The following is a 238722-nucleotide window of genomic DNA, read 5'->3' as shown; positions in this document are numbered from 1 at the left end:
CTGCCTGGTGTATTTGAGCACCAGCAAGGAGGCCTGTGTAGCTGCAGCCGAGTGACGGGGAAGGGTGAGTAAAGGAAATGAGGTCTGAGAGGTAGACCTGGTGGGGGAGTCGGGGAGGCAGATGCTGCAGAGCCTTGCAGGGCAGCACAGGGACAACCCAGGGCGTCCAGCCCAAGGCTCACAAAAGAAACACGCGTGCAAATCTGAGTTTCCTTCAGCTTTCCTCTCCAACCTGCTGCTGTATTCTCCACCTCGATCAATGGCGTTTCTATCCCACGCCTCCACCCACCACAGCTGCCGCTGGTTCCCTAAGCTCACAGGCTGGAAATCCTGGGCTTCTCCTTTCCCTCAGCTACCAAGGCTGATGGTTCCCCTTCTACAGTATTCAAATGCATCCACCTCTCCCTCTCTCCCTCAGTCCCACAGGGAAAGTCCTCTCTTCACTGCTTCTGCTGTGGGGGCCAAAGCGAAGCCTCAACTCAAGACGTCTGCATGCACAGAGCAGATGGGGCTGTGCTGGAGAGGGGCAGGTGCCAGGTAGACCTGGGCGAGAGCCCCTCATCCAGGCCCCTCTCCAGAAATAACAAGAGCAAACACATAGCGCTGACACTGTGCCAGCAATAGTTTTAAACATCTTTGATATCAAACTCACCATAGTGCAGGACTCCCCTGGCGGTCCAATGGTTAAGACCCCGTGCTTCCACTGCAGGGAGCCCGGGGTTTGATACCTGGTCGGGGAGCTAAGATCCTGCATACTGCTCAGCCACAAACAAACCAACAAAACAAACAAAAAACAACAACCAAAAAACAGCACTAAGAGGTATTATCCCTATTTAACAGACAAGGGAAACCGAGGCACTGAGAGATCAAGTAGCTTGCCCAAGACCACACACAGCTAGCAAGCGGCTGACCAGGTAGTGGGGCTCCCTAGTCTGTGCTCAGCTAATGAGGGTCGGCCCTGCCCACACCCCATCTGAAGAGGCACCTACCGCCCTGTGCCAGCTGGTTGTCACTGCACAGGAAGGCAAGGTCAGAACTGCCTGGTTGTCCCAGGTGGAACCAGAACCGTAGAGTTTGTATGTGAAATATCCTGACCTTCTGAAAGGTTGACTCAAATTTGTTAAAACCAGGCAGACGAAATAAAATACATCTGTGAGCCAGATCTGGCCCGTGAGCCACCAGTTTGCAAGCCCCTGTGTTACAGAATTTCCCTTCTTTGCATGAACCATGGGAAAATAGAGGGAGGGTACATTTGACCAGCAGCACCGGCCTGGGACCTACCGTTGTTCCTCTGGTTTCTCACTGCTGTTCTTTTCATTTCTGAATTCACGATCCTAGAAGCCAAGTTTCTATAACTTGAGGGGGGTGGAAAAATTCCTCCCAATTCCTCCATTACACCAACTCCGATTTTTTTTCTGACACTGAAATCCACCTGCTTCTAGTTCTGAGTTGACTCCTCCTCAGGGAGGGTTGTCAAGCATCAGAAGTAGGGAATTCCCTGGCCGGCCGGTGGTTAGGGCTCCGCACTCTCACTGCCCAAGGCCAGGGTTCGATCCCTGATTGGAACTAAGAGCCCACAAGCTGTGCGGTGCAGCCAAAAAAAAAAAAAAAAAAAAAGAAAAGGAAAAGAAAACGAAGAAAAAAGAAAGAAAAAATCAGAAGCAGAAGAGATCCTATTTGCCCCCACCTCCTCTTCCCCGGTTTTGAAGAAAATTTTCCTTCTAAGTGTTTTAGGACCAGTAGCTCCTTTCCCAACTGTGTCACTCTTTTTTGCAAGGGCCGTTCACACTTGAGTATGAACTAGCCTCTCTTCAAATGGAGTCCACGCCTGGAGCAGGGTTGGGGGGAGTGGAGCTGTAAGGGGGTGTGGGGGAGTAGGCACTGCTGTCTGCCGTGCTGCGGGTAGAGGGCAGAAGCTGAGGGGCGCAGATCCCTTCTACCAGCTCTCACACCAGGAACCATGTGCCGTGGGTGCTGAGCGAGGATGATGCCCCAAAGTCCCTGGGCTAACACTCTCCTAAGTCCAGAAGTTTGGGTTCAGGGCAGCCAAGTTGGGTACAGCTCATCCTTGGAGATCGTAACACCATCGGACAGGATGCTGCCAAGCTCTGTCCCACCTTAGGGCCTTTACCCTTGCTGTACCCTCCTCCTGGGATGCTCTTTCCCCAGATTTTCCCATGGCTGGCTCCCAAACGTCACCTCCCAGCGAGGCCTTCCTTCCCTCGATCGACATTAGTCCTTCCTCCCACCTTCACCTCTACACAAGCTCATCACCTGCTTCATTTTCTTAATAGCATTTACCACTCTACAAAACGCTATTGTCTGTCTTTCCCTTTAGCGTGTAGGCCCTCTGCACCACTTGGTTCCAGAACTCCCCGCGACCTGCGCGGTCCTACTCAGCCCAGCGTTTGCCCCCGGCGCCTCCTCGGCTCCCGCAGCCTCTGAATCCCTAACGCGGATGTCTCTTACAGTGCTGCCGCCCTGAGCTCCCCCTGGCGGCCAAACAACCTCACTGCTCCAGCCCGGCACAAACACGTGGACACCGCCTTGGACCCCAGTCCGCTTTATTCCGGAGGGCGGGAGACTGAACAGCCCAACCAAGGGGGCGAGTTAGGAGGTAGGCGGAGTCTTGTGGGGGCGGGGGAGGTCCCGGAGCCGGCTAGTGGGCGGGGTCTAAAGGGAGTGGCCAGTAAGGAGGGCTCGCTGTTCAGGGCCTGTGGAGTGGGCGCGTTCCAGGACGAGGGGGCGTGGCCCACCGTGCGCCCGCAGGTGGGCGGGGCTTCGCTGGGTCAGGCGGCACCAGAGCCGCCTACCTGCCGGGCGCAACCCCGTTGGTCTCCATGTCGGTGAGGTTGCCCCGCAGGTCCTGCTCCTCCTCGAAGGCCTTGAACAGTGAGTTGAAGTTGCCGGCTCCAAAACCCTGGAGCGGGAGAAAGGAGGTGAGCTGCGGGCCCAGGAAGCCAACCGCTGGGGACAGGCGGTCCTTAGTGGTACCTGGTGGTTGTAGCGCTGAATGACTTCCAGGAAGAGCGTGGGCCGGTCCTGCATGGGCTTGGTGAAAATCTGCAGGAGGTAGCCTTTCTCGTCGTAGTCCACCAGGATTTTCAGCTCCTAGGTGGGAGACAGGGGACTGGGTAAGGGGGAGACTGGCTGGCCCCTCTAGCCTGGAATGGTGGGATATTTAGGAAGGCCATGGTGGCTTCTGCACCCCCAAAGCCAAGAAAAGACCCTTTTCTGCAGCAGTTCCAGACACCTCCAGATAGATTCTCCAGTTGTCCCTATTACCACCTCCCCGCCTCAGCCCCTGTGTTAGCCACCCAAGGCTGGCCTGGACCACCCAAGTAGCACCCACACAGCTCTCCCTGCTTCTTCTCTTGCCTCCTTACAATCCATCTTCCCCACATTCAGGGATCTTTCAAAAATCAGATCATCTCACTCCCCTGTTTAAAACTCTCCAGTGGAAACCAGAACCCTCATATGTGGCTGGTGGGAATGTAAAACGATGCAGCTGCTGTGGAAAACAGTCTGGCAGTTCCTCAAAAAAGTAGAAGTAGAGTTACATATGACCGACCCAGGAATTTGACTCCTAGGTATCTACCCAAGAGAATTAAAACGTATGTCCACACAGATACTTGTTACCCAGATGATCATAGCATTATTCATGGTAGCCAAAAAGTGGAAACAAATGTCCATGAGCTGATGAGTGGGTAAGCAAAACGTGGTCTATTCACCCAATGGAATATTATTCAGCTATAAAAAGGAACAAAGTACTGACACGTGCTACAATATGGATGAACCTTGAAAACATGATGCTGAGTGAAAGAAACCAGTCACAAAAGATTATATGATTCCATTTATATGACATGTTCAGAAAAAGCAGCTCTATAGAGACAGGAGATCAGTGGTTGCCTAGGGCTGAGGGTGAGGAGGTGGAATGGGGAGATTGGGAGGTGGTGACTAAGAGGTTTGAGGTCTCCTTTTAGAGTGATGAAAATGTGCCAAAATTGATTCCAATGATGGCTGCATAATATAGTGAAGAGCCAAAACCCACTGAATTATGTATTTTTAAAAATGATGTATGTTATGTACCTTAAATATCAATAAAGCTGTCAAAAACAAAACCAGAAAAACCTCCAATGGTTTCTGGCCACAGAAGAACAAAATCCGAACTCCTAAATAGCCTACCAGAGGAATCGGCTCCTGCCTACCTCTTTGACCTGGGCCACTCCTCAAACACTTCCTTTCATTCACTCTGGCTCTCTTTCTGTTTCTCAGATACTCAGAGCTTGCTCCTACCTCAGGACCTTTGCACTTGCTGTTCCCTCTGCCAGGACTGCTCTTTCTCTAGGTCTTCACACAGCCAACTCCCTTTCATCATCTCGATTTCACGGAAATGTCACCTCCTCAGAGAGGCCTTCCCCGACTGCCTCCTATATAGCAACCCCAGATCACTCTCTGTCATAGCCTGTTTTAAGTTTCTGCACAACACCAACTCTCTCTCTCTCTCTGATGGTGTTTGTGTTATTTATTTGTCATCTGTCTTCTCACTAGAATGCAAGTTCCATGACGGCAGGGACCTGGTCTGCTTTCCCGGCTGCATCCCACTGCCTGATGCAAGGTTGAGACAACATTTGTGAGGCAAGATGGAACTCAGGGCTTGTTCTCCTCGGCTGACCGAGGATCCTGGTCTAGGCCTTACCTCCAGAACATCAATATTCTCCTTCACCCGGATCTTGGCCGACTTGAGCTTCTCCCGCAGTTGTTTGTAGTATGTGGACGGAACAGCCAAAAACTCCATGCCTCTCTCTCTCAAGTGGCGAATCTGTCTCAGAGCAGGGTCAAGGTCAGTCCTTCTCTCTCCATGCTCAACACTCCCAGCCAGGGGGAAGTGCTAGGCCAGGAGGAGGCAGGGTCCCTACTCCAGCTTCCCCAAACTGCCAGGATGCAGTGTGACCTCATCCCCTTCCTCCTCTGGGCCTTGTGGGTCCCGAGGGAAGAACAGCAATCACTAACATTTATGGGACCTCATTACGTGCCTCTCTCGAGCACTTTCTATGTACTGTCTTATTATGTCGATGCAGTAATCTTTTGAGACATTTGGATGATTATTCTCCCTATTTCATAGCTGGGAAAACTGAGGCATTGAGAGATTAAGTATTAATATCTATTCTCAATATAGGAGCCAGAGGGATTTTATTAAAATACAAGTCAAATCATGTCACTCCTCTGCTTACCCAACGGGGGTGTCTCAGAGTCACATTCAAAGTCCTCACCATCTGCCCCCACTCCTACCTTCTGGCCGCATCTCCTACCCTTCTCTTCCTTGTGCATTCTGTTCCAGCTGTTCCTTTAACCTTCCTCTACCCTGGCTGTCCCTTCTTCCTGGGGCGCTTTCCCCAGATTTCCACTGCTTCCTCTCTGTCTTCTGCATTCTTAAATGTCTCCTTCTTAGCGCCAGGACTTTGGTGACCACCTAATTTAAATATACAAAGTCCCGGGACTTCCCTGGTGGTCCAGTGGGTAAGACTCTGCCCTCCCAGTGCAGGGGCCTGGGTTCGATCCCTGGTCAGGGAACTAGATCCCACATGCCACAACTAAGAAGCCCGCATGCCACAACGAAGATCCCGTGTGCCGCAACTAAGACCTGGCACAGCCAAAATAAATAAATTAAATAAACTAAAAAAAAAGAAAAGAGAAGGAAAAACTTGAAATTAAAAAAAAAAAGTCCTTCACCCTCCCTCACCCATGGCCCTGCTTTATTTTCCTCTATAGCACTCACTGCCATCTAACAGATATTTTACTAATTTTGTTCTGTGCCTCCATAAGGGTGGAAACTATTGTCTTGTTGGCTAATGTATCCCAAGTACCTGAAACAGTGCCTGGCACGTAGTAGGTGCTCAATAAACATCTATTGCGTGAATGAATGAAGTTGCCATGGTCATGGTGAATTCTTGGTTGGGCTGGGACTGAATGGGACAGGCCAGGCTCTTGTCCACTTGGTCGTACTGCCACATTAAGAACAGGTGGGACCCAGCCTCCCCAAGGGCTGGAGCCATAGACTCAGGACATTTAATTTGGATGAAAGGACCTAGTGGATCTTGTAGCTTAATATCCTCAATTTCAAGTTGATGCAACTGAAGCCCAGAGAGGGGGTTGAATCCCCCAAAGACTCACAGTAAGTTACTGGCAGAACCAGGTCTAGAGCCCAGGCTTCTTGTTACTCTGGCACTTGCTACCTCTGTAGCAGAGAGACCAAACTCTCTAGGGTGGGAATCTGCCTGCACATGAGTGGCACGAGCCAGTAAGGGAGCCCTGTCAGCCATCTGGGCTGACGAAGGGGACCCAGGACTGCCACTCGTCACCCCCATCCCCAGCCTCTGACTCCGTTTTGCAGAGTTTGGCTCTGGAGCTGAATGGGAGGTGAATTAGGACCAGGAATGGGCTTCTAACCGCTGTGATGATGTCTTCAGTCTTGAGAGCAATGTGCTGGACCCCAGCGCCCCCGTTATAGTCCACATATTCCTGTGGGAGGGAAGCAAGGAAAGCATTGTCAGTGGCCCCGTCACCCACACCCCTGCCCCTACGAGAGCCCTCAAACCTCTTCCCTGCTTCCTTCTTCCTCAGCCAAGGCCCCCGGGGCCCGAGGGAGGCCCCACCTGGATCTGGGACTTCTTCCTGCCCGGCGCTGGCTCGTTAATGGGCATTTTGATGGACTCCTCGTAATTGGCCACCACGATGGACCGCAGAGAGCTGTACTCCGTGTGCACCTGCGTGTCATCCACCGACCAGAAACGGTGGAACTGCAGGTTCTTCAGGTACCTGTGGGGGGGTGGCCAGAAGGGCACAATGGCTCTGATGTTGGCCTGGGACCTGCCCCCCGCCCCTACTCCACCTTCCAGAATTTGTTCCCTGAGCAGGCTCCAAAAAGGGTACCACCTTTCACATCACGCACATCATGGGTTTGTACCTTTATTATGACAATTTTCCTTTGGGTGGAAGTAAAGCATCTGATAACAAGGTCCGTATCCATGGCACCACTCTAACAGATCGAGGTGCTTTTGAGAAAGGCTACTTGCTTCTAATTTGCACACACGTGCTCTTTGGGTAGTGACAGCCTTCCTCCAAGCCTCCCTGGACTGTGACACCCCCTGTGCTGATTCCCCAAGGTTCCTCAGAGGGAGGACCGGTGGGTCACTTCGGGCCTTAAATCCTCTGGTCTCCATGGTGACAGATTTTCAGGGAACAGATGAATCAGTGACCTCAGACTAACCTGCCCCCACCTCGTGCTCTATTTCCCGACAAGACCTGGCAGTGGGCCTGTCACACATGTGGGAAGGGCTTGGGCCAGGGACTCACCATTCTGAGGCAGACACCATCTCCTGATCAGGCTGGTTTCCCACAATGTGATCAATTATCTTGAGACTGCAGTTGGGCCTGGGAGAGGAAGGCAGTTAGGGGGTGAGGAGAAGGCTACTCCCTAAATCTCTTCCTTCCCCCAGCCTCTCAATAACAGTAACTGCTCATTATTCCATAGCACTTACTCTAGACACTTTATCTGCATCAACTCACACACTATTACTAGCCCCATTTTACAGATGAAGAAACTGAGGCTTAGAAAAATAACTTGCCAAGGTTAAATAGCTAGTAAGTGACAGAGCTGGGATTTGAACCAAGGCAGTTGGGTTCCAGACCCTAGGCTCTTGGCCTCTATGCTGCCTCTTCATGCCATCCTGGGGGATGCTCAGGGGCTCCCCAGCAGGGACCAAGATGTTCTGTCCCCTCTGCATGGAAGAGAGGGCACCCCACCCTTGCCCCAAGGGGCACTCACAGCTTGGAAAGTAGGGGGTCGACGAATGCTGGGACCTCAAATCCAGGCAGGAACCAGCCGGTGTAGTTCATCTTCTCCACCAGGGTGTGTGTAGTGTCCCCATACTGTGGGTGGCGAACAGCCTGAGGTCCCATCCCTGCTGAGGCCAGGCTGCATTTCATGGTGCCAACACAGCCCTGGGTTCCAACCCAGACCTGGCCCTAACTCCAAGTGTGATTTTGGGCAAGTCACTTCCCCTTTCCAAAATGAATTGCAGTCTGACATTTGGGAATTTGACAGTCTGTCTGCCCCACAGGACCAGAAGCTCTGTGGAGGCAGGGATGCCATTTTGCTCATGGTGCTGTCCTGGCACATAGTAGGTGCTCAATTAAAATGTGTTGCCTGAATGAAGAATGATGAGGATGTTGGATCTAATTATGTGGAAGGGCCTTTTCAATCATTCTAACAATCTTTAAGTTGTATTAAATCTTGAGGAGGAAGGACCTATGATTGTATCAGGTGCTAAACAGACTTGGTAATCTTTGCTGCGTGTCTGTGATATGCCAAGCGCTGTTGTTCTAAGTGCTATACACAAATCATCTCATTTGATCCTTTAAATGACCATGGGAGGAGTTATAGCTGAAGAAACAGGCACAGAACGGTTAATTAGCGTGTGGCAGATCACACAGGTGGACCACGCAGGTGGTAACTTACTCATTTAAACGGAGTCGCAGAGAGGTGAAGTGATTTGCCCAAAGTCACACAGCCTGAGTGGGGCGGGGCTTCCCTCCCACCTCCTTCCCCAGACCCACCCATCTCCTTCCTTGCTATCAGCCCCCACTGGGGAGGAAGGGAAGCCCAGAGGTGTGACTGGTAGCCCTCCTCAGTCTCTGCACACCAGCCAAGAATACAGGAGATCAGAGTCCAGGGAGAATGTCTGCACTTCGAGGCACAAGTGTGGGATGGTATAATGGAGTCAGGGGTTGGGGAGGGGGGTCCGGGCATCTAAGTGGGTGTGGACAGCAGGAGAGGTGGGGCACTGAGGTTAACTCACCGTCTGCAGCACAGCAAACTTCACCTTCCCAAACTTATCTTGCTCTACCCAGGGTTCCCGCACGATCTTGGCGCCTCGTTCCCGGGCTTTCTGCAGAGGAGATGGGGTGGGAAGGTGGTCAGTGCTGGACCCTCAGTGCTGGACCCTTTGTCTGCCTTGCTGGATCCCGTCTGCGTGGTCCTGCCGCAGCCTCCTCCAGTTTTTCCAGCCCCAGGCAGGAACTCCAGTGAACTTTAGCTGTTGCCCTTGACACCCATGGCTCATGCCCATTTGGCAGATAGGGAAACTGAGGTCCAGGCCCAGAGCTGGGGCTATTTAAGACAAACCAGGTGGGGGTGGGGGTCTGTCCTACCTGTCCTGTGCTAACTCACTCTGTGGCCCTTCGCCCTCTCTAGTCCTCAGTTTCTTCATCTGTAAAAAGGGTGGTTGGATAAGACAAATACAAACTGACATTTATTGAGCACCTACTATGTGTCACACCTTCTGCCAAGTGCCTTACATGCATGAATCATGTATTTGATATTTAGCAAAACCTTATTACTGCATGTCTATGCTTATCACATGTCAGGCACTGTTGTAAGTACTAGTCTCTTTAATCTGCCCAGCAACATTACATGAAAGGCACTATTATTGTCTCTATTTTATAGATGAGAACATTGAGGCACAGAGAATTTAAGTCACTCACCTGAAGTCACACAGCTAATAAGATTGAGACCCAGCAGTCTGCCTCTGGAATCTACACTCTGAATGTCTAAACTGCCTCTTGAATACAGCGTTTGGTACAGTCATGCTCAAGAAATGATAATTGTGATCTCCATTTCCTCTTTGTAACAACTCAGTGAGGTAGGTGGTTATCCCCATTTTACAGATGCCGAAACTGAGGCTCAGACAGAGGTTGCATGGCTACTAAGGGGCAGAGTGTCACTGGAACTCAGGTGTGTGTCAACCAACATCTGGGCGCATCACTCCAGTGTGGCAGTGTCTTCCAGCCCTGACTGATGGGAGTCCCTGTCGCAGACAGAGGGCAGGCCGAGCCTCACTGGTTCGTCTCCGCGCCAGCCCAGGTGTGGCCTCACCTGCACGATGTAGTCACAATCCTCCACCTCGAAGGCAATGTCCTTCACTCCGTCGCCATGTTTCACCAGGTGATCGCCCATCTCTGTGGCCGGCAGGGGAGGCAGGTGGCGCTGGAGTCATGGCCCCTCCCCTGTACTCTCAGCCTTCTGGGCTTCATCTCCTTCTAGGCTGAGGCCCCCTCCCTGAACCTGATCCACCCCTGGGTCCCTAACCCCCACCCACAATACCACATCTCCACTCCCTGGCATCCCAAACCCTCTGGGGCCCCCTCACCTTTGTTCCAGGGGTTGAGGGCAGAGGAGAAGATGAACACAATCTGAGACGTAGAGGAGAAGGGAGGCGTGGCTGGTGGCTCAGGTGAGCTTCTGGAGGTGCACCCCCAGCCCCCCTCCCTGTCCACCAGCGAGATACCCCTGGTGGGACATTAGGACAAAACCCTTCTTCCCAGCCAGGCAGGACTGTTGACCCTGGGTTCCTGTCCTTTCTCAGCCTTAGCTTCCCCTCTGGTCCTGAGGGATGGGGGCTTCTCCTGTGCCAGACCCTCCTGGGGCCTTGGGATGAGCTGCTGGTCAAGCCTCCCAGTGGGGAGAGCCCCAGGGATCCATGGACCAGGGCACTGCTCAGATTTCCAGTCTGACGTCTGAGGCCTTTGCCAACCTTTCCTGAACATCTGTGAGACCAGCGTTGGGCCAGGCCGAGACGTAGACCAAACCAAGAAGGTCCCTGTTGCATGTCGTACAGAGGTGCCGGTGGAGGGCCCAGTGGGGGCTGACCTCAGTGCACGCTCCGCTAACCACACCGGGCAGCCTGGAAGAGCACTGGGCCGCCTGGAGGAAGGTGCCAGACCTGTCAGGGAGCTCAGAGACCAGCAGGGAGAGAGTTGGCCCTCCTGGATGGGTGGGGTCCTGGGTGGACACTCACCTTCCCTTGCTTGATCACGTGGCTGACCACCTCCCGGGAACCCGTCTCCAGGCCCTTGTAGGCTAGGGGTTCAAAGCCCATCTTGCTGCAGTAGTACGACGCGGCCTGAATCACAGAGTTGCAGACGGGCCCGTGAGGGTCGAGGGCCCGGCCCCCAGTCCCCCCAGCCTGTCTGCCCTGTTGCCCCAGGTGCCAAGATCCTCCTGGGAAGAAAGCCCGCTCCCTGGCCCACGCTGATCTCAGGTAAGTGTCCCACTGGGGTCCGCGGCCCTGATTGTGTAATTAGGATCCAAAGAGTGACTGTCCGTCCTGGGACTCTCCCAACATTGGCCCTGATCCTCCCTTCCCGGGGCCCAATCACAGACCCAGCTGGAGAACTGCCCTTGTCCTGGAGGCCCCCTTGCCTGCCCTCTATCCACTCTCAACACCTTGCCCAGCTTTTACCTGCTTCGCATTGCCAACCCAGAAGGTCACGGAGTGAAAGTGGAGGAATCGGCCTCTCTCAGGCTGCAGAAGAAGAGAAGGGGCAAGGCTGAGTCCCTAGAAGTGGGTCTAGAAAAGTGCAAGTGGAGAGGTGTCCCCTAGCCACCTCCCTTGTCCCACCCTCAATCCCAGAACTGAGGAGAAGCCAACCCGCCCCACCCTGCTGCTCTGAAGGCTTGCCAAGCCTTGAAAGAGGTTTCTCATGTAGAAATTGAGCTCCTGTGGGCTCGGGATTGGTGAGCCCCCTTCTCCCCCAGGAGGCCTGCCCAAGTTTCACAGGGGGAAACAGCCTTATGCTACAGCGACACAGATTTAAGTTAGACCTTAGAAAGAACTTCCAGACAGGATTAAGAGATTGGCAGGAATTTAAGAAGAGGTAAAAGTTTTTCTTAGGCGGGCAAGGTTGAGTCCAGCTCAGTCTAGACATGGCGGGGGAGGGCAGAGGTGAACTTGAGTGTGCATCCAGAACGTCACATAACCATCGTAGCTATTATTCCTCTTCTGCTCTGCGCTAACATCCCAGTCTCCTGGGGCCCTGACCCCGCATTTCCCCTCCTGCTTACCTTCTCTCCTTTGTTGCTGTAAGTCGTCTAAGGAGAAAGAAAAGGACAGTAAGACATGGAAATTTGGACACAAGGTGCTTCTGGAAATCTCACTCCAGATCCGTGCCGTTGGCAAAAGCTGCCATGGCTCCAGGCAGGCTCTTACCATGACTGATCTTGGTCACACTTCCTGCTGGGGGGACTGGGATGAGAGGCCAGCAGAGCGCTGGACAGAAATATTTAACACCCAGCCAGTCCCGCCCCTGGCCTCCTGGCCTTCCTGGGGGTGGGAGCTGATCCTGGAAGCTCCTAGGCCTGGAAGCCTCTGATCCAGCCACGGCCTCATTGGACAGGGTGACGCTGTCAGGCCTAGAAAGGGGGAGCGACTCGCCCAAGGCCACCAGCCAGTTGGGGGCAGAGCCGGGGCCAGAAGCCAAGGGCACATTCTTTCCAGGACCCTGGGCTGGGACTACGATCTTTGCCCTCCAGAATCCAAAGCTGAGAAGCCAAGGCCAGCTTGGGTGCAGAGGTGGCTCCAGAATTCTTATTCAGGGAGAATTTGAGGGGGATTAGGGACTGGTCTTGAAGCCAGCCACTTGTTTGCGTAGCAAGTGTATGGTTTATATTTAGGTAAAAAGGTTGTATTCAATAGTGGTTAGAGGCATGGGTATGGGGGTTTGAATCCTGGAGGTCTACGTACTATGTGACTGGGGAAACTCCTCTAAGCCTCAGTCTCCCATCTGTAAAATGGGAACAATAGTAGTGTGGCAGGGCATTAAATGAGATAAACGTAAGTTTTTGGAATAGAATCTGGCACACAGTAAGATCTCTGTTAATGCTGGTTATGATTAGTTATGTTTCTTTGGGGCTTTGCGGGGGCTGATGGAGAATAGGGGGGCCTTGGCGTTGCCACAGCCTGGGTGTTGGGAAAGAGGTTGTGGCCCTACCCCTGGCCCAGAGTGGTGGGAAGGAGGAGCTTACGGCTCTGGGAGGAGGAAGGCCTGGGTTCCTCCCCAGCATCCCCCATACCCCGAATCCTCAAGGCTCACTTTCCTGGAAGATGGAGTAGTGACTGCTGGCCAGCTGTGGCATTTACCTGAGGGCTCCAGGACAGCCCCCTGCCTCTAGCTCCACGTCAGTCCCCAGAAACTCTGTTGCTGAGACATCTTCCTGGGGAACTGACTTCATCAACTATCCTCATTGCCTGGAAACTCTTCCCAGACCCTGATGCCGGCCGTCTCAGCCAGGGACTGTGCCAACCCCACCCCACCCTCTTGCATTTTGGCTCCCTAAATGTCCTGCATTAGCCGTTTTTGTTGTTGTTGTCTTTTGAGAGTAATATTTAGTTTGTCCTAATTATAAATAATTCATAGGTTTTCTTTCCAATTTATTTAAACTAAAAAAAAAAAAGTTTATGGGACTTCCCTGGCAGTCTATTGGTTAAGACTCTGTGCTTCCACTGCAGGGGCTGCAGGTTCGATCCCTGGTCGGGGAACTAGATGCCACATGCATACCACACCTGAGTCCATATACTGCAGCTAAGAAGCCCACATGCCACAACTAAAGATCCGAGGTGCTGCAACTAAAGATACTGCATGCCGCACCTAAGACCTGGCACAGCCAAAATAAATAAATAAATTTTGAAAAAATATTACACTATGTATATATATACACACCACATTTTCTTTATCCATTCAGCCATTGATGGGCACTTAGGTTGCTTCTATATCTTGGATGTTGTAAATAATGCTGCAGTGAACATGGGGATGCAGATATCTTTTCGAGTTAGTATTTTTGTTTTCTTTGATATATACCCAGAAGTAGAATTGCTGGATCATAGTTCTACTTTTAATTTTTTGAGGAATCTCCATATTGTTTTCCATAGTGGCTGCACCAATTTACATTCCCACCAGCAGTGCACAAGGGTTTCCTTTTCTCCACATCCTTGCCAATGCTCATGTCTTGTCTTTTTTTTTTTTTTGCGGTACGCGGGCCTCTCACCGTTGTGGCCTCTCCCGCTGCGGAGCACAGGCTCCGGATGCGCAGGCTCAGTGGCCATGGCTCACGGCCCTAGCCGCTCCGCGGCACGTGGGATCCTCCCGGACCGGGGCACGAACCCGCGTCCCCTGCATCGGCAGGCGGACTCTCAACCGCTGCGCCACCAGGGAAGCCCACGTCTTGTCTTTTTGATGACGGCCATTCTATCAGGTGTGAGGTGCTAGCTTATTGTGGTCTTGATTTGCATTTTCCTGACGATTAGTGCTGTTCTGCATCTCTTCATGTACCTGTTTGCCATTTGTACGTATGTCTTCTTTGGAAGAATGTCTAGAGCTTCCGCCCATTTTTCAATCCAATTTATTTGTTTTTTTGCTAGTGAGTTATGAGTTCTTTATAGTCAATATATTTTAGATGTTATCCCCTTATCAAATATATGATTTGCAAATATTTCTTCCCACTCAGTAGATGGCCTTTTCATTTTGTTGATGGTTTCCTTTGCTGTGCAGAAACTTTTTAGTTTGATGCTAGTCCCACTTGTTTATTTTTGCTTTTGCTTGTGGTGTGAGAAGCCTTTTTTTTTTAATACAGAAAAACGAATAATCTTGGCAAGTTATGACCTCTAGGATCATTCAATCCAACATTCTCATTTCTCAGATGAGAAAAACTGACAAACAGCAAGAAGGTGCCTGACGTTACTCCCCTCTTTTCTTCCTCCTCCTCCTCCCTCCCTGCCTCCCATGTCTTTCCCTACCAACCAGGGAGCAGAGAGGGGCTTGTAGCAGGGAGGAGCTCCCCTCCCCACCCTCCTCAGCAAAACCTGCTAGGTCCCCTGGGCCACTCTCAAGTTTCCACCTCCTCCAGGAAGCCCTCTCAGAACTCCCCAGCCCCAGGTCAGAGGTTCAGCTGCTTGGTTGCCATGGGTCAGCTTTAGTCAGCAACCCCCGAGGTGGGGCCCAGGACAATCAGAGAACTTTCCTAAGCCACCCAGTTAGCAAGTGGCAGAGTAGAACTGGAATGGGAATCAGGCTGTTCTAACTCCAGAGCCCACACTTTTCATCTCTGTCTTGCCTTCTAGACAAATGGGACATATTGATCCCCCAACTAGACAGATGGGGAAACCAAGGCTTGGAGAGGGAACATATGTCCCTGGGGTTGTGGAGCTGGTAAGAACAGAGATCCAAGCTCTGGCCTATTTGCTTCTGAAGCTGGATCCCCTTCCACCAGTCCAGACACCTTTTTCCTTTGCTCCGTTTTCTGGGCAAATCTGGAGGCAGGCGAGGTGGCCCCACCTCCTTATCCTGCCCCTGTTGGGCCAGCCTCCTCTCAGTGTCCACCTTGGTCTCCTGGGTCTAGGTTTCCAACTGAGAAAATGGGGGTGGAGGTGGCCCAGAGTGGCACTCACAGGCCAGAAGGTTCCACGGTGAGGAGGTGTCTCAGCGCAGCCCTCCCGTCCCAGGTGAGGAGGAGGACCTCGTCCCCTTGCTCTCGGCAGCTGACTCAAACCCCCGCTCGCGGAACCTGGCCTGGCCTGTGTCCTCGGCACAGTCAGTGTTTACTGAATCAAGGAAGCATGTCAGCAGCAGCAGCAGCCCTGGATGCCAAAGTCAAGTGTCCAGCTCAGCTGGCCAGGGCTGTTGTCTTCGTCCCTCCTACCCTCTGGACTTTGCTCCCAGAAACACTGTGGGTCTCAGTCACACTCGGGATACACCCCTAGGTGCCTCCCCCATCTGTGGGCAGGGGTGGGAGAGGGGGGACCTGCAGGACCCAGTTTTTGGAGCCCCCGTGTCCCCTCCCAGATGCTCCCTCTCAGGCTGGGCCCAGTTGGAGAAGAGGTCAGCAGCGGATGGCTATGGCTGTCTTGGTTCTTTGTTCCCGAGTGGCCAGTTTATGCCCCTCCTGAGCTAGGAGCTGGGTCCCAGAGGCCTTGCTCAAGGAGCCCGCTATTCAGATGGGCTCACTGACTCACCCTCCACTGGGCCCTGGTGTGTAGAAAAGGGTGAACACAGCAGGCTTGAGGCTGCTATTTGTAGAAAGACCTGCTTGCAAGGTTGAGCCTTGGTTGGCGTCGAGGAACTTGGGTTTCAGGAAGGTTCCCACCATCCCCAGAAATGATAAGAGGCCTAAACTGTACAATGTGGCTTATGCCGAACACCTGCTTGTCTCCTGGGAGCCTGGGGTTTTGGTACGTGCTGTGCAGTGGGTGCCTTCGTGACCAGCCTCCAATGAAAACCCTGGAGCTTTAGGCTCAGGCACACTTCCCTGGTAAACACTTCATAACCTCTTGATGGAAGAAATAAGTGCATCCTGCGTGACCCCGCTGGGAGAAGACCCTTAGCATCTTGCCCCTGGTTTCCTCTGGACCTTACCCACACTTCTTTTCCCTGGGCTGAGTTTGCTCCTTTTGCTGTAATACGACTTAGCCGTGAGTCTGACCATATGCTGGGTCCTGTGACCCCTCCTCAAACATCATCAAACTTGGGGGTGGTATTGGGAACCCCTGACACACTGGTGGCAGCAGTGGGATTCGCCTGACAGACCCCCGACTCACTGAAAGATGGCAGAAATACTGTTTTGGGAAAGGAAGGATGGATTTGCAAGGGATGTCCTTCCTAAGATGTGAATGTGAGATTCCTAGCTGTGTAAATACTGTCTCTCTTCTTCCTCATGACCATGACCAAGGTGGCCTTGGCCCTGAGCTCCTTTCTGAAGACCTTGCTGAGCACTCAGTACCTGCCAGGGGCCGTCGGGTGGCCTGCGTGGCCTCCTGGGATGGTTGACCAGCCTTTGATGCCTGGGTGGCTGTGGAGTTGCCGGCAGTGTAAGATAGCAGCTTAACTACAGCCGAACCTGTTGTGAGAGGTAAAAATTACCTCTGGTTTTTTTTTTTTTTTTTTAAGTCTAAAGTGCATTTTGTCAGGGAGCAGGCCTGGGGATTTTTTAAATTTTTAAAAATATTTATTTATTTATTTTTGGCTGTGTTGGGTCTTCATTTCTGTGCGAGGGCTTTCTCTAGTTGCGGCAAGCGGGGGCCACTCTTCATTGCGGTGCGCGGGCCTCTCACTGTCACGGCCTCTCTTGTTGTGGAGCACAGCCTCCAGATGCGCAGGTTCAGTAGTTGTGGCTCACGGGCCCAGCTCCGCGGCATGTGGGGACTTCCCAGACCAGGGCTCGAACCCGTGTCCCTTGCATTGGCAGGCGGATTCTCAGCCACTGCACCACCAGGGAAGCCCTACCTGTGGAGTTTGACAGCAACAGATGGAGCCCCAAGAGAGCTGACTAGCTGCATCCCCGTGGTTTCTCCAGGCTGCACAGGCTAAAACGAGGGGGAAATGCCCAGTGTGGGTGTTGCCTTTGATTTTTTGTTCTCTCCTCTAGACAGGAGGAAGAACAGCCCAAACATTCCCAAAGGTGAGCTTTAGGTGGCCCCCCAGATGTTGAAAGTTTGCATTAGTTTTCCTCTAAATGGGAAGAAAAAAGTTAAATCTGTTCCCAGAGCTGGAGAAAAGCTTTAGATAAACCAGAGGGGAAAAAAGGGCGGGGGGGGGTGATCTAGCTGCTGCTGCCATAGCCTCGCCCACCCGACGCCCTGCCCCCCCTCCCACACCTGCCGTGAATGTTGAATTTATTGCTAGGGGCTTAAATAGATTTGCAGTGAAAATAAGGGGGGAGGAATTTTTTAATGGCTTTGTGTTTTATAGTTATTACATATGGATGTACGATTAAAGCAGATATAAAATGTTACATGATTATAATTTCATAAGTATGAGAGGGATCATCATTAGGGAGAGCTGCAAGAAAAAAAAAACATCACTGGGACAAAACTTTCTTGCATTTTGCCACATGGGCAGCTTGGAATTTGAGTTCTTTGAGTATCGGAAACAGAACAATTACTACTATGATTTTTGCCTATTGGATCCTTCTGAGAATAAAAAGGAGACAATGAAAAAGAGAGGCAATCTCTAAATTGAGATACACTCTTGAGGTTTGGAAACAGTCTTTAGTTGCTAATGAGCTCCTGTGAAATCACGTCTGACTTTAGAGACAGTTTGCCATGACTTGCATATTTTTGAGGGACTCAGCTTGTGTTCTAAGACCAACACGACAAAAAAGGGCATGAGAAGGCCTCGGTTGTCTCTTGAACTTGGGACACAGCTCTCTGGTTTGGCTGCAGCAGAAGAGAAGCTGCTGTTCCCCCGACCACCCCAGCTTTATTGAGGAGTAATTGACAAACTACTGATAAGAGAAGCTCATCAGGTCTAAACTCCACAATGTGGCTTATGCAGATCACCTGCTTGCCTCTGGGAGTCTGGAATTTTGGTACATTGTACCAGGCAGAGGCTTCGCAGGATTTCCAAAGATGTCCATGGCAAAAAAAAAAAAAAAGAAAAAGGCATAAGATCTCGTGCTATAGCTGCTACCCACATGAATCCCCACCCTCATTTACAAGGCTGTTCATTTGTCTTGGTTCATCTACCATCATCAAAAATACTGTAAACAACTTAAATGTTCATCAACAGGGGGTTGGTTAAATACAAGGAAACCTTAAGTAACTATAAAACTAATGAAGAAACTTTCTATCTAGTGGTGGGGAAATACCTTCAAGATACATTGTTAAGTTAAAAAAAAAACAAACAAGGTACAGAACAGTGTTTTTAACTTACCATTTGTAGAAAAAAAACACTGTTTATGGATCTTTTAAAATTTTGTTCTTTCAGTTTATTTGAATTTTCCACAGTGTAAAACATGTCATTGATTGTCAGCCATTGAATGGAATTTATTTATTTTTAAGTTTTATAACTTTAGGTATTTGTTGATTTTAAGTGTAGTTGGAGTATAGTTGATTTTTACAATGTTGTGTTAGTTTCAGGTGTACAGCAAAGTGAATCAGTCCCAAATGGAATTTAAATAAAGAGAACCAGTTCAGCCTTGCCGTTTGGAATCCTCTTCTTTTGGGAGCACCCCAGGCTATAGTTTATTTCCTTCTCTTCATGTCTAATTTCCCTTCTGGTTCTGGTTATTTAAATTTATTATTATTTATTTACATTCCCACCAGCAATGCACGAGAGTTCCAACTTCCCCACATCCTCTGCCAACAGTTGTTGTCATCTACCTTTTTTATTCTAGCTGTTGCATCTCTTAGTGAAGTGGTCTCCCCCACCCCTTACCTCCGACACTGCATGTCTTGTGAGATCTTAGTTCCCTGAGCAGGGATCAAATCCATGCCCCCTGCAGTGGAAGCACGGAGTCCTAACCACTGGACCGCCAGGGAAGTCCCCTCATTGTGGCTTTGATTTGCATTTACCTAATGGCTAACGATGTTGATTTTTATGTGCTTATTGTTAATTTGCATACCTGCTTTAGAGGAATATCTACTCATATCCTTTGCCTACATTTTAATTGTATTACTTGTCTTTTTATTATTGAATTGTGATGGTGCCTTATGTATTCCCTTTTCAGGAATCAAGTCCCTTGTCAAATATATGATTTGCAAATATTTTTTCCCATTCTGTGGGTTGTCTTTTCACTTTCTTGCTGGAATCATGGGCAGCACAAACTTTTTTAATTTTGGTGAAGTCTGACTTATCTATTTTTTCTTTTGGCACTTGTGCTTTTGGTGTTGTATCTAAGGAGGGGGGCTGATTTTTTAACTTAAAAGATCTTCAGCTGAAGGAGTGTGATCTGTCTCAAGTTGTCACCTCTAGAAGCAGAACACTTTTAAAAAGATAATAATAAGAACAACAAAAACTCAGATTTTCTGGTTGCTTTGTTTTATGTGCCAGGCACTAGACTAAGCATACTAAGCTCTATGTCCTTTATTTTTATTTTATTTATTTATTTAATTTTAATTTTTTTTTTTTTTTTTTTTTTTTTTTTGCGATACGCGGGCCTCTCACTGCTGTGGCCTCTCCCGTTGCGGAGCACAGGCTCCAGACGCACAGGCTCAGCGGCCGTGGCTCACGGGCCCAGCCGCTCCGCGGCATGTGGGATCCTCCCGGACCGGGGCACGAACCCACCTCCCCCGCATTGGCAGGCGGACTCTCAACTACTGCGCCACCAGGGAAGCCCTATTTATTTACTTTTTATAAATAAATTTATTTATTTTTGGCTGCGTTGGGTCTTCGTTGCTGGGCGTGGGCTTTCTTTAGTTGTGGCGAGCGGGGGCTACTCTTTGTTGTGGTGCGTTGGCTCAGTAGTTGTGGTGCACGGGCTTAGTTGCTCCACAGCATGTGGGATCTTCCTGGACCAGGACTCAAACCTGTGTCCCCTGCATTGGCAGGCAGATTCTTCTTTTTTTAAAAAATAAATTTATTTATTTATATTTGGCTGCATTGGGTCTTCGTTGCTGTGCGTGAACTTTCTCTAGTTGTGGCGAGCGGGGGCTACTCTTCGTTGCAGTGTGTGGGCTTCTCATTGCGGTGGCTCCTCTTGTTGCGGAGCACAGGCTCTAGGTGCGCAGGCTTCAGAGTTGTGGCACGTGGGCTCAGTAGTTGTGGCTTGCGGGCTCTAGAGCGCAGGCTTAGTAGTTGTGGCACACCGGCTTAGTTGCTCTGTGGCATGTGGGGTCTTCCCGGACCAGGGCTCGAACCTGTGTCTCCTGCATTGGCAGGCAGATCCTTAACCACTGCGCCACCAGGGAAGTCCCTATGCCCTTTAATTATTAAATCCTCTAACAACCCTGTGAGGTAGGGGCTATCATCCCCATTTTGCAGATTGGAAAATGGAGGTTTACAGGTGTGTCCTTTAGAACATAATTAAAAAGTGACAGAACTGAGAATTGAACCCAAGCCTGACTCTCTGCAAAGTCTATATGCTATCCACTTCCCACCATGCTGTCGTCGTTTTTGGAAAATGCTTTGGGAATGACCCCTGATCCCATTTTCAAGCAGCAGGAGCAAACCAGCCTCCTGGACCCTGGAGAAACTTCCTCTTCCTTTGGCGTGTGGCTGACTGGGAAGGGTTGGCTTGGCGGGGGTGCAGGGAGGGGATATGAGGGAGGTAGGAGCACTGCAGGCCTGCAGGGGAGCTCTGTGGACAGGCTAGCGGGGAGCAAAGCCCTGGTGTAGGCAGAGGTGGGGACTCCTGCTGAGCAATCTTGGGCAAGTCACTTCACCTCTCTGAGCCTCAGTTTCCTCATCTGTAAAATGGGAATTATAGTAGTACCTCCCTCATAGGGTTGTTACGAGGGTCATCTGAGCTAGTGTACGTAAAGTGCTTTGCTTGATGCCTGGCACACGATAGACTCAATTAACAGTTACCAATTATGCTTATTATTATAAGGAATATGGAAGGGTCTCAAATATCAGGTTAGGGGGCTTGGGCTTTATCTTTGAGGGAATGAAGAGCTTTTGAAGATTTTATAGCAGAGTTGCAACATCATCAGGACTTTAAAGGCTTCTGCTCAAGGTCAGCACAGGGGAAAGCTGTGGATAGTTGCTGTGCTTGGACTGGAGTGGCCCAGTGGCCTATTTGTGATTCTTTATTATATTTGAGGAACATAAATAAACCAAAAGGCTTTTTTTACATTTGAAAATTGGACCCCCAAACAGTTAAACAGCCCTGTGCCCTGTTTCCTAGAATCTACAACTCCAGATCCCCAAACAGACAGAACTAATGAGGATTCAGAGGCACAAGCCCATGGATAGAACCTCCCCATCCTCTGTCAGGCTCCACAGACTCCCCAACAAGGGCTGAAATAACAGTTGGGAACAGAGGGTGTGAGGGCTGGCCAGGGTGCCCAGCTGTTATCAGGACTAGTGCAGCGGGGCAGGGCCAGCTGGGTGGGGCTGGTCCTTATCTCTTGGGGCACAGAGCCCACATGCCTGAGCTTTGGGGTGACAGGCAGCTGTATCACCAGGCATCAGTGGTGGCCTGGAGGGTCCAGAGAGTTGATGGCATGGGATACGGGATCCCTGGGCTCTGGAGACGATGTGATCTTGGGCCACTTCCAGCTCCTCTCTGAGTCTTAGTGTCCCAAACTGTGTAAGCAATGGGTGCCCAGGGTCTGATGTGCCCAGGACAGAAGGCTGTCTTCTGTGCTTGGCTTTGGGGCGTTGAGCAGTGTCCTGGATTTTGTTGGTTTTGCCTCTCCAGCATCCATTCCTCCTTTAACCACAGCATCTCACTTTTCCTTTGAGGAACCATCCCTTCCCCTTCTCTGTCCATGTGGTTTGGGGGCATGTGAGCCAAGACTGGCCAATGAGAATCTCTGTGATTGGTTCAGGTTTGGGTGCCTGACCACAGCCAGCCAATGTGAGTTTGCCCTGGGACTTTTGCTTGAGAAAGAGCCTCTCTCTGAGCTCTGGGTTTGTTGAGCTAATTGAATGGTGCTGTGGTGCCGTGTCTGACTCCATGGAGGGCAAATGTGCCTGTGTACAGAGCCAGCGCAGCAAAACAACAATGAGAGAAGGAGACAGATCCCTGATATCTGAGTGACCTGTTCCAGGCGTGCTTCTGGGTGAGCCAAAATTTCCCCTCCTTGGGACTTCCCTGATGGTCCGGTGGTTAAGACTCCGTGCTTTCACTGCAGGGGGCCATGGGTTCAATCCCTGGTCGGGGAGCTAAGGTCCTACATGTTGCGCGGCATGGCCAAAAAAAAAAAAATTCCCCTCCTTTGTTTAAGCTACTTTGAGTTGGATTTCTGGTATTTACAACCACTAATCCTGACTAACACAAAGAGACTAAGACTAAGAATAATAGTAACAACAGCAACACTGTCTGTGAGCACTTATTCAATATCAGGAACCAAGGTGGGGGGCAGTGGCAGTTGTCTGTTCAGCCACTGGCATTGATATTGTTTAGCTCTGCTGGCACAAAATGATAAAGTCAACAGACTTTTAGCAGTTTTTATTATTATTTTAAAATTCTCTATGGACAATGCAGCCCTGGCGTAGGCATGGAGATGGATATTCTGTTCCACCTCCCTTCAAGGAAGGACTTGCTGCCCAGGTGCAGGGGTGGGCATTGGGGGAGTGGCTGGCTATCAGCTCCTGTGGGATCTCCCGCAGCTGCACGGACTTTGCCCGAGGTCGCCTCTTCCCAGGGCAGCCCACACCTGGTGGCTGAACAAGGCAGGGGTGGAAAGGTGGCCCTTTCAGCCCAGTGGGGGACAACTCTGACCCACAAGTCTGTTTCCAGAGCCCCTGGTTGGGGTTGGCCAAGGCCTGTTGGGCCTCCACCACTGACTACTTCTCCCCAGTCTGGCTTCCCCCCTTCATTTCACCGGTGTTGACACCTAAAAACATCTTGTACCCCAAGCTCCGTCTCAGCCTCTGCTTCTGGAGAACCCATGCCATGACCAGCCTTGCTACCTGCACCTGGGGTGGGCAGCACCCCCTGCCTCTCCCCACTGGCTGTGCCACTCCCAAGCACTGTGCCTATTTTATCTTCTCAACTCACTATTATTTTTCCCATTTTACAGATGAGGAAACTGAGACTCAGGAAGATGAAGGCTTGCCCAAATAATAAATTGTCAGGACTTGCCTGCTAGCTCAGTGGTTAAGAATCTGCCTCCCAATGCAGGGGACATGGGTTCGAGCCCTGGTCCAGGAACATCCCACATGCCACGGAGCAACTAAGCCTGTGCGCCCTAGAGCCCTCGAGCCACAACTACTGAGCCCTTATTCTGCAACTACTGAAGTCCTCATGCCTAGAACCTATGCTCTGCAACAAGAGAGGCCACCGCAACGAAAAGCCTGCGCACTGCAACAAAGAGTAGCCCCTGCTCGCCGCAACCAGAGAAAGCCCACGGGCAGCAGTGAAGACCCAACACAGCCAAAAAAAAAAAAAAAAAAAAAAAAGCCCGTGCACTGCAACGAAGACTCATCCCCCGCTCGCCGCAACTAGAGAAAGCCTGCACGCAGCAATGAAGACCCAACACAGCCAAAAAATAAATTAAAAATTAATTAATTAATTAAACAAAAAACAGGCTGTGAGCAAAAAACCAAAAAAACAGATAAGCATCCATATTTGGACAGAGAGCCAATAGTTTGCTCACCCTGCCCTAGACAATCAATAAAACAATTAAGCATTAGTTTGTAGCAGTTGCTGAATTCTGTGGTATAAGTGCCCCTATGGCCAGTTTCAAACTACCAACGTAAGGTAGTTCGAACTTGGAGTTGAGAACAGTATAAGTAGTAACGTATCACAGAAAAATAGGCAAAAGCCTAGGTAGTACTAAAATGTAGTGAAATAATTAGGAAATGATGAGGTTTGAGCATTTATTACCTTTGTTTTCATGATAGTTTATTTAGTTGTAAGTTTATATTAAATTTTGTTCTGCTTTTTAATGTAATTTTTAAAATACATAATTTAATTTTAAGTAATCTGGTATTTAAAACATTTTTTTACAAACTTCCTGAAGAATTCACAGTGGGCTCTCCTGAGCCTGTAGGAACTGCTCTGCAATGCTTGCCTGAGGTTTAGGGGGCGGGAGGCCCCCATGACTGGGGAAAGGGCAGAGGACATCAGTGGCCCTGGAGGAGCAGCAACTGCTATGACATCAGGACCCAGGGCACATCAAAGGGTTTTCTCTTTCCTCTCTGGCCAAACAACTATCTCGTCAGTTGCTCCATTATTTGCATAAGCCCAGGGTGAAGTTACTCAAGATCAGCCATTGATCCCTTTCGAACTGAACCTGCGTCCCCACCATCCAAAGTCCCTAAACTTTTGAACATCTGACACCTTTCAGTTCGGAACACTGACTTTCATTCTTCACAAGGGCAATAAGGGAGTTAGCTTTAGCCTCCAATTTGCTGTGTTGCCTTCAACATATTGCTTAACCTCTCTGAACTCCCTTTTTCCATTTCTGAATATTAGGGAGTGCTCTTATGAGTCTTCGGTACCTACAGGAAGAGGACTGACTATGTGTCCAATGCTTTGCATTTAATATAACAGCCCTATGAAGTAGGTGTTATTATTATACCCATTTTACAGTTAAGGAAACTGAGGCTTGGAGAAGCTAAGTGGCTCATACTATAAGTGGTAGAGTTGGGACTCATTCCCTCTACTCCCAGCCCAAGTTTCTCATTTTTTTCTGGTGTGTCTCCCCGCGTCTGGAGATCTTCAAGATTTTTACAGATGAAAGGGGTCTGAGGGCTTCCCTGGTGGCACGGTGGTTAAGAATCTGCCTCCCAGTGCAGGGGACACGGGTTTAAGCCCTGGTCTGGGAAGATCCCACATGCTGCGGAGCAACTAAGCCCATGCGCCACAATTACTGAGCCTGCGCTCTAAAGCCTGCCTGCCACAACTACTGAAGCCCCCATGCTCCGGAACAAGAGAAGCCACTGCAATGAGGAGCCCACACACCGCAACAAAGAGTAGCCCCTGCTCACCACAACTAAAGCAAGTTCGCAAACAACCTAAATGCCCATCGACAGACGAATGGATAAAGATATGGTACATATATACAATGGAATATTAGCCATAAAAAGGAACAAAATTGGGTCATTTGTAGAAACCTAGAGACTGTCATACAAAGTAAGTCAGAAAGAGAAAAACAAATATCGTATATTAACGCATATATGTGGAACCTAGAAAAATGGTACAGGTGGACCGGCTTGCAGGGTAGAAATAGAGACACAGGTGTAGAGAACAAACGTATGGACACCAAGGGGGGAAAGCGGCGGGGGGTGGTGGTGGTGGTAGTGGGATGAATTGGGAGATTGGGATTGACATATATACACGAATATGTATAAAATAAATACCTGATAAGAACCTGCTGTATAAAAAATAAAATTTAAAAAAAAGCCCACGCGCAGCAACGAAGAACCAATGCAGCCATAAATAAAAGAAAGAAAGAAAGAAAGAAAGAAAAGAAAGAAAGAAAGGAAAGAAAGAAAGAAAAGAAAGAAAGAAAGGAAGGAAGGAAGAAAGAAAGGAAGGAAGGAAGGAAGGAAGGAAGGAAGGAAGGAAGGAAGAAAGAAAGAAAGGAAGAAAGAAAGAAAAGAAAGAAAGAAAGAAAGAAAGGAAGAAAGGAAGAAAGAAAGAAAGAAAGAAAGAAAGGAAGAAAGGAAGGAAGAAAGGAAGAAAGGAAGAAAGAAAGAAAAGAAAGAAAGAAAGAAAGAAAGAAAGAAAGAAAAAGGAAAGAAAGAAAGGAGGAGGGGTCTGAGTAGTCATTAGTCCTGGGTCTTGGAACCCAAATGCCCCAGAAGCCAGGAGGGTGATCTAGAAGAGAGAAGAGCTGGGTGGAATTGTGGAGCCCTAGGCTCACGCCTTGTCAACAAGGGTGATGATTACTCAGCCTCAGCCAGTTATCCCCTGTGGGCATGTGGGCTAGTTTGGCCAGATTTTGTTCAAGAGAAGCTGGAAATTTGAATTTTTATGTGAAATCCATTGATTTAAAAATTGTTCTGTTTTTGGGAATTCCCTGGCCGTCCAGTGGTTAGGACACCGCACTCTCACTACCAAGGGCCTGGGTTCAGTCCTTGGTTGGGGAATTAAGATCCCACAAGCCTCGTGGTGTGGCCCCCCAAAAAAAATTTATTTTAATTCCCTTAATAGGAAATAACCAGAATAGGTAAATCCCTAGAGACAGAATGCAGATTGGTGGGTGCCAGGGGCTGGGAGGAGGGAGGACTGGGGAGTCACTTCTAATGGGTATGGGGTTTTCATTTTGGGGTGATGAGAATGTTTTGGAACTAGATAGAGGTGGTGGTTACACGACGTGAATGTACGAAATGAATTGTTCACTTCAAATGGTTAATTTTATGTCATGTGGCTTTCATCTCAATAAAAATATTGTATTCTAACTTTTTTATGAGTGTGTTTTTTGATATTGATAGAAAGTATTTTTTTCAAAGGTTAATAATACACATAGAAAAATGCAAAAAGTATATGGCTTTCTGAATTTTCACAAGCTGACCACACCTGTTTAACCAGCTCAGATATATATTTTATTTTATTTTTTGTAACAGAATTAATGCAAGTTGATATAGAAAAAAAACCACATAATTAAAAGTGAAAAAAAAAGAGAAAAAAGGAAAAAAAAGTAAAGAAAACTAACCCATTCATAATCCTTCAACCACAGAAAACCACCATGGACAATTCGGGCATATCCACCCAGACCACTTTCTAAAAATGTATAAACATATATGATACTTTTCTGTGACATTTTGTGTATACTTTGTAAACACTGTTCACGGTAATAAATGCCTGTGTTGATCATAAGTGTGCGTGTGTTTCTTTGAAAGGCTGTGTCGTGATTATTTTAATCAACTCTGGAACCAAATGTTTAAGTTGTTGCCAAAATCTTGCCATTAGAAACAGCATCTACCATGATCTATCTCACTTGAAGTTACAGTTTTGTGCTCTTAAACAATTATTCCTGTGTTAAATTACTCTGAGTTCATATTAGCCAATATCCTATTTTCTAAATTGCTTTCTCTCCTGCCCCTTCTACTCTGCCCAGCTACTAAATATTAACGATCTCACATGTATAATCCCCTACCATGCTTCATGCTTAGGCAATCATATCCAAGCATATTACAGGCACATATAAGGGGGAAATGACTTTGTTGTATGAAAACAGTGTCATGCACTCTGTGGCTCTCTGCATCTTACTTTCCCAAATGTTTAAGTATTGGCCTCTGTGCTGGATAGCCTGTGCGCCCCTCCAAGGCTCGTCGCTCTATGTCTTACTCTATGCCCTAAGCCCTTTTGCTCTCTGGCAACCAGAGGCTCCAGCAGATGAGAGGAGACTGGCAGTGGGGAGATGGGGGGTGGGGGAGCCCCCTCTGCCAGATGTTTTTTTTTAAATATTTATTTATTTATTTATTTGGCTGCTCCGGGTCTTAGATGCAGCATGTGGATCTTTAGTCGCAGCATTTGGAATACAGTACCCTGACCAGGGATTGAACGCGGGCCCCCTGTATGTACTCGGAGCGTGGAGTCTTAGCCACTGGACCACCAGGGAAGTCCCCAGATTTTTTTTTAACATTAGCTGTGTTGCTCTACTGAAGACCACACTCCTATGGGTGGCTACGACCCTCTCTGGGATCCCAAACTGCTCCCTCCCCTTGCCCCTTCAGATCTGGGGGTGATAGCCCACCCCATTGTTGCCAGTTCTAGCCGGTTTCATTATCCCTTATTTGCTCCCTTAAACTTGCCCGGTGACTCTGTAAATAACCTTTTCATTAAACATACCTTAAATACCCTTCTGAGTATGCCCGCTATTTCATGATGGGGCCCTGAACTGACTCAGCAACTAAAATTCTTAAAACTCTCAGCCAACTCACACAAATCTGCCACCAGTTAACACCTTGGAGGGAATTCCCTGGTGGTCCAGTGGTTAGGACTCCACGCTTTCACTGCCTTGGGCCTGGGTTCGATCCCTGGTCAGGGAACTAAGATCAAGCTTTGGGGTGTGCCCCCCCAAAAAAGACCTTGGAGTCCAGCCTCTTGATTTATAGATGCAGGTATTGAGGGTAATTGACTTCCCAGTTTGCCTGGCTCCCAGTAGGCCAGGGCAGAGGGAAAATATGGAAGATCTGCAGGGTCCTGGAGGCGGGGAGTATGACTGTGACTGCCCAGGTCTTGTGGGTAGCACTCGGGTCTACTTCCCAATTCCCTTTCTCCTGACCTCCTTGTCCTGAAATGAAAATGAGAAAGGTATGGATGTTTGGAAGGGGCAAACAATTTAAGTTCTCCTACATCTTGGTAGCTTTGTAAAACAAAAGCTATGTTGCCTGCCTGTGGCCACTGCAGGTAAGATGAACCAGAACACAGGCACCGCAATGTTCATTGCAGCACTCTTTACAATAGCCAGGACATGGAAGCCACCTAAGTGTGCATCGACAGAGGAATGGATAAAGAAGATGTGGCACATATATACAACGGAATACTACTCAGCCATAAAAAAGAACAAAAGATTACCATACAGCCACATGGATGGACCTAGAGATTGCCATACTGAGTGAAGTACACTGAAGACATAGAAAGACAAATATCACATGATATTGCTTACATGTGGAATCTAAAAAAAAGGGTACAAATGAACTTATTTATAAAACAGAAGTAGAGTCACAGATGTAGAAAACAAATTTATGGTTACCAGGGGATAAGGTGGGGAGGGATAAATTGGGAGATTGGGATTGACATATACACACTACTATACGTAAAATAGATAACTAATAAGGACCTACTGTATAGCACAGGGAACTGTACCCAATACTCTGTAATGGCCTGTATGGGAAAAGAATCTAAAAAAAAAAAGGAGTGGATATATGTATATGTATAACTGATTCACTTTGCTGCACACCTGAAACTAACACAACATTGTAAATCATCTATACTCCAATAAAAATTAAAAAAAAAGATGAACCAGAACAATTGGAATAAGGAAGGAGCAGATTATTCTCTCCGTGTGTTCCCTTAGAATCCTTGATTAAACACTCAGTCAAACATCTGAAGCCAAGCCTCAGCTCACAGCCTCTGAGTCCTCAGTGTGTGGGACACACAGGTAAACATGCATTTATGATACCAAATGGAAAGTGCAGTAAACAGTCCAGCTTTGGAACAGGTTAGGGGATGATTCCCAGGAGAGGTGATGTTTGAGCTGGATGGATCTTATTATTTTATTTTTATTTATTTATTTATGGCTGTGTTGGGTCTTAGTTGCTGTGTGCAGGCTTTCTCTAGTTGCGGCGAGCGGGGGCTACTCTTCGTTGCGGTGTGCAGGCTTCTCATTGTGGTGGCTTCTCTTGTTGTGGAGCACGGGCTCTAGGTGCTTGGGCTTCAGTAGTTGTAGCACGCGGGCTTCCGTAGTTGTGATGCGCAGGCTCTAGAGCGCAGGCTCAGTAGCTGTGGCTCGCTGGCTTAGTTGCTCCGCGGCATGTGGGATCTTCCTGGACCAGGGCTAGAACCTGTGTCCCCTGCATTGTCAGGCGGATTCTTAACCACTGCGCCACTAGGGAAGTCCAGAGCTGGATGGATCTTAAAGGAGGAGCTGAAACCAGCCTGGCCTGAGATGATGTCCTAGAGAAGGGATGAGCAGGTGCTAAGACCCAGTGCTGAGAGAGACTGAGCAATAAATGTGCCAGAAACTGCTGGCAATTTAGTGTGGCTGGATATAAGTGTGTGTGTGTGTGTGTGTGTGTGTTGGGGGGGGCGGGCGTAGGGGTCAAAGGTCAAGCAGGGATCAGAAATGTCTTGAAGGATAAGAAAAGGTGCTGGAAAGCCACTGAAAGCTTTTAAGCAGCGGAGTGACAATGTTATTCCTTGGGTAGGTTATTCTGGCTGCCATGTGGAGAATGGATGGAAGCAGCAGCTAGAAGCTGAGACAAGTTGAGAGGCCTCAGAAATCTGGGGTGGTGGGATGAGAGCAGAGGTGGAGGTGATGGAAAGGCTTTGAGAGCTATGAAAGCATATAAAGGGACAGGATCTAGGTCCATTATAATAATAACAACTTTATATAGTGACTTAAACAATAGCTCTGGTTTCCGACTGTATAGGAAAACAATTTTTTTTGGAAAAATAAATTTCAAACCCTCACTGAGATTTACCTATTGTTACATTTTGCCTCTTTTTCTCACTCTCTCATTTTATACATACATACATACATACATACATATGTGTGTGTATAGCTTTTTCTCCTGAACAACTTGAAAATTTGTTTCAGAAATCATGACACTGAACCTCTAAACACTTCAGCATTCATTTCCTTTGAATAAGATTTTCTAATATAATCACAATGCCATTATCTTACTAAGGAAATTTAATATCCATACACTATAATATGAAGTCCATATTCAAATTCAACTTCACCAATTGTCTTTTTAAAAAAAATTTATTTGGCTGCACCAGGTCTTAGTTACGGCACACGGGGTTTCTTAGTTGTGGCATGCATGTGGGATCTAGTTCCCCGACCAGGGATGGAACCTGGGCTCCCTGAACTGGGAGCGTGGAGTCTTAGCCACTGGACCACCAGGGAAGTCCCCTAATAATGTCTTTTAAAGCTGCTGTTTTTTTATTTTTATTTATTTATTTTTTGCGGTACGCGGGCCTCTCACTGTTGTGGCCTCTCCCGTTGCGGAGTACAGGCTCCGGACGTGCAGGCTCAGCGGCCATGGCTCACGGGCCCAACCGCTCCGTGGCATGTGGGATCTTCGCGGACCGGGGCACGAACCCATGTCCCCTGCATCGGCAGGCGGACTCTCAACCACTGCGCCACCAGGGAAGCCCTGTTTTTTATTTTTAAAATTCAAAGATTGTGTGTTGCAGCTAGTTATTGTGCCTCTCTCTTTTTTCTTTTCTTGCATCCATGTTAGAAATGTTTACTTAAGAGATAATTGAGGGCTTCCCTGGTGGCACAGTGGTTGAGAGTCCGCCTGCCGATGCAGGGGACACGGGTTCGTGCCCCGGTCCGTGAAGGTCCCACATGCCGCGGAGCAGCTAGTTCCGCGAGCCATGGCCGCTGAGCCTGCGCGTCCGGAGCCTGTGCTCCGCAACGGGAGAGGCCACAACAGTGAGAGGCCCGCGTACCGCAAAAAAAAAAAAAAGAGATAATTGAGGCAGGAGTTCCCTGGTGTTCTGGCGGTCCAGTGTTTAGGACTTGGTGCTTTCACTGCAGTGGCTGGGCTTCAGTCCCTGGCTGGGGAGCTGAGATCCCGCAAGCCATGGTGCGGCTGAAAAAAAAAAAAGAGAGATAATTGCACAAAATGTAGGAGGCCTAATGTAATCAGTTCTACTTTTTTCTGTGTAAAGGTTATTTTAGCAACTTTTTATTTTGAAATAATTGCAAAGTTACATAAAAGCTGCAGTGATAGTACAAAGAATGTTCCTACATGTTTCACCCAGAGTCACCAATGATTTATACTTTGTCACATTTACCTTTTCATTTTCTTGTCTACAAATCTGTCTACGTATATATAGAGATTTTTTTCTGAACCATTTGAAAGTAAGCTGCTTCTCTTGCCTCTAAATACTATAGGGTGCATTTTCTAAGGACATTGTCTTAAATAACCCAATACGAGTATCAAAATCAGGGAATTTAACATTGGTACTATATTCAAATTTCCCCAATTGTCCCAAGGATGTTCTTTATAGTTCTTTTTTTTGTTTCTTTTCTTTTTTAAGGGAACCAGGATCTAATCAAGGATCACATATTGCATTTAATTGTTGTGTCTTTAGTCCTTAATCTAGGTGACTGCCTAGCTTCTGTGTGGATATTTCACAATAATGACCTTTTTGAAGGGTTCAGGACAGTTGTTTTGAAGAATGTCCCTCAATTTGGGTTTGTCTGCTTGTTTTTCAGGACTGGATTCAGGGCAAACATGTTTGACTACTACATAGGTGATGGGGTATCCTTTTCAGTGCAAATATTAGGGGGGACATGTTAAAATGTTAAGTGTCATCATTTGGTTAAGCTGGGTTCAAATTTGGGCTGTTTATTTTGCTAGTTGGGCAAGTGGATTATTGAGATGGTTTTCTCAGCTGTCAAATGAGGGTAATAATAATCCTCGTTTATGAGGTTGTTGAATTCATACACAGGGCCCTTAGAACAGTGTGATGCATTGTAAGTATTTGATAAATTATTAGTATTACTATTATTGTCATCATCAATACTATTTTTACTAAGATTTATAGAGAACTTAATATGAGACAGGCACTGAGTCCAGTGCTCAATACTTCACCCCTCCAGTACCTAGGACAGTGTATGGTACAAAGGAGGCATTCAATAAATATTTGTTGGCAAAATGTCAGCACTATGACATAGATTGCTATCAATACCCAACCAACTCACAGATGAGGAAACTGAGGCTCAGAGGAGTGAAGTAGTTTACCTAGGTCACTACTGGCAGTAAGAGGCAAAAGCCCAGATTTGAACCCAAGCTTGTAGGGTTTGGGAAACAGGGCAGGAGGAATCTGACTATTTTGTAAACTCTCAAGCGCTGTGTAGATGCAGAGCTGAAATGGAGCACCATGCACAGTGCGCTGGTACATACATGCAGTAGGCGCTCAATACATACCTGAATGAATGAGGAAAGAAAATGAATTAACTAGATAGAGTTCACCATGTCCTGGTCGCGGCCAGCGCTTGGGTGGGACCGGGAAGCCTTCCGTCTTTATACCTCCCCTCCCACCATGGGACCGCGTGTTCCCGCAGTGTGGGGCTTCCGGTGACCACGCCCCGCCGACAAACCACGCCCCTCGTTTTTCCAGGCTTCCGCGAAAGGCCGCGGTGTTTTGGCCCGCGGGCGGAGCCGTAGGTGCAGTCTACGCGGGCGTCCGCGGTCGGGAAGCCGGCCGTCCGGGCTCCCGGGCAGAGGTTCACGATGTCGGAGAAGGAAACGAGGCAGAGCGGAGGCTCCCCGGAGGCCAGCGGGGTGACTGTCAGCGACATACAGGAACTAATACGGCGCAAGGAGGAGATCGAGGCTCAAATCAAAGCCAATTATGACTTGCTGGAGAGCGTGAGTGTGGGCACGGGGCTCCCGGGCGGGCGTGGGAGGCGCCCGGAGGCCTTCCCGACCCGGCCCCTAGACCCGGCGGGGGAACTGAGAGACCCGGGCGGCCTCCGCTTGAGCTCTCAGCTGTGGATCTCTCCCTCCCTGGGAGGCCCAAGGCGCCGCAATTGCGGCCTCTGTGGGCAGCAGGCAGTGAGGCAAACAACGTGAATAACTAAGAACAGTTAGAATTGATGTTCTTGCAGGTATTTGTGGAATTCTTGTTGGGTGCTGGGCGCAGTTGTTAAGCGCTTGACATTGGTTAACTCGTTTAATCCTCCCAACAACACTTTGAGGTGAGTTCTGTCATTTCCCCCATTTTAGGGATGGGGCAACAGAGGCATTACTTAAACCTGCCTCAAGCCAGAGGGCCAGTAAGTTTGCAGAGGCAGGTGATAATCACCTCTATCATCAGTCCTTGTTGAACGGTTACCAGATGTCCTGTGCTTTACTAACCACTTTACCTCAGAGCTTCTTAAGCTTTAGTGTGTATGCGAATCACCTGGAGAGCTTGTTAAAATTCAGATTCTGTTGGCGGACAGGTGTGTGGGAGCAGCTACTGCATTTCTAGCAAATTCCCAGCGATGCTGATGGCACTGGTCTAAGAACCCAGCTTTGAGTGACAGGAAAGGCTCGTTATCCTTATTGTATAAGGAGGAAACTGAGGCCCAGAGTGGGTCAAATCCTTGCCTAGGGTCAGGTAGGTTGGAAGTGGCAGTGGTGGGACTAGTTCTTAGGTCTCTCTGGCTCCAAAACGGATACAGTTTTTCTTAAGCCACCTAGTGTAAAACCACAAATCAATTTGCCGGGGAAGAGTAAATGAATTACATTCTATGTAGGGCGGATGGAATGCATTTTAGGTGATGGGAGTAAGATGAAGTATCATATGGAGGTCAGGGTACCATTTTACTGGGTGCTGACTATGTGCCTGAAGGGGGCCGGTTTATGTATGTGTTATATCGTGGAATCCTCTCAACTACTCTGTGAAGTTGGTTTGTTACCCTGAGGTTCAGAAAGGGGAAGTCACTTGTTCAGAGTCCCAAAGTGGGATTCAGATCTTATGCCTGTTGAACCCAGAATCTGGGCTTTCAAGTGTTGTGCCAGCAATTTCTCACACCTTAGTTACTTTGCTACTGCAGGCAGGATACGCTCTATCTGTATACCTCCTGTACTGTTACTCCCTTGATATTTTTCAAGTTGCCTCACTTTTTTACTTAGATAGTTTTATTTATTTATTTATTTATTTATTTTATTTTATTTTTTTCGGTACGCGGGCCTCTCACCGCTGTGGCCTCTCCCGTTATGGAGCACAGGCTCCAGACGCGCAGGCCCAGCGGCCACCGGCTCACGGGCCCAGCCGCTCCGCGGCATGTGGGATCCTCCCGGACCGGGGCACGAACCCGCCTCCCCCGCATCGGCAGGCGGACTCTCAACCACTGCGCCACCAGGGAAGCCCGATAGTTTTGTTTTTAAAGGAAATCTTATAACTTCACAGCATATGAAAAAATGAGACTCTCTTTCCTTAAATATAAGATAAAAGTGTATATCAAGGTGATCCATCCAACGCTCTGTAACCTGATAAATGGATAACTGAAATGTGGTCTATCCATACAACGGGATATTAGCCAATAAAAAGGAATGAAGTGCTGCCACAGGGCTACAAAAGTGCATGAACCTTGAAAACATGCTAAGTGAAAGAAGTGAATCACAAAAAACCACACATTTTATAATTCAGTTTATATAGAATATCCAGAATAGGTAAATCCATAGACAGAAGGTAGATTAGTAGTTGCCAGGGGCTGAGGGGAGGTGGGAATGGGAGTGACTGCTAGTGGGTCTTGGGTTTCTTTTTGGAGGGTGATGGAAATGTTCTAAAATTGATTGTGGTGATGGTTTTATAACTCTGAATATTCTAAAAACCATTGAATTGTACACTTTAAATGAGTGGATTGTATGGTGTGTGAATTGTATCTTGATAAAGCTGTTAAAAACAAAATGGAGAGGCCCAGAGATAACAAGTGATCTGGAGGTGATACAAAGACCAGCACCAAATGGAGACTTTCTCCCTGATTATTGAAGGCTTGAAAATAATTAGAAAGGGAATGGGTTATTTAATGCCCTGTGTGTGAGTTGCCAGTGGTGTGGGTCCCAACTTTGGAAAGCAGTGTCTGTTGTGGTATTGACTTGGAGAGGCCAGTCAACTCTTAGTCATCGTGGGCAGGCATGAGGCAGATACAGATATTTAGCCCCTGGCACATTTATACTGTATCTATAGAGAGTCCTGCGCTAAGAGAGTATACGAGACACCCTTCCCCATGAACAGGAAACAGTAGGTGTAACCCAGAGGCTTTCAGAGAGAAAAGGACAGACACGAATGGAATCCCTTCCACTAGCACGTGTGTACACTAGGCAGCTGGTCTCCGTGCTGATAATTACAGCCATCACTTATTACTTTCTATGTATATTAATTTCCTAGGGCCATCATAACGAATTACCACAGCTTGGTGGCTTAAAACAACAGAAATTTATTCTCTCACAGTTGTGGAGTCCAGAAGTGTGACATCAAGGTGTTGGCAGGTTTGATTTTTTCTGGGCGCTCTGAGGGAGAATCTGTTCCATGCCCCTCTCCTAGAGTCCGGTGGCTGCTGGCCATCCTTGGCTTGTAGCTGCATCACTCTAGTCCCTGCCTCTGTCTTCACATGGCCTTCTCTCTGTGTCTCTGTGTCCCAAATCTCCCCCTCCTTTATTTTATCAGGATACCCATCATTGGATTTAGGGCCCACCTTAAATCTAGGATGATCTCTTCTTGCTGATCCTTCACTTAATTATATCTGCAAAGATCCTTTTTCCAAGTAAGGTCACATTCACAGGTTCTGGGGTTTAGGACTTGGACGTATCTTTTGGGGGCTGCTGTTCACCACTCTGTGAATGTGCCTGGCACTCTGCTAAGCACCCTACCTAGGTCAGCTCGTTAATTCTCAGAACAGGTGGGAAGGGAGGTAAGTGCCATTATTCCCATTTTATAATTGCAGAAGCTGAGGCCCAGAGAGGTGAACCTCTTAACCAAGGTCATCCAGATTGTATGTGGCAGAATTGAGCTTGAAATCAAAGTCTGACTGAAAATCCCTGCTGTATGTCATATAACATGTTTCATTGCTTTTGTGCACCATGCTCTGACTTATGTAGGAAAAGACTTTAAAACATTAAAACAAGGGAATTCCCTGGCGGTCCAGTGGTTAGGACTCCGCGCTTTCACTGCCAAGGGCCCAGGTTCAATCCCTGATCAAGGAACTAAGATTCCACAAGCTGCGCAGCACAGCCGAAGAAATAAACAAACAAACATTAAAACAAATGTATTGTTTTCCATAGGGAATACATTGCTGTGGTCAAGATTCAAAATCTACAAAAGGATACATAATGGAAAGCCTCTCTCCCTCTGCTGTCCCCTAGCCTCCCCGTTCCTCTCCCCAGATGGCAGCTGGGGTTCCAGTTCAGTGTTCCTTCCAGGGATGAAAAGCCCGTTTGAAGGCCCCTTTACATCTCTTTTTATTTTCAGAAGAACCAAAGTCCTGCCTCACCTGGGTGCTCTTTGAGGTTTTTACTCCCCTCCAGCTTCCAAGGCCACCAGCCAGGTGTCAGCTGCCCACAGGAAGGAGGGTTTGGAGGAGTGGAGGAAGAGGCTGGCCTTGGGGATGATGCTCAAAGGAGTCTTTAGTTTTATCTGCACTGCTCTAACTTCAAAAAAGGAGAGTGGATTCATGCATTACTGGTGTTATTAAAAGTCAGTTAAAAAATGGTGCCCACCACAGGGAGCAGTCGTGAGAGGATGTGGGAAAGGACCCGGTCTGTGCCACGTGATCAATATATGGCCTCTGTCATTACTGTCACCTGTATTATGACTGCAGAGGAAGAGAGTCTGGAGAAAGAGGCCCGAGGACTTCATACCTGTGAAATCTTTTTGACCTCATTTCTTCCCTCCAGCAAAAAGGCATCGGGATGAATGAGCCACTGGTGGACTGCGAGGGCTACCCCCGGGCAGACGTGGACCTGTACCAAGTCCGAACCGCAAGGCACAACATCGTCTGTGAGTGACCCTCTCTGGGGATGTTCCCCCACCTTGTAGCAGGGGATGTTTAAGGAACACAGAGGAATCACCAGTGTTCCATATTATCTGCTTCCTTTGCTTCTGCCTTGATGGGATCATCTCATTGTCCCCATCGAGGGACTGAGTACTAAGGGAATGGGTTAGACTCTAGGGGTCTGTCTTTATGGTTTCATTTTTCATTTTGTTTTTAGGAACTTTGCTTCACTGCAGAAACTTTGATTGCAGTAACAGCAGAAACCCGAGTCAGATATTGCTTATGATCCCAATCAAATCAGTTAAGTCTTAGGAAATATGTTTAGCTGTTAATGATAGTGACCTAACTATGGTCACTCAAACAGAAAATAGCTCAGTTCCTCAGTAAAGACGTTTGGAGGTAGGCAGCGCAGGGCTGGTCATCAGAAACTCAGGCTCTGCCATCCTTAGGAAATTCATCCATCTTCAGGGTCACCATGTCCATGTTCCAGGCAGGAAGAAAGGGAAGGAAGAAGGTAGGAAGGGCACAAGCTCCTGTGCCAGCTGGCTCCCCTCCTGTAGAGGATCTGTCCTGCAAGTCCCACTCCCACCCGCTGCGTCAATTTCTGCTTTCCTCTCATAGGCTCCTCTGCCTGCAAGAAAGGTACCCCACAATGGGCATGTTGCTATCCTAAATAAAATCTCTTATTTATGTGTGTGTATATGTATTGTATGTATGTATACACGTATGTATTTATTGTCAAGGAACAGAGAGAATAGAGGTTGGGTAGTTTATTAGTCTTCTGTTTCTGCTGTAACAAATCATCACAGACTGAGTGGTTTAAAGCGTCACGAATTTATTATAGTTCTGGAAATGAGACATCCAAGTGGGTCTCACTGGACTAAAATCAAGGTGTCAGCAGGGCTGTGTTCCTTCTGGAGGCTCTAGGGAGAATCCATTTCCTTGTCTTTTCCAGCTTCTAGAAGCTGCCCACACTCCTTGACCCGCAGCCCCTTCCATCTTCAAAGCCAGCAGTCACATCTCTCCAGCTTCTGGGTTTGGCCTCACATCTCTTTCTCTCCCTCTCCTGCCTCCCTCTTTCACTTATAAAGACAGTTGTGATTACGTTGGGCCCACCACCTGGATAACCCAGGACAGTCTCCCCATCTCAGGGCCCTTAACTTAATCACACCTGCAAAGCCCCCTTTGCCATGTAAAGTAGCAAATTCACAGGTTCCGGGGATTTAGATGGGAACCTCTTTGGGGCCACTTTTCACGCTGCCACAGGTAGGCAACCAGCAGTCTCTACCACAAAGTCATATTAGAAGGGAATTTATCATCCACCATTCTCCCTTAATGACTTCTGTTTTACCTGTGAATCTTGACTCTATACAGCGTGCTTTGGTCTAAGGCCAGGTTTCTCAGTGAGAGTACAGGTAGCCCTGGGGTGAGACACAGTTGAAGATGCCAAAGTTTCCTCAAAGTCACACTATGATCATAGGACTTCTTAGAGCGTCACTTTTCCTTGAAGATGTTGGGAAAAGAAGCATGCCATTTTAATATTAAAACAAATAGGAAGATACAGAGTAGGGAAAAACCGTGTTAAGACAGTCAGACTGGAGGGAAATTTGGGGCTTTTGGCTAAACCCTTGGACGCCCCAGGGAAGTAGTCCACTTGCTCCCCAGTTAGGAGGATTCTGGGAGAAATTTGAGAAGCCCTAGCCCACAGTGTGAGGGCGGGCACTGACTTATTTTTTTCCAAATGGTTGGCCTGATGTTACAACACCATTTAGTCTGTTCTTTCTCCGTTAATTTGCAACACTAACAGTATTGCATATTAAATCTTTAGATGTGCTTATGTCTCTTTCTGGGCTTTTTGCTCTGTTGCATTGATCTCTCTTTTTGGGTGCTAATATCATGCCATCTTAATGACTTTAATATACGTAAGAGTCTGTTTGAGCGATTCCTTATTGGTCTTCTTTTGAAAAACTATTCTCACAAGTTTATTTTATTTAAAAAATAGACTTTAAAAAAATTTTTATTATTTATTTTTGGCTGCGTTGGGTCTTTGTTGCTGCGTGTGGCTTTCTCTAGTTGCGGTGAGCAGGGCCTACTCTTCGTTGTGGTGCGCGGGCTTCCCATTGCAGTGGCTTCTCTTGTTGCAGAGCTTGGGCTCTAGGCGTGCGGACTTCAGTAGTTGTGGCTCTCGGGCTCCAGAACGCAGGCTCAGTAGTTGTGGCTCATGGGCTCTAGAGCACAGGCGCAGTAGTTGTGGCACACAGGCTTAGTTGCTCCATGGCATGTGAGATCTTCCTGGACCAGGGCTCGAACCCCTGTCCCCTGCATTGGCAGGCGGATTCTTAAACACTGCACCATCAGGGAAGCCCTAAAAACTAGACTTTATTTTTTAGAACAGTTTTAGATTTACAGAAAAATTGGGAAAATAACACAGAGAGGTCCTGTATACTCTGTACCTAGTTTTCCCCATTACTAACATCTTCCCTTAATATGTTGCATTTGTTGTAATTGCAAGTGTGTTTTTTGAAATGTACTTTGGAAACATTTTGTTCCAGGAAAAAATTTTTTTTGAATTCTGATTAGAATTGCAGTATGTGGTGTATGAAGTCATTCATTCCTTTACCCAGCAGCAGTAGCTTGAGACTTCCTGTGTGCCAGGCCTCTCTGAAGGCTCTGGGGTCCTCGTGGAGCTTATCACGTGGGGGACCTTTTCTAGTCAGAGTGACCGTGTATTATACACCGACGCCATCTGACGTCTTCTCGCCCAGGTTCATGTCTTCATTTACTCAGGTCTGGGCTCCTTCTCGTGTCTGCACCCGTGGGTGGGGTGCTGGAGGCTCGTCATGCCTGAGGGCCTCGCCTGTCCTCCACAGTGCCAGGAGCAGGGGAGGAAGGTCAGGCAGCCTCGCGCCCCCACCGTCCAAGGTGTCTGGAAAGTCTGTGGCCTGTGGATGCTAGACGTGGACTGGCAGGCAACGCTGGTTTGTTCAGGCTTCTGGACCTCTTCACAGGGAACTGGCTTTTTTTTTTTTTGATGTGGACCTTTTTTTTTTTTTTTTTTTTTTTGCGGTACGCAGGCCTCTCACCGTTGTGGCCTCTCCCGCTGCGGAGCACAGGCTCCGGACGCGCAGGCTCAGCGGCCATGGCTCACGGGCCCAGCCGCTCTGTGGCATGTGGGATCCTCCCGGACCCGGGCACGAACCCGTGTCCCCTGCATCGGCAGGCGGACTCTCAACCACTGCGCCACCACGGAAGCCCGATGTGGACCATTTTTTAAAAGTCTTTATTTAATTTGTTACAATATTGCTTCTGTTTTATGTTTTGGTTTTTTGGCCACGAGGCATGTGGGATCTTAGCTCCCTGAGCAGGGATCAGACCTGCACCCCCTGCGTTGGAAGGTGAAGTCTTAACCACTGGACCACCAGGGAAGTCCTGGGGAACTGGTTTGAATGAGGTGCCGAATCCAGAGCCGTAGAGGAAGTTGTCTTTTTTTTTTAATAAATTTATTTATTTAATTTATTTATTTTTGGCTGCTTTGGGTCTTCATTGCTGCGCGTGTGGGCTTTCTCTAATCGCAGAGAGTGGGGGGCTACTCTTCATTGAGGTGCACGCGGGCTTCAGTAGATGTGCTCGCCGGCTCTAGAGCGCAGGCGCATGGGCTTAGTTGCTCCACAGCATGTGGGATCTTCCCGGACCAGGGCTCGAACCCATGTCCCCTGCATTGGCAGGCAGATTCTTAACCACTGTGCCACCAGGGAAGCCCGAGGAAGTTGTCTTGAGGTTAAAAAAAAAGAAAAGTTAACCCAGATCCCAGCCACTCCGGTGGCCCGGCCTGCAGAGGTGACTTGCTTGGCCCACACAGTCCTTCTCAACATCCTGAGTTAACCGTCAGTACTGAAAAAAAATCTGAAGGTTTCATCCCCAAACTCCTAATTTCCAGCTTTTCTCCCTGTTGCCTCTCCCAGACTGAGTATCACCAGTCACATGTTGGTTGACTTGGCATCATTTTTTCTTGTAGAGGCATTACAAGAAAAGCGAAATCCTTCTTAGCCCCAGCCTGCTTTACTTGTGTTTGCCCCTTGTGAGCGTTTGAGTTTGTGGCCACGGATTCACCTGGTCAGTTCCCTCCTTCTGCTCACCTTTCAAGTCTCAGCTGAAACGGTGCTGCCTTTGGGGAGCCTTCCCTGATCTCCTAGTCATCGAAGTCATCAGGTGTCATTGTAATCACTTGTCCCACAGCTGCTTTCCTTGCAGGACTGTAAGTTTCATGAGGGCAGCCCCTCTGTCGTGTTCACAGATAGGTCCTCAGCTTCTAGCACAATGTCTGGCATATAATAAGTGCTCGTTAAATAGTCAGTGAATGAACGTGTGGGTCTTGTGTCCTCAGCTGTCTTCTCAGCCCCTGACACGGTGCTCTCCTCCAGGCTTGCAGAACGATCACAAGGCGGTGATGAAGCAGGTGGAGGAGGCCCTGCACCAGCTGCATGCTCGCGACAAGGAGAAGCAGGCCCGGGACCTGGCCGAGGCCCGCAGGGAGGCCATGAGCCATGGCCTGGGCCAGAACCAGGACCTCAGCCCTGCTCAGGCCTTCGCCATAGTGAACAGCATCAGCCCCGGCTCCCCTGCCAGCATCGCAGTAAGCCAGGGCCTGGCCCCCTAAATCCACACCCCGAGGGTGCCTTGGGGCAGGGTTGGGGGTGGGAGGCTGTGGACAGACAGACCCACGCTCTCGCCAGTGCAGCAGACGCCGATGAAGGCCCGCTGCAGCCCAGCAGGAGTCAGCCCCTGCTGCCCACTCAACTAGCTGCAGGGAGACCCTGGGACACAGGGTGAAGGTGATAGATGTCCCCAGAGAGGGAAAGAGGCTCTCTTCTCAGGGCCAATTTTAGCTGGGCGTTGAGTAATGGACACGAGAATGACAACAATAGCTGCCACTTGCTGAGCCCTCGCTTTGCACCACGTGTCCTGCCAAGTGAGTTATAGCTTACCTGGTGTCTTTAGAAAAGTTTTAACAGCTTTATTGGGATATAATTCACGTACCATAACTTTAACCCTTTTAAGGTACATATATGATTCAGTAGCTTTTAGTGTATTAACAATCAATTTTAGAATATTTTCATTATCCCAAAAAGAAAACCCAGTGTCAATTCGCCGTTACGCCTCAACCCCCCCAGACCCCCAGCCCCTGGCAACCACCGGTCTGCTTTCTGTCTCTCTGAATTTGCTTATTTTGGACATGTCATATATATGTAAATGGAATCATATAATATGTGGTCCTCTGTGACTGGCTTCCTCCTCTTAGTATCATGTTCTCAAGGTCCAGCCATGTCGGAGCACATATCTCAACTTCATTCCTTTTTAAATTTTTTTTTAAATTTTATTTTTTATTAAAAAAATTTTTTTTATTGGAGTATAGTTGATTTACAATGTTGTGTTAGTTTCAGGTGTACAGCAAAGTGAATCAATTATACATATACACATGTACATATATCCACTCTTTTTTCCTTTTTTTCAGATTCTTTTCCCATGTAGGCCATTACAGAGTATTGAGTAGAGTTCCCTGTGCTGTATAGAAGGTTCTTATTAGTTATCTGTTTTATATATAGTTGTGTGTATGTCAGCCCCAATGTCCCAATTTATCCCTCCCTCATGTTCATTCCTTTTTACTGCTGAGTTTAATGTGCTGTCTGGATAGACCACACTTCGTTTATCCATTCCTCAGTTTCCATTTTTTGGCCATTATGAATAATGCTACCGTGAACATGATGCACAAATTTTTATGTGTACCTGCATTTTTGGTTGTTGTTGTTGTTCAGCCTTAGTCTAGTCTTTTTCTGAATTTTATTTTGTTTATTTATTATTTATACAGCAGGTTCTTCTTAGTTATCCATTTTATACTTATTAGTGGATACATGTCAATCCCAATCTCCCAATTCAACGCACCATCCTCCACCACTTTCCCCCCTTGGTGTATGTGGACCTGCATGTAATATTTAATCCCACAGCCGTTCTCTGGGGTAGGTACTAATCTACCCCATTTCACCCGTGAGGAAAAGCCTCAAAGACCTGAAGTACCTCGTGCCAGGACGCACAGCTTCTAGAAGGTGGACCTGGGCCCTGCCAGTCGTGTTTAGTGATCACAAAACTGCAGGTTACACACAAGCTCTGTTTTATTCACCACTGTGTGCACAGCATCTGGCACAGAGCTGTCGTCCGCCTGCGACGAGTATTTGTTGAAGGGATGGGTGAATTGTGATCTGTGCTCTTAGAGTGACAGGATCACTCTAGTCCTGGGTCAGTGTTGTGCCCGTGGCTGCTTGCCTGGGGGCTTTTAGGGCCAATGCGTCTAAATTCTGACCCCTGAACAAAATAGGCCAGATGGGCCTGCCTCTACTTGCCCCCAAACCTGGGTCAGAACCCCAGAGAGCTTTTCCCCATTTTCCTCCAGGCCTATACAACTGCCAGCTTTTCTCAGACACTGGGCAGACCTGGCTACCTTTTATTAGATCTGCCCCTGGAGGAACCCCCGGAGGAGGTGGCCCAGTTATCCACCGCCCCTCCCTGCCTGAGGTATCTAAATCCCAGCCTCTTTGCATCGCACCTGCTCTTCTCCGCTGTAGGAAACACGCTTATTAAATTGGGAACGTATGGGAGGGTAAAGAACACCAGAAGAACATTGAACCTCTAGCCTGATTTTCTGCTTTCCCTTCTCTCCTTAGGGTCTGCAAGTGGATGACGAGATAGTGGAGTTTGGCTCTGTGAACACCCAAAACTTCCAGTCGCTGCAGAACATTGGCAGTGTGGTCCAGCACAGTGAGGGGGTGAGTTGGAGGTATTACGTGGCATCTGACCAATAACCCTGGAATTGCCGGGGCCAGGAAACGTGGCCGGGGCCTTTGACAGCTGCCCTCAGAGTGCTGTTTCTCAGGCACAGTCCCCGCTCAGGGCCTTCGCATTTGCTGTTCCCTCTGCCTAGAATGCTAATCTTCTTCCCTTACCCCCTCACCTTCCTTCCTTCCCTCCCTCCTCTTGTACAAATGCCACCTTCTCAGTGAGGCCTTTCCAGCCACCCTGTCTAAAATACCCCTCTCCTGCTTCCTACCCCCGTTTTCATTTAACAAGGTTTCTTAGAGATCTCTTCATCTGGGCACACACCTCGCTCTTTTTCACTGCTGCATAGTACTCCATGGTATGAAAGGATAGAAGTTTGTCCACCCGCTGCCTTATCAGTGGACGTCTTGTTCATTTCCAGTTTTATGCCAGTGTGAATAGTCGTGCATACTTGTTCACAACTGTGCACACCTGGAAGTAGAATTACAAGCTCTCAGCAGATGCACACTTAAGATTTTAATAGGTAATTTGAAAAAGTTTTACGCATTTGTAACCTGGTCAACAGTATGTGAGTCCAGTCGTCCCTCAGTATCCACAGGGGATTGGTTTCAGGACCAGTGTAGATACCAGAGTCTGTAGATGCTCAAGTCCCATGGTTGGCCCTCCGTATCCACGGATTGTGCAGTATTGTATTTATTGAAAAAAATTCACATGTAAGCGAACCTAAGCAGTTGAAACTCATGTTGTTCAAGGGTCAACTGTGTATCATATCATCAGCAGTACTCTATTATTGATCTTTTAATAACTTTGCTAAAATGCCATCTTGTTTTAATTTGTATTTTCCTGATGACCAGTGAGATTAAGTACCATTTCTATGAATTGTCTATTAGTCTTTTTTCCCACTTATTTTCTATTGGGTTATTTGTCCTTTTTAAAAATTGATTTGTAGGAACTCTTTCTATATTCTCTATATTAAATCTTTGCCTGTTTACACATTGCATATGTCTCTCCTGATTAGCTCCTTTTCTTTTAACTTTCTTTATGGTAACTGATTACTTGAAAGTTTTTTTTAATTCACTTAGATATCCATTTTGTTAAATTTATTAATATTATAGGGCTCTTTGCTGCCAAAACCATACCTGAGAATTAAAATAAAGAAATACAGTACAGTGCATAATAGTGTAGTACTGTTCAAACAGTAGTATTTTAGAACTTGATTTGTGTGCCTTTTGATAATTTCATTCCTTAAAGATATAATAAAAGTTGAAATTCAAAATGGGCTGCAGCCTTCTAGTTTGTGGCAGAATATGCCATTAAAAAACACTTCCACGTAACCATCTCATCTTGTTTCTCAGTAACGTAACCCCAACAAAATTTTTTTGGCAAAGATCCATACTTTGCAGGAGAAATATGGGGCTCAAAGTCCAGAGAAATTACTAAAGTTTTTGGTTCCCAAATGAAATCTTCAGTTCAACCGACAATTCTTGGTTTGTCTTGCACCCACTCAGCCCCCACTTGGCCACACTGCTCATCCATGTGTAACTCATCAGAAGGCAGGCATCAGGCCAAGAAACAGTTGGCCAGTGTTGGCGCCCTGCTAGAGGTCAGGCCCTCATTTCTGCACTGACTGACACCTTCATCAAATCTGTACTTATGCGGAAGTTTAGAATTTTGATTTTGTCAAATTCATCAGTTTTTTGCTTTATGGCTTTGGCATTTTGTGTCTTCTTAAAGAAATTCTTCTAGTACTTTTGTCTTTGGCTTTTCTTTAATCCATCTGGAATGTATGTTTTATTATTATTATTATTTATTTATTATTATTTTTTTGGCCACACTGTGCAGCTTGCAGGATCTTAGTTCCCTGACCAGGGATCAAACCTGGGCCCCCTACAGTGGAAGCTTGGAGTCCTAACAACTGGACTGCCAGGGAGTTCCCTATTATTGTTTTTTATAACAGTTTAATTGACGTACAATTCACATACCTTATAGGTCATCCATTTAAAGTGCATAATCCAGTCGTTTTTAGTCTATTCATAGAGTTGTGCAACCATCACCACAATCAATTTTAGAACATTTTCATCACCTCAAAAAGCCTTGTACCTATTAGCAGTCACTCCCTATTCCCCCCATATATACCAGCCCCTGGCAACCACTAAACTACTTTCTGCCTCTATGGACTTGCTTATTCTGGACATTTCATATAAATGGGATCATACAATACGTGGTATTTTATGACTACTTTCACTTAGCATAGTGTTTTCAGGGTTCATCCATGTTGTAGCATGTGTCAGGAACTCATTCCTTTTTTTAAAAATAAATTTATTTACTTATGTATTTATTTTTGGCTGCGTTGTGTCTTCCTCGCTGCGCGCAGGCTTTCTCTAGTTGCGGCGAGCGAGGGCTACTCTTCGTTGCGGTGTGCGGGCTTCTTATTGCGGTGGCTTCTCTTGTTGCAGACCATGGGCTCTAGGGGTGAAGGCTAAAGTAGTTGTGGCATGCGGGCTCTAGAACGCAGGCTCAGTAGTTGGGGCACACAGGCTTAGTTGCTCCGCGGCATGTGCGATCTTCCTGGACCAGGGCTCCATCCCGTGTCCCCTGCATTGGCAGGCGGATTCTTTTTTTTTTTTTTAATGGACCGAATTATTTAATTAGGTTCTTTGTAAGAAGTTTAGAACACTACTTTGTGAGGATAAATTCCGTTTGTAAGAGCAAACACAGAGCGGAGGTAGCCCTGGAGTTGAGGAACAGCTTTGATTCTTCGCAGAATTTGTGAGTCCACAGCTTTCTGATCAACCTTCCGCTGCTCTGTAATCTCGTATTTCTCTCTCTCTCTCTGTTGAAGATCTCACCTTCCTGGTGCCTGGGCTTACGCAGTTTCTTCTTCTTGAAGTAAGCATCAGTAAGATGTTCTGGGATTTTCACACCACTGATATCAATTTTGGTGGAAGTGGCAATGACAAATTTCTGGTGTGTTCTCCGCAGAGGAACTCGATTGACGGACAGAGGCCCAGTCACAAGTAGCAAAGCCACTGCTCAGCTGCTTCAGGAAGATGACCCTCTTGCCTTTGTGGTGCCCAGTGAGGATAATCAGAGTGGTCCCAGGAGTGATGCTAGTGCGCAGTTTTCTCACAGGCTTACTGAAGGGTTTTTTGCCGTGACTCAACAGCTTTCGAGGCACGTCTTCCGTAGGATGATACCTAGGCATTTTGCGAAGGTTAACCACCCGGGTACCACCATTCTTGTCACCGCCACCTGGTTTTGTGACAGTAGAAGAACCGTCACCTTCTTTTTCTTTTCCACCTTGGATTTCGCTGCCGAATACTTCCTCTTGTACAAGGCCGTTCTGGAATACATAGCCGATCGGGAATATCTGCCAATGCCTCTGACCAGGACAGGGTTTCGGCTGCAGTGGGGCTTCCCCTTCTTAACCTGCTTCACCCTTTTAACCTTGCCACCAGCATCAGCCTTCTTGGCTTCAGGTTTTTTCTCCTTAGTATCTGGCTTCTCAGCCTTTTCACCCGCCATCTTGCAAGATGGGAAAAAAAAGGCAGGTGGATTCTTAATCACCACGCCACCAGGGAATCCCAGGACTTCATTCTTTTTTATGACCGAATAATATCCCGTTGTATGGATAGACCATATTTTCTTTATCCATTCATCAGTTGATGAATATTTAGGTTGTTTCCACTTTTTCGCTATTATTACAGAGTAATACTTCTGTGAACATTCTGTGTCAGTTTGTGTGTGGTCATATGTTTTCATTTCTCTTGGGTTTATAGCTCATCTGAAATTAGTTCTTCTGAATGGTGTGAGGCAGGGCACCACACTTAATGTTTTTCCCCAAATGGACAGTAGTTGTCCCAACACCATTTACTGAAAAGTTAGTACTTTACCCACTCATTTATATTGCCACCTCTGTTATGTAATTCTTATGTGTGCGATTCTTTATTCTGTTTCTTTGTTTGTTTGGAGCCTTTCTGGGTTCCCCGGAACAAATCCATTTGTTCCTGCTCTGCTTCCAGTAAACCCCTGGCCATAAAGGGTGTATTGTTTGTCTATTGGTGAGTGAGAAATCACCCCAGAGCTTTAACAGCTTGAAGCATCAAGCATTTATTGTCTCATACAGTTTGCGCGGTCAGGCAGTGTCCAGGAGACATGTAGCTGGGTGGTTTGGGCTCAGGGTCTCTCATGAGGGTGTGGTCAAGATATAAGCGGAGGCCGTAGGCATCTGAGGGCTTGACTGAGGTTAGAGAATCTGTTTCCAAGATCCCTCACTCACATGGCTGTTGGCAGGAGGCTTCAGTTCCTCATCACAAGGGCCTCTCCACAGTGCTGCTTGAGTGCCCCGCAGCGTGGTGGCTGACCTCCCCAAGAATGGGTGGTCCAAGTGAGAGCAGAGAGGAGTCAGCAGCGCCTGCTCTGACTCAGTCTCTGAAGATTCACACTCTCACTTCCACTTTATTCGTTAGAAGCGACGAAGTCCAGCCTACACTCAGAGGGAGGGGAATTAGGCTTTAGCTCTAGAAGGAAGGAATTTCAAAGAATTTCTCCTTGTGGCATGGTACCTTTGTTACCTCTTTACTGTCCCATCGTCATTTTAGTGAGATTTCTAGAGATGATGCAGATGTAGGTTCATTCTGTTATGTTTACCCAATTTTCAATCCTTCCTCCCCACCCCACCCCCAGCTTGCTAGTGTGTCATAGTTTACTCACATCTCTTGGGTACCTTGCTGCACACACTTTTTTTTTTTTTGCAGTACACGGGCCTCTCACTGTTGTGGCCTTTCCCGTTGCGGAGCACAGGCTCCGGACGCGCAGGCTCAGCGGCCATGGCTTACGGGCCCAGCCGCTCCACGGCATGTGGGATCCTCCTGGACCGGGGCACGAACCCGTGTCCCCTGCATCGGCAGGCGGACTCTCAACCACTGCACCACCAGGGAAGCCCCCTGCACACACTTCTAAACTTTGTAGTTGTCTGGGCTCATTGTTAGTGGTTTGCTTTGTAAATACGTCTTTTTTTTTTTTTCCTGGTAGAAGTAATACATACACATGATAAAAACAGAACCAAAGAACGTGGAATGAAAAACCTCCCTCTCCTCCAGGTGCATTTCCTGTCCTCCAAAGGCAGCCACTTTCCAACTGTGTGTCCTTCATACATCAGCACACAGAGCTACTGGTTGCTTTCATTAAGGTCTAATTGACCCACAGCAACATTCCCCCTTTTCAGTGTCCAGTACTGTGAATTTTTCAACTGTGTGTAGTTATGTAAATGTCACCACATGAAGATACAGAGCAGTTCTACAGCCCGAAATGACCTCATGCTTTTGTAGTTAAGCCCTCCCTGCACCCCCATCCCCCGTAAATCACTGATCTGTGCTCCATCCCTGTAGCTTTACCTTTTCCAGAATGTCATATAAGTGGAACTGCAGAGTATAAAGCCCTTTAAGTCTGGCTACTTTCACCCAGTGTCATGCATCTGCCGTTCTTCCACGTTGTCACGTCCATCTGTAGTTCATCCCTTTTCACTGCTGAGTAGTGCTCCACTGTGTAATGAGCCCCAGACTCTTCATCCATTTCCCAGTGTGGGGCATTTAGGTTGTTTTCCAGTTTTTGGTGATTACTCATAATAGCTACTGGTTTTTAATTTGTCTTTTCCAGTTAAATATATTCTTAGGCTCTTTATAGGCCTATAAATCCTTTTTTTTTTAAAAAAACTGAGGTATAACTGACAAATAACACGATATTAGTTTCAGGTGTACAGCAAAGTAATTCAATATTTGCATATATTGGGAAACGATTGCCATAGTAAGGCTAGTTAACGTCTGTCACCATACATAGTTACACATTTTTTTCTTGTGATGAAGACTGTGAAGATTTCCTCTTTAGCCACTGTCAGATATGCATAGAGTATTACCGTATACCAGAATGCACAGCGTGGTGACCATAGTTAATAATACTGTATAAGGCCTTCTTTACAAAAGTAGTCATTGAATGTTTTCTAACAACAGAACCTTTTCTTCAAGTGAAATTTCCTGGGGAATTCCAATATATCAAACAGATAAAAGCTGAGCTGCTGGGATAAGCTAGAGGGGGTGGGGGGACCTCACACCCTCAGGGCCCGGGGTGCTCCTGGAACCAGAGCCCAGCTTGAGAATCAGGGGTCTGGGTTTCCATGGTCTCTGCTCTGTGACTTAAAAGTTTTTAAAAACCCCACAGCATTCTATTGTTAGACTTTTAGGTACTTTCCAATTTTATGGGAACCTGTAAATTAACACTCTTGTAGACAAAGCTCTGTTTCCTTAGATAATTTTCTAAAGGTGAGTTTCTGGAATGCATATTTTCCAAGGAAAAAAACCTTAAATTAAAATAATTTTTCTTTATTATAAAAATAATGTGTATTTTATTCAGCCATAAAAAGGATTGGTGTACCGATATGCTATAACATTAACGAACCTTCAAAGGATTTCTGGTAAGTGAAAGGAGCCAAACAAAGGGCCACATATTTTATTTATTTAAATTTATTTATTTTATTTATTTATTTTTGGCTGCGTTGGGTCTTCATTGCTACATGTGGGCTTTCTCTAGTAGTGGCGAGCAGGGGCTACTCTTCGTTGCGGTGCACGGGCTTCTCATTGCGGTGGCTTCTCTTGTTGCAGAGCACGTGTGGGCTTCAGTAGTGTGGCATGCGGGCTCAGTAGTTGTGGCACAGGGACTTAGTTGCTCCGCAGCATGTGGGATCTTCACTGACCAGGGATTGAACCCGTGTCCCCTGCATTGGCAGGCGGATTCTTAACCACTGTGCCACCAGGGAAGTCCCAGAAAGGGCCACTTATTTTAGAATTCCGAAATGTCCAGAATAGGCAAATACACAGAAAACAGAGACAGAAAGCAGATTGGTGGTTGCCAGGGGCTGGGGGAGGAGGGAGTGGGGAGTGATTGCTAATGGGTATGGGGTTTCTTTTTGGGTGATGGAAATGCTCTGAAATTAGTTAGTGGTGATGGTTGGACAAGTCTCTGAATTATATACTTTAAAATGGTGAATTTATTGTATATGAATTATATTTCAATAATGAAAACAATGTGTTTTTATTGTGAAAAGGAAATCACACAATGCGAACGTATTTCAAGTAAGAATAAAAGTCCTGGATTTCTCCCTCCCTTGTAGTACCTTCCCTGCTCTGAGTCCTGGGCAAGGTGCAGGCGCTACAACAGGGAACAAAACAGGTCAACCAAGGGTCCGCGGGAACATTTTGGTGGGGGAGATGAGCATTAATCACATAATCACAGATATGTAATTGTACACTCCAATGAGTGCTATGAAGGGACAGTTCAAGGGGGCTAGGAGAGCCAATAGTGGGGTTCTGATGTAGTTTGAGGTTGAAGGAGAGTGTTCCTGAGGACGTGGCCTCTAAGTGCATTGAAGTTTATCAAGCCCGGCAGGGAGAGGAGCCCAGCAGCAGGGTCAGGGCCCTGAGGTGAGAGGATCAGAAAAGGCTGATTGGAACCCAGAGCAAGGACGAGGGGGAGGGGAGGAGGCTGGGCCCTTCTTCATTGTTCGCGAGCAGCAGTAGGGAGCTGTGCACTCTTCCAAGCTGGAGAATAACAGCTCTAAGCAGCTTCGTGCCTTGAAAAGATTCCTCCAGAGGCCAGGTAGAGAGCTGATTGGAGGGCTGACAGAGTTTTAGCAGCCAGGTCAAGAGATGATGGTGTCTGACGAATGGGCTGGAGGTGCAAGTGGGCAAATCAGAAAGAATTTAGGATGTGCCATAGGTAGAAACCCTCTGGATTTCTAGCTCTCCCAGGGCCATCATTTCCAGAACTGGAAGCACATCAGTGAAGCTCTCACACATTTTCTGGGTGTGAGTGTGTACGTCTACAGCAATTGCTTTTTGAAAAAGAAGTCACAACGAAGACCTGCTCTATGTACTGTTCTGGATGTTTCCCCCTTTGAAGGGATTTCCATGTTGGTACACATGTACCACATTCCCTGGCTTGGTTTCTCATCGTTCGTTTAACCAGCCCCCCAGCCTGGACATTTAAGCCGTTGCCAGTATTTGGCCACCACAAATAGTGGTGTCGTGAATATTCTTGTCTTGTGTGAGGGTTTCTGTCAGAGAGGTTTCTGGAAGTGGAATTACTGGGTTAAAGGCAATGCACATTTACCGATTTGATAGGTGTCGTCAAGGTGTCCTCCCAGAAGCTTGTGTTAGTTCATGTTCTCTCCAGCAGTGTGTGTGAGTGCTGATTTCTTGACCCCTCCCCAACTGTGTTATTGTCAGTCTTTTATTCTGTGACAATCGAGGTGAAAAATGGCGTCTTTTTTTTGTTTTTCATCATGCTTTATTTTTTCCGATTCAGAGATCCCATTGATAGATCTACCTTAATTTTTTTAAATTATGGTAAAATATACATAACATAGAATTTACCACTTTTAAGTGGCATTAAGTACATTCACATTGTTTGGCAGCCATCTCCACCACCGTCTCTAGAACTTTTTCATCTTCCCAAACTGAAACTCTACCCATTAAGCACTAACTACTCATTCCCATCTCCCCAGGGTTCTGGCAACCACTAATCTACTTTCTGTCTCTATGAATGTGACTGCTCTATATACAGCCCTCTAAGTGGAATCATACTATATTTGTCCTTTTGTGACTCACGTGTTTCACTTAGCATAACGTCTTCATGGTCCATCCAGGTTGTTACATGTGTCAGAATTTCCTTTTTAAGGCTGAATAATAGGGACTTCCCTGGTGGCACTGTGGTTGGGCATCCACCTGCCAATGCAGGGGACATGGGTTCGAGCCCTGGTCCGGGAAGATCCCACATGCCGTGGAGCTACTGAGCCCGTGTGCTACAACTACTGAAGCTCGCACACCTAGAGCCCGTGCTCCGCAACAAGAGAAGCCACCACAATGAGAAGCCCGCGCACCGCGACAAGGAGTAACCCCCGCTCACCGCAACTGGAGAAAGCCCATGTGCAGCAACGAAGACCCAATGCAGCCAAAAATAAATAAATTTATATTAAAAAAAGGCTGAAGAATATTCTGTTGTGTGTATATACTACATTTTGTTTATCCTGTAATCCATTGATGGCCACTGGGTTGCTTCTACCTTTTGGCTATAATGCTATTCACCATTTTGGTGAATAATGCTACTATGAAATGGGTATACAAATATCTGTTCGAGTCCCTGCTTTCCGTTCTTTGGGTATATACCCATATGTTTAATTGCAGGTTGATATAGTTATTCTATTTTCAATTTCTTAAAATATTTATTTATTTATTTATTTTGGCTGTGCTGGGTCTTTGTTGCTGTGCGCGGGCTTTCTCTAGTTGCAGCGAGAGGGGGCTACTCTTCATTGCAGTGTGCGGCCTTCTCATTGCGGTGGCTTCTCCTGTTGCGGAACGCGGGCTCTAGGCGCGTGGGCTTCAGTAGTTGTGGTTCGCAGGCTCTAGAGTGCAGGCTCAATAGTTGTGGCGCATGGGCTTAGTTGCTCCGTGGCGTGTGGGATCTTCCCGGACCAGGGCTCGAACCCGTGTCCCCTGCATTGGCAGGCGGATTCTTAACCACTGCGCCACTAGGGAAGCCCTGTTTTCAGTTTTTTGTTTTTTTTTTTTAGGTACGTGGGCCTCTCACTGTTGTGGCCTCTCCCGTTGTGGAGCACAGGCTCCGGACGCGCAGGCTCAGCGGCCATGGCTCACGGGCCTAGCTGCTGCGCGGCATGTGGGATCTTCCTGGACCGGGGCACGAACCCGTGTCCCCTGCATCGGCAGGCAGACTCTCAACCACTGCGCCACCAGGGAAGCCCCTATTTTCAGTTTTTTAAGGATTAGTCATGCTGTTTTCCATAGTGGCTGCACCATTTTACACTCCCACCAGCAATGTACAAGGGTTATGATTTCTCCACATCCTCAGTAACTCCTGTTATTTTCTGTTTTTTTTTTTTTTTTTTTTTTTTTTTGCAGTACACGGGCCTCTCACTGTCATGGCCTCTCCTGTTGCGGAGCACAGGCTCTGGACTCTCAGGCTCAGAGGCCATGGCTCACAGGCCCAGCCGCTCTGCGGCATGTGGGATCTTCCCAGACCGGGGCGTGAACCCGTGTCCCCTGCATCGGCAGGTGGACTCTCAACCACTGCGCCACCAGGGAAGCCCTGACAGTGTCCTTTGATGTACAGAAGTTTTTTAATTTGATGAATCTTGTTTTAATTTGTAATTTTCTTTGGTATATATTGTACCTACTTTAATTTTTTTGTTAAGGTAATACATACGCATAGTAAAGAAGAAATAATGGTACAGAAAGATATAAAAGTAAATGTCTTCTTCTGTTACTCCAAACTGCTAGTGCTTCTTTCTGGAAGTAACCACTGTTAACAGTTTATCTTCCAGAAAACTTTGTATGCACCAAGCAACACATATGTCTATTTATTTATTTAGATTAATTAATTAATTAATATTATTTTTGGCTGCGTTGGGTCTTTGTTGCTTCGCGCCGGCTTCCTCTAGTTGCGGCGAATGGGAGCTACTCTTTGTTGCAGTGCACGGGCTTCTCATTGCGTTGGCTTCTCTTGTTGCAGAGCATGGGCTCTAGGTGTGAGGGCTTCCGTAGTTGTAGCACGTGGGCTCAGTAGCTCCACGGCATGTGGGATGTTCCCAGACCAGGGCTCGAACCCATGTCCCCTGCATTGGCGGGAGGATTCTTAACCACTGTGCCACCAGGGAAGTCCTATGCCTATTTATTTATTTATTTATTGAATTTTTAGAGCTTTTATTATTTTTTTTATTATTTATTTTTAAATTATTATTATTTTTAAATTGAAGTATACTTGATTTACAACACATATGACCTTTTAGGACATATATTCTAATGGATTCATACTTTGCTGGTTTTGTTTTGTTTTTACTAAACAAACTGCTATTCACTATACTGTATTTGAACAATACCTTATTGAGGGATATTTTGGGTGTTTTCAGTTTTTGAAATTTATAAACAGTCCTGGGATAAATGCTTTGTTCATATATCATCTTGTACTTTTGCAGAATATATCTTATATGCACCTTTTAACGATGCTTTGTTGTTGCTGGGAGCAGTTGTGTTCTTCCAGGAAGATGGTACCAAATCTGTAGCCCCACTGCCTGCCCGCAGAGTGCCACGTCCTCCACATTCTCACCAGTTGTAGGAATTATGCCTAAAATAAGCATCCTTACTACCAGTCTGGTGGGTGGGACTTCCCTGGAGGTCTAGTGGTTAAGACTCCACGCCTCCACTGCAGGAGGTGTGTGTTTGATCCCTGGTGGGGGAACTAAGATCCCACATGCTGCGTGGCCAAAAAAAAATAAAAGGACATTATCTCAGCATTCTAGCCTGAATCTCTTTGAGTACTAAGGAGGTTGAACATAAAATGAGCTTATTTTCCTTTCAGAAGCCCCTGAATGTGACAGTGATCCGCAGAGGGGAGAAACACCAGCTTAGACTCGTGCCAACACGCTGGGCGGGAAAAGGACTGCTGGGGTAAAGTATCAGTGTCCATTCATTCACACTGTAGCGTGCACTGAATGTTTGCTGGACACAAAGCTGCGGGCAGGAGGTGGGGTTGTTGGGAAATGAAGGGAATTTCCAGACTGCCTGTAGCAACTCATGATAAATCCTTGTGGCGGGAATGAGATTCCAGGTATGGAGGTGGAGGGAGCCCTGGTCTCCCTGGTTCTTTTATTAACTGGACGTTTGCTTTGAAAGAATGAAAGCATGTAGGTGAAAAGCTCAGGACGGCTCACTTCTGATCTTCCTGAATGGAGCCACCAAACTTACACTGTTCCTTTTTTTTCCTTCCAGCTGCAACATTATTCCTTTGCAAAGATGATTGTCCCTGGGGAACAGAAACAGGAAAGCATATTCCCTTGCTCCAGACTTGGGTCTAGTGGGCATTTCCTCCTTCTCTTCTCTTCCTGAAGCTCAAGGATCTGGAAGAGGCTGGGAGCCTGAACTTCTAGGTGATGGAAACGCTGTGGCCTCCCAGTGTGATCTCTTGGGATTAACGCATTGTTAAAAACTAGATTTGTGTTTAGCATCTTTTGCAAATTTAGCCATGGCCCTAAATGGGAATCCTCTGGATTGTGAGCAGGTGGGCGGGAGTTATTCTGGTAGGTGCTGATGTGACTTTATTCTTCCAGAAATTTTGTTTTTTTCCCCCAAATAAACAGTTTTACAGTGTTGATATGAGCATGTTATCACCCCAGCTGAATTTCCTATGAACTTCTCAAACCAAAGCTCAGATGGGAGTTAGATCAGCCTCATGAAAGTTGGGCAGAATAAACTAACAATTGTACTGAAGTCAAGATTTGACCAACAACATCTCTGGGACATCATCCTTTAGTGAATGGGGGTTCCAAACGCTCAGGCTGCACCTGCGTTTGCACTGCAGCATTGCTGCTCTGGATACAGGATAATTGAATCTCCTGGGCCTGCCCTCGGATCAGCACTTTTGTAGACTGCTAAGGTGTGTTGACATTGCTGATGGGAACCAGCAGTGTGTGCAGAGCTGTCTTCTTGCAAATGCTGATTCCTCCTTCCTTCCTTTCTTTTATTTTCTCTCTTTAACATGGCAAAGTGAGTTTCAGTGATTCCTAATGCCTCCGTGTTTTACTTTTTTTCTCTCTTCACCGTATCACAGTGTTTTATTTCCACAGTTCTTGCAGACCACTTTCTGTTTCAGAGGGCATCTGGCACATTCTACTGAGGCATGCTTGGGTTCCTCAGGACTGGATTTGCTTGGCTTAGATACAGATATCAGCTCACCCTGACGGGAGTCAGTACTGGGTGTGCTTCCAGCCATGGGTGCTCATGCTCGACTGGAAAGCCTTCCTGTTGAGTGTCTGCCCCCAAACACCATGTACTCTAGCCAAATATCCCCGTGGATTTCCCCCCTTGTAGCCACAGACGTGCTGTGTTTACCAGGGTTTGCTGTTTAAATTGTTTTTTCTAATTCCACGTGTTTTCCAGTCTTTTATAAGCCCTAGACTATAATAAACACAGCTTGCCCCATCCAGCAATCCCTTTTATTTTTTTGAGATGTATGCAAATGCATCAACCAGCATTGGGGTATGAGGGTGGGGTGGGGATGGAGAGACTCATTCACATCCTCCTAAAATGATAGCAGCAGAGGGTCTTCTGCATCAGTGCCTTTGGCTGGTTTCCTGCAAGTCCCCCCCTTCAGAAACCTCAGGATGGCCACGCAGGTGGGCTGTCTTTTGTGAGGTTCTAGTGGAGAGACACTTCGAGGTGGAATCATCCTAATAGATTTAACAAACTGGTTTGGCAGAAACGTTATGTGATGAGATAACGTAACCTATGAAACATTTAATCCCAGCTGGCTAAAATTTTCTGTACATCTAGTGCCCGGGCGAGGAGGTGGGGAGGACAGCTGTGTGCTGCACCAGTGAGACCGGGAAATTTAGTTTGCTTTTGACAAAGAGAATGTTATCAAACCGTTCGAACGTCTTCACATAACTTTGTCAAGTCTTCAGAAAGTCAGAGTTGCTAGGATTGGCCGCTGCAGCTTCTCAGGGGATGGCACCAAGGGAAAACATGGGGGAGAGTGGGAGGGGACCAGAGGGGAGGTGAGAGGAAAGCCAATTTCACTTCCCAAGTCGCGGCGGCAGGGGGCGAGCTCGACCAGCTCCCCGCTCCCGCCGCTTTCTGGTCACGTGACCGCTGTCCAGCCTTCTTGCTTTACGGCCCGTCGCCTGCCGGCGGCAGCGATTACCATGGAGACGGGGCTTGGGTGGCGACCGTAACTAGGGAGCTCTTGGAGGAGAAAGCGGCGTCAGCTGGAGGCCGGGAGGTGGACGAGGGGTTCACGCGGCGGGAAGACCCCGGCCTTTGAGGACCAGGGTGGGCGCGCTCTGTGAGTCAGGGGCGGGGGCCCCGGCAAGGAGGGGCCTGGTGCCTCTTGGGGGGCGCTCACCCCACCTGGGGTCGGCCTGGGGCAGCTCCAGGCAGACCTGAGCTGGAGGAAGGGGCCACGCCTGGGCTTTGTGCCCCCACGGACGCACACACCTGCTCCCCGTACCCCCCATGAAGAATCTGGCAAAGTTTGGCAGTCGGAAGAGGCTCTGTACTAAGGGCCCTAGACTTGAAATCTTAGCAATTTTTCAGATGGCGGAACTGAGCACTGAGAGGTCTGCTTCTTACTCGCTGTATGATCTTGAATAAGTCACTTCACCTCTCAGAGCTTCAGACTCTTAAGTTTGCTGTAAGGAATAAAAGAGAGAATATGTTAGGCTTTTTAACTTTCTAGACTGCTACCATTTCTCAAGCACTCTGTGCTGCACCTCGAGCATTTTACATATGTCATTTCATCTAATCTTCACAACACCCCCAGAATTTAGGGTTATCATTTTAATTTTGCCTGTGAGCAGATTTAGACTCCGAGGGGTAAAGTGACTTGCCCAAGGTCACAGAGCAACTGAGTGGTGGAACTGGGATTCAATGCCAGGAGAGGCTGACTGGAAAGCCAACACTTTTAACCACTAAGGTACCTGCTTCTTCCCCTATTCGTATTATTAGAGTTGTTGTTAATGCCTGGGTTATCATTTTGCTGCCTGTGGGACTATGAATACATATAAACTGAGTTAGAGGGCTCTAAAATTATTCTCAGAAAGATGAGGCCCGGGATCAATATTTTTAAAGATTTGAGACAGGCTTTCCCAGGAGTATGGCATTCTTTTTATTCCCACGGAAAGGAACAGAGCTGGTATTGCACATTTCATTGATAGGTTTGTGGACCAGGAAATCAAAATGGAAAACAGAGGGCCCTGCTGATTATTATGCTCAAAATTTCTCTAGAGACATCTCCAAAGAGAAGAATGTCAGATGCAGAGGAAAACCCACTGGAAGAAACAGAAGAATATGGAGAAATAGAAATGGAAGAAGGAGAAGCTGAAGAAAAAGATCCAAATGATGAAGGGTTAGAAACTGTGCAACAGGAATTAAAAGAAGACAACACATTAGCGTGGAGAGGGTCTCAGGAGGAGGGGGAGGAGGAGGGGGAAGCGGAGGGAGAGGAAGGGGAGGAGGAGGACGAGGGGGACGAATTTGGGAAGGAGGAGGCTGCAGGAGCACAGGAAGAAACCACAGTGAAGCCCCAAGAGATCACCAAGTCCATGATCAGTTTGGAGAGACTGACACCCACTGATTCCCAATCAGTCCTGTCAGGAACACTCCCAGTAAGTAGGAATTTTCATTCAGTCAGTCATTCGTTTGTTCATTCATTCATTCCTAATCATTAATTGAATGCTTGTTACCCACTTACCTGCCAGGCTCTGCAGATATAAAACCAAGTAAGACACAATCCATTCTCTTAAGGAGCTCTAGGGTATGTAGGGAGACAAACATTATAACACTAAGTGCAGTGATTGAGAGGTACCTAGGAGATACGTATCTATATAAAGGCCGACTTGACCCAGCTTGGAGGATGATCAGGGAAAGCTTCCTGGAGGAGGTGTGTACCAGGGCTGACTTAAAGGACAGGGGTTAGCTGGAGTGTGCTTGTCTAAACAGCCTGTAGAAATCACCTCTGGTCCAAGGAGAAGTGACTCTCTGTGGCCCTGTGGTGGTTTTGGAGGCCACCAGTGCCACTTAGAAGAATAATTTTGCTGTCGTGGGTCTGCTAGTAGGCCAAGGATAAACCTGACACACCCACGATTCATGTTATTTGAGTACAGAATGTCCCAGGCTCTTTTTTAAAAAGTGCTTCATAATTCCGATGTGAGGCTAACACTAAGACTGGCTGATTAGGAAGAGAAAGGAAACTAACTGAGGGCATGTAGCAGCGTGTACTGTATTTGGAATCACAAGCTCCTTTTTATTTCTTTTTTAAGAAAACCTATAGTGGTAGAGAGTCAAAGCATTCATTACAATCAGAGCTTCTGGAAACACTCGAACTTCCAAGAAGCATGGTCTCACAATTAGAGTTTCATGATTTGGATCTAACTACTGCTGCGGAACAACAGCTTAGTTCCCCTGAAAAGCAGCCTTCAGGCGAGCTTGCAGAGAGAACCGACCAGAGGCCCCAAGATGAATTGGGACAAGAAAGGAGAGACTTGGAACCAGAAAGGGGAGACTTGGAGCCAGAAAAGAGAGAAGAGAGAAAAGAAAAAAGAGTATTATATGTAAATGAGAAAAAAGAAAAAGAATTCCAGCCCAAAGCAAGGATCCCTCAGATGTCACTGGTCTCCACTGCCACCGAGGACATTTTGTTCCAAAAGGATGACAGTGCCAACGTGTATCCCTTGGTAAGTGCAACGTGCTTTTAAATTTCCCCCAGTGTTTTGAGAGTATTGTGAAATAGGGGAATTTTATGCATATGGAAAAAAATACCACCAGAAAGCTCCTTTTTAAGCTAATCACAGACCTGTGTCTTTGTAAAGTTCAGTTTGGAGCTGTGGCTGGACATGTGTGACAGTATGTGGACACGAACGCTGCATCTGGGTTCAGCAGCGTTGCTCTGCAGGCAGGAAATTCCGCACATGGTTTGTCCGTTGTATAGGACGCTGTTTTCTTGGGGGAGACTCGGAATCGACCTCTCCTCTTTCCCCTCTCTTCTCGCTCCGTCTGTCTCTCTCCCTCCCTTTCCCTCTCTCTCTCCCACATCATCATACTCCTCCGTACCACCAATTCCTTGCCTTTCCCTCCTCTCCTCGCCTCTTCTGCTGGCTTGGTCCCTTTACCAGCTCCTAAAACCACCACAGGTTCCTAAAACTATCCACATCCCAAGATAGATCGGTAAAGTCAAAGGTCTGGAAAAAGTGAAAGCCACCGGGAAAAGCACCAGGCGGTCCAAAGGAGTCTGCCTTTGCTGCAGTTGACAGTGTTCCAGGGAGGCGCCATCTGCGAGGGTGAAAATATTATCATTTGCCAAGAGAAGGAAGAGGAGGTTTTTTTTTTTTCCCCCTTCTCCTTCTTTCTTCCTCCATCTGCTACTTTCTGAAAATTGTTTCCTAGGATTCATCTTTTTTTCTCCCCCCACCGTAGATTCATGTCTTTGGAAGATTTGTAAGTGATGGACGGTGTGTACTTAATGCAGTTCCTAACACAGAGTGAGCACTTGACAAGTGTTAACGACTAGGTGATGGCGGTGACGGTTGTGCTGGTGGTGGTGACGGAAGGATGCTGAGGGGGGGTGCAGAGAACTGACAACCTCCTTTCTGTAGATTTGGCCGACTCTGAGCAATGGAGTTAAAGGTTCAAGCTTGCAATCGCTCAGTCTGAAAGAAAGGATAATTGAGTTGATTTATCTATTTGGCCGCACTGAGCGGCATGTTGGATCTTAGTTCCCCAATCAGAAATTGAACCCTTACCCTCTTCAGTGGAAGCTTGGAGTCCTAGTCACTGGACCGCCAGGGAAGTCCCAAGAATAATTGAGTTTTAGAGCCCTTGAAGACATTTGTCTTGTTTAGCCAACTAACCAGAAATCAGGTAATGCCACTAATAAGAGCAAGCGATCTTTTTATCCAGGCCCCAGCTACCTGGACTGGACAAAAGCCACTGCACAGGTCTGGGCCCCCTGTTAGCCTTGGGCTCACTGCAGAACCAAACCTTGCTAGGCCTTCTCTCTTTGCAGGTTTGCTTAGCGCTTTGGGCGCGCTGTCTTTCTTTTTCCTTTCCCTTCGCCTTTATTGTTTCTTCTTTTTGTTAAAATGAATAAGTGCTCTTTATAAAAAAAATACACAAAGGCAAAGATTCCTTTTCTCGAACACACTCCCATCCCAATCCCATTTTCCTGAGGTGACTACTGTTGCAGTTTGGTATAACTGTATCTCTCCAGACCTTCTTTGGTACATATATAAACATGTATCTGTGCACACACACGCACACGATTCGTGTTTTCAGTTGTTTGTTTTTGCAGTGAGATATTCTGCATTTCTGCATAAATGTTTTTGCACTTAACATGTCTTAGAGGATTTTTTGTATCAGTGCATGTCTATCCACTTCCTCATTTTAAGTTTGGCTGTTTCCTTATTGATGGCCATTTATGCTGTTTCTAATTTCTTGCTCTCACCAAAGGTGCTTCAGTGAGTGTGTGCCTCTCCATCTCTGTGCTTGCAGCATCCTCCTTTTCCTTTGGGCTCCCCCGGCTTATCCCAAAGGCCTGTAATAACTCTCAGTGCTCATGGTAAATAGACCTAACCGTGAATACCATCTCCAGCCAAGTAACAAGGTATCATGGGTTTATGAGAAGGAATCATATAACTATCAAATACAGTGAAATCTGATTTTGACAATAAAGTTTTGTTTTCCAGATGACCATGTTTTAGAAGAAGATTGATGTAAGAGGTGGCTGTCTCCATCATCATTTGCCATGAGTGTTAAAACTAGTGCAAAATGCGATGAGTGTTAGTACTGTGAGATTTTGGTTAACGTGAGGGCTGCTCAAGCAAGGAAGTTCTGCTACTACTGAGTGAGGTCAGCCTAGTTTTGACCTTAAAGGAGGTTTACCTGGAGACAGGAGTCTAGCTAAGAGTGTTTTCTTTTTACAACTAATCTGTTAAATCTCAAAACAAATTTCCAGGATGACTATAAGGCCTTTTAGAATTAGCAGGTTTCCAAAAGAACCATCTCACTTGAAGAAATTGGCTCTTAAGAACCAGCCAGATATGAAATAGTTCCGTTCCTAGAAGTTGCAGCTTGAGGCAATTATGATTCCGTGATTCTACCACTCACGCCCACGCAATAAAAGACCTAAATATAAATATAAATTACAGCGAATGAGCAGATGGAATCAGGAGAGAATGGGGAATGAAGCGTGTAGGAGAGAGAAATGGGCCACGTTGCCCACTCTGTCTTGGGAGAGATATACGGTACATCAATTTAACCTTAAGTATCATTCAAAGATCAGAAAGGAAACTCACCAGATTTCATTTCTTTATTTTTTTTTCTTTCGGCCGTGAGGCATGCAAGATCTTAGTTCCCTGACCAGGGATGGAACCCGTGCCCCCTGCAGTGGCAGCTCGGAGTCTTAACCATTGGACCGCCAGGGAAATCCCATCACCAGATTTCATTTCTCTGCTCCAATATAACCCACTGATTTTTGGTAACTAATCACTTAGCCATCACTTTAAATACTCTACCACATCAGCCTTGGTTAATTTTTTAAATAGACTTTATTATTTGGGGGCAGTTTTAGGTTTATAGAAAAATTGAATGAAAAACACAGAGAATTCCCACATACTCCCTTGTGCCTCCTTCCCCCCTTGTCTCCTCTATTTTTACCATCTTGCATTAGTGCAGTACATTTGTCGCAATTGATGAGCCAATATGGATGAGTTAGAATTACCTAAAGTCCATAGTTTACCTTAGGGTTCACTCTGTGATGTACATTCTCTGGGCTTTGACAAATGCATAATGACATGTATCTACCATTGTTGTTTGATACAGAGTAGTTTCACTGCCCCCAAAATGTCCTGTGCCCTACCTGTTCATCTCTCCCTCCCCCTTGTCACCCCCCCCAAGCCCCTGACAACCATTGATTTTTATTGTCTCCATAGTTTTGCCTTTTCCACAGTGTCATGTAGTTGGAATCATACAGTTTGTAGCCTTTTCAGCCTGGCGTCTTTCACTTAGCAACATGCATTTAAGGTTCCTCCACATCTTTTCATGGCTTACAAGCTCATTTCTTTTTATAGCTGAATAATATTCCGTTGTATGAACGTACCACAGTTTACCCATAATTTTTGTAAGAGACGTTGAATACAAAGATATACATAAACAAACTACTATTGAATTGGAAGCAGTAGTCAGATTTATAGTACCTATTATCTTTCATTTCATGAAATTTTTATTTTGGACTTGTTCCTGGCAGTGTGGAATTTTTAATCCTCCTAAGGGAATTTTGTCTCTTTTATACTTTATCCTTCCAGGGAAAATCGTGTATAAGGAACAAATACCCAGGCTGAATGATTGCCTTTCTTATGAAATTACTTAGTGACTTTATTTTAACTTGTCCATTCTACGTACTCTCATTCAGTAAATTGAATTTCACGACATGAAGTGCTCCCTGTGTGTTTGGTACTGAGCTGGGTCTAGGTCCTGGGGAGAAGATGAATAGGAAGTTGTTTCTATTTACTGTTGAAGACTTTCTTTTTTTTAAAGGAAACGTCTTTATTGAAATATAACATATAAACAGAAAGAGCACACAGAAGTGTAGAACTCATTGAATTCTTACACAGTAAACACGCCTGTGTAAGCACCACGTAGCTTTTCTTTTCTTTTTAAATCGAGGTAGAATTCACATCCATAAAATCCACCCTCTTAACTTTTTCTTAAAAGATTGTGGTAAAAGGCACATAACATAAAATTTACCACCTTAACCATTTTTATGTGTAAAAGCTCAATGGTATTAAATACATTCACATGGTTGTGCAGCCGCCATCATCGCCCATCCCCATAACCCCCTTCATCTTGTGAAACACACACTGTACCCACAAACACCAGCTCCCCATCCCCACCCCGGTCCCTGGCTACTACCCTTCTGCTTTCTGTCTCTATGAATTTGACTACTCTAGGGACCTCATATAAGTGGAACCATTCAGTTCGACTGGTGTATTTTACTTATATAATGTCCTCAAGGTTCATCCATGTCGGAGCATGTGTCAGAATCTCCATCCCTTTGGAGGCTGAATAATGCTCACCTTTTGTTTATCCATTCATCTGTCAATGGACACTGGCTTCTTTTCCACCTTTTGGCTACTGTGAAATATGCTGCTTTGAACACGGGTGTACACAGATCTCTTTGAGACCCTGTTTCCTGTTCTTTTGGGTAGATACCCAGAAGTGTGATTGCTGGAGTATATGGTAACTGTATTTTCAGTTTTTTGAGGAACCTCCGTACTGTTTTCCACAGCAGCTGCACCATTTCACACTCCCGCCAGTAACGCCCAAGGGTCCCAGTTTCTCCACATCCTTGTAAAGTTTACCCTTTAAAATTAAAAAAAGTTTTTAAAATTTATTTTTGTTGAAATGTAGTTGATTATATATCTAACTCTAACTATAGTTGATTATATATCTATATATTATATATAAACTAACACAACAATGTTCAATGATTCATATGTATACATTTACATATATATATTCTTTTTCAGATCCTTTTCCCTTATAGATTATTACCAAATATTGAGTATAGTTCCCTGTGCTATACAGTAGGTCCTTGTTGGTTATCTATTTTATATATAGTAGTGTGTACCTGTTAATCCCCAACTCCTAATTTATCGCTCCCACCCCCCTCCCCCCTTTTGTAACCATAAGTTTGTTTTCTATGTCTGAAAATTTCCCTTTTAAAGTATACAGTCGATTGGTTTTTAGCCTGTTCCCTAGGTTATGCAACCATTGCCGGTATCTAATTTCAGAACATTTCCGTCACCCCAAAAAGAAACCCATACGCAGTAAGCAGTCGCTCCCCATTCCCCCTCCCCTCACCCCCTGGCAACCACTGATCTGCTTTCTGTCTCTATGGATCTGCCTGTTCTGGACTTTTTATGTAGATGGGGTCACACAGTATGTGGTCCTTTGCATCTGGCTCCTTTCACGTAGCATCGCGTTTTCAGGGGTCATCCACGGTGTAGCGTGCTCTTGAGGACTTCTCAAGGTGATGTCTCTTCATTGGCTGATGATGTGCATCCTTCTCCTCCAGGACTCAGGCCGGGAGTACCCGGCGTCACAGCTCTGGGTTCGTGCACCGTAGTGTCTTCCTGGTTTTACCTTTGTCTTCCAGGCCATGACCTGGTCGTTCGGGTGGAACAGTTCCCTTCCTGTTTACTACATGCAAGATGAAAACCAGAGAGTGCTTCTGTACGCCAGCGCTCACACTGCGGTCATCTACAACGTCTTCAAGAATAACCAGCACCATCTGCAGGTTTGCAGGTTTTCTTACTTCAAGTGAAAGAGGTTGTTTTTAACCTGAGTACAGCACTTTGGTTGTTATCGTTGTTGCTTTTTCATTAATTAATTAATTAATTTATTTTTGGCTGCGTTGGGTCTTCGCTGCTGTGTGCGGGCTTTCTCTAGTTGTGGCAAGCAGGGGCTACTCTTCGTTGTGGTGCGCAGGCTTCTCATTGCGGTGGCTTTTCTTGTTGCGGAGCACGGGCTCTAGGTGCGCGGGCTTCAGTATTTGTGGCACGCAGGCTCAGTAGTTGTGGCTCCCGGGCTCTAGAGCTCAGGCTCAGTGGTTGTGGCGCACGGGCTTCGTTGCTCCACGGCATGTGGGATCTTCCCAGACCAGGGCTCGAACCAGTGTCCCCTGCATTGGCAGGTGGATTCTTAACCACTGTGCCACCAGGGAAGTCCAGCACTTTGGTTTTTATTTCAGGGGTCAACTTCATTCCATCTCATACACGTTTTCCTTCCTCTCTTCTGAACCATAGCAAACTCTGTTTTTAGGAACACATTTTATTGTTCGTTTTCTCTCTGATTCTAATCAGAATCAATTTACAAATAGCAGTTGACTTTAATTTTATAGTAACTAGAATCTAAAGCATCTGTAGTTTTTACATTTCTGTAAAAATGTGGTCAGGAGAGACCATGTTGTCTCCACAGGACTATGGTGAGATGCAAAGGGCAGGGATTCGGACCTAATTAACACTCAGACTCCTTTCCAGGGCTCAAAGGGCTTTGATCCTCCTACTCATGCTGAGAAGTGAGTGTTAATATTCCCATTTCACAGGAGAGGAAACTGAGGCTCAGAGGGATTTAGCTGACTTGCCCAAGGCTGTGCTAGCAGATGCTGAAGCCAGGTCTTACATCCAGGTCTCCTGACTTCAAAGTATTAAGTAGGTCAGTCTTGCCTCCTGTCTCCTCCCTCCAGCACTTGGCTTTATTTACACCCTGCTCTGTGCCTCCCCGAATGCCCCACATGCCTGCCTTCCCCTCACCACTCTGCCTCCTCTGTTCCGGATGTTTTTGACCCCTTTCGTTTTCATCATTTACCTGTCCAAATGTCACGTTTTCCCGGTGTCCGACTTTCCACTAGTTAACCCGGTAAACAGTTCCATGTTACCCTTTTCAGTTGACGTATAAGGACCTTCCTTAGTCAATGCCTAGATCAGAAACTTCACAAAGTATTTTCCAAGAGCTCAGCCAGTATTCAGCATCGTGCCAGGGATCCAAGACATGTGGGTGTAACTTAAGGAATTTGCTTTCTAGAAGTCCTGAAATACACACACAGTCAGCAAGCAGCCCTTCTCAGAGCTTAGATGAATGTGGAGCACTGAGCACAGAGCTAGCAGCAGGGGGAGAAAGCACAGTGTGGTGGGCAGGCTCAGAGTCAGGGGGGTGGGCGGGGCAGAGGGGCTGAGAAGTAGGGAGCAGCAGCCAGGCGGGCGTCCAGCCTCCGCAGAGTTGGGTGGCTGGGAGTGGCCTTGGCCATTCGTTCGTTCATTCATTCATCCCACATGTATTTGTCATAACCACTGTGTTTCATGTGACGGGTCTGTAGTCATGAGCAAAATAGATCTAGTCCCCCCTCATGGAGAGACAGCCGTTAAACAAGTGAACACATAAGCATATACCTAAAGATTTTAACAGTTGCTTGAAAGGAAACGTGAAAATGCTTTAAGAGGGAAGAATCAGGGTGAGAGGAGACTTCCTCTGGATTGGGTGGGCAGCGAATAAAAAAGTGCTGTTTGTGCTAAGACCTGAAGGCTGAGCCTGAGCCAGCCCGGGGCCATTTTGCGGGGAAGAGCATCCCAGACAGACAGACAGAGCTCTGAGTTTTCATGCCTCATATGTGAGGCCCAGAGAGGAGGCCAGAGTGAGCGAGGGGTGACATGGAAGGAGGGAAACAGGGGCTGTTTCCCGGCTGCCATCTTGTTCGTGTTTCCAGAAGATTCCTCTGTTGTGTGGGGAAGACCGTAGGAGGATACGAGTGAAAGCAGAGGCCCATGAGGAGGCTTTGGTTCCAGAGCTGCTCAGTGACCTGAGTGAGCAGTTTTGGGGGAGATGAGGCTGGTAGGGAGGTTCGAGGGGGCTGGAGGTGGGGGGACCTGGATGTGTATTCTCAGCGTGGGTTCAGAGTCGGGTATATGCCTCGACCCCTAGGAAACCACTGTTCTTGCAGGGAGTGCAGCTTACCCGGAGAGTGTTTTGAGGGGAAGTTTGAAAACCTCTGGCTGTAGAGAAACACCGGGGAAGGCGGGTGGGAGTAGGATTTTCAGCCAGCGGCATCTGGAAAGGGAGCTCAGGTGTGCCTCCGGGGCCCCGCCTTTCCTGCTGGTGCCAGGGCTGGGCCCCCCGCAACCTCCGTCTCAGAGCGACTTCTCTCCACGTCTGCAGGGCCACCCCAACGTCATCTCCTGCCTCTGCATCAGCGAAGACAGGCGCTGGGTCGCCACGGCCGACAAGGGGCCCGACTGCCTGATAATCATATGGGACTGCTTCACGGGGTAGGCATGTCGCAGCCACTTTCCCCCGAGTTTTTGTACAGTGTCTGCCACCGTGACCCCCCAAAAAAGGAGTCATGCCGGTCCAGGGATACAGAAGGCGGTGCTGGGAGGCAGGGCGAGGGGTGAGGTTCTCAGGGGAGGTTGTCTTATTGCCTCAAGGCCTGTTGGGGTGACATCACTTTGGTGAATTTCCCATGGGTGATTCTCGGCTCTTTAAGCCCAGAAACTTGGTTTGTCGGTGGCCCCCAGGCAGACTGGGTTGAGGGAGGCTAACTCCCACTCACCCAGCTGGGAGACCCAGAGAAATTATGTGACTTTCACCATCTGCCAAAAAAAAAAAAAGACTAATCATACTTACTGTCTTCATTTCCCTGGGCTGCTGTAAGAAATTACCCCAATCTGGGTGGCTTAAAGTCACAGAAATTTATTTTCTCATTGTTCATGAGGCCAAATGTCTGAAACTGGGGAGTCTGCAGGGAGCTCCTGGGGCCCTGAGAGGGAATCTGTCCCATGCTCCCCTCCTCCTTTGGGTAGTTGCTGGCATTCTTGGTGGTCCTTGACCTGTAGACACGTCACTCCAGCCTCTACTTCCATCTTCATGTGGCGTTTCCCCCTCTGTGTCTCTCTGTAAGGTCTTCTCTCTCTTTTTTTTTTTTTTTTTTTTTTTTTTGCGGTACGCGGGCCTCTCACTGCTGTGGCCTCTCCCGTTGTGGAGCACAGGCTCCGGACGCTCAGGCTCAGCAGCCATGGCTCACGGGCCTAGCCGCTCCATGACATGTGGGATCTTCCCGGACCGGGGCACGAACCCGTGTCCCCTGCATCGGCAGGCGGACTCCCAACCACTGCGCCACCAGGGAAGCCCGGTCTTCTCTTTTATAAGGACTCCAGTCATTGGGTTTAGGGTCCACCCTAACCAGTATGACCTCATCTTAACTAATTACATCCGCAGAGACTCTCTTTCTGTATAAGCTCGCTTCTGAGGTTCTGGGTGGAATGAATTTCGAGAGGGCGCTATTTGATCTACTCTACTTACGCTACGGGATTGTTAGGAAGATCCAGAGCACAGCACCTGGCCCAGGATAGATGCTCACAGATGTGTGTCCTTTCGTAATTCCTGGTCCCAGAGGCAGAGAGCAGTGCTAGATTCACTGACAAGATTGTAAGGCCTTGGTTGGGTGTGTAGGGGGGTGGGATGGGGTGAGGTGGGGGGTGGACGAGTCCAGGTGGAGAAGAAGTTTAGGAAGAAGTTATGTTGAATGTTCTATGACACAGGAACTGCTCTCTCCCAGGTGACCGGTGGCCTCCATAGGGCCATATTACCTAATCATTTCCCTTGGCCCCTCTGACACCATGTCCCCCTGGTCCTCATCCTGCTTGCTCTCTGTTCCCTCTCAGACTCTTTTCAGCCTCATCCTCCTCTGGTCATTCCTTAGCTGTGGCCTGAGGGCGTGAGGATATGTTGGTGATGTTCTCCAGCCAGGCAGGAACAGAGCCAGGGTTTGAAACTGCGCCATCTTACTCTCAACAGCTGTCTCAGTGTTTCCTGTCTGCTGATGGGGAAGCTGCTGGAGAACAGACACCTGCATGTCCCATGGGCATCTCTTGCTAAAATGTCCAAAAGTCCTGCGCTTCCACCTCCAAATAACTTCTGAACCCACATCCACCGCCTCTGCCCACCCTCTCCTGCTTGGGCCATTGCAGTAGCCTCCTGACCGATCTCTCCCACTGCAGTTTCGCTCTTCAACCCAGCCTCCGTGACACTGAACCACTTTTAAATGTATATACAATTCACTGGCATTAATTACATCCACAGTGTTGTGCAGCCGTCACCACTATTTCCAGAACACTCGCAGCACCCAGCCAGAACATCTGAACTAATGAACTCCTCATCCTCCCTCCCCTCAACCTCTAATCTACTATCTGGCTGTAAAGATTTGCCTGTTCTGGGGCTTCCCTGGTGGCGCAGTGGTTGAGAGTCCGCCTGCCGATGCAGGGGACATGGGTTCATGCCCCGGTCCGGGAAGATCCCACATGCCGCGGAGCGGCTGGGCCCGTGAGCCATGGCCGCTGAGCCTGCGCGTCCGGAGCCTGTGCTCTGCAGTGGGAGAGGCCACAACAGTGAGAGGCCCGCGTACCGCAAAAAAAAAAAAAAAAAAAAAGATTTGCCTATTCTGAACATCTCATGTCCGTGGAATCATACAATATGTGGCTTTTGTGTCTGGCTTCTTTTACTTAACATAATATTTTCAAAATTCTTCCATGTTATAGCATGAATCAGTACTCCATTCCTTTTTATAGCTGTTTAAGATTCCATTGCATGGATATACCACATGTTGTTTATCCATTCATCTGCTGATTTTTTTAAAATCACTTTAATACATTTTAATTGGAAGCTAAAGTCTCCTTTGGCCACCATCTCCAATCCTAGTCCTCTAGGTAGTCAATTTGGTGTGTTTCCTTCCAGAACATTTGCTGTTGTTTTAAATGCACATGTGTAAGGGGACTTCCCTGGTGGTCCAGTAGTTAAGACTCCGTGCTTCCACTGCAGGGGCCATGGGTTCGATCCCTGGTCAGGGAACTAAGATCCTGCCTGCCTCGAGGCCAAAAAAAATACACATGTATGGCCATCATCATATATCATCGTATGGTTTTTCTCTACAACACTTTGAGTGTGATCTTTTCCCATGTGCAAAATCCTAATGGGCTCCCCTGCTGCCCGTTGCCAGCTCAGCCCTTGTTACAGGGAGTACACGCTCATATCCTAGCCATGCAGACACTTCCCCCACGAAATCAAATTCCCGTCTGCTTGCCTAGCAGTCATCTCTAGCGATTACATGCTTTTCAGCTGCAAGAAATGGCACATCCACCTGGCACACACGAGAGGGAAAGTCATCTCCTGCATCAGGAAGTCCTGAGGCAGGAAGGATGGGCCCCTCTGGTGCCTCTCTTCTCTCAAGCCTTTGCTGACAGCTCCCCTGCCCCAGGCAGAGCTGGCCTCCATTCAAACAGTGTTTATCCTTTGCTTTTTTCTTGTTTATAGAGCTGTCTCCCCCACTAGACCGGGGGTGACTCTGGCAGTCATTTTTTAAAATTACAAAGTGAAGTGTATCTGTGGTTAACAATTAAAATGATATGTCGATATGAATTTTATGATATTGCAGATGATGACTCTGGGAACCCAGAAAGGATGATCTGGTTTTAGAATTAATATTCACCTTATTAAAGTGATAAACGGTACTTCTTCCTTGAGATATTAGTTCAACTTGAATCTTACTCTGTAAATCTAGCATATTTTTGCAATTGCGTATAAGGGGGCTTTGATTAATGTTTGGTCTCACAAATTTTATTAACTCCTTTTAAACATTTTAAACTGTATTTAGAAATGGAATATATTCAGTTTCATCTTTAAGTTCTTTAGTAGTCTGATTAACAAATAAATCCTTCACCAGTACTTAAGTAATTCTTGTAAATCTAATAAATTAGACATAAATATGGCAAGTCCTAAGTTCTCTTAAGTGTTCAAGTATTGTTTATAAACCTAATACAATTTGAATTTAAAATCACAAGTCTAAATCAACTACAGACTTTAAGTTAGAATCACAAATTAATCTGTTAGAGACCAATATGTTAAATTCTCTTAAACATGACCCATTCTTAAAAAAAGGAACAAATTCTCTTATCACAAATATGTTAAGAGTACAGGTCAAACTGACTTCGTCTTCTCTGCATTTAATTCTAAATATCCCTGGGGATGAGATACACCTTCCCACGAAGAACGTCATTATGTCATTCCCAACAACTTTAGGACTCCCTTCCCAAGGGAATTTTTGGGGCCACGTCTCAGTGGGATAAAATATCTCAAGTGACAGAGAAACAGACAGGTCCTCAGCTAGGGCACAGACTTGGTTCCAGCCAATTGGGACACTGATGTGACATACTGAGACCTGTGTGACATACTGAGGCCTGTGTATATTTGCTGTAACAAGGTCTCCATAATGAAAAACCAACGGGGGGTCTGCACAGCCCGCGTTCTGGGATTAAGTCTTCCTACCACCCACTCTTCCAGTGGAAGTCAGGGACCCCCACCACATCACAGCTTACTTCCATCATTGCTTCAGCTGTTTCTTGCATTTCTTTGGCTCTCTCAGATATTCAGATATCATCTAATTAAATTCTGCGTGTGTTAAGGCTTTGTCTGCATCTTACAGTTTTGAAGTCTTGCCAGTGACACAATACAGACGTGTAAGAAGAAAAAAAAAAAAGTCCCCCTTCACCCAAACCTATATCCAGAGTCACCATGTAGTTTGGAGTTCATTCCTCCAGACTTTTTTCTATACATATAAATACACACACACACACTCTCTCTCTCTCTCTCTCTCTCTCTCTCTCTCTCTCTCTGTCTCTCTGTCTCTCTGTCTCTCCTCTCTCTCTCTCAGGATGATGCTACGTCTACTGTTTTGCTATTTGCTTTTTTCCACAAAATTTTGGTCACTTTCCCAAATCTACCTCATTCTTTTTGAAGGTGGCATGCTTTTTCATTATATGGTTTACCATGATATTTTTAAAACAAATCCCATATTAATGGATATTTGTGTTGTTTCCAGATTTTTGCTATTAAAGCAGTGCCACAATAAACATGAACTGGCATTTATCTCTGTTTACTTTTGCTATTATTTCTCTAGGAAAAAAAATGTTGTAGACGTGGAATTGGCGAGTCTTAGGGTCTGTGCATTGAGGATTTTGACAGATGCACGGAAGTTGCTGTCGAGAAAGCCTGTGCTTGTTTACACTCCCCCTTCTGGAGGAGGACGCCGGCTTTCCTGAGGGCTAGGATGGTGTCCCAGACATCTTGTTTCACGTTCTCCTCCTTCACGCCTGGCATAGAATCAGCACTCGATAATGAAGGAGAGACTAGAGCTCCAGGAGAGAACAAATAGCATGTTTACATGCTGCCCTGCGTTAGTTTTTGTTTTAAATTTGAGGTACAATTCACATAACATAAAAGTAACCATTTTAAAGTGAACAACCCAGTGGCATTTAGTATATGCACAGTGTGGTGCAACCACTGCCTCTGGTTGCAGATCATTTTCTTTGCCGCAGAAGGAATCAGTGAAACCATCAGCCTTCACACCCCGCTCCCCTACCCTCTGGAAAACATGCATCTGCTTTCCGCCTCTATGGATTTGCCTATCTTGGAGGTTTGATATAAATGGAATCATACAATATGTAGCCTTTGGTGTCTGGCTTCTTTCACTCAGCAGCATGGTTTCAAGGTTCATCCGTGTTGTCGCCTGTGTCAGTGCTTCACTTCTTTTTTACGGTGGGGCAACTTTCCATCATGTGGGTGGACCACGTTTGTTTCTCGGTAGCTGTTCTGTTCCTGACCTGGGTGTCCCCCGTCCTGTTTTGCAGCATTCCTGTGCACACGATATTCAACAGCTGCCCAGAAGGTGACGGCATCAGGGCCATGGCCATCACCCGCGACGCCAAGTACCTGGCGACCATCTCAGACGCTGAGATCCAGGTACAGGGACTGTCACGGCAGCTTCAGCGGCTGGCCCCCCCGTCACAAGTGTCCCCGCGAGCAGCTCTGCTCAGGCTGTGTGGCGTCTGTGGTTCTCTGGGTGGAGGCGGGGTGACCGGTCAGGGGCTCCCTGCCTGCGGCTTAGCTCACTGTGCCTTGCTTAGTTAGGGGAAGTCACTGGCTTACCACAAGAGGTGTAGGTTTCTCCAGTAGCCTTCAGGAACCTTCTCACTCTCCTCTGTCTGCCATCACTTACAGAAAGTTTGCATCTGGAAGTGGACTTTAGCGGTGGAAACACCGGCCTGCACTCTTAACCTTCCCAAAGAGTATGGTTTTCAGGTGAGTTCATTTCGAGCCTGTAAAGATCCACCTAAAGGTACCCTGAAGCCAGTTCAAAACTACTTTTTGTTTTACTGGAGCTTTGTTATGGTGCACTAGAGCTTTTTAAAAACTCCAGTCCATGATCTCATTTTATTTTTGATGATAATAGCTAATTTTTTGGATCACTTCTTATGTGCCAGATTCTGCTAAGTTCTTTGCATACAGTATCTCATGTAATCCATGCAAACATGCTGAGAAGATGTTACTGTGGGATTCATATTACTACTATTAACTATCAAATAATTGGTCTAAAGTCACCCAGCTAGCAGCCTTTCTTATTCTAGAAGCGTGTTCTGAACTGCTCCTCATATAGGGGAGTTATTATTCTCGATTTGCGTGAGGTGACTTGCCGAGGGCACCCAGAGCACTGACGGTGCTGCTCTGCATCGTCTCATTCATGCTCACAGCCATGATTCACCTGCATTTATTGAGTACCTACTGTGTACCAGACACTGTGGTAAGGATGTCCATGGCTTGTGTGAACCAGAACCCAAGCAGGGGGTCTGGGTGACTGGACTCAGCGAGGCACACGTCATTGTCAGCTTTACGTCCCTTTTTCCTCCTGCTCTCCCTCCGCCAACATTCCTTCTGCTCCCTCAAAAAAATTTCCTTCCTTTTTTTTTTTTTTTTTTCTTTTAGCCACACCGCATGGCTTGTAGGACCTTAGTTCCCCGACCAGGGATCAAACCTGCACCCTTGGCAGTGAAAGCGCAGAGTCCTAACCACTGGACTGCCAGGGAAGTGCCCCCCCAAATTTCCTTACTTCTCAAAGCTACCAGCCATACCTGGGTATTTAGGATGGGTTTTTCTATTGCTACCAAAAATGCGCTGGGGATTTTGATAGAGATTGCATTGAATCTATAGATTGCTTTGGGTAGTCTTGTCATCTTAACCTCATTGTCTTCCAGTCCACGAGCATGGAAGTCTTTCTGTTTATTTTTTCTTACAGATTTTATTTATTTATTTATTTATTTATTTATTTATTTATTTATTTATTTATGGCTGCGTTGGGTCTTTGTTGCTGCACGCGGGCTTTCTCTAGTCGTGGCGAGCAGGGGCTACTCTTTGTTGCCGTGTGCGGGCTTCTCATTGTGGTGGCTTCTCTTGTTGCAGAGCACAGGCTCCAGGTGCGTGGGCTTCAGTAGTTGTGGCACACGGGCTCAGTAGTTGTGGCGCACAGGCTTAGCTGCTCTGTGGCATGTGGGGTCTTCCCGGACCAGGGCTTGAACCCGTGTCCCCTGCATTGGCAGGCGGATTCTTAACAACTGTGCCACCAGGGAAGCCCCTGTCTTTCTGGGGTTTTTTTTGTTTTGTTTTGTTTTGTTTTGCGGTACGCAGGCCTCTCACTGCTGTGGCCTCTCCCGTCGTGGAGCACAGGCTCCGGACGCGCAGGCTCAGCGGCCATGGCTCATGGGCCCCGCCGCTCCGTGGCATGTGGGGTCTTCCCGGACCAGGGCACGAACCCGTGTCCCCTGCATCGGCAGGCGGACTCTCAACCACTGCACCACCAGGGAAGCCCGCCATTGTTTCTTTAAACATTATTTCTGCCACATTCTTTCTTTCCTCTCCTTCTGGGACTCCAATTACATGTAAGTTAGACCTTTTCAGCTTGTCCCATAGGTCTTTTATTCTTTTTTCTATTCTTTTGTGTCTTTATGCTTCAGTCTGGATATTTTCTCCTATAATTTATCTTCCTTTTCTATTAACCATTTCTTTGGCTATATTTAATTTTCTGTTAAACCATATTTTGTGTTTTTTATTTTTTACTTATTTTATTTTATTTTTTAAAATTAATTAACTTATTTATTTTTATTTTTGGGCTGCCATGGGTCTTCGTTGCTGCGTGCAGGCTTTCTCTAGTTGCAGCGAGTGGGTGCTAGTCTTCATTGTGGTGCGTGGGCTTCTCATCGCAGTGGCTTCTCTTGTTGCAGAGCATGGGCTCTAGGCACGTGGGCTTCAGTAGTTGTGGCATGAGGGCTCAGTAGCTGTGGCTCGTGGGCTGTAGAGCACAGGCTCAGTAGTTGTGGCGCACGGGCTTAGTTGCTTCACGGCATGTGGGATCTTCCCGGACCAGAGCTTGAACCCATGTCCCCTGCATTGGCAGGCGGATTCTTAACCACTTTGCCACCAGGGAAGTCCCATGTTTTTTATTTTTATTTATTTTTCTCCCACTCTATGCTTTATTCACTTTTTTAATACATCTTTATTGGAGTATAATTGCTTTACAATGTTGTGTTAGTATCCCCCATCCCCTCCCTGTTGAGCCTCCCTCCCACCCTCCCTATCCCACCCCTCTAGGTCATCACAAAGCACTGAGCTGCTCTCCCTGTGCTATGCAGCAGCTTCCCACTAGCTATCTATTTTACATTTGATAGTGTATATTTGTCAATGCTACTCTCTCACCACGTCCCAGCCTCCCCTTCCCCCTCTGTGTTGTCAAGTCCGTTGTCTACATCTACGTCTTTATTCCTGCCCTGCCACTAGGTCCATCAGTACCATTTTTCTAGATTCCATATATATGCGTTAGCATACGGTATTTGTTTTTCTCTTTCTGACTTACTTCACTCTGTATGACAGACTCTAGGTCCATCCACCTCACGAACAATAACTCAATTTCCATTTTGTGTTTTTTAAACCATTTTTTTTTCAGATCTAGAAGTACCATTTGATTTTTTTTTTAATAGACTTATCTGATTGCTGATCATCAGGGAAAGGCAAATTAAAACCACAGTGAGATATCACCTCACACCTGTCAGAATGACCACAATATAACAAATATTGGAGAGGATGTGGAGAAAAGGGAACCCTCGTGCACTGTTGGTGGGAATGTAAATTGGTGCAGCCACTGTGGAAAACAATATGGAGGTTTCCCAAAAAACTAAAAATAGAACTTCCTTATGACCCAGCAATTCTACTCCTGGATGTATATCTGAAAAAAACCAAAAACACTAATTCGAAAAGATACATGCACTCCAGTGTTCGTAGCAGCATTATTTACAATTACCAAGATATGGAAGCAACCTAAGTGCCCATCAACAGATGAATGGATAAAGAAGATGTGGTATTGGGCTTCCCTGGTGGCGCAGTGGTTGAGAGTCCGCCTGCCGATGCAGGGGACACGGGTTCGTGCCCCGGTTTGGGAGGATCCCACATGCCGTGGAGCGGCTGGGTTCGTGCGCCGTGGCCGCTGAGCCTGTGCTCCGCAACGGGAGAGGCCACAGCAGTGAGAAGCCCGCGTACCACAAAAAAAAAAAAAAAAAGAAGATGTGGTATATATATATATAATGGAATACTACTCAGCCATAAAAAATACCTGGATCTCCTGGGGATCTCTTTCTGTAGATTACTTTTCTCCCTTGTTTTTCAGTCATTTGGACATGTCTCTTGCCTATGCCTGGTTATTTTTCATTGAATGCTAGATGTTGTGCTTTAAAAGGAATAGGAATAATTTGAGGCTCAGTTGATAATAACTCACTCTAAGGAAGACTTACTTTGGCTTCTTAGAGGCCTTTGGCGAAGTGGTCACCTCGTTCTAACCAGAGATTGAGGTGATTTGAGGCTGATTTTCAGCCTTTGTGAGGCCTCATCCATGCACTTGCTTTCACCAGTTCTTCACCCCACCCAGGTCTTTGTGTTGTCCTGAGATTGATCATCTGACATTGGCATTGGTAGTTTACATTCCTGACATGAGGCAGCAATCAACAGGCAAGGAATAGGAGATGGGGTGGGAGAGGCAGGCATGGAACTGAAAAAGCATTTCTCAGAAAGCAGGTACCGTATGCTACCTATGCTATCTATGCTACACATAGATATGGAATTAAAAAAAATGGTTCTGATGAACCTAGGGGCAGGACAGGAAGAAAGACGCAGATGTAGAGAATGGACTTGAGGACACGGAGAGGGGGAAGGGTAAGCTGGGACGAAGTGAGAGAGTGGCATGGACATATATACACGACCAAACGTAAAATAGATAGCTAGTGGGAAGCAGCCGCATAGCACAGGGAGATCACCTCGGTGCTTTGTGACCACCTAGAGGGGTGGGATAGGGAGGGTGGGAGGGAGATGCAAGAGGGAGGGGATATGGGGATATATGTATGCATATCGTTGATTCACTTTGTTATACAGCAGAAACTAACAGAACATTGTAAAGCAATTATATTCCAATAAAGATGAAAAAAAATCAAAGAAAAAAAAGAAGTATTTCTTGGGACTTACATAGCAGTCCAGTGGTTAAGACCTCACCTTCCAATGCAGGGGGTGCGGGTTTGATCCCTGGTTGGGAGCTAAGATCCCACATGCCTCAGCGCCAACAGACCAGAAGGTAGAACAGAAGCAATATTGTAAGAAATTCAATAAGGACTTTAAAAATGGTCCACATCCAAAAAAAGTCTTTAAAAAACAAACAAAGCATTTCTCCAACCCATCTCTCGTCTGTCTCCTGCAGCCCTCCATGTCAGGCTGCAGCTGCCCGCCTCCCATGCGTATATCATTTCAAGACTTATGCCTTGTCTCCCCAGGGATTTCTCACTTGTTGTTACTTAGTTTCTGCATTTCAGGTTTCCTTCACTTCTATAGTGTCTGCAGGGTTGATTTTTGGGGAGGGAGCCAGGCAACCCATGCTACACACCATCTTGGCAGGAACCAGAACCCCCTTCCAATAATTTGCATTCATTCCAAGTTACCTTGTGGCCCTGTTAAATTTAGAAATGAATACACAGCAGTCTTTGTCCAAAGGACACAGAATAAAGGTTATTGGCGAATACTAGTTTACTTTTCCTTGCTCCAATTTATAGATGATGAATTATAATAAATAAGACTAAATAAGAAAGGTAACACATTTGAGACCATTAATTTTAACACTCAGTATTTAAAATATATTCCTATTGCTTACAAAATGCCATGTCTGTTTTTTTTCTTGTTTTTTTTGTTTTTTTTGTTTGTTTTTGTTATTTTGACCATGGCACGAGGCATGTGGGATCTTAGTTCCCTGACCAGGGACTGAACATGTGCTCCCTGCAGTGGAAGCATGGAGTCTTAACCACTGGACCACCGGGGAAATCCCCCATGTCTTTTCTGTTTTATATTCCCACTCAGTTATTTACTTTAATTAAAAATATTATTTAACTTTAACATTCAGCTTAACCAGAGATCAACAGAAAATGTATTATAATGTAACATATTTTCATACTTTATATTTCAGAGCTACCTTACTTTTAATCCAACAAATAATAAAGAATTGGTGAGCAATAGTAAAACACAAGCAATATATTATATGTGGGTAAGTAGAAATATTTTCATTTGTTTTAAATGTATAAACAAGTATGTGTTTATTCTTTGAGTACAGATCTTTTGGTAATGTAACAATATAGTATCTACTTAGAAAGCAATAAACATATATTAAAATGTTTTGATTTAATTATAGCATTTATTTTAGTCCCATTGGAAATTAGTATATTAAATCAGAAGCAGATAATTTAAATTTCATTTAAGTTTTTAAAGTAATGTGGCAAATATTTATTTGAATATATTTTAGGTCTAAGATATATTCAAGATCAAGGGTTTTTCAAGATCTTGGACTTTATTCCCTTTCAAAAAGGAATTAGCAAACAGATTGGTTATATGTATACTGACACAGGGCAAAATCATGAGATTAAAAAAAATATCAAAAGTTAAACATAAACTTACCATATGACCCACCAATTTCTAGGTATATACCCCAAAGAATTGAAAACAGGCGTTCAAGCAAATACTTATGCACAAATGTTCATAGCAGCAGCATTATTCACAATAATCAAAAGGTAGAAACAAATCATATGCCCATCAACTAATGAATGGAGAAACCAAATGTGGTCTATCCATCTATGGAATATTATTGAGCCATTAAAAGCAATGAAGTACAGATGCCTGCCACACCGTGGATGAACCTTTAGAACATTATGCTGAACGAAAGAAGCCAGACACAAAAAGCCACACACTCTATAATTCCATTGATATGAACTGTCCAGAACAGGTAAATTCATAGAGACAGAAATCAGAATGGTGGTTGTCAGGGGCTGGGGGAGATGGGAGGTGACTGCTTAATGGATAGAGGGCTTCCTTTTGGGCTGACGAAAGTGTCCTGGAACTAGAGGGAATTGTTGCACAGTATTGTTAATGTACTAAATGGCACTAAATTTTACACTTTAAAAGGGTTAATGGTTAATTTTATATTGAGTGAATTTTCCTCAATAAAAAAAATGCTAAACAAAAACGCTTTGAATTGCTGATTTTCAGTGATATTCATTCCTTCAGGTATTAATTATAGCTTCAAAGCCTTATAAATGTAGAATTCAGATTTGCATTAACTACCACTTAGTCACAATCATTTGTGGCATTTTTATGTATTTACTTATTTTTCAGAATGTTTCTAGATGTCCCTAGAGACAGCAGGTTATCCTACCTGTAGAAATTGCAAAGCTCTGACCCTGTTCAGATGCATTTGTTTTGATTTGTGCTGTTATGTAGCTCTTCTTTTGGAAACCAAGTCTTTTTTTAGTAGTGATTTTTTTTTTCTGTGCTTATCAGTATGAAGAGGGAGATATACTTGTTCACAGTGCCCCACTTTTAACAGAAAAAGTGAGTATGCCTGTTGTGCGTTTTATTACGTCTGACTTTGTGGAGAATAAATATGTGTGTGTGTCAGCTTAGTCATTTTGGGCTACTCTTTGTATGTCTTTATATTGCAAAAAAAAAAAAAGCACCAAAAAAATTTAGAACATCACATTAAACAGGCTAGGAAAAGGACACTTGTCTCTTGTTTGAGAGCTGAAACAAGAAGGCACAGAGTTGCCTTGTTTGACCTCAGCTGGGAATGTCACGTTTTTCACCACTCGGCACATGCACACATCTGCAAATGATTGTGAAAGTGCCACGAGGATTGATTTGGAGGTTACAAATAAATATCAGAAAGTAAGTAAAATTCACAAATACTGAATCCACAAAGAATGAGGATCGGCTGCAGTTTGAAATGATAAAAATGCCTCGTGTTGAAACAGGGCTGTTCTTAGAACGTGATGTCCTTGCTTGACCAATTGTGCTTCTACTGACCCTCTTGTGTTCAAGTCAGAGAGGTCCACCTTAGGATCTTCTCTGCCTAAGTAGAGAGTCAGGCAGCAGATTTACTGTATCATGTGACAGATCGCCAAGTTTTCTTCATGTATTCATTCAGTAAACTTTCACTGAGGGTTCACTCACTGCTCTGGGTTCTTTCTATACTTCATCTCTAAGACACTCCCTAAGAAAGATGGCCTAGTGCCTTATCCTACGTAGCACACATTTAATAAGAAGTCTTGGGGCATTTCTATGTACAGCACTTAAATTTCCACTGATGGGAAAATAATTTATGATCAAAAATAAACTGAGAGAATTGTTTTATAATGTTTTACAGCTGGAGCATGCTTTGTCCACAGCAGACATTAGTTTCTTTATCAGTCTCTGAAACCTCAGTAAGAGAAGTTGAACAGATATAAATGATAATTAATCACTCCTTCATTTGCTTTAAGCAAACAGTTTAATTAAGCCAGTACAGAACCCTTCACTTCCTCTTAGCAAACCTTCAGTGGTTCAGAGCTGCCTGATCATGGCAATCCATGGGGGAGGGTTTTTTTAATGATTTTTTTTTACTTTATTTTTTTCCTACTATATTTAGGTAAAACATTATAAAACATTGTGTTGATAAATGTTTTGTTTTATATTTACTACCAAAAGTAACTCATAACCTGTCTCTTGAAATGCAGACGTTCAACAAGTTCGTGGGAAAATTTAGCCAGTCAGTCTTTCATTTGAATTTAACCCAAATACTGTCGGCGACAATGGAAGGGAAGCTGGTTGTCTGGGATATTTACCGCCCACCGCCATCTGCCTCCACCTCTTTGGGCTTTCCCCACATCACACCTTGTAAACTGGTTCATTTGCAGAAGGAGGGTATCACTGTGCTTACTACAGTTGACAGGTACTTAATTAATTAAAAAGTAGCTATAGATGATGATAAAATTATTTTAAAACCCTTTTGGAGGTATACACATATGTTGTATATGCATAGATTGTTTCTGGGGAGATCCAGTTAACTGGAAACATTGGCTGCCTCTGAGGAAAAGAACTGAGAACTAGGATCAAGGATGGGGGCGGATTTAGTTCTTTTTATAGTCTCATTTGTACTGACTGGTTTGCTTTTTTTTAAAAAAAAATCATGGGCATGTATTACTTTTTTTTAAAGTAATTTAATATTTTATTTATTTACTTAATTTTTGGCTGCGTTGGGTCTTTGCTGCTGCGCACAGGCTTTCTCTAGTTGCAGCGAGCGGGGGCTACTCTTCATTGCGGTGCGCAGGCTTCTTGTTGCGGTGGCTTCTCTTGTTGCAGAGCATGGGCTGTAGAGCACACGGCCTTCAGTAGTTGTGGCACGCGGGCTTCAGTAGTTGTGGCTCGTGAGCTGTAGAGCGCAGGCTCAGTAGTTGTGGTGCACAGACTTAGTTGCTCTGCGGCATGTGGGATCTTCCCGGACCAGGGCTCGAACCCGTGTCCCCTGCACTGTCAGGTGGCTTCTTAACCGCTGCACCACCAGGGAAGTCCCAGGCATGTATTACTTTTAACAGTCCTTTTTTTTTTTTTTTTTTTTTTTGCGGTACGCGGGCCTCTCACTGCTGTGGCCTCTCCCGTTGCGGAGCACAGGCTCCGGACGTGCAGGCTCAGCAGCCATGGCTCACGGGCCCAGCCGCTCCGCGGCATGTGGGATCTTCCTGGACCGGTGCACGAACCTGCGTCCCCTGCATTGGCAGGCGGACTCTCAACCACTGCGCCACCAGGGAAGCCCCTAACAGTCCTTTTGTGTTGGTGAAACAAAAAGTAACTAATTTTTTTTTCTTCTGCCCTAATTAGACTTATTTTGCTCATACTTTAAATTTAATAAGAGGACATAGATAGCTATATAGTTCTTTCTGATTACAGAATAACATTTACCCATCATGAAAAGATGAACTACAGCATAACTTTATAAACTTCCCTAACTCTTTGATTTTGAGAGGCCGCAGGAGCACATAGATGATCTAAGCCTTATGCCTTAGCCTCAGACATAAAGGGGTTCACGTTGCCAGATGCATCCCTTCCTTGCCAAGTGACCTTGGACAAGGGACTGAAATGTGCTGAGCCTCCAGTCTTCCATCTGTAAAGTAGGCATAACAATACTGTCCCTCCAGAGTGATTTTGTGAGGATGGCTTGCGCAATCTTAGTTCTTCCCTGACCAGAGATTGAACCCTGGCCCCGGCAGTGAAAGCTCTGAGTCCTAACCACTGGACTGCCGGGGAATTCCCAAGCCTTGTAAAACTCTTAGCATGTCATCTGGTACAGGGGAACTCTAGGTAAAACAGCCATTATCAGTGTGCTGGAGACGACTGCCTCGTGACAAGAACCCTGCCCACATGGTTGGAGTCACTGTGCCATCTGCTTCCCAGAAGCCCATTGCTTTCTTGACCCTTTCTTTTAATACAGAGGAACAGTGAGGTCCTGGTGTGGCTTTACAAAGACAAATGCAAATCGTCATCTTCATTCACTTGATGCGAAAAGACAGTAGTAGAATTGCAGCTGATGATGCAAAATCAACTTTTAATTGTGGGGTCAGGACCCAGGGAAGACCAGGCCTGGGTTTCCTTTTCTCCGTGTTAAATAAAACCCAGCCAGGACCCCAGAGCCCTTGCAGGAAGAGGTCTCAGAAAACACTTGGCTTGTTTTTGCCGTTTCTGTCCAGCAGAGGGCTGTGAATGACATTCTAGCCAATTACTCGGCCCACCTGCCTTGCTTATTAATCAGAAACCTCGTTTAATCACTTTGCGTATATAAGAGAAAATTCATCCCACACCTCCCCCCGCCCCCCGTGAGTAGAATTATGTCAGAGGCTTTAAAAAAAAAAAAACAACAAGCCCATTTGGGATGGCTCTGAGGACGGGAAATAAAAGCTGTTTTGTCACGCAGCACTGCCTTTGGCTGTGGTGACTGGACAGGGTTTTACGATCGATCGCTCTCACAGCAGTGTCCTCCTGTATCCCGTTGCCAGCCTGCGTGATTTCAGAGGAATGGTTGATGGATTCTGTTGTCATCTGTAGTCTTAGGGCAGAGGATGTAAATCACTGCCCACTGCCATTGCATGGGGCTGATCTTGGGGGGCAGGGAAGAGGAGAGCAGAGAGCAGGGACTTTGCATAAGATACACCTGGATCCCTGCATAGTCTAGCCACGTGGCCCTCATAGGGTTGCCAGGTTTATGTACGTCCAAATGTTGCATGGGGCAACTGCATTTGGGACCATGCAATATATGGGACATACTTATTCTAAAAAGTTACTCATTGTTCATCTGAAATTCAAATTTAACTGGGTATCCTGCACTTTTATTTGCTAAATCTGGCAATCCGAGGCCTTGAGCCTTAAGTTTCCTAGATGTGAACTGGGATGACAGTAAAATCAGCCACATAGGGCAATATATATTTTTAAAATAAATTTATTTATTTATTTGTTTTTATTTTTGGCTGTGTTGGGTCTTCGCTGCTGTGTGCGGGCTTTCTCTAGCTGCGGCGAGTGGGGGCTACTCTTCATTGTGGTGTGCGGACCTCTCACTGCAGTGGCTTCTCTTGTTGTGGAGCACGGGCTCCAGGCACGCGGGCTTCAGTAGTTTGTGGCTCGCGGCCTCTCTAGAGCGCAGGCTCAGTAGTTGTGACACATGGGCTTAGTTCCTCAGCGGCATGTGGGATCTTCCCGGACCAGGGCTTGAACCCGTGTCCCCTGCATTGGCAGGCAGTCTTAACCACTGCACCACCAGGGAAGCCCAGGGCAGTATTAAGTGGAAGTTTTTACAATGCCCTGAGTCCAGGGGCTGACATATAATTAGGTGTTCAATAGATGGTACTCATTACCATTATTTAACAAACCGATGTTATTCTCCATTTCAGCTATATTGTCACAGGTGACATTCGGGGTAACATCAAGTTCTACGATCACACCCTGTCCATTGTGAACTGGTACAGCCACTTCAAACTGAGCTGCATAAGAAGCCTGTCCTTCTCAAAGACCCGGGCAACTCCTCCGACCGAAAATACAAACTATCCTCCAGACTGCACCTTAAAGGGTGACCTTTTTATTGTAAGGTGAGTTGTTAATGAATCTCATCATTTGCATGGTCAAAAAGTGACATCTCGGGGCCTCCCTGGTGGCGCAGTGGTTGAGAGTCCGCCTGCCGATGCAGGGGATACGGGTTCGTGCCCCGGTCTGGGAGGATCCCATATGCCGCGGAGCGGCTGGGCCCGTGAGCCATGGCCGCTGGGCCTGCGCATCCGGAGCCTGTGCTCCGCAACGGGAGAGGCCACAACAGTGAGAGGCCCGCATACCGCAAAAAGAAAAAAAAAAAAAAAAAAAAAAAAAGTGACGTCTCCTTTTAGTTTATGTGCAGTGGGATCTTCTTCCTACTCCTGGGATGTGACCTCGAGGGTACTGGCCTCCCTAGTCCGTCCTTTACCTGGCTTGCAGACGGATCTCCTTGGCTGATTACAATCACTATTTAATTGATTTTTTAAGTGAAACATCATTCTCCTGTTAAGAATGTCTAGTGATGGGAAGCTGGAAAGGGCTCTAATCCCTGTTGCCTCTGGAGTCCTTCGCTGTAGGTTGGTCTCCTTTCTCGAAGCTGAGTTTGTCCTAGCACTGCAGTTAAAGGGATTTGATAGTTAATAGCCATAACATTTCAAGACAGAATTATCTGTGAGTCTGCTTAATTACCCTTGTGGTATTTGCAGGCACATCTGTATGTGTGCACCAAACTCCATATTTGCATACACAAATGAATATTTGCATGTGCAGATTAGCTAATTGTACAGCTGACTGTCCATCTGCATACTTAATGACTCAATTTACATGTAGAAATGTGGGCTTTTTCACTTGCAAATGGAGGCTGTTGGGTATTGGTGGTATATTTTTGGCGATGTTGGGTTAATAGTGTCACTAAATTACAGACGACAGAGGCGTTTCATGTGCAATTAGAAGCAGAATAGCTGGCGTGCCCCATTCCCTGCAAACACTGATGCTGTTGGGTCTCTCCTTGGCAAACAGGAATTTTATCATTGGAACGTCGGATGCGTCAGTGTACCACTTAACAGCAGATGGGACCAAACTTGAGAAGTTATTTGTAGAGCCCAAGGATGCCATTTGTGCCATCTCCTGCCACCCATACCAACCCCTCATTGCCATCGGGAGTTTCTGTGGGATGATCAAAGTGTGGGATTATGAACAGAAAAAATACCTCTTCAGCAGGATCTTTGAGAAGGGGCTTGGAGTCCAGAGTCTGACCTACAACCCCGAAGGTATTTTCATTTTGTCAGCCTGTCTCAGGTTCTCAAATGAAAACAGACCCAAATGGCTAATCCCTTGGCTGTCACAGCTCCAGGAAGGTTATCTTGACCCTCTCCCCGCACCAGGCCAGATGGGACGCCTTCTCCCCCTGGATCCTGCAGAGCTCCGTACCGCCTGGTCGCATCCCACGATGCCATGCTTTCCAGTTTACTTCTCCTTCTCAGGACCTTGTCTGTCGTGTTCGTTGCTGTCTCCTTGGCACCTAGAACAAGGCCTGGTGTGGAGTCGATGTTTCTTGAGTGAATGAAGTCCTTTTCGATCATTGTTCTCTGGCTTGTGATTTCAGGAGCTCTCCTCGGAGCTGGCTTCACAGAAGGGACCGTTTACATTCTTGATGCAATGTCCTTAGAAAGTGAAATCCCAGAGCCTTTCAAATATTCCAGAACTAGTGTGACTCACGTCAGCTTCTCCCATGACTCCCAGTATATGGCGACCGCTGTGAGTATTTTCACTGAGTGCCCTCCAGGGGCTCAGCAACCTTACTTAAAGCCACAAGGGGGAGGGGCTGGGAGTTAGGGGGGATGGGGAGTAGCTGCTAGAGGGTACAGGTTTCTTTTGGGGGTGATAAAATTGTTCTAAAACTGTGATGATGGATGCACAACTCTGTGAGTATACTAAAGCCCACTGAACTGTACACTTCCAGTGGGTGAATTGTGTGGGAGGTGAATTATATCTCAATAAAGCTGTTATAAAAGGAGAAAGGGGTGGGGGAAGTGGGGGGACTTCTGCCTGAAAACAAGACCAGGGCCTCAGAACTTCCAGACTTGGATTCTGCTACTCTGACAGCTCGTTTTGGTTTGTTAGTTTTTCGGAACCCTTCCTCTGCATCCAGGCTTTTATCTTTCCCTTTGATTTTTGACGAGATGACATTCTCATTTAAGCGGAGTCTTGCACTGAGCATTTCGGATTCTGGTCCTTCCCTCTGTGAATAGGGCTCTTAATCTCAGTAAAGATTTTTCTGGGACCCCCAACCTCTCCCTTCATGCCAGTTCTCTTGGGGGATGAGGTGGGGTGCAGGGAAGCAGCCGGCTTCACTTGAACCTCTGTCCCTTACACGCTTCCCAGCAGCACACTGACTCAGGCGCCCCAGGTCCCTTCAGGCTGCTGCCGCCCATTCCCCGACCCCTGTCACTCTCAGCCATCACGTATATATATTTTTTAAGCGTACCTTTTAAAATTTTGTGTAGCTGGATAAAGAGAAGGGAGGACAGAAGCAGAAAGAGTCAGGGTTTCAGTTTCCAACAGAGAAAGAGGTGGGGACCAGCAAGGAGAGTAAGACCATAGTGTCAGACAAATACCGTCTCTCCCTGCCCCCACCTACCTACTTTGAACCTTGATTTTCTCATCTGCAAAACGGGCATTATTTTACTACTTGCTCCAATAAACAAAGGTTTTCTTTTTGCATAAAATTTCTAAAAGCAAAGTTAGTATGAAAAACATAGTGATGTTTCTTAAGGTAACAAAATCTAAAAAGGAGCAACTTCTACTCTTTTGCTCGTACTCAGGATGTAAGTTTCACCGTGGCCGTTTACGTGGTGACAGTCAAAAATGGACGAAGGGTCTGGGAGTATTTGGCAAGACTTCGTTCTCATCGCAAGAGCATTCGAAGTGTCCTGTTCGGGGTTCACCTGGACAGCAATGAGCCAAGACTGCTGAGCCTCGGGAGAGACAGACTCTTGGTGAGCTGTTTCATCTTCCTTTGCCTGGTCACCAGGAACATGTCTCGTTCTCGTTACCTCCCTGGCGTCTGGCACAGAACCAGACCCCCAGTACGTGTGTTTGTTTGAGAAAATGAATGTACGACAAAGTAGCGAAAACCTTTCTGAGTTGGCACTTGGCCTTCACACAGCTCTGACACCACACAGGGACTTGTGTCCTGAGTGAGGAGGCTCCTGGGAAGCGGCACGTTGACGGCGGGGTTGGGGTACTCCCCACAGCACGGACAGCTCGGCCACCCTCGCCTCTCAGTGTATGTTTCAAAGCCAACACTTACACTTTCTGTGTGTCTAGGGGACAGGGCCAGGCTTTTACCTCAATGTGACAACTCAGAGAATATCAGAGGGAAAGGTAGAGACAGTGGCAAATGCAATATTACATGATCGAGCCAAAAGATTCAACATCAGTCGATCTATCTGTGCATCCATCTTAACTTCCTTCCTTCCCTCCCCCCCTTTCTTCCTTTATTCTATCCATCCTTCCTTCTGTCCATCCATGCTGGTCTGGCCACCAAAGCCTACATATGTGTGAAATTCAGCAGGCTGCTAATTTATGACTGTCAAGTGCTGAGATTTAGATATGAATTAGTTCCTACCCTCAAAAAGTTCCCAAGATAACGATAAGTGAAGCAGCACAACATAACTGTAAGAGTTCAGGTTTTGGAGTTAGCTGGACCTAGATTTGAATTCTCACCCTCCCACTTCTTAGCTGTGTGACCTTGGGGAAACCACTGAACCTCTCTGAACATCTGTTTTCTCATCTGCAAAATGGGCACAACAGTACTGCTTTGCTGGGGAGTCATGAGTATTAAATGGCATCATCTTGCTCATAATGGATACTCCGTATTGGTAGCCTGTTAGGTGTAGACGTTTAGGCAAGTCTTCTCCTAGAAGACCTGATACTGTCTCTCCCCAGAAAAGGACTGCTGACTGACTTCATTCACCTCAGTCCTCATGTGTGTTCATCTGGGCTTCTCTGTAGATCGAGTATAATCTACTCAAGAGCTACAGAGACCACCTGGAAGTCCTGGACGTTCAGCGAACCGACCAGGGCAGCCACCCCACCTGTATGGTCTGGTACCCGCCACTTACCAAGGAGCTCTTCCTGCTCATTTGCAACAGTGGCTACAAAGTGAAGCTTTTTAATTCAACCACAAAAATGTGCAGGTAAGCACGGGAGCTTCCCGCTAATGGCACGTAAATCAGTTTCTCAGCGCCCGGCTTATTTCAAGTCCCACCTTAAGGACCTGCAAGCAGCTTGGCTACCATCACAACCCTCCTCCCTTTGCAGAGGAGGAAACTGAGGCACAGATAAGGGAGGTCGTTCTCACCAAGGGTCACATGGTTAGGAAGTGCCAGAATCAGGATTCAAACCCAGAGCCCTTGTTTCTGAGCCCAGCACTGCACAGGGATAAGGTACGCAGAGCTCAGTGCCTGAGGCCCAGGGAAGGAACTGGACCCCGAGGCCCCGGAGAAGTTGCTGATGTGTGATAAAATCTTCTGTTCTTCCCTCCTGGATAAAAACAGATAGTTTCAGAATGGACTTGAGGACACGGGGAGGGGGAAGGGTAAGCTGGGACGAAGTGAGAGAGTGGCATGGACATATACACACGACCAAACGTAAAATAGACAGCTAGTGGGAAGCAGCCGCATAGCACAGGGAGATCAGCTTGGTGTTTTGCAACCACCTAGAGGGGTGGCGTAGGGAGGGTGGGAGGGAGGGAGACCCAAGAGGGAAGAGATATGGGGATATATGTATACGTATAGCTGATTCACTTTGTTATAAAGCAGAAATTAACACACCATCGTAAAGCAATTATACTCCAATAAAGATGTTAAAGAGAAAACAACAGATAGTTTCACCCGAATACTACCAGTTGTTTAATTTTTCTTATTCTTCGTTCTTAAAGGAGTTTTAAGTTCAACAGATAGCATTCTTTCTTCTCTCAGTAACTATTTACTGGGCCCCTACCTGAGCCAGGTGCTGTTCTAGGTGCTGAAGATGGAGATGAAAACAAAACAATGTTTCTGTCACCATGAAATTTGCATTTTATTGGGAAGTGGAGTTCATGTTAGAAGCTGGGCTAGAGACCCATGTTTGAGGTCAGCACACCTGGTGGTTTAAAGCCATGAGATGAGGGAAGATTCCAGAGGGGAAGGGTAGATGGAGGAGCGGTCAAAGGACCAAGCCCAGGGCATCCAAAGCTTAGCGTCCTAGAGCGGTGGTTCCTCCATCCCGAAGTAGGTCTGCTTCTGTGGCTGGCCTCTTGTGCTGCTAGGCCTGTGGGTCCAGGCTTTGCCTCTCGTGATCAGCACTGATTATGGTGCGTGATCCCTGTGTCGGGGCCCTGCATTTGTCATCCTGTTTCATCTGCAATAACCCTGCAAAGGATTGTGCCACTGGGGATCAGAGAGGTGATAAAACTTGCCCCAGGTCAAGCTGCTGGTCAGGGCAGGACTTGACCCTTGAACCAAGCTGTGACTTTGTCCTCTCCTTGGCATCACTGGACCCTGTTGCAGCCCTGGCTTTGGAATCCTAGATAGTCAGCCCTGGCAGGCAGCCTCTTTCTGCCTGTGGTTTGGCTGCCTCGTGGGGATGGCCAGGAAGAGCAGAGTCAGGAGAAACTGGAGGTGAGAATGCTTTAGTGACCCCACCCAGGAGGCAGAAGTCAGAAAACACCAACAGCAGCTGGCCCCATGCTTGAGGAAGACCTATTTTTGGAAATATATCTCAGATAAGATAGGTCCTCAAAAGGCCAGAATCACCCAGGATCTTTTTTTTTTTTTCCCCAATAACCCTTTTTAGAAGGGCCCAAGGAGAAATGACTGAAAAATGCCGTTTCATGTGGCAGGGACAGGCGAGAAATCCAGCACAATTTTTGTTTTTAACTATTAAAACACTGGGGAGGAGACATTTGAAAGAAATATGTAGAAAGGAGTTTTAGGAAGATTTCAGAGTCTTTGTACATCATCTTTAACGGACACAAACTTTTTGGACAAAGAATATCCCATAGATGTGCCCAGTCCTGAGAACCTCTGAGGTGGCTGAGCAGGCAGCTGGGGGATGCGGGATGGAGCGGCCCAGGCTTGGAGTTGCCGCTAACGGTAACAGCCACAGAGCCAAGCGGTGCAGAGCTTCTGCCATTGAAGATCAATGGGAAATTAGCATAAAGCAAATTTCTTTTTTTTTTTTAATGTTTCCATCCATTGCATTTTTTGTTGCTATTTTTTTCTTCCAGTTTTATTGAGATATAATTGACATACAGCACTATATAAGTTGAAGGTATACAGTATAATGATTTGACTTACATGCATCGTGAAGTGATACCACAGTACATTTAGTGAACATCCATCAGCTCCTATAGGTACAAAATTAAAGAAATAGAAAAACTTTTTTTTGTATAACTTTTTAGAACAGTTCTTTTTAAAAATTTTTATTATTTATTTATCTTATTTTTTGGCTGTGTCGGGTCTTCGTTGCGGCCTGCGGGCTCTTCGTTGCGGCACGCGGGCTCCTCTCTAGTTCTGGTGCGTGGGCTTAGTTGCCCCTGCGGCATGTCCGATGTTAGTTCCCCGACCAGGGCTCGAACCCACGTCCCTTGCCTTGCAAGACGGGTTCTCAACCACTGGACCACTGGGGAGGTCTCTAGAAAAACCTTTTTTTCTGTGAGATGAGAACTCTTAGGATTTACTCTCCTAACAGTTTTCATGTGTGACACACAACAGGGTTCCCTCTATTTAACATGTGGTACATCACATCCCTAGGACTTATTTATCCTGTAACTGGAAGTTTGTGCCTTTTGCCTGCCTTCATCCGGTTCCCCCTTCCCCCAACCCCTCCCTTCTGGTAACCACAAATCTGATCTCTTTTTCTATGAGTTTCTTTGTTTCTGAAGTATAATTGACCTATGACACTGTATTAGTTCTTGTTACACAACATAGTGATTCTATACATTTATACATATTTCTATTCATTTCAACATGATCGCTACAATATGTCACTGTACAAAGATATTACATAGTTATTGACTGTATGCTCCATGCTGTACATTTCATGCCTGTGACTCATTTATTTTGTAACTGAAAGTTTGTACCACTTAATCTCCCTCACCTATTTCTTTCCTCCCCCCATCCCTCCTCCCCTCAGGCAACCACCATTTTGGTCTCTGTATCTGTAATTCTGTTTCTATTTTGTTACATTTGTTCATTTGTTTTTTAGTTTCCACATATAAGTGAAATCATACAGTAGTTGTCTTTCTCTGTCTGACTTATTTCACTTAGCAGAATACCCTCTAGGTCCATGCTTGCTGTCACAAATCACAAGATATTTATTCCATTGTGTATCTTCTTTATCCATTCATCTTTTGATGGACATGTAGGTTGCTTCCGTATCTTAGCTATTGTAAGTAAAGCTGCAGTGAACATAGGGATGTGTATATCTTTTCAAATTAGTGCTTTCATTTAGAGCCATGAAGTTAGGAGTTTCTGCCACTGAAGATCAACTGGAAATTAGTATAAAGCATCTTTCTTAAAAAATAGTTTATTGGGCTTCCCTGGTGGCGCAGTGGTTGAGAGTCCGCCTGCTGATGCAGGGGACACGGGTTCGTGCCCCGGTCCGGGAAGATCCTATATGCCGCGGAGCGGCTGGGCCCGTGAGCCACGGCTGCTGAGCCTGCGCGTCCGGAGCCTGTGCTCCGCACTGGAGAGGCCACAACAGTGAGAGGCCCGTATACCACACACACACAAAAAAATAGTTTATTGAGGTGAAATTCACGTAACATAAAACCAACCGCTTTAAAGTGAACAGATCACTGGTATTTAGTCCATTCACAATGTTGTGCAACTATCACCCTATCTAGTGAAAACATTCTCATCGTTCCCAAGTAAAAACACCTTGCAGAAAGCATCTCTTAAGTTGTAGGAATAATAAAGCCCTGTAACCACAGCTTAATTGGGAAGGAATTGCCTGTTGATGATACATCCAAAATGATTAAAAAATGCATTTAAAAGCATTTGGAAGAACATGAAGAGGCAGTTCACAGACAAAGGCCACTAAAACCTATGAGCAGATGCTCACCAGTACATCAAAGATGCAAATGAAAACAAGACATCAGTTTTCACAAATCAGATCAGCAAAGATAAAAATGATGGATAGAGCCTGGCGTTGGCAAGGGTGTACGGGAACCAACCGGCTGTTGGCGGGCAGGGGTGGGAGGTGTGGGGACAGCAGTTTGTTACCCTCTATTAAATTATAGCCTGTCTTCTGACTTCTAGGAATGCAGCCCACAGAAGTACTCATACAGGATGCCAAGACATAAGTAAAAGGATGTCTTGTTTGAAAATATTTTTAAAAATGGAAACAATCCAAATGTCCATTAATAGGGAATTAGTTAAATGATGGCTCGTCAGCACACTGAAACATGATGCTGCTTTTAGAAAAGGAAAAAAATAAAAAAGAGACGATAGCTCTCTGCATAGTAACACGGAAATATCTCCAAGGCATAATATGAGGTACAGCAAACTGCCAAATATGCATGAATATATTTTCATCTAAAATTATACTTATCTGACTTATATATTTTCATCTAAAATTATAATTCTATGGGCTAGAATATATATAAAAGAAATTCTCGAGTCGTATACGCCAAACTATTACCCGTGATTATCTTGGGATAAAGGGGGTGCAGCCATGCAGAGTTATGGGTAGATTTTCTACTTTATGTCTCAACATTTGAAAATTTTCACAATGAATATGTAAAATGTTTTCAATCAGAAGAAAAATATATTAATTTGATGAAATTGTTAGAAATTTTGGCAGTACTAGGTAGCAGTTATACAGCTCCTACTATGTGCCAGGAACTGTTCTGAGTGCTTTATATATATTAACTTATTTAGTGCTCACTGCAGCCTTACGGGGTAAATGCTGTCATTATCCCTATTTTACCAGTGAGGGACCTGAGGCCCAGAAGGATTGACTAGCTTGACTTTTTTTTCTTTTGCTTATTTATAATTTAAATTAAGGTATAATTCATATACCATAACATTTACCATTTTCAGTGGCTTTTTACTATATTCACAAAGTTGTGTAACCATCATCACTATTTAATTCAAGAACGTTTTCATTACCCCCCAAAAGATACCCCAAACCCATTAGCAATCACTCCCCATTCACGTCCTTTCCCCCCTGATCTCCCACTGCTCCACCCCTGGCAACACCAGTCTACTTTCTGTCTGTATGGATTTGTCTGTTCTGGACATTTCATGTAAATGGAAGCATATAATATGTGACTTTCGGGGTCTTGCTTCTTAGCATCATGTTTTCAAGGTTCATCCATGGTGTAGCCTGTGTCAGTTCTTCATTCCTTTTAATGGCTGAGTAGTATTCCGTTGTATCCACAGGCCACATTTTGTCTATTCATCCATCAGTTGTCCGTTGGGTTGTCTCTACTTTTTGGCTATTATGAACATTTGTGTATCAGTTTCTGTGTAGACATCTGTTTCATTTCTTTTGTATATAGACCTAGAGGCAGAATCGCTGGATCATATGGTAACTATACTTAACCATTTGAGGAACCGCCAGACTGTCTTCCAAAGTAGCTGCACCACTTTACCTTCCTGCCAGCAATATATGAAGGTTCCAGTTTCTCCACAACTTGCCCCTGATTTTTAAGGGTCTGAGCTGGGATTCAAACCAGAGTCTGTGCTCTTAACCGTCCTCTTCCCTGCCTGTACCCACTCAGTGCTATTTGAGGAAAGTCCTTCAACATTTCTACTCGAATGACTAGATAAGGGTGACCTACAATTAGCTGATGCATTGTCTACCAGCTGGTCATTTTAGTGTTTTTAACATTTCACCTAATTCTCTGTGCACGTAAACCTGATCCTGGGTCATCCAGCCTGATACTCTCCTGCATCCTGCAGCCCAGTGGTCACGGTCAAGTCTGCCTTCAGAGTTCGCCCCTGCTCACCTCTTCGGTTTTACCTCCCTCCACCACCAGCCTTCTTTCTCCTTTACAGTTTTCAAGCAATAGTCCACGTCCCATACCTTTGACCTCCTGTGCGCACTGCCCGTTTTTCCGTTACCTCCATATTTTCTCTGCCTTTTCCAATTCACCTTCCCAAACAGCCCAGATGTCTGCTCATAGATGTCCCATCACCCCTTCCTCAGCGCAGGCTCCGTGCCGGGAATTTGCCTGTCATCTCACTTCTACCCTCGTGGTGCTTCCGTGTCTGTTGTTCCTGCAAGGCTGTGAGGTTGGCAACCAAATCTCACTCATTTCCGAGTCCCGACCTCCCGTCACGGTGCCTGGCACAGAGATGTGCTCAAGAAAGACATACAAGGAGCATCTCCTGTTCCCACCAGACACGGGCTGGGTGCAGGGGACACAGGGAGAAAACACATCCAAACGATGAGGGGCTTAAAATATAATAAGATGAAATAGCTACCCTCCTTACCCTGGGGCAGACCCAAGTTTTATGGGGTGTGAAGTGTATTTGGCTTTGTGGGTCCTCTTTTTAAAAAGAAGATATATAATTAAGAATAAAAAGTGGGGACTTCCGTGGTGGTGCAGTGGTTAAGAATCCACCTGCCAATACAGGGGACAAGGGTTTGATCCCTGGTCCGGGAAGATCCCACATGCCGTGGAGCAATTAAGCCCGTGTGCCGCAACTACTAAGCCTGCGCTCTAGAGCCTGCGAGCCACAGCTACTGAAGCCCGCAAGCCTAGAGCCTGTGCTCTGCAACAAGAGAAGCCACCGCAGTGAGAAGCCCACTCACCGCGACTAAGAGTAGCCCCTGCTCGCGGCAACTAGAGAAAGACCGCGCGCGGCAGCAAAGACCCAACACAGCCAAAGTAAATAAATAAATAAATAAATAAATAAATAAAGCAAGCTACAAGGATATACTGTAAAAAATATATATTAAAAAAAAAGGATAAAAAGTGGCTAGTGCCCCTCCCAGGCCTCAGGAGTTATGTGTGCAAGGAAGGGGTCCTGATGCTCAGGTCTGGCCAGCTTCAGGGAAAATCTACCTCTGGGCTTGAGGTCCTGTCCGGAAGCCTCCCCTCAGATCAGATTCCTAATTAGCGTAAGAGTGTCTGAATTCAGAAGTCGGACTGCTGTGAGGGTGCGATTCATTACAGTTTGATGCACAGATGGATTTTTGGAAATCCGCGCGTTGCCTTTAGACCTGCTGTCAGCTGTCTGGACACCAGGCTGAGGTCTTGGCCCCGCCCTGGGGATGAGGCTGTTTCCTCGCATCCTGCTGACGTTCCTCCCGTCCCTGCAGCATTTTTTTCCATCCCTTGTTCTCGTGCACGTTCTTGAGGCACAGTGTTCCCTTCACTCAGCTGTCAAGGAGGAAAGTCAGAGCCGCGGCTGTGAAGAGCATCCTTCACAAGCACAGTTTCCCCAGAGCGTTCGCCGTTTGGAGTTGTTGCCCCTTATTTACGGCCGCTGTTAGCGGTTGAGGGAGAGGTTCTTACAATGGGCTTAGCTGAGCAGCAAGACAGGAAATTCAGAATTTAAAAAGTATAGGACAACGTGAAAGGGAGCAGGTCACAACACCTGCGTTGGGGTTTGTGGAATTTAAAAAGCGTTCCTTTTTTCTCTTGCAGAAAGACGCTCCTCGGGCCAGTGTACGGATCTCCCATTGAGCAGATACAAATCCTCCCAGTGAAAACCCCTCTGGAACTTCAGAAACGCTACATGGTGTTTATTAACAGGGATAAGGTACCAGCCCTTTGCTCTCTGCCCCGGTAAGGTGACCGTGTACTTGGAGCCGGAGGCAGTCTCAGGTATTTCAAGACTCAAGAAAGCCGGCTTTCACAGCCAAGCCCGCGACTCCCATCCTGCTCCACAGTGAAAATGGCCATGAATGAGCGGGAATGACTCTCAGAAGAGTCACCTCGTTTCCTCTACTCCCAAAAGTACAGGACACGTGGTCCACCAAAGGGTTTTTCTTTTCTGATTTCTTTACAAGGAAAAATCTTATAAAGACCTACAAGTTAGTTACACTTAGTTGTATATTTGATGACTATATGGGAAGGCGTAAGATCATAAGATGCCAGAATTGTCCTGGAAAAGCCTGGACATGTGACCATGAAGATAGGAGGAAATCTTCCTTTCTGTGTCCCTGGTGGAACCTGCGTCTCTCTCCCAAGGGACCACCGTGCAGGGCACGGTGTGTGCGAAGCCCCAGCCATGTGAAATGCAGCTCTCACACACTGAGATGGCTGGTTCTAGACACACAGGTCTCTCCCATAAACAGATCTGGAGGTGACAGGTGACCCTGCCAGGCCCGGCCTGGGGCCCGGTTATCTGAGTCTGCATATCTAGTTACATCTTCCTTTCTAGGTTGGACTTCAGATCTTACCAGTCGATGGCAACCCACATAAGACATCCGCTCTTATATGCCACCCCAGCGGGGTGGCTGGAATGGACGTTTCCTATGACGGCCGCTACGCCTTCACAGCAGGAGGGCAGGACCGGTCGGTGGTGCAGTGGGAAATCAATTTAAGGTACGTGATGCGGTGAGAAGCTTGGCCCCATAAGAAGGGTGTCGAGTGGAGACCCCTTCTTTTCACTCAGGAACAGCAGACAGGTATTAAACCCCTACGACATGCCAGGCACTGTGCTAGGCCTGCGGGTACAAAGACAGCCAAGACTCAGGCGTTGCCTTTGGGGTGCTCCCTGCGACACCCGCTCATATTAATGTGCAGACAAGAGGTTACTATTCTGTCCCAGGGACCCATGGTATTTGCAGGTGAGGCCATGTGATTCCACCTTGTTCACCCGGGCCCCATGAGATACTTCTCACCTTGTCGCCACCTGCAAATTCACACCAGTTAGAGAGATCTAGCCTGAATCTCCGAAGAGTGTGTTACAGAAATAGTAAGAGTATCATTTGAAATGTGTATTTTCAGTCTACTCTTCTCACCCCCCTGCCCTGAGCTGAGAATCTCTTGCCTAGGGCGAGGCTGGAGAATTGCATGGTTGAGCATCAGAGAGACACGGACTTTGAAGTCAAAGAGACAAGGGTTCAAATCTGAAGCCTACTCTCTGCTAGCTGTGGGACCTAGGGCAGGTTTCTTAGAAGCTCTGATCTTTGGATTCCTTGTCTGTGAAATGGGGGTACATGGGGGTAAAAGTAGGGACTTTTACAGGATCCTTGTAAGGATTGGGTAGGCTGATACATGTAAAGCACACAACACAGAGATAAGGACTCAGCAAATTAATCATTTCCTTTTGTCTCTTCTTCCTTATAAAGGCATTTGCTTATGAGCTCAGGATCTTTGTTACTAAAAAAGGGGGCAGCCACTGTGGTGATCCTCTCATCTCCCCAAATTCAGCGAGCAGCCCCAGGGCAGAGGCAGTTCCTTGCCTGACCACCTTCTCCAAGCCCCTGCCTCTCAGGTGACCCCCTGCCTGGCAGAGTCCCATTGAGGAGCTGGGTAAAAGCAGCTCGGAGGCACCAAGCTTCCTAAAAGAACAAACCTGATTCATGGCTCCCAGTAAAAGCATACCCCTCACTCTCTGCCACGTGCACATCTTTCTTCTGTGCAGACATCGAAACTTCGCCCCTTAACCTGAATAGGAGCAAGAACACCCAGGTTAATCCGCTTTGGAACCGCGGGGGTTTCGGTTTGCAGTTGCAGCTCTGACCTTCACCTCTGCCTTCATCTAAGAGGGCAGATCTTGGGAATTTAGAAGCTGGAGGTGAACTCTCCCCTTGAAAAGAACCTCCTGATCACATCCCCAGAATGAGCTGCTTAATTCTTGGACACCTAGCCTGTTACCTGGACTGATGGGGCAAGCAACACCCTGGGGGGAGAACAGAGTCTTCCTTTTTTCGTTTTTGTCCTCTTCTCAATCATCTTGGGATCTGCACTAGTAGAGATTCAAAAAACAAACCAAAAAAAGCACCCACTTTCCAGTAGCTTTCCTGTGCATGGCCAGAGTTCAGGCTTCTGAGAATTTCAATTTAATCTGTTTCAGGGACAAAAGATCATTATAAACTAATTAGCACTTCATTGCTGCTTCTGGTGTTTTAATATGTTCAGTGCTTCACTAATGGGAAGAAATATAAAAACCCTAAACAAGTAAACAAACAAAATTCCCTACCAGATCTACTGATGGCGAGTCGTAGGGTGAAATGAAGATGATAAATCCTCTCACGTTCACATTATTTTAACCAGCGCACTCCTAGGCCCCCAAACGATCATTGCAGCATCTCAAACTTCCCCTGGGAGACCCCTTCCCTCATCTTTCCCCCTGTCTTGGCTGGCAGGCCACCCTCTTTCTCTCCTTGTCTGGCATCTGTTTTTAAATCCCCCATTTTTGTGCTCAACCTCACACCCCCCTGTAATCCTGCTGTCTTGCTCAGACAAGAGCAGAAAGACCTGGATTCAAATCCCCCCTCCCCTACTACTTGCTGTATGACCTGAGGCAAGTCCCTTCCCTTCCCTGAGTCTCAGTTTCTCCATCTGTTAAATGGGGATATTATCACCATGTTCAGAGCTGTTTAGAGGGTGGTGATTTCTACCATTGCTATTCCCCCTCCTCCCTCCCGCCGTCCCCTCCTCTTCCCCCTCCCCCTCCCCTCCCCTCCCCTCCCCCTCCCCCTCTCCCCCCTCTCCCCCCTCTCCCCCCTCCCCCCTCCTCCCTCCCCCTCCCTCCCCCCCTTTTTTTTTTGCGGTATGCGGGCCTCTCACCGTTGTGGCCTCTCCCATTGCGGAGCACAGGCTCCCGACGCGCAGGCTCAGCGGCCATGGCTCACAGGCCCAGCTGCTCCACGGCATGTGGGATCTTCCCGGACCGGGGCACGAACCCACGTCCCCTGCATCGGCAGGCAAACTCTCAACCACTGTGCCACCAGGGAAGCCCCCCCCTTTTTTTTTTTTTGTTTTTGTTGCTAACATAAAAGCCTTTGTTTTTAATTTGGTTGATACACATTTGACAAAATATTTTAGAATAAAATAATCCATGAACAGGCACAAGGTATTTACAGTAACAACTGTGAAAAACATAAAACTGACGTATTCTTAAACAGTAATGTCTATTTATAAAATTTTTTGTCGTGAATCCGGAAGACTTTCAGTTCTGCTCATTACCCTGGTCTGAAGCCCTGACAGATGGTGTGTAAGGCCCAGGAGTAGGAGGTGCAACTCTTAACACATTTGGCAAGTAAGGACCATCTGTTGGTTTGAGCTCACGGGGAAGTGAGGGGCCAGATCTAGGGGTTAGGTCCCCTTTCTCCTCCCCTCCCCTCCCCCTCCCCCTTCTCCCCTAGGGAGCGTTTACTGAGCTCTTGCTGTATGCTGGTTGCAGTGCTCACTGTTTCTTGGGCTTTAGCTCATTCCCAAAAGTACTGAGTATATTTCTGGGCACACACACAGTAGGTTTTCAATAAAGGTACCTCCATCTTGTGCCCCAATGACCTCTTTTTTTGTGGCAAGCTTTAGAGCCCAACTTAGGCAGAAAGGGGAAGTTACGAGCGGGTCCTGGGGTCTCGGGTCGCCGCACTGCGGGGAGAGCAGGCCGGCCCGCCCTCAGCGTTTGCCCTCCGCTCGCCTCGGCTGTTGCTGTCACTCTCTGCAGAGCTGGATTTCGTCACTCAGTGGGAACTCGGCCACTGACAGTCCCCGGATTTCACACCAGAGAGAGGGAGTCTCTTGCCCCAGCTCTGGTGGGACAAGCCCAGCCCTGTCCCTCTGGCTCTCAGGTCAGCTGAGCTGACGGTGGCCAGGAAGCAGGGGACATGGTGTAGTCCTGACTGCTGGAGGGCTGTTCCCAGAGAATCCAGAGCTCTGTGAGCCTGTCCCCTGGGGCCTTCCTGGTGGTGACAGGCTCCTCCATGTCACTTGGGCCTTTACCTGGCCCTGCTTCAGAATCAAATGGCCAATAGTGGCCTCACTGCCCTCAGAGCCTGTTGGGATTGGGCCTGGGCCTGGCCTGGAGCCCTCTCAGCTGGACACCTGCCTCGATGGGTAATATCAGAGCCAAGAGCCGGGTGAAGACTGGGCCCTACTGGAGACGGTCCTCAGGCCCACCTGGACCCCAGGCCCACCTGGAGAGTACACCAGCTCCATGGACCTCACGCAGCCTGCTTGGGTGGGGCTAGTGCGGGGCCGTGACAAGAGGACCGAGGACTGTTTTGTGGCTGCCTCTTGCTGGAGAGCTGTAGGTGCACCTCAATAGCCAGTTCAACAGTAATCATAGTCCTGAGCCAGGCCCTGGGCTTTCCATGTATTGTCTGATGTGTCCTCACAGCCATCCTGTGACGTAGGCACTGTTGGTATCCCTGTTGTACAGATCTGGAAACTAGTTCCAAGGGGTTCAGTGATCTGCCCAAGTAATGGAGTAATGTGCTGGGGCTGGGATTCACATCAACCCCACACCTCAACAAAGATTCATCACAGGAGAAAAATAAAGGGCTTCATGTGGAATCCTTTCTGTGCATTCACTTTAATTTTCGCAATAATCCCCTGAGGCAGACCCTATAATTATTTCCATTTTACAGAATAGGAAACTGAGGCCCTGAGTGGTTAAGTCACTTGCCCATGATCACACTGCTTGCAAGTGGCAGAGCCAGGGCTCACAGGCGTGTCCCTTTGACTCCAGCTTCTGTATACATAACCACTTCCCCACCGTGGTCTGCACAAAGTGTGTCTTAATAACCCTACAAAGAGGCTAATGGTCTGATTAGCAGAAATCCAGTTAGTGGATTATTAAGATGATTTCATATTATTATTAGCATCTTGTATGAGGTAAAGTCAGCCTCATACAAAAAGTAGGTTTTCTTACCACTTAAAGGGCCTATTTTTGGAAAAATCTGACCCTGTGTTAGAGAGCAGAGGGTTATTTTTATCTGACTGGCGTGGGTCCCTTGCGGCCTCCAGAGTTTTTATGGAAGCAATTAGCGACGGCCATCCACCTGTGCCACGTCCCATTCTTCTGGCTCTGGTCACACGCAGATCTAAAGTTACAGGAGGGCGGCTCAGGGGACTGTGGACTCACCACCCTCCCTCCCTCCCTCCCTCCCTCCCTCCCCCCAGAGATGGCAGACAAATTGCCAGGCGTCTGCCCTGTCATGCAAGAGAGACTATCATCGTCATTAAGGCGGGTGCCCTGTACCACTGGGTTCCACACTTGAAATTGAATTTTCCATTTGCAGCTTCATTTTGGAGGGAATTTGCTTAACAAGTGTACAGAGACCCTAATCGTATCCTCGCTGTGATACCCTTCGGAGGTCCGCAGCTGGGCGGCCTTGCGGTGCGCTGCGTTCCTGACTGACTGCTGGCTGATAACGATGTTTCTCTCTCGTTCTAGTGCCCTGGAGGCAGCAGTTTCTCTTGGGGGCGAAGACCTGACCCCATTCTATGGTCTGGTGTCTGGTGGCAGGGAAGGAAAATTCTACAGGGTAACTGTCCTCAGAGTAAACACTTCCTGGTAACCTCTAGGCAAGTCTGTAAAACAGATGTGCCCGGGGTTAACCTTCTTGCTTTTTGCCAAAGCTGTTTCCCCCACTGAGCTTAAAATGTACTTTCTAGTAAATGTCCTTGAAGTCTAAATGGCTGCTTTAGACTTAAGCCAAAAATGCATGTTGTGTTTCCACTTTATTTCCACATAGGAGCTGGAAGACTATTTTTACTATTCTCAGCTCCGTAGTCAAGGTATTGATACAATGGAGACCAGAAAGGTGTCGGAACACATCTGCCTGTCGGAGCTTCCTTTTGTCATGAGAGCAATTGGCTTTTACCCATCGGAAGAGAAGGTAGGTAGAATGAAAACAAGAACAGCCGTGCGATGTGTTATTTATAAAAATGACCTCAGGGAGCAGTCATTATAGGTCAAAGTGGAAATTTAACACTATTCTTACAGAAATGGATCAGAAAGGAGGTCCTGGGCATAGCAGATGCACTGCTTAGAAACAGACTTGCCATAAAGATATTCCTGTAAGGCGGATTCCTTACCAGATTTTGATGTTCGTAAGAACATGGGCTTTGGAATTAGACAGAAGGCCCCTAGCTGCACGAGGACCAGCCTCATCCAGTTCAAAGAGTTGATGCCCGCACAGCGCTTGGCACAGAGTAGGTTACGTAGGAAGAGCTCAGTAAATGCCTGCTGTTGTGACCCTTTCCCTGTAGCTGCTATTCACCTGGCCTGTGTGAATGGGCTGCTCCTGTGAGGTGGGTGCTCATCCCGGGCTGCGGATGGAGCTCAGGAGATGCAGCTGCTCCTCAGAACCTCGTAGCACACGCCAGCTGTAAGGGGCTCCCAGCAGGGACCAGAGGAAATGGTCCTCGTGGAGACTGTGGCTTGAAATGCAACTGATTGGGTTCTCTTACTTGAAATGCTAACACATTCTCATTGTAGAAAGTTTGGAAAAGATACACAAGTGGAATGAAGAAAATAATTACCTATAATCCCAGTACACAGAGACAATAGTTATTGGTATCTTCCTGGATTGATTTATATATAATACATATATATATATAATTTTAAAAAACTAATGGGTACCATATTGAATATATATTTTTATCCTATATTTTTACTTGATATTATGTAATATGCATTTCCCATTTCATTAACAATTCTCTGAAAACTTGATTTATAAAGGATATAGCTTAATTTGAAAACTCTTTGATTTACAAAATAGACCCATAAAGAAGAAAATAGAAATGACTCAGAGGTAATCATTATTAACATTTTGGTGGACTTCCTTCTATTTTTTTATATTTAGACATAGATAAACAAAGAATTGCCATTATATGGTGTATATAGGTATATATCTCAACATTTTACAGAGTACGTGTGTATGTATATGTATACGTGTATAGCAACATTCTCAGTAACTTGTTTCGTGAGCATGTGGTGAAAATTCCTCGATAATATGCTTTTTACCCCTGGCTTTATTAAGATATAATTGACATATAACATTGTGTGCATTTAAGATATTCAATATAGTGATTTTATATACGTATATATGAAAAAATTATTACCACGGTATGGTTAGTTAACACATCCATCCCCTTGCATAGTTACAATTTTTTGTGTGTGATGAGAACTTTAAAAATCTACTCTGTTAGCAACTTTCAAATATACTGTACTGTATTGTTAACTAGAGTCCCCATGCTGTACCTTACATCCTCAGGACATGTGTGTCTGATAATTGGGAGTTTGTACCCTTTGACCACTTTTCACCCATTTCTCCCGCTCCCCAGCCCCTGCCCCTGGCAACCACCAATCTGTTTCTGTTTCTATGAGTCTGGTTTTTTTTTTAAGATCCCACATACAAGTGAGATCAGACAGTATTTGTCTTTCCCTGTCCGACTTGTTCCACTTAGAGCAGTGCCCTCAGGTTTCATCCATGTTGTCATACCTGGCAGGATTTCCTTCTTTTTTTATGGCTAATTAATATTCCAATAGTATTCTATCATGCACACAAACACAACCCACATTTTCTTTATCCATCACTACCAACAATGCACAAGAATTCCCTTTCCTCCACATCCTTGTGCACACCTGTTTTCTCTTATTTTTTTGATGACAGCCATTCCGACAGGTGTGAGGTGGTAGCTCGTTGTGGTTTTGGTTTGCATTTCCCCGATGGTTAGTGATGTGAGCACCTTACTGATCATTTGAATATCTTCTTTAGAAAAATGTCTATTCAGGTCTTCTGCCCATTTTTTAAGTGGGTTATTTGGCTCTTTGCTATTGGTTGTGAGTCCCTTATGTATTTTGGATATCAACCCCTTATCAGATATGTGGTTTGCAAATATTTCTTCCCATTCTGTAGGTTGCTTTTTCATTTTGTCGATCGTTTCTTTTGCTGTGCAGAAGCTTTTTGGTTTGCTATAGACAATATGCTCTCGAAAGGCTGTATACTCAGTTGATCCATTCCCCAGTTGACAGACACATAGGTTGTGTGAAGTATTTTGGCTGTCAGAGACATGGCTGGGATGCACATCTCTGTGTATGGTTTTTGCATACTTCTCTGATTATTTTCCCGGGTCAGAGTCCTAGAAATAGAATTACTGGGTCAGAGAATATGAACTTTAAGGCCCGTTGCCAAATAGTTTTTCAGAAATGTAGCATTTTGCAGCTCACCATCAAGCATACATAACTCCTGAAACCCAGCTAAGACTCAATGTTCACATTAGGTGTCGGAGCACATTTTAGTGATATGAGCTGTGGTCCCAGTCATCTCCCTTGGCTTCAGTGGCCTACCCAGAATCACCTTTTCTGGGGTGCTCCAAGTATGACTGGAAGGTGACTTTTATTCTCCAAGTAGCATCTGGAGAAATGAGTTCTCAGAGCCCATAAACCCAGCTGAGTCTTGAATGAGTACCTTAAAAACATCAGGGGGACTTCCCTGGTGGCACAGTGGTTAAGAAGCCACCTGCCAGTGCAGGGGACACGGGTTCGAGCCCTGGTCCGGGAAGATCCCACATGCCGCGGAGCAACTAAGCCCGTGCACCACAACCACTGAGCCTGTGCTCTACAGCCCACAAGCCAAAACTACTGAGCCCCCGTGCCACAACTACTGAAGGCCACACGCTCTAGAGCCCGTGCTCTGCAACAAGAGAAGCCACAGCAATGAGAAGCCCGCGCACCGCAACGAAGAGTAACCCCCGCTCGCTGCAACTAGAGAAAGCCTGTGTGCAGCAGCAAAGACCCAACGCAGCCAAAAAAAAAAAAAAAGTCAGGGATTCTTTAAGCTCCTCAAAAGGTCTTTTGGCCAGTATTCATTTTGTAAAAGTATATGGTCAGAAACAGAAGCAACTACCCGCGAAGTTTGTGCAACCCACATAAAAGTGTTCCTTAGAGCTGTGTTTCTAAAGCATGTTCCTTAGAACATTGTTTCCCAAACTGGCAACCTGCAACAGAATTACCTGGAGCATTTACTAAAAAATCAGATTCCAGGGCCCCATCCCAGATCTAGCCAATCAGAATCTCGAAGTATGGGGCCTGGGAGTCTGCATTTTCCACTTTGCCCCTTACCTGGTAGTGCAGCTGGGAAGAGGCCCTCCTCCACAGTGCCACACAGACTCAGTTGCTACCTGCAGTGTCTAAGGATCATATTCATATGAAACTCACCAAAATGCCATCATGGGCCATATGTCTCACAATTCCTGTGAGCACTCAGGAGCCTCTCTCTGATGGCTGCAGATCCAAGCCATCCTACTAGGGAAGCAGCACTGGGAGCACAGGCTCCTGGGTCAGGTGGCTCTGGGTTTGACTCCTGACTATAACCACTCGCCAGCTGTGAGACTTGGTCAAGTTTCTGAACCTCTCTAAGCCTCAGTTTCCTCATCTGTAGAATGGGGCTAATAGTAGTACCCAGCCCCTGGAATTATTGTGACGATTAAATGAGTATCTGTTTAGTACAGTACAGGGCACATGTTAAATGTCTGAAAAAACACCATCCAGTATTATTACCTCCACCATCCATCCTATCCTTGTCTCTGGATGTGTGATTATAAAAGGCCTTTAGGTGAATGTCTCTCTGACCCTGTGGATCTTTGTTTATGATACCCTCTCTAAAATCAGTTTTTTATTTTCTTGATTTGTCTGGTAAAGAGACTTTATGTAAATGGCCGAAAGCCATCAAACTGATGGCAGCCTTCTCACTCAGGATTCTTGACTTTAAACCCTGGGCCCATGTAAATGTGTCCTCTGCAGTCCTGCTTTGTTGATAAGGGAATTCTGGGTGTTTATCCTTTGTGACTGTCACCCACCTGCCACACGAATCGCTGAAGGAGGATGGTGGCGCAGAGTGGCTGTGGTTTTTCTGCTTCCTCTAGAAGTAAGAGGTGTAATTACCAAAGGCTCACTCTGTTGTCCTATCATTGGCCAAAAATAATAAAGCTTAACAACCTATCGAAATCTTGCTGATGAGTAAAAAGTACCTAGAGTGACTTCCCTGGTGGTCCAGTGGTTAGGTCTCGCTGCTTTCACTGCCAAGGGCCCGGGTTCAATCCCTGGTTGTGGAACTAAGGTCCCACAAGCCACGCAGCGTGGCAAAAAAAAAAAAAAAAAAAAAAAAAGTACCCAGAAAAAAAGTTTAGTCTGCAACAAATGTTATAAAGTGACATGGAATATTATTTACCCACATTAAAATGGTCATTGCAAGGTTGTCACTGACTGTTGTGTCGCCCCCCCCCCTGCCAGCTGCTAAGAAGGGGTTTCAGCGTCCCACTCAGTGTCTTCATAAATACCCTGGACTCCAGGGTTTTTAATCCATTAAAAAAAATAAATTTACTCTTTGGAGATGTTTTCTGAAGGCCCCCGATCCAGATGTGGCCACATCCAAGTGCAAACACTGTTCGCTGATGAATTAGTTTATATCTGAAGCTCCGAGGCGAGAACTTTTTGATCTCTAGTTTCCATCAGATTTATAGCGATCTTAATAAAAATGTTTTCGGGGCTTTGAAACTTTTAAACCCAGGCTTCGTCATGGTTAATGAAACATTTCCTATTAAGATGCAGCTGGTCCCCCTCCCCCGAGAAGTTGCATGAAGTAGTATGTGCCGCTGATAAGAGTATTTTCACACTTGGTTACTTGAAAGACTTAGAAACACAGACTCAAGCCAGCCCCCCAAGGCTCTACATTATTTATATTTTTCTTACGTCATTTTAACTGCCTTGGGGATTTGAATCTAGTCGGTGTGGTAGATTGAAGCCAAATTATACAAGAATGTAACCCTCCCCAAAGAATCCCTAACCATTCCCATCTTCTGCAGAACACAGCCAAAGAGGTGAGGTGGGCTGCTCTTACAAATCTTCATTTTTTTAAAAGAAAGATCTGCAATGTTGATAATGTTATAAACCCTAAGTTTGGGTTCCTACGTTAGGGCTCTTCACAGTTTATATAGCTGATTTCACATACGAGAAAGTTTCATCTTCCACCTCTATAGATATATTTTTCCCTCCGGGACTTTGGAATATCGTGTTGGGGCCAGGCCTGTGTGTCACGTGTGTTCCCTGGTCACTTGTGGCTACGTTTCTTTTTAGCTTGCAGAGCGTTATAGATTCTTGATAGGTTTTTGCAATGAATTAACAGCAGTTCGACCACTTAGTTCTATAAATTAAGGCCAATCCTGGCAGACAGGTGTGTACCCAGCAAGAGCTCACGTCGTGGAGGCTCAGCAAATCTTGGCCGGATGAGTAAATGAATGAACGATATGCTCACCTGTCATGTTTGACTGCAAAAACAATAAGGGAGATAGAATCCCTGACATTATTGTTTGATCTCAGAGTAATTAATAGTAGCCCTAACTATTTGGTATATTCAGCAGCTTTAGCCTTGTTTAGGAGGGTTTGGAGAGGAAATAATCACTTAATTTTTAAATGTGCTCAACTTTGGACCCAGCAATTCTGCTTTTAGGAGCATATCCCACAGGAAAACTCAGACAAGTGTAACAGTGATGTACTGCAGGATGGTTGATAATAGTGAAAAATTAAAACAACCTTAAGGTCCGTTGATAGGAGATGGGGTAAATCAAGGAAGGCACACCTACACTTAGTAGTTATTAAACAGTGAAATTGACCTATGACTCTTTTTTTCTATTCTCTTCTTTTTTTTATTCTTTAATTTTATTTATTTGGCTGCGTCGGGTCTTAGCTGCAGCGCATGGGCTCTTCGTTGCGGTGCGCGGGCTTCTCTCTAGCTGTGGCACGCGGGCTCCAGAGCGCGTGGGCTCAGTAGTTGCAGCGCGTGGACTTAGCTGTCCCGTAGCATGTGGGATCTTAGTTCCCCGACCAGGGATCGAACCCACGTCCCCCGTATTGGAAGGCGGACTCTTAACCACTGGACCACCAGGGAAGTCCCTGACCTATGATTCTTGACTCAGAAAGAATGTGCTGCTTTTGTTGTTAAAGGACAAAAGGCAAGTTGCAGAACAGTATGTAAAGCATGACCTCACTTCATTAACAATAATATATAGACCTCATATATGCCTAGAGAAACTGAAAGAACTTCTTCCAAACCCTTAACGACACTGACCTCTGAGGCACGGGATCCGTGAGAGCTTTTACTCTCTACTTTCTACGTATCACCCCCGTCAGCTGGGGCCTCTGGTACCAGCTGGAACCCAGCCCTGGTTCCCACCCGTAGTCGGAGTTCGGGGCTGCCCTGGCGGCTCGCGCTCTCCTGGCCTCGGGGCTCCCCCCGTGTGCGTGTGCACACTCCAGGTCATTCCAGACGTGACGCTCAGCATCTTCCTCCTTTTCCACGAAAACAGAAAGCCCATCCACACAAGACAACTTCCCTGAAACACTGGGAATCACCAGAAGGATTCATGCATAACCGCATTCCACAGCAGTTTACCTAACACTTCTCATTAGCCCTTCTCTCCAGTCCCGATGACCCCCCCAGGGGGGCTTCCCTGCTGGTCTTGGCCCCCACCGAGCTCTGCTCTCCCTCCTCCTTCCCTGAGGAGCACCCCCTCCTGTCCCTCTGCTGGCCATGCCAGTTCAGCTCTTAGCTTCTATTTCCAAATCTGCAGTATAAGCCCATCTCTAGGGTTTACAAATGAAAAAACTTCCCATTTAGTCACGTCCACTCTCCTTAGAAGACCATCGTGGCTGTAACTTGCTGGGGAGAGGGGAGGCTCATACATACATTTCTGTAGAATTTAATTTTTCTTTATCTTTTTTTTTTTTTTTTTTTGCGGTATGCGGGCCTCTCACTGTTGTGGCCTCTCCCGTTGCGGAGCACAGGCTCCGGACGCGCAGGCTCAGCGGCCATGGCTCACAGGGAAGCCCGAATTTAATTTTTCTTAACTACAAGCGGTAGCTTGTATTGCTTTTGTATTCAGAACAAAACCCAGAAAGATAAATGAACAAATCCTCCCCAAGCCTTGTGTGCTAATCTTTGTGGCTAAACCGCGGTCCCAGCTGGGATGGAGGGAGCGTAGCCAAGTGGCACAGCCGTCCGCCATACGAGGAGGAGAAATTTGAGCCAACGGTCATGGGCACAGTTTCTGCTCTGATGAAGACCCCATGGGAATTTGGAAATTCGCACTTTGAAGAAAGGTCCTCAGTGGGTTGGATTTGTTCTGAAGCATAAATATCAGGAGGTGTTTCCATCCTGAAAGTGAGAGAAATGGCGCACTGCTGTCGGGAGGCCTTCCTGGTCCACTGAGAACCCTACGCCAGGGAGCACTGCTGTTGCCACACTTACAGCATCTAAAGAAAGAAATACTAAAATGCTGCGAGGCCACTAAAAAAGAATGCAGCTGATAATATCAATAACACCAACAGCGGCAACAGCAGACCAGCCCTTCTCGCTTGAGCGCTTGCTGAGAGCCAAGGACCGTGCCAGCCCCCCTGGCGTTTAGTCCTCACAGCAAGCAGATGCTTTTATCATCTCCATTTTACCAACCAGGACAGTGAGGCTTAGGGGATGAGGAAGCTTGCACGGCCACTCAGGGCCACGGTCTGTACCCCAGCTGGCTGGTCTTAGTGCAAACAAAAGTCAGGACATCAAGCGCTGGCTATGGCTGAGGGCTGGGGAACGATAGAGCACTTCACTTCTTCTATTCTTTACATCTCCAGTGTTTGCATTTTTTATAACAAGCACATATTCATCTTTACTGGTTTTATGATGATAAAAGAATAGATCATAGTCATGGTGAAAATTACATTTTTAAAAACTGATGCTATTTGCTTTGTTACTTGCCTTTGCCATTGCTTCACCTCTGTGTTATATTTCTTTTTTTTTTTTTTGGCCTCACCGTGAAGCATGTGGGATCTTAGTTCCCTGACCAAGGATCAAACCTGCACCCGCTGCCTTGGAAGTGCGGAGTCTTAACCGCCGGACTGCCAAGGAAGTCCCTATCTTTCTTCCTTTTGTTATTATTATTATTATTATTTTTGGCCACGCCTCATGGCTTGCGGGATCTCCCCTAACCATGGCAGTGAAAACGCAGAATCCTAGCCACTAGACCACCAGGGAACTCCCTATTTTTCTTCCTTTTAATCAACTTTATTGAGATATATCACATATCATACAATTCACCTATTTAAAGTGAGTCAATGGCTTTTAGTATGTTCACAGAGTTGTGCAACCATCACTACTATCGAATCCTAGAACACATTTATCACCCTAAAAAGAAGCCCTGTACCCATTAGCCATCACTTCCCATCCCCCCTCCTCAGCCCCTGGCATCCACTAGTCTACTTCCCATCTCTGGATTTGCCTCTTCTGGACATTTCATACAGATGGGATCATGTGATGTGTGATCGTTTGTGTCTGGCTTCCTTCACTGTTTTCAAGGTGCATCCATGTTGTAGCATAATCAGTACTTCACTCCTTTTTCTAGAGGAGTAAAGAAAAGAGAAGCCACTGCGGTGGCTTCTCTTGTTGTGGAGCTCGGGCTCTAGGCGCATGGGCTTCAGTAGTTGTGGCTCGCAGGCTCCAGAGCGCAGGCTCAGAGTTGTGGTGCACGGGCTTACCTGTTCCGCGGCATGTGGGATCTTCCTGGACCAGGGCTCGAACCCAAGTCCCCTGCATTGGCAGGCGGCTTCTTAACCACTGAGCCACAAGGGAAATCTGTCATTCAGATTTTAAAACCTTTAAAAACATTCACCTGGGGTGGGGAAGAATCCCCGGAAGTGCCCCGTGAGGGGCTGGGCGGAGGTCACCATAAAGAACGCTGGGAATGGTGGGGTTGTCATCTCTGAGTCTCCCCCTGGCCGGCAGACAGCAGGGAGAGAGCGCTGTGGTCCAGCACCGAGGGCCGGCCTTCTCCTGGGTCGGCGTCCAGTGGGCAGGACCTGACAGGAGGCAGCTGTTGTGCAGATAGTTACTGGTGAGGCGGGCAGTTGTGAGTGACAGAGCGATGAGCCAACAGCAGAGGCGTCTCCAGCCCTGGAAGCTGCTGCCCAGCCCCTCCTTCCCTGCCCCGGGTCAGTGCGAAACGCCGCCGCGATGGGCCACACGGAGGGCGTGTGAGGCGAAGAGGATGCTGGGAGGAAAGACTCTCCTCATTTGCCAGGGATGGTCTAGAGAGCACTAGGTGTGTGTAAGGAGGAGGGAGAGTCCCTCCAGCCTGCGAGTCTATGAAACTATCACAGAAGAAACCAACCCGCACCAGGAGCCCGTTTAAAAAGACGAGGAATGGCCCCAGTTCAAGTGTACCATGTTCCTCTCCGTTTAACAGGGAGGTTATAAAACTTAATTATAAGACACAATTCTAAGGCCATCAGTGGCTTCCTGCGGCTGACAACAGGATCGCAAACCCAAAGGCCTGTGGGGAGAATGACAGCGGCAGGAGTAAAGCAGTCCTGGGCCAGGGGACCCCGGCCCTCCAAGGACAGGCCACCCTCACATCTAGGGGCCTGGGCAGTGGTACCAGCAGAGGTCCAGGGGCCGACTGTGTAAATGTTTAAAAGTTATAAATCAGGAATTCCCTGGTGGTCCAGTGGTTAGGACTCTGTGCTTTCACTACTGAGGGCCCGGGTTCAATCCCTGGTTGGGGACCTAAGATCCTACAAGCTGCATGGCGCGTGGCCAAAAAAAAAAAAGTTATAACTCAAATGACAAGCTGTTGAATAGATATTCGACCTCGACAGTTCTACCTTTTTAAAAATTTTTAATTAATTAATTTATTTATTTTTGGCTGCGTTGGGTCTTCCTTGTTGCGCACAAGCTTTCTCTAGTTGTGGCGAGAGGAGGCTACTCTTTGTTGCGGTTCACGGGCTTCTCACTGCGGTGGCTTCTCTTGTTGCAGAGCACGGGCTCTAGGCGTGCGCGGGCTTCAGTAGTTGTGGCTCGTGGGCTTCAGTAGTTGTGGCTCATGGGCTCGGTAGTTGTGGCTCGCGGGCTCAGTAGTTGTGGCTCGCGGGCTCTAGAGCACAGGCTCGGTAGTTGTGGCGCCTGGGCTTAGTTGCTTCGCAGCATGTGGGATCTTCCCGGACCAGGGCTCGAACCCGTGTCCCCTGCCTTGGCAGGAGGATTCCTAACCACTGCACAACCAGGGAAGCCCCCCTTTTTTGACTTTTAAGAGAACTTCTTCCATGGCCTCATTGTGCCCACGGTGTTTCATTCATTCATTCATTCATTCATTCAGTAAACATTTCTCTGGGCCCCCACGATGTGCCGGGCTCTGAACAAAGCTTCTGTGGAAATAGAGATGAACGCTATTGCTACAGCTTAATGGAGGAGACAGATGCGGGCCTGAAGAATTAGAATATGCCTCACAGCTGCCACCCACCATTACTCTCTGATGAAAATCACAAGCTGGGTGCTGATTCTTTTTCGCATGAGCATCACCTCTGCTAGCCGCTGTGGTGTAAGAGCTGGTTCTCAAAGCTGTGGCCCCCAGACCAGCAGCACAGGCCTCACCTGGGGATTTGTAAGCAAAGCAGATTCTCAGCCCAGATCCCAGACTCACGGAATCAGAAACTCTGGGGGTGGGACCAGCAGTCTGTGTTTTAATGGACCCTCTGGCTCATGTTGATGCCTGATAAAGTTTGAGATTCCCCTGCCTTAAAGCCATACTTCTCAACCTTGGCCACACATTCATATCCCCTGGGGAGCTTTTAAAAACTATGACTGCTCATACTCCACCCCAAAACAATTAAATCAGGATCTCTGGGAATGGGGCCGAGGCCTTAGAATGTTTAAAGCTCCCTGGGTGAATCAAATGAACCACTGCCTTAGTGGATGACAGGCCAGCCTGAGAATGCCAATAAGAGGCCAGGCTGAAGCCAGCCAGAGCGCTCTGGGCGACCGCGGGGCCTCCCGCTCCTCCTACCGGGGCCCTGGGAAGGCTCTGGGCATTCCGTTCGGGCTCCGAGGTTCCTCTCCCAAGCACGAACCTCGTTTAGACACGTAGCAGCACCTGCCTCTTCAACTAACACAGAGTAGGCTCGGGAAGGAAATGTGATGATGCTGAAGCTGCCAGCTCTCTGCTCGTTGAGCAGTGATCTCTGGTCAGTCATTTGGGGAAAGAGAGTAAGAGGTGAATCACCTACAGAGGGGTTTGTGCCAAGAATGTTCCCTGAGATCTTTGGAACGCTCTGGGTATGAGTAACTCCAGGCACTCTTGGATTCCTTTTTTGTCCTCTTTGGGTTAGTCTCCTATTTCTGAATTGAGTTTGAATCGTATATTGCATTTGTAAAGTACACATATCATTTACATTATAATTTATGTATTTATAAATTATAATTTATGTTATAATTACATGCATTATAATTAGCAGGGACATAGGAAGTATAATAATCACAAGAACAATGATTGCCAGTTGAGTGCTGTGTTAGGCACTGTGTCAGCACTTTAGATACATTGTCACAGTAAGCGTCAGATCAGCCCACTGCAAATGGTCTACCATATTACTCCCTTTTTCAAGACAGGACACTGAGGATAAGGAATGTTAAGTTACTAACCCAAAGTCATATAGAAAATGGCAGAACCAGGTTTTGAACCTAGGTCTGCCTTCAAAGATCGTAGTGTTAGCCCCAGTCTCCTTTGGCTTATCGTTAAGTGGTAGCACATGCATATACTAATAGTATTAAAATCATATAGTAGAATCTGTAAATAATATATGCTACTGGGTAGTTTTATTTATACACAAATTGTACATAATTTAACATGCAGTTGTACATAATATAAACTCAATAAATGCTGTATATGAAAATGTTACCAATTAGAGCTACTTGCATAGTACCAATTAGGGTTCGTTTGTATCCATAACCAATGATGTTATATCTAAAGACCATTCCTGGAATGTTGCATTGAGGATATACGGCTTCTTTGAAAATATTAGACGATTACTAAGATACAATGTAAAAAGGGGAAAAGCAGGATACAAAAAAGGATATATACACATACTAGTTTTGCAAAAAAAATAGACACATGTATTTTATATGCATGGGAAAAAGTGGCAGGAAGGTACCCCAGATCTTTCACAGAAATGATGGTTGGACTGCAAGAGGTTTGTATTTCCTTCTTGATACTTGGGGCAAGACCAAGACACTAGGATGTTCCAGACAGGCTAATATTTGGCATTGCTTCAGACTGGTGCTCTTTCATTTATTTAGTGGACAGGGAGAAATTGGCTATCTATTGATAAATATTATGTACAAATATAGATTCTCTTCCTGATTCATTCCTACAGACCAAAAAATTTCAGGTTCTGGGGAAAAAAATTATTTCCCACTTTTCTGTGGCTCTTATTCTCTCTCTCTCTCTCTCTCTCTCTCTCTGTCTGTCTGTAAAATTCAAAACCCTGCAATTTGGAGGGACACATATTAGTTTCAAATGTAGACACTAAAATAAGTTACTCATTTCTAGCCCTTTGTCAGGCACGGTTCAGGTTTCTGGATTTTAGCCGACTGCAGTGTGCGTGGTACAAAAATACTGCACAGAGAAGGCTGATGGGAGTGAGGAGAGGTTTTGTTTGTTTCTGTGTTCTATTTCTCTCCTCCTTGCATTTTGCCAGTTACACAAGGAGCCCTGTGTGGAGACCTGCATTAACTGGCACCATATTTCCATTTGAATCCACAGACATGTCAGCACTCTGCTCATTCTAGGAAATTTGGAAAATACGCAAAGAATGACTTTCCAAATCAGAAAGCAGCCCTCACAGAATGAGTTGGGAATTGTTCCCTTTTCTTATGTTTTTGGGAGAGTTTGTGGGGGATTGGTATTCTTTAAATATTTGGTAGAATTCACCAATGAAGCCATTTGGTCCTTGGTTTTTCTTTGCGGAAGCTGTAAAGTTACTAATTCAATGTATTTACTTGTTATAGGTCTGTTTAGATTTTCTCTTCTTCTTGAGTCAGTTTTGGTCATTTGTATCTTTCTAGGAATTTGTCCATTTCACCTAAGTTATCTGATTTGTTGGCATATAATTGCTCACACTCTTTTTAATCTCTGTAAGATTGGTACTGGTATTCCCTCTTTCATTCCTGATTTTAATAATTTGAGTCTTTTCTCTATTTTTTTTTCTTGGTTAGTCTCGCTTAAGATTTGTCAACTGTGTTGCTATTTTCAATGAGTGATGGCTTCTTAGGTCTTCATTTTAAAAATTATATCACATAAGTTGTATGTATGTTACATAGGATCTTTTGAGTATATCAAACATTGCAGGATAAAGATGGAAAGGAAAAAAGAGTCATGGTGCAGTTAGTTGCCTTAAGAAACTTACCACAGCCTTAGGTCCTGTATTTGAGTTTCACACTGAATTATTTGCTTGTTCATCTAAACTAATTTCTAAATTCTTCAGGATTCCGTCTTTTAAATGAAACTAATATCTTCTTCACAAAGCAAGGGTGTAGTAGATACACTGTGAGATACTTAGGTGAAAAGTGAAGAAATGAAACACTGTTCATGCCAATGCTAATAGTATTGACCAAGTTGGACAGTGGATCAAGGCTGCTGTAAAATTTAGTACCACAGAGTGGGTGGCTTCACACAACAGGAATTTATTCTCTCATGGAAGTCTGAAATCAAGGTGTCAGCAGGGTCCCGCTCTCTATGAAACATGTAGGGGATAAAGTGTGTCGTCGCCTCTTCTAGCTTCTGCAGTTACCATCAATCCTTGATGGTCCTTGGCTTAAGCTGTGTCCCTCCAACCACTGCCTCGGCCATCACATGTTCATCTGGGCCCTGAGTGTCTCTTTCCTCTTTTTTTTTTTTTTTTTTTCGTGGTATGCGGGCCTCTCACTGTTGTGGCCTCTCCCGTTGCGGAGCACAGGCTCCGGACGCGCAGGCTCAGCGGCCATGGCTCACGGGCCCAGCCGCTCCACGGCATTTGGGATCTTCCCGGACCGGGGCACGAGCCCATGTCTCCTGCATCGGCAGGCAGACTCTCAACCACTGCGCCACCAGGGAAGACCTCTTTCCTCTTTTTATGAGGACACGGGTCATATTGTGTGAAAGGCCCACCCTCCTCCAGTACAACCTCATCTTAACTAATGACATCTGCCCTGAGGGACTGAGGAACTGGGGGTTAGGACTTCAACCTATCTTTCTTTGGGGGGGGATACAGTCAACTCATAACATACATGTTCTAAGCTAATGGCGAACATCTGTCTGTAACTCTCCAGTTCTTAGCAGTCTATCAAAGTGTCTCTTCTGCTTACCATGGTCTTTTTTTTTTTTTTTTTCCCTAAACCTCTTTCCTAGATTGAAGATATGTTTAACGAAATCAGATTTAGTGAGTATGTGGACACTGGAAAACTAATTGACAAAATCAACCTACCGGATTTCTTCAAAGTTTACCTTAATCACAGGCCACCCTTTGGTAACACCATGAGTGGCATCCAGCGGAGCTTTGACGTTCTTGGTTTTACCAATTCAAAGGGAAAGAAAGCTATTCGAAGAGAGGATTTTCTGAAACTGCTTCAAACCAAAGGTAAGTACCTAAATAGGTATATCTCGTAACACCCTTGAGCCATTCCCACTGGAGAGAACTGAGCTGGGAGACAGACCACCCCCCCGGCATCTCTGATTTGACTGGACTTCAGCCGCGAGGATGCCGCTTACTGGCCCACGTGGCTGGCAAACACGGGGTAAAGGGAAGGATGCCGGGAACCAGAAGGATGCAGTTTATGTCCCAACTTCCTGGAACTGCAAGATTCAGGGCCTTCACTCGTAAAGCAGGAATACAAGTGCCAGCCATCAACCTCACAGAGCTACTATGAGACGGGGTTGCATTTGTGAAATAAAGCCACACCAAAGTAAAACTTTTCATTTTTACCTATTCTTTTCCTCATCGTACCTTAAAAAAAAATACATTTATTTATTTATTTTTGGCCGCGTTGGGTCTTTGTTGCTGCGCTCGGGCTTTCTCTAGTTGCGGTGAGCAGGGGCTACTCTTCGTTGCGGTGCGCGGGCTTCTCATTGCAGTGGCTTCTCGTTGCGGAGCACGCGCTCTAGGCATGTGGGCTTCTGTAGTTGTGGCACGTGGGCTCAGTAGTTGTGGCTTATGGCCTCTAGAGTGCAGGCTCAGTAGTTGTGGTGCACGGGCTTAGTTGCTCCGCAGCATGTGGGATCTTCCCGGATCAGGCCTCGAACCCATGTCCCCTGCATTGGCAGGCGGATTCTTAGCCACTGCACCACCAGGGAAGTCCTTCCTCATTGTTTTATGTGAGGAAGTCAAGTAGCCCTTTTCTCTGGGCGATCATTTCATCTTAGCCAAACTGGTGCTTCTAATGTGAGGGAATTTGAAATGAAGCTAAGCACAGTCTTTGTCAGAGTGCTGTCTTCTTTCTCTGCACAAGCCCCAACACAGTCCCCTGGGTTGGAGTCCCATTTTTAGCACCATATAAGGAGGTCTATATGACAGTAACATGGGACTCCCTAGATTGTTTTTGTGTCTCAATGAAACAGTGGAATCATTCTCTTGAAGACCTCAGAATGATGATGCTAAACTCTGACATGAGGTTCAGTCCCACGAGCTGAACAGCCTCCTTTTACCTTTGTGATGCCCAGGTGAGCACATGACGGAAGAGGAGATGTCTGACTGCTTCGCCACACTGTTCGGACTGAATCCTGAGGGCTGGAAATCCGAGCCCGCAGCCTCTTCTGTCAAAGGTACTACAGTGGGCTCTGTCTGGACACGTAGCCGAGGTGCACTAATTTGTTGGCGACTTAAGTGCATTAATGTCTTCTAACTGGTGCAAACCACTCTCCTTCATACCATGCACACAACAAAGCAAGTTCTGTTGGGAACTCAACATGAATAAGTTATAAAAAGACCAGGGAGTGGTGGTCATGTCTAAGAGATGAAAGCTTTTGTTCCTGTGCTCCGTCCTTCCTTTGTGTCTCCCAGCCTTGTTTCTTCCTTTTATTCCCCCGATCCAGTCCTCATCTTTCCAGCTTGGGTAGGCGAATTCTGGCCACTAGCAGAGGATGCCGTTCGGAAGCTCTTTCCGAAGAGGTATTGTCAGGAGAGCCTTGGACGAGGAGAGGGCAGGGACTCAGCAGGCAGGCACGAGCCCCACTTCCAGCTGCCAGAGCTTGAACATCTTTAAAGATCATCCCGGGACTTCCCTGGCGGTCCAGTGGTTAGGACTCTGCGCTTCCACTGCAGGGGGCGCGGGTTCGATCCCTGGTCGGGGAACTAAGATCCGCATGCTGTGCAGTGTGGCCAAAAAAAAAAAAAATCCTCCTCTCCTTTCCTGTCTGAGGATTTCCCACCTCCTCCTTCTAGCTCACTGACGCCCTTGTGCTGGAACGTGTCCATGGACAACCCCGAGTGCTGCTCTGCTGCCGCCATGGGGTCGGGAGCAAAGACTCCTCACCAGGCTTCCTTCTCCCTCGCCTCCTGTTGTCTGTTCCCAATTTCAAGTTGAACAGAGTTCCTAACACAGATAGTTCTAGACTCCAGGATCTGATTGGTCATTTCCAACCTGCAAGCTCCTCTATGCCATTCCTTGTGTACCTGGGATCTCAGAATGTCACTTTCCCAATTGCTTTATATACACACACATGTATACAGTGTTCCTAAGTGTCTCAAAACACTAAAATCAATGATGCCCTGTAGTTGAGGCTTTCCAACGAAGTGTGCAGAGATCTGGGTAACAGTGCTCCAAACCCAAACCACGAAGGAGGGATTTTAACCAGTTTCCACCCAAAGGTTTTCACGGAATCAGGGCCAAAGCCCAGCACAAAGCTCCTCTCACTTTTGTTTAGTATCATTTCCTCATATTTTTGGAAAATGCTTCTGAGTTAGAAACCGAATTGTTATGAAGGCATTTGCTTTCTTTTCTTGTTTGGTTAGGTTCAGAAATTTGCTTTGAAGAAGAACTTCCAGACGAAATCACTGCAGAAATATTCACGACTCAAATTCTTGGCCTAACCATTTCCCAAGATTCTGGACAAGATCCTACGGTCAGTGAAGTTGAAAGGAGTGCCTGAAGCACAAAGGACTTTGTGTGTGTGTGTGTTTTCCACGAGGCACTGCTTTTCCCGCATTTCCCTACCCCTACTCTAATCTTCAGAACGTCTAGACATTAAAAGCAAATTTCTTTTAAGCAATGGAATTCACAAAGTTGGACATTCCACTGTTTCTGAAATAGAAAAGTGGGTGGAGGCAAGAAAATCGATGGCAGCTGGATGGAAGGGGTGGCTGGAGACCCCGGCCGCCATCCTCATGCCTGATCCACGGCAGTGCTGCCTGGAGGGGGTTTGGACAGGACGAGAAGGTGGCGTGGTCCCCGGGGGCAGAGGGGACCTCAGCCAGCAGCAGGCCGTCCTCGTGGCAAGTGTGGCCTTATTTCTATCCCCCCAACTGGCACCTGGACCCTTAGCCTAATGTGGCCTGATATGGATCATCCCAGCCTGCTATTAGGCTGGGGCGGGGGCGTTGGGTGCTCTGGGCTCCCAAGAGCCCCGGCTTGTGGCTTCTTATCAGCAAAACCCCTGAGCAGTTGTGTGCGACCGTTATGAAGAGCATCACTGGCCGTGCTTAACGCCGGTGGCGCCTGCCAGAGAGAATGCAGAAGAAGAGCAGCCCCGGAGCCCTGTGTGTTGTGCAGCTGGACCAGAAACCGCCGGCCGGCCTCCCCGGGGCAGAGCTCAGCAGCCGGGAGCCGCCCCCTCACACAGCGCACGCGCCGCACGGGCCAGTGTGGTTGATTCGCAGCCTTGAACTCCGCTGGGCTGCAGAACGCGCGGAGCAGGCAAAAGCAGTTCCCCACCTCGGGATGTTGAGGGAACGTGACTAAGGCTTCAGCAGCATTCTGACCTTGAAGATAGGGTACCCTCGTCATATAAACAGATGGAAGTTATGGTCTGATTTTAAGAGTTTTGTCCTCAGTTATGAGGTCTCACTCAGGCAAGTGGGCCAAAGGTCATTCTCCACACGTGCTTAGTCCGACACACCCGCCGGCCATTACCAGCTCCTTCCCTGGAGAAACCAGCCTTTGAGATGATGTCTCTGACCCCCGGAGCAGGGGTCTGTGTGAGAGAAACAGAACGGCCGCAGCCCCCTCCTCCAGACACACAGCCCCCTGCGTGGCGGCCGTTTGGAAACCTGGCGCTGGGGGTCCTTTGGACAGCCCGGGACACAGAACTGAGCCGTATCCCCCACCCCGGCTGTGTCACCACAGCCTTGGGACAGCCGGCGCCCGCTCGTCACAGTGTATACCTCCAGGGCTTTGCAACCTGGTTTACATCTGCTTCTTTTTGAAAAACACAAAAAGAAATCCAAGCTTTGTGAATCAACATTGCAGCTGCTAAGGGCTTAGGGGAGACAGACTACCAAGCCAGTTAAAAAGTTCCCGGGGACATTTTAGGGAACAGAAAACTCTCAAGTGACTTGTTCTCTTCAGAAAATAACTCAGAATTGGATGCACTCTGGACACCCACCAGGGGCTGCTTTGATCAGGTCCGGCTCCCTCTTTTTGGTTCTTGTTGACGACATATATTGGAGTCATCGTCTGGAGCAGGACCGGCCCGGGAGCAGTTGGACCCGCGGCAGTGGGTCTGGTGAGCAGGAACCGCCATCAGGCCCAGGCTGAGCCGCTCGCTCTGCGTGCTGAGTCGATACGGGAAGGGTGAGGGTCAGGGCGGCCGTTCATCCGGGAAGGCCCAAACAGCAGGGGACAGCAGCATCCATGTCAGCGGCCTTCCCGCCCTGCTCCCAGCCCAGCCAGGCCACGGGCGCCCCTTCTCACCCTTTCTGCTGGTGCTTTTCTTGGGGTATCTCTCAGCTTGTCCGACCAGCGTGAAGAGCAGCTCATGTGCACCTTCCAGCCCCGGCGGGGCGTCTTCACCTGCTGGCCACGCAAGCGGTGGTGAGGCCGGGCCCCAGCACCCGGGTCCAGGGGAGGAGGAGGAGGGCTGCCTTCCTGCCCAGAGAGCAGAGAGCCCAGACTCTCCCAGCTGTGTGGGTAGCAGAGCAGCGACGCCAGAAATGGAGCGAGCAGAGACCCAAGACGGATGGTCTCACTGGGCTTGTACATCAGACGTAGGGACGAGACACTGGACACCAAAAAGCACCATGTGATGTTCTTTTGAAAAAATAATACTGTTTCAGATGGGGCCTCTGGCTACCGACCTCTGCATCCTGGCCTGTTGCTTCCAGAGTTCAGGACCCCGTGGAAAAGCCATGATTGTCCAGGAACCACCCAAAGCCTCCCCCGCCCCCCACTCTCTCCTCTAGAACCCCAGGCCCCTCCGGGGCAGGATGAGTGTCTTGTTTGCACAGCACCAGCCCAAGGGCCGGGCCGGCCTGGGCTTGCATCCTGCCTCGGCCATTTAGCAGCACCCTGTGTGCCCTTGGGTGTGGCTAATCTCTTAAACCTCAGTTTCCCCCTGGAACAACTCCTGGGGCGGTGGTGAGGATTAAAAGAGATATTGCAAATAAAAGTGTTCCTGGCATAACGTAGTGCTCAAAGTAGGACAGCAGCTATTATCACTGCAGGCAGAAACTGTGCCTGAGACTGGGGAAGACGTTTGATGAGAATTAATCTCTCCCGACTCCAGGGTTTTAGCATCTGTTAACACTTGCTCAAATAGGGGTCTCTGCAAGCTTTGACAAAGGACCCTTGATAAATATTTGTGGAACGACTGAATGAATGTGGATGAACATGAAGCTTCAGTGCTCTTTTAATGCTGACTTAGCTTTTGAATCAAAGTGAATCCGGCCCCCACAGGCCATCTGCATCAGGGTCAGCAGACTCTCTGGAAAGGGCCAGAGGGTAAACAGTGGGGATCTGTGGGCCGAGTGGGCTGTTGGATGCCTCACCTCGGCCGCTGGAGCACAAACGCAGCCATGCAGACTCTGGTCCAGAAAAGAATGAACCTGGCCCCCTTCCAATCAAACTTTATTTGTGGACGCTGAAACTAATTTGGATTTTGTGAGAATTTCCACATACCGTGAAATCTTCTTCTTCTGAGATTTTTTTCAACCACTCAAAAATGTGAAAGCCATTCTTAGCTTGCGGACCACACAGACACAGCAGCCCGGATCTGTCCCGCAGGTTGGAGTTTGCTCCACCTTCTAGGCCAGGATGACTCTTTCCAACAGATCTTTACAAATATGACGAATGTGTAAAACACCTGACTAGTACTCTTCAAAAAAGCCCAGGTCGGGGCTTCCCTGGTGGCGCAGTGGTTGAGAGTCTGCCTGCCGATGCAGGGGACACAGGTTCGTGCCCCGGTCCGGGAAGATCCCACATGCCGCGGAGCAGCTAGTTCCGTGAGCCATGGCCGCTGAGCCTGCGCGTCCGGAGCCTGTGCTCTGCAACGGGAGAGGCCACAGCGGTGAGAGGCCCACGTACCACAAAAAAAAAAAAAAAAAAAAATGTGTCCTAAAGCCATGGCTGCCCTAGACCCTGGGGTTTTTGGCCTGACGTGTCTTGAGAGATCTGGATGACAGAGGTTCCCCTGCAGGCAGCGGCTCAAAACTGACTATAATAAATAGACACAGGACACTGGGACTCAACAGTAAGTTGCCACCCTATTCATATGTCATATAACATCCTCTGCTAGCTTAGCTTAAAGGAATATCACACACACACACACAGACACACACACACAGGCTCACAACCCGAGTTGATGCAACATTCTTCCAGGGCAGTGCAATGCTGAGTGTAGGGACCAAGCTCATGGGACAGTAAACCCGTCGCGGGGTTCTTTACCGTGTTTCCTGAGCTGCTGATGCCCGAGGCAGGCCTCTCGCCCCCGCCGATAACCATGGGTATTTATAGTGCCCAGGCGAGAGGCATCGGGCCCCGAAGATTACTCTCCACTGTTGGCAGCCCTGCCTTTTTCTCCATAGTTTGAAATCACCAGCTGTGAGTGGCGAAGTTCAATACCAAGGTCGCCCCCATGGAAGGGAATGAGGCTTTGTGTTCGGCCCTGCACCCCCTCTTGTTCTCTCCTTTTTTGTTGATGGGAAGTCAGAAAACACTTCAATGTAAACATGGTATTTATTTTTTTAGATCTTAGTCTTTAAAGCAAGTGTGTTTTTTCCTTTGGGCGGGGGCGAGTTTAGTTCCAACAACCACTACAAGCTCTTTGCCAGCACTTCAGGCAACACACAGCGTGTGCTGTGAAGGGTAGTCCCCACAGCGTGTCTGTCCTGGTGGAGGGAGCGGTGGGCGGTATTGTGGACCCTGGGTCTGATGCAGAGAGGGCGCATCGGGTGTAGGTTCTGTCTCAAGTGCCGGCCGCCACCCAGCTTCTCCTCCGTGTGCATCTGATTGCTTCACGAATTCAGCAGAGTGAGCGTGCACCAGCACTGTGGTAGGGCTGGGGGTACAGTGGTGGACAAGACGGGCATGGCCCTTGTCTTCGGGGATCTCTCGTCAAACAAATACATAACTATGTCGTTGCAAACTGCGGTCATAGAGGAAGAGCCAGGGGCCTATGAGGTAGAATATCATGAGGGAAATGTGCTTTAGTTAAGTGATCAGGGCCCGTCTCTCCAAAGATGAGGCTTGTAAGTTAAGAGACAGTCATGGAAAGAGTGGGGAGAACCTTCCAGACCGAGGGGACAGTGCCACCAAGGCCAGAAGCATTCAGTGAACCAGAGGTTTGTGTGGTTCAGACCCTAGAGAGGGATGTAGGCTCAAGGTGAGGTCCTCGGGAGTCCAGAACGATCTCTCGCGTTCCTTCAGCACTGCCGTTGCACGGTGCTTCCTCTCGAGTCCAAACAGGAATGTTTTCACGTGGGCGACGGGCAGGAGGAATAGAGGGAGACCAAGTCTTCAAGAAGATGATCTGGCCTTTCTCATTCCTTCACTTTCAAAGAGTCTTGATATGGGACTTCCCTGGTGGCTCAGTGGTTAAGAATCCACCTGCCAATGCAGGGGACATGGGTTTGAGCCCTGGTCCGGGAAGACCCCACATGCTGCAGAGCAACTAAGCCCGTGCGCCACAACTCCTGAAGCTCGCGTGCCTAGAGCCCGTGCTCCGCAACAAGAGAAGCCACCGCAATGAGAAGCCCTGCACTGCAATGAAGAGTAGCCCCTGCTCGCCACAACTAGAGAAAGCCCATGTGCAGCAACAAAGACCCAACGCAGCCAAAAAAAAAAAAAAAACATAAATAAAATTTAAAAAAATTTAATTACAAAACCTTGGAGAAGCTTTTAAAAACAAAACAAAACAAAGAGTCTTGATATGGGGTATGCTGCTGCTCAGAGGATCCCAGGAAAGACCATAAATAAGTCTTGTGAGGAACCAGCCCTGAAGCTGGTGTGTTCTCTCACGTGACAGTGGACAAAGGTGGGAAAGCTCCCAGTGGGTTTCAGCCCCATAAACCTTAAACCCTGAGTCGGCATCAATACATCCTTCTTAGTTTTCCAGGGATTTCAACATTTTAAAAAGATGTAACCACAATTTCCTCTGTGATCTTGTTGTCCCTTTGTGCACAACCATGTTTAACTACACAGTCCCCTGAGTCGCTGGTGGTATCCCAAAGGCAGCCAGGTGTACGGCGAAGCTTCACCAGAGCTCGCCACTTACCCTTCCCTCAGTGTGCTGTTCGTCACCTCTGCCTTTCACTAGGACAGATGAGAGAATAGCCGTAACTTGTGCCAGATCCTCTAACAGTGACCTCAGTTGAACTGTGTGTGCCCTGGTGCTAAGGCCTAAGATAAAATGTGGCAGGGAGCATGTTTCTTTCCCTTTAGAAGGTTATATTGTAGCGAGGGAAACAGACCTGTCAATAGTAATACAGTGTTTTGTGATATGACATAGGGGCGTCCAGAGCAGATGGGGCGGGAAGGAGGAGGTGATCAGGGCAGGTGGAGGAGACATTACATAAATGAGGCGCTCTAAGCTCATCTGAGCAGTGCCTGGGGGCAGTGGCAGGAGAGCAACCCAGAGAAGATGGTGATCTCATTATGGATGGCCTTGTGTGCTGAATCAAGGAGGTTAGACTTGATATTAAAGGAAAGGGGGAGAAGTGGATCAAACTTGGATCTCAGAGGCGTAGGGCTGGGTGATGGGCAAGAGGGGTTGGCTGGGGAAAGGGCCCACAGCGAGGAGATTATTAAAGTAGTTTGGGGAGAAGTGAAAGATTGCAACAAGAGAAAAGGCATTCAGGAAGGATCAATGAGTATACAGACTAAGAGGCAGCTTAAATAGGGTATCAGCCATGATCTTTGGTTTGGAGCAATAGAAATTGGCTCTGGTTAGCTTCAGTGGAAAGGGACTTTATGTGAAGACTACCAGGTAACTCATAGGCTCAGTGGAGCGACTGGAGAAGCAAGCTCTGAAAATGACCAGGAACCAATGGCAGCCAGGATGCCAGTGGCGCTGCCACCACTGGGAGCTCAGTGCCTCCGATACTTAGGCTCTCCAATGGCCACTTCTGCTGGAAGTCATTTCTCCGCTGCCCCTACACACCCTCAAACATCAAAGTCAAAATCAAAACCACGATGAGATACCCTTTCACCGCCACAAGACTAATATGAAAAAGACAGACGATAACAAGTGTGGGTGAGGATGTGGAGAAATTGGAACTCTCATACGTTGCTGGTGGGAATGTAAAATGGTGCAGCTGCTTTGGAAAACAGGCTGGCAGTTTCTCAACATGTTAGATACAGAGTTACCATAGGACCCAGCAATTCCCCTGCTGGGTATGTAGCCAAGAGAAATGAAAATATACATCTGCACAAAAACCTGTATACTTATCATCATAGCAACTTTATTCATAATAGCCAAAAAGTGGAAACAACCCCATGTCCATCAATGAATGAATGGACGAACAAAATGTGGTAAACCCATGTAATGGAATATCATTCAGCCATAAAATGAATGAAGTATTAATTCATGGGATGAACCTTGAAAATATGCTAAATAAAAGAAGCCAGGGGGCTTCCCTGGTGGCGCAGAGGTTGAGAGTCCGCCTGCCAATGCAGGGGACACGGGTTCGTGTCTCGGTCCGGGAAGATCCCACATGCCGCAGAGCGGCTGGGCCCGTGAGCCATGGCCGCTGAGCCTGCGCGTCCGGAGCCTGTGCTCCACAATGGGAGAGGCCACGACAGTGAGAGGCCCGCGTACCGCAAAAAAAAAAAAAAGCTAGGCACAAAAGGACACATATTGTTTGATTCCATTTATGTGAAATGTCCAGAATAGGCAAATCCATCGAAACAGGAAATAGACTCTTGGTTGCCTAAGGCTGGGGGGAGAAAGAATGACAGCAAATGGGTGGAGGGTTTCTTTTTCAGATGACAAGACGTTCTAACATTGATTGTGGTGATGGTCTCACAACTCTGCGACTATACTAAAAAACACCTTAAAAGAGTGAATTTTGGGACTTCCCTGGCAGTCCAGTGGTTGGGACTTCACCTTCCAATGCAGGAGGTGTGGGTTCAGTCCCTGGTTGGGGAGCTGGAATCCCACATACCTTGGGGCCAAAAAAAAAAAGGCCAAGACATAAAACAGAAGCAATATTGTGGTGGGTTCAGTGGAGACATTAGAAATGGTCCACATCAAAAAAAAAAACCCAACCAAAAAAAGGGTGAATTTTATGGTATGTTAATTATATCTCAATAAAGCTATTATTTAAAAATAATCGACTGGCAACCCAATTAAAAAAATGGGCAGAAGACCTGAATGGACGTTTTCTAAAGAAGACGTACAGGTGGCCAACAGGCACATGAAAAGATGCTCAACATCGCTAATCATCAGGGAAATGCAAATCAAAACCACAAAGAGATATCACGTCACATCTGTCAGAATGGCTATCATCAAAAAGACCACAAATAACAAATGTTGGTGAGGGTGCAGAGAAAAAGGAACCAGTCACTATATTATATTCCTCAGACATATTATATTGTAAATCAACTATACCTCAATAAGAAAGAAAATCAACCTACTAGACCATCCACCTGGGTAAGGTTGGGACCCATGCCCAGGACCTAACCCCCTGGGAAAAAGAGGGACAGGCCCCCTCTAGCTTCTGTAGTGGGGGGCAGCCTCCACCCACAAAGGCTCACCCAGAACTAGGAAGGGTATTCCGATGCTGGGCAGCCAAAATGACTGCACACGTGGGAGCAAGAGAAGACATTTGGGCAGCCTTCTGGATTTCTGACCTGAGAGCTCACCAAGCACCTTGGTAGATGCATTTCAATTCTGCTCCAGGTCACTGGGTCATGACCGAACTTCTGTGTTTAATCATTCATTCATTGTTGGAAGAGCCTGCGTTACACCGTCTCACCTCTGAACACATCTGTCTCTTGAAGCACTTTCTATCTACTATCTCTTTGTTTCTATATGGCCTCAAGTGGCCCAACTTTTAGGCAAGCCAGTGGCTGCATGGATGGATATACACTTGCTAGTCTATTAGTATTTGAGCTGGTGACCATTTTTAGAGCTGTAATTATAGGCAAGAAAAAGTAGGCAGAGAAGCAAACTGGAGTATTTGATTTATCAAAGAAAAATTTTTTAATGGCTCCCCAGTCTATCTGAAATTCATCATCAGGCCCACATTGTAGGGGAGACCTTCCCTACGATAATTCGGGACCCCGTTGGGCTCCACCAGTGGCGTGCTGGTATATATTTACCCGTCCTCTCTGGGTGGGGGAGGAACAGGAGGGTCCTGAGAGCACTCCCACAGGGCTGATTTACAACTGTCCACATCCTGATGACTGTGGAGTGGGGAGCGCCTGTCCAGAGACACAGTCAGGAGAGCGGGGCTCTGGCCAGAACTCTGCTAACTGGCTGTGTGACCGGATGGTAGCGTCCCTTTTTTTTTTTTTTTTTAATATTTTATTTATTTATTTATTTACGTAGGCTGCACTGGGTCTTAGTTGCAGCATATGGTATCTTTGTTGCGGCATGCGGCATCTTTGTCGCGGCATGCGGCATCTTTGTCGCGGCATGCGGACTTCTCAGTTGCGGCATGCATGCGAGATCTAGTTCCCTGAACAGGGATCGAACCCGGGCCCCCTGCATTGGGAGTGCAGAGTCTTACCCACTGGGCCACCAGGGAAGTCCCAGTAGCATCCTTTTCTGTGAAAGGAGGGAGGCTTCAGCCTCTGCAGCTCATCCTTTCTGTTCCTGTCTCCGAGTAAGGGACTGTATTTCATTCTGTGGTTGGAGTGTTCCCTTCATAGTTTTCCCTCTTGGCTGGGCCTTGCTAACGACCTGCTCCACAAACACCAAAGCACCTGTTTATGAAAACAGCGCTCGGTTGCAAGTTGCTAGGCAAGGACCAAGGTGCCCAGAAGCGCCAGGGCCGGGCCTGCGTTTTCCTCACAGTCACCCATCTCCATCTCTGTTCCAGAGTTATCCTTCCCCTCCCCACACCTCCCACCCCATGGTGAATGAGCCTTCATCCCGGAGGAGGAGTGACGTAAGGGTTGAATTTACCAGCCTAGGAAGAGTAGTTTGACTTCAAACCCCAGTGTGGGGCATACTGATGCAAAGATCATCCAGGTCTGTTATTTAACAAATGCTTTCTGGTATCTAGCAGTTACTGTGTGCCAAGTGCTGTTCTAAATTCTTGACAAATACTGTTTTGTTTTCTTTTATTTTTTAATTTTTTTTGCGGTACGCGGGCCTCTCACTGTTGCGGCCTCTCCCGCTGCGGAGCACAGGCTCCGGACGTGCAGGCTCAGCGGCCATGGCTCACGGGCCCAGCCGCTCTGCGGCATGTGGGCTCTTCCCGGACCGGGGCACGAACCCGTGTCCCCTGCATCGGCAGGCGGACTCTCAACCGCTGCGCCACCAGGGAAGCCCTGTTGTTGTTTTTAATTGAAGTATAGTTGATTGACAATGTCGCGTTAGTTTCAGGTGTACAGCAAAGTGATTCAGTTATACATATATATGTATTCTTTTTCAGATTCCTTTCCCTTGTAGGTTATTACAAGATATTGAGTATAGTTCCCTGTGCTATACAGTAGGTACTTGTTGGTTATCTATTTTATATATAGTAGTGAGTATATGTTAATCCCAAACTCCTAATTTATCCCTCCCCCCACTTTCCCTGACAAATACTGTTTTTAATTCACATAACTCTGTGAGGCAGGTCTTCTTTTCACCCCCATTTTACAGATGAGGCACAGTTAGGTCAAGACACAAGCCATAACTAAGTAACTCACCTCTGGAACCCCACGATCACTCTTTTAACGTGTCTAAGATGATCACAGTCAGAGAGAGCTTGACTTCCAGTCTCTGGTAACTAGTTATTCAGGCTAACGCTCAAGCTGAAAGCAACTAAAAATGCTAGAACATATGCCAGAAAACATATTTTAAAAAATCCTAAAAGCCACCACATGCTGACAAGATAGTAAGGAATAGGCGAAACTGAAGGAAAAAGAGAACCCTGGAAGCTAATCCAGCAAGGAAGCCACTTGAACCCTGTAGATATTTGCCAAGTCTGGCATATTTGAACTTCAGTGTGAATGGTTTTTTTTGAGGCAAGAGGTCGGAAATCAAAGTCCAGGGTCCACACTGGGTGGGAGATGAGACCTTGCCTAGTGGTGTGCTGGTAAATGCTTATCACCAGCTCTTGGTGGGGTTGGGAAAGGGTCCTGATGTATTATGGCATTTGCCAATTTCCATAGTGTAAATGCTCCGCCATGGCTGATTTAGAACTATTGATAGGAGGTCACTGAACAGAGCTGGGAAGCGCAGGCTTGCCAGTCAGCTGCAGCACATCACTGACCCCACCCTGGGTACAATAAGCAAATCAGTCTCACTCAGGCAACCTATATTGGCATCACCTGGGGGTCCAGGGACCCACGAGCCCTGAACTTGGATGTTGGTCATCCTGCACTAGCAGTGTGCCCTCAGGAGTCTGGCAGAGCAAATGGAAAGCAACTCGAGAGGAAGGTAACTTCATTCTAAGCCTCAAATTATCCCTATAAATAAATTTTAAAATACAATGTCCAGCAAGGTCAAGGAGAACCAGACAGATCACAAAGAAATAGGACACCATGAGTAAGAACCAGCAGAAACAGACTGTCAGATACTTCAAATATCAGAATGATCAGACACAGACTATGAAACAAGTGTGCTTTGTTGAAAGAAAGAAGTGTAAAAATATCCGCAGGGGACAGGAAACTATAAAAAGTGCCATAGTAGATTTATAAAGAACATTTGTAGAGAGCTTTATAGTTTAATCAGAGATCAAAAACACAAACACCTTCAGGGGCCATGTGGTAACACAAATGAGTACAGTGACCGGGTGACACACTGGTGACCTAGTGAGCTTTATCTGAGGGGCACAGGGCTTCTCAGCCCCAGCTGATTGTGGCCATGTGGCACTTGGGGCCCAGTTTGCAGGTCTTCTGCTATCTCTAGAGAAGCTGGATATTTGGATTTCTTTTTATTTTGGCAAAATACACAAAATGTAAAATTGACCCCTGTAACAATTTTAAAGTGTACAATTCAGCGACAGAAAGCACATTCACAGTGTTGTGCAACCATCACCACTACCTACTTTCAGAACTTTTTTATCACCCCAAAAGGAAAACCTGTACCCATTTGAAGTCACTCCCCATTTCCCACCTCCCCGCAGTCCCTCTGGTTTCTGTCTCTAGGGGTTTGCCTAGTCTAGATAACTCATATAAATGGAATCATACAATATGTGTCTTTTTGTGACTGGCTTCTTTTACTTAGGATGTTTTCAAAGTTCATCCATGCCGTGCCATGTATCAGTACTTTATTCCTTTTTAACGGCTGAATAATATTCTATTGTATAGATATGCCCATTTGTCCATTCATCATTCAATACTTGGATTTTTAAATATACCTTCCCATTTTTAATTCAAATATATGCTTTAAAAAGTTCTGTGTAACCTTAAGCATGTATCTGCTGGCCAGGTAAGTCAGAGGGCCAATGGTATGAGACCACTGTTTTATGACCCACTGTTACATATTTTCCCATATAATCCTCACATCAGGAACTTGGGGTTTGGGATGGTAAAAGGACACGCGTAAGAAAAGGCCTGCAGTGCAGCTTCCACTCCGTATCGCCAGAAGCTTTTCTCCCCCAAACCAAAACCTCAGGGGAAAGGGCTTGGTTTTAGAATGAGCGGAAGACAAACATCTAGCTTATGGCTGTGTCCTTGAACTTCCCTGGGACTCAGTTTCCCTCCATGTAAAAGGACTGATGTTAGGTTAGTTGATCTCCAAGGCACTGGGCTTGCTAACGGGGTCATTCTTTTTCCCCAGCATCCACCTGGGCACGAATTGGCTCTGGTCAAGATAGTTTAGCTGCAGCTGAACACAAGGTTGAGGCCCCTGGCTTATCCTGGTAATGGTAGATTCGTGCGGAGCTGTCCTAAGGCATCACGGGGAAGAAACCAGCTCCTTGTCGCTGGCCAGTCCATTTTACCTGCCAGGGTCATTTGTGAGGTGGCCGTACCTGGGCTGAGCCTGGGGCTTACATCAGGTGTAGCTTAAACTCAACTCGTGGTTCTCGAACAGAAACCCCAGCGTGGGCCCCCTCACCTTATTTATGGCGAGGGCAACTTATCACTAGGAGGAAAGGTCTAAGAGCCCCTGTTGAAATGCTGGTATATAATCATCGAGCTTTTCCTGCGCCGAAAGCTGTTTCATAAGCAAGGTCGGATGTCTCTAGTGGTCACCCCAGGCACCTTTCCTCCCACCCTCGTTTTCCAAAAGGACGAAGGATAGGGAAGCGACGTCCTAGCTCGCGTATTTAAACCGGGCAGAGGGTCAGCAGAGGTCCGCGTTTCTCAACTCCTTCCAAGAGCACCTCGCGTCCCGAATCGGCGCCTTCAACTCGGAGAAGTCAGGAGCCCCACAGGAAACTTCCATTACTGCAGACGCTGCCACACACCCGGGGCAGCGGATGGGCTGCCGCGCTGGCTCCCCAGGAATGCGCTCCCTCCACGGCCGGCCGCCCCGCCGGCCCGCCCTCTCCCGGGGACCCCCCGGCACCTGCGGCCTCCGAGTAAGTGTCCGCGCGCACGTCCGCCGGCCCGCCTCCCCTCCGCGTGCCCGGAGCCGGGGGTCGCCGGGTGCCCCTCGCCGCCACCCCGGTGAGCGGGGGGTCGCGGGCGCCTCCCCCGTGTGGGCGGAGAGGCTCGCGGCGCTGCCCCGCGGCGGCAGCGGCGCCCGGAGGCCGCACTACCGGCGACCGCGGCGGCGCTGCTCCCCCTGCTCGGTGCAGCTGCCGCCCGGCGCTTGCGCACTGGGCCTTGGGCGCGCGGCGGCACTAGGCTTTGTGTGTGTGTGTATGTGTGCGAGTGTGTGTGTCTGTGTGTGTGTGTGTCTGTGTGTGTGTCTCTGTGTGAGTGAGCGGGCGGGCGGGCGGGCGCGAGTGTGGCCGCCGCGGAGCGCGAGCAGGACCCGGCGGGCGCGCTCCCCCAGCCTCTCTCTCCCCGCCAGAACCATGTCGGGCAGGTCGGTTCGAGCCGAGACCAGGAGCCGGGCCAAAGATGATATCAAGAGGGTCATGGCGGCTATCGAGAAAGTGCGCAAATGGTAAGCGGAGGCGCCGGCTTGTTCTCTGGTTCGCTTGCAGGCTCGCGACGCGGCCGCCCCGAACCCCGAGACCAGATACAAAAAGCCGGCGGGGCGCAGCGCCCCGGGCCGCCCGCGGGCCCAGGAGTTGGAGAGGGCGGGCGGCGCGCGAGCCGGGTCACCTGCGCGCGGCGGGGGCCGCGGCCGCTGCCCAGGTGCGCTCGCTCCTGTCGCCCACCTGGCGCGGCGGCGGCAGCCTGGAGGCGGCGGGCGCCCCGGGCCGGGCGGTGGAGCGGCGGGCAGTCCCCGGCGCGGCGCTCGGCTCCCGGGAGGGGGGCTCGGGGCCGGCCCCAGAAGCCATTTCGTTTCGTGCAAGTCACATGAAAGCGGCTTCCCGCGCGCCGGGGCCGCGATGCCGGCAGCAGAGGGGAGAGCGCGAGCTCCATTGTGCAGGCACCGAGCGGGCCGCCGCCGCCGTCTCCGTCTCCGTCTCCTACCCGCGCGCCCCGGGCGGCGCAGCGCCGGCCCCCGCGCCCTTGCCCGCGCCGGGCCTCCCTCTCTCCCTCCCTCCCTCCCCGGCCGGCTGGCTGGCTCGCTTGCTCGCTCCCCGCCTCCCAGGCCCGGCGCCCTCGAGTCTGCGGAGTTTGCAGAGCGCGAGCCGTTTAAATTTAGCGCTTTGGGCTGCCTGGAGCGAGGGCTCTTGGCGAGGAAGAAAGATGGGGGCGAGCGCGAGGAGGAAACGCCGGCGGCGGCCGCGGGGCCCGGGGCTCCGGGCGCCCCCCTCCCGCCCCGCTGTGCCCGGACCCGGGCGCGGGGGTCCGGGCGAGCGAATGTTGGGGGCCAGACCCCGGCCCTGGGCTGCGTCTGCCTGTCCGAACCCGGCAGCCCGCGTTTCTTTTGCGGAGAGAGCTGTTGTTTTTGTTCTCTGCGCGGGGGGCGAGGGGGACTCGGTGTCGGCCGTGCGGTTTCTGCAGCTCACGTTAGATTCCGTCCGGCATGGCCTGGTTGTAATTAATACGACTGAACGTTTCCCCGGCCTCGTCCGGGTCTGTCTCGGAATCGGCCCGAGGGCCAGGCCCGAGGCGCGAGCCGATCGCCAGGTTGGGGCGGACTTGTTGAAAACTCCCAGCTCCCGGATTTCAACTTTATTATTTTTTTCCCACGGCCTCACCAGGGTCAGGGAGGGAGAGGAGCCGCAGCGGCCGTTCGAGTGTCAGCGCCCGCGGGCTCGTCCTGACCCTTTATTTAAAGCCTGCAAACCCCGCAGGCCCCGTGGCGGGCTCTGTTTATGTTTAGGGGTGTCATTTCTTGAGTAACGCCTCGCCTCGGTCCCTCAAAACCACTGGGGGCTAGCCTCCAGTCTAGCCGTGTCACAAGTTAGCTGTCCTTTCTGAGTCAAACCCAACAAAAAAGGCAAGAGGAAAATCAATAAAGTCCACGTGCTCCCGGGCCTCCTATGGAAAGGGCTTGTCTGCAGATGGCCGGATGCCCGGCCGAGGGCTGGGTTTGGCTCTAGTGGGACAAAGAATTTTCAGAACCGTGAGAAGGGAAGGCCTTCCAAAGTTGGAATCCAAGTCTTCCCTGCCGTGGGAGCTCCCCTGGTGCGCAGGGCGCCCAGTGCCCGGACTGGAGCCATTTAAAAATGGCAGAAACAGCTGCAGGCCAAAACGCACACGGGAAAACAAGCCCACCACCCCCTCTCCTGCGGGATTCCCAGAGGGAAGGCTGGAGTCGTCCCCTGCCTGAACGCCTGTGCAAAGAAAGAGCTGTTGTCTGGGCCTGAGTCCCTTCTGTCACCAGCCTGGAGGTGAGAAAGGGGTGGGGGCCAGCTGCCTTTCCGTGCTGCGGGAGGCTTGGCGGGGCCTTGCGCTCCAGGTTCCCAGCCTGGCGGAGGCTCCTGCACCCTGACAGCTGCTCTGCTGGGAGGGCAGATGGAGCTGTGTGGGGTTTTCCACCCTGCCGGCCCCAGAGCAGCCGGCCTGGTGGCCCTCAGTGCTGCTCAGCCCGCTGCCGGCGAGGCCTGTGTTTGGGGGGATGAGAGGCGAACGTGTCTCCCTCCCTTTTTTGTGTCTTGGGAAACTACGAGTCAAGTCCTCTGAAGACCTCAGGCTTTGGGATCTCATGGCTGGGCTTCCAGTGTGACCTTGGGTTAACCACATAACTTCTCTAACCACGACAAGAGGTTCCTGTGCTACTTTCTTCCCTTCTGGAATAACATCATGTCTCGAAAAGCACTTATCCTGCACACAGGAGCAGTCATTAAATGCGGTCCTTACTGTGAGGTAGAAACTTGCATTTTGCTGGGGTTTTTTTCTTTCTTTTTCTTTTTCTCCTGCCCATTCTGAGTAAAAAAAGACTTCGCCTTGTTTCCCGGGTTTCCTCAGCCCCGACAAGCCAAATCTCACCCTCACTGTGCCTTCAGAATGTGTCTTCCAGTCAGCCCTTGTGGTTTGGGGTTGTTTATTAACTGTGTGGCCACCAATCGTGCATTTCACCACTGGCTGGGACACTGGGTTGCCAGATTTAGCAAATAAAATTATGGGGCACCCAGTTAAATTTGAATTTCAGATAAACAAAGAAATAATATTTTTAAATACTTCTTTCTTTTTTTCAGTGTAAGTATGTCCCATGCACTAATTGAGACATACTTATACTAAAAAAATTATTCGACATTTATCTGAAATTCCAATTTAACTCTGCATCCTGTTTTGTTTTGTTTTGTTTTTTTAAATCCAGAATGGAGGCGCTGGTATACCACTTAGCCTGTAAGCCTAGGGTGGTATTTCTCCTCAGTCCCAGGGACCCCTAAAAATTCCCCCTTCTGCCAGCCCTACCCTTCCCCTGCCCTGGAAAAAGCCAGCAGCCAGCCGTGGCCACCCTGTCGGTAGCTGCCAGCCGTTTCTCCTCTCCTTTCTGTGTGCCAGCAAGGCAGGTTGGTGGAGTGAGAGGCAGCCAGGACAAGAAGGAAGAACGAAACGGTGGGCTCCTTTTGGGGAAGCTGGGGCAGGGTTAGGAGGCCCGGTGTGGGCGGAGAAAAGCAGGGCAGGGGGAGTCCCTGGGCGGGAGGCAAAGGCTGGCGCCTCGAAGTAGGCTTAGGCCTGGGACCCCTGGATCCGTGGTCTGAAGCATCCCTTGGTGGCTTGTGAAGACAGAGAGAGGCCTGTTCCCCGAGACTTCCCGCCCGTCTCTGGGGGCGGGGGGAGCTTTGACTGTGCCTAAACCCTCACCTTGGTACTTCCAGGGGCACCCTTCTACCAGGCACAGGGCAGACCAAGCGGGCCTGGGCCTAGTTAGGATGAGGCCAGCTGTAGCCAGGCCTCCTACGGCATCAAGGACTAGTCCTGGGAAGTGGATCAGAAGTGAGGGGTTCGGAGCCCTCTTTGAGGGAGTCAGGTCACCCTGGCTGGCCAGCCCTTCCTTGGACCTGACCTTGGGGGAACATTAGAAATTGCCCTCGGCCTAGAGAATCTGGGGAGAGAGGTGCTCATAGTTTGCACAGGAGCCTGCGCTGGGGAGGAGCGTCTGGGGCTCTATTCCTACAGCTGGGACCTCATTTGCTTCTTTTGTCCAGGAGCCCAAGCCTGGTGGGGAAGAGAGAGGCACTTAAGCCTGGCTGGTTACCAGGGGCCAGCAAGGCAGGAGGGCTCAGGCCGTGCCCAGGGCAGCTTCGTGGCAAGGTTGGGCTGCGGCCCGGTGGTTGTGGTGAATCCGAGCCCAGTGGCTGCAGGTGGTGAGACCTGGGGGATCTGAGGGAGCCCCAGGGCCCCATCTGGAGAGAGTCAGTGCTCCTCGGGGCATGTGGGCCCCTCGTGGCCAGAACGTGTTTTTGAGAGTGGCCAGGAATCTGGATTTTAATGTGGGGCCTGGCTTCTTTTTATTTTTAAGTCTGGCAATTGATTCAGATTTTTAAAAGTACCATGCAGGCCAGGCAAAACACGCCTGTTGGCCACTTGTTTGCCACTGCAGATGTAATTAAGTACAGCTTAATGCCTTCCTTTGGGGTTGGGGTGATGGGTTTGGAGGTGGTAGTGGGAGCTCTCAGCTGCTCTCTGGGGTCCCTGTGTCATTTCCCGAGGCGCTGCCAGGCCGCTGGCTTGATGACACACCCGGTGCTCCCTGGCTGTGTCTCCGAAGTACCGGCTACTCACTCAGTGACTCGCCCCTGAGCTCTGGGGCCTGTGTCTCCCTGGGTGGCTGCTGGCCGGTACCAGGCTGAGGTCGGGTTCTCAAGGCTCTTCCCTCTGCCCCATGGCCCCTCAATGCCCACACCTAGGAGTGCAACTGGAGAACGGTTTCTAATCCCTGGGGTGAGCTGGGAGCTCGGACCAAGGGAGGCACCAGAACCTAGCTGTGTTCAGCTCAGAACCTGCAGGGCCTGTAACCTCTCTGGGAAGCACCTGCCACTTGACACATTCATCTTGGCTCAGGTGTGGCCTGCGAAGCCCAGATCTGGCACACTTTCTGCCCTGAGAGGTGTCCTGTGTATTGCAAGTCAATTACTTTTTTTTTTTTTTTCCTTTTTTTTTTTAACACAATCAAGCCTTGGATTTGCTGACCTACTGGGGCCCCAGCCAAGGAAGCCAGTTGAGGGGCTTGTGAGTAGTGAGTGCCTTTGGCCATTTGCATGGGATTTGGGCGATTTGTGCTTCTTTGTCCAGCTTCTGTCACCGATGTGTTCTGTGGAGTCATTTCTTAGTAGTTTTTCACGGGAGACAGAATAGCAGGGGTCAGAGCCCGTGTCCAGTCCTGGTTCTGCCGTTGACGAGCTGTGTGACCGTGAACTACTGGCATAACTTCTCTGGGCCTCCCATTTCCCCATCTATGAAGTGGGGTGACAGTTGTCTCCCTCTCACAGGTCTGTTGGCAGTTGTCGGGAGAGAGGGCACGTAAGCAAAGTGCTTGGCACGGAAGCCCTCAGCGCACAATGGCCGTTATGATTGTTGCTTTGTCACCAAGGTTGTTTCTTGGGATGTCTCTGTCCTTTCCAGGCACCTGCTGATTATTCAGCATGAAGGTGGGGAAAGACTGGGGTTGTGGATTGTCCATCCTGCCTCTGAGAGGCTGGGGACAGGTGGGTGGTGACTTAGGTGCCTGACTTTATTTAATTCTTAATTCTCTCAGGGCTAAACAGGGCAGGGATGGGGCAGGGGAGGCTGCTCCAAAAAGCAGTGTGGCATGGAGATTTGAACACTGGCTCTGGGGAGAATGACTCCACCTCCCCCTGCCTCAGTTTCTTTATCTGTCAAAGAGGAAAGGTGACAGTTACTGCCACGAGAGGTTATGGGATGATTAGAGTGTGTACAGTGCTTAGTACACAGAAGGCACTAGAAATGGTCATAGTAGAATAAGGAAAAGCCAGGCCCTAGCTTCCTCCAGCCGGGGACTTGGGACCCGAGCAGGCACAGTTTGGGGAATGGAAGTGTCCGTGGTTTGGGTCAGCTGGTTTTGAGCGTGCTTGGGCACCCAGAACCCCCAGTGGTGAAAGGGTGCCAGGTGACGGTAACATGTCCCACCAGCTTGGGAGGACTACTTGCCCATGGAGGAGAGAACCCAAGGCCAAGGTCTTGGTGGGGAGGCTGGACGAGGCGCCCACAGCCACACATAATTCTCGGCTCTGGTGGACCCCGTGTTGCTAACATTGCTGGGGGCTCCCGGCCGCTATGCCACGTACAGCAGGTGTACATCTGGCTGTCCCATCAAATCGTGGACTCCAGAGCGCAGCTCCCTGGTTGAAACCCCAGCTTTCCTTCTGGGGGGGTCTCTCCCTTAGCCGTGGTGTCCTCAGGCACGTGGCCTCTGGCTGTCACTCCTAGTGTTAGGGGCAGGAGGTGACAGGACCTGACTCATAGGCTGCCAGAGGTCGAGGACCGAAGTTGGGAGGCTGGGGTGATAGATATAGCTAGAGAAGGACGATGCTCGAAGCAGAGAGGTAGGAGGAGAGAGTGGTGATTACCATCATTACCCTCAGTGGAAAGCAGTCACCCCCTTGCCTTCTCGTGGCTTGTGATTTGCTTCTCACCATCAACCCGCCTTTGGCAGCTGGGGGGCCCTGGGCACTGTGCCCCAGGAGTTTAGGATGCGGCTGGGGGTGGATCGGGGGCAGCTGTGCAGACGTTAGGAGCTGAGACCCTGGAACTGAAGCCTGTCTCCGAACCGAGGTATAGGGTCTCGGGGCAGGCAACCTCCCGGCCGCGGCAGATGGGGCTGTGCTTCCCTATCGCAGCCCCTCGGTTTCAGCATCTGGGGACTGCCCTTGGGGCCGAGGCCACTGGGCATCCAGGTTTCCCCCTGCTCTCCATGCCCCGGGGCTGATCTAACTGGCGTTTGCCCGGAAGAGCCTGCGGTGGTTACTCACGCTGTTGGCTCCTGCTTCCCTTCCCACGACCTCAGAGGCATTGACAGGGGGCAGGGTGAGCCCCTGAGTGCCCTTGGGGAAGACCCTCCCACCCCAACGGAGGAAATGCCCCGTTGGTCTGAAGCCCTCTCTGCTGCCCAGAGGGGCTCTGTGGGGTGAAGGCTGGAGGAACCCGGGCTGATTCCCTCCATCCAGAGGAATCAGCCCAGTGGCAGCCCCGCCCTCCCCTCCAGTCTCACCAGGCACTCTCTTCCAGATGGGAGGAAGCAGTCGACACGTGACATGCTTTGTCTCGCTCGCGGCAGCCTGGAGAGATTGACGACCCCATGTGGTCCAGCAGATGGGGAAACTGAGGCTCAGGCTGGTGAAGTGACTTGCCCAGGGGCCCCCAGCCAGCGAGCGACAGAGCTGGGATTCACGCCGTCGTCTGTGTGATCCGGAGATGTTCTCTCAGCCCTACCCAGAGCTGTCACCGTGTCACAGCTGCTCCAAGGGAGTGCGGCCTGTGCCCCCCGCCGGCGTGAGCAAGGGCCTGCCTCCGAAGCCCCCTGGTAATGGGTTCTTCCTCGTCCTCTGCAGGGAGAAGAAGTGGGTGACTGTGGGTGACACATCCCTGCGAATCTACAAGTGGGTCCCTGTGACGGAGCCAAAGGTTGACGATGTGAGTATGTGGGGCCGGTCCCCTGGGGTGGGGCTGTCCATCCATACTCCCTCCCATCACAGCAAGAGGGGGCTGTCCACTACCACCCACCATGCGGGGACCCTGGGGCCAAGGCCACTTGGGCAGCAGAAGGACCCAGCTTAGGGCTGGAGAGGCTGCTGAACCTGTGTCTACCCCTCCCCCCATCATCCAGCCCCAGAGTTTGGCCCTCAGAGAGGTGGGGAATGTCCCCTGTAAGTCACCTCTTTGGGGCTGACAGCCCCATGGTTTGCCAGTGGGCACACTGCTTAGTGCAGAGGTATCCCCTCCCTGAGGCCCTGGGCACCATGTCTTTGCGGTGGGCGTGGCAGTACCTGCAGACGGGCAGACCCTCCCCCATTGTTGTAGCGCCCTTCTTGGCACCTGACCATCTGCCAGGCATTACTTTGTGGAGTGAGCTCTTTATCCACTCTGGACAAGGGAGGACACAGGCTCAGAGAGGCGAAGCTGTTTCCCCAGAGTCACACAGCAAATGTCGGGTCTTTTGACTCCAAAGCACAGACTCTCTCCACTCTTGGAGAGCCTTCTGGTGGTTGGAGCTGCTGGTGAAGGGTGACCCCAGCGTGAAAGTTTGGTGCGGAGAAGCAGGGGCCATTGACGGGGGAGGGTTCCAGGAGGGGCGGCGACTGTGACCGCTAGAGGAAGGCCTCGCGGCTGCGCTTGATCTCAGGGCAGCACTGATGACAGGCCTGCCCCGCCTCACGGGTAGTTTTTCAGCTTGGTGGGTCCCAGGCCAGTGACCCTCAAAGACCCACAGGTCAGCTGCCTCATTTCCAGTCAAAATCCAGAATGGTCCCACTGACGGGCCTTTGCATGGGCTGTTCCTCCTGCCTGAGTGCCTTCCCTGCTATGCAAGGATGGCTCAGCTCACACTGACCACATGCCTCCAGTCGTGACAGGGGGCATGATTGGTAGGTTTCTAGGGGCCATAAGGCGGGGCAGAGACTTCCCTGGCGGTCCAGTGGTTAGGATTCCACACTACCACTGCAGAGGGCACGGGTTCAATCCCTGGTCGGGGAACTAAGATCCTGCATGCCGTGTGGCGTGGCCAAAAAAAAAAAAAACAAACCTCGGGATAAAGCCTCCCTCCACAATCTCCAGTGACCTGCCCCACGAGTCTTGGGTCTGCTGGCAGGGCTGAGGCTCCATTCGTGACCCTTTGATCACATGCGGCCCCTGGGTGTGTCCGTGCTGGGCTGAGAACGTGGGGGCTTGTCATCCCTTCCGGTCCTCGCCTGGGCTGGTTCGTGGAGCCACCAGGGCTGCTTTCCCCAGAGGCACCGACATAGACTGTCCTGGCCTTTGGTGCCGGCCTTCCGGAGGGAGAGCAGAGTGCAGCCAGCCTCCTCGAAGGCAGCTCCTGGCTCCTGCCCACGTCTGCGCCTTGCACATCATTAGGTGTTGTATAAATGCCGGTTGCATTTGAGAAGACGTGGTCCCTGCTCTCAAGGAATTTATAATCTTGTTGGGGAAAGATAATTATAGAATAGCATGAAACAGACATCAGGGAAGTGCCAAATGGCTTGTGACGAAGGAGAGAATGTAATATATGGGCTATCAGGAAGGACAAGGCAGCCTGGGGCTGGGCAAAGACCTCAGGATCTGGATTTGGACAGACGACCCCCAATTAACCTGTGATGCCAGGCGGGTGACCCCATCTTGGTGGGTTAGTTCCCTCTTTTGTGCTGTGGGACAGTAACATCTAGCTCCTGCGGTTTCTGCAACAGAGCAAAGGCAGTGTATCATATGGGAAGAACTTAGCACAGCTGTGCAGACAGTGCTTGGATGCTAATTCTCTGTCATCTCTGAGCCAAGATGTACAATACTCCTCCCCCCTTTCTCTAGGGTGGTGGGTCCCACGCCTGGCTGAGCATTAGATCCCCTGGGAGTCTCAACAAAATGCAGGTTCCTGGGCCGCACCCTGGATAGCTGCATCCGAATCTCTGATGGTCGTGGCCGGTAATCTGCAGTGGGAAGGGATAGCTTTTCATGTTTCTGTTTTTGGTTGGGTTTTTTTTTTTTGGCCGCGCGGCATGTGGGATCTTAGTTCCCTGACCAGGGATCAAACCCACGTCCCCTGCATTGGAAGCATGGAGCCTTAACTACCTGACCGCCAACAGAAGTCCCTCTTTTCTTGTTTTCAAACACCCAGTAATGACGTGGTTGCATTATTTTCTTTTTTTCTTCAGAACTCTTGAAAATTGTCTTCTCTTAAATAGGTAAAACATGTTACAAAATTCATTTGTTACTTTAAAACTCTTTTTTAAAACTAAAACGATTCACATGCCATAAAATCCACTCTTTTAAAGTTTGCCAGTCCGTGTTGGTATATTTACAGTTGTACAACCATCACTGCTATAATTCCAGAACATTTTCATTACCCCGAAAACAAAACGCATGCCCTCCCCAAGATCCTGGAAACCACCAGTCTACTTTCTGTTTCTATAGGCTTGCAGATTCTTCAAACGTTACTTTTTTTTTTACAGTCTTATCTTTTTATACATCTGCTTCCCATCCCTGCTGAACACCTCCAGCCCCATCCAGCTCTTTTCCTTGGAGACAACCAGTGTTTGTTTATCCTTCCAGAGAGCTTGTGTGTGCAGAGATACAAACACACGCCCATTTATGCTCCTCCTTTTCCACCAGCGGCAGCATCCTTTTCCCATGTTCTGCACCTTTCTTTTATATATCTTGGAGACACTGAAATATTTAAATATGTGCATATTTCTGCGGATCCTTCCATATTAGTACAGGAAGAGCTTGTACTTGGACTCTGTAATTGTTGCATCCCACTGCGTTGAGTGAATGTACTGTAATGTGATTAACAAGTCTTTTACCAATGGACACAGTTAGGTTGTTTCCACACAATTCCATTCCGTTCGTAAAAGATGGAACCACGTACAAAAAGCATCCCCTTGGGCTTCCCTGGTGGCGCAGTGGTTGAGAGTCCGCCTGCCAATGCAGGGGACATGGGTTCGTGCCCCGGTCCGGGAGGATCCCACATGCCGTGGAGCAGCTGGGCCTGTGAGCCATGGCCGCTGAGCCTGCGCGTCCCCAGCCTGTGCTCTGCAACGGGAGAGGCCACAACAGTGAGAGGCCCACATACCGCAAAAAAAAAAAAAAAAAAGCATCCCCTTGACCTTTCCCTCCTCCCCTGGGCTTTCCCTCCTCACCTGGTCCCCAGTGTCGGGCTAGAAGTCAGCTGTCTTTGAGGAAGGCAGTTCCAGGGGCCTGAAGATAGTGGAAATGTGTGAGCTGTCTTTTCCATCCCTCACCTGGCATCCCTGTACTGTACCTGCTTCGGGCAGGGTGACCATGGCCTTTTCCCCAGAGGAAATTCCCGCCAGCCAGGGTGTTTGCATGCCTGCGGGCCTGGCCCCAGAAGCAAGGCAGCCTTACCCCCAGCCCAGCCCTGGAAGCCTCCCCTCCACGGGGCTCCTTGATTCCAAAGCAGGTGAGGCTCCTCATGGGACGTGTTCAGATGTGGGCCAGTGGAGCCCTCCAGAGCCCTGGGGGCTCCAGGATGAGTCAGCGGAATAAAATATTCATCCCGCTCCCCAGGGTCTCACTGGTGCGTGCACACACACACACAATTTGGTGACTCGGTTTCTGCATCATTTTTCTCCTCCAGAAAAACAAGAACAAGAAAAAGGGCAAAGATGAGAAGTGCGGCTCAGAGGTGACCACCCCGGAGAACAGCTCTTCCCCGGGAATGGTGGACATGCACGGTGAGCTCCCCTCAGCCAGCCAGCCAGCCGGGCCCCTCTCCTGCCCGCAGCACTTGGTTGTGTTTTTGTTTTACCAGCAGGTTTGTTCACATTCCAGTCGAGGGGTAGGAGGGCTGGGCAGGACCGGGAGGCTTGTGTGCCAAGGAGGAGGCTCAGCAGAGGAGAAGAAGCTGCTTTTCCCAGAGCAGCAAGCCAAGAATCATACATGAGCCAGAGACATTAAATAAGACCTCCTTCTCACCCAGTGACACAAATGTCACAGGACATGTTCTGTTAGTCCCATGTGCCCAGGAAGTTTTTTGGGGGGGATCTTAACTTTTTCCCTCCTGACTCTTATTTCCTATTTCGCTTGGGCTACTGGGAAGCTCTAACTGGATTTCTGACTTCATGTGAATCAGTCTGGGACCCTGGGACCTTCCCTTCTACATCGACTGCCTAACTTCCTTTGCTGTCTTGTTTCAGAAGTTGTAACCAGTGTCCCACTGATCAGATCCAGGCTGTTGACGTGCTTTAGCCAGTCTGCAGTTGTTTTGATGCTGCTGGTGGGTTTTTTTTTTACCTTTTTATCTGAGAGGAAAGGCACAAATCGTAAGTGTGTGGCTCCATGAGATGTTCACAAACTGCACACACCTTTGTCACCAGCCCAAATCAGGACAGAATGTTCCCGGCAGTCCCCGTGGTGTCCCCTCCCGGTCATTCCCCACCCCGCCATGGAAAACCACTACCTGACTTCTAACCTCAGAGATCTGAACCAAAAGTTTCTAAGAAATTGAGTTTCTGATATTTATAAATCAGAAAATTTGCGTTTCTCCCATCCTTTGAGAAATCAGATCCGCCAGCCCTTGGGCACGTTCTTCCTCGAGGCCGCAGCCCGCTGCAGCAGGAGCAGCTGTCCCTGCCGGGAGAGCGTGGCCTCTCCAGGCCCACCAGGCTCACCTCCTGTTCTGTCCCCAGCCTGGCCCTGCCGGTCTAAGAGCTCCCAGCACTTGCCTTTCTCTGTCTTGATCCCAGCTTCAGCGTCTTTGTACTTCTGACCACCCAAGCCTTTTTGCGCAACAAGGTGATGTTAGATAAATAAACAAGTAAATCAAGAGGGAATATTGGTTGGATCTAGTTTGTAGCCCTCCAGGCCCGGGCTGTCTTACTCTGGGGGAAGGGAGGCCAGCAAACTTCCCCATTTGCCCAAACTGACTAGTCTGGAAAACAGTCACAAGCTCCAAGGGCAAGGAGTCTTGCTTGTTGCTGAATTGGCTTCAGAGAAGCACAGGGAGGGTGTTCGCTGACAGTTAACGTGTCAAGAAAGTGTCACAAACGCACGCACATACCAACAACTGCCGTATAATTTTAGTTGGGATGCATTTCATTTTCAGAAATAGGTATTTGAGTTGGGACGTACCCTGTCCCTCTGTCACTGGTTAGCAGCCCCACCCTCTGGGGACCGAGGAGGCCCCTGGCCTGGCTCAGTTTCAGTTAATTCATAGAATTACAGGTGAGAACCTTTTCGAGCACAGGGCGGGATCCCACCTGGATTCTAATGTGACTCTCCTAGGATCTACCCGTCATGGCGTGATCCTGGGCTGGGTATTGAACACGTAGCCTTGGGGTGGTAATGCCTACTTCACAAGGCCGTTATGAATATTGAATAAGATAATCCCTTAAAGGCCTTGGCGTGTCAGTAGCTAACATTTAAGAAGCCGTCACAGTGTGCCAAGCATCTTGCTAAGCCCATTTTGGGCATTACCTCATTTAATCCTGGTGACGAGCCACCTTTGTACAGACGATGAAGCTAAGGCTCGAGGAGGCGAAGTAACTTGTCCAGAGTTAGGAAGTTCATAAATGCCAGTGCTGCCATCTGCGGTCCTTTGGAGGAGGCAGAATTCAAGTTCATGGCCACTAGCCCATACGTAACACCCCAGAAAAATCTAGAATACTGAGCAACCCAGGTCCCCGACTCAGGAATCATGCTCACCTTCCCTTTTAGTACATGTGCAGCCAAGAAAGACCAAGTCCGACTGTAGGGAGTGAACGCTCAGGGAAAGCTATGGGCCTGGTTAGAGTTATCTGGAAGGTTACTGGCGGGAGGATGGGCACAGGAGGACATGAAGGGACAGGGATCTGCATCCAGCTGTTTAGTCTCCAGGATCCACCTGAGGTCAGCCCAAGCATCAGGGTCGCGCCGTTACCAGGTTGCCAGGCAAGGCTCAGGGCAGCTGACTCGTTAAACATTAGCGCTTACTGTCCTTAATTAGCATGACCTAATGCTGGGACCCATAGGCTGAGCCTCTGCCTTCTGTGCTTCCAACACACACGGCCATGTATCTTGGCATAGGGAGGAGGCTGAGATTTTCTCGAAAGGTAAATCGAGGGAGTTTATATCTTTTTTTTTTTTTTGTAAGTCCCAGAATTCACGAGAGGATGCTTTTGTGTAATGAGCGCCCCAGAGTACACTTAAAATAAGATGCAATTTACCGAGTCAGGGCTGCAGGGCTGCCTGGCGCTTCCTCACCAGGTTGAGGTAGAGGAGAGACTCGGAGTTTGGGGCTGGGCAGACCAGCCCGAGCCAGGGGCTCTGCTGCTGGGACTCAGTTACCCCATCTGGGAGGTTGTTGAGAATAAACGGGGTGACTGTAAATGCCCTGGCCTGGTGCCCAGCATGTAGTAGGTGCCCTGGATGTGTTGACGTGCTTCTCGTTTTCTCTCCTCTCCTTCCTTCCCTGTCTCTGTTTTTTCTTTCTCTCTCTCTCATTTTTACAAAAATGGCCTTGGTCCCAGGTGCACAGCATGGCCCAGAAAAGCAGGGTAACACCACATGGGTATCTGTAGTTTAAAATGACTCTTTGCTCGCTTCTCGGCCTTTCGGCTAAGATCAAGTGTAGTATCTGTTCTTATCAGTTTAATATCTGATACATCCTCTATCCAAGGACAATATATTGAACGGATTTTTGGAGCAGGCGGTTGGAATAGGAGCTTGCTATGTGTGGATGTGTGTCCCCTCCACACATCGACCTGGTATTGCAGTACCCCCAGGAATGGTGCACCCCCTTGGGGAATAACTCAGTATCAAAAGGCAAACTGTGGGGCCTTCCCTGGCAGTCCAGTGGTTAGGACTCGGCACTTTCACTGCTGAGGGCCCGGGTTTGATCCCTGGTCGGGGAACTAAGATCCCACAAGCCTCACGGTGCGGCCAAAAAGATAATAAAATGACTCTTTGTGGGCTTCCCTGGTGGCGCAGTGGTTGTGAGTCCGCCTGCCGATGCAGGGGACACGGGTTCGTGCCCCGTTGCGGGAAGATCCCGCGGAGCGGCTGGGGCCGTGAACCATGGCCGCTGAGCCTGCGCATCCGGAGCCTGTGCTCCGCAACGGGAGAGGCCCCAACAGTGAGAGGCCCGCCTACTGCAAAAACAAACAAACAAACAAACAAAAAGACTCTTTGTGGCCAAGAAAGGGTGTCCAGGGCAAGGGGGGGATGTGCCCCAGGATCCCCAGCTTGGCCCCCCAGCTCAACCCCTAATGCCCTTGCCCAGCTAACTTTCTTCCCCTTTTCCTTTTTATTATGAAAAAATGTCATAATAGAGAACAGTAGAGAGAATAGTGTGATGAAACCCATATGCCTACCCACCTAGGTTTTCATAACATTATGCCACATTTGCCTCATCTATTTTTTTTAATGTGTTAAGTTTTTTAATTGAACTACAATTTACAAGTAAAATAATGCACAGCTCTCGAGTGTAAAATTCAGGGAATTCTGACAATTGTATGCAACCCGTGCTAGAAGATTTTAAAGTACATTTCCCCACATCATGATACTTAAGTCTGTACCTAAACACTTCAGCACGCATCACTGATAAATGACATTTCTATCTACCCACTGTACCATTATCACTGCTAACAAAATTAATTCCTTACTTTTAAACTCCAGACTGTATTCAGATTCCCCATTTGTCCCAAAATGTCTCGCAGAGCTGGCACATTCAAAACAGGGTACAGATAAATTCCATATGTCACGCCCAGTTGTTAGGTCTCTTAAATTTCTTTAATCTGTAATACGACAGTAATCTTCCCTGCGTCTCCTTTTATTTTTTTTTCTTTAGTTGCATTGACTTGTTGGGAAGCCTGGGCCAGTTGTCCTACACAATATCCACTTTCTGTTGTGAACTTGTTGCTCTCTCTCTCCCTTTTATTTTGTATCAAGTGGAATTGGTCCAGAGCTGGATCAGATCGATGAAACGGTTTGATAATGCTGCCTTGTGGGACCACGCTTTGGCCTTTGCAGTGCTTCAGAGCCAGGCCCACAAGATGTCTGGTTTCTTCACCCAGAATGAGACCTCACGTGACCCCCAAAGATTTTGTTTTATTTATTTATTTTTGGCCGCACTGCGTGGCATGTAGGATCTTAGTTCCCCGACCAGGGATCAAACCCGAACCCATGTTGCCTGCAGTGGGAGCTCGCATTCTTAACCACTGGACTGCCAGGGAAGTCCCCCCACCCCTTTTTTTTTTTTGGCCCAAAGATATTCAATGTGCTGGGCCACCGTCTGCGGTCGGCTGCCGCTAATACAGGAGTCCCCTCAGTGAGTCGGGGACGGGGAGCTCAGATGAGCCTCCACCCCGCGCAGGACGTGTGGGGCGGCCCTGGGTGGGCAGCTCAGGGGCCTCAGGAGGAAGAGGTGTCTCCTCCCCCGGGAGAGCATCCTGTAGGGCTGCGGGCAGCAAGGCCAGGGGGACTGAGCCCCCCACACGCCTTGAGTCAGCAGCCGCGGCATTTCACGCTGTGGTTCTGTTCCCCCGCCGTGCAGATGATAACAGCAACCAGAGCTCCATTGCAGACGCCTCCCCCATCAAACAGGAGAACAGCAGCAACTCCAGCCCCGCTCCCGAGCCCAACTCGGCCGCACCCGGTGATGGCACCGACGCCAAGGCGGATGAGGCCCAGGCCGATGGGAAGGAGCTCCCCGGGGCCGAAGGTATGTGCCCTCAGGGGCTGGGCTCAGAGGGGCCTCTCTCCAGCCAGCCTTCAGCCAGGCAGTTGGAAGGGTCTTTAAGGAGGTCCTGCCAAGTGCCACCCCCAGAAGGTGACGGTAGAAGAAAGGTAATTCCTGGAGCTCATATTCTTGAGGGGCAATTAAAAATATACAATGTAATATTTGGAAAATAAGTGCTTTGGAGAATTATAAAGTAAGAAAGGGGAGTGGGTTAGGGTTGCATTTTAAATAGGATGGTCAGGGAAGGCCTCACTGAAAAATTGACATGAGAGCAAATGAGGCTCAGGTTAGGGGAGGGAGCAAGCCAGGTGGGAGAAGAACATTGGGGGCAGTGCAAAGGCCCTGTGGCAGGAGCATGCTCAGCATGGCTGGAGAAGAAGGCATGAGGGTCTCAACAAGCGAGATGAGGTCAGAGAGGAGGCAGGACCTCGAGTGTCGGGGCTCATAGGCCACTTCACAGACCTGGGTCTTTATGCTGAGTGAGACAGGAGCCTTTGGGAGTTTGAATGCCGTGATATGAAGGATCACCTTGGTTGCCGTGATTGAGATCAGACAACGGGGAGGCCAGGGCGGAGGCAGGGAGACCAGCGGGGGGGCTACTGTAGTTGTCCAGATGGGAGAGGATGGTGGCTGATTATGTGGTAAGAAGGGGTCTGATTGTGGAGGACAATATACATGTATATGTGTATTTATAGGTTTGTTTATTTTGAGGCTTCTGGATTCTCTATGTATTTATTTATTTTTTTAATCTTGAGTCTTCTATTTATTTATTTATTTTAATGTTTATTTATTTGGCTGCACTGGGTCTTGGTTGCGGCGCGCAAACTCTTATTTGTGGCATGTGGGATCTAGTTCCTCAACCAGGGATCGAACTCGGGCCCCGTACATTGGGAGCGCAGAGTCTTAGCCACTGGACCACCAGGGAAGTCCCTCTGGATTCTCTTTAAATGAAAAAATTTCCAGTATACAGAAAAATTGAACAAATGGTATAATACTCTCCTGTATACCCACCAGCCAAACTCGTCAGTTGTTAATGTTTAATGTTTTGGGGTTTCTGGTTTTTGTTGGAGGGGGGTTGTGGTTTGTTTTGGTTTTTTGGTTTTTTGGGGTTTTTTTTGCTTTGCTTAAAAGTATTTTTTTCTGAGGCCATCTGACATTGAGTTGTAGACCTTATGACGTTTTGTCTCTAAACACTTCAGCATGCATCTTTTAAAAATAAGGACATTCTCTTACGTAGTCACGATGACCATTATTGCACCTAAGAAATTGAACAGTAGTCCCTGATTGTCTAATATCGAGGTGTGTTTCGGGGGCAGAGGTGAGAGTGTGTTCGATGGGCAGTGTGTGGGCCCTGGCCTTGCCGCCACCTGTGATGGGAGAGGTGGAGGGGCAGGGCCAGGGCCATCTGGAGTGCCTGCAGATGCCCGAGTGCAGAGTTGGGGGTTCCAGGGAGAGGTCCAGGCTGATATGCTCTACCTGGTGGGGCAAGGCAGCTGGCCTGGAGTCCGGGCTTCCAGATGCTTGGGGAGGGCGTGCATCTCCTTGGGAGAAGGCCGTCCTGTGTTGCGGAGTTCATTCACATCCCCTTCCGTTCCGTTCCGTTCCACACACTTCACCCATGTCAGCCCCCTGCAAAGCTCCATGCCAGTCCTGGGCGACAGTCAGCTGAGTCCCACTCCTGACTCCCAAGAACTCATGGGCAAGACAAGCACTTGAAGCTGAGAACTACAGTCTACAGAGGTCACAGGCAGACTAGATGGAGCATGTGGTGTGCGGGTGTGACCATGGAGCCCAGTGGTGTTTTTATTTTTAATTGGAACTCGATGCCAAAAATTTTTTTTTTAATTGGAGTAAAATTGCTTTACAATGTTGTGTTAGTTTCTGCTCTACAGTGAAGTGAATCAGCTATATGTATACCTATATCCCCTCCTTGGACCTCCTTCCCCCGCTTCCCCCCCATCTAGGTCATCACAGAGCACGGAGCTGAGCTCCCTGTGCTTTACAGCAGGTTGTCGATGCCGAAATTTAAAAGTTGAGCAATTTCACTTAAAATAAGATCGATTTCCAGCCTCTCTTGAAAAGTGGGAAGATCTGGCAATACTGGACCTGCATTTCCATCGAGCAGCAACCAGCTAGAGCAGAGATGTGGCTGCCTCTCCAGAGAGGGCCAAGAGGACCTACATTCACCAGTTACCACACTCCTCACCACGCCCTATTGTCTCCCTGATGCTGAGGCCAAAGGCAGTTGCCATGTATTACACCGTGAGATCACTGTTGTTTTCCGTTTTTGTTTGTTTGTTTTTTGGCTGCGTGGCTTGTGGGATCTTAGTTCCCCGACCAGGGATTGAACCCGGGCACTTGGCAGTGAAAGCGCAGAGTCCTAACCACTGGACCGCCAGGGAATTCCCTGTTTTTCTCATTGTTGATTTAAAAGGAAAGTTAATATGTTTCTTGAACCTTTTTCTCTAGTAAGAGTGGAAAAGTAAAAGGCTGAGAGGCTGGGGGAATGCACATTTCTTTGAGGAAGAAGGAATATTCCTTTAGATTTTCTTTACAAAGCTTATTTGTGTCTGAATTAAATATTTGACTCATTCATGGCACTGCCTGGCCCCTAAGGGGGCTTTTGAGCTCACCGTGAGATGCAGTAAGGAAAGGGAGCCTGGAAGGCTTCCCAGAGGAGGTGCTGTCTGACTTAGTCTTAAAGGATGAGCAGAGATAGCAGGGAACTGAGCCACCCAGGCAGAAGGGACTGCAGGGCAGTGCCTGGGGACCTGCGGGGGAAGATGCCCATGTGCCAGGAGCACCTCTGTGCAGAGGGTGCAGGTAACCCTACACAGGGGAAACAACCATGAATTAGGATGCAGATTGAAGTGCGCCCCCAGCTCTCCAGGGTCCTCCCCCTCCTCAGGGCGGACCACTGCTGAGTCTGTTTTGTAGCCTTCCAGAGAGAGTCTGCACCTAGAAGCATCTGTATGAGATGATAACCTTTCTCTTTAGAACGCTTTCACTTAGCCATCACCATGGAGATAATTCCACGTTAGGACACATGTCTTATTTTCTTTACCAGCCTATCATTCAATGACATGAATGTGCCATGATTTATTTAAATAGTCCCCGCGTTGGTGGTCATTTGGGTTGTTTCTGTCTTTTTCCTACACTGACAGTGCTGGAGGGAGTCTTGTGTGCACGCCTCTTTGCCTCTTTGCTCAGGTGTGAGTGGGTGTGCTGGACGCGGCCCTGGAAGGGGGCTGTGGAGACGAAGGGCACGCCCTCCGTAGGCCCTGCGGGGTCTTCCTCCAGCGAGCCGGTGGGCGGAACGGCAGAGCAGGGCCTTTCAGCCTGGGCACTGTGGGCATGTGAGGCCGGATGAGTCTTTGCTGTGGGGTGTCCTGTGCGTGGCAGGGTATTAAGAAGCACCCCTGTCACTAGATGCCAGTAGCATGCCCCACCCCCAGTCGTGACACCAAAAATGTTTCTAGATGGGGCCAAATGTCCCCTGGGGGAGCAGGGGACAGAATCGTCCCCAGTTGAGAACTCTGTCCCAGGGACTTTGGCGCCGCCTTCTCCCGTGTACAGCACGTGGGCATCCCCTCTCGTTCCCGTGGGGCCCGCCCGCCCAGGCCTGCCAGGGGGAGGTGCTGGGACGGGGCCGTGGACACAGAACGAGCTCGTCACATCTGAGCCGACCCTTGCTGGCCGAGTGGTCTCAGGCCAGCGGCATCACCTCCTGCGTGCCTTCCTGCTTCCTTGTTCATAAGATGAGACCAATAACTCAGGAGGCTGGAAAGGAGGCGGGGCTCGAGGGGGTGGGGCAGCGGGAGGGCAGAGCGATCCTGGGGAGCTGGGGGCGGGGCCTGCGGGGCCCGTTCCGACCACTCCTAGCTTCTTGCTTGCTGGGTTGGGTTTTTTTGTTTTGTTTTGTTTTTTTGTTTTTTTGCATTGGGAGGGCGGAGTCTTAACCACTGGACCGCCAGGAAGTCCCAGTGGCTTCTTACTTTCTGGCCATGGCCTCGTTTCTCCCATGTTTGGGGTCTGTGGCTCCTTCGCCCTAAAGGGTCCAGTAGAGCTCGGCAGCGGGATTACGTCTGGGGTCGGTGCTTCCACAGTCTCTGCCCTACCATCCACAGCCCCACGCACCATCACAGGTCCAGGTGGGAGCCACACCGGGGTCCCTCCTGGCCGGGCCAGGCCTCTGGGCCGGCACAGTTGCCCAGCTTTGACCAGGCGGGACCGCGCTGGCGGCCAGGCCTGCCTACCCACGGCCCGGGGCTGCCGAGCTCCTGCGGGAAGGACAAGAGGCGGACCCTTGGGCCTTCCCAGGTTGGGGCCTACTGCCTGCGGGACAGGGCGGCTTGGTCGCCAGCTGTTGACCTTGCTTTGAACTTGTTTACTGCTGAGTGAGTTCGGGGAATGACATAATGTCCAAACTCCCTGGACTAAATTTAGGCCCTCGGAAAATAATTTCCCCTGAGCGCGTTCCACTGCTGTCGGGTTAAGAGAATCAGGCCGCTGCAGCGAGGCCTGGGACGCTCCGCCAGCTCTGAGGACAGTTCCCACCGCGCTCTTGGGCCGGTCAAGGGGTTAGTGTGACTCTCTGGGTGACCGGCCACCTTCATGATTTCTAAGCCTGCAATGGGGCCCTTACCTTCCTCTCCACTCTGCAAAGCCCACCGGCTAGGGCAGAAAAGGATCTGTAGTCACAGAGAAGGAGGACGATAACAACTACAAAGGTTTGTTAAAGCAAACATGTATTATGAACTAGAATATAAGGTTAACATGGATATTTTCTTTTTTTTTAATTCAGATGAAATTCCCATAGCATAAAAGGAAGCATTTTAGGGCTTCCCTGGTGGCGCAGTGGTTGAGAGTCCGCCTGCTGATGCAGGGGGACACGGGTTCGTGCCCTGGTCCGGGAAGATCCCACGTGCCGCGGAGCGGCTGGGCCCGTGAGCCATGGCCGCTGAGCCTGCGCGTCCGGAGCCTGTGCTCCGCAACGGGAGAGGCCACAACAGTGAGAGGCCCACGTACCGCAAAAAAAAAAAAAAAAAAAGGAAGCATGTAAAAGTGAACAGTTCAGTACCATTTAGCACGTTCATGATGTTGTGCAGTCATCACCTCTGTCCAGTTCCAAACTGTTCTCATCACTCTAAAAGGAAACCCTGTATCCTTTGGCTGTCACTCCCCATTCCCCCCAGTCCCTGGCAACCACCAACCTGGTTTCTGTCTCTGTGGACAGAGACAGAAACATTTTCTGGACATTTCATATATATAAAGGGAGTCGTGTAATATGTGACTTCTGGCTGACTTCTTTCACTCAGCATCATGTTTTCAAGGTTCATCACATTGTAGCCTGTGTCAGTGCTTCATTCCTTTTTATGGCTGAATAATATTTCATTGTGTGGATGGACCACATTTTGTTTATCCGTTCATCTGTTAATTGACATTTGGGCCGTTTCCATCTTTTGGCCGTTGTGAATAGTGTTGCTGTGAATATTTGTGTACAGGTCTCAGTTTGAGGACCTGTTTTCAGTTCTTGTGGGTCTATCCTACAAGTGGAATTGCTGAGTCGTACAGGAATTCTATTTTTAACTTTTTGAGGAACTGCTGTTACATGGATTTTAAAGGTAAAACTAAAAATACCAAAGATATGTCAGGTTTATGGGGAGTTTGTTTCTCTGCCCTAGATAATCCCTCATTTACTCCCACCTGGGATTATTTTGCTGCTTGGATACTTCTGTCTTTCCATTTAATCCTCACAGTGGCTCAACAGGGCGGCTACTGTCAACCTTGACTTTACGGAGGGTGAGGGATCTGAGACCCAGGAACAAGTGGCAGAGGCAGTATTAGAACCCAGGCCGGTTTCTAGACCCTGTGTCCCCCTCCCCAGACACGAGCTTGTAGGCGTAGCCCAGGGGCCACAGTGAGGTGGACCCCTGATCCTCCCCGTGGTGGCAGGAGAACCCAGCTCAGACCCTGACGGGATGTCGGGGTTCCTGGCACTGCCCTGAGCCATCAGGACTGCTGGTTTAGGGGAAGTAAGAGCGTGTGTTAACCGAAGCTCCCCTGGGCTCCCCTGGGATGGACGGGCTGAGGGTCAGCCTCCTTGGGAGGAGGACTGCAGCTCCTTCCTGCCCTGTCCCCAGCCCTGTGTGCCCTGCTGTCCTCAAGCCCTGGAGTGCTGTCTACTTTCCCCCATTTCCCCATATTGCTTGCCTGCTTTAAAACTTAAGCCTGGAATTTTTTTTCCCCTTTGTTATGCCTCTGCCTCAGAAACCCCAGAAAGTAAGGCATACTTGAGTATTTTAGTGCACTTTTTACAAATTAGGGTGACATATGTTGTTGGTGTCTTGAATGCAAGCAGAGCTGGGCCCTGGGCGTGAAGTGGCTGCGCCCTCCATGCGCTCTGTGCCAAAATAAGCTTCAGGTACAACGGCCGTTCCCCGTTCTTCCAAAGCCGCATCACCTCACACAACCTGCTATGGCCTGCACCTTCCTTCTGCTAAAGGAACATGGTGGGGGGAGCAGGGAGACTGATGCATGAGAAACAGCTCAAATGACTGGCAAAACAGGACTCATTAAATAAGTGATTGCTTGATAGAATGCTATGTAGCCATCTTGTAGGCTCTTGTATTTACAGAGTTTTTGAGGACATGTATTTTGGAGAAAGTCTTCCAAAATACTATGAGATCCTTATTTGGGGAGAGTGTAGAACTGTATGCATGTAGGGAGAAAACATCCGGAAAGATGGGACTAAATCCTCTAAAATGTTAGTGGCGTGGTAGCTGTGGATGGCAAGATAGTTGGTGATTTAATTTTTTTCTGTATTTTCTGTTTCTTGCAATGACAATCCGAAAAATATCCATGTTATTAAGAGAAATGTTTACAAAGGGGCAGTTACCTCTGGATTCCCCAGCTGGAGAAGGCAGGCTTCCTAAAGGAAGAGGGAGGAGTCAGCAGCCATGATGGTTGGAGCATGCTGTGTCCACCAGAGGGCGCCAGGTGCACGCAGCACAGAGCATCCTGTCGCATCCTTTAGGTGGCCTCTCGGGGCACTTGGTAGGTAATAGGTGTGCAAGGGGAAGGGTCAGAGGCTGCAAGGCCAGAGTGGGGCCTGGCTGCTTCCAATGAGATCCCTAAGAATAAGCAAGACACTTCCCAAGCCCCCCAGCCTCCTTGCAGTCCCGACAGACCGCCTGGCCACAAAACTACCCAATTCCAGGTATTTTTAGTAGTTGGTCCATCTGGCTCCGCATCTCCCGTGTCTGAAAACAGCTTCTGTCGTCTTGCTTTTTCCCTCAGATGCTTCTGATGAGCAGAATTCACAGTCTTCAATGGAAAACTCGATGAACAGTTCAGAGCAAGTAGAACGGCAGCCATCTGGAGATGTGGGTCTGGCTGCAGAGACGTCCACAGTCTCTCAGGTACCTCGGTCGAGGTCTCAGAGGGGCAGCCAGATCGGCCAGGAGCCCGTTGGGGTGTCGGGGGTACGTCAAAAGGTGTTTTGCTGTTTTGTTTCGTTGTTTGCTCTTTGGACGATTGGAACTGTCTGGTATTCACTGAGCAGGATTCGTGAGCATCCTTCTGTGTCTGAGCTGGTCACTGGGGCCCATGGTGAAGGAGGAGACACACGGGTCTGGCCCTTGGGGTGGGTCCTTTATCCCAGCCTCAGCCTCACCACTTTGTTTATTCGGGTCCACAAAAGCACTGCCCGGTCTCAGTGACCCAAAGTCAACTTCCCTTAGAGCTGGGAAGATAAGACTTCAAAATCCTAAATGCCCGATGAGTCATCCTTTGGAATTTCGCAACTGACAACACTCCCCCTGCTCGGGCCCCTTTCTGGGTCATCACTGTTTGCCAGAATCTGGTCTGAATCAGTGCAGGCTCAGGTGGCTTTGTGGACAGGAGGAAATGTCCCGGGTTCGAATCCCAGATCCTTCACTTGGCACACATGAGCCTCAGTATCTCCAGCTGCTAAAATGGGATCATGGAACTGTCTTGGGGCCAGGGTGCAGGCGAGAGGAGAGAATGTGGGTAACACACTTAACACAGAGCTGCGCGCACGAGATGCCCCAGTGTTGCCTCGGCCTCCATGGTGATTTTTTACCGTCAGCCCTCTGTGCTTATCTAAGAGGTCTGAGGACTCAGGTATCAAAACTTCAACTAATCAAACTGTTTCCACTTTGCTGAGTATTTTCATACCTGGGGAGAAATTGACAAGTAGCAGAAAGAAGTCTGTACTTCTGTCTGTCTGTACTCTGGGGAGCCTTCAACCAGGCCTTCCGCAAGGGAAAGTGCCTCTCAGATTTTCACATCTCCATACCCTTGGATCTGCAGCCCCCTTTCAGCCTGTAGAACACCCTTCCAAAGGCCCAAAGACACAGAGGTGGTGTTGATGAAAGATGTGTTTGCAGTGGCAGAAAATCGGCCACAACCTAAGTGTACCGGAAGGATTAAATAAATCTGGGGTCGTGGATAAAACAGCCTGCTATGCAGCTGTTAAAAAGAGTGTGTTGACCCAGGTACAGATAGAGAACAAAGAAATATTCTCACAATGTGAAATGAAAAACACAAGGCAGGGCCTCGAGCATAGCACGAGCCCATTTGATTAAAACTACGATACAAATCAAAGCCTCATGTAGATAGAGCTGGTAAAACCAAGAAGCAGCTGGGGTCTCCTGGCCTCTTGAACTCAGTGGAGGAAAGATAGCTTGAAACCTTGATCCACACCCTGGGAGCATGTAATGCTTTCCACTGACATCTGAAAGTCCAGGGGTCTTCCAGTCTAACACGTCCCCCCCCACTCCCATTTCCGGGGACCCAGACCTGAAATGGGACCTCTTCTGCCATTTTCATGCTCACATAGACATGCCACCTGTCTCCAGAGCTGCTAGGTTTGTGAGCAAGGCCAAGGGTGCGCCGCACTAAAGCAAACAGCTTGGCATCGATGTTCAGCCATTCCTGTTTAAAAAAGAAAAAAGGCTCCCCGTCCCCTTTCTCACCCCCTCCCTCCTGCCCTCTCCCTTACGCAGGACAGTTCTCCTGTCTCCAGAGTCCACTCCCAAGCTCACATACTGTCCCCCACCGCGCCCCCCATGCAAGCGCTCTGCAGACACTTCACCTGAACGGGATCCACCTTCCCCGGAAGGCACGGCGGCCCGCTTTCTCCCGTTACCTTTAGATCGAGCTTTTAGCACTTCCATAAGGAAAAGGGAGGGGTGCCTCCCTGCCATACCTGCTCTCCGGGTTTTCCTCAAGAAACTCACACACATCCTACATCAAGGCCTGGGGCTCTCTGTTTCACATTCATTGGGTACCCACTGTGCGTCGGGCAGTAAGCCGGGTACAAGATAGCCCGGGTGAGCCAGCAGACATGGTCCCCGGCCCTCGCGGGGCTCACGATGGGGTCGGCCGGGGGCGGGGGGCGCCGAGACACAGCCGGGAGACAACAGACGCAGGCGGGCCACGGTTCACGCCGCAGGAGGACGGGAGCGGGGCAGCGAGGAGATGCGTAAGAGGAGCAGCGTGCCCTCCTGGACGGCGGAAGCGGGGGGCAGGGGAGGGCTGAGAAGTCAGGGTGGCAAGGGCAGGCCTTCTAGGCAGAGGGGCCGAGGGGGCACAGGCCCGGAGACTGGAGCCGTCCTGAGGAGCGGACGGGGAGGCTGGACGAGGAGGGCGGGACGGAGGGGAGAGCGGGAGGCCGCCTCTGCCTGGCGAAGAGCTGGGATTCTGTTCTGAGGCCAGTGGGACGGCATTCTATGTAGGGTCGCTACTTTGAGAAGATCTCTTGGGCTCTGCTCAAGGCCGGGTAGGGCAGCCGTGGAGCGGCTGCAGCAGCCAGATGAGGTTGGAGGCTCAGGTGTGGACAGGGTGACAGGCAGAGGGCAGAGGGGCTGGGCCGAGGGTCCCTGGAGTTGGAGTTGGGCATGGGGGCACGGAGAGGAGGGAGGGCTCCAGGGTCCGCTGTATCCCAGGCAGACGGTGGTACTGTCGCCAGCTGTGGGAGCACCGGTTAGGACGGGCAAAGTCAGGAGCTGGATTCGGGTGGTGGGTCAGGTTGGAGCTGCCTGGGATGGTGGTGTGAGAAGGTCGAGGGAGAGGCAGACGAGTGAGCGTTGAACTTTCTTTTTTTTTTTTTTTTGCGGTACGCGGGCCTCTCACTGCTGTGGCCTCTCCCGTTGCGGAGCCCAGGCTCTGGACGCGCAGGCTCAGCGGACATGGCTCATGGGCCCAGCCGCTCTGCGGCATGTGGGATCTTCCCAGACCGGGGCACGAACCTGTGTCCCCTGCATCGGCAGGCGGACTCCCAACCACTGCGCCACCAGGGAAGCCCTGAACTTTCTTTTTTTTGAGTCCCGGGACTTCTTGGGAATTTGGTGGCAACTATGGACCCTTCCCCCAGAATAACAGACTTGTGTACATTCCACAGTGCTGAGTGTCTGCCCCGGGCTGGGCACCTGTGCTGAGCCCTGGATGAGCAGTTGTTAACACGGCCAGGTTGGTCTAGCCTTCGAGCTTACAGAGGTAAACCCGAAACTGCGGATATAATTACCCTGCAGCTAATGAGAGATTGGAAGACATGAGTGACACGGGCTTGGTGGACACAGGAGCAGCTTGGGTGTGAGGCTCCTCGTGGGTCCATGAACCTTTTTGAATCCACGAAAGGGTCACAGGGTCAGAACCATGGATGCCCGCCCTTGGGTCCTTCCTGGGCTGATCTGCAACCTCCCGGCTGACCTGAGTCGCTTTCCTGGGGTCTCAACCTGTGTTTCTCTTTTCTTTTTCTTCCCCCAAGGATCTGGAAGGAGTGCCACCCTCCAAAAAGATGAAACTGGAAGCATCGCAACAAAACTCCGAGGAGATGTAGACACCGAGTTCAGTCCTCTGATCCACTTCTCACGGGAGATGCATCAGCAGGCTTAATTCTAGAACAACCTCACCCGAGCGGATCCCTGTTGGGTGCGAAGGGAACTACTAACTTTTCAAGTTTACCAAGTGCAAATCCAAGAAAACCTAGAACGGCGTAACTTCTCAGACACTGAAGAACTTCTTGCTGTGAAGCAAAACACTCGAATCTTGAAGTGACTGTCCTGGGGAAGGCGGGGTTGACAGCTCAGGAGCGTCTGCACACTGTCTCTGAAGCCAAGATTACATTTGTGTTGCTGCTGTATTTTTTTTTTTTTCCACTCCTCTATTTAAGGATGTAAGCTATTTGAGGGTGGTACCAATCAGGAATTCGCTTTTTCATCGGGGCTTTTCACTGTTCAACTGATTCCTTCCACTTTCTTTTTTTGTGCCTTGTGCCCTTGAGGTGACCTCTGGCATGTTTTCCTGGTTGTTTTGCATCTCCCCTTGCAAGTGCCCTCTTGGTTCACTTCAGGCAGCCATTGCCCCGGTCCTCACATCTCTCTCCTCCCTGTCCCAGGACTTCAGCTGGAGCGGACCAGGCAGGGAGAAGGAGAGTCCGAGGCTGCAGAAGAGCAGGAACTCCCCGGCAGCCTGACTTCCTGGTCCAGGGGGCTGAGGGACACACCCTGAGCCCCAGGTGGGGACAGCACCAGCCTCCAGGGTCCGAGGAGTCTCCGATGTCTGGGCACTGTCCCCAAGGGCTTCCACAGAGCCCTTCGATTGTCCTGGCACTTCCCACTCTGCCGCCACCACACGGCGTTCTCCCACACCTCCGAAGATGGACTGGCTTCTGCCGCTGACTGCAGGATTGTCTCCTTAAGACGATAAAGGGGCGGAGGAGGCTGGGAGCAGACGGCAGGAGTAGCTGGTGCTGAACTTTCTCTCATAGGACATCGCTTGGATTTCAAATCCACAGTCACCTGCTGCCCTCTGCTCGCCGCCCTCCCCCCCAGCTCCACCTGTCCCCACCTGCAGAGGAGGCAAGGTTGCAGTTGGCCAAAATCCAAAATCCTCTTGCTTCTACATACCGTTCCGACTCCCAGAGCAAACAGTTGGATGGTGTCTCATTCCCGGATGCGCCGACGCTCCCAGACGCTGCCACGGGGGAGCGGGGGAGCGGGCCTTGAGGGTTGGACCTTGAAGGCCAGAAAGGAAGCACCGAGGAACTGGAGAGCTTTGCACTCCTCCAGAAAGGGGCAACCGGGCCCCTCCCCCGCCTCCATCCCCTGCTTGCACTGGGACAGCTTCATCTCACTAAAATGGAGATGCCCGCCCCCCCTTGGACAAACTGCCTAATTGTTTGGTTCTGAGGCCTGTTTTGCTATTAATTCCTATACGGACTCCTCAGACCTTAACCCTTTTCCTGAGCTTTCTTTACTGCACTGGAGTTCCAACTCCCTTTGAGTTGTATGGCGGGGAGGGAGGGTTCCGAGGGTTTCGTTGGTTGTTTTATTCTTTTTTTCTGTTTGTTTGTTTTTGTTTTTGTTTTGGCTAATTGGTGCATATTCAGGTACCACCTTTTTCACATGTGGATCTCTCTCCTGACCACCGTGGGGAGTGTCTGCCAGGTTCCATTTTCTAAGCGTGTCTGAGGGTGAGGCTCTTACTTGTTTTTTAAGGGAGCCAATCTATTTCCTGCACTTCAAGAAGAATCAAAATGTTCCTGAATTTCAAATACCTCATGCAAAAATGTCTCCTGAAACAAGGGAAGAAAAAAAAAAAAACACGAACTTTGAAAATCTTAAAGTTAGCGATGCCGAAAGGTTTCTGTCTTAAAAAAAAAAAAAATCCTTATCCATTTCGCCCCTCAGGCAGGCAGTTCTGTGGAGAACTGTGTCCTGCGTTACCTCTCAGCATATCTCAAGGCGGTTTTACCTCCAGACCCTATAGAGTTAAGAGTTAACTTTTTCCTTTGCAGCAAAACTCCATTTGGATGAAAGATGAATTTGGATATTTATTTCCTCTTCTTTTTTGGGAAACGAGAGGTTACAAGCAAGACAGCTGAAGGAGAATCTCACACGCATCCGTGGAAACAGCAGGGTCCTCTCGACAGGCAAGGGGAGTGGACACGGTTAAGCATGAACGAAGAGGACGCCCAGGATACGAGGCTGTCGTTAGTTTTTCTCTGAAGTGCCTGAAGGTAGGAATGGGCCGGGGGTCGGGACCGACGGGGCCCCGCCACGGCCACGCCAGGCAGAGCGCCAGCGGCCCTGCACTCCATCCACGCCGGCCGGGAAGGCCTTCCACGCGGGATGATGAGACTGCAAAAATCCAGACGTGCTTCCTTCCCCGACGCGGCTCGCTCCTCAGCCGCCGTTCCCCACCCCTCGCCCCCAGCCCCACCACAGAATCTAAGACCTTTCAGCCGGCGAGCCAGAGGCGGGGCTCCTAAGCGAATGCCTTCCGCGGACACCAGGCCCCGCGGCCTAAAGGGCTCCCGGGGCAAACTGAACTCCCCGAACTCCCCGAAAACTGGAAGTTGGGGACGCTGCAGCTACACATTCCACAAAGTGCTGGCACTTACCCCCACAACCCGAAGGCGGTAGACCGACTCATAGGGTGGTGACCTCCCATTACCAACGATGTCATGGTTTGGAATGTTCATTATCAGCCAAGGACCTGCTTAGAGGTATAAAGACCTTTTTTCACTGTTACCTAATTTTTTTTTTTCCTTACGATTTTTTTTTTGGTGTGTTGTACAGCAGTATAATTTTTCACTTATTTATTCCATCAGTAGATATGGTTTGTACAATGTACAATGGTTCCATTTCAGAAAATAAAAACTCAAATCATGAACACCATGCGATTTTTGTAGCATGATGATACAGAGTAAAATCCCGTGGATGGTGAGAAGGTCCCCCACCGGCTGCTCTGGCGTCTCCTGCACGGCCACGTGGCCCTGACTTTGTACACAACTTGCACGCAGGCACTGTGGCCTCCGCCTCCCGCGGTCGGTCGTGATCGCTGCCATCATTAAGCACCAGCTGGATGCTGTGGGCAGTTGTTGTTTGCCACCTTATGCAGACAGCCTCTTGCCGCGTCAGAGCCCCGGTGTAAATTACAGCCACGCTTGGCCCCCCAGCCTGGGTCCTGGCCCAGGACACAAGTTTGCTGCGTCCCTGACTTTGGGAGGCTCTGGCCCGTGGCAGGGACTCTGAGGTGTCAGTTGACCAGCAGCTTTGTCTTGACTTGTCTTAACTCGTGGTCAGGCTGGAGGTAGAGCTGCCCCAGGGCCCTTCTCCCGCACCCCACCGCCCACCCCCAGCAACTCGGGCCCTTTCTCCCGCTCAGCTCAGACTCCCTCCCACAGTGGACTTTTTCCTTTCTTCTCTGTGCAGTCTCTCCTCTTCCAACTCTCCACCTGAAACCGGGCCCTGGGGGTGGGACAATTGTTCTAGCGAGGCCTGTGCTAAGTCACCCATGTTGACCGTTGACCGACCTGCAGGCAAATGTTCTCTCCTTTTTGTTTTGTCTGACTCTCTTCCCCACCCCATTCCTTTTTAACATGTTCCAGTGTTTTTACCGGGATTGGTTGCTCAGCAAAATAAACTGATATGGAAAGTTCAGCCTGACAAAACACAAATCATAGGGGCCTTGTTTGCTTAACAACAACAACAAAAAAAGTGCCTTAGCGGGCACACTTTCACTCTCTCCGGTGCCCCTGTGGTCTGTTCCCTGGGTCTCAGTCTCTGGATGAAGGTCCCTTCCTTCCAGACTTGTCTCTGGATCTCCCCCCTTCTCTCTGCCACTCTTGTCTCTACCCCCCCGGTCTCAGGCGTTCTGCTTTACCTTCTCTGTCTCAGCTCCCTGTCTGTCTCTGTGGAGGTGTCTGACTTCTCATCTCCCTCAAGGAGCAGTTGTGCCCAAGGGATGGAAATTTAGGCTTTACAGGCATTCGTTGAGCACCACCTGTGTACTGGACCCTGGGCAGCAGTGACTCAAACTTGACCCTTTCTCTCTAGGCAGATAAGCTGGTGCATTAGGATGCCCAGCACAGTTTGGAATTGAGGGGGAGGTGCATTTTGATGGCAGGGACCAGGGAGGCTCCTAGGATGGTGAGGAAGTCCAGGCATGGAGCTAAGAAGCTCATTTTTCCTTGTGGACGCTAAGGAGTGGTTGGAGGTTTCTGAGCCAGGGCTCTGCTGGACTGGGGGCAGTGTTGCTAGTGAATGGCATGGATTGGAAAAAGCCAGCCTGGAGGTGGGGGCAGGGCAGCTACGGAACTGGGCAGTAGGTCGAGCAGGAGATCAGGAGTTGGCAGGAGGGCCCGTGTGCCCGTAGGTGATGCGAAGGCAATCAGCACGGAAGCCAGGTGGGGTGGGGACAGGTTGGCGAGGAGGCAGGCAGAGAAAGCGACCAAGAGAAGTGTCATAGAAGTCCATGGTTGGGCTGAGGAGGGACTGCAATCCCTAAAGACCAAGTCTACCCGCCCCCGCCTGCCTGGTGAGGAATGCATAGTTTCCTCCAGAGGCTCGTAGCAGACACTGGTTGTCTTTGCCAGTTGCATTCCCTTCTTCCAGTAGGGGTCCCCCTCACCCACTCTCAGTCCCAAGTCTGGCCACGTGACCCAGGCCCCGCCCCCTGGCAACAGCAATTGGGTCAAGGATGATCACATGACCTAAAGTGGCCCAATGAGAGTCAGCCCTGGGATTTTTGTGGGAACTGCTGGGAAAGAGTTCTGCTACAGTGTTGGCTGGAGTTGTTAAAGGGAGCCGCTGGGGCCACCTTCGCTCCAAGGTGGGGAGAAGCCTGCCTGAGAATGAAGCCAACACAGGAGAGTGTTGAGAGATGGTGAGTGTGAGCCTCCTGAGAGCAGCATTTGAGCACTGGGACCCAGCCAGCTCTGAAGCCAGCCCTTCTCCTGAACTTTTCTATTTTGTGAGCCAATAAATGCCCATGATAGTTTAGGGCAGTTTTCACTGGGCCTTTCCCCACCTGAGCCCCCACCCCTCCACCCAAGGGCTTGGAGAGTCTCCTGGACAAATCCAGAAAGAGGGATGGTTGCTAAGATGGTAGCTCTGACTCCTGACTGGGTGTCATTTTCTTGGAGGGAGTGTCTCTTTCCTCCAAACTTTGCCCTTTCAATGCTCCAATATAAGAAGGACTCGGAAGTTTCACAGCTGATGACAAACAAGGAAATAACCAGAGACTAACATGGACCTGTTTTGGACTTCTGAAGCAGCCCCTTCTAGAATCCTCAGAACTCCAGCACTTCAGAGCTGTGTGACCTCAGGTAAGTATCTTAACCTATCTGGGCCCCAGCTTCCTCATCTGTAAAATGGAAAGAATAACTGTGCCTACTCAGGTTGCTGTGAGGATTAATACATGTAAATTAATAAGTACATGTAAAGTGCTCGGGACAAGCCCTGGCACATAGTAAATCTCAATAATGTTAGCTGTTATTGTTATTACCATTGTAGTTATTATCCTCAGGCACATCTAGACTCCAGAAATCCAGCTGCTAGAAAATGAAGCACAGGGAAAGGCATAATCGCCCACTCCCAACGGCTTTGGCCTTGCCCTCTGAGTTACACTTTGCTCCCTGAAGACTCACCTCTCCCCCAAATGATTGACACTGGAGTTGTCCACCAAGCTCGCCCCACGTGATCCAGAGCCTGAGTGGTGCCTTGTGGGCTGACTAGAAGCCCACCAGGAAACAGGCAGAAGGGAAGACATTCCTGGTCGAGGGAAGGGCTTGAGCAAAGGGCTGGAGATTTGACAACACATCCCTGCTGCAGGCACTGGCTGCTCTATAAGACACGCCCAAGCAGGGAGCTTCAGGCCCGGGTCTCAGAGGAACAGCTCACTGGGGAGTCATTTTTCCAGCCTCTCTCCTTTACCATTGCTCTCCCTCCACAGGCTCTCGGGGGGAAAGGCCTCTGGGAGGCAAGGACCAGAATGTGGTGCTGGGCCTGTGAGTCCTGTCTTCCTCTGGGGTACCCCTGGGTACACTGGTGCCTGTGGATGCACTGGATGACTTGGAGTTAATGGCTTTATCTCTTTAGACTTGGCCAGAGATAACAATCTGCTTTGCATCAAAGAATCTCAAGAGATTCTTAAATCACGCTTTTCTCCCTCAGGGCTCTCTGAGTTATGAGCTCATTTGACCTCCTTGTCACCCTGGATAGTAGTTTAGAGCAGGGATCAGCCTCCCCATTATACAGATAAGAAAACTGAGGCCAGGGAAGTGACTGAACAAAGATCTTGCAGGGACTCAGTGAAGAAGGCTTTGGAACCCAGCCTGTCTTCCACTAGACCGGGGTCAGCAGATCCGGCCTGCCAGCTGTTTTTGTAAATAAAGTTTTATTGTCACACAGCCATGCTCATTCACTTACACATTGTCCCTGACTGCTTTCATGATACAACAGCAGAACTGAGTAGTTACTACAGAGACTGGCTTGCAGAGTCGAAACTATTTACCACCTGGCCCTTTGCAGAAAAAGTCTGCCAACCCCTGCACTTGACCACAGTTTCCTGTTGAAACACTGTGTGGCTGAAAGAATATGATAATAATAATGATATTAATGATAATAATAACAATAATAATTACCTACTATGTGCCAGGCACCATGCAAGACTTTCCTGAATTTTTTGTTGATATGAAAGGGCATAGCTCAATGAATTTTCACTGAGTACACCTGCAAAACCAGCACCTGGATCAAGAAACAATATTACTAACCCCCTGGATGCCCCCTCCTATCCCTTCTAGTCACTACCCCTTGAAGGGTAATCACTACCCCGACGTCTCTCTTCACAGACGTTTTCTAAACTTTAACATTTCCTGAACTTTCTATTCATGGAATCGTACAGAATGTGCTCTTTTGTGTCTGGCTTCTTTCACTCAACAAGGTGTTTGTGAGATTCATCCATATTGTTGCACGTCATTGGAGTCAGGACACTCCTGCTGATGGGCGTTTGGCCTGTTTCCAGTCTCCATTGAGTATTATGAATATGCAAGATATCGGACCTCATTTCACCCCGGCTTCAACATGAGAGGGGGACCAATTAGCCTCATCGTGCAGATGTGAAGACTGAGGTTAGAGACCATGGTGCCTGTGAGGTGACACAGCAGGTAGGAAAAGCCCTCGGCGCAGGAGTCCCTGCCGTCCTGGCCCTCTGGCTTCCTCATTAGATTCTGGCTTGGAATCCCGCTGTGACCACAGACTGTTAGATCCCATTTATACGAAATTTCTAGAAAAAGCAAAACTATGGAAACAGAAGGTAGAGGCCGAGTTGTTTGGGGCTGGGAGCACAAGACAGGAGGGAATGATTTGGGGCAACTGAATTGTGAGAATAATTGCACAACTGTATCAACTTATTAAAGCTCATTGAATTGTATACTTAAAATTGGTGAAGTTTATGGGATGTAAATTACACCTCAATAAAGCTCAAAAAAGAAAAAATCCCAACCCCGCAGGCATCTATTTCTTCACCCCGCCTCTCACTCCCGTGCCTGAATTTTCCTTAGCGGTGTGAGGATGGCTGTGCAAACTGTCCAGAGCTGTTGAGCCGTGGAACTCTTGTCGCTCCCCACCAGTCTGGCCTCTCCCTGCAAAGGCACGGGGGTCTCCCTCGCAGAGGTTTCATCTGAAGCAGTGGGGATCCTGTTTGGCTTTGCTATATCCGACCTGCGCCCGGCGGGGGTCAGAGAGCCACGCGCAGCGGATGCACCAGCCCCAAACTGTTTCTCCAAGTAGTCCCCAGAGATGGCCGCTGCCTTTCAGTTTCTGCACTTGTTTATTTTCAAAGGGACGTTGCCAGACCGCTAGGCCCCCCCTGCCCTTTCATAGTTTGTTTTATGTAAGAGATTTCAGGAAGAAAGAGAGGAGGTAAAGTGACCTGAGACCAATTATTCTGCCGGCAGAGAACGGCGGCAGGCCCCAGCTGATAGGTTTGAGGGATGTGTGGGGTCAGAATGCTCCCTTGTTGCCCCCAGAACAGGAATCCTGATAGTGTTAATAATCATTGCGAGGAATTCCCTGGCTGTCCAGTGGTTAGCGCTCCACGCTTCCACTGCAGGGGCACGGGTTCCATCCCTGGTCGGGGAACTAAGATCCCACATGCTGCACAGCCATAAAAAGAAAACAAAAAAAAGAAAGAAAGAAAAGAAGAAAAAAGAAATCATTACAAATATTCAACAACGGACACTGGAATAGTTGGACACGCGTGTGCAAAAGGAATGCCCCTCAGCCCAGTCCTTATATCTTATTGCAAGATTCACTCCAAATGGCTCATAGACCAAAATGTCACTCCAAAAATTCTAGAGGACAACACATGAGAGGATCTTTGTGACCTTGGGTTAGGCAAAGCTTTTTTAGACATGACATCAAAGGACTAACTATAAAAGAAAGAATTGATAAATTGGATTTCATCAAAATTTAAAACTTATGCTCTGCTAAAGACACTGTTAAGAGAATGAAAAAAAAACACGGACTGGCAGATAATCTTTGCAAAACACTTATCTGATAAAGGACTTGCATCTAGAATATATAAAGGACTCTCAAAACTCAGTAATGAAAAAGCAAACCCCCATCTCCCACCCCCACACCAAAAAAACTAGCAAAACATTTGCATAGACATTTCATCACAGAAAATATACAGGGACTTCCCTGGTGGTGCAGTGGTTAAGAATCCGCCTGCCAGTGCAGGGGACGTGGGTTCAATCCCTGGTCCAGGAAGATCCCACATGCCACAGAGCAACTAAGCCCGTGCACCACAACTACTGAGCCTGAGTTCTAAAGCCTGCGAGCCACAACTACTGAAGCCCGTGCGCCTAGAGCCTGTGCTCCACATCAAGAGAAGCCACTGTGATGAGAAGCATGTGCACTGCAAGGAAGAGCGGCCCCCGCTCACTGCAACTAGAGAAAGCCCGCGTGCTGCAACGAAGACCCAACGCAGCCAAACGTAAATAAAATAAAATTTAAAAAAAGAAAATATACGAAGGCAAATGAGCACATGAAAGATGCTGAACATCATTAATTATTAGGGAAATGCAAATCAAAACCACAGCAAGATACCATTATACTCCCACCAGAATAGCTGAAAAGACCAGAATACCAAGTGCTGGTGACGATGCAGGACAATGAGAACTCTCCTCCACTGCTGGTGGGATGGTAAAATGGTACAGCCATCTGGAAAATCATTTGGCAGATCCTTATAAAGTTAAGCCTAAACTTACCCTACAACCTGGCCATCCCACTCCGAGGTACTTACCTAAGAGAAATTAAAATGTGCAAAAGCCTGTTTTCATAATCACCAAAAACTGGAAACAACTAAATTGGCCTTCCACTGGTGAGTGGATAAACAACTTGTGATACAGTCATAAGATAAACTCCGCAACAAAAAGGAATGAACTACAGACACCCTTGGCAACAGGGAAGCATCTCAGATGCGTTATGCTAAGTGAAAGAAACCAGACTCAAGGCTGCTTACTGAATGATTCCATTTATATGACGTTCTGGAAAGGGCAAAACAATAAGAACAAGAAGCAGAGCAGTGGCTGCCGGGGGCTGGGGTGGGGAGAGGGGTTGACTGCAAAGGGGTGAGACGGAATGTGTGTGTGAGACGGTGTTGGGAACTAGTCCACTTTTTTTTTTTTGGTCACACCACATGGCATTCAGGATCTTAGTTCCCTGATGAGGGATCGAACTTGTGCCAAGGAAGTCCCATCATTATTATTATTATTATTATTTTTATTCCACATCTTGATTGTGGTGCTGATTACATGACGGTATGTGTTTGTCAAAATTTGTGGAACTGTACCAAAAAGAGAGAGAAATTTATGTAAATTATACCCCAACAAAACAAGACAAAAATAATAATAGCCAACATAGCACCACCTACTATGTGCCAGGCACTCTTGAAGCTCTTTACATATACATATGTTAACTCACTCAATCCTCACGATAACCCAGAGAAGTGGGTATTAATTATTCCCAGATTGTGAAAGCTTTGTCCCCAGAGCTGTCTCACCTTCTTCATTTCCTCGCCTTCGGTCTGATCCCTAGTGCCCTCTTTCTTCTGTAACCTTCACCTTCTCCTGTGGCTGTCTTCTCTCTCCCACAGACACAGCAGGAAAGGTTTCCACTTGACTTTTTTCCACTGAAGGGCACAGAGCTAATAATAAGGTTTAGCAGAGATTTCAAACTCAAATGCCTACAGGAACCAGGCAGGTAATGTAAACAGCAGAACTCACTGGGATGACAGGGAGTGGTGGGGACTGTGGGAAACTGGAGAGCTATGCTGTGTCTAAAGGGGATTGTCCCTCCTTAGTTCCAGCTTCTACCATGTGGAAATAGTAAGAGCCCAGTGTCGTCAGATCTTCTGATAGTTCAAGAAAATCCTAACACCCTCACATTTATATGAAGTGTCATGATTTTTTTTTTGTCCACGTCGTGTGGCATGCGGCATGTGGCATCTTAGTTCCCTGATCAGGGATCAAACCCGTGTCCCCTGCATTGGGAGCGCAGAGTCTTATCCACTGGACCACCAGGGAAGTCCCATGATTTTTTTTTTTTTTTTTTTTTTGCAGTACGCGGGCCTCTCACTGTTGTGGCCTCTCCCGTTGCGGAGCACAGGCTCTGGACGCGCAGACTCAGTGGCCATGGCTCACGGGCCCAGCCGCTCCGCGGCATGTGGGACCTTCCCGGACTGGGGCACGAACCCGCATCCCCTGCATCGGCAGGCAGACTCTCAACCACTGCACCACCAGGGAAGCCCTGCAGGGAGTTTTTTTGTTAACATTTTTTTTTTTTTTCTTTTTGCGGTATGCGGGCCTCTCACTGTTGTGGCCTCTCCCGTTGCGGAGCACAGGCTCCGGATGCGCAGGCCCAGCGGCCATGGCTCACGGGCCCAGCCGCTCCGCGGCATATGGGATCCTCCCAGACCGGGGCACGAACCCGTATCCCCTGCATCGGCAGGCGGACTCTCAACCACTGCGCCACCAGGGAGGCCCTGCAGGGAGTTTTTTAATAAGCCATCTAACATGATTTAAATTTTTAAACTTTATTTTATTTTTAAAAATCTTTAAAAATCATAATTTAAAAAATTCAGTTTTAAGTTTTACTTTATTTTTTTTGCTCTGAGCTGTTTCTTGTGTCCCATATCTTTCTCTTACTTGAATTTTTGTTTTGCTGGAGAACAACCTCCAGTAATTCTTTCAGACATGGACTACACATGAAAAGGCAATTTAACCTGTATCCTCCAAGATTTATTGAGGTATAATTTACATAAGTAAATTTCACCCTTTTCAGGTATAAACTTCCATGGATTTTTTTTTTTTTTTTTTTTTTTTTTTTGCTGTATGCGGGCCTCTCACTGTTGTGGCCTCTCCCGTTGCGGAGCACAGGCTCCGGACGCGCAGGCCCAACGGCCATGGCTCACGGGCCCAACCGCTCCGCGGCATGTGGGATCTTCCCAGACCGGGGCACGAACCCGTGTCCCCTGCATCGGCAGGCGCACTCTCAACCACTGCGCCACCAGGGAAGCCCTTTCCATGGATTTTGAGAAACTTACACAGTCATGTAACCACCACCATAATCAAGAGATATTTTCATCACCCCAAATAGTTCCCTTGTTCTTCTTTGTAGTTAGTTCCCACCCCTCCAGCTCCTGGCAGGCACTAATCTGGTTTCTGTTCCTATCATTTTGCCTTTTCCAGATGTCATATAAATCAAATCAAACAATATATGGCTTTTTAGGTCTGGCTTCCTCTACTTGGCATAATGCTTTTGAGAGGCATCTAGAGTACTGTATTTAGGGAAACGTTTGAAATCCAAAAGTATAGTCATCATCGGTCATCAGTGCTGTTCACCAGATATTTCTGGCTGTCTGTTCTCTGGTCTTATGATGGGGTTGTGCTTCCTGCCTCCCTTGTGCTTGAGTGGGGCCATGTGATTAGTTCTGGCTGGTGAGTTGCGAATACTCATCACTTCTGGCTCAGACCATTTAATTGACCCCGTTGAGCTCTCTCTCCCCGTGCCACAGTGATGGGCAACAGAGTCTCGGAGTGACTCTGACCAGCAGAGCGCACTGCCACCCTGTGATGGACACGTAGCCAATAGACAGGTAGCTTAAATCAGAAGCACGCCTTAGTGGTTTTAAGCCTTTGAGATTTGGGTGTGGTTTGTTATCAGAGCACAGTCAGCCTATGCTGACCCATACAGAAGGTTTGCTTTTTTAGCACTGGGAAATTTTCTTTTATTGCTGCTTTAATTATTTCCTTTCTCCATTTTTTTCTCTCATTTTTACTTTCTTCTTTCTTTCTGGAACTATTAGGCAGGTGCTGGAACTTTTGTTGGAAGAATCCTCCACGTCACTTAACTTGCCTTTGTCCTTTTGGCAGTTTTCTGGGAGAAATTCTCAGATTAATCTTTCATTTTATGACTGTGTTTTCCAGACTTATTCATTTTGCTAGTCAACCTGGCGTTTTTTTGTTTGTTTGTTTGTTTGTTTTTTTGCGGTACGCGGGCCTCTCACTGTTGTGGCCTCTCCCGTTGCGGAGCACAGGCTCCGGACATGCAGGCTCAGCGGCCATGGCTCACAGGCCCAGCCGCTCTGAGGCATGTGGGATCTTCTCGGACCGGGGCACAAACCCGTGTCCCCTGCATCGGCAGGCGGACTCTCAACCACTGCGCCACCAGGGAAGCCCAACCTGGCATTTTTTTAAAATCATAATTTTGTATTCATTGTTTTCCAGGACCTCTATTTGCTTCCTTTTCATAATGGGTTGTTGCTTAATGTGTGCAGAATCTTCTACATTCTTTCTAGGGCTATTAATTATCATAAAGTCTTCTGTTTGTTCCGTTAACTTTATCCTTTCACTTGTTAGTTCTCAGGTAGCTTTCTTCCAGAGTGTTGGCTTTCCTTAATTGTTTGCTGACTTTTGCTGGTCTGTAATACTTTGTACTGGGGACTTTTTTTTTTTTTTCCTGCACCGTGCAGCTCGAGAGATCTTGGTTCCCCGACCAGGGACTGAACCTGCCTCCTCGGCAGTAAAAGTGCGGAGTCCTAACTACTGGACCGTCAGGGAATTCCCTGTATTTGGGAATTCTTACTTGCCTGTTTGCTGATTTGATTACCATGGAGTGCTGCTTCTGATTTTTGGGGAGAAGATGGTTATACTATGAGGTTCTCTGTTCTTATGGTTTGTCAGGTGTGGAAGCTCTTTGTCCTTCATGGGAGTTGTTGGCTCCCCTGGGGCACTGCCCTGCGTGTCCCCCTGGGCACTTGCTGTTGCTGCCCACTACTCAGTAGGAGGGGGGCGGGCAGTCATCTGCAAACTCTTCTATATTTTCCAGAAAACTGCCCTTGAGACCTCTTTCTAGCCATTGATTTGTGAGCCTGGAGCAACCTCCAGATCTCACTCTTGGTGGTCCTCTGCTTTTAACTGAATTTTTAACTGCTTTTCCTCAAGTCTTGCTTCTCTTCTAATGCAATCTTTAGGAATTTATGGTGAGGATTAAACAAAGCATGTTTGTGCACGGAATATACGTTGCCAGTTTGCAACTTCAGCTTTAAGAGTTTATCTTCTCTCAGGAAATTGATATTTATTTATATATATTTTTAAAGTATTAATATATATCCTTGCGACTTCCCTGGTGATCCAGTGGTTAAGACTCCACGCTTCCACCGCAGGGGGCGCAGGTTCAATCCCTGGTCAGGGAACTAAGATCCCACATGCCGAGCAGTGTGGCCTTAAAAAAAATTTTTTTTAAATAAAAGTATGTATCCTTCCACATAGATGCCTTTTGTGTTAAGAAACCAAAGAGAAATAAAGAGCACCCTGCAAAGAAAGAAGGTATACAAGTAATAATTGTCTCTTTTGGGAATTAGAAAATTGTCACCCCCCCGCCCCCAGAGATAACCAGTGTTAACATTATGATGCACTTCTGACATACACACATAAATATATGAATTTTAAAAAATTGGGGACTTCCCTGGTGGTGCAGTGGCTAAGGCTCCACACTCCCAATGCAGGGGGCCCAGGTTCGATCCCAGGTCAGGGAACTAGATCCCGCATGCACAACTAAAGATCTCCTGTGCCACAACGAATATCCCGCGTGCCGCAACTAAGACCTGGCTCAGCCAAATAAATAAATAAATAAATAATTTTAAAAAGTTGATATCAAGCTACTGATAACTTTTTATTTTTATTTTTGGCTGTGCCGTGTGGCTTGCAGGATCCTAGTTCTCCAACCAGGGATCCAACCCGTGCCCCCTGCGGTGGAAGTGCGGAGTCCTAACCACTGGACTGCCGGAGAATCCCCACGGCTAACTTTTTAAAAGTTCTTTTTCCACCCAACAACATATTATGGACATCTTTCCATGTCAATAAATATACATTTGCATAATTTAAAATGCAGTGTTTCGTTATATTGGGGACTATAATATATTCAATGAATTCCCTCTTGTTAGACGTTACGTTGTTTCTAATGCCCACTCTTTACAAATGATGCTGTATTCACCATCCTTGTACCCACGGCCTTAGGATAAAATCATAGAGGTGGAATCGCTGTATCAAATGTGGCTGGGCATTTAAGCGTTTACCAAGGAGAAAAGTCTTCGAATAAAGGAAGGCAACTCAAAGGGTAGACTTTCAGACGTTTGCAGCCGGAGTTGGGAGCAGTGGTTTGGGCAAGTGGGGAGACCCTCAAACTCACACCAGCTGCCAGTCCGTCTGGCCTATCCCTCCTTGGAGACATCCAGGGAAGGAGTTAGTGCAGCCACTTTGGTAAGAGACATTTGTCCCAACACGCTGCCCTTTAGGAGGCCCTTGTCAGGAGGAAGGTGGGGGAGGGAGCTCAGCCTCCACCCGAATCTGGAAGTGAAACTGGCTTCAAAGCAGAGCACAGGAGCAGCAGCAGAGGACACCGGAGGCCCTGCTGAGACTAGAGTGGGAGCTCCTGCCCCAGGGACATCACTGGCCCTCTTGCTGCCCTGTCATCCCCTACCGTCCCTACGTGGCCCCCACCCCAGGCTGGCTTTGAGCCCCTTGACAGCTTTCTATAAATGTCAACTCTTAGGTTGGACCATATGAAATTGCTGTTTCTGTAGTCAAAAGTGGTGGAGTATTGGCAATTTCTAGGTGCCTCTGGTCTGGCTGCTTCAGTTTCTTCAGTCTGTAGTCCATTTAATACTCAGTGCTCATTCTTTGCTAGGCACTGTGGTAAGTACTTTATAGTCATTTTTTAACTATCACAACTTTCTGAGACATAGGAATCATTCCCCACGTGACAGAGAAGACACCTGTGGCTCAGAATTGGAATTGTTTAGGGGTTGGTTCGCCCTCCAAATTTAAGATCTTAGCAATAATGACAGTATTTTGAGTTTTAGTGGCTCTGTCACGTACTAGTTGCCATGCCCTGGGAAAGTGCCTTAAGTAACGTTGACTAAAAAGGCAGGTTCCACCTTTGTGGAGGTGAGAAGCGTTAGTGATCCTTCTTTCTTTTTTAAATTAATTAATTAATTTTTGGCTGCGTTCGTTGGGTCTTCATTGCTGAGCGTGGGCTTTCTCTACTTGCGGCGAGCAGGGGCTTTTCTTGCTGCAGAGCACAGGCTCTAGGCGCCCAGGCTTCAGTAGTTGTGGCACGTGGGCTCAGTAGTTGTGGCTCGCAGGCTTGGCTGCTCCGCGTCATACGGGATCTTCCCAGACCAGGGCTCAAACCCGTGTCCCCTGCATTGGCAGGCGGGTTCTTAACCACTGAGCCACCAGGGAAGTCCAGTTAAGCTTGATTTCGCGTTAGAAAAACCCCTTTGGTATTCAGCGACTCAGTTTTATCAATAAAATGGGGACAAAACCCACAGCGCCCAGCAACATCTGTGAAGATCCACAGTTCCGGGCCCTGCAGGGCCTGGGAGACGGAAGGAGCGCCACCCCCACCCACCACGTGGAGCGCCCGCCCGGCCTGCGGCGAGGCCGCAGGACGATTCCCCGGAGCGTGGGGCGGGATCGGCACGGCCCGCTCGGCCAACGCCTCTCCTAGGCCAAGACACTGGAGAGTGGCACCGCCCGGTTACCAAGTCCCGCAGAACCCCGGAGGGAAGGGGGTGGCGAGGGGCGGGGCCGGGAGGCGTGGCCTCCGCCTACCCCTGCCCCCAGTTTTTGTCCACCCAAACACGGAAAGGTTCCCCTGCGCCTTTAAGAGGCCGAAGCGGGCACCCGATTGGCCGAGACGCGCCGGTGACGTCACGCCGGGGCCGGCGCCGAGGCGGCCCTTACGGCCCGTGCCCTCCCCCTCACGCCCCGCCGCGCGCTCGCGGACAGTCGGCGCGCGGGCCGGGCCGGGCCGGCGCCCCGTCACCTTTGCTCGCCCGTGTCGCCCCGGGCTCCGGGGGATGCCCCCGGCCGGGCCCCCCCATGGCCGCCGACGTCTTCATGTGCTCCCAGCGCCGGCCCCGCAGCCGGGGCCGCGCGGTGCTGCTCAAGCCCCAGGTGCCCGAGGACGACGACGACTCGGACACGGATGAGCCGTCTCCGCCGCCCGCCTCCGGCGCGGCCACCCCGGCCCGGGGCCACGCGAGCGCCGCGCCACTGCCGCCCAAGGCCGGGTCGGGCAGCGAAGAGCCTCCGCGCCGCCAGCAGATCATCCACAGCGGCCACTTCATGGTGTCGTCGCCGCACCGCGAGCACCCGCCCAAGAAGGGCTACGATTTCGACACGGTCAACAAGCAGACGTGCCAGACCTACAGCTTCGGCAAGACCAGCTCCTGCCACCTGTCCATCGACGCCTCGCTCACCAAGCTCTTCGAGTGCATGACCCTGGCCTACAGGTAGGACCCGGCCGGCCCCACCTCTCGAGCGGGGCTCCCTTTGACAAAACAAGCGTGGAGGGCTGGGCCGCCTGGGGACCTCTTGGCTTCAGGCATTCCCTTTGGGTCTTCCGTCTTCGGGAGGGTTTATGGGTCTCGGGTCCCTAGTGGAAGCGAGAGGGGCAGGGGTCCTGGCCTCTTCCCTGTCAGCAGGGCTTGGGTTCTTCCGGCTTCACGTTCCCCATGCAGGCCCTCACCTCCAATTCCGAGGTCACCGATTTCGGGTAAGAAAAAGGTGTAAATACAGGCTGTACCTTGTGTTACGCGACTTTATCCACCCTTCCCCCAAAAGCTTTGTGTGTTTCCAGCAATTGCCAGTAGTGGTTAGGACCACCTGTCCAGGGTGGCTTAAAGTCGCTGGTTCCAGTATTTAATGGTTGAGTCAAATTTCTGAGCCTGTTTCCTCCTTTATAAAGAGGGGTTGACAGTAGTGTCTGCCTCCATGGGCTGCTGTGGGGATGGAACGAGATAGGTAAAGTGCTCATTCCAGTGCCTGGCACATAATTAGTTGCTCCAGAAGTGTGAGCTACTTTTCTTATTGCCCCAGCAGAGGGAGGCTGGGTCCTCTCACATCCCCTTTATTGGGAAGCCCTCCCCCAACTTCGGAGGGGCCCTGGCTGCCTCCTAGGAAGACTTGGAGCCACAGCTCTTGGAGGTGCAGGCTGTCCTCCTGGCAAGTTGGAGGGTTCTTTGGCTGGCTCTGCAACGTTATATGGAGATGTCAGTGTTTAGGGCAGGCATCCCAGGCACCATCCTGACCTGTGGCTCCGGCTCTAGGCGGAGATCCCTTTTTTCTAAGTCACAGAAATGCGTGGTCCTCATGGGTTAACGTGTCCTTCCACTCTCCCTTTCTCGGCGTGTTTGTTAGGTATTTGCTTCAGATAATTTCTGCCTCAGCAACAGAACTTCTGTGGACTAGCTGCAGTACAGAGCAGCCCAGCCCTTCCCAAAGCTCATGATAGGATCTCCGCAGAGTGGAGGTTACTGCAGTAGTAACTGGAGTGGCTGGGGTTGTCTCAGGTTTAGTCTGCAGGCAGCGCAGGGAAAGTTATCTTGGAGACTCCAGAAACAGTGTGAAGAAGAGTAGGACTGTTACCCTCACCCCCCCCCTTTTTTTTAGGGGAAGGGAGCCCCAAATATATCCAAGGTACACATTCACCTGAAGTTGAAACACTAGATATACATGGCTCTGGGTGGCATTTTCCCCTCTGGAATAAATGATTAGTCAACTTGTTCCTTTGTTATGTTCCTGAAACGCACCCCACTCTTCCCGCCCCCATTTCCTCTCTTGAAGGCTTCCCTGATGGTTTGTTTGCCACATGGCTGCATTACATTACCCAGAGCTCTCCTCCAACCCCCCTTGCGTGGCACATTGGTTAGGCTGTGCTCTGATTCTCTGGTCTTGCCAGTTTGAGCTGGCACTGAGCCTGTGAAGATGTTCTGTTTTTTTGTTTTTTTGTTTTTTTTTTTAAACCAAACGGCATTGAGATTGCAGCCCACTGCCCTCGTTTAGCCCTGCTTACCCAGTCTCAAATTTTGAGCACTTCATGGGAATCAAACGCAACTAGATTGTAGCATATGCTACAGTGTGAGAGAGCCCTTTCAAACAAAATCGGAGGTGAAAGACAGGAATGTGCTTTATTAAGCGAACTTAATCCTCCTCTTTATTTTAATATAAACTTCTCCGCGTACAAAGAGAGAATGGTTGATTGCGTAGCAGGAGGCATGGGCCCGAAAGCACTCACCTAAGCTCTGCTAAAGGAAAAATAAACCAGTCTCCCCGCTTTGCCCTCCGTTTGGATAACCTAAAGGCTTATTATTAAATAACACCAAAGAATTTTAGTAATGGTAATTTTTCTTTCACTTCTTTCAGAAATATTTTGGCACCTGTCCATTGCTCATTTAACTTCCTTGGTTGCAAAATGCACCCTTAGTTCGGTTTGAGGCTTACCTTGTTCTTCAAGGCCTCCAGCCCCTTTTGGCTCTCCTGCTTTGCTGTCATTCCCCATGCAGAGTCCTGCCACTGCAGGTCCCTGGTATGTGTCCACCTAGTTATTTCTCATGAAGATGCTCTTTGTGTCTCCGCGTGGGGCTCGTTTGGATGGCCCCAGAGTTTAGTTGGCAGTGTGGAACCCGGGTACAGATTGACAGGAGGAGTGACTCAGAACCAGTTGTCTGGGCTGTAGCCTCTGGCCCAGAAAGCAGCATGAGAACAGAAGTGAGTTTCTGACCTCAGCTGTCCTGCACGACCACTAGCTGGCTTTCAGAGGAGGGGGGTTGAGATATGGGGGGCAGGGAGGAAAGAAGAGTCAACCCCAGAGGTGGCCTAACTTCCCTTTCAGTGCGGTGTGAGCCTTCACCACTGTTTTCCAGGTTTTCTGCTCCTGGGGCTGAGAGGAAGGCCAGCTGGGCCTCCTCTTCTGTCTGACTGTTTGTGGCCTAGGCTCTTTCTAACTTCAACTTCCTGTCTGTCCCCTGGCCTCTTCGTTCTAGCCGCCTAACTCTCCCTGGTACACTCTGTGCTTTTTTTTTGGTTTGGTTTCCTGTTAACTGCTGACTCCCAGCTGTTTCCAGATGAGGCTCAACCGCTCTTTGGGGGAGGAACTAAGTGCAGGGGAAGTTGTGGTGGTTTTTTCCCCAGTCGTGTGAAGTGGCCTAGGGACTCTGAATATGATCTGTTCCTGAACGTGCAAAGTCTTGAACTCCTGAAGGGTCTTTGGCAAGACTGACTTCGGGTGGGGGAATAGGGTCTTTGAGGAGTTGGGACTAGGTGTTGGGAACGTGCCCCGTGGTCCACCTGGGCAAGTGACGGTGCGGATGGATTCCCGCTTCATGTAGCTGGCATCCACGTCCTTCCCACACTGTGATGCTAAGAAGCCCTGTAGTGAAACATCTTGCTTTGGTCCCACAGTGTGTGTTCAATTACTGGGACGTTTGGGAGGGGAAGAAGTCGCCTTCCCCCAAGGCAGAGCTTAGAAGTTCATGGCTTACCTTCTCTAAGGCTTCCTGTCTGCCACTGTAAAATGGGGAGGATAAAGCTCCCCTGCAGGGTGGAAGTGAGGATCAACTGAGATAATGTCTGTGAATGTGTCTAGTGCCTGACAAATAAGAGACGAGAAGAGGTTTAATGGGCCGAATCCATTCTGCCTCCTCACTCAGCTGACATTTATTAGGAGCCCAAGTTTCTCATCTGTAAACTGAGGGAAATAACGTATCTGACTGGGGTCTTTAGTGTGGCTTTCAAATGCCTGCCTGACAAATGGTAAACGGATACATTCTTGGTTTGCTCATACTTTCTAAGGCCCCACAAAGGAGCTATGTACTCTAGAATATAGTTCATGGTCCTTGCCCTTTTAACACTGTGAGGAATGTCACACATGTAAATCACCCACGTGGATTCTGAACACATCTAGTAGATACATAGCTTTTTGTGGTTGGTTTTGGTTTCGCTTCTCTCTCTCTTTTTTTTTAAAATTTACGTTATTTTTGGCTGTGTTGGGTCTTCGTTGCTGCGCACAGGCTTTCTCTAGTTGCGGCCAGTGGGGCCCACTCTTCATTGTGGTGTGCGGGCCTCTCATTGCAGTGGCCTCTCCTGCTGCGGAGCACGGACTCTAGGCGCGCGGCCTTCAGTAGTTGTGGCGCACGGGCTTCAGTAGTTGTGGCGCGCGGGCTTCAGTAGTTGTGGCTCGCGGGCTCTAGAGTGTTGGCTCAGCAGTTGTGGCCCGCGGGCTCTAGAGAGCAGGCTCAGTAGCCGTGGTGCACGGGCCCAGTTGTTCCGCGGCACGTGGGATCCTCCCGGACCAGGGCTCGAACCCATGTCCCCTGCAATGTCAGGTGGACTCCCAACCACTGCACCACGAGGGAAGCCCATTGCTTCTTTTTTTATGTAACTATTAGGGAGCCTTGGTGTTAATGCCTGGGGGGTGGGGGGAGAGACAGTCCTTTTATGTATTTAAAGATAAGCAGTAGCTTTCTGGACAGTGGATTTCTGCTCCAGTGGGTATTTGAGGAGACCTTTTAATTTGGACCTGTAAGATAGCCTTGGGATACAAGTTTCTAGGATGTAACCCTGTATATGTATGTATAGTAACCCTCTGTTCCTGATCCCCAAGGATTAAAGGTTTAGAGCATCTTGTCCTCCAAGTTTTAAGTTTTCCATAGAGGAACTTGCTGATCCTAGGTGTGATAACTAGCTGTAAATGGAAACCATTCACACAAATGACTAAATTAGTTTTATTCTTCTGCAACCATGCTGAAGAGAAGCAGTTTCTCTTCTCTTGAGCTTTCTTTGGTCTTTAATCATAATATGGTGTCCATTAAAGGGCCGCACTGAGATGGGAGCGCGGGCTGCAGAGAGGAGAAGAGACCGTCTCTGTCCTCCAGGAACTCCCAAACCTGGGGTGGGGGACAGATAAACAGACAGTTGTAAAACAGTTAGCAAGGGCTACGATAAACAACGTGAACCAGGTCCAACAGCAGCACCAGGCAGGGTGCCGAAGCCAGTGTGTGTGTGTGTGTGTGTGTGTGTGTGCGCGCGCACGTGCGCGTGTGTGTACGTGTGCATGTGCGCACGTGTGTGCGTGTGTGTGTGTTTGCATAATCGGGATCAGTGTGGACAGTTTCTCCTGACATTGGGGTTTCACACCTATCTCCCCTTCCCCGTGTTAACTGTCAGAAATCATGCAGGAAGCCCCAGAGTTCCTTTTGCCTATCTTCTCCTTGTTGGTAGTCCAGGACCAAATTTCCTTTTTCTGTAGAGGCTGAATGGCTGATTGCCGCCCTGATGGAAGGGCGAAGAAGGGTGATCAAATGGGGAAGAGCCCGGGGAAAGGGGCTGGAGGGGAGGGTGGAGGGAGTTCATCTGCTAGGGTGGGAGGTGGGAAGAAAATTCGCACCAGCTGAGCAACTACCGCCCTCCTGGAGTCTCTGCATTATCCTACGTCACAATAACCCTCCCAGGCAGGTGATGATGGAATTCCTATTTTTAAAACTTAAAAAAAAAAAAAAAGGAAAGAAAACCTGAGCACAGAGGTTAATTTGCCCTGTTGCTGGGAGGTGAGGCAGCTTGTCCAAGGCGGTGTCTCCGGGAGCTGAAAAGGAGTTGAAAAGTCACCTCCCTCATCTGCTCACAGAAGCCTGCAGTTCTGTAAGAGAGGAGGTGGAAGTGCCAGTTCCTCTAGGAATGTAAACACCAAGATGGGGGAATAAATGCCCTTATTCCCCACTGGTAAAATCCTGCCCTCCCTTCAAGACTGTGGCCCTGCCGTCTTCCTCAAAGGGAGTGAATGCCACAGTCCTCTGCAAATCCACGACCTTATTGGTTCTGTGCGGTATTCTTCCATAGACCTGACTTCCCCAGATTCCTGCTCTCTTCACCTTTGACTTTCCCACGGAGCCTAACAGTTGTCTGGCACGTACTGAGTGGCCAAGAACTATATATGGAATTGCAAAGGGAAGCTCAGGGGCCTAGCGGCCAACGTCAGAGACTTGCCTCTGGTGAACCTTGTTTATCTTCAGCTCTGCAAAGACAAATACACCCTCTGTGGAACTGTGCTTTAGGGGTGTTGGTGTGGAGTGGGGCAACGAGGTGGTGTTTTGCTGGGTAGTGTTTGTGTTGTGACCCACACGGACTGGGGCTGTAGGCAGATGAGTGGCCCCCCCAAGACGTCCACGTCCTAATCCCCGGGACCTGTGAATATGTTAGGTTACATGGCAAAGAGGAATTAGGGTTGCTAATCAGCTGCCTTTAAAATGGGGAGATTATTTTGGATTATGTGGGTGGGCCCAGTGTAATCAATCACAAGGGTCCTTAAAAGTAGACGAGGAAAGCAGAAGAGAGAACCAGAGAGGGAGCAGCGGGAGAAGGACTTGGCCTGATGTTGTTGACTTGGAAGATGGAGGAAGGGGCCACGAGCTAAGGAATATGGGCAACCTTTAGAAGCTTGAAAAGGCAAGGAAACAGATTCTCCCCTAGAGTCCTCAGAAGGGACCCAGTGCTGCTGACTTCTTGATTTTAGCCCCAGAGACCCATTTCAGACTTCTGACCTCCAGAACTGTAAGACAGTAAATTTGTGTTCTAAGCCACTCATTTTGTGGTCATTTGTTACAACAGCAATAAGAAACTAATACAGACTGGTTTCAAAAGTTTCTTGAGGTGATGTTTTTAAGCACATAACACAAGTATGAAAGTCTTTCTTAAGGCTTCTTCCCCCACAGGAGAGCATAGCAGCCCACCCTGCAGTTATGTCAAGCTGTGCTGAGTGTATTAGGCACCACTTCAGGGGAGCTAGTGATAGGAGGGCCCTCGATATAAAAGAAAGTCTGTAAAGTGGTCTTACCATGGTTCCTTAGCACAGTTTCTAGAGTAGGGTATTGTAGAAAGTTAATAGTACTTATCTTTAAGGATTCTTATATGGCTGATGAAAAATTCAGAGTGTGAGCTCCTGTTCCCCAGAATTGAGTTACTTCTTGGGTATAAAATGTGCAGTTCAGACAGCAAATATCTTAGGTATTTTCTATCTTGTTGGAATTCTGTCTGTGGTTAGAATTCCAGGCCACAGGGCTTGAGTTTTAGGCAGAGCTCTTTTGGCCGCATGGATCAGGGACCCTCTGGTGCTAGCGCATGTGATGGGGGTTTAGTGCAGGGGTCAGGAAGGGTGCTGGTACTCCCATGAACCTCCAGGGTTACCAGGACTGCCAGACTTCAGTGGACACTGGAGTTGGGTCCCAGAGCACTGTGGGCCCTCGGCAGGGGGAGCTTGCCCTTTCCTTAAGGTTCACCCCCATCAAGTGACTCAGCTCCTCTCTCAGGCTTTGCTTTTCTTTGGGATCTTCTGCGTCCAGCTGGCGCTCTCACCTGCTGCCCTGCTCTTCTCTGCTTCAAAGCTCTTGCTTATGGGAGCTTCTGCGTCTGCCTGACTGGAGCTCGCCCATGGCCTGTGTTTCGCACACAGGCCTGCTTAAAGCTTCCCATTACTGTCAGTGCTCTTTGCCAATTGTCTAATTAAATTAGTCCATCGTCTCCAATTCAGGTACTTGAGAAGGAGACCAGCAGCGCCCTCCCTCTCTGAGCAGAACCTCAGGGACCCCAGAGCATGAGTCGAGCCATGGCCTTTGGACAGGATGCCCTTTCCTTCCAGAAGTATTAATCAGGCCTCTACTGTGTGGCAGGCACTGTTCTAGCCCTTCAGGGTACAGCAGTACACAGGACCGATTAGTCATCTGCCTTCATGGCATTTATATTCTTTTTTTTCTTTCAGTTTTATTGAGATATAGGTGACATACAGCCCTGTACACATTTAAGGTGTACAGCACAATGACCTGACTTACAGCTCTTGTAAAATCATGGAGTTTGTTGTCAGTTGGGGGAATTCATTGTGCAAATCAGGTTTATATTGTTACTGCAATAAAGAACATAAAACATGCTGGGAGATGGAAAGTGATGGGGGTGGGCAGGGTGGGGGACACCGTATCTCTGCGGGTCGGAGAAGTGTTCTGACGAGGTGACATTTCAGGTTGAACTGAAACCTGAGTGGCGAGTGGGAACCAGACGTGGGTAGTCATTCCAGGCGGTGGAAGAGCCCGAGGCAGAGGCCCAAGGTGGAATGAATTTGGCACATTCCGGGCCTAGGAAGAAGGCCAGCGTGGCTGGAACATTGAGGGCAGGGTGAGTGGTAGGAGAAGAGGAGGGAAGGGGCCTTGGTGGGTGGTAAGAGGGTAGGCTATTTGCTCATTGCTCCGGGGAGTTGGCTTGTTGAGGCTGCTCGGTGGGGACTAGGGGATGGAGGGCAAGGGGAGCGCACGTGGGTCCCAGAGTGGGGGCAGTGGAGGTGGTGAGAAGTGCGTGGATTCAGGGTGGGTTTGGGCTTGCCGGTGGATCGGACCTAGGGGATGTAAGAAAAGAATCAGCAGGGACCCTGAGGGTTTTGGCCTGAGCTGTGGGGGCCATGACTGAAATGAGGGAGCCGAGGGAGCCCCGTCAGCCGCGTGGCTGGCGTGCGTGGTGCTGAGGACCCTGCTGTGTTGCGCTGTGCACTAAACTCGGCCACGCGGGCCGTGGGCGGAGCAGCTCCCCGGGAAGGGGCTGCGAGGGGCTGTCAGCGTCGGGGGACACCGTGGTGTCCAGGGAGGTCCTCACTGTCGCCAGAGCAGTTTTCCACTTACCCCCGACCAGTCTAGACCAGTCCAGGCGCCGGGCTTCTTTCTTCCTTCCCAGCTGCTCTGTCTTGCCTCCCTAACCCCTGTTGTGCCTCATGAGGGGCCGGTTGGCCATGGGAGGTTTTGGCGTTTTGAGCTTGTATATGGGATGGCAGTTTTTTGTTGTTGTTGTTGTTTCCTGTGAAATATATACCATCATATCCCAAATGATATTTTTTACTCACTTGGGTCTGGTGGTGGTAGAGGAGTACCGCCCGGTCTTGAATGCCCTACAAGGAAACTTCTCCAAATCTAGCATTCCTGATGTGTTTGGGGTCAAAGTGCACCATCAGACAAACCTTCTAGAAGGAGGCAGTGTAGAAGAGGTTATTTGGTAGCTCCAGAAGGATGTACAAGATCTGGAAAAATAATTCCAGAAACGGAATTCCTTGTCGATAGCTTTTGAGTCTCAGAAGTGAACATGAAGAATCCGATTGAGGAACAGTGAAGACTGAGGCCCGGGAGTAAAGAGCTCATAAAGGGACAGCAGGGAGAAGCAGGCTGCGGGTAGGAACAGCAGTGCAGAGGGGACCCCGGGGGGCTTTTGTGAGCACAGTTACACTGTTGAGGAATATTCTGTGCATAGGAGGGCCCATTTTGAAAGCTCGTTACCACCTCTTCCCTCTGTGGCTCGTGGGCATGGGGAAGAGGGCAGCCTCTCGTGCTCCGTCACCATGGAGCAAAGAGTCAGCAAAACAAAAAACAGCTTCTTATGGAGAAAGTGGGAGGATTAACCTCGTTTCTAGGTATTTACCCAATGTTCTGGCTTTTTAAAAAACAACCAAGGGCTTCCCTGGTTGCTCAGTGGTTAGGAATCCACCTACCAATGCAGGGGACATGGGTTCGAGCCCTGGTCCGTGAAGATCCCACATGCCGCGGAGCCGCTAAGCACAAGTGCCACAACTACTGAGCCCACGTGCCAAGCCCGTGCTCCGCAACAAGAGAAGCCACCACAATGAGAAGCCCACGCACCACAACGAAGAGTAGCCCCCGCTCGCTGCGACTAGAGGAAAGCCCGCGCGCAACAAAGTCCCAACGCAGCCAAAAATAAATAAATAAGGGCTTCCCTGGTGGCGCAGTGGTTGAGAGTCCGCCTGCCGATGCAGGGGACGCGGGTTCGTGCCCCGGTCCGGGAAGATCCCACATGCCGCGGAGCGGCTGGGCCCGTGAGCCATGGCCGCTGAGCCTGCGCATCCAGAGCCTGTGCTCCACAACGGGAGAGGCCACAACGGTGAGGGGCCTGCGTAGCACAAAAAATAAATAAATAAATAAATAAATAAAATGAAACGCTTTCAGCAAATTCTTAAAACAGTATATGATTATATTAGCTTCCTGGGTTTTTTTTTGTTTTGCTTTTTTTTTTTCCCCGGCACACGGGCCTCTCACTGCTGTGGCCTCTCCCGTTGCGGAGCACAGGCTCCGGACGCGCAGGCTCAGCGGCCATGGCTCACAGGCCCAGCCACTCCGCGGTATGTGGGATCCTCCCAGACAGGGGCACGAACCCGTGTCCCCTGCATCGGCAGGCGGACTCTCAACCACTGGGCCACCAGGGAAGCCCTGTTCTTTAAATTATTAAACGGATCATTCTCTGCCTTGGAGCAAGACTCTTTCTTCCACTTGTACAGACAAGTTTTTTTTTTTGTTGTTGTTAACAGCTTTATCAGGATATATTCATGTACCGTAAGATGCAGTCATTGTAAGTGTGCAGTTCATTGATTTCTTTTTTTGTTGTGCGGTCATTATCACAATCCAGTTTTCGAACATTCCGTCACCCCACTAAGATCCCTCCCCTTTTACGTTTAATCCCTGTTCCCACTTCAGCCCCAGACAACCATTAATCTGCTTTCTATGTCTATAATCTGCTTGTCTGTGCCTTTTCTGGACATTTCATATAAATGGAATCATACCGTATGTGGTCTTTTGTGTCTGGCTTTTTTCACTTGGTGTAATGTGTGCAAGGTTCATCCATGTTTACAACACATACCCATATTTTGTTCCTTTTTATTCCTGGACAGTATTCCATTGTGTCAATATACTACGTTTTGTTTATCCATTCATTGACAGGCAAGTTTTTGAGGGAAGCCTAGTAGCTTCATTATTTGGATGTTGACTTTCCGTTTCCTATAGTAAAGGTCTCTTGCAGATTCAGCCAGGAACTTCCTTACAAGGTGAGAATAGTAAATGGCAGTGAATATGGTGGAAAGATGATGGATTCAACACCACTGGATAGTGGTGCCACTGGTTGGCACCATATCCCTTAGCCTCATAAGTCTGGGTGTCTTTAACCGTAAAGAAAGGAAAAAAGTGAGAGGGGAAGGGAGGGGTTAGACTAGAATCATGGTTACCAATCTTATTTTTCTTCCATGGACCTTATGTTTTTGAGAGATATAGCCTTAGAAACAAATTGTATTCAGCAATAAAAAGGAACAAACTACTGGTATGTGCAGCAACACAGATGAATCTCAGAAACATTACGTCAAGTGACACAATCTTACCTAAAAGATCATATACTGATGCCATTTATATGAAGTTCTAGAATAGGCGAAGCTAATCTACGGTGAAAAAAAGTCAGACCAGTCCCTGCCTGTGAGGGAGGTTGAAGAGGGGACTGGCTGGTGAGAAGCAGGAGAGAACCTTTTAGAATGATGGTCATGTTTTATATCACGAAGGGGTTGTGTATACATTTGTCAGAACTCTCTGAATGGCACACTCAAGATTTGTGCATTTTATTATGTGTAAATCTCACCCAAAACAAAAAGAACCATTGACAGATGTTGAACTCAGGGGTGAAGTGTGTTGATGTCAGCATCTTATCTTTGAAATGCTTTAAAACAGTGGCTCTTAAATATTGAGAACCCCAAAGAGCTTTTGTTTGTGGATTATATCGATGTTTACTATATTAGAAATGAAAACTGAGAAAAAGTAAAAATATTTGTTAAAGTACTTTAAAAAATAATAAACCCTATTTACCATGTTAACAAAAATAACATATCTTTATATAGAACAACTATTTTCAAAAAAAATAACGAGAAGAATGATATTGTTTTACCCATTTGCAAGTCTCTTAGTTAATGCTTAGTTCGAAGACAGCTGGATCCTCCTATCTGCTTTTGCATTTGTCTGCTGCAATATCGAGTGTCTGGAAAACCTCACCATTCTTGAGAGAATGAGAGTGAAAAAGGAAAATAACCTCTTAGTATTATTTTGAAAATAGTTTTGATATCCTGGACCCAGAAGGGGTCTCAGGGGCCCTCAGGGGTCTCCAAATCACACTTTGAGAACCTCTGCTTAAGCAAAATAAGATGGGTTGTTGGGTGGGTAGATGAATTTTGATAAAGTAAATACATCAAAGTGGTAATCGTAGCATTCAGGTGGTGGGTGCGTGGGCGTTCACCGTGTGATTCTTTCAATTCTTCTGTATGTTTGAAAATGTTCATAATGTTAGAAAAATGAGAAAATCACATTATTTAAACAGTGGCCACCTGGCTTTATCATGGACAAATAAATATGTTTGAAAATATTGAAAACAACTTGTGGAATGAAGTACTGACACATGCTACAACATGGATGAACCTTGGAAACGTTTTGCTGAATGAAAGAAACTAGTCACAATGGACCACGTGCTGTGATTCCATTTGTATGAAATGTCCGGATTCGGCAAACCCATAAAGCAGAAAGCGGAGGAGTGGTTGCTGTGGGAGGGAAGGGTGGATGGTCACTGCTAATGGGTATGGGTTTTTTTTTTAATTAATTAACTTATTTATTTTTGGCTGTGTTTGTTGGGCCTTCGTTGCTGCGCGCGGGCTTTCTCTAGTTGTGGCGAGCGGGGCCTAGTCTTCGTTGCGGTGCCCGAGCTTCTCATTGCAATGGCTTCTCTTGTTGCGGAGCACGGGCTCTAGGCGCACGGGCTTCAGTAGTTGTGGCACGCGTGCTCAGTAGTTGTGGCTCACGGGCTCTAGAGCGCAGGCTCAGTAGTTGTGCACACGGGCTTAGTTGCTCCGCGGCATGTGGGATCTTCCCAGACCAGGGCTCGAACCCGTGTCCCCTGCATTGGCAGGCGGATTCTTAACCACTGCGTCACCAGAGAAGCCCAAGTATGGGATATTTTGAAGGAGTGATGAAAATGTTGTAAAATTAGGGAATGGTGATGGTTACACAATGTTGTGAATATACTAGAAACCAGTGAACACTTTTAAAAGGTGAATTTCATGGTGTGTAAATTATGTCTCAGTAAAGCTGTTACTTAAAAAAAATCCAAACAGTTTAGGTTTTCAGTGTTATCTTTAGGGAGTCTTACTTGGGAAGCACTGGACGATATGATCTTGAAGATCCTAAATATGTCAGTGTATAGAAATTCCATGACTCTATCTTCCATCTCTTCTGTGTACAGTAAATGAGAGACCGTTTGGGAAGGTGACCTGTCCTGGGCATTTCCCCTAGATTAAAATCGACTCAGGAATTCGGCTCTCCAAGTTACCTCATAGCTTGGCAAATCACCCTAAGGTTATCCTGATAAGACCTTTTTTTCTTTTAACATTGTCTGGGTCAGGGGTCACAAAGTCAAATGCCCACAAGGACCAGGAAATAAAGTGGTCATCGGTAAGGCAAAGAGGACATTTGTTGTCTTTTATTTTCTGGCTTTTGATATAGTCATGGTTACAGAGAAGCATTTCTTTATTATGAAAACCATGCAAGCATAAACTGCAATTGACTGGGCCTCCGTGACGGAAGGGCAACACGGAGTGGAGGGGTCTGTGGTGGCCTGGAGGGTACGTGCCTGGTCTAAAGGGGGCAGGCATCACTCAGCTCCAGGCGACTTTTGCCATTTGGGAATGTGAGCTCAGTGTTACGCGGTCTGGCATATTTGAAAATTGGAAGAAATCTGAATTTGTATGTGAAGTCTACATTTCAGTTTCTACCTAATGTCTGAGTTCAGGTATTAGGAATTCTGGGGAAATGAGTTTAATCTCGGTGGCATCTAGTTTAGAAGTGAGTCTTGGCATAAGAGATGAAGGGGTGTGTGGTGCTGTTTGCCACAGGTCAGCCCTGGCACGAGGAAGGTCCTATGTTCTTACTCCTAGTGTCCCTTCATGCTGTGTTGAAGTTGATATGATCACAGGACCATCTTCTGAATACAGAATCTAAGACTATCCTCCTGGTAAACCCCAGAGGTATACATGCTCCTGGTAGACAGTTACTCTGAGTTATGAGGAACTAGGGGAATTTTTGTGTGTGTGTGTGTGATACACGGGCCTCTCACTGTCGTGGCCTCTCCCGTCGCGGAGCACAGGCTCCGGACGCGCAGGCTCAGCGGCCATGGCTCACGGGCCCAGCCGCTCCGCGGCACGTGGGATCCTCCCGGACCGGGGCACGAACCCGCGTCCCCTGCATCGGCAGGCGGACTCTCAACCACTGCGCCACCAGGGAAGCCCTAGGGCAATTATTTTAAATAATCTTGACTTGGAGGTGGAGGGTTGACTCTCCATTTTGTGAAGTTACTGGACGGTAGGTTACTCAGAGCTTTACCTTCCATTTCTGACTGTTACCCCTTAACTTCACCACCGTACCTGCCTGGGGTGGGGCTGTTTTCATAGGGTGATTCTGGGCTGGAGGAAAGGGATAATCATTTGACTTAACTCCAGACAGTTGATTTGGTTGTAGTTGAAACAAAATTATAACTTGCATTTAGCCTGAGGAGGCCTCTCACTTGGCTCTTGTTTAAAGTTTCTAACCTACGCTTTTGACGTTGCGTTGCATGCCTCTGGCTTTGCTTCCCCAGTTAAGTGTGTATGTGCGTGTGTGCACTTGTGTGTGTGCGTGTGTGTGTGTGTACGTGTACTTCAGGTGGTTAAGAAAGGAATGGACATGCTTGCTTTGAACTCTCCCCCCAACACACACTCACACACGTTCCCATGCAGCCACCCTGCACACGTTCTGAGCCTTTCCAGCTCTTGGATTTTCTGTCTGTATTTGATCTGATCTATAAAGGTGTTGGCAAATAGCTTTATGGTTCTTCAAGGCCATGACTTTGCTTCTAAGCCAGATTGAAATAGAATTTGTACTTCTCAAGGGTGCAGTGAAGCACGTTCACTGAGAAACTGGGGAAGTACTCTTCAAAGCTTATTTAGCACCTTACTTTTTGGAATTTGACTGTATTTCTGGGTCTCCTTCCAGGGGAAGAAAAAGAAAAAATCCCAACACCCACAGATAACCATTGTCATTCCCTGGTGTTTATCCTCCCAGACCTTGTGGGGTTTTTGTTTTTTTGGCAGGGTAAGTGTATTTTGTTTTTCTATTTAATAGACTGTGAACACCCTTCCAAGTCCCCAAATACTCATCTGCAGTATTTTTTAGTGGCTGAATAGTGTTTCATTGTCCACACAGTGAAATGTACTGCTATTTTTCGGAACCCTCTCGGGTGGTCACTGAGAACATTTCATGATATTTTTGTGTTTCTGAGCTTCTGTTCTATTTACCTTATCATATCCCTACTTTCTCTGAAAATGTCTCTCTGCTTCTTCCTCCTTGCTGACTGAAAGAACCATTTACCTGAGAACCTTTGGAAAAAAGGCACCTGGCCTGGCCTGTCCCACCCTCCTGCCTGCATGGATAAGGTGTGTGTGGAGGTGGTGGTGACAGGTATGCAGCTCAGCAGCAGCCTTCGTCTGTGCCTTAGGCTGCAGAGAGAAAGGCTGGCTGCATTCTCTGCCTGCAGAAGGGCAGGGGACACGGCGGAAGGCGTCTGACACACCCCTCAGCAGCATGCCTGGACCCGGGCTGAGCTTGCATGTTCACGCCCCGAGGCCAGGGCTCTAGCACTCATGCCAGCAGGTGGATGCCGTCGCTTGGCTTTCTGTGGTTCCAGAGGCAGGGAGAGCGTGGAGCTTCACGAAAGGTAGTGATTCCAGCTGTGAGTCTGCCCAGCTGTGGCGAGCTCACCTGAGATGGGGCGTCGAGTGGATGCGTGTTTCCTGTGAGTCACAGACCAGACACTGGTGTGACTTGGTACATGGAAGGGAAATTGCTGACTCAAGTCTCTGGAAAACAGTTTAAATACTTTCTGTCACATCGAGTCCAGAGGTGCTGATTTCTGGCTTTTCGGCAGCCTTACTGGTCAGCGTGATCACTGGTGGGGCTTCTGTGGTTCCATCTATCCGACCACCCACACTGGTGACAGCGTGGTGGCAGAGGGGCTGAGCTAAGACAAGAGGCCTTCGGTGACGTTTTAAACGCTGGATCAGGTCATTATGACTCCGGAGGCCCGGTGGCAAGGTTAGGCTGCCCCTGTGGCGTCCGGGTCCGCCGGCTACATTCTGGCCCAGAGCCCCTTGCTGTGGCCTCCACCTCCTACCCCAGCAGAGCCTGGCCCCAGCCTCCTAGCGCTCTCCCAGGTTGGTTCCCTATTTATTGGACCAGTCTCTATTTCCTTCTGGCTTTGAAATTCATGATTTTTTTCCCCCACGAGAAACCTTGGCAGAAGACTTTGTTCCATGGGAAAGAAGCCTTCTCAGAAAAACAAGGAACCCACTTATGAGCTCAGCCCCTGGCTTGTCCTTGGTGATGTCCTTGCACAGTACCTGAGAGCCAGCAGGCAGGTGGTGCTGGGGAAACTTACCTGTGATGGGCACGCCCTCCTCCAGATGCTTCTCTGGTAGAGCAGCCTACCAGAGGACCTACTGATTACAGTTGAGCTGGCTCAGCCTGTATGTAGCCAGCTGCTTTTTGCCCAATAACTTTGTTTGCTTATCTCTGTCTTTATGCCGATTGCTGGCTCCTTGGAGGGATGGGTGTGTTTGTGGTAGGGTTTGAGGTGATTGCCACTGATTGGTAAAGTATGGACGAAGTGAGCAGGGAAGGGTGTGCTATGAGAAATATTGTAATCTTCTGGTCCCTCTCATCCCTCAGTTCTTCCCTGCAGAGAAAATTTTTTCTGCTTCCTGTCCTAGAGGGTAACAGCTTTCAGGCTCCTGTGAAGCTGGGAGCAGCCACCTCGGCTCAGTAGCTCCAGTTGAGGTCTTGGGTGTGTTGCCCTCCCTGATCGACTGGAACAGTGACCCAGCAGCACTGTAGAAAAACTTGACATTTCAGCCTGTGTTCTTTGTTGTCTGGAACTGGGTTAAATGCATCAGTATGTGAGACTCAGATATGTCCCTGGAGTAGGAGCTCCACGGCTGCACAATAGTCAGCTCTGGTGACGCGTCATCACTGAATGGCAGCTGGCCTGCCCGTGTTGAGTCACATGCGTTGGCCGATGATGGTTTACGTGTGTAACTTTTTTCCCTCCTTTTAGCATACTGTCTCAAAGTCAGGGGTAGAAGTGAGGAGAGGAGTGCAGGGTTTGGTGGGCTGTTGCAGTCTTCCGACAAAACCATCATTATTTGGAATAAAGTACCTGTTGGTTCGGTTTGAATGGCTCCATCGCTTCAGTGCTCTGAAACGGCTGTTATTCTTCCACCTCAGCAGCGTTCCTGGGGGCAGGTGGAGGGAGGACTGCCCGACCCAGAGGGGAGAAACCGCTCTCCTTCGCCCTCTGTGCTCAGCAGCAGATCAGTTAACCATCCAGAGCAGACAGTCTTCTCCTGGTCAGCGGGCATCCCAGGCCACTCCTGGACCCCAGCTGGGTCGCAGCCATCGTGGCCTCTTGGAGGAGTGGAGCTTTTAGGAATCAGGCTGCCTGCTCACGGCCTCAACCTCCCTTGGCGCTCACCTGTCGCGGCCAGGTTCCCTGCCTGCTGCGCTGCTGCCCAGCTGACCTCCCTGCCGACCTGTTAGCCGGCCGTCTGTCCCTGTCATGTATGATAGCTCAAGCTGCGGAGTTAATCCAGAGAGCGAATCATTCCTCTGGCTGGACTCCCAGACACAGTCGCCTGAGCCTGGGACAGACACTCAGTGTTTTGGTTCTTTCTGATGCTGATTAGGCTGCGTTGTCTTACCTCTGCCCCTCGTTCAGTTTCGTGTTTGTGTGGTCAGATTAGGCAGATCCAGCTGTGTTTGTGGAAATCCCAGCCTCTCGGGTGAGGACAGCAGGAACTCCCATTGCAGTGAAGGGGGGCTCACATAGGAAAGACTGAGCCTCCTCCATTTGCTTCCAGACTCAGGAACTTCATTTTCCTGCATCTGAATGGATAGCCCTCCAAATGCAGTGTGGTTGCAATATGACATTTGAAGAACCTTAGGAGAAATGCAGAGTATGAGAAGCCATTTTTTTAATGACCCTGGCCCCAGACTGGCAAGTTAAAGTGATTTTTCTCAGAGACGGAGATGCAAAGGCAAGGAGATTCTACCAGGAGGACAGAGCCAGACAGATGGGAGCGGGTGATGTAAAACGACCTTACCCACAGCGTTAGTTCTTCCTCAGAGATTGGAAACCACCTACATGGTGTACCTTGGGGAGCACAGAAGAATCCGTCAATGGAGCTCAATTACTTCTTTAGTTCAGTCCTTTGAGTTTTGTTGTATTAAAGTTGGGTGGATAGCTATTAAAATATGTTTGCAAAAATGACTCATTTATTTGCCCTTCTCTTAAGGACTAGAGCTTCCTTTGTTCTAAGCCAGTTTTCCAGATCACTGTTGTTTATTTCATTAATCATCTCTTTTATAAAATTAACCATTCTTAATGGGAATTGGAAATCCCTCTCAAATGCGTAATAATCTTCACTGCTTTCTTGAACATACTGAGTCTAATATAACATTTGATTATTTAGAAATCTATTTCTGAGCGTGACTTATTGTAGTATTAGTACCATAGTGACTTCTTGATGAAGTTGCACTGATCAGGTATGTTTACTTCTCTGCTCAACCATCTCAGCCTCTCTTGTGAGTTGAGTTTTCAAATCTTTTTTTTTTTTTTTTTTTTTTTGTGGTACGCGGGCCTCTCACTGTTGTGGCCTCTCCCGTTGCGGAGCACAGGCTCCGGACGCGCAGGCTCAGCGGCCACGGCTCACGGGCCCAGCCGCTCCGCGGCATGTGGGATCTTCCCAGACCGGGGCACGAACCCGTGTCCCCTGCATCAGCAGGCGGACTCTCAACCACTGCGCCACCAGGGAAGCCCTCAAATCTTTAATGATTGTCTCCTCCAGGCTCTTGGCTGCCACGTGTTCTGCAGTGAGTTTGCCATTTACTCTCCCTTTTTGTCTGGTGCCTTTCATTTTCTGTTGGTTTGCATAACTTGTTAAATTGAGTGTAAAATGAGAGTAATTAACTTAGTGAGGGTTTAGAGACTCTCTGAGTCAACTGCACAGACCTTTACTATCTATCTTGAATTATTTTTACTTACTTCGGTATAACTAAATTAAGTTCCAGATAGTTGCGAGATAATGCTATACATTTAAACTTCTTTTACAGTGTAATTTTAAGCCATTATTATCCAGTTACATCACTGAAATTTGTTGACCAGGTTAACTTGTTTGTATGAAAGAAATTATCTGTAAATCTTAAGAATATTAAGCTCTTAAGAAAATTACAGTTTATTCTCATTTCTGAAATGTGGCAAATAAAAAAAAAAACCTCCATATCACAATGGTGAACTATGTCCCCTGGCTAATTAAATATTACTTTCTATTACTTATCAGAAGGAAAATCACTTTTTCCCCTTTTCAAAATGGAAATAGTTTTATGGAGGATCCTCTCCAGCCCTTCTCCTTATTATATAGAAATGCATACTCATTGTCAGATGGAGAATTCAGACATTTCAGAAAGATAGAAAGAAAAGAGCAGCATCCTCTGAAACGTTCTTTTTGGATTTATTTACTTTGTTACTGTGCCCTTTTTACTTTTTTTTCTGTGCCTGTATAGGTAAAAATAGACCTGTACCATCATTTTCAGTTGTTTTTTGAAGAGCAAAAGTTTTTAATTTTGATGAAGTCCAATGCATGTTTTTTTAAATGGTTCGTGCTTTTTGTGTCCTATTTAATAAATCTTGCCAAACCCAGGGCCTCTAAGATTTTTTCCTATGTTTTCTTCAAGAAGCTTTATAGTTTTAGCTCTTACATTTAGGACTATGCTCCATTTTGAGTTAATTTTTGCATATGGTGTGAGGTAAGGGTTGAGATTCAGTTTAAGAAGTACTTTGATGAATGTTCTTGTTTATAGCTTTTCTCATTCTACTTCTTTAACTATTAAGATAAACTCTTAAAAGTAAAACTGTAAGATCAAAGAGCTTTCACACTGAAATCTTTGATGTATGTTGCCAGACTGGTTTTCAGAAGTTGTACCGATTGGAAAAGACAACCTCCAGAATGGGAGAAAGTATTTGCAAATCATACATCTAATAAGGGATGTGTATCTAGAGTATATAAAGAACGCTACAACTGAAAAATAAAAAGACAAACAGCCCAATTAAAAGCAGGCAAAGAACTTGAATAGATATTTCTCCAAAGATATACAGAGGACCAATAAACACATGAAAAGATGTTCAACACTGTTAATCATCAGAGAACCCTGGCGGTCCAGTGGTTAAGACTTCGCCTTCCAATGCAGGGAGTGCAGGTTCAATCCCTGGTCAGGGAGCTAGGATCCCATATGCCTCGTGGCCAAAACACCAAAACATAAAACAGAAACTGTATTGTAACAAATTCAATAAAGACTTTAAAAAATGGTCCACATCAAAAAAAATCTTTACAACCCCCCCCCCCACACACACTGAGATACTGCTTTACACCCACTAGGTTGTGATAAATGTTGGCAAGGGTGTGGAGAGATTGGAATCTTCCTACACTGCTGGTGGGAATGTAAAATAGTGCAGTCTCTGTGGAAAACAGCCTAGTAGTTCCTAAAGAATTGAACATAGGGACGTCCCTGGCGGTCCAGTGGTTAGGACTTCGCGCTTCCACTGCAGGGGGTGTGGGTTCAGTCCCTGTTTGGGGAACTAAGATCCCACATGCCCTGTGGCCAAAAGTTTAAAAAAAAAAAAAAATTGAACATAGAGGTGCCATTTGCCCCAGCAGTTTCACTCCTAGGTATGTACCTGAGAGAAATGACAGTATGTGTCCATATAAAAACTTGTACACGAATGTTCTTAGTAGCATTATTCATCGTAACTGAAAGGTGGAAACAGTTAAAATGCCCATCAGCTAATGAATAAATCAACAGAATGTGATATATCCATACAGTGGAATATTAGCCATGAAATGGAATGAAGCACTTGCTCTAACATGGATGAACCTTGAAAACATGCTAAGTGGAAGAAGCCAGTCACAAAAAACCACACATTATATGATTCCAATTATATGAACTGTGCAGAATGGGCACATATAGAGAAACAGGAAGTGGGGGACTTCCCTGGCGGTCCAGTGATAAAGAATCCACCTTCCAATGCAGGGGATGCGGGTTCAATCCCTGTTCAGGGAACTAAGATCCCACATGCCGCAGGGCAGCTAAGCAACTACTCAGGTCGCGCGCCACAACTAGAGCCCGCGTGCCGCAAACTACAGACCCCATGCGCCCTGGAGCCCTCATGCCACAACTAGAGAGAGAAAACGCACACGCCACAACTAGAGAGAAGCCTGCGTGCCGCAACGAAGACCTAATGCAGCCAAAAAGCTAAATAAGATAAGTAAATACTTAAAAAAAAAAAAAAAAGCAAGTGATTAGTAGTTGCTTAGGTTTGGGAGCTGATGACTAAGGGGTACAGCATATTTTTTTGAGGTGGTGAAGATGTTCTAAATTTGATTATGGTGATAGCTGCACAGCTCTGTGAGTACACTAAAAACCATTGAATTGTACGCTTTAAATGAGTGAATTGTTTGTGAATTATGTCCCAATAAAGCTGTTACCCCCTAAAAAGAAAAGGTTTACCAACTAATATTCCCACTAGCAGTGTACAAGAGCCCATTCCCCCACATTCTCCCCAGCTCTGGGTTGTCATTGCTGTAATTTTACATTTTAAATCAGCTCTACTGAGGTTTAATATGTAAACAATAAAATTCACCCTTTTAAACGCACAGTTATATAATTTTGACAAAGGTATTCACATGTGTAATCACTGCAGTCCAGATACAGGACATTTCCATCACCCCAGAAGGTTCCCCCAGACCCTTTCCAGGTATTCTTCCCCATCTCTCTCTCACTATAGATTAGATTTGTCCTGTGTTTTGTATAAATGGAATCATACAGCATATACACTTTTTGCCTGACTTCTTTTGTTCAGCATATTTTTTAAGACTCATCTGTGATGCTCCTTGTATCAGTATTATTGCATGGATTTGAATGTTTCTGTACCAGCCTTGGTGTGGACGTATATTTTTATTTCTCTTGGGTAAATGCTGGGTCATATGTAAGTGTATGTTTAACTTCATAAGAAGCTGCCAAACTGTTTTCCAAAATGGCTGTACCTTGGGACTTCCCTGGTGGTGCAGTGGTTAAGAATCCGCCTGCCAGTGCGGGGGACATGGGTTTGATCCCCGGTCTGGGAAGATCCCACGTGCCACGGAGCAGCTAAGCCCATGCGCCACAACTACTGAGCCTGCGCTCTAGAGCCCACAAGTCACAACTACTGAAGCCCGGGCGCCTAGAGCCTGTGCTCTGCAACAAGAGAAGCCCCTGCTCATAGCAACTAGAGAAAGCCCACGTGCAGCAACAAAGACCCAGTGCAGCCCAAAATAAATAAATTAAATAAATAAATTTTAAAAAAATCCTTTTTCAAAATAGCTGTACCTTTACAAAAATTTTGTGTACCATTATTACTGTGCGTTCAAAACTGTGTTAATCTGATAGGCCAAAAAAAATGGCATCTCTGGTGTTTTGTTTTGTTTGTTTTTTTTTCTGTACACAGGCCTCTCACTGTTATGGCCTCTCACTTTCTCTCAGTTTGGCACTGATCTTCTAACTTTGCTTCTTGATTTTTTGATTTAGAAGAGATTTTTCACTTTTATATATTTATATATATATATATAATGTATATATAAATATACATAAATATTTATATATATTTATATACTTTTATATATTTAAATGCCCAGTAGTACAAGAGATTTCTTTCCAAACGTCCCTTTCCTAAACCCTACTCTTCCCATTTTTCCTTCCTCTCTCCCCCTCCCCCTTTCTTGTTCTGCTTTATTTAAATAACTGGTATGAGAAGCTAGTTCTTCCTCCTGTTCTATCATCTTTTTGGACTACAGATTCAGAAAATTGCACTTAACCCAAATGTGATATTATGGGCGCACTGACTTTCCATAGCTGTCTCTTACTTTTCCAAGAACATAACTGCTGTAGCTGATCACAGCCCTCTGGCAAAGGGGAGGCAACAGTGAGATTGAGACTTTGGTCCTTAAGGCTCCAAACAACCCATGCTCTTATCTTAGCTTCTCTCATCAAAGCTAAGGATGGAGGAGGGAGGGGACCAGAAGTCAAAACTGCTGATATTTTGAGAAAGATCTCTTTATTCCTCCTGCCTGAAACGCTTTTTCTCTACATTCCCTTTCCCTGGTTAACTCCTGCCCATCCTGGAGACTCGGCTCAGGCATCCTACTTGAGGAAGCTGTCCTGGACCCACCATCGAGTACCCTGCCCTGTGTTTCCATACACTGCACACATGCCTTCGCTCCCTCGAAGGAAGACATTTCTGTCTTTCCCATTAGCTTGTAAGGTCCGAGGATTAAGAGCACAGGACCAGCTTTGTTGCCGAGTCCTCCACACAGAGCCTGACCCATCGCAGGCTCTTGACAAATGTTGCTGGGAGGTTTCACTTCCTGGCCTGCAGATGATTTCTCCCGTACAGTTGCGGATGCGTTTGCTTCCTGGGTGTGAAAGCAAGTGGTGTTGCAGGCTTTTCTTTTTTTTTTTTTTGTGGTACGCGGGCCTCTCACTGCTGTGGCCTCGACGCGCGGGCTCAGTGGCCATGGCTCACGGGCCCAGCCACTCCGCGGCATGTGGGATCTTCCCGGACCGGGGCACGAACCCGTGTCCCCTGCATCAGCAGGCGGACTGTCAACCACTGCGCCACCAGGGCAGCCCCTGCAGGCTTTTTTTGAGACATGTATTTCTCTGTACCTTATAAAGAGCTGAGGAATGAAAACTCTGGCCTTTCCCTTTTTAAATGTTCCAGCTGCCTTCTAGATGCCTTCTCATCATTCTAGGGTAATCGTTTCTCACTTGGTACCTTTCATTATTCTTTATTCTTCTAGAGTCATAGAATTATGGGCTTTGAACTGAAAGAGGCTTACCCTTCAACGACACGACCTAAAATATAAACCCGCAGACCTGTCCACTTTCTCCTGGAGCACCTGCAGGGTTTAGAACTGCATCCTCAGCACTCCTTCTCGGGTTTCTCCTCTCTCCCTCCCGCCCTCTCCCAGGTTTCCCCTCGCTGGTCTGCCTGAGTGGTGCTTGATAAGGGACATTGCTGTGAAGGGGGCCTGAGAGCCGTGGTTAGGGGTGAGTGATCAGTTCCCGGTGGTGTTTTTTTCTTGCTCAGGAGGCTGGGAGTGCAGAGAATGGGAGGCTTCAGTTCCTGTTCAAGAGCGTTAGCCTTTTCTACTACGTAGATACTCGTCTGTGGTGGAGAGTGAAATAGTGCTAATAAAAAAAGAGAGACAGTTGTATCTGTGCCGCCTCCGATACTGGTGGGATTCGATTGCGTTTTCATTGAAGAACCACGTATCTAATATCTAAATGGTAGTTCTCTCTGGCTCGCAAGGACCTTTGCTCATCACCCACCCCTAACAGTCATTCTCTCTTTGTCCCCTGAGTCGAGTCGCTGGGAGGGAGGCTTGGCTGCTGTGGCCTAGAGGCCTTTAACTGTGCTTTATCACAGCCCAGGGGCAGCACAGTTCCGAACATCATGGGGAATGTCAGCTGGATGCATTAGTCCATTTTATTGAGAACCTCCTGTGTTCCAGACCCTGTTAGTCCATTCTAAATACCTTCTTTGTTTAATTCTTACCACAGCTCTGTGAAATAGGTTGTTTTTCTTTTCCCCAAAGAAAGTGAAGTTCAGAAAGGCCAGATGTCTGTGCGAGGCGGCATGGCTGGCAGGTGAGAACACCGGTGGGCAGGTCACAGGGTGGTTAGGAAAGCGTCCTTCTGAGTAAAAAGCTTCTACTGTACTTCAGAGTCAGCCCTAATCGGGAGGCACATGGTGTTTCCACCCGTGAAGGTGGCCTGGCCTGAGATTCTGTTGATAGATGAATTTTTTTTTTTTTTTTTTTTTTTTTTCCATATGCTTTTTTTATTTTTTTTTTATTTTTTTTTTTTATTTATTTTTTTTTTTCAGTATGCGGGCATCTCACTGTTGTGGCCTCTCCCGTTGTGGAGCACAGGCTCCGGACGCTCAGGCCCAGTGGCCATGGCTCACGGGCCCAGCCGCTCCGCGGCACATGGGATCCTCCCAGACCGGGGCACGAACCCGTATCCCCTGCATCGGCAGGCGGACTCTCAACCACTGCGCCACCAGGGAGACCCCGATAGATGAATTTTTATGACATCAGGACAGCACAGTGGACAGGATCAGATTTCCCCAGTAAAATCTGGAATTTTGACATCAGATGAACCAGATGTTATCCTTCTTCCTTACGCCAAGAAAGTGTAGCTGGCCCTTGCAATAATATGAAGACTCTGCAACTTTACAGCTAAAAATCCTCATAAATGGTTGGCTTTAGGTTTCGCTCACAAGTACCTCTCCCCCTACTCCTCCTCCACCAAAATGCACACTGGTCCCCAAAGATCTGTGGAACAAGAAGCACAGAATCTCTTTGCCATTTGGTTCAGTCTGTCGTTACCGCACAAGCTCCCGCCTGGCCCATTTGTTGATTGTGTGTGTGCATGTGGAGGGAAAAGCTCAGCATATCAGGGACTTCAATTTTGAGAAAATAAAGTGTTCATCACTTTTTGAGTTGACTTTTTCCCCTGCTCTGTAGTTTTTTGAATTGTTTTGCCTTAAATATTCTCATTTTATTTTTGTCTGTTTTCCCAGGAGGCCTTGAAACAGGGAAATGAGAGAGATAAGTTACCCTGACCTTGATTTTTATAGCACTGTAGTAACTAAAGGTGTGTCTACCCTCTCATGGAGCCATAAAAAAACACACTTTTCTTTTCTTTTTAAGCATTTGCAATAGCAGTTAAGATGGGAAATAACTATGTGGCTGGGTTCATAACATATAAAGGTCTGAGGTTAAAATTGGGATATGATAATAAATCAAAACTTCTTTTTATCTTTCACCGCTGTTTTTTTTTTTTTTTTTTTTTTTTTTTTTTTTTTTTTTTGCGGTATGCGGGCCTCTCACTTTTGTGGCCTCTCCCGTTGCGGAGCACAGGCTCCGGATGCGCAGGCTTAGCGGCCATGGCTCACGGGCCCAGACACTCCGCGGCATGTGGGATCTTCCCGGACCGGGGCACGAACCTGTGTCCCCTGCATCAGCAGGCGGACTCTCAACCACTGCGCCACCAGGGAAGCCCTTCACCGCTGTTTTTAAGTTTGGTTTTATGAGTAACAAGTTGTTGCTTCTGTCAGAAAGGGCATAGTGAAAATGAGTATACCAAAAAGGAAAAATGTAGGTATTTTGGATGTGATAAAAGACGTAATATTTACGTATGTCTCAGGAGACAGTGTCAGCAGAGGGATGTTTGTCTCAGCTGGGTTGGTGTGGAGATATACAGCGTTTCTGAAGCAGAGACCAATCTGATGAGATTATCTAGCTTGCCTTCGATTTACTGGGTTTGTCTCCAGCTCTCCTGCTCATCCCCAAAGCCTCTGCCACTTGGAAGGTTAGCAGGTTGATTAAAAAGCAGGCATGGGAGAAGGATGAAAAGAGGGAGAGATTTAGGGTGACAACTGATTCTCAGCAGCAGACGGAAAGGAAATTCCTAGAACAGATTTTATTTTGGAACGTCTGTTAGGGGAAGAGGGCTGTGCAGAGTGTTTTACTTGTTTGTATTGCTTTTTAAAGTCCCCCTCCTCAGAGATAAGCCAGAAGTCTGTGGGTGTGGTGGGGTGTTGCAGACCTTTCTCGTATCTCTTCTGCTTAATGGTAGCTGGTGTTACCCTAACACCCCTCTACTATGGGTGCCTCTCAAGTGTATTCTTTAGGGCCAACCTCTCCCTTTCTGGGGAGGGGTACAGTTCTAGACCCTATGAACTGGAAAGGAAGTTGGGGTAAGCTAATTCAGTTCTCTCTCATCTAAAAAAGGGAAGCTGAGGCCAGGACGAAGAAATGACTTGTGGAGCAGAGATGGCGTCATACTGCTATTCAGCGTCAGAACTGGGGCTGCAGCGCTGGAGCCTGCCACCTGGTTTTGTCTTGTTCAGTTTCTATTAAGCCCCTTCGTTTTCATCTAGGTGTCTTCTCTAAAATGAAGCAAGCCTGGAAAAAGTAACAATCAGTTAATTTACAAAGCCCTGTGGTCTGATTTTGAATGTTGGGGGGAAGGGAAGGGAGGTGGAATAGAGGGGGAAGGTAAACCGAGAACAAACGGACAATAACACATCCATGTGAGAGTCTGGAGTTCAGGCCTAGGGGAATTTCAGTGTGCATGACGGGGGGCGAGGCTGAGAGGGGGAGGGACTGTCGGGGGGCGGTACTGACGGGGGGAGGGACTGTCAGGGGAGGGACTGACGGGGCAGAGACAAATGGGAGGGAGCGACGGGGGAGGGGCTGGCAGGGGGAGGGAGTGCCGGGGCAGGGACGCCCAGGGGAGGGGCTGACGGGGAGGGGCTGGCAGGGGCAGGGGCTGACGGGGGGAGGGCCGCTGGAAGGGTCCTGGAAGGGTTGGGAGGTGTGGGCCGGGCCGGGGGCAGGAGTGGGGCTGGGGGGGGCGGGGCCCGAGCGAAGAGGGTTTTCGCTGTGGAGTTCCCTCAGCACCGACTGTGCGGTGGCGTTTTGCTGGGCTCGGGGGGAGGTACTGGTGAGCAAAACAGGCGGAATTGTTACCCCCCTCATGGAAAATGCAGTCGGTTGTGGAGACACACCGTCAGCAGGCACACATACAGGCAGTCGCAGATTGTGGTAGGTACAGGGTGTTGTGAGAGGTCGTAGCCAACTAACTCATTTACCTTGAGAGCCATCCAGGAGGGAGACAGGGAAGGTGGGTGAATGAGGTTCTTGTTTCACCCAGACATGTGCAGCTGCGGGGCTCTACCGGGGTGAATACGCAGGGATTCTCTTCTCTCTAACGAGCAGGGCAGCCCCTGAAGGAGTCTCAGTGGGGGAGAGAGATGAACAGATACGGGTTGTCCAGGTCATTCTGGCCTCCTGGGTGGGGGGGGCGGGGGGGGAGGCAGGAGGGGAGGAGCCCAAAGAGGAAGCCTGGCGGAGTTTGGCGGGGACCGTGTACACCCTGCCTCCCGGCTCCCCCTCCCCTAGCTTTTGCCCCACACCACTGAGGACCTCTGGACACTGCAGGCCTGTGGTCGCCTGCCTGTCTGTCATTCCCCGGAGCATATAAGCTCCCCGAGGCTAGGGACTACTTGGTTTTGTTCACTGCTCTGACCCTAGAACAGTCCTAGATCACAGATTTGGGTGGGTGAATCAGGGTAGTGTCACGAAGAAAGCGGTATTTCAGCCAGGTTAATCTGGCTACAGTATTCATGCTGTGTATAGCCCATGTGCAGCCTGAAAACGTTCCAGTTCTTACCATCAACCCGTTTCTGGTGTTAAGCACTGTTTTACACAGGGCATTATAATAGGTACTACATAGAATTAACTATTGGCTTCAGCTTCTGGCCCCAGAAAGGTTAGAATTTGTTAGGTGTACCCAGAGCAACTTCAGTTAATTTACCCGTAATGTCACTGTGATCCTAGTTATATTGTCAAAGTTATTGTCAAAGGTTTGAAGTTCCAAATTCAAAAAAGAACAGATTCCATGGTTTTTTTTTTAATAGTCAACGTTGACTTTTAAAAAAGGACCCAATGCTTTTTAAAGCCTATTTATAGGTCTTGGCCACCCGGAGGATGTTACCTTATCCTTTGAAATGCACCAGACAGCTTCAGATTTCTCTGCCTTTTAAGTAGGTTATGTAGCTGGCGGTGCCTCAAAAATGGCTAATAATGGTGATACCAACAAAGTTGTTTCTTGCCAGTCTTGTCGGAACTCAAAAGATTTGCAAGCATGATCTATTTCTGTTATATCTCTGGCAGCCAGTTTCTTGACTCCAGGTGTGTACTCTGGCCGAAGACCTCTGTTAATTTACTTCCTCTTTACACCAGGTGTCTGAGATGGGGTGGAGTTCTTCCACTCTTTACATAAAAATCTTAACCTTGGTGAATACTTGAACCTATTAATTACCTTTTGCCTTCCCGTAGGTGGATGAAAGTGCTAGGGAAAGGCTGTATTCTTTGCGAGTAGTTGGTTATTCCTGCTACTGAATATAATAGAAACCTCTCACTTATATCTATGGGTTGGCCGCTTTGATCCGGGTGAGGGTGGCAGTTACCATATCAGCTGCAGGTGCTGTGCTGAATACAATAAAGTGTGAATAGTGCTTGTGTTTGGGTGTGTAACTATGTGATTTTGTTTTGTTTTGCTAGCTTCACTTTTTAAACTTTCTTTTGACATTATTTTGAGTATTATGATTAGAAATGCGAAGGACATTTATGAAGAAAATTACAGAAGACAGCTTCAGGTTTTTAAAAAAAGCTATTTTGGCTTCCCTGGTGGCGCAGTGGTTGAAAGTCCGCCTGCCAATGCAGGGGACGCGGGTTCGTGCCCCCGTCCGGGAGGATCCCACGTGCTGCGGAGCGGCTGGGCCCGTGAGCCATGGCCACTGAGCCTGCGCGTCCGGAGCTTGTGCTCTGCAACGGGAGAGGCCACAGCAGTGAGAGGCCTGCGTACCGCAAAAAAAAAAAAAAAAAAAGCTATTTTTAAATAGGTTAAGTTGTTCGAATAAGTAGAGAAACATAGGCCAATCTAGGATGGAGATGACCCAGCTGGAATGGTCAGTGGTGGACGCACACTGTGTAGTGTATTTGTTAAGTGCAACTCCAATCAAAATGCCAGAATAGTTTTCTTTTGAGATTTGACAACATGATTGTAAAGTTGGAGCATGGAGGAATAAATAGGCAAAGATTCCAAAATTTGTTTTAAAAAATTATGGGGACTGGGACTTCCTTGGTGGTCCAGTGGGTAAGACTCTGCGCTCCCAATGCAGGGGGCCTGGGTTCGATCCCTGGTCAGGGAACTAGATCCCACATGCATGCCACAACTAAGAGTTCACATGCCACAGCTAAGAAGTCCACATGCCACAACTAAGAAGTCCTCATGCCTCAACTAAGAAGTCTGCATGCTGCAACTAAGAGCCGGGGCAGCCAAAATAAATAAGTATTTTTTTTAAATGCTGGGGACTAACGCTACCTAGGTAGTAAAGTGTATCACAGATTTATAGTTATTAAATCACTGTAATACTAAGACAGGATTCGACACGAATCAGTGATATGAGGCCCCAGAACAGACCCTAGTGTATATTATAATTTAATATATGTTAATGGAAGTGTCATAAATTAGTGAGGGAAGATGAGATAATCAAATAGCTAGTCGGCATTTATTTTGGTGAGCTGTGTAAAGAACTAAATTGATTTTTCCCCCAGGTGAGTCAGAGTTAAATGTAAAAAGTAAAACCATTTAAAGCATAGGCACAAAACACCAAAAGAACTGGGGTGGTCAGAAGTGGTCCCAGGTATTATCTATGAGAATGTGGTGTATGATGGCGATGGTTTTTTAGTCTAACAGGGGAAGGATGAATTACTGAGTGAATAGGTAGGAAACATTGACTGAAGCAGGATCCCAGTATCTTCCTGAAACCAAAACAACTTTCAGATGGAGCAAAGAATGTAAAAGGTGAAGCTGTGAAAGAACTAGGAGAAAACATAGATAAGTATTTTCACAGTCTTGGGGTGGAAGAGCCCTTTTAATTATGACACAAAAGATAGAAACATAAAAGAAAGGACTTTAAAATTTTGATTGCATTAATGAACAACGTCAACTAAAACAGTAACAACAAAAACTCACCATACATTAAAAAGTTAAGTAGAGTAAAAAAGCAAAACAAAGCACATCAAAAATAGTCGAGGCAGGGCTTCCCTGGTGGCGCAGTGGTTGAGAGTCCACCTGCCGATGCAGGGGACGTGGGTTTGTGCCCCGGTCCGGGAAGATTCCGCGTGCCGCGGAGTGGCTGGGCCTGTGAGCCATGGCCGCTGAGCCTGCGCGTCCAGAGCCTGTGCTCCGCAACGGGAGAGGCCACAACAGTGAGAGGCTCATGTATCACACACACACACAAAAAAAATAGTCGAGGCAAAGATAAATAGTCAAGACGGACACATTAACTCTGCCATGTGTGTGGCAGACATTTCCACCAAATTAAGAGCTCTCAAACAACAGAAAACGAGCAGAAGACATGCAGACAGTTAACATTAAAAAATCCAGTGGCCAATAAACATAAAAAATACTAATAAGTGGGAACTAAAAATTAGTGATTTAAATTTTGGTTTGTAAGATTAGCAGACACTGGGACTTCCCTGGTGGTTCAGTGGTTGAGACTTCGCCTTCCAATGCGAGGGGTGCGGGTTGGATCCCTGGTCAGGGAGCTGAGATCCCCACATGCCTCGGTGCCAAAAAACCAAAACATAAAACAGAAGCAATATTGTAACAAATTCAATAAATGGTCCACATCAAAAAAAAATCTTTAAATAACTAATATGAGTAATGGTTTGGGGAAGTAGGTACTATTCACTGCTATTAGGAGTGTAAATTAGTATAAACCTTGAAAGATTCTTTGACTATTACAAAATTATAAATGTACAAATACCCTCTAATTCAGATTTCCAATTTCTAGGAATTTATCTCACAGAAACAGTTGTGCAATTGCACAAAAATGTAAGTAGCAGTATGGTCATCGAAACAGTATGTTTATAATAGTGAAAAATAGAAACTATGTCCATTAATGTAAACGAATGGCTTTTTTTTTTTTTTTTTTTTAAGAAAGGGCTCTTTTTTTTTTTCCAAATCTTAATTTTATTTTCTTAAGTCACTTATCTTCTTAATTCATTTTTTTTTAATTAATTAATTTATTTTTGGCTGTGTTGGGTCTTCGTTTCGTTTCTGTGCGCGGGCTTTCTCTAGTTGTGGCGAGCGGGGGCCACTCTTCATCGCGGTGCGCGGTCCTCTCACCGTCGTGGCCTCTCGCTTTGCTAAGCACAGGCCCCAGACGCGCAGGCTCAGCAGTTGTGGCCCACGGGCCCAGCCGCTCCGCGGCATGTGGGATCCTCCCAGACCAGGGCTCGAACCCGTGTCCCCTGCACCGGCAGGCGGGCTCTCAACCACTGCGCCACCAGGGAAGCCCCACGAATGCCTATTTATTGAAAAGTGGTTAAGTAGATTGTGATAAATGTATATAATGGAATATTTTTTAACCAATAAAAGCTGTGTACAACTATAATAAGATGTCCATGACCTGTAAGTGAAAAAGTGAATTATAAAATAATTCCATATATTTAAATACTTTTTTCATATGTTTTAATCTGAATAAAGACACACATATATACATAATCAAATCAGTATATATTATAAGGTTTTAGGGCCAACTACAAAGTTGCAGAGAGTAGTCCACAAGACTCCCTTTTTTTTTTTTTGGCCACGTGTCGCAGCTCGTGGGATCTTAGTTCCCCGACCTGGGGTTGAACCTGGGCCCACGGCATGAAAGCGTGGAGTCCTAACCACTGGACTGCCGGGAAATTTCCCAAGGCTTCCCTCACTTCTAACACCAGTTGCAAGTTCCCAAATCCATCCTCAGGTTCTGTAGTTGCTAGAAGGACTCACAGAACTCACGGAACACTGTTACACTCATGCTTATAGTTTATCTCAGGGACAAGATTCAGATTAAATCAGCCAAGGGAAGCCATGCATAGGGCAGAGTCCAAGAGGGGTCCAGATGTGGTGCTTCTGGTTGTCCTCTCCCAGTGGACGGCGTTACCTCCCTCCGGCCACGATGTGTGATGCTGAAAACCAGGGAAGCTCACCTGAGTCTTTGGTCTTCAGAGGGTCCGGATCACAGTCTGTGTGGCTGGCCTCTAGTCTCCAGACCCTCCCAGAGATGGCTGATTCCTTTAGTCATGGGTTCCTCTGGAGATTGGAACTGACACCCCCTGCTCCAGGGCCCCCATTGTAATTACATAGTGAGGTTGTCCTGTGGCCAAAGCCCCAGGCAAACGCAGATACTCCTGTTGGGCAGGACATTCCAGGGCCCTAGAGGTTTACCCCTCAGGAGCTGAGGGCAAGGGCTAGACTTCTCTTTGAATAAGGTTATTTCTTTACTACACAATGTTATCACCAAAATTTAAACAATAGTGACCTCTGGGTGGTGGAATTGCAGGTGACCTTGCTTTTGTTCTTTGTACTGTTCTGCGTTGTTTGAATTTTCTTTCAGTGTGAGTATATAATTTGTTTAAAAATCAGATAAGACTAAAAGCTAAAAAAGAGATTAAAATGAAAAGTAAATCTCTGGATAGGGTGGGTGGGTAGGCAAGGAAGCAATAAAAGAAATTCTGAAGACCAGTAGATATGACTACACAAAAATATAACCTACTTATTCAAAGACATGCTATAAAAAGAAGTAAAAACCAAAACCTAGGGGAAACATTGGCAGAAATATCACAAAGCGTTAACATCATTAATATTGTAGTATTACCAATATAAGATAGCAAGAAAAAAACAACTAACACTTCAACGGATGGTGAAAACTGAATAAGATCTGTTGTCACTTTAAGTAACAACAATGTTCCCAAAGCTGTTTTCCTGGTTTTGAGGTTGTGCTACATCTAGAGAAGGTGCCACCACCGGGGAAGGCTGGGCAAAGGGTCCATGGGACTCTTTGTACTATTTTTTTTTTACATCCTGTGAGTGTATAATTATTTCAAAATAAAAAGTTTTTTAGAAGACAGAGGGCACGGACGGCTGATAAAGTAAAAGAGACACATAGCTGTTATGCAGATTTTTTAAAGTATTTTATTAACAAGTGATGCAGGTGAAGTGAGACACCACTTTTTCCCGTTGTAGGCCTGGTCCCATCCTCAGTCTAGAGTAGTCGGGAACACCCTGGGTTCTGGATTCAAGTTTACTCTCCTGGCAAATAGGCATATGGTTATGGCTTTAACTGGTGCCCTGCCCAGCATCCCTGCTCCTGCCTGAAAGGCCAGTGGTGGCTCAAATCGGACAGGAAACTCCAGGCTTTAACACTCAGGAACATGCCCAAGACTCAACTTCAGTGTTCAGCAACATGCCCCAGATTTGGGGAGCACTTACTCTGCACCAGGCCCGGTCCTTTCAAGCCTCCTGTGGTCCCCGGCTCTCCTGTCGGGGAAGGGACATCGGCTCCCTTCTTACCAAAGGCGGGGCTCTGACAGCTCCCGTTGTCACCAGCCCAGTGCCACTCTCTTTCCCACCGCCACTCTCTTTCCCACCGCCACTCTCTTTCCCACCGCCACTCTCTTTCCCACCACCACTCTCTTTCCCACCGCCACTCTCTTTCCCACCGCCACTCTCTTTCCCACCACCACTCTCTTTCCTCACTTGCTTGGGAATGGTGTAAGCATGGCGGTGTCTGTCCCCAGGTGGGAGGCCGGGACACGGGAGGGAGCACTCCCAGCAAGGACACAAGTCACTGTCCTTCACAGTCAGGGCGAAGGGGGGTCACCGCCGCGGCTAGCCCGGTTTTGCCTCTTTCAGCTCCATCATGGTGCTCTAATTTTTTTTTTTTTTTTTTTTTTTTTTTTTTTTTGCTGTACGCGGGCCTCTCACTGCTGTGGCCTCTCCCGTTGCGGAGCACAGGCTCCGGACACACAGGCTCCGCGGCCATGGCTCGCGGGCCCAGCCGCTCCGCGGCATGTGGGATCTTCCGGGATAGGGGCACGAACCCGTGTCCCCTGCATCGGCAGGCGGACTCTCAACCACTGCGCCACCAGGGAAGCCCGGTGCTCTAATTTTTGATGGTCATATAAGTGATTACTCCCTGCTTTTTACACAAAACAGACAACCACAGTCCTCACAAACATGCTCACACATGTGAGCAGACACACACCTAGACACACTAGCACACCCACACACGCAGTCTCACACACACACCATACATACCACACACACACACCACACTATACCCACATACCCACACACACAAGCATACACTACACACATACACACACATGCATGCCCCACACACACACCACACGCACACACCCCTTGTCAGTAGGACAGACCTGGAATGACCCCTCGGGAGCCCAAGTTCCTGCCTTGCCGCCATCGCCCTCTGATCCTGCTTCTCCAATACGGCTTTCTTTGAATGTTAAAAAAAAAAAAAAGAAAAGAAAACAAGATGCCAAGTGACCCAGGAGGAGGATGAATTTGGGGTGCAGGAGAGAGGACCCACGCCTGGGCTTGGGAGCAGGGCCTGAAAACCTCACAGGCTTTCTCTGGGTGGAGACTCTGCTTGGGCAGGTGGCCCAGAGCGGAGGGCCCATGGCTCCAGGGCGGTTCCATTGAACACGGTGCCCTCCTCCTGCCATGCCGCTCGCAGGGCCGCTCCCCACGCCGTGGCTCCTCAATGAACCTTTGTCTGTCTGGAGCCTGTTAGTTTTGGCTCCTAGCAGCCTGTGGAACCAGGCCCAGATCCCAGGGAAAGCCAATAGAGACCGCTCTTTTGAAGAAAAAGAATCGGAGTCCTGGAATAGAGAGACCAGTCTGAGCATTACTCATCCAAGTCACTCGTTAAAGAAACCACTTATTAGCTATTATTCTCATATTTGGATCTGGTGCACAAAACGGACTTGTATACAAGTTTTATATCTGCTCATGTGATTAATTTCCTTCCCCAGTTAACTAGAAGCCCTATAAGGTCTTGGACTATACCTGGTCTCTTTCCCTTGTTTATTTTGAAAAAATAATACATTCCTGTGTCACATTTAAACACTAAAAAAATGGTAAACAGTGAAAACTAACTCTCTGACTGAGCCTCCTTAATTCTGCGATTCAGCTCTCCAAAGGGAAATCACTGTTTGACTGTTACCTGTTTCTTGTGTATCTTTCCTGAGATTGACTGGTTGTCTTCCTCCCTCCTTCTCCCTCCCTTCCTGTGTGTGTGTGTCCGTGTGCATATCTCCCTGCTGAAAATACAAATGGTGGCCATCCTTTATATCTTGCACCTTGTTTTTTTTTTTTTTCTCACTTAATACATCTTGCAGATCTTGCCTGTACATCAGCACATATAAATATGTGTTGTTCCCAGCTTTTTGCTCCCACAAACAGTACTGCAGTTTAATGTCTTCTATTTATGTCTTTGTGCCCACATGCAAATGCGTCTACAGACTCAACTCCTAACAGTGGAATCGTGAGTCAGAGGGATGTGCGTTTGAAATGTTGATAGACAGTCGCCCGCTTGCCCTCCAGCAAAGGTCACAGTTGTTTTTGCCCATCATCATGTCCCCGGTGCCAGTGTAATGATCAGACCTCTCTCCCTTAACCAGAATTCTGAGCCGATTGGGAAATAAAACTGGAGTCAGTTCACACCAGCACTCTTCACCGTGGCCAAAACGTCAAACAACCCAAGTGTCCATCAGCAGATGAAAGAATAAACAAAATGTGGTCTCGCCATCCAATGGAATATGATTCAGCCATAAAAAGGAAGTACTGATACATGCTACAATGTGGATGACCCTTCAAACTATTGTGCTACGTTAAAGAAGCCAGACATAAAAGGCCACATATTTGATCATTCTGTTTATGTGAAATGTCCAGAAGAAAGAAATCCATAGAAACAAAGTAGGTTAGTAATTGCCAGAGGCCAGGGGGAAAGTAGTGGGGAGTGACCGCTAGTGGGTACAGGGCTTCCTTTGGGGGTGATGAAAACAGCACTGAAACTAGGTAGCAGCTATGGCTGCACAGCACAGTGAACGTACTGAATGCCACTGAATTGTACATTTTTTTTTTTTTTTTTTTGCGGTACGCGGACCTCTCACTGTTGTGGCCTCTCCCGTTGCGGAGCACAGGCTCCGGACGCGCAGGCTCAGCGGCCACGGCTCACGGGCCCAGCCGCTCCGCGGCATGCGGGATCCTCCTGGACCGGGGCATGAACCCGTGTCCCCTGCATCGGCAGGCGGACTCTCAACCACTGCGCCACCAGGGAAGCCCAATTGTACATTTTTAAATGGTCAAAATAGTAACTTTTATGTTACATGTATTTTACACAACAAAAAAGATTCAGCAGATGCTGGCTAAATTATTCTCCGTATTATTGATCAAGCTGAGGATGTGGCTTATAAGGGAACCCGGGAGGGGCCTGGGCCCTCAGTGGGCAGCTTTCCCACAATAGGAAAGGAGAAGGGCCTGGCCCCCCATGCCAGTGCTGCTTTCCACACTCCATAGCTCACCCACTCCACCTAGCTGGGAGGGAGTAAGGGGGAGACAGGCCTAGGAATGTTTTTTTGTTTGTTTGTTTTATTTTATTATTTTTTTAATTATTTATTTATTTATTTTATTTTTGGCTCCGTTGGATCTCCATTGCTGTGCGCAGGCTTTCTCTAGTTGCGGCGAGCAGGGGCTACTCTTCGTTGCGGTGCGTGGGCTTCTCATTGCGGTGGCTTCTCTTGTTGCGGAGCATGGGCTCTAGGCACGCGGGTTTCAGTAGTTGTGGCACGTGGGCTCAGCAGTTGTAGCTCGCGGGCTCTAGGGCGCAGGCTCAGTAGTTGTGGTGCGTGGGCTTAGTTGCTCTGCGGCATGTGGGATCTTCCTGGACCAGGGCTCGAACCGATGGCCCCTGCGTTGGCAGGCAGATTCTTAACCACTGCACCACCAGGGAAGCCCTTTTTTTTGTTTAATTAAAAAAAAATTTTTATTGAAGTGTAGTTGACATACAGTGTTGTGTTTAATTTTTGCTGTGCAACAAAGTGACTCAGTGATACATATAGACATGTCTTTTTCCTATTCTTTTCCATTATGGTTTACCACAGGATATTGAATTTAGTTCCCTGTGCTCTACAGTAGGACCTTGTTGTTTATCCATCCTATGTATACTAGTTTGCATCTGCTAATCCAGAGCTCCCAGTCCTTCTCTCCCCCACCACACTCCCCTTGGCGACCACAAGTCTGTTCTCTATGTCTGTAAGTCTGTGTTTTGTAGATTTGTTCATTTGTGTTGTATTTTAGATTCCACATATAAGTGATATCATATGGTATTTGTTTCTCTTTCTGACTTACTTCACTTAGTATGATAATCTCTAGGTCCATCCATGTTACTGCAAGTGGCATTATTTCACTTTTTAATGGCTGAGTAATATTCCATTGTATACTTGTGCTACATCTCCTTTATCCATCTGTCAGTGGACATTTAGGTTGTTTCCATGTCTTGGGTGTTGTAAATAGTGCTGCTCTGAACATAGGGGTGCATGTATCTTTTTTTTTTTAAATAAATTTATTTATTTATTTTTGGCTCCGTTGGGTCTCCTTTGCTGTGCGCGGGCTTTCTCTAGTTGCGGCGAGCAGGGGCTACTCTTCGTTGCGGTGCATGGGCTTCTCATTGCGGTGGCTTCTCTTGTGGCAGAGCACGGGCTCTGGGCACGCGGGTTTCAGTAGTTGTGGCACGTGGGCTCAGCAGTTGTAGCTCGCGGGCTCTAGAGCGCAGGCTCAGTAGCTGTGGCGCGTGGGCTTAGTTGCTCCGCGGCACGTGGGATCTTCCCAGACCAGGGCTTGAACCTGTGTCCCCTGCATTGGCAGGCGGATTCTTAACCACTGCGCCACCAGGGAAGTCCAGTATGTATCTATTTGAATTATAGTTTTGTCTGAGTGTATGCCCAGGAGTGGGACTGCAGGATCATATGGTAGTTCTACTCTTAGTTTTTTGAGGAACCTCCATACTGTTTTACATAGTGGCTGCACCAATTTACATTCCCACCAACAGTGTAGGAGGGTTCCCTTTTCTCCACACCCCCTCCAGCATTTATTATTTGTAGAGTTTTTAATGATGACCATTCTGACTGGTGTGAGGTCATACCTCATTGTAGTTTTGATTTGCATTTCTCTAATAATTAATGAAGATGAGCATCTTTTCATGTGCCTGTTGGCCATCTGTATGTCTTCTTTGGAGAAATGTCTGTTTAGGTCTTCTGTCCATTTTTCGATTGTGGTTTTTTTTTTTTATTGAATTGTAGGAGCTGTTTATATATTTTGGAAATTAAGCCCTTGTCAGTCGCATTGTTTGCAAATATTTTCTCTCAGTCTGTAGAATGTCTTTTTGTTTTGATTATGGTTTTCTTTGTTGTGCAAAAGCTTATAAGTTTGATTAGGTCGCATTTGTTTATTTTTGTTTTTATTTCTATTGCCTTGGGAGACTGGCCTAGGAAAACATTGGTATGATTTATGTCAGAGAATGTTTTCCCTGTGCTCTCTTCTAGCAGTTTTATGGTGTCTTGTCTTATATTTAAGTCTTTAAGGCATTGTGAGTTTATTTTTGTGTATGGTGTGAAGGTGTGTTCTAGCTTCATTGATTTACATGCGGCTGTACAACTTTCCCAACGGCACTTGCTGAAGAGACTGTCTTTTCCCCATTGTATATTCTTGCCTCCTTTGTCAAAGATTAATTGTCCATAGGTGTATGGGTTTATTTCTGGGCGCTCTGTTCTGTTCCATTGATCCATGTGTCTGTTTTTATGCCAATACCACGCCATTTTGATTACTGTAGCTTTGTAGTATTGTCTGAAGTCTGGGACGGTTATGCCTCCTTTGTTCTTTTTCCTCAGGATTGCTTTGACAATTCTGGGTCTTTTATGTATGGTTCCATATAAATTTTAGGATTGTTTGTTCTAGTTCTGTGAAAAATGTCATGGATATTTTGATAGGTATTGCATTAAATATGTATATTGCTTTGGGTAGTATAGGCCTTGGAATGTTTTGCTCGTGGGTTTCTGGGAAGTATCAGGAAGGGTGAAGAAGTATTGCCTCACAAGCAAATATGGTTGCATGACCAAATGAAAGGACTCCACCACTGTCTGGGCCCCACACCAGTAGACCCAAGAACCCTTGCCTGCTTTCTTTTGGAGAGAATGGTCTGGCCAGGAATAAGGACCTGGGACCTAATCCTACCTGGGACCAACAGAACCCCAAATCCCCGCCCCAGTCTCACTCTCCCCCGTTCTTCTTAATTCCAGCTCCTGTCTGTGCAAGCCTTGCATTAATTTTCATTCCAAAGCAGTCTCTTGCCAGACCTCTGAGGAATTCAGTTTGCTTGTTCCACCCAATGGCAGTTTTGAGAGAGACTTTTGTTATGCTGTAGACTTCCTGCCCATGTCATGAACCTGTCTTCTAGGAAGGGCTGCCGTGGCAGGGTGGGGATGAAGATTTTTCTTTATGGAAAAGTTTAGTACTCAGTAATTCCATATTTAATCGCACCTCCCATGTGCCAGGCACTGTGCTGGGATGAGTCAGACCCAGACCCTGGCCTTCCCAGAGTAAGACTGGGAGAGTGGGGGGTGAATCAGGTTCATTGTTCTGATCAGGAAGCTGGTGTGTGTGTGTGTGGGTTCCCAGGCGTTTAAGGAGGCGGGGTTGGTAGGCAAGGCCAGAGGAGATCTTGCCAGTGGTCTCAGAAATTTTGATAATGTGTTTCTGGTAACACTTTATTTTATTTTAAAGATTTTTTTTTGATGTGGACCATTTTTCAAGTCTTTATTGAATTTGTTACAATACTGCTTCTGTTTTATGTTTTGGTTTTTTGGCCCCAAGTCATGTGGGATCTTAGCTCCCCAACCAGGGATTGAACTCACACCCCCTGCATTGGAAGGCGAAGTCCTAACCACTGGACCACCAGGGAAGTCCCAGTGGTAACACTTTAAAGAAGGAATATGGCAGAACCCTGAGTTAGACTAAGAAGTATCCCAATCAGCCGTGTCTGGAAGCCCAGTGAAGCTGGGACAGGGCTGAGGGGAGCAGGACCGATCATGGCTGCTTTGTGGGCGTCCTGCTCAAGGGAGCTTCACCAAGGAGCTGCACGGTCCCTTTTAGAACTCTTCAGAGCAGCCTTTCCTGTATGTTCCGTGGGAAACTAGACTTGGGGTACCTCCATAGAAAGGGTCCCAGTCCTTGTCTTCGGATGTCTGTATAGGGAATGTCTCCTCTCCCTGTTGAAGATTGACAGTGACATCAGCACATCAAAGCCGCCAAGGAGGGCCTCCCTGGTGGCGCAGTGGTTGGGAGTCTGCCTGCCGATGCAGGGGACGCGGGTTTGCGCCCCGGTCTGGGAGGATCCCACATGCCGTGGAGCGGCTGGGCCCGTGAGCCATGGCCGCTGGGCCTGCCCGTCCAGAGCCTGTGCTCCGCAACGGGAGAGGCCGCAGCAGTGAGAGGCCCGCGTGTCAAAAAAAAAAAAAAAAAAGCCTCCAGGGAGCCGATCAGTAAGGAACCGTCTCTCCACCTCTGCGGGCAGTTTAGGTTTTGGTCTTGGTTGCAGACTTACTTCTTTGCGTTGGTTGAGCGCCGCCTGTTGGCTGTTGAGATATTACAGAAGCCTCAGTTGATGGGTGATAGCAGTTGGAAATAAACATCAAGGAAGAGGGAAACATCCCAGCAGTTGAGGAGGAAGAAGATGAGAAGCCCAAACTACACCCTATCAGATTTGGTTTCTAGCCTCCAGGGCTTGATCTCTCTCTGAATCTTCCCACCCCCTTCGTGATAAGTAATTGAAGCTGTTGGCGTTTTCTGACTTCTCTGAGAAGATGCTCTATGCTCACATCAGCCACTTTGTCTTAAGTAACAAAGCAGGAGTAAGGGTGGGTTTGTATTAAGCCCGGTGGTCAGTTCTTAACAGAATGTTTGCAGGGGACTTCCCTGGCGGTCCAGTGGTTGGGACTCCGCGCTTCCACTGCAGGAGTCACGGGTTCGATCCCTGGTCAGGGAACTAAGATCCCACATGCCGTGCAGTGCGGCCAAAAAAAAAAAGTAACGGAACGTTGCTGGAGTCCAACGTTTCTCCCCACAGGAGTCCTCGTTTTCCATCCCACCTCTTCTCCTGCTTCTGTCCTCGGCAGCTGTCTCTGCAGGTGGCAGATGCCAGGTCAGGATTCTGGTCCTGCTAGACACACAGAGAAAGTGGTGTTTGAATCCTGGCCTTCAACATAAGGAAGCTGTCAATTATAGAGAAGTTTTGTTTTCCCTTAAGGGAATAAAAAAATAGGGAAGGTTTTCTGTTTTGTTTTGTTTTCTCCTGGAACAGGCAGGAACGCCCTGTCTGGCTAGACAGCGGGTTGCTGGAAGCTGTTTCAGAGGAGGGGAAAGAGGGTTGGTTTTGCCCAGAGGTGGGACCAATGTACTCTGGTGTATACTCTGCCCTCCAGACTGGCCTAGAAGCATCCCCCCACCTCCCCCACCCCTCCAGCTCCTGCCATTCTGGGTGTTTTCTACGGCCTTGACCGGACCTGTGTTGCTCTCCTGAGGGCTGTCAAGCCAGCCAGAAGGACCAGCACGGGCCTTTCCGCCTCTCCTTGGTTTAGCTGAAGTTTCCTCATCCTCTGGGCCTCAGCTGAGATGTTACCTTCTCCAGAACGCCTCTCGTGACTGCTCAGACAGGGTTAGTTATGCCGACTGTGTTCCCACAGCCCTTTGCTCTTGTTCGAGGCACTCAGCACGCAGGACTCACGCCTCAGCGCTCATGTGCTCCATGAGGGCCGGGACCTCATCCGCCTCATCCATCCTTTTCCTCCCCTCCTAGCGTGTGCACGACGCGACGCATAGTAGGTCCTCACTGCTTGTCGAGTGAGTAGATGGACCCAGGCCTGCCTTCTGGGCCCTGAGGAAGTGAGTGGCTCTACAGCTGTGCGGGGGTCAAGGCTGACCTTTGCCCTGGTCTCTGCTCGCTGGTGTCAAGAGGGGGGCCCGTGGGTGTCACCTTTTCTTCCTGTGGGGAGGAGGCACCCCACGACAGTGGCGGCAAACATGAAAGAGAGGACTTTTCAAGTCAGGAGGTGTTAAAAGCCAGGCCTTCGGGAAATAACTTAAATCCAGATCACTGAGGTGGTTATTAATAGCTTACATTTACATTTTACCTTAGGGTTTACCTGTCCTGTGTGTCTAAGAACGTGTGTGTGTGCATGTGTGTGTGTATACATTTAATCCTTATTAAAACACTCTGCAGGCAATGGTGTTATTGTAATTTTACCCAGGAAACTGGTGTGTCAGAGAAATAAAGTGACTGTGAAAGTTCACAGCCAGTACGCAGTCGTGCCCCAGAGGCTCAGAAACACTGGGCTGCTGGCTGTTAAACGTAGATGACAGCTGGGGTGGAAGTGCCTTTGGACCGGGGAGAGGTGGGAGGAGGAAGGCATGTGACGGGCTCGAAACCCCTGACCCTTTGAGCTTAGGTGGCTTCTGTCTGTCTGTCCCTCAGATTCTCAGAGGACTTGCTGTGACTTTTTCTCTGGGGGTGGTGGTCACAGCCTTCTTCCAAAGCCTAGGCCAGTGCTGGGTTGAGTTGCGGTGGGGGCATGAGGTTTGCCAGGTGCACCGCCAGGGGCTTCTGCTTTATAAACCAGGTGTTCGGGTTCAGGGAATGTTTATCGCTCAGGCACTGTCTTTGAAGCCCCCAGCTGTTGTGACTGCTTGTCACGTGGAATTTCTGAGTGGGTTTGGAGAAGGGGCAGGGCTGTGGCCTGCAGTGACGTAGAACCCACAGAACCCCCTCTGTATGGACCAGTGACAGTGCCTTGTCCATCTCAAGCCATCTGAAGAGGGGAAGCCCTATGCCAGCTGCTCAGAGGTGGCTCCTGGCACAGCCCTTGAAAAACTAAACTATCTGAGAAGCCTGTGCCACCAGGCAGCATTCCTTGCCTGCCGTTAGCTTTGTTTGCAAGGGCCCTTTAAGTCATTCAATGAAGAATTATTACACGAGCCCCTGCCCTGTGCCAAGTTCTGTGCTGGGTGCTTCAGATGAGGATGCCGGAAGGGCCCTCCCCTCGAGAAGCTGCAGTCTAGTGGCAGGAGGTGTGGGGACACGTTGCTGTACAGAGAGTGGATGGATGTGTGCTGCCCTTGAGGTACGAACAGTGCTCAGGGGTCCCGAAGGGATCGGCGGCAGCCTGGGCGAGGCTGGTGCCGGCTCGGAGGGGAGGATGTTTGAGCATCACTTGGAAGGGTGAGCGGGTGGCCAGGGGCGGAGGGAGCTCCGTGCAGAGTGAGGACTGCGAGCACAGAGGCCTGGAGGCAGGAGAGGGCCCCGCGGGTTCTAAGGCCAGTGGGACGTTTGTGTGCCTGGACTGTAAGTGCCTCAGGGGGACTGGTGGCAAAGGAGGTGGCCAAGACCGGGTTCAAGCGGGCTGGCTTTCGTTCGGTGGTCAGCAGATTTCTTTTTTCCTTCCCCCAACTTTACTGAGATAAAATTGACATGTAACATTAAGTTGAAGGTGTACAACATGATGATTTGATACATGTATGAGGCAAAATCAGCAGATTTTTAACTTTTAATTATGGAAAATTTTAAAGATATTCCAAAGTAGACAGAATAGGATAGTGAACCCCGTGTAGCATCACCTCACTGCAGCAGTTACCAACCCATGGCCGATCCTGATTCCTCCATACCCAACACCGTTGCCCCCCGTACCCCATCCATATCACTTTGAAGAAATCCTAAAGTGCCTTGTGTATCCTGTCAAGCCTAGCCTGTGGCTGACATGGGTTAATCCAGAATTTTGAGGCCTGGAATGATTGGGTGGCACTTTGTGATTTCATTCCATTTTCAGAGAAACCGCTGAGTTTCCCCTCTTCATTTTACCTTTCAGTGGGAAGTTGGTGTCTCCCAAGTGGAAGAATTTCAAGGGCCTGAAGCTCCAGTGGAGAGACAAGATCCGGCTCAACAATGCCATCTGGCGGGCATGGTACATGCAGTGTAAGTGGCGCGTGGCTGGGCCGGAGACCTCCAGGTTCTGCCACCAGGAGGCCTTTGCACCTTGGGGCCCCGGAGCCTGCTTTTGGAACACTGTGTGTCACACAGAAGTCTCTCTCGGGCCGTGTGCGTCCAAATCCGAGTGAACTGGACCCTTATCGCCATCGGCACTGGGGGCCCAGCCACGCGTCTGCAGGAGGCAGAAGTGTAGGCCGATTGCTCCCAACCTAGTGTGCTCAGTGTTGTAAGGGCAGAGGAGGAGGGACGGGTGCACAGCCGAGAGGTGACATTTGGAGAGTCGGGGAACAGTTCCTGTTTTCAGCAGGTCTGAGACGATGCAGGCCCAGGCCGCGTCCTGTGTCCAGCTGGCTTGGGTACAGGTGGGTCTGGTGACTTCTGCAGGAGATCGGCGTGCTCGGGGTCCCCTAGGCTCAGGCCAGTGTTTCTCTTGATCAGCCAGACTCCCTTTCTCGCCTGCACATCACTGCCAGACTTTTTTCCTTGGATCTGGACCCCTTTATTTCCCTGAAATCTCGTTTTCCAAGGGAAGGAGAAGGAAGGAACCCTTAAGGGTCCCCCCTGAGGGGCGGGGTGCGAACAGAAGAGGCGGAGCTCCTGCGGGGGTCTCTGCCGCAGTGACGCTATCTCACCCTCTCCCCGCCCAGATTTGGAGAAGCGCAAGAACCCCGTGTGCCACTTTGTCACCCCGCTGGATGGCTCTGTGGAAGTGGACGAGCACCGGCGGCCAGAGGTACTGGGCATGTGATGGGCCCTCACTCGGGAGGAGGGGACTCACCAGAGTGGGTCCCGCAGAGGGAGGACGCAGGACAGGGTGCTGGAGCTGCGCTGTCCTGGCAGCTGTTTTGACCCCGAGAAGCAATGGCGATGCGGGGGGCAGGTGGCCTCTGACACCCCACAGAGGCTCCCGCCTTCTCAGACCAGGCTGACCCAGGGACTGAGGGGGGTCCTCCAACCGGGACTTACCCTCTACTTTCTTTTAATGTCAGTATTTCTCTGGAAGTCAACGGGGAAGGAATCTTTTTTTCTTTAAAAAAAATTTTTTTTTATTTTTGGCTGCGTTGGGTCTTTGTTGCTGCACGCGGGCTTCTCATTGCGGTGGCTTCTCTTGTTGCGGAGCACGGGCTCTAGGCGCGCGGGCTTCAGTAGCTGTGGCTCGCGGGCTCTAGAGCACAGGCTCAGTAGTTGTGGCACACGGGCTTAGTTGCTCCGCAGAATGTGGGATCTTCCCGGACCAGGGCTCGAACCCGTGGCCCCTGAGTTGGCAGGCAGATTCTTAACCACTGCACCACCAGGGAAGTCCCACGGGGAGGGATCTTGACTCCTTACAAGGCAGACATCTTTAACTATTAAAGAATGAACTCGAGATCTTTATATACTGAGAGGGAAAGATGTTGAAGAAATAGTAAATGAATAAAAGCAAGTTGCACAACAGTATTTGAGTATCTTTAGGTTAATTTTTTAAAGCATGTGTCTGTGTGATTGTACATGCATGGGAAATGTCTTGAAGGATATACAGAAATTGTTTCCTCGTGGGATTAGAGTGAGGAGGAGGGAAGACTCTTCTTTCACTTTTGACTCTTCTGCATCTTTTTAGTTTTGTCCAAGCATGTCTCACTGTTACCATGAAAAGGGGAAAGCTTGGAAAGTAACGTAATGAAAGACGGTTTGGAGCCATAGGACATGATCTGGTGTTAGTATTAAGGAATTTCACTTTTTTCAGTCTGGTAATAATATTGCATTATTCACAGTGAACATTCTTCACTGTCAGAGACACACAGTGGAGTATTCTTGGGTGAAATTATGTGGGATTTATGATAGGATATCTGGGACTTGCTTTAATATTTTCCAGCCATTAAAAAAAAAAGGAAACTGAAAGTGAGGTGGGCTCCCAGAGGCCGTCGTGAACTCCTCGTCACCAGAGGTCTTCAGGGCTGCTGTGGAAGGGGCTCCCCGCCCTGCACAGTGGGCAGGCTGAACTGTGTCTTAGAGGTCACTTTCCACCTGAACCTTCTGTGACTGGCCGTTTGTTTTCACCCTTTGGAAACGTGGCGGAGGCTAAGGGCATTTGAGAGCTAGCCCGGATCTCTGGAGGTTCCTCCAGCGCCGGGAACTCTGTGCTTCTCCCCTGCCAGGCACTCTGTCTCACCCCTGCTCCGGTCCAGCCTCTGGGACCTGGGCCCCCAAAGCCCCCTGGGTTATCACGGGCCATGAAATGAAAGCTCCCCTTCACCCAGAGGCCGGGCACGGCCCAGCAGAGGCGGGACGCACTCTGTGGACGAAGCCGCGGGCAGGCAGCCTGTTTCTCAGAGCTGGATTGCCCGGGCCTGACTTCCAGGGCCAGACGCTTGCTTCTTGGCAGGGTGGCTCATCCAGCGCCACCGCTCCACTCTGCCCTGCGTCTCCCCACAGGCCATCACCACGGAAGGGAAGTACTGGAAAAGCCGCATTGAGATCGTGATCCGGGAGTATCACAAGTGGAGGACCTACTTCAAGAAAAGGGTATCTGGCTCGGCCTCCAAAGAGAGCACGTTCAGGAAGCCCCGTAGGGGAGGGAAGAAGTGAGCCCGGATTCAGAACACAGGCCCCCAAGGCTGTGGCCCGGAGCTGGCCACCCCTCTCCTCGGCCCAGCCTTCTAGCCCAGCCCCAGTGGTGGCCTGCTTTGGTCGTGTGACCTCTGCTCTCAGTTTCTCCAGCCAGGAGCCAGGGCTCTTTATTCCACAGACACTGGCTGGGAATCTCCTCTGTGTCCAGCGTTGGCCTGGGGATGGCAGGGGCAGGATCCCTCTCCCCGCCCGCCTCCCAGAGAGAGAAGGCCTAGATGTTTCTGGAGGTTAGCCCCTTCCAGGAAGGAGAGGCCGAGGGCCTCGTCCCCTGCCTGGGCCCTGAGTGCCCACCTTGGTCCTCTCTATCCTTTCTCCGCAGCTCCAGCAGCACAAGGATGAGGACCTCTCCAGCCTGGCCCAGGTGTGTGAGCTTGGGGGCCATGAGGACCCTCATGGGACCTCCTCCTTTGACAAGAAACAGCAGTGACTTGGGTGGCCCAGCACTGCAGCAGAAGGTGGTGGGGACGTGGACTCTCCCTGGGGCTAGAGGAGGGGCCAGCCCCCTTCTCACGTGAAGGATGTGAAGGAAACAAGCCAGTTCTCTGCTGGGGGGCGGGAGGGGGTTTCTCCCTGCAGCTCCCCCCGCCTCGCCTCACCTCTCGTCCGGAGCCCTTGCTGCTCTGTGACACAGTGCAGCGTATCTCCCTCATGTGGCATGCTGGCAAGGCAACTCCCGAGTCACTCTTGCCCCTTTGGTTTGTCCTTCCCCCTGTCGGTGGCAGGACGATGACATGCTTTATTGGCACAAGCACGGGGATGGCTGGAAGACCCCAGTCCCCATGGAGGAGGACACACTGCTGAACACAGACATGCTCATGTCGGAATTCAGCGACACCCTCTTCTCCACGCTTTCCTCGCACCCGCCCGTGGCCTGGCCCAACCCGCGCGAGATAGGTAATCTGCCCCTGGACTCTAGGCTGGAAGCATTGCGTCTTCTCCGCCAGGCCCCCAGGGCAGGCTCTGCCTCGGGGCCATCCCCGAGCTGCTGTCTAGGGTGAGCAGTGCGGAGGAGGGTTGACCAGCCTCCTTGTGTGTGAGGGCCCCGTCAGGCCCGTGGTGCCACCGCCAGGGGGCGGCGGAGGTTTGGTCTGAACCAGCTTCACATTTCTGATACTGTCCCTCAGCAGAGGACAGGCCTGGGGCGCGTGACAGGGCCTGTGACTCACTCTCAGGAAAATCATTCGCACTCCTGGGCTGGCCTCTCACCTGGCAGCGTGCAGCTGTCCAGTTAACCCCTCAGGGAAGAGCCCACAGGCTGAAATTAGAACCCCGGGTCTCTGCATAGCTGCTCACAGCTTCTGGGGAGTGTCTGTTGCCGGATACTCAGTTTACCTTTCCTACGAAAGCTCTCTTTCCTGCCCTCTGAGGGTGTACGATGCCCATGAACTGGCGAGAAATCCCAGCCAGTGGCCTACGTTTCTCCTCGGAAGAATCTAGAATGCGAGCAGGGCCAGGAAGATCCATTCCAGGCCCTTAATATATTCCTACAGCATGGTCTGAGAAGGCAAAATGATTCCTCTGTCTCCTTTCTGATTCTTACAGCACATCTGGGAAATGCAGACATGATTCAACCGGGGCTGATTCCTTTGCAGCCCAACCTGGACTTTATGGACACATTTGAGCCTTTCCAGGGTAAGGCCTTGGGGCAGAGAAAGAGCATGGCTACCTGCGTCTCTCTTTACCCAGGACAAAGTGGATGTCGCTTCCCTTTCATAGAGGCAACTGTTCGAATGGACCAGGGAGAGGACTTAGAATTTTTCCAGAACCTTTTTTTTTTTGCTGTAGTCGCTGCAAGGCCTGGCAAGTGTTTGTGGGATGTCGTTCTGCCTCCCCGTCCGCGTCTCAGAGCCTCAGGTTTGGCTGTGACTGTACGCAGTTCCCCCACGAGGCAGCAGAGGGCGCTGGCGGCACAGCCACGTCCTCGCGGTTTCCCGCGGTTAGAGCTGGTCCGTGAGCTCCTGCCACTGTCAGAGCGGGTGCCACCCAGGCCTGGGAGTGTTTCAGAGGCCACACTGGTTGCCAGCCTGTGCAGCTCCAACCAGAGGGCCTCTTTCTGCAGAGTTACCTCGTGGTGGGGGGGGGGAGATGCCCTCTAGCCATGGCATTCCTCTGGGTAAGGTGGGGTGCAGTGCCTGATTTGTTTGGATCTTGATGCAGTGAAGTGATGGGCACAGAGCTCACAAGCCCCTGATGCTGTCTTTCAGACCTCTTCTCTTCCAGCCGCTCCATTTTCGGCTCCATGCTGCCTGCACCCGCCTCAGGGCCTGCACCAGATCACAGCAGCCCACCTGCTCAGGTAGAGGGAACTTGGGGGAAGGGGCACCGGACTGGTCATCGAACCTTTGCAGCCATAAGCAAAGTGCTAGGGGTGGCTAGATCCAGCGGTGAACTCACATATAATGTGTAAAGAAGTTATCCTAGCCCTCCTTGGAAGCATCCTTAGGTGTCCGTGAGGTGGGAGGCTCTATCAGTAAACGTATGCTCCCGCCTAAGGCCCAAATACCCCGTGTGCAGCAGGCTCTGTCTTGACCAGTTAAGACCAGGCCAGTGAGACAGCAAAGAAAAACGCAGATCGCTAAGAAGAGGAAGTTCCGTGTATTTCTTTTACTTTTTACTCAGCACTCAACACAAGTTGGTTACCAGCTGCTGGGACGGCTGAGCTTGAGTGAGGCACGGCTCTCTGCCATTAAGAGACTCTCAGGCTGGTGCCCATATCCAGTTAGGCGCCCGTGACCTGACCCTCTCTCCTTCCATCTGGCTCCGTGAAGAGTTTCTCCTATAGAGACGGAGATCCGAACAATTGATTGCTTGTAGCGTTTCCCTTTTAGGAAGAGGTGACCTCTCTAGAAGTTGACACGTGAAACTGTCCTGGGGGAGCCTCGTGAGCAGCTGTGATCCAGGCTGCCCCTGCTCTGTAACAGAAGATGGCAGGGACTTTGGGGGGACCCCGCTGGACTCCAGAAACAAGATATCCCCAGGCCTAGAGCCAAGTGTGTGCAGACAGCCGCTGTGTCTGAGCCCTGTGTTATCACTGAGTTCCTAAATGGAAACAAGACCCCTGCAGATGGCCGGGGAGACCCAGATCCGACCCCCGCAGATCAGCAGTCACAGGGGCTGGGAGACGTCACCTCTGTCCCTTATGCCCGGGGCATCGTCCCAGGCGCCGGGTACTGTGTCGGACCTTGCAGTGTGCAGCGCTGGAGAGTGACAGCGAGCAGTGTGACTCTAGCGTCCGTTCCTCACTTCTTCTCTTCCTTCCTTAGGAGAGCATCCTGCCAGCCACCGCTCTGCCTACCCCGAGCCTCCCTGACGGCTTCATTGCGCCCCCTGCAGCCACGGCCCTGGACCCCACGCGTGGGCAGGGCTGTGAACACACCTCCCAGCCGGGGGACCCCTTTCTCCAGCCCGCAGACTTAGGTCCCTCTGCACCACCACTGAGTGTCCCCCAGCCCTTCCTGCCCGTGTTCACCATGCCCTTGCTGTCGCCCAGCCCAGCCCCGGCACCTGCTTCCCCCGTCTTGCCGTTAGGCCCTCCTCCCACCACTGCCCTGAACCCCCCGACTCCCCCTGCCTTCCTGCAGCCACAGAAGTTTGCCGAAGTCAGCAAGTCGCCCCCTGTCATCACCCACACGGCCTCTGCCACCCTCACCCACGACGCCTCTGCCACCACCTTCAGCCAGAGCCAGGGCCTCATCATCACCACCCACTATCCCACCCCCTCCGTGTCCCCCTGTGGCCTGGCGCTGTCTCCGGTCACCCGGCCACCAACCGTCGGGCCTCCTCAACCCCGTTTAGCGTTCGTGCACCCCAAGCCCGTATCCTTGCCTGGGGGGAGGCACAAGCAGCCCCCCAAAATCGTGCCTGCTCCCAAACCAGAGCCCATGTCCTTGGTGTTGAAGAATGCCTGCCTCGCCCCAGGTGAGTCAGGTGGAGGGAAGCAAGTGGGACTCTCCCCCTGTCCTCATCCCCCGCCGGGTCCCCAGGCTTGCAGACTCGTGACACACGTTGTGATAGGAAACAGAAGGGTTATGAAAGACTACATGCGTGGATCTAGTCTGTTTTTTCTATGCTGTGTTGTTCGTTTAGTTAAGTCTCGACGGAGTTTGAAAAAAACATGGTCCTGGTCGTCTCTTTCCCGGGTCTGTAATCTGTCCCCTCCAAGGAGAAGTTGCAAAAAAGTAGCTTTGTCTCCATGCCCTGCAGCAAGGAGGTGACGTCTCAGTGGCAGCAGAGGGGTCGTGTGCTGCTCCTAGGCCCACCCCCACCTCCCCCCGCCCCCTGCAGCCTGGCCAGCCCTTGGGCCCCCCGCTGGGCCGCCCACCCTCACCTCCCCCTTGTTCTGGCAGCTGCCTTTTCAGGACAGCCCCAAGCAGTGATCATGACATCAGGCCCTCTGAAGAGAGAAGGGATGTTGGCTTCCACCGTGTCCCAGTCCAGCATGGTCATCACGCCTGCTGCCATCGCCAGGGTGAGTGGCCCAGACAGGCCCTCAGCAGCCTATAACCTTGGGTGGCCCTCACCCAGCATGACTGTGGTCGGGGGTGACCTCTCTCCCCTGTGTCCCCTCAGGCTCCTGGGGTCACAGAGTTCCACAGCGGCATCCTGGTGACGGACCTTGGCCACGGCACGGGCAGCCAGCCTGCTCCCATCTCCCGGCTCTTCTCTCCCAGCGCAGTGCCGGACTCCCTGGTAAAGGGCGAGCAGGTCCCGCCACATGGGGGCATCGCCCAGGTCCCTGCCACGGGTGCCAGTGAGTCTGCTGTCTGGTTGGAACGGTTGGGACCGCGTGAGTGGAGTGACGGGCCCGCTCTGGACTGGGGAGGCCGCCGAGGGTGCCCGGGATTGAGCCTGGGTTTCCAGGCCGGGTGGTGAGAAGCTGCCAGTGGCCCAGGCTAGGGAAGCGCTCGGCAAAGGGCAGGATAACCCAGGGAAAGCAGCCGGCGCGTTGCAGTGCAGGCAGATGGTGTGCTCGCAGAGACATCGCCCAGCCTCCTCCAGGAAGGCCCGGCTCTGATGGGGACGTCCCTGGGGGTCCAGCGGTTGAGACTCCATGCTGCCAACGCACGGGGTGCGGGTTCATTCCCTGGTCAGGGAACTAAGATCCCGCATGCCATGCGAAGTGACCAAGAAAGATTTAAAAAATTAAAAAAGAAAAAGAAAGGCCTGGCTCTGAGCTGCCAGTTCCAATCCACAAAAGGGATTGAGGGGTCCGTGTTGACAGTTTCCAGAAAGCCTGGTGTTGCTGTAGCCACAGGAGCCCCCGGCCTTGCCCGGCACTGGCCGGTCTTGCCCTCCCCTCCCCTCCCCGCACCTCGGGAGCCCCCTTCCTTCCTCCCCGGCTTGGTTTTCCGTCGGTGAGGTGGCCGGGGTAGGACTGATATTGCCCAGTGACGTCTGAAGAGCTGAGAGGTCAGGGTAGATGATCTTCCCGAGGCTGTGCTGCTGCGGGTTGGGGAGAAGCCAGGTACCAGGTCGGAGGGAGACCAAGGTGTCTTCCTGTCTCAGGTAAAACCGTAGCAGCTGCTCCCGGCACCCTGTGCAGAGGCATCTTCCTGAGGTGGAGGGCAGGACACGGTGGGGAAGGCTCTCTACTTATAGGGGTCAGACAGGGACTTGTCCCAGGACAGGTTTTGAAGAATAAGGACCCTCACTGGGGAAGATACAGACGCAGACTAGCTATGAGTCATGCCCTGGAATCCTGTATGGGGCTCGGGCTCAGGGAAACGGCGCCTTGTCCACTGAGGTGGGTCCCCGGAGGTTAGAGCCTTGAGAGCAGGGTGGGGAGAAGAGCTGAGCAGAGGGGACCGAGCCTGAGGCCTCCGTGCTGTGAGGCGGGACTGACGGGGAGGGTCAGGGAGGGGCTTCCTGCGGGTGGCTCCGGAGCCTGGGCCACAGGTGTCTTCCACCATGTTCTTTGTGGGTAAAATAGCGCTTTGGTTTTTTTAATTAAAAATGTCAGGGGTGGGTACGATTGAAAAAGGTGTGAGAAAACATATATGTAGAAATGAAAGAACAACAAAAAAAGAACAGTTAGCCGTGTGCTCGCCGCCCAGGGTGAGAACTACAGCCTTGCAGATGCCGAGGGGCCCCTGGTGGCCCAGGAGGCGGGCCTCCTCGCAGCCCCCAGACCTGTGACTGCAGCGTCCAGCTGGCGTCCGTCAGGCCTAACGGAACCCACCCCCTGCCCCCGCCTGTTGGCAAGGGTTCCTCCCGTTTCTGCTCTGGGGCTGCCATGGAGGTTCAGGGTGGGTGTCCCTGCACAGCCGGTGCAGCCTGGTCCCTAAGGGGAGTCTCTGCTCTTCTCAGGTCGAGACTGCCCGAACTCAGGGCAGGCCTCTCCGTGTGCTTCAGAACAGAGCCCCAGTCCTCAGTCTCCCCAGAACAACTGCTCAGGGAAATCTGCAGACCCCAAAAATGTGGCTGCTTTAAAGGTACCTGATGGGTCTTGATTCCCTTGGAAGGATGGGGGGGCAAGGAGAAGCGCATCAAGGGACTTTGGGGACGGCTACGTCCCTTACTAGAGACGCACTGGAAAGAACCGTGGGCTTGAGGGGTGTCCCACGCCGGGCTGGGGCGGCATCGGAAAGAGGGAGGTTTGCTGCTTTAACCTTGAGCCTCGTGGCCCCTCCCACCCCCCACCGACCCCCAGCCCCGTGGTGACAGTGGCCCTCAGCCCAGGAGCCAGCACTGAGCCCTGTGGAGCAGAGGGAGGAGGCGGCAGCTGTCAGAACTGGGTCCAGGGGTGAGGGTGGCCGGGAGGGGCTGAAGCAGCAGCCTCGGGCCCTTGCTGTGCTCTCTCTCTCCTGCAGGGATGGTTTTCTAGTCCCGTCCTGTCCCCCTCCTGGCTCCCGCTGGAGCCTTTTCGCTTCCTGTCGCCCCTCCTTCCACATAGCTCTCTAGAGGCCTCAGGGTCCCAATCTGCCCCTAATCTGGGCAGCAGGTGGGGGTGGGATGGGGAGGGGAGGGGTCCCTGTGTCGCAGCGACGGGTCAATTTCCCAACAGAACCGGCAGATGAAGCACATTTCAGCCGAGCAGAAAAGGCGCTTCAACATCAAGATGGGCTTTGACACCCTCAACAGCTTGATCTCTAATAACACCAAGCTGGTGAGTGGCCGGAGGGCGGGGAGGGCCGACAGGACGGGCGGATGTGGCTGGCTCACTGCGCTGGCTGCCTCCCTGACCCGGCCGCCCCTTGCAGACCAGCCACGCCATCACGCTGCAGAAGACCGTGGAGTACATCACCAAGTTGCAGCAGGAGCGCGGCCAGATGCAGGAGGAGGCCCGGCGGCTGCGAGAGGAAATCGAGGAGCTCAACACCACCATCATGTGAGGCTGGGCCTGGGGGCTCTGGTGGCACCCCGTCCTCGCTGGCACGGCACAGGGGGGGCACTCCTCGCCGGTGGAGGCCTCTCTGCTCAGCGCTGCAGCCCTTGCCCTCCTCCTCCTCCTCCCCAGGCTCCCCGCCTGGGCCTGCCCACTTGGCCCCCAGCCACGCCGAGCTTCCTTTGACTCTTCCTGTCGTTTCAGCTCCTGCCAGCAGCTGCTCCCTGCCACGGGCGTCCCTGTCACCCGGCGCCAGTTTGATCACATGCGAGACATGTTTGACGAATATGTGAAAAGCCGGACTCTGCAGAATTGGAAGTTCTGGATTGTATCTTTGGGTTTTCTTTGCTCATCCCCCATCCCCGCAACCAGTGCACTAAAACCGCAGACACTGACCCTTCGGTTGCTTTAGAAAGATGCTCTCTAAATGGTTGTCGTTGAGTTTGTCAAGACAGGTAATGCTAGTTTCTGTCCTAAGAGGGAGGGGCCCGGCCGGGCCCATGGTGTGGAGCAGGCTGTCCTTGGTGCCCGCCCAGGCTTGGGGCTCCCTGGGGACCTGGAACAGGCCTGCTCTGCGCTCTGAGTCCTTGAGAAGTAAAGACAAGGCTGGAGCCACTGGCAGAAGCAGTAAGGTGGGAAGGAGGTGGGATCTGGTCTAACATGTCCTGGCAGCGGCGGGGAGTGTGGTGCCACCTGAAACCAGGGCTCACAAAGCGACTAAGTGGCAGAGGCTGGATTTGAAGCCAGTTCCCTCCAGGCTGTTTTCTGCATTTGTGCCGCAGGGCCTTGACTGCTATAACGAGGCACGGATACCTGAGTGCTGGGCTCTGTCTCTGGGGCCAAGGCCTCCCTGCACTTGGCCTTCCAGATGTCAGCAGGGCCCTTACGGGGGACGGCTCTGCCCTTGTCACTCCCCACCCAGCCACCGCTGTGCCTCTGAGTGGACAGTGTGCACAGGGGTGGGGTCGGTCGCCGTGCCTGGGCCTGGGGTCTGACGGGCTGCGGAGGGGGTCACGTGGGAAGAGGGACGCTCTTGCCTCAGCTCTGACAGGGCGGGTGGTGTCTGTGTGCACTAATGGGCGGGTTTTAAAGGAAGAGACGACAGACACCAGCTCCAGTCCCCCAACTTTGCTCTGGTCCTGGTCCCTGAGTGGAGCTGGCGTGAGTCAGACAGAACCTCTGTGGTCAGTGGCAGGTTCCTTGGCATCAGGCTGAGTGTGGTGACTGTGGGCGCCACCTGGGCTCAGGAACAGATGGGGACCTCCCTCTCTCCCTCTCTGTCTCTGTCTCTGTCTCTCTCTCTCTTTCTCTCTGTGTCTGTCTCTCTCTGTCTCTCCCTCTCTCTCTCTCTCTCTCTCTCTGTCTCTCTGTCTCCCTCTCCGTCTCCCTCCTCCTCTCCCCCCTCCTCTCCCCCTCCCCCCCCCTCCCGGCCCGTCACGACTGTGCACAGTTACTTGCCAGTCCTGAGGGGAGCTGGTCACGGGCAAGCCTGTGACTGGACTTCGTTCTCTCCACGCTCACTTCCCTTTTCTTTAACCTGCGTGCTGTGCAGTTCAGCGTCATCATCAAGCCGCTGTTTGAGTCCTTCAAGGGTGTGGTGTCCAGCAGCAGCCTGGAGGAGCTGCACCGGACAGCGCTGTGCTGGCTGGACGAGCACTGCTCCCTGCCCGTTCTCAGGCCGAGTGAGTGGGGCCGTGCGGGCTTGGACGCAGGCGGGGCTGCCGAAAACCCAGGCTCTGCTGCCGGTGGCCCACAGACAGCTGGGGCAGGGGGGCGAGGCCGAGTTGGAGGCGCCCCTGCAGGGCAGGGGGCGAGGGCTCCCAGAGCCTCTCCTCAACTTCCTGCCACCTCCGTGTGCCCCTTTGATCAGATCTAGCTCGCATTTAGTGAGCACCTACTATTTACCAGGCCACGTGTCAGGGGTTTTCAGACACGTTTTCGTGTTTAATTCTCATAACGAAAAGAGCTGTGGCCGTGTATAAAGGCCGTAGAGGTGTGATGCTAAAACAGGGGGACAAGCAGGAAGGGGTCAGCGTTCCCCGCCCACCTGCAGCGTAGGGGATAGGACTGGGGGAGTCGTCTTAAAGGCAGAGGTGTGAGTGTCCAGACCTCAGGCGAGAGGCTCTCCTGGTGTCCGTGCCTCTCCTGCTTTGGGGGCCTGAGAATCCCTATGCGGGGTGTACACACGGAACCGCGTGTTCTGTCCTCTGGGGGCTTGGAGCTGGTGCCTGGGCCGAGTCTGCAGGCTACCCCCTCTGTCTTGCAGCCGTGCTGAACACCCTCCGGCACCTAAGCACCACCACGTCCATCCTGACGGACCCGTCCCAGCTGCCGGAGCAGGCGGCAGAGGCCGTCACCAGAATGGGCCAGAGATCTGCGGAGTCTTAGCAGTGCTTAGCGGGCACAAGGCCACGTGAGAAGCCGTGGAGACCCTTCCCGCCTGTGGAGAGGAGGCCGCGCCCCTCACCTCTCCTGATGCGGAGCTGCCGGGCCTCCCTCCGACTGCGGCCCAGGCCGCTCAGAACACCGCGCTCAGGTCTGAAGCAGGTTCGGGTCCTGCCCACAGCAGTAGCCCAGCTTAGGGAACCCCTTGCTGTGAACTCTGACTCAGCGACCTCTGTCACCGACCTCCCCTCCCCTCGGGGTAGCCCGGATGAAGGGGAACAAAGGGGAACGCTGCCCGTCCCTGTCCTGTCCTGCTGGTGGGGTGTCGGGGCCGCGGCGGCAGTGCGAGGAGCAGACGGGGCAAGAGGGGGCATCACCCGCTCCCCCCAAGTTAGGAAACGTGAGGGTCCTTCCCGGCTCCTGTCTGGAGACTTACACACGCTGCCTCCTGTCACCTCTCAGGCGCCCGTGGGGCGGTTGGAAGGCATCCTCCTTCCTGCCCCGACTCTGACCTTGTAGATAGATTGGACGTCTGCTCAGGCTTCGCAGGGCCGGCTGCCGGGGAAACCCCACAACACACGTGTGCAAAGTGGTGGGTGCGCGTGCCCGCAGACAGGAACGGAAGCACAAGTGACGCGGAGCTGCTGCTGGCTCGGAGGGCCGCTTGGGCGGGGCGTCGATCTGTCCTGATCTGGTTCCACTTGGCGTTGCACTTGTCCGTGGTGACACCGGCCTGAGAATCGCGTGGCGGGGCTCAGCTGGGCGGGCGGCCGTGCTTGATGGATGCTGCTGGCCCTTCGGGTGCAGTGTTTGAAAGACCAGGCTCCACAGTGCTGCCATCAGCCTGGTCACCTTGTCTGGATTGTCCAGCTGGGAGCCCCAAATCATAACAGTTCCTGGACCAAAGACGCCACCACACCCAGCGTCTGTCTCGTGTTTGGAGGCAGAAATTGAATGTTGACACAGAGCTCCGAGGGGGCTGCCTCGGAGCTGTCTGTAGGCGGCTCCAGACCAGACCGTAGAGAGTTGGATTCAGGTTTGGTCCAGGTGGAGGGAGCAGCAGGCTGCTTCCGGGTGTGGGAATTGCACCTGGAAGGGTTCAGAGGAGGGCACGGCAGGAGGGGCGGTCCCGGGCCCGCCCTCCTCTCGGTGTGTCTGCCAGAGCGGCTCCAGGTGGAAGGATGCTCTAACGCTCAGGAAGCCCAGCCAGGGGCACCTCCTCATTGAAAGAATGTGCTTTTCACGTCCTGCTGTGAAGTTCAGAGGCCAGCAGGCTTCCCGTTCAACCTCTGTCCTCCCGGCCCCGAGACAGAGACCGGGCAAGCGCTGTGCAGACCAGGAGCCCAGGGGCCCCAGGAGGGGCCGCTGCGGGCCACCTTCTGAAGCTTGGATCATTTCGGAGGCTCCTGCTGGATCCCAGAGGCCTGTGGAAGGTTCTCGGGGGGGCAGGCAGCCCCGCCTCAGCCTCGGCTGATGGAGGACGGAGGCAGGGTCCTCTCTTTGCCGCTGGCCGTGCCACTGCCCCTGCCGTGGGTCACGACCGGTCACCTGCTCCCTCGTCCGTGCTCCAGCCCCGTCAAGGGTGCCTCAGCGGCACCCCTCCACCTCCCCAGAACCCGTGTTTACAGGCCTTCCGATCACTCTGCTGAGGCGCGAGCACGCAACGAGACTGGGCCAGCCCTTCGCTTCCACTGGGAGGAGGGACAGGAACTCAGCCTTCCACCGGGGTGGACATGAGGTCCACCTCGGAGAAGAGCGCCGTGGTAAGAACTCCGTGAGGCTCAAAAGGGAAAAAGGAAAGCCCGAGACGTGCCAGCCGTGAGGGCTCGTGGAGGGTCCTGCCCTCGGCCTCGCCCCAGTTCCTGTGCCTTCGTAAACTGCGTGGTGGCCGCGGAGCTCGGCCCGGCCATGACCTCTCCGAGATCACTAGCTTTCTCCCCACCCCTTGCTGAGAGTATTTTTTTTTTTTTTTTTTAGCTCCATGGGATATAAAATTGGCCTCTTCCTTCTCTGGCCTACCTCTCCCTCCCTTTGGCTGATGTAATGTCCATGATTCTGTTTTTTTAAATATTTAAGGCTGTTAGGTTGTATGAGGCATTGAAGGGTGTGTGTGTGTGTGTGTGTATGTGTGTGCGTGCGTGTGTGTGTGTGTCCCAGCAGACGTTTAACTAGATGCATGTTTTTTTTTTGAGATATTTACTTAAATCCATTTCTCTTGGTGCTCACCATTATGGCTGTAGGGCCGCAAAGCTGTATCTCTTACTACAAACACGTTTGTTTCTTGCCCCGGCAGTTTTCTTGTTTTGGATTCTTGCCTGATGAGTCTGGCCAGACGGGGGCCTAGCTTGGACCTCTGTCCTGGGGTCCCAGGCCGGGATGCAGGGACCCCGGGGCCACTCTGCCGACTGCCTCCAGTGGATGCTGTAGTTTGTTTACACTCACTTTCACCCCTACTCCCATAAAAGAGACTTAAAAATGCTGACACTTTGGAGGATAAGAAAATCAATCTGAAAAGGAAAAAAAAAAAAGCCCGTCTGGCACGTAATCTCTGAAAGTGTTTCTGTGAAATCTTTCTGTGCCATCAACCCCCTTCCCACTGCTGTTTGCTGTTTGACACCGTGTGGGAGATGCAGGGAGAGTGGGGCTTTCCGCAATTGGCTGGCCCGTCTCTCCCTCGGTCTCAGGTGGGTGACATCCAACTGTCACCCCTCTCCCACCAGGCCCCCAACCTGGCTGGGGTTTTCAGGGCACAAGGGCAGCCCCGGCATCAGGAGTCAGTGTCGATGTGAGCACCAGGTCTTGTTGGGGAGGGCCTGGCAGGGCGCTGCGGGTGACCCCGTGCACCTAGCTCCCTCTACTCTGTCCTTGTGACCTGGTCCCGCCTCCCTTTCTAGGTAGCGCTCAGCCCTCCGGGTTGTTATTGCTCTGGCTGATAGAAAGAGAAACTTAGATTCTTAGGGGACATGGCATCCCAGGGTGGGGGCCAAACCCCTTGTCCCTCCCCAGGTGAAGGGGTGCGGTGGCCTCCTCTCAGCCTGGGCCTCCCCTCCCTGTACAGCCGGCTCTCCACCTGGATGAGTGAGTCCAAGCGGCAGGCTCGTCGTTTTCAAGATCACATGTTCTCACTGTCCAGCTGAACGAGGGCTCATCAGGGTGGAGCTGGGGCTGTCCAGGGGGCCCGTCTGCCCGCGGCCTGCACACTTGCTCAGTGTGGACCCAGCCCTGCACTGGCTAACCTACCCCACTTCGGTTCTTTTGTCTCATCTGGGGTCCAGGGGGGCGGGCTTGGAACACCGCTTGTCGGAGCAGCTTGGCTTCCTTGGTGGTGGGCCTGCTGAGGAAGGGAGCTGGGGAGCCCCAGTGTGGGCTCAAGAGCAGCAGTGGGCTGGGGTCTTTGGCTCCATGCCCCTGGTGCCTTGTATATGAAAGAGGATTGTCACCACGTCTGAACACGGGTGACAGGAGAGGACAGCGAGGGTGGAGGGTGGAGGAGCTTGGACCTTCAACCCATACTTTTCAGTGGTCGTGTAGCCTTGACCCACTCAGCAGGCAGGTGTGGGGATCAGAGGGGCTCCAGGAGCAGAGAGAAGCCTCGGGACCCCCGGGGGCCTCCACACAGATCACCTGCCCTATTTTCTTTTCCTTCTGACGACTTGGCTTTCCCAGCTCACCACACAGGGCTGTTTCCTGTCGAGGCTTGTGAAAATAAGGCTTTGAGAAAGAAAAGGGAACTTTTCCTGTTGAATGTTGGCTTTGACTATGCGTGTGTGTGTGTGTGTGCGCGCGTGTGCACTTGCACAAGCCTGCGTGTGTGTTTGTGGGTGTTTACTTAATGGAATTTTATTTTTGTGAAATTCTTTTATAATTATGTAGCAAAATTCACCTCCATCTCCCAGTCAAACTTTTGGTTCCAGAGTCCACCCTGGGTGTCACTAATTTGAAGAATTCTCTCCTGGGTTTCTGAACGGAGATGTGCCACTGTCAAGAGTTGAGGCTGTGGAGAGGGTTGGGAGAAACTGAAGTCTGATGCATTTCCGTAGAGTTTACATCCTGCAGTTAAAAGGTGGGAAGGACTCGACCAGGGAGACACGAAGCCCAGGCTATGTTTCTTGCGAGGGAGCTGGACCGCGGCCTCACCCCGAGGTGCCCTGCTGCTGCTTTATCTGAATCTGTTCACATGGCTTGTTTTGCTTGTTTTGTAACGCCACAGCTGAAACAGCACGTTCTTTTCCTTTTTTGGGTTTCAGTTCATTGTATAAATGGTTCATTTTTTCTGTTGTGAGCTCTTGTGACTGTGTCAGGCCTCCCTAAGGAGACAGTCACCCCTTGTGGGCAGAAAAACAAAATCCAAGAAGCGTTGTCCATCGGAGGCTCCCTCAGGCCTGCACCATCCAGAGCACGGCCCTTTATGCTCCACTGTTGAAAAGCAAGTTTCCACCAGCTGTATTCAACACTACAATGCAGTTCAAAAACTATATTTGCATCCAAGACAATAAAAAGCCGTATTTTTTTGAAAAGCCTGTGCTGTGTGGTCTTTGCTACCCTGTTGAGCAGTGGAAGAGGTGATAGAATGAGATCAGAGCAGAGTGATGCTCACGCCTGACTCACTCGTGCTAGCCTTGGGGGGAGTGGGTGCAGCCTGGAGCCGAGGGGCTGGGAATGAGGAGACAGGCCTGAGGCAGTGAGGCTCCGGAGGTGGCCCCGGAGGACTGCAGTCCTAAAGAGAGGCCTCCGCCGAAAGGCCTGACGGGACAGAGTCTGCCTGTGAACCCACCAGGGCCAGGTGCTCCAGGCCTTTCCCAGGTGGACAGAGTCCA

The 238722-nt window shown here is 48.9% G+C and overlaps 5 protein-coding genes and 1 pseudogene across 14 annotated transcripts; 4 read left to right on the top strand and 2 right to left on the bottom strand.

Annotated features, from left to right (window-relative positions):
• Positions 1 to 2555: 2555 nt before the first annotated feature.
• HPD (4-hydroxyphenylpyruvate dioxygenase) lies at positions 2556 to 12132 on the bottom strand. The gene is made up of 14 exons (XM_081252624.1): positions 12051 to 12132; positions 11906 to 11932; positions 11304 to 11366; positions 10860 to 10964; positions 10212 to 10254; positions 9938 to 10020; positions 8862 to 8951; positions 7829 to 7932; positions 7357 to 7434; positions 6657 to 6819; positions 6451 to 6522; positions 4700 to 4822; positions 2995 to 3111; positions 2556 to 2920 (listed from the first exon to the last, which is right to left on the bottom strand). Exons 1-14 carry the CDS (start codon positions 12051 to 12053, stop codon positions 2810 to 2812), a joined length of 1182 nt encoding a protein of 393 aa, XP_081108750.1. The 5' UTR covers positions 12054 to 12132; the 3' UTR covers positions 2556 to 2809.
• Positions 12133 to 33048: 20916 nt separating this feature from the next.
• PSMD9 (proteasome 26S subunit, non-ATPase 9) lies at positions 33049 to 56449 on the top strand. 2 transcript variants are annotated; one of them, XM_081252930.1, is made up of 6 exons: positions 33049 to 33288; positions 37303 to 37405; positions 41822 to 42033; positions 44117 to 44218; positions 55656 to 55741; positions 56063 to 56449. In XM_081252930.1, exons 1-6 carry the CDS (start codon positions 33151 to 33153, stop codon positions 56088 to 56090), a joined length of 669 nt encoding a protein of 222 aa, XP_081109056.1. In that variant the 5' UTR covers positions 33049 to 33150; the 3' UTR covers positions 56091 to 56449. The 2 variants fall into 2 exon arrangements, with proteins under 2 accessions (XP_081109056.1, XP_081109055.1); XM_081252929.1 differs by having other exon boundaries at positions 55653 to 55741.
• LOC308627352 (large ribosomal subunit protein eL6-like) lies at positions 46841 to 47827 on the bottom strand (annotated as a pseudogene). Its single transcript has one exon. The product of its transcript is annotated as a large ribosomal subunit protein eL6-like (transcript).
• A 1573-nt stretch (positions 56450 to 58022) lies between the features above and the next one.
• CFAP251 (cilia and flagella associated protein 251) lies at positions 58023 to 122882 on the top strand. Of its 5 annotated transcripts, none has more exons than XM_081253173.1 (22): positions 58023 to 58133; positions 59075 to 59454; positions 60109 to 60522; positions 66000 to 66140; positions 68555 to 68664; positions 74077 to 74188; positions 74447 to 74527; positions 79770 to 79847; positions 81134 to 81184; positions 82345 to 82559; positions 85546 to 85740; positions 86699 to 86949; positions 87285 to 87436; positions 88504 to 88677; positions 89696 to 89880; positions 97329 to 97443; positions 98068 to 98231; positions 103042 to 103132; positions 103343 to 103486; positions 117852 to 118080; positions 119160 to 119261; positions 120451 to 122882. In XM_081253173.1, the coding sequence occupies exons 2-22, from the start codon at positions 59095 to 59097 to the stop codon at positions 120585 to 120587; spliced, it is 3501 nt and encodes a 1166-aa protein (XP_081109299.1). In that variant the 5' UTR covers positions 58023 to 58133; positions 59075 to 59094; the 3' UTR covers positions 120588 to 122882. The 5 variants fall into 5 exon arrangements, with proteins under 5 accessions (XP_081109299.1, XP_081109301.1, XP_081109300.1 ...); XM_081253175.1 differs by lacking the exon at positions 58023 to 58133 and adding an exon at positions 58377 to 58407; XM_081253174.1 differs by lacking the exon at positions 58023 to 58133 and adding an exon at positions 58473 to 58763.
• An 8890-nt stretch (positions 122883 to 131772) lies between these two features.
• Positions 131773 to 163524, top strand: BCL7A (BAF chromatin remodeling complex subunit BCL7A). Of its 3 annotated transcripts, none has more exons than XM_081252384.1 (7): positions 131773 to 133551; positions 133989 to 134084; positions 140998 to 141079; positions 144750 to 144846; positions 149643 to 149810; positions 157128 to 157312; positions 160621 to 163524. In XM_081252384.1, the coding sequence occupies exons 2-7, from the start codon at positions 133993 to 133995 to the stop codon at positions 160690 to 160692; spliced, it is 696 nt and encodes a 231-aa protein (XP_081108510.1). In that variant the 5' UTR covers positions 131773 to 133551; positions 133989 to 133992; the 3' UTR covers positions 160693 to 163524. The 3 variants fall into 3 exon arrangements, 2 of the variants coding, with proteins under 2 accessions (XP_081108510.1, XP_081108511.1); XR_014017317.1 differs by lacking the exon at positions 131773 to 133551 and having other exon boundaries at positions 133853 to 134084; positions 160621 to 161028; positions 161251 to 163524; XM_081252385.1 differs by lacking the exon at positions 131773 to 133551 and having other exon boundaries at positions 133853 to 134084; positions 157128 to 157249.
• A 13485-nt stretch (positions 163525 to 177009) lies between these two features.
• On the top strand, positions 177010 to 238422 carry MLXIP (MLX interacting protein). Of its 2 annotated transcripts, none has more exons than XM_081251967.1 (17): positions 177010 to 177503; positions 221468 to 221574; positions 222237 to 222322; positions 224002 to 224091; positions 224516 to 224557; positions 224919 to 225090; positions 225739 to 225828; positions 226401 to 226492; positions 227460 to 228114; positions 228543 to 228664; positions 228766 to 228946; positions 230503 to 230627; positions 231200 to 231301; positions 231396 to 231523; positions 231725 to 231848; positions 233073 to 233202; positions 233787 to 238422. In XM_081251967.1, the coding sequence occupies exons 1-17, from the start codon at positions 177091 to 177093 to the stop codon at positions 233906 to 233908; spliced, it is 2781 nt and encodes a 926-aa protein (XP_081108093.1). In that variant the 5' UTR covers positions 177010 to 177090; the 3' UTR covers positions 233909 to 238422. The 2 variants fall into 2 exon arrangements, with proteins under 2 accessions (XP_081108093.1, XP_081108092.1); XM_081251966.1 differs by having other exon boundaries at positions 228766 to 228982.
• The last annotated feature ends 300 nt before the right edge of the window (positions 238423 to 238722 follow it).

The sequence above is a fragment of the Mesoplodon bidens genome, assembly GCF_964165515.1.
Source record: "Mesoplodon bidens genome assembly, chromosome: 13".
Classification (NCBI taxonomy): domain Eukaryota; kingdom Metazoa; phylum Chordata; class Mammalia; order Artiodactyla; family Ziphiidae; genus Mesoplodon; species Mesoplodon bidens.
Note: the sequence above shows the minus strand (reverse complement) of the source record. Positions and strands in the feature narration are given on the sequence as shown.

Coding starts and splice junctions, on each gene's coding strand:
- HPD (XM_081252624.1), bottom strand. Junction 8,952..9,937: donor ATTGTGACTACATCGTGCAG/GTGAGGCCACAC, acceptor TCTCCTCTGCAG/AAAGCCCGGGAACGAGGCGC. Junction 3,112..4,699: donor AGAATATTGATGTTCTGGAG/GTAAGGCCTAGA, acceptor TCTCCCACCTAG/GAGCTGAAAATCCTGGTGGA.
- PSMD9 (XM_081252929.1), top strand. CDS start 33,151: ATGTCGGAGAAGGAAACGAGGCAGAGCGGAGGCTCCCCGGAGGCCAGC. Junction 33,289..37,302: donor ATTATGACTTGCTGGAGAGC/GTGAGTGTGGGC, acceptor TCTTCCCTCCAG/CAAAAAGGCATCGGGATGAA. Junction 42,034..44,116: donor GCTCCCCTGCCAGCATCGCA/GTAAGCCAGGGC, acceptor TTCTCTCCTTAG/GGTCTGCAAGTGGATGACGA.
- CFAP251 (XM_081253172.1), top strand. CDS start 59,056: ATGCTCAAAATTTCTCTAGAGACATCTCCAAAGAGAAGAATGTCAGAT. Junction 60,523..65,999: donor GTGCCAACGTGTATCCCTTG/GTAAGTGCAACG, acceptor TTTGTCTTCCAG/GCCATGACCTGGTCGTTCGG. Junction 79,848..81,133: donor AAGCAATATATTATATGTGG/GTAAGTAGAAAT, acceptor TGTGCTTATCAG/TATGAAGAGGGAGATATACT.
- BCL7A (XM_081252384.1), top strand. CDS start 133,993: ATGTCGGGCAGGTCGGTTCGAGCCGAGACCAGGAGCCGGGCCAAAGAT. Junction 144,847..149,642: donor GGGAATGGTGGACATGCACG/GTGAGCTCCCCT, acceptor CCCGCCGTGCAG/ATGATAACAGCAACCAGAGC. Junction 157,313..160,620: donor AGCCCGTTGGGGTGTCGGGG/GTACGTCAAAAG, acceptor TCTTCCCCCAAG/GATCTGGAAGGAGTGCCACC.
- MLXIP (XM_081251966.1), top strand. CDS start 177,091: ATGGCCGCCGACGTCTTCATGTGCTCCCAGCGCCGGCCCCGCAGCCGG. Junction 226,493..227,459: donor ACAGCAGCCCACCTGCTCAG/GTAGAGGGAACT, acceptor TTCCTTCCTTAG/GAGAGCATCCTGCCAGCCAC. Junction 230,628..231,199: donor AAAATGTGGCTGCTTTAAAG/GTACCTGATGGG, acceptor ATTTCCCAACAG/AACCGGCAGATGAAGCACAT.